At 42.3% G+C, this 239,729-nt stretch overlaps 5 protein-coding genes and 1 non-coding gene across 7 annotated transcripts; 3 read left to right on the forward strand and 3 right to left on the reverse strand.

Annotated features, from left to right (window-relative positions):
• The first annotated feature begins 17,980 nt into the window (after window positions 1-17,980).
• On the forward strand, window positions 17,981-30,364 carry cfdp1 (craniofacial development protein 1). Its single transcript, XM_041939487.1, has 7 exons — window positions 17,981-18,325; window positions 18,976-19,102; window positions 20,012-20,237; window positions 20,567-20,676; window positions 22,712-22,840; window positions 27,716-27,874; window positions 29,225-30,364. The coding sequence occupies exons 1-7, from the start codon at window positions 18,256-18,258 to the stop codon at window positions 29,313-29,315; spliced, it is 912 nt and encodes a 303-aa protein (XP_041795421.1). The 5' UTR covers window positions 17,981-18,255; the 3' UTR covers window positions 29,316-30,364.
• Window positions 30,365-33,772: 3,408 nt separating this feature from the next.
• Window positions 33,773-107,060, forward strand: bcar1 (BCAR1 scaffold protein, Cas family member). Of its 2 annotated transcripts, none has more exons than XM_041939678.1 (8): window positions 33,773-34,220; window positions 84,958-85,692; window positions 98,560-98,709; window positions 102,147-102,242; window positions 103,351-103,737; window positions 103,875-104,756; window positions 105,159-105,245; window positions 105,413-107,060. In XM_041939678.1, exons 1-8 carry the CDS (start codon window positions 34,209-34,211, stop codon window positions 105,956-105,958), a joined length of 2,895 nt encoding a protein of 964 aa, XP_041795612.1. In that variant the 5' UTR covers window positions 33,773-34,208; the 3' UTR covers window positions 105,959-107,060. The 2 variants fall into 2 exon arrangements, with proteins under 2 accessions (XP_041795612.1, XP_041795613.1); XM_041939679.1 differs by lacking the exon at window positions 33,773-34,220 and adding an exon at window positions 66,455-66,594.
• Window positions 107,061-111,414: 4,354 nt separating this feature from the next.
• Window positions 111,415-124,647, reverse strand: zgc:158868 (uncharacterized protein LOC791147 homolog). Its single transcript, XM_041939645.1, has 7 exons — window positions 124,412-124,647; window positions 121,223-121,277; window positions 117,767-117,963; window positions 117,280-117,322; window positions 115,895-116,013; window positions 112,173-112,283; window positions 111,415-111,630 (listed from the first exon to the last, which is right to left on the reverse strand). The coding sequence occupies exons 1-7, from the start codon at window positions 124,556-124,558 to the stop codon at window positions 111,517-111,519; spliced, it is 786 nt and encodes a 261-aa protein (XP_041795579.1). The 5' UTR covers window positions 124,559-124,647; the 3' UTR covers window positions 111,415-111,516.
• Window positions 124,648-131,615: 6,968 nt separating this feature from the next.
• Window positions 131,616-138,515, reverse strand: LOC121608312 (G1/S-specific cyclin-D1-like). The gene is made up of 5 exons (XM_041939553.1): window positions 137,916-138,515; window positions 135,225-135,440; window positions 134,768-134,927; window positions 133,911-134,059; window positions 131,616-133,807 (listed from the first exon to the last, which is right to left on the reverse strand). Exons 1-5 carry the CDS (start codon window positions 138,117-138,119, stop codon window positions 133,646-133,648), a joined length of 891 nt encoding a protein of 296 aa, XP_041795487.1. The 5' UTR covers window positions 138,120-138,515; the 3' UTR covers window positions 131,616-133,645.
• A 26,920-nt stretch (window positions 138,516-165,435) lies between these two features.
• On the forward strand, window positions 165,436-165,507 carry trnap-ugg. The gene has a single exon. It is a non-coding gene; the product is annotated as a tRNA-Pro (tRNA).
• Window positions 165,508-166,637: 1,130 nt separating this feature from the next.
• Window positions 166,638-232,492, reverse strand: lrp5 (low density lipoprotein receptor-related protein 5). The gene is made up of 29 exons (XM_041938344.1): window positions 232,264-232,492; window positions 221,425-221,625; window positions 221,080-221,296; window positions 217,706-217,774; window positions 217,413-217,541; window positions 212,729-212,925; window positions 212,289-212,420; window positions 206,880-206,968; window positions 206,576-206,794; window positions 206,074-206,162; window positions 204,933-205,104; window positions 185,308-185,524; window positions 185,030-185,183; window positions 184,006-184,141; window positions 182,533-182,777; window positions 181,419-181,603; window positions 179,352-179,500; window positions 178,996-179,173; window positions 177,293-177,489; window positions 175,773-175,978; window positions 175,380-175,570; window positions 173,575-173,784; window positions 173,322-173,447; window positions 172,445-172,681; window positions 172,027-172,137; window positions 171,685-171,924; window positions 171,454-171,596; window positions 171,264-171,361; window positions 166,638-171,144 (listed from the first exon to the last, which is right to left on the reverse strand). The coding sequence occupies exons 1-29, from the start codon at window positions 232,346-232,348 to the stop codon at window positions 170,820-170,822; spliced, it is 4,947 nt and encodes a 1,648-aa protein (XP_041794278.1). The 5' UTR covers window positions 232,349-232,492; the 3' UTR covers window positions 166,638-170,819.
• Window positions 232,493-239,729: the final 7,237 nt, after the last annotated feature.

The following is a 239,729-nucleotide window of genomic DNA, read 5'->3' on the forward strand; positions in this document are numbered from 1 at the left end:
TCGGTGTGTGTAAACCTCAGTGCTTTCAGATGAAACGAGGACTCCATCCAGCTTTTATGTCCCTCCAGCCCGAGCCTGCTGCTGTCAGCGCGCGTCAGCAGCCCCCTCCCGCAGACAGGATGCGCAGGTCACGAACACGGCGCATAATGGAATTCAATAACAGCGTATAATGCCATCATCAGATTTTTCTTTGTCGCCCTCGGAGACATGGGATTGAATTTAAAAAGGGGGAAAATACGTCTGTCCTAATCTGATATCTGACTTTAACAGGCTTACTGCAGGAGCTCCGTGCGCCTCTGAAGGAGCAGATGGTCACTGAGACACAGGCTGCTCCTGCCCACCATCATCACAGAGCTTATGGATGATAGATGAGGTTTGATCGCCTTGATTCCTTGCTTTTATATTTGTTTTCTTATATATTTATTTGACGACAATTTGGAAATATATACGATCAAAACCCACCCAGCTAAAACTCCTGAAGTCTGATCCAACAGTCCAGCAATAAATCCTCCTCTCATGAAGCTCCCAATGTTCAGTTTTTGTGCAACCAAAACCTGTTTAAGAGAGGCCATGACTCAGCTGTATATCATTTTGGTGGGTGCTGTTGAATAGTATTGCGTTATAGTGACAGGTGACTGGTGGTCATCAACGACTGAGCCCTCCACCGTCATAAAGTCGTGATTTAAGAACGTCTTTAAATATGGCAGCTCGGTTTAAGGTGTGAAACTTTTCTTCAGGATAAACAATTAACTCATGAAAACCACATCTGACATTTGACCTTCAAATGCTGAACATGCAACGTGCACTTTATCTGCACTGAGAATGTTTTGACATGTTTAAAGAGAAGAAAGAAAATGTGTGTGGCTGAGTCCATTTTTAGTATGGGGTGCAATATTTTTAATGTTTAACTTGAAAGTAATCCAGATATATTCAAAAGAAACAACATTTTCTGTAATCTAATGAGTTACGTTGCCACTTCATTTGGAGGCAGTAACGTACTACGTTTCATTTCAACCCTGCAGGAAAGCTGTAAAGAGCACATGGTGCAGCTGTCTGAGCGGTGACAAAGTGGACACAGTGTACACACCAGTGACTGGTAAACATCACAAAAACTGATTGAACGAACGAAACACAGCAGGATGTGAATGATTGAATGTGGGCACAGACTGTCCGGCCTGTGCTGCAGTTATGTTTCTGGTAGTGGGCCATAGATTAAGACTTGTGTGAGAGGAGATGTAAGCACCTCAGACTGGCTGTTTTTTAAAAGCTACGGTCATCAAGTCAAAGCAGAAGAAGATTCAGTAACAGCAGAAATCCTTCAACCCAGCAGCTGTACACGATGAAGTTTCAGTGGGATTCCATTTTAGCACAAATTTGTTTTTCCCTTAAAAAACCCGGGTTACAGAGAGGTTTACCAACCTGATACCAAACTACTCACTGCTAATCATGCTGAAAATGATTCTCCTCAATTCCTGTCTAATCCCATTTTAACAAGCCTGTTAACTGTGGACACAAGAATGATTCTGGTGAAAATCACCAGGCTTTAATGGACAGACATGCTGTCAATGAAGGGCTGACAAATCAAGAGACGTACTGCAAATGATTAAAATATATAAACATAAAACCTTATATTCTACGTAACAGCACAGTTGTTGTGGGAATATCGGATTTTAGAGTTCATTCCCTCTTTAATTTATAACAGACTCCAATACACTGTAGAATCTCACCATCAGTTTCATTAAATCAACTGTTTTTCCATTTATCACTTCCTCAGAAACATTAGATCATTTGCTAGTCAAGTCAGATCAACCAAAGTCCACTCTTCTAACTTCAAGTGATAAAAATGTCCAAGTCATCTTTGAATAATCCAGAGTCATGGCTGCACTTCACAGCAGCGTGCACTGTATTTGGATTAAAGAAAGAAAGTCCTAGTTTGTGTGTTTGTGTTTGATACAGAAGTCCCAGATGAGTTTAAGATGCTCAGTTGACAGACAGCCTATCTGAAAATCTCCGCCAGATGTGGTCGACAAATGCAGCCTTCTTTTGTATAAAGATGGAGGACAAAATGACTGAACTCATCGATGCATTCATAACAATAAAGTTAATATGAGTAATTTGCCTAAACTTTTTCTTCAACACTGCAACAGTATGCAATATTACATAAATGAAGCCCCCATACAAGTGTTCTCCCATTATTCTATGAGAAAGGCTGCAAAGATGGTGATGATGATGATGGTCACATGACTAATTCATACACTACATATAAAGTCAGAAACAAACTCACACTCCACTCTGATGAAGACAAGGTAGGCATTAGTGTGCTGGACAGGAGTTGTGCAACTTTTTAGATTTTGGGTTTGGAAAAGGATGCAACTAAAATGCAAATCTATAAATCTGAATGAAATGCTGACAAACCCAGATCCCTTAATAAGCTGCAGTGTGTAACATTCTCACTTCAGTCTGATCGGGACGCCTATTTGCTCGTGTTCAAATGTTTTAAAAGACCCACGTGAGCTTCTATGATCTGGAAAAACTCTTTCAAAGTTGCCCATCGAGAATAATGTTGCTATTTCAAACATGCACGTGGGTTTACAGCCCCTGTAACTGCTGTTTGATTAGATCTTCAAAATACCAGTGAGAAGATTTCTTTAGGGATTTTTAATGTGGCATGATTTAATACAAACTTTATATTTTTTGATATTTACGTTCTCTTCCTTTAATTAGCCTGGAAAACATCATCAAGATGAACATGATTACATTGTTGGAGACGAGAACAGTGAAATTAAACAATGTTTCACCTTAGTCAGCACCCAGTGGAAGTGTTAAGATTCCTTTGACAACTCGTCCACAGCTAATTTGGCCTTGACACTAATAATCACTTCTAATAACATTCAGTTATAGTCTCGAGGCCCATCTCTGCAAAGCAAACAAATAAATGTCTTCACACACAATTACCAAGCCAACCAATCACATAGTTTTCACTGGATCCCAGCAGAGGCTCAATGAGCACAAACATCTGTTTCATTCTTGAATGTGCGACTTCATAGACAGAGGACATGAGGTGACATGTGAAACATGTCTTTGATGGCTCTCTGGTATCTTCTGTGCAGTTTGTTTGAGTTTTATTTGGTGAATGTTGGTGATCTCTGCTGCTTGAACTTGGCTTGTGGTGCCGAAAAAAAAATGCATTTAATAACCTTTGCAACAGTCTAACCATTTTATGGCTGCACGTCAGCACTGGATTATTACTGTATCAGTGGATACTGCTGGCAGTGAGGTCTGTGGGTTGTTTTCTGGGAAGAAATGTTGCAAAGTTTTTCAAAGCAGTGGAGCAAAGTTGTTTCTTGGGTAAAAATATAAAAATGATTTTGCAGTTTGGTGGATTAATCAGTGTGCAAATGTGCATTGCACATGAGGCACACTAAGTGAGTATAAGAATAAGTGTGTTTATCATGAGCTATTTATTATTGCCATGTTTATTGTTGTTTATTCATGCGAGAACATCAGGGGCTGAAAATGTTCATGCAGGGATGATGGCTTGAAGCCTCTGAGAATACACAACAGCCTACAGTAACAGTAATATTGTTTTATTATTATTATAGTTATATTTGTAGGTAATTAGAACCCATTCACAAGCCCAGAGCGAAAACCAAAAAAATAACACACAAATGAAATTAACCCAAAATCTTTGTGAGGAGAAAACATTCAGAATATATTGGATGTATTTTACATCTTCCCTGTGGTGCTCAAAAGAAACACTCGGTGACTGTGTGACAGTCAGATGGAGAGTACAGCAGAGAACTTTCCACCTTCTCTGATAACACACATCACACACTGACCTGCGGAGGGGCCTTCCAGGCAACGAGCTGGGCAGCACCCCCTGAGGATCCACTGTTACTGGCTGTAATGATGCCCACTGGTATCAGAGATGATGGTGATTACCACAGAGTCAGGGCACCTGATGATGATGGAGCAGAGGCACAGTGGGGCACTGATACCAGGACAAATAGAAGGAAATGTCACATGTCAAACAAGAGGAGGAGGAACACAGAAAGAGGGGAATGAAACGAGAATGAGGAGACAGCGAACAAAAGGAATAGTATGAGAGGAAAGATGAGAATGCAGGCCAGTATCCCAGAAGACACACCCATATTGGACAATTCTGCACATCACAATGCACAGCTAGTAGTAGTAGTGTGTCATTTATCGACGATGGGGGAGGTGTTTTTCCTGTTGATGTCATTTTGCAGTCAACACACAAACTCTAGTAGAGATTTCTGAGAGGATTACTGTTTTCCACATTAATCAAAGGAATACATGGATCTAAGAGTTCAGTAAACTGACTCTACAACTAACTATATAACCAATGCATGCTGCCATTTTCCTGCCAATTTCTCTGGCCCTGGCAAAGGAAGATGACAGCATTATTTAACGAGGGGGAAAACGCTCAGGTAATGTTATTATTATTATGTTCAATATCTGTCAGCAGAAAAAAAGCAATGGCCGTAAATGATCATGAACATGCTTTGCATCCATTGTGGAGGGAACAAAAGGAAGGCATTATGCTCCTGTGCGTCTCATGTCACCAAGCTACACACAGTATACAGCACTGAAATGGATGAATGTAATATTCACAGTGACTGTTGGGTGTGTTTCATTCTGCTCTGCAAGACCACAGAAGTCAAGGTAAGTGAGGCAGCGACACACTGTCGGAACAACGTCGAGAAAAACAGATAATGTTGAAAATGACCGCTACTCTACTAATAAAGTTTACAGATATTTCCTTCATCCTTGAAAACTCCACAGATGGACAGTATGTTCACTTCGCCACTCACAGACATTTTCTTTCCTTCTAAAACAGATCATTCCATACATTCACAGTATATTATCTGTGATTCAATGTGAAATTAAACAGTACAATCAGAGGTCGAGGGAAGAGCCAGCATGAAGTGAGAGGCAGGGCTTCGTGACTGCGTGTGTGTGTGTGTGTGTGTGTGTGAGTGTGTGTGTGTGTGGCCATGAGGTACTCATAAGGTGGGGAAATGAATCTGTTCACAGAGTCAGATTGCAGGGACTCGCCCTCCTTATGTTGAGAAAACGCAAGTCTTAATAACGTGAATCATTACATTTTAAGGTGCAGACTTAGATTAACGATAGGCAAGTTGCAGTTATGGATAGTCACCAGGAAATGAAAGTAAGTCTATGTAATGGCCCAAAAGTGATGGAACACTCTGTATGTGTGTGTGTGTGTGTGTGTGTGTGTGCCCTTTAGAAATATGTCAGCTGTGCAGACACACTCCAGTTCCAAGGTTGTCTGGCCTTGTGTCTGGCAAAGCAGTTGAATGAGGAACACCTTATTCCACAATCTTTACGCCACACAAAAAAAATCTTTGTTAACATGTCTGTGTGATCTGCAGTGCTCCAGATATTCAGTGAATGAGACAAGCCAGCATAATGGTGAGACTGCCTTATCTGATCCTGCACCAGTCAAGTTCAGACTGCTCAAAGAAAAAAATGAGTATTGTTTGAGTTGGCTTACTAAAAGACTAAGAGGGTGACGTGTTAATCAAGACTTTGGCTGACTCAGATGCTTCTGGACAAAGATCAGGTTGTGAGGGGGCTCAGAGGAAGGAGGAACGATATTGCAAATAAGACAAATCCTATGCCTAAATTAGAGCTCCGACACAAGTTTAAAGCTCTCACCTGAGAAACAGGTGCTGAAGGTTCATAGATTACATTCAGGACGAAAAGGTAACCACAGCTATAACATAAATGGCATTGCCAACAAACAAAAGAGTGAGGACGCTACCACTTACACATGCAGGGTACTTTAGCAAAGAGCAGCTAAACCTTAAAACTTACAAGTAAGTTAACGTTACCTGTTTACTTAACATTCAGTATACAAGATTTAAGATTCAAGATTCCTTTATTGTCATTGAGCATGACATGTCAATGAAATTTGCATTGCAACCCCCATGTTAGAAACAAGATAATAAGACAGATAAGATTATAAAATAAAATTAAGATACTAGAATAAAATTAACTAACATGCAGTAAAAATATTCGTAAATGCAATACAAATATACCAGAAATAAAAATATACTATGACAATAAAAATATACTAAACAATAAACAATAAAATATACCAATGAAATCTACCAACAGCAGCTGAAATATGCTAAAATGTATATACTGAATACAAATGGCTGACCATTTAGTTAAGCGTGTGTGTACTTAAATGTTAAGTACACAGAAGGTGCAGGTGCAGGTGGAGGTGAAGGTGTAAAAGTGCAGTGTGCAGTGGTTCACAGTTCTCACTGTCTCTCACTCCAGTGAGGGGCTGCTGGGGGTGATAGCTCTGACAGCTCTGGGGAAGAAGCTGTCCCTCAGTCTGTTAGTGGTGGTGCGGATGTTCCTGTACCACTTTTCTGCTGGAAGCGGTACAAACAGTCTATGGCCCGGATGGCTGGGGTCCGTGGCGATGGATCTTGCCCTCTTCCTGACCCGGCCTTCATATATAGAGTCTGGGTCAGGGAGGGGGCAGCCCACGATGCCCTGTGCAGTTTTAACCACCCGTGCCAGTTGTTTCCTCTCCTGTGCCGTGCAGCTGCCATACCACACTGTCACACTAAGGCAGAGGATACTTTCAATTGTGGCCCTGTAGAAGTTGAGTGTCATTGTATCATTGCAGTCAGTCAGGACCAAAACTCTCTGTTATCAAAGTAAAGTGATTAGACATTTGCAAGAACTCACCACTGTAGCCCGTTATCTTGCCACTGGTGTTAGCTGATTAACTAGCAGGTCCAACTGTTGCAGCCCAAAACAGACGGCTAACATTAGCATTTGTGACGTTAACCTGAGGATAAAACTGGGAATAGCATTAACCTAACTATGTCCACCAAAGCTCTTTCAAACTAAAACAACACTCAGCCAGCATCAATCGTAAACATAAATCATTTTAGTTAAAAAAAATGTGACGTTAATTCTTGATAGAAGTGTGAGAAATGTTTCTCCAAGTCTGAAATCAATGAAGCTGAGCAGAGCTTAATGACCAATGTGTGTAATGGCCCTTCATTGCATATTTCGAGCTTCGTGGAGGTTCTTGCTCCCACAATGCAGTGCACAATCCAAAATACAAGTAAAACACCTGTGAAAAATCAATCAGAATTCCTTCATATTGACACAGTACATTGGGCCCTGTTTTCATGCTCTTGTCTTTGAGTGTAGTACAAAGTGAACCACCCCATCAGAGCAGCCTGAGACCTGAAAGCGCTCTTGTTTGCTTGAGACTGTTGAGACCGTGTAGGTCATGGGAGTAAACTGAAGTATCCATCACGTTCCTGGAACCATTCTGAGACAGTGAGTGCTCCGTGGCATTACACATCCATGTGGGTGGAGTGTGGATAGAGGGACGCACCTGTTCAGAAACAATGCCAAAGTACACTGTGGCCGTTTGATTGATGCTCTGTTGAAGAGGTGACTGTGTGCCAAGAAGCTACTCTCCTCACCATTACATCCTGCAGCCTGCAGCTCTGACGCTCAAAACAATCCCAGCGTACGTCACAAAATCAGAATATGTCAAACTAGATAATGTTGTTCCTCTTTTCAGTCAACCTGCGCAGTAAGCATCACTACTGAGGTTAACAATGGGCTAAAACTGGTTGAGAAGTTGAGATTCCATGACTTTTTTTTTTTCAACAGCATTTTAGTGACTATATTTTCACCAACTGTCCCATTTACAGCATTTATAGCAATTTACAGCATTTTTCAAGCCACCTGACATAACATAATGCCATAAAATCTGCATTTCATTTGGGGAGACATATTTGGCAGGGAAAGCAATCATTGTTATTCATTTTTAACTGAAAACACATTACATCAGTGGATGTCATGGGGTAGGTATGGGACAATGCAGGGGCGGGGAGATATATTCAGGATTTTTCAAAGGGGGGAGGAGATTTATTATTATTGTATTATTCATATTAGTGTTCATATTCATATTATTCATATTATTATTATTGTTGTTATCATTATTATTTATTTAATAATTTTAACAAGGTAGTTAAAGTTTTTTGAGCAAAAATTAAAGCAAATTATTCAGAGTGTATATATACTCTGTGTCATGCTGAACACAATAACATTCTGTGTTACATTGCGTACAAGTATATACTCAATTTGACAGACTGGCTAAATTGCATCAATTATCACTAATTAAACATCTCTTTGTGGCAATATATATGCTGGGTCAGTCATCACTTTCTAAGGGCTGTCAACTGTTGCCCAGTGCTGGCAGCGTTCTGTCATTTCTTTTGGTTGACTGTGGATATCTGCCAGCCAGCAATACCGGTTCGGTTTCAGCAGCTGGACTTGGACCAGTGTACTTGGGCCAATTCTGTCATGTCATTCAAACTCAGCATCCTGAGAGGAGTGTACAGAAATCACAGGAGTGACTGCAATCACCATGTCTGGCATCGCACCAAACTTACCATCACTTCCACAAAGTGTCATTCTAATGTACAGTCAAACACTAAGTGAACCTCTTGACTCTGCATGATTTATAATGTTGAGCCTGCAGCCACATGATTCACAGTTTAGAGGGGCTGCCTGTTCAATGACTACTGAGTGAACATCATAAGTGCATTAGGACGCGTCAGAAGTCTTGCTTAAACATTAACCATTGGTTTCTATTTGAATTACTGATTGGAACTTAAATTACTTGATCAGCTGTGCTGAGAACTCATCATATACAGTCTCATCCTGAGGCTGACATGATGTCGGTTGATTTGACAGAGTCAAAGAGGATATTGTATCACCAGGAGGATTCATCATTGTGGAGCTCGATGGATTAAGTTACAATCGGCATACATGTTCTGAACCTGATCTTCCTGCTCTGGTTTGCCTCAATCTTGTCTTACTGCTGTCAATACAGACCACTGTGGAGGTCTGAATTGGGTTAAAGCAACAGTTATGAATAGATCTTGCACACTGTGAACTATTGACCTGTCTGGATCTATGTCTTTAAATAAGTTTGGTATTACTTAGTGTTTGAGAAATTAGTCTTCCTCATGAGGAAGAGATTCTCGTGAAGGATCAGGACTTCCAGCTCCAGGCAACATCGATGGAGGTCTATTAAAACTTTCTGAGAACCAGCAGGGCCTGCAGAAGCTCATCAACTCCTCACTGCGTGAACCCTCCACACAGGGCTGTGACTCTCTGGTCCTTTTAGAGTCCCACCTCAAGTCTTTCTTTTATTTCAACTACTTCTTACCCTGATTTTTATTTTAGCCAAACAAAGCTGAAAGCTGAGCTTTACCCAAATAATATCTCACTATACACACTATCATGTAGGTATGTGATATGTGGCTGTAATTTACAGAGGTGGAGTACATTTTAACCCCCTGATGACCGCAGCAATATGGAGATCGACAGGTTTGAAGAGGCATGTTAAATTAAATACCAGGATGGAAATATTAACCAAAGTCCTACTGTAGCAACTAATGGACACCAATCTAAGGGTAAATGCCTTTTCTGGGACATTCTGGGCCCTCTCACAAAAGCTCATTTAGGCCTCTGCTTGACCAGGTAGGTTTATAGAGGCTCATTTTAGGTTAGATTAAGAATGTAGAAGAATACAAGCCATGTTAGGAAGAAAGCCATTTTTTCCCTCTGAATTCCCAATTACCAGGTGGTGAGAGTTTGGGGAAGGGGCCATCAGGGCCAGTTTCATTTGCTTTCATATCTGTCTCTGCTGTCCTCAGCATCAAAGGAGATCCAGCAGCGGGCAGAACAGACCTCTGTTCTTTGAGAAAGAACAGAGGTCTCGCTGAGAAGAAAGAGGAAAGGATGTGACAAGTGAGCTATTTCAGCATCATTGACGAGTCCAGGAAAAGGCAGATGGAGAGATGGCGGTGACAGGACGGCCAAGGACATACACTGCACGTCAGACTTGAGTACAAGTATGGCCACATATTTATTCATAAGATTTCCAGGCAACAATTTCCAGGCATACAGTGAACTAACATAAGCTAAACAAATGTAAGCAAACTTAGGTGACCAGGTGAGGTCAACAGGTCAAGAAACACAAGCAGTCACATGATCGGGCGGGTTGTGAACAACTGTTAATACAGTATTGCAGCTACTTTACTTGGATGTCAAACTGAAAGTTCATTATTACTGACGAATGGTGGAAAACTACAAGAATAATGTGCAAGTTGTGTTAAACCAGAATGAACTTTTCCTATCTTCAAATCAAGCTGAGCGTGTCTATAAAATGTATCTCGTGTCACAGAGATGACACATAAGGCTCACAGGTCTCCTGAGGCTGAAATTTCAACTCTTGCTGGGTCATTGTGATTATTTTGCAGTGAAATGAGGAAACCTCGGTTGCTATAGGCCGGCTATATTCCTCGTGCTTCCCTGCTGGTCTAAAGCAGGGCTCTCTGGAAACTCTGTCATTCATCAGCACACTTCATTAGCATTTAGAGAGGCTGGGATCATCCTGGGATCCACACCAACACACACGCTTGAAATCCATCAGAGGTCTTACGACTCTCACTGTCACACACAAAAGCAGAAGCAGGACAAACAAGAGCCAGTTCGGATTAAAACTCTATTTCTGTTAGATGACAAGCATCTGTCACGGGGAACTTCATCCTCAGTGTGACAGGAGGAGGCCAGATAAGGACTGCTTATTGTATAAGTTCTCCAGTCGTGCATCGCCTCTTCTTTTGATCTCTAAACTAACCTCTCCTCTTTCTTCCATCTCCCTGATATGGAAATGCAGAGCAGAAAAGGGAGAAAGAAAAACATCCTGTGCATATCCTAAGATGTCCTCTTACAATAATTCTGTGTCTGAAAAAAAAGTGAGGGTTTTTTTTTTGTAAGCATCTCTCGTAAAAGCCTAAAGATGCAGGGAAGCAAGGTTAGCACTAAGTTGATAAGCATTAGCTGCACAGTGCAGGTTACAGTTTTCAAGTAAGTAATGGCTTCAGCTTCAAGACTGTAGTCAGGAAGCTGATCAGGAAAAGGCTAACACTGGCATGAAAATGGTGAAATAAACCTGGACAATTAGCTTTGTTGGAAGCTAAGCTAAACAGGCAGCTGTGAACCAAAGCACTGCAGCCGAGGACATAATCGGAACAGTCGAGTCGAAGTCAGAGGGAATTAAAAACAGACTGAGCGAAAGAAACACAAGGCATGAACATTTTGACCACTTTCTGTGTGAGGTAAAGCGAGCTAAAATGAAGTGAATCACTGAGTATGGTGTCGTGAGCCTACTTAGCACAGTTATCAAGCACAAACCCCTTCGTTGGTCTTAGCAGAGATGCTGCTTTCAAGATGACGTGGCCAAACTACAAAACAAAGATCCATGATCCCATGTGCATAATCATCAAACTCATGCCCAGCCGTTAAAGCAGCACAACACAGCCATGCCACCAGCTGCCAACATTGCAACATACCATACAGACGCCTGTTTTCCTGGAGACCTGGGGATTTTGCTGCACATGAGCAGCACTGCACAAAAATTGTAGTTGTGTTAAATTGTGTTTTTGTACAGTAGTCAGTGAGCAGTCAGCCCTTGGAAACACTTCTCTGTCTACACGTCCATGGTCTCATAAAGTTTTGAGTAAATGTTCCATTGGATCAAAATTAGTATAAACCCCTCAAGTGCCTCTAACTCTAAAAAACCATTAAGAAAACAATTTTTTTGAGCCAGATACTGGTGTATAGGTGACTTATAGCGGTAGATACACGTGATTTAAGATGACTAAGCATTGATTATGACTTCATGGGAACTTAAATTCGCAAATCCACAAAAAGTCATCAAGCGCTCATCACCTGATGGCAATGAGGACCCATATCTCAGACTAAACAATCTGCGACTCTCTCAACTCCATCGCAATGTCATCAGCTGCATTGATGATGTTGCTCTGTGACCACGAGTGCTGGCCCACCTGCAGGGGGAGACAATGGCACAGAATGCACACCTCTTCATGCACTCTCCCTGCAGATGTTCTGTGGGCATCACCTGAATCTGTGGAACACTTTATTTAATAATCTGTTGAATTTACTGTAACCTATTTAATAAAATAGCCAGCATACCACGTTCATCCGTGCCCCTCTTATGACCATCAACAGCTCCATGGCAAGCTGTGTAACCCAAAATAGAAGCTGTAGATAAAGCAGGGGCTGCCAACTGTCCTCCTGTGTCCCTCATGCTTTCTTTCTGTGCACCAGTCCGTTTATTCACCTCTCATTTGTTGTCCGACCATTTCTTTTTGACCTCCATCATGGTCCTTTCCTCTCAACTTGATCAGCTGTAATTTTTAACTGTTTGTGATTCCAGAACTGAGACCATCAAAATGTATTTTCTCCGATGAGTATCTCAATTTCATATTTGGTGAAACTGTGCTTCTCCTGTGCAGTGTCTAATAACTTGTGGTGCAAACAGTGTTTTTATATGCAACCAGATATTTTCTATGCAGCACACATGACACCAGAGGGGACAGCTGCCAAGAGGCCAGAGAAACTACAGCTCAGAGCACTACAACTAGTAGGAAAGAGGGCTGCAGAAGACAGGAAAACCAGCTCGAGTCACGGACACTTTTAATTTTCCTTGCTCTCCAGATGTTTAATTAATTGTTACTTGTATTTTTAGTCATTTTATTTCTTGTTTTTAAATGATTTTAACCATGGTAAGGGCATTTTATTTATCTTTTTATCTGCATTTTGGAGGATTTTATTTAACTTCATTCAGACCAGTTTTTAACCATATCAGGCTGTGCTTGACTGGTTTCCTCTCTGCTCTACCTCTGACATAGAAACCTGTGTGAAATGCAAAATTCCTGGATATTCCAGACTCCTACTAATCAAACTAAGTGGTTAGCTTTCTAAATACAACTCAGTTCAATGTAAAGCTATGTTCTGACTTACAGATAGTCACAAATGAAAGAAAATCAGTGAGCAGGGTTGGGTTTTCCAACTGTTTGCAACCCCCTCTGGAGGGATCAACAGCATTCCTTTCAAAGATGTTCCTTAATTTGGTGTTTAAATGATGGAGAAACCAGTATCCAGTCTGAGAGTTTGATATACTGTACACAGTTTGACTGTAGTTTAGCAGCAGTCGTGCTGAAACTGACATGCTGGAGCTTTCAATACACGTGAAACCCCTGAAGGTACAACTTCAAAATACAACTGCTGATCACATACAAAATGCATCGCAGTAAGACGTATTTCTGTCTCTTTCATTTATGTAAAATGATTGAACAAAACTGGCGGCGCACTGAGCCAGAGGTGAAGTAAGTGTTGTTCACGTTGAAATAGTCGTTTCCTAAATCAAAACATCAGTGTCTCACAGTTATAACATGCGATACTGCATCTGCAGTGGGCTCTCACTCCCTCTGCGCTCAGAGGAACAATCTCACAGAAGCCCCCTTTGAGTTTTCAGCATACTTAGATGTCACTAGAGATGGGGATTCTCCTGAAGGGAAGAGTAATATCCAGGGGGCCCGAGGGTGGCATCCGGTTAACGAGGATGAACGAACAGGAGGCACAACAGGAAAACATTAAATGAACCAATTAAGCAACCTAACTGTTAGATATTTTGCTCTCAGTCTGAACAGCTCTATAATTAGTGTTTAGTGTTGCTTTCAAACATGCAAAACAACATTACACTAAAAAAAGGCAAAGCACCTTGAGTAGCATTGTGCATGTTTTTAATTGTTACAAAAAATCACCCTTTGTATTGTTGTTATATAAAATATCACATTATCAAGTCAAAATTTTCACACTCCAGAGTTTGATCACTGAGCTCTCTTTCAGGTAATGGTCACCGCAATCAAACTAAACTAAACATCAAATAATTTGACTTGGTTTGATCACAGAGCTGATCGACTGTCCTCTGCACTAAACCCAGCAGACGACTCGCGCCACTCTGTCACCTCCTACTATTAATAATATGTGCAAATTACACTTAATCACTCGTCATTTAGGTCATCTTCAAATGGAGCCGTGCGCCGGCCATCTAAACACATTAGATTGTGCTTCAGCAATTATGTGTTATTTGGGAAGAGAAGGTATAATGGCTGCTTCTCTTTGTGGGAACATCTCTCTTTGCTTCTTATGATCTTTACTGTCTAATGCACGTCTGTGTTCCTGCTTTAAACTGACATGGACAACTGATGTCCAAGACCAATTAAAACTAACATGATGTCTGCTGCCGAATGTAATTTCAAAACTCTTCGAAATCTGAGAGAAAACAAAAAGCTTTTGGTGGTTGGGAAAAAGCAGTTTTTTCATTGGTTCAACAAGATGTCTGTCGATGTCTTCAGCCGTTCCAGAAGGCATACTTAAAGGGTATTCCACGATCGAGCCCATCTTTTTCCCCCTGTCTTTGCTCATCTGCCCTGGACTGATCAGCATGAGTCACAACCAGTAATTTAGTCCTGTATAACAACCAACAACATCATTAGGTGACTCATATGCGCACACACACTCACTCTATCTCTCTCATGCACAAACACACACACTCAAGTGCGGGGCCTTACTACATGGTCAGTCTTCAGGGGACCTATTTGTTTTATTCAAGGTGCCCGTCATTTATCATGGTTTGTGATTACCTTTAGAACAGACACATTATCCCGCCGTTTATCTCATTTTACCTTCATGCCTTTCTCTAAAAAATAAGTCACAGCAATGGCGGAGTTCAAAATGTGCCTGTTCTGAACGGGCTAGCACCGTCAGTTCACAGTGTGGCATAATGAGATGAGAATATACGCCTGTCATCTATTTTTATTTTCTTATTTAACACACACACATGCACACACACACACACACACACACACACACACACACACACACACACTCACACAGCCTTTACATATGCTATATGTTAGACTGACAGCTGCTAGCATCAAATATATATATATATATATATATATATATATATATATATATATGTCATGACTGAAGCAGTTGAACTGATTATTGGCCTACATTCGATGATACCTTATTGAACATCATTAAGGACATAAGGTCACTACACATACATGTGAAGGGCAGAAAGTTTGGTTGTGTGAGACAAATTTCAGACACTCCACCTGTCCCCCTGAAATACCATGAGACTGCTTTCTGTTCTGCTGCCCTTGACTGCCAGAGTGGTGCCCCCGTCCCTAATCACACATCCTTTGGTTAGTTAGCCTCAATGCTAAGGGCTTTCCAAAGCTATCTGAGTATCCTGGAACCAGTTTTCATTTTTCTCCAAATTAAACCAATATGTTCAGGGGGGACTTGATTTGAACAACCACCAATGTCAGTCGTCATCTGCAAAATGATGACTGACATTGATGCAAAGCTTTACTCCATCATTTGCGACCAATAGAAAGGAAGTTTTATATGATCAATTCACAATTGATGATTCACTTCTGATGGGATCACTTCTCAGAGAAAAGAAAGGTAAAGAGAAGGGACACTGAGATAGACCGACAATAACTAGTTCATCAGTACACCTTTTCCTCTCCAGCAGACGTATAATAATCTTTTGACCTGCTGAAATCTAATGTTTTTAATTAGCTACAGGCATTTTGTTAAGTCCAATTATTTTCCCGGTGGTCAGTGGGCAACATGATGATTGGTTAATCAACGGGCAAAGTACTGACTGAGGGTCAAAACGTGTTCTTGTAACTCGTAGATTGTAGCTTGTAACTTCATTGTCGCACACACAGGTAAACTATTTGCCCGTCTGTCTCTGTGAGACCTCAGTGCTGAAAGCACAAATTTTAATTACACAAATATTTCTACAGCTACAAAACCTTTTCACATCTGCCCATAAAATTTCAACAGGGCAAAACCTTTTCACACATTCACAAATGTTTATTTGGTTTTATTTGGTAATAGTTTAATATTCAAATTCACACATTCAGATACGTCCATGCAGTTTTTTCACATGCACACAAAAGGTGATGTACAACCGCAGGCTGTGAAATTATTTGTGAACATTGTTTCTCAAGTTGAAAATATTGACATTTATTTGCTTCCATAGCAGCAGGGACAATTTGACATGTTACGCAATAGAAATTTCTTTTTGATGAGGTGCAGCAAAGAGAATTGATGACATCATCTTGTGCTACTGGCCATTGTGGTCATTTTGAACTGTATTCTGATGTTATATAGGTCAAACAACTGTCAGATTAAACGATCATGGAAATGACAGTTAGTTGCAGCTCCAGTAATATCCTGTGTGTGAGACAATATCCATTAAAGCAGATATGTCTGTTTTGAGCATCTTTGTGTCTCACTCACAGTTTCCAGATGCTCCACCAAAATCTCCACCTCTCTCTTACCGAACAGCGCCCTCTGCTGGTCAAAAGCATTTCTAAACTCTGGACCAAATGTCTGTGATGTTGAGGTGAGATGTCTCCAGGCAGTCGACCCTTGCAATAGATTAGGCATCATTACTTCACTCTCTCAGTCTATACATTTTAACACTTAGTATAGAGTTTAAATTGCTTTGTCCCATGAATCAGGAGTAATGACACAGTAATGCACAAGAAAGCACCATTTCAGTCACTGTCTTCTGACATTGATAATGTTACTGAGTCATGAATGACGGCCTTGAAGAAGATCATTGAAAGAGTCATAATGATAAAAAGGTCTGTGTCAGAAGTGAGATTTCCATTGTATTGTACCTGTGGATCATACTTGTGTTGTCGCAGTGTGACACACCAGTGAACAGGTGTGTCTGGAGGAGGAGACTGTCTGACTGGCTAAGATCTATTATTAAAAAATCTGAAATTCATTACCATGAATTATGCCTTTTGCATGCTCGATCCCCTGAGATTGTTGCTTATTTATCTTTATCCTGGCATTTTAAAAAAGGAATTTTTTTTGTAAAACGGAAACAGTGAATTATAAAACTATGAGGTCTTTTTGGGTCTCGTTGGGAGTTTTATATGGTTCAGTTGTGTCTTTAGCACAAAGAATACACCTTGATGCATGATGCATCTTTTTAATGAATGTAACCTTACCATTAAATAAATAAATAGATTTAATATTAAATATAGATGGTTATATTTAAATCTAAAAAACAAATGAAGACTAATTTTCTGTTTTCTCAATATATAATTCCAAGTAGAATAAAGGAGCTTCTAATTCAAATGAGCACAGGTATTAAAAGCTACATCTGTAATTACTTCCCAGATGTAAACAACAGACACACGTTTTGTAATTGTGAGGGGAAAACTATTGAAAAGTGTTTTTGGATGATTTTTTTAGGCTCAGGTTTCATTTACAGATTGTTTTTAAAAACAAAACATTTTTGATTAATACATTACTCATTTTTAACAATCCCAGTTTCTCATCAGATGAAATTTACATCATTAACTTGATTTAAAATCTCAGCAAAATGCTATAACCATTAAATGACAGGACTTAAAAGATATAATCATTTTACATTTTAAAGATTTTAAAACTATTGAACTACTGAAAAATAAGAGCTCAAAAACTGAACACTGGCAAAAACTATTTTATTATTTAGACATTTCAGATTTCCACCAGTTGTTTAGAAGACCCTGAAAGAGCTTTTTTATTATTATTATTCTTTCCTTAGCCTACATTCTGTTATTTGATCGACAATTTCATTTCTTTTCGTACTGTGGAGTATAGTTACTACTCATTTTACACTGAAGAACGTGTATACATTATGTAGAAATGAAGTGAATTGAAATTTTCGCAATAAGTTCTTAATAACAAAAAAAGGAGCGTGTCGGATTCGCCGGGCTTCCCTGTACCAATATGGGCGCCGCTCCAGTGGAAAGCAGCGGGCAGTGCCGTATCTGTGTGAAATACCTCACTGACACTCCAGTACTGTAGGTGGCGGTAATGCGTCTATACCTGTCGTGTACGTCGCCATTAAAGAAGAAAAGATGAGCGCAGTAGGCGTGTAGTTTGAACCTTTGAGCTTGCCGTCGTTGCCACAGAAGTCACATTGTTTTCCTCATTTGTAGAGACGCTAACTGACAATAGAAGCCTTTTTATACATTTCGCACACTGAAATTATTTGCATCTGTTACATAATTGAAAAGGCAACATTTTACCATATTTCTGTTAGAATGGCGGCATTTATATCCTGTTAGGGTTGCGTTTGTAACGTTGTGAAAGCAGTAAATAAGCTAACAGGGAGCACACTGGCGCCTTGTAACATTTAGCCCCTTTTCATTTAGCTGTACTTCACTGTTAGTCTAAAGCTTTTCCTCCAAAATGATGAACTATTCTGACTACGACTCTGATGGATATTCGTCTAATGAAGATGCAGACTACGTCCCATCAGGTGAGAAGTGTGAACACCTTGCTAGTGGATTTAAGTTGTTCATGAGTTAGCGTTAAGTGTTGTACATGTTGAATTTGTCACGTAAGATGACGAACATTTGCTCACTACAAATGCTTACGTTACCCACTAAACATGCTAAACCAGCTAACGTTAAAGTAAAAAATATTCACGATTTATAGAAACCCCTTAACGTTACGTCCTAACTGGCTTTGAAAGACTGTTCTAACGTCCGTTAAGAAAACGAGTATTTGTTGGTGATCTGCTTCTCAACAAACGAACGTGTCGATAATCATGAAATGGAGCCTGTTGATAATATGGATTGAATTATATTCATCACGACCATTTACTGTACATTTTCAGTTTGGTCGATTGGTTGACTCAGACACAGTTCTGCGTTGACTTTTTCCGTCACCTGAGGAAGAGTTTCGAGCCTGAAGTTACGAATGACACAATAATAATACAGATATTTTCTGCCAGATCTCAAGTAATCAAACTAAATGAACTGAAAGTCAGTGCGCTGTGTTCTGTTGCATTACATGAGACCAAAGTTTGTGTCAAAGAAGAACTTGAATAGCTGTTTCCCAGTTGATCTAAGTGTATTCACATCATGTTCTTCCTTTTTATCTGCTTCCTGTTCTCTTTCTCCTCAGATGATAACCTCAGTGAGGATGACATCAATGAGTGTGAAAAGGAGGACCCACTACACAGGGATGATGATGTGCCACATCCCGACTATGTCAGCAAGAAGAAGAGGAAGAAAATGGACATCAGTGTGAGGTGAGAGGGCTGGGCAGAATCCAGTCAGTCCAGACAGTCCAGAAGAGCACAGTTTTACCAGGACAGAGGAAATGAAACTAAATCTGGATTTCCAGCGTTCTCTGAGACGGGCTTTTGTGAAAGTTTTATCATTTTTATTGCTTGTAAACACCATAGTTTTTTTGTTTTATTTTATTTTATTTTTTTGGAAAAAAATCTTCTAAACACAGAATATTGACCAGAGTTTCTTGACCTTGGATTTGGGACCTCACATGGATTTGCAGATGATTTGAAGATTTCTAAAATGCTGATATTTTTAATACTCTTTTGATATCAAATACTTTCACATGTTATCACATGTAAACTGGGGTCATGACACGGGCAGGGAAATGTTGTGAAATCCTGAAGTAGAGCCATGAATTACTGTCATGATATCACATTAGAATGATTTCAGGTAAAGGACATAAAAGACTTGATAACATACACATTGATGAATGGCCAATGGCCAATCAGAAACCAGTCTAATCCAAATAATGAACAAATGAGACATTTTTATAATATGTTGTGGTCGAATGCTGATTCCAACACTGAAATGCCACCTGGTTTCCCCAGTATGACTTGAGATCATGCAGTGAACATTAAGCCCCAGTTTTCCCATTTTGCTCTGAATCACTGAATAAAGAAACAAAACTTAATTCCCAAAATCTTGGATAAAATACATTTTATCAGCAGGTGTTCTGTGGCTTTTTGTAATTCCCTAACCAGACATGTTCACCATTTTTCTCTATTTAACGATATTCTCCACATTTGCATTGATTGCACCATGTTATCTTTAATCAAAGTTAAAAAAGAGAAATCTTTTCATAATAAAAGAAGATCATGTTAGTGATGACGACCTTTGTTCACGGGTATCCTTGAAAAAATCTGCAGAAAGAAGAAGAGAGGAGTACTGAAAATAGACAAGGAAGAAGAAGGTGGAGGTGATGCGGAAGAGGCACAGCCATCACAAGAAGAGGTGGAAAAACCATCTGAGGTAGAGGATGATGATGCAAGACAGAAGAAAAAATCAGATGACCTCTGGGCGAGTTTCCTGTCTGATGTTGGATCCAGACCCAAAGACTTCACACCTGCCTCACAGTCAAGTACCACACAGAAGGTAAACGTGTTCTAAAGCCAAATGTTTTACTAAGATGATACTACATTTTAAAACATAAACACTTTGGGGGAACCGAACTCTAAACCAAACTTTTTAAAGGTGCTCTCAGGTGATAGTCCTGAAAAGTCATAATACCATATGTAGAGGGTAAAACCCACAAACCTTTAAATGTTTGTTCATTTGTTAGACCCACGTTCATCTGGCCGCTGTATATGAAGTGGCTCAATAATATAGCCCAGGGCATTACTTATCAAACCTACAGTATTTTCTGTACGTGTCTGTAATTTTTCTGTCTCCTCCTTAGACTGATTCTTGTTTTTTACCCTCAGGATGATTCCTCAGGATTGAAGGCTGCTTGTTTGGCAACAGAAAAAAAAGCATCAGAACCTGCTAAAATCACCATCACTAAAGTGTTTGACTTTGCTGGAGAAGAAGTTAGGTATGCCTCTGAATCACCCTCACATTCTGAAAAAAAGCAGTTTTTAAATTTGTTTATTAATCAGTTCGAATTAGCTGTTGGTCCATTTTCACATCGACCAATAGATGGTGCCACACTCACTCAAATGCAGCCTGGATGAGCCAAAGCAGTGGAGCACAGTATGGTGGCAGTGCTCTGTTGCTGGGCTTTTAGTTTTCTGTGTCTCTGTTAGAGCGCAATCTCACCTACAGATTCTTGGGATGGGTTTGTACAGTCATGTGACCACTCAACATGTTCAGCTGATCAGAATTGATGGACATCTTCATCATCATATACAGAACATGACTTGTCTAGAGCAAAAAAATGAAAAACTCGACTCTCCTAGTAACTCAGTCTCAGACAGAAACTTGATTCTCTCTTTTGAAGAGAAGTGTGCCTCTATGCATTCCAATGCTGAGTCTTGTTGTCATAATATCTGTGATGCATCATTTTCATGGAACAGGGAGTTCTACATTGAGTGTGGACTTGTAGTGGCGCATGTTTCCACGGTTTCTGTGTCTTCCAGCCCATTGGGTGGGTGAATGATGAAACCTGTAATCACTGGAAATTGACTCTGGTGCACTGGTGTACAGACTTTGCAGTACATGTAGATATTTGTGTCTTTAGTTTGTTGGTCAGTCATTTCTGCAGTGACAGACTTACCTCTGCAGCGGAGAACCAACCCAGTCTAAAGCACCTTACCTGTAGTGCCACCATCAGGTCAAAATGTAGCCTTATTTTCATGAATTCTGATTAGCTAATTCAAGATCCAAAGAGGATGAATTCTTTTCATTTTACTGACCCCATGACCCAAATTTGTCTCGCACTAATCTCAGACATTTGGCTCTAAGAACAGCGAAATCATCAGCATGTGTTTCATTCATTCTAATACTTAGGTTCATGGGGTGTAATGAACATTTTCAGATTTACATTGCTGAGGACTGGAAAGCAGATTTAAAATGAGCCTCAGCAGCATGTTTGAACCTGTAGTCCAGACCTTTACAATTAATCCTACGCTGTAAGCAGTAATCCTGTGCCTTAATTATGTATAGCTGTCAATGTGAGCAGTTTAATAAGCCCCGGGGACAGACTCCGTTTGCAGTTATGTCCCGATTAATTATCACTGCTCATGACATTTCTTCAATAGGAGTCTCACAAACAGCTGAGTGTTTTTCCCATGAAAACAGTCTAATTATTGCTCTGTAAGATGAACAAACCGTATATCACACAGACAGCCACACCCCAGCAGCCAGAGAGGATGCTAGTTATGTGGCGCGAGTAATGTCCCATCCTAAACGTTTACATCTGAGTGGGCTTTATTTTGAAACCAAATATGATCCCGGGTATAATTGATCTGATTGATTATGCATGACGCTGTGTGCTCTGTAATTACAGAAGCATAAGATTAGTACATGGATGATGGTTGTAACCTACCGTATCCCCAGAGCCGCAGTAAACGCTGGCGGCTCTAATGTGTGAACATGAGACAGTTTTATCTATTATCATCTGATATTTCAGATGGTATCCAGACGTCCATCGCCTTCGCCTGCTGTTGCCTGCGTGGCTTTTCAGCTTCTCCTTGGAGCAGAGATATGTTTCTCTTGCCGGGGACGAGACTCGCCCTTTCAAAATGCTCTTCCTCATCATCTACTGCGATGTGTGCTCTGTGTAATTATGGCTGCATATAATTAGCATACATAACAGGGAAAGCCTTTCCATTTTGCCATGATGGATGCAAGTGGTTGTGGAGTCTGTGCAGCGATGATGTTCCCAGAGGGTGCAGTGGTTGCTCCTCATATAGCTTTTTCCTATCTAACCCCACAGTGAGACACAGACAAATGTGTGTGTGTGTGCGTGCGTGCGTGCATGTGTGTGGAAAGGCTAGTAACATCACCATATACTTGCTGTTTCAAACTGCTATATAGACATACATAGACTATGTACTGTAGCAGTTCCTATCCATCTGCTGTTATTTTTCCATTCAGAGTTTAACACACTGTCCATGTCTGTGTGTCAGGGTCAATAAAGAGGTATCAGCAGACTCCAGAGAAGCTAAGAGTTATGTGAAGAGCCAGAACACCGAACAGAAGAGTGAAGACAAAGAGAAGAGCTTATCAGCCAGCGAACCACCTCTTCCTGGCCCCAGGTACACACACACACACCTTTACACATAACATTCACCCTCCACACCAACATGTACAAATTACTAACTTATAACTACTACTACTACTAACTAATATAGGACAGTGCATGTTGTCTTTAGGGATTTAAGTTATTCATGGCTGTGATGGATTTCTGTCAGGCCATGTATGCGATCAGTGCAATGACAGACTGGCCATCTGGAGCACCTGCAGTTTTCCAGGTGGGCCGCTTGTCAGTTTGGGCCGATGCAATGCAAAATAGACATATTTGAGTTGAAGTTGACAGGTTTAAGTCCCTTGAGGCTGATGCAGTCAAATGTTTTAAAATAAGAAATTATTGATTTGGCGCCAGTGACACACAGTCATCTGAGTGCAGTGAGCCTGAAGACACCTGCAGCAGAGAGGAGAGAGAGCAGCCTGTTGAGCCCAGCGATACCAGTTCAGCTGTTAGTCAACTAGCTGCAGCTGAAGTAGTACAGACAAAAGACAACAGCGATAAGATAAGCTAGCTGGCTATTTAGCTATATCAGGTGGCTTTTGTTGAAACATGTTTAACTTTTCATAAAGTCGATGAGCTCATCAATCACAGCCCAGGATGGGGGCACGACATTACAAAAAGGCTGGCATAATACAGTAAACGTTTGAGATGTTGAACCTCTTGTCATGCACGAATGGTTATGATTATTGACAAGTTGGTACGTAGCTTTAACAAATTGCGGGCTGTTGTTTTGTTTTGTGCAATGAAGGGACAAAACCTACAAAAACGATAAATGTTGGTTGTGTTTGGGGGTTACGCGACTTAGGAATCCCGCTACCAGGTGATAGGTAGCTAATTTGTATTGGCACACTGTCTGCTTGAATGTAGGCTGCCATGATATGCATTATCATCTCTTTAACGACGTTGATTTTGTCGCACTTCATGTGCTATGGATGCATCACCTTCTTCAGCCATCCATATGTTGAAAGCAGCCATGAGTGAAGTGTCTCTGTCGCCCCAAACTGGGGCTAGCCTACTTATCAACCATGTCAATTTTAAGATGGAAATTCCCTGTCTGTGGTCAGTCAGGATCACAGATTGATTTCTATGTTTATTTCTTATTAACTTCCCAGCTGATGCCTTGAGATGTTGCTTCAGTATATTCACATCATTTTCCTTCCTCAAGCTGCCATCTATTTAAATATGTAGTGTTTGGCATTATAACAAGATACATAAAAACATGTACAGTATGTAGATGGCTGATTATTTGTGAGAGTAAAGACTCAAACTTTGCAAAAAAGAAGTATCAGTTTTATTTCATAAGTTGAAAGCAGCATTGATATTACGTTAAATTAAAGCTGGCAATAGAAAAGCTGTTCTTTCCTTTAGTATTTGAGTAAAGTGTAGAGTCTCAGTCCAGCAGTGGTGGTCTCTGTGTGTGGGGGGACACTAATTTAGTACTGCCATTCAGACAGTGCAATGGAATTTCCCTTTGTGTGTGCGTGCGTGCGTGCATGCTTTTTTCCCTACTTCTTTTAATACCTTTTGTTGCCATGGTAATAAATGATTTGGGGATGGGCACATCTTCCCTCCAAAACCCCAGACAGGAAACAGGAAATCATCTTCCAACAGACAGGAAGTACAGTGTGTCCACAAGCTATTTCCTATTTATCTCAGTCCTGTGTGTGCGTGTGCGTGAGTTTGTTTGTGGCGCGCATGCATGTGTGAAAAGAAGGGACACCCAGCACAACTGTTAAGAAGCAGCAGCACCACTCCCTCATTAATTAACCTAACCACACACACACACACACACACAGAAACCATGATTTTTAGGCTGTACTGTAGTTGATTCCATTTTTAGCATCAAATTCTTCAATTCCGTTCATGTTTTCTGCTTCACGTAAATCATAGGGCCCTACTGGAGAGGTAAGTGTGTGTGTTTGTTACAGATTGAGATAATGCTGTTATGTAATGTGACAATGGCAGTGGTGTGTTTACTACAGTACAGAGGGGTCTGTGGCTGACAGAGGGAGGGGTGGAGCAGCAGGCTTTCTTCAAAGTTTTATTGTGCAATGAAAATGTTGAAATCAGCAGCGCACAGCATTTCAAAATGTGCTTATTAAAATGAATTGCCGTGTGAAGCTTCTTTTAACGTTGTGATGTGAATGACCCAGTGTTAAAGGACTATTACAAACATTGTGGGAGATATTCAGATTGATATCAGTAACATGTCTGTGGTTTCAGTACTGAGCTGGATGAGGATGTTGTTAGCCTAGCTTAGCATAAAAAATGGAAGGTGTACAAATTTCAAAAATACACCTACCAACACCTCTAAAGCTCACTAATAAACACATCTCTTTAGTTAAATCCTTACACAAACAGAGATGTAAAAAGTCATTCTTTCCTGGCAAACAGCGTTGAATTTGAGCTTTCAGGATTCTTGCTGTGGAAACATTGTGCCAAAAGTCACATATTTTTCTGTCTTTTTAAGACAGATTTTTTGTACTTGTATTTGTTTCTGAAGCATGATGTATTAGAAATATGTGTATTTGCTTGATACGTTTGTATTTACAAAATAAAAGCACTTGTTAATGATGTTTTGTATTTGCAAATCACACTGTGACTTAGTTAATCATAGGGCGTTTGTAAAACATGTTGTGTTTGTTTGTTATGAACTGGAATGAAATTAGCCCCATATCCAGCAGCTGGCTTTGCTGTGTGTGGTGAAGCACTCAGGGTAGATACTGAACAGAACAGGAGCTGGAAAGGACAGACAAATATCCTGAACAAGTTTGACATTTTCGCCTTTGGTTGAGCATCACTGCATGAGCAAAACAAACATCACAGTGCATTTTAAGTGCACTAATATGAGGGTCTAGTGTATGTATTTATGAGTACAAACATAAATAAAACAAGAATGCGATCATTAGCTAATCCTTTTTGACATGCACTCAATTAAAAGCAGCTCAGAGACAATATATTTAATGTTTGACCTCATCAACTTCATTGATTTTTGTAAATATCTGATTATTCTGAATTTGATGCAACAACACATATCAACCAAGTCAGGACAGGAGCAACAAAAAGACTGGGAAAGTTGTGGAACGCTCCCAAAACACCTGTTTGGATCATTCCACAGGTAAACAGGTTGATTGGTAACAGGTGATAGTATCATGATTGGGTATAAAAGGAGCATCCTGGAAAGGCTCAGTCGCTCACCAGCGAGGATGGAGCGAGGTTCAACACTTTGTGAAGACATGAGTGTATGAAGGATGTTACTACATGGGCTCAGGAACACTTTCTAATACCACTGTTGGTAAACACAGTTCGTTTAAAAATGATTTCTTTCTGTTCCTGTTTACATTTTACACAGCGTCCCAGCTTTTTTGGAATCAGGGTTGCAATTGTGGAATACCAAAATGACTAGTGTTTAAATTCTTCACAGTAATTAACACAGTCTGTATGCTGGCATGCAGCAGCAAATGGAAAAGTCCAGACTGCTGAGGTCTCCAGTGGAATCACAAGATGATTGATGGCTTTTTCTTTAAAAGAGTCACTCTTTGTACAGTATACACCACTTCACTTATACTGTACCCATGTATACTGTATAATTTCTGTCATAACATTGGTGGTGTGAGAGACCAACAGTGAATGAAAGTGTGATTGTCAGCAAGCTTAAAAACTTATAGCTGGGAGGGAAAAATTCTGAGCAGTAAAAAATATTTTGTTACGATGCTAAACTCTAAATTCAGTTTGTGTATTTTTTTATTGTGATTCAGGTAAGGGTTGGGGTCATCACTTAGTTGTGATGATTAGGGTTAGGGGCTAGGGACTGCATTATGCCAGTGAGGGCCCTCATAATTATAGACAGACAAATGTGTTTAAGTGTGTGTGCGTGTAAATGGGACATTACATTAGCAGCTTGTCATACTGGCCTCTTTATAGAGTGGAGCACCATATAAACAGAACCATTAATCACACGCTTCAGTAGATGGATGGATGCTGAGCCAGGTTGTTTTCTACCTCTGCATGTCTTTAATGTTTTCTGTACAGCTGTAGAGTTATTGGCTTGTACCAGTGCCGGTTCATGTGCACACTCCATGTGCCATGCATGCACAACATGTCCTTCCACTTGTTCGTACTTTGCTGTGGCTGATGCAGCTAGTTCTGAAGATCTCCAGATCCTCCCCTGAAGAGACTCGGAGTCAGACCAGCAAAACAAAAAAACACCTCCGATTGTCACATCGCGAATTAAGACATTCGTCAGAAATGTGTGGTCGCAGTGGAGTGGCTTTAAGTTAAGATCATACATTTTCATCTACCCCTTGTTCAAGAACCTTGCAGTCTCTGCCTGTTGTATAGTCTTACAAGGCTCTGTGACAAAGTAGTTTGGTCTAAAAACACTGAAATACGTCTCTGTCACACACAAAATATAACTCTATAATGCCTGTTTCTGTTGTCATCGGTTACCTGGTTTCTTTTATGGACTTATTGATTGATTGAGACAACAAGACAAAACACTGACAAAACGACACAAGGAAGGCAAGATCAGTAAATACAGGCTAGTTAGCTAAATCTCACAGGGAATAACAGAAAGATAAAAAATCTACGCTGATGACTACTAATTTTTACTGCTTCCAATGATGCAAGGATTACTAGGATTAACATAGAATAGTTTTTTCAATTTGTAATTGTAATAATTTGTGATTATTTACATAAGGGATGCCTGGTTGGCATTAGAGATGTGCAGCTGTTGGTTGGTGCTTTGGAATAATTCCTGTTTCGTTCATGTGATATTTAATTGTTGTGTGTGTAGGAGAAACGTGCTTCAGCCAGTGTTGTGTGTCACCTTATGTTTGGGTCTTCAGTGTGTCACCTAAGCTTCCCCCTCTTGTGTTTGCAGTGCAAAGCGCCCTACAGGCATGACGGGTATCCTGAGTCGCATCGGGGGAAAGAAGCAGAAAATGAGCACGCTGGAAAAGTCCAAGATGGACTGGGACGCTTTTAAATCAGAGGAGGGCATCTCAGAGGAGCTGGCCATCCACAACAGAGGCAGAGAGGGGTAAGAGACTGTCTTCGACTGTTGCGTCAGTAACATTCACATTCAGGCTATATGCCACTGTGAGGGTGTGACATTGCCTCCATGAAGCAGAGGAAGACTGGCAATCACAACCAGAGACTGAGATATTAGCCTAAATGTAAGCATGTACCACCCAAACTGTTTGAAGACTGAACCAGGAATATCACAGAGCAATACAGTGGCCATCTGTATGGCAACTGTCCAACCAAAGCTCAGTAACTGTAACAAGGCTCTGGCAGACCTGTCAAGCTTCGCATTTCTTTACATGTCGAGGTGGTGATGATGAGGTGTGCTTGAGGCCTTAAGAAGAGCGATACTCCATGTCTCAAGAGTTTGGATGGTGGGGTCTTTTTTGGAGTCTTTCAAAAAAATAAAACACAAGAGAAAACTTGAGGAAAGGAGGAAACTTTCTTTATCTGCTCTATTGTACGCTGCCAATGTTAGCATGCCTGGCTTACTAGCTTACTCCCTACAGAAGGAGCTAAGGCTGTCAAATTGGCCAAAAATGACACAAAACACATACTGAGAAATTCCGCTGTAAAGGGTTACACACTATCTGTCTCATACAAAAACTACACTAGATTTTCAACATTTTATACACTGAATCCTTGTATTTTTGTATATTTATTATTGAATATTGTTCACTTTTTCATATAGTCTATTCATTTACTCTGCAAATTGGTGACAGTTCCATCCTACACTAGACCTTTGTGTAAAGTCAGTAATCACGAAGTGCTGACATGGCTCAACCACAGCGAGCAGGCCCGATGGAAAACATAGAGTTTTTAATTATGAAGTAGCAGCTGGAAAGAAGGGAGTGTAAATGGAGGGAAACATTGTTCTATATGAGACAGAATCGTGCTGTAGTCAGGATGGATGGAGGGAGGGAGCCAATGGAAGACTGGCTACCCCAGGGAAATAACATGAGTCTGTGCTGTATGCACTCTGTTAGCTCCTTCGTTGTCATTCTGTGCCACGCACGCACACACGAGCTCTGACACCATACTTAACATGTACTAACCTCCAACCAAGCAGAAGGATGGGGGCTAATTTAAAAACACTCACACAACGGGGACTCTCAAATCGTTGTACATGCACACACGGCAGAAAATTTGTGGAACTGTGGCCTATGCTGCAGCGGAAGAAGTAAAGGGAGGTGTGTGTGTGTGTGTGTGCGCGCGCGCTTGCGTGCGCGTGTATATGATGAGCACATTGCTTCTATACTCTTTGCCCTTAATTGTGCTCGTTTGTATTTTATGTTTGTTATGATAAAAGTAGATCTAATGTCTCTAATCTCTTTCTGTGTGTGTGTGTGTGTGTGTGTGTATTTAGGTATGTGGAGCGGAAGAACTTCTTGGAGCGGGTCGACCACCGCCAGTTTGAGTTAGAAAAAGCAGTGCGACTGAACAACATGAAACAATGACACTGACTGACGACACACACACACACCCATACACACACGCGCACACACACACACACACACACACTGAGAGAGGTGCACAGATCTAGTGACAGAGTTGCTATTCCCCCAGTAAAGCGAGCTGAAACGGCCGCTGTGGGTCGAGTCTATTTCAGGATGGGGATATTAATAGGTTGAGTTTGTGGAACGGCGGGGTGTTGAGTGCTCTCATCCTTGTGAGAACCAGTTAGTTTCAAACCTTCACACAGAGGACCTCTTTTTTTATTTTCCTTTTTTCAAGTGATTCTTGCTTGTCCGACTCCCTCGAAGGGCTGATTTAAGTCAGGGGCTTAGTTTGAATTTGATGAATCCTAATAAAAAGATCAGACATTGTCATCCAGGAACAGGTCTTGCTCTAACGCCAGGTGGAAAGGATAAGAGCCATGCTCCTCAGCACAGAAACACAAGACGGCAGGATAACTGAACCATGACGCTGTCTGATGTTCAAGCTCCTGCTCATAAATAATTTCCCTTTTTACTTTGAGAAATCAAGTCTTCTCTCTCAGTTTGGTACGTGGACTAAACACTGTAATATTCATTAGCTTTAGCAACTGTCGCTACGAAGAAGACTGAAATCAGAGCTGTTCCAGCATATTATATAAATCTAAAAGTGAATTGATTCCAGTTGCTAAATTTATCCAGTGAGTTCTACAAAGCTCGACCTCTGAACTTCACCCCACCATGAGCTGCTTGGCAACTCGATTTGATATTTCTTACCTCGTTCTCTGGTACTCACATCTAGTTTTGAACCTTTGAAGCTTTTTCAGTGAAAGAAAACTGTTGCAACGGTCATATTATTGTTATGGAAAACGCCCAGCCCCCTACACAACATTATGCAGTGCTGATGGTTAAAGCCCAGTGTGTATTTGGGCAATTCTGAAACAAAGAGAGGAAGCGTGGGGAGAGGGATTGATGTGAAAGAAGGAGAGACAACGAGAGGCAGATTTGATGTCCTGTTAGTTTTTCTGTGATACAGTTCTCTGTTTATTCATGTAAATATTTAATATCCAATAAACACAAACTGATCATTTTAAGTATGGTAGTTTATTTATTTTTGTTTGCTGAAACCTCAGACTGTTTGTTGAAGAGCTCGGTCATGCACCCTCTCAGCTCGCCTCTCTTAAGCTAGCGAACCCAACAGCTGCTACCAAGTACAGTTAGCTTGTGTTAGCTGGAGCAACGACAATGCCGATGTTATTCTGGATCAAACAAGTGGAGGTGGCTGTAAATAGACACAGTAACTCGCCCACCCTTAACTTGCCGACAGTGTCTGGTCACACCGAAAGCAAGAGACTACTGAGCCCTCCACTTCCTCTTCAGCCCAGACTGCCAAAGACCACAATGACACCAGTAGAAAAAGGCACAATTGTCATAACAAAACATGATAGAAAACATTACCAACGTTAACACGCATTGCACAGACAAGATTATAAACCTGCTTCAGGAAACCTGTTTTCATTTCGTCTCTTACTGATTAATTTAGAAATAAACCAACTAATTGATGCTCCATCCTGTGGTGGCCTGGCTGAGCCTGGTGGCAGTGATTGCTGTAGGGAATCTGGGCATGTGAAAAGATACAGAGAACAAAGCTTTTCACATCCCAGTGCCCAACAGGATGGATGCTGCATCAAAGAAATATGTAGCAGAGCTGAGACACATAAATCCACACACCGTCAGAGGGATAATAATGCTGTGTGACGTTTCCAGCACAAGGCTGTTCCTCAAACTTCTGATGAATTATAGACTGTATAAGAATTAGGACAGAGGACAGAGCCACTGTCTCATCACCCATTGGTTTGTGGACTACAGTTTTGAAGCCTCCACTTTGGTATTATGGCTGTCACCATCTTGGGTTTTTGGAGCCAGATGTGACCTTATTTGGACGAGAGGGTGGAGCTGCCATGTGTACGCATTGCTATGCCTCTATCCTAAATGGAACTGAGAACCTGAGGAATTGTCAGTCACAAGGTAGCCACACCCTAAAGCATCGCCTGTTTTATTTTAAACTACATGGGACCAATGTTTACAAAAATGAACATCATACTGTATGAAAGACTGACACCATCAATCCATTAAGAAGATATTTACCGAGGTCTTACATCAAGTGAGAAGTACACAAGATTGCTCTTCCGCAATCTTGCTTCTTTCCTGGGTGCAGGTTTTTGTAGCAGCAAGAAGTGTTTTCCTCCTGCCTTTTGATGGTGCTACATTGATTCGTTTTTCCTTGACATAAACCAACTGTGAATACCCATTGCACAGTTTTCTCCTATATATTTCTTCTTTTTTTTAATGGAAAACTGATAAAACTGATCATTTCAGGGCCAATTTGTGAACACCCAATCTTACCCTTTGGCACAACATAATCCCTCACAGTGTAGCATATTCTGCCTCCAGAATGCTGTACGTATCCTGAGTAAAGCAGCTCCATTACAGTTTAAAGACAGAACCACTCTCAACAGTTGCCTAAAAACAGCTTGTGATTATACTAAATCCTTCCGTCCACACACACACACAGACAGATAGTGGGATTTTTATGGCGTAGGGCTGACTGGGGATTATCCTCACACATGTTCGCATACAGCTAATCATGATTGAAGGTGTCTGTAGGAGTGCGTTGCCATAATTTTATTCTAGAGTCTGAAACAGCATTTACATCATCGTGGGACGATAAAACTCCACTCCAATCAAAACGTCTCAGCAGAGGCAATTCACTCTAATGCTTATCCATAGACAACCAGGGGAGCGGAGGTAATCTCTCATGATGATGGAATCAGTCAATCAATACAATATAAAATGCAATATATTAGGGATGAACCAATGATTAGAATTTACCAAAAGGCTATCAGCACAGTGCATCAATAAACTGATCTTTCCACCTCAGTCTCTGCTTTCATGTTTTATTTTATTTACACGATAGCCAGAGGGCTGATCATTTGAACATGAATCTGGTGCTGTAATTATTTATGTGATATCTCAACCCTCACTACATCGCTCACATGTGCACCCTGTAGCAGCGCAGTGAGTCTCATTTAGACCTTGAGTCATGAAGGTTTGTTTTTGTCTTCGTGCATTTGAGAATTTCATTCGTTGACGGTGTAGAAGACATGCATCAAATGACAAAATGTATCTCATTATCCATGACATCACCCATGCGTTTTTAAAGGGAGAAGCGGCAGCCTGGATCTGGTCACCACCATCTATATCTGTTACTGGGGCCAAAAATGTGAAGAGCTTAGGGGGTCAGAACAAACAACCACCACAGCTGTCACTGTGACACCTGTCAATCAAGCAAACAACTTTCTCACCTCCCTAATCTAATCTGAGAGGAAGATCACACATTTCTACTGGAACTGTGGTGTGCCAAACATATTACTGTGTAACTGACGGAGGTGCACGCATGAGTGACATAGAAGTGTGTGAGGTGTGTGGGTTGAAATAGCTGCTGTTATTTCAACCACAACAGGGAGCCCAGAAGACACACACACACACACACACACACACTCAAAGAGAGCTCAGCAGGGCCGCCAGGGCCCAACTATTTATACCACACATTATCCTCACAATCCATCTATTCTACGTATCATTATGACTTGCTGTTATCAGAGGTGTGTTCACAAATAAAAAACCTTTCACTGTCAGTGTCACTGTGTTAAAACGATCAAATCTGCCCCACTTTGTGAAAATGAGCACAAGCGTGTGGCTGAACACCTTCTGACGGTGACTGCAGAAACAGCTGCAGGTCAGAGGAGGGATGCTCCAGAACAGAGGTCGCCCAGCATGTCTGTAGCAGCCACTGTAGACGCTGTTCCAGGCAAATTGACATTTCAGCTATTTAGTTTGCAAATCATGTAGCTGTGTGTGGAATGAATAATGTAACTGTCGTGCAAATGAATGCAGACCTGATGTTCACGGTGATGGAATGAAAAGGTTCCAGATCTTGCTAATAGATTTTCTCATTGTAAGGAAAAAGGCTGCTTTACTCCCATTGCATTTTGTGTTCTTTTATATTCATCTTCATATTTTAGAACATACTGTATAGTATCTTATGGCTCAGTACTGCAGCTGCACAGTGGACTGTACATCTCAGCTTGTAAGGTGCATGGTGTAGTGTACAGTGCATTAATATGTACAGCATGATCTGCAGATGTGTTGTCTGTGGGACAGTGTGAAAAAAGCCTGTAAATGATTTGTAGTAAATCGTGCAAAACTACTGGCATGGTCCTTTAAAGGCTGGATCCAAAGACTGCCCCAGGGGGTACCATGCTGTGGATTTTTTGTAAATTGTAGACTTGTGAGTGTTTGTAGTGAGACGGTCTCTTTAAGGCTGGACTGGTTCACCCCTGTGGAGGGACGGCAGCGGGCGGCAGTCAGCGGCAGAGGCGGCGCTCCCCTCCCGCTCACTGACGGTACCGCTACAGACCTGTCAGCACACGGTGGAAGTGGCCTGACCTCCCGAATCATCCGCGCGTCGTTTGTTAGCTTTTATCCAAGCGTTTCTGAACGAGTCCGCGAAGAAATCCGCGAGAGAAGAGGCGGCAAGGGGAAGGCGGAGGACGCAAGAGAGACGGCCGGGTCTGCCGGACACTCGGGCGGCCGCGCTGCCGCTGCCGCAAAAAAAGCTGCTCCTGCCGCAGACGCAGCCGCGCTCACACGCTCCAAACTCAACCACTTCCTCCAGCTGGATGTTTGCCTTCCCTGCAGACTTCACCATGGAATGGACCAAGGAGGACTGACACCGGGGGAGTCGTGAAGAAAACCTCGTTCTTTTGGAAAAGTAGCATCTGGGAGAGGAAAAAAAGAGAGACCACCGTGCGTTTTTAAAGCCAGGAGCTGAGGAGAGTGACAGCGCCAGCAAAAATGTCTGTCCCTGTAAGTATGTGAGCCCCGAGGCTCAGGAGACACTTTGTTTCTGGCCTTCAGTGTTTCGGAGAAGCCGTGCAGATGCGGGTCTTCTGCGTGGCAGAGCGTGTGGAGCTGCGCTCCGGTCCAGCACACACCCAGTGACACACCAAACTGCGTTCAGGAAAATGTCAACTTTCACAACTGCTATCAGCCTGTTTGTCATTAGAGTGGCGAGCTGCTGGAAACCAGTTCTAACAATGTGCAGTGTGTAGGGGTGAAGTGCTGCTCTTGCTTTGCCATAACTAAGTCGATTGATGTACAATCAGCTAGCTGCTGTGCAGCTCTGCTCGTTAGTAATGGAGCATTAATCTGCCAGCTTTGTGAGTGCTCTTTGGTTTAAGGCCACACACTGGCTCCATAGTGACAGAGCTTTTCTTGGCCGGCCTGGATTGTTCACAAATTAGACATGCAAAACTACCGCCTGAGTGTGTTCTGTGGATGAATTCACGTCTATGTTGCTTTTAGACACAGTCACAGATGTTTTAGTGCAGCCTGCTGATGTTGGAAACGCTCTTGATGGAGCTTGTTGTGTTGTTCTTTATCACATTCCTAAGATCTGTTTCACAGCTTCTGCCTGGAGGGTCTAATGGAGGGCTGCGTGTGTGTGTGTGTGTGTGTGTGTGTGTGTGCGTGCGCGTGTCAGTCCTGCCTGTCTGGACACAGCTACGCAAATGTAATGCATAGTAAAAGGGCTTCCATTATTAGTAATGCACAAAATCTCATCTGGTAACTGATGAATTCCTCTGACCTTTTGGATAATAATAATAATAATAATAATAATAATAATAATAATAATAATAATAATAATATACTTAAGTTCATCAACAGTTTAGTCGTGTCTAGTTTCAGAGTTGACCTGTTATCCTTCAACTGTCATGTTGTATGCACAAGCGGATGTGCACTCCTTAAAACAGTGCTCTATTATGTCTTGATTGATTGCTAATGCATCAGTTTTTTTTCCATTGGGATTTCACACTGAATTCACTAGTGCCTGCACATGTTTGTTCTTGCATTTTTGGTGCCGCAGGCATTTACAGCTTTCTTGGAATATGCTGTCAATATGTGGATGGCGAAACAGAAAGGCAGAAGCTGTGATGTAGAAAGGGATGCGCTCAGAGTGTATCTCATGCATCGAGTGTGTGTGTATGGATGATTCCTCTTAAGCCAGTTTATGAAGTCAGCTCCCATCCTCTCTGACAGGAGAGTGAGACAGACAGGCAGAGGGTCGTGCCGTCTCCCCAGCAGGGAGGACACAAGTAGGTCGGCATCCTCCAAAGTTTGTCAGCTCACAGCAGTGTGAAAGTACACATGGTACCAAATGTTTCATGTAGTTTCTGAGAAATCGCTGCAAACTCTTACCCCATTGCCATAATCTAAAACTGATCCAGAAATCCAAAAGTGAATTGAGCCTGTGTGCTCGGTTTATCCAATAAGTTTTATAAAGCTTAACTTGTAGTTTCACTCCTCCCTTAGTTGCATGGCAATAGATTGTGATTCATGGTGCCCAGGTGAATTATAATAGCTTTGGTCATCCCTCAATATTTTGTCTAGCTCCATCTTTCAGGTCAAATTTTCTGTCTGTCCACTAGATTTGTTTATGACGAAATACCTGCCAAACTGATGTTCCTATCAGCCTCAGCTTTACTTTGTGGCAAAGCATGCTAACACACTAAACCAACCTGGTGAACATGGGAAACTTTTCACCAGTTTAATATCCGCATGCTAGCATGCTGATGTTAGCAGTTAGCTCCAAGCACATCTGTGCCTAAGTACAGCCTTGCAGAGCCGCCATCATGGCTGCACACTTATAGTCTTGTTTAGTGGTCATGTCATTTGTAAACTTCAGTTAATAGTCAATACTCTGTCAATACTCAGTCTCGTGCCAAAAAATGCAGTTGTCAGTCAAGTCCAGATGGAAAATCCACTATCTACATTACCAAGTAAAACTTGAATCATCTTTAAACTGCAGTGTAATGCTAATGACCCAAAAAAGAAATTGTCACACTTACACTGAAATAGGGCTGCAGTTAATCAATTATCATAGTTGCTGAATAATATTCTTTTGATCAGTTAATATATTATTCAACCAATTATTTCAGTTCCTCTCTGATGATTTTAATCCGTCAGTGTATGATACAGGATATTTCCTTTTTTGTGTTGGCTGTGTGTTTGCTATGCAGTCTGACCAGCCAAAGAGGCTGCACTTCTGGACTGGACTGTCAGCTGATTGGATAGTTGAAAGTGCAGTGAAATGCCATTGGTTGTTTGCTTTTTTGATCTCTATAAAAATTTGTATGAGTAACTTAAGGGCTGTAAAATGTGAATAATAATCAAACTGGATTTGATGGTGGTGATGGTGGTTCAGCAGCAGGTTGCCATGGTTATGGAGAAATGACACAGTGTTTACCTACTGTGATAGTAGGCTTACTGAAGGGTGTGCGTGTACACACTGTGTATTTGCTCACCGGAGAAAGGTAGCGTGAGGTGTGCGTCTACTCTGTTATTCTGTCAACTTGTTCTGTCGCCATTGATGACATCATTAGTGACATCACCACGCCCTCAGTATCAACCAGTGACCTCCTAGTTTCCACAGCAACCGTTGCCATGATCCCACTCACCTGGTCAATGTCACATTTATCTGTGCCGTCTCTCCCCTCACGCACACACACACACACACTCATTCACTCAATCTCTCTCACTCTCTCTGTCCCTCAGCCGGGCTTTCCATGACGTACGTCAGCATGGCAGGTTTATTCCTGCGAGCAGAGTGTGTGTCTGCGTGTTTGAGCGGCTGAAGCATGTTAAACCGAGCGTGGCTTGATATGCTGTTCAAACTGAAATGGGGTGTTTGTCTGTTTGACTGTTTTGCTTATGTGTGGAGGGTAACCTGCCAGACTGTGGCTGGAGACTCTTGCAGTGTGTGTGAGGGCAGTGAAGTAGGGCTTCAACATGGCAACAATCATAATCACTATTATTTTGGTCAAAGTGAGGACAACATTATTTAACAGGAGTACTCATAAACTTTGGAAACATCATGCTCTCAGTGGCACACCTTATGCACACATACACATATGCAGGCACTGTCTCACTCTTCCAAATGATTTGTGCGAGGGACTGCCATCGTCCCCTGCTCTGCTTGCTTCCTAACTTAAATTCACTGTGTACGAGTGTGTTTGTGCGCTCACTGTGTGCACCTGTGCGCCATGTGATGTCTTCCTGTCTAACAGCCTAATTGGTTTTGCCTTTCTTGTTGACCAAAGGCTCTGTTTCTGTCATCTTGGCTCGAGCTGAACTAGACATGCCGCAGCCTGGCTGAGAGTGAGCTGGGGCTTATGAGGAGGGGTGAAAGCGAAAGAGGTGTGTTGGGTTTATAAGACAAGACAAAACGAGAGCATCATTGCGAAATGGAATGTAGCACATTAATCGTTTGATCTTGATTAGCTTCTTTTCGTAATCCTTGGAACCCAGAATTGTAATTGAAAATAAAATGTAATTCATCTCTCAGCCCTGCAGGGGAGGCTCAGATATACACAGAATTTGAAGATTGTAGCCTGGTTTATATGAGCTCAGACACGAGGTGTTTGTACGTCAGACGTGCACACAGACACATTAGTAGAGGTGCTTGTACACAATCTGCATTGAACTTTGGAAGGTTTTGACACCTGAAGTTCATACCTGATGTATGCATGAAATCATAATGGAAAATGTGGAGACTGTCACATGAAGCATGTATTATTCCAGATATTCCAGTCCTGGTACATCACATAAAGTAAGTGAGTGGTGGGCTGCTGGAAGAATACATCACCCCGCTGAAATTATAGTCCCGCAATAAATGCTGTGAATATAATCCCACATGAAACAGGTAAAAGCAGCACGTCTTTACCCTTGAGGAGCTTAAGCATTCTGTATTCTATAGTTTGACTGAAGGACTGAAACTAATTGATTATTAAAATAGTTGCCACTTAATCTTCTGTTGATCAACTGAGCGATTGTTTAATTGTTTCAAGCCTATTATGTTTTAATTATGGTTATTATTCAAAAATAGCACATTTTGAATAATGTGTGGAAAATCCACTCTCTTATAAATAATTCTCAAAAGTTCAGTTAAGACCTGTGATCATCTTTTGTTAGCGGAGAAGGCAGAAACTCTTACAGAGGTATTCATTTGGCAAGCAGCCTATAAACTACTGACTATACTAAATAAGCACTGCGTCGATGCAACAAGCATGAAAAAGTAAATATTATATACATATATGCTGTCAGTACTGTCTCATACGATAAATGAAGAAATAAAATCCCTTTGACGACGTTTTATTTGACAGATGCTGTTTCAGTGAGCTAAAACACTGAATGATGTGTTGATTATAGTGAGCAACATGGCCACTGTAGAGTGTGTTGGATGACAGAGAGGAGAAGAGGTTGAAGTGTTTGTCATGCTGAGTGTGTTTTCTCCTATTTGCCTCCTCCGTGTGTGTGTGTGATCTCTACATGAATACATAAATTCAGCTTTTAAACTGAGTGAAGGCAAAAGTGTTTATACATTCATGAATGCACGCGTGACACAGGTGTGTGTGTGTGTGCGTGCGTGCGTGCGTGCGTGCGTGCGTGCGTGCGTGCGTGCGTGCGTGCGTGTGTGTTACATGCATTCAGGACGTACACATAAACATGTAGGGTTGGTGGGGTTTCCTCAGGCTGTATACAGGGATTGCTGGGCCGGTGCAGTAATAGCATGATTGTGTGTATGTGCGTCTGCGATAGTAAAGCTTTCCATTTTCATATTAATCATCGCTACTTAGAGAAAGAAGCCCCTCCTCCCATCTCAACACATGCACACCCACACAAACTCACACACACACACACACACACCTCGCATCTCAATTTCCCCCAGCTCTCCGTGTTCTCGGCAGGGAGTTGCTAGGGGCAACAAGAGGGTCTGCTCAGTGTGTCAGTCACATATAGTGAGCGTGTGTTTCGTGTGTGTGTGTGTGTGTGTGTTGTGATATAAGGACAGGTAGACATGAGTCACTAAAATGATGAAGCTGGCGTGAGGGTTAGTGGAGGCTGCAGTGAAACGCCGCCACTGAGATTCCATCATTCTGAACACTTTAACTGCAGATGCACATGCACCGAGGTCAGAGCGGCTCAGCTCGCGATCATATGTTTCCAGCAGCTCCGTCCAGGCCGCTGGCTCACGTCCAACCTGTCATGGCTCAGTGGAAACAGTGGAGAAAACAGTAGAAAAGCAAACAGCACATTTCATTTTCACATCACGTTTGTGTCACATTTCTTGCTGTTAGGATCATTCTGGTTTCGTTTTCCCATCACCCCTAGTAATAATAGCCAATCTCCAATTAACAGCTGAGATCTGGAAACATCACTAAAAGTAGGTGCAGTGGGTGAAAAAAACAAACAGGAGATGATGTAACAGGTTGAAAACAAACCTCCGGGTTAGTCAAACTAAATGAAGGTGAACAGTAAAGTTATTACCAAAACTATGTGTTATAAAGCCAGGTGTCACGATGTTTCTATTCTAAATCGAAAGTCATTCAGAATGAGCTGACTTTCTATACTTCCAGCATCCTGCAGCTGCACTTTTCAGTTTGACACCACGGTTCACTGCTGGAGTCAGCGATGACAGAGAAACAGAGCCTGCGTGTTGCTTCCCTGTAACGTCTGTCAACAACAACATGCAGTTTGTAGGCTATGCTACACATACATGCTACACACACACACACACACACACACACACACACTGTGAGGAAACTGAAGCTGATGTTGTAAAGTATCCGTCTGCCATCTAGTGACTCTTCTTTTGGTTTTTGTGATTGTGTGACATAACTTATTGTTATTACATCATAAATAAATCCATTTGAATTTGACCGTATGGCCTCGATGTGGTACATAAAAAACATGATGGCTATATTACACATGAAAGCATGTAGCTTGTCTTATTAAAGAAGGAACCAGCGACGTGTTGATCTTTACAGATGAAGATTGATAGTCTAACAATGGCAAAGCCGTCGGTGTTTAAAACCAATCAAATCGTGATTTAAAATTGAAAGTCAAAAGGAATTGTGGATTTGGAGAATTGTGACACTTTTTTAAACATCCGTCATAGTTTAAGGTTCTTCCTGATTCAACTTTGACGATTTAGATGGAAACAGCAACTGCAAGTGCGATGAACAGAAGCCATTTATTCAACAAAACTGCATAATGTGATGAAGAAGGACGTGTCTGTTGTTACCATGACACGACAGCATCCGCACACAGCTCGTATTTATAGCATTGTGTTCAATCCAGAGGACCTGATGCTCTCGTGAAGGAGTCGAGTCTTTTTCCCTGGTTTTCTTCGTCCTGATCCGTGAGTGAAGCGCTGATTTCACGGCGAAGACGGTGATGGCTGTCAACAGCATGTCATTGGCTGACATTATGAAAGCTTCCTTTTCTGTTTTGTTTTGTTGACGACAATCGATTTCAGTGACTGAAACGACAGCTGTCACCTGCACGTTTTATCAGCTGGAGCTTATTAGCATAAAGTCAGTGAGTTTGCCAAAGTACAAAATTAAATTCTTGGCTTTTGTCTGGTGTGTGTGTGTGTGTGTGTGTGTTACATTTACAAAGACTCTGTTGTTGAATACATTAAATAATTTAATTTAGTGTATATGTCAAATAATGTGGATTTGTCATTGTTGTTTGATCTTTTAAATCCTCTTGAATGTGACCTCCAAAGAACCCCGGTTTATTATCTGTGAGTGCAGGTCTGGAAACATGTGGCACTTTAATGTTTTCTGAATAAAAAAACAAATTCAGACTAATCAAAACCAGGGATGAGAACAGAATTAACCAACAAAGTGGTTGTTCTGGTAAACAGAAGCTGTGGAATATATGCAGAGCGAGAGCACACACTGCTGCGTCTGTGTACGCTGTTAGTCTAACAGCGTCATTCTGTGTGTGTGACTCTGGACGACAGACATGCAATCGTACCCGCCGTCGCTGCTGCAGATTGCTCCTGCACAACATCAGGAGGATTCGCCTCATCCTCGTGATGTAGGCAGCCACCACCTCTGCTGCTAGTCCAGAGAGCTGCTGCCCACCTGCTGCTTGGGTGTCAAAGGGAACACATCTGCCTTTAACTGGCCACCACGTCCATTTGGCCACATTAGGAGTTCATGAAAAGACAATAACTAGTAATGCTAAATGGCCATGGGGCCGTATATTCAACATCAGTCCAGCTGATACAGGCATACCCAGCATTAGAAGCCTGATTTGTATTGTGTCGCATGTTTGTGGCTGATATGTAACAAGAAATGTCAGCACAGAAGTTTATGCAGTAATGTAAAAAAGAAAATTAAAAAAAAGAACAAATGTCATTATCAGTATTAGTATTAAAAATCCCGGATTCGTTCTCATCTGAATTATGGTATGAGCCCTCAAACCAGTGTCGATTTTTACAGCAAATTCGAATTTACTTTTAGTCAAATTTGAGTCATCTGAATTGCTTCAGTTTCAGGTTGCTTTTAATTGACTAAATGTTGTAAGATTCAGTTGACTAAAATCTGGTTCTGGTTAAAGTGAAGTGTTATGATGGAATGGGGTTCGGGTTCGAACATGCAATTCAGACACAGATTTAACTTGTGATATGAAACATGTGCTTATCTTAAAGTCCGTGTTCCAGTCAGTCTTTTTCTTTGGACTCCTCTGGTCTTTTGCTCTTTGGAGTCACGTTTGTACTTGAAAGCGTTCTAGAAGAGCTGTTGAATTGTTCTGCTGGGACGCACCAGCTTCATCTGTTCTCTGGCTCATTCACTTCTCCGGTCAGCGCAGGACATGTTTGTTTCGTTTTTATTTGTTGACAAAAGCGTCAGTAGATTTCATCAGTTTTTTTCATTATGAATGAGTTTTTATTGAGTTACTGTCTCGTTTTCTGCAGTGAAAAATGTCACTGACAAAAACTGTGACGAGAATTATTCGTCAACGAAATTAGCGACGCTTCAAACCTGCAGTGGAAGCCTTGTTTGTGAATGTGAGCACCGCTGTGATGTTGTATCCTTATCCTCGCCTCCATTAGCCATAAATAGTTTAGTATTGATTAGCCAGTATGCCGGTGCAGAGCTTTATTGATTGATAGACATGTAGGCTATATGCACAGATCAGGAATCAAAATGCACTGAACCAAACATTTAAAGGCTGCCTTCTCTGAAATCAACAGCAGATGCTGTGTGTGTGTGTGTGTGTGTGTGTGTGTGTGTGTGTGTGTGTGTGTGTGTGTGTGTGTGTGTGTGTGTGTGTGTGTGTGTGTGTGTGTGTGTGTGTGTGTGTGTGTGTGTGTGTGAGACATTATCCTCCCTGGAGTTGTACAGCTATTCATCTCAATATTATTCTCATTGCTATACAGTGGTGCTATTGCAGTTTGTCATATGAAGGATGTGTCTAAATGTTGACAATAGTCATGTGACACTGCTGTATGCCAGCAGACATGGAGCTGGTTTTCTTTAAGGAATAGTCCGACACAGCTTGTTGTGGTTTTGTGCAGATGACGTGACTGAGGTCAGCTTCATCTCTGTGTGTGCACGACTGCAGTGTCTTCAGCTTGGTGCAGAGATTGGACGCAGGGGGAAACTGCGAGCCTGGCTCACTCATAGTGAACTGGCATTGATCAACAACACTTGCAAAACCCTGCTGGCAAATAACAGTCGTTTTGTGCAATGAGGCAGTTTATAATATTGAGCTTTCCATTAAATGCAGCTTTACTCTCTCTCTCTCTGTGTGTGTGTGCGCGTGTGTGTGTGTGTGTGTGTGTGTGTGTGTGTGTGTGTGTGTGTGTGTGTGTGTGTGTGTGTGTGTGTGTGTGTGTGTGTGTGTGTGTGTGTGTGTACTCATTGCCTTGCTGACATTCATTTAAAAGGATTTTCTTGTGGATTAACATTTTTGATAGCATCTCCTCTGATTGTTTAAGGGAATCTATAATGTTTTTATGTAAATTGAAAAGCTCATTCAATCGTGTTTTTTACAGTTTAATTCTTTCCGGATGCACATCTGCATTCTTGAACAAAGACTTGTTCATAATACTCAGTGTAATTAATAGAAGATTGTGAATTCATCTTTTTTCAAATAAGGCAAATTAAACAAACAGAATATTCAGTGCTCTCTTGTATTTTCTGTATTACCTGAAACCTATTCAGATATATATATATATATATATATATATATATATATATATATATATCTGTGGGGCAACATAGTGGTCTCTGTTCATTCTTCCCTCTGATTGACCTTCTGTCTTCCCTCCACCTCTTCGTCACCCTTCTGTTACTGTCAGTCTCTCTATATGTCTGATTGTCCGTCTCTTCCTCTGACGCCAGTAAATCAGACTTTAGTATGATGTTACCCTCCTTTATCGTCGCCCTCCATCTTTCCCGTCTCCAGTGAAGCCCTTCACTGTAGAGTCCACATATAAACAGAAAAAATGTGAATGGCTTGTAGAAACGAAGGCTTTTGTGTGTTGACTCAAAAAAATCTGATATCCACATATCATCCAGTTGTAATTTTTACACTGTAACAATCTTGATATGGATCCTCTAGTTTTTTAGTGATTTGTTTCAATTGTGACAAAGATATACTGAGCACACAGAACCTACTGTGGTACGGAGGAGTATGCATGTGTCAGCTGTCATAAATTTACTTTTTATCCAGCTTTGAGGCACATTTTTATGATACAACTTTTAGATCTTGGTTGTTTTTAACTGTATCTTTCAACTGGTTTCATCAGATTTTTTTTCAGAAGTTTTTCAGAGATACGAGCTGAGTGAATGTTTGCGACAGTTTGGCTCGCAGCCCTCCCCCAACCAGTGCTAATGAAACACTGGTTTTTAATGAGGAGCTGTTTTATTCAGTGCTGTTACAGGTTTTAATGACCACGTTGGTTCTTCTTTGAATGAAGGAAACATCTGTGGACATTTCGGCTCCCGGTATATACCTCCTGCATAGTGAACACTGAATGAATCCTAATCCTAACTGGAAAAGCTGACTGGAGAACACACTGAGTGAAACCATATATCTGTGCCTTCTCGATAGCTGTATCACCGCAGCCTGTCTGGGCCTCTGGATCGTCTCACCAGGCTGACTGCCTGTGACACACTACAGTATACATCATTTCCCTGCCGTCCTTGACTGCGAGTCTGTGAGCTAAATCGACAACAAATCATTACTACAGCCCCGATTCCCTAACAGTTGGAAGTTGTAAATCCTTTTCGACACATACTCAATTGAAAACAACAAAGACAATATATTTAATGTTTTACCTCATCAACTTCATTGATTTTTGTAAATATCTGCTTATTCTGAGTTTGATGCAGCAACACGTTTCAAACACGTTGGGACAGGAGCAACAAAAGACTGGGAAATATGTGGAACGCTCCAAAAACACCTGTTTGGATCACTCCACAGGTGAACAGGTTGATTGGTAACAGGGGATAGCATCATGATTGGGTATGAAAGGAGCATCCTGGAAAGGCTCAGTCGCTCACAAGCGAGGATTGAGCGAGGTTCATGTGCCACGTTCCATGTGCAGAGAGGCCTGCGGGAGAGCGCATAGGAAAAGTTCCCCAAAATTAACAGTTACTCTGATAAAACATTCACAACTAACTAAGACCTTGGAAGACCAAGAAGCTGCAGTGCAAATGTCTTCCACCGTCACTGCTCTGTGCAAAGCTGCAGAGGGTGAAATTCCTCTGGTGGAATGTGCTTGGATGCTCTCCAGGGGATCCGTCCCAGAGATAGGCCTGAGAAGCAGACTCACAAAGCCAGTTGGACAGGTGCTGTGCAGACAAGGGAAGCCTCCATAGCTTTGCTCCGTATTGCAGACATACATTAGGTGCTGGTCTGCTCTACGTGCTAGATGGCAAGACAGCGCATGCACCAGGCAGAGGAAATGAGAAGTGGAAGAAAAAAAACACCTTGTGAACGAAACCTAAACGAGCTGGAGGTGTAGGTATGTAGGCTGGGTTAGGACACAATATAGCAGAGATACAGTCTCTTTGAAGAAGATAAAATATGTTGAGAAAGCCTCTGATTGTGTGTAAGAGGGAATTTGCTGCTTTCGTGGAATGAGTCTGTACTGCCTGATAACTGAAAGGTTATATACCAGCAGGGCAATATTGTTGGCTGCCACTAAAACCTGGAAGGCACTCTCCCGCTAGCAGATTAGTCCTGGCTCCAAAAAACCACGCTCAGTTCCAGAGGAGGACTGGAGGGGTGAGGTTCCATGTATCACTCCACCCTCATGGGAGGAGTATAGGTATAAACAGATGCCTTCAGTTTCCCAGGCCCTGCCACCACTCCAGACTTATAGGCCCAGATGGCTGGGAGGCCTCCGCCGTCCCCTGCTTCTCAGACTGAGGAAGGCGAGCACAGCAGGGGCCAGAGGCTTGAGGAGCGAGGGCCAAGGCATGACTCACGTGCAGATCATGATGCACGATATATCCACGTGTGTCCGGTTTAAATCGGGCACACGTGGACCACTGGTGGGGGACATCTGTCAAACAGTTGCTGCAAAGTTAAAGCGAGCTGAGGAAAAATGGGAGCCGAACGTTCGGCCTCGTCTCAGTTTACCCACGGGGTGAGACCGAGGTGGTGCCCAGGTAGTACGAGTAGTGTCCTAAAAGTCAGTGGTGCTCGAGCACAAGCAGGGATGAACCCACTAGCAATAGTCCAAACCTAACCACAGACAGAACTCAGGATGTGAAACCTGGTCTTCAGAATCAAAGCCTAGAAAACATCCCGTGCTGCAGGTGGAGGTTTTTTCTTGTAAATCTGTGGTGAGAATATATAATTATTTATGAGCTGAACTACGGCACATTTGATCAGTAAATGCATTTTCATATTAAAAAAGCAAGCTTCTCGTTTTTTCCTACAGTGTGTTGTGATTTTGTCTTTGTCCCTTCTCTTATTAAGCAATTCGTCTTATGTAGTCCATCAACAGAAACTAGTTTTGCTGTTATTTAAACATTCTCTGGTTCCACCTTTTCAAATGATGATGATTTTCAGTCTCAGATCTCTAGAAAAGTGAATATGTGGACTGTGGACCGTGGTCAGTGCGGGTTCAGGGAACTGCTAACTGATCATTTTCAGGCATTTTGATAGACTGAGCAATTATTAACGTAAACAGAAAAATAATCAACAAAATAAATCAATAATTTTCATTTTTCTCACCTTGAAACTGCAGGTTTCTACCCACCCTGTCTCATTTTCTCCTTGAATCACTGAATACCTCCATTTATCCAACCGTTTTCCCTCCATCCGTCCATCCATCCTCCCAGTAGGACACGCCTCATCCCAGTTTGTCTGTGCTTGACCTCTGGCCTCTGTCGTGATGGGCTCTACATCAGGCCTGATTGGATGATTTGTACACTGTGGAGAAGCAGCAGTGGAGGAAGGAGAGCGGGGAGGGGCGGGCGAAAGAAATGGAAGGAGGGGATGAGAGGGGGATAATGAAATGGTAAATGGATGGAGGAGAAAGGGAAAGACGGAGAGAGATTAATGATGTGAAGAGATAGATATTACTCAGCTCAGACTGAGAGATGGAGGCCTTGATGTGATTTCCCCTGCAGATACCTTTTCAGTCACCTCACCTCACTCCCTCGTTATGCATTCCAGTCTTTCTTTTCAACCATCTCTCACTTCATGTCCTCACTCGTCCTCCTCCTCCATATCTCACATACAGAAATTGCCATCACATTTCAAAGGATTTTGGAAGTCCTGGGAATTTTCTGTAGTTTGTGAAAGTGGTGGAACTCCATTGTTGTCCACTTTTGTCTTCCCCTATGTGCCGCAGAGAAAACCCACCCACCCACCCACCACCTTTATATGTTCAGATCAGCTTTGCTTCTAGGAATATCGTTAGAGGTTAAGGGCTGGATAATCCCACAGCCCTCACCAAAGGTTCAAAAAGGCCTGTTGTGCACATTGAAGCTGTATGCACCAAGTGTGCATGGTATGAATGAGATTGACGTACCTGCACAGGTTGTTGGTGAGCATAGACTTCATCAACGTGAAATACATCCTGTGGTGGTGTGAAAACACTGTCGCTCAGAATGCTTGTTGTAGTTCCACAAGTGCATTTTATTGGAGGTGCTGACATGGAAGATTGAGCCTTAACTTTAGATGTTTAAGTCATCAATATCTAGTGCAGTGCCTGTTCAAAACATGCCTGTTTGCAACAGACAGATCATAGTTTGTTGCATCAGAGTAGTCTTATGACTGCAGTTATAGTACATGAGATCAGTATTGGACCCGATACCTGATACTAGTATTGGTGCATTGCTAAGCAGTGGGTCCCTTAGAGAATATTTATTAATTTAGTGGTGACAACAAGTTTGCAGAATTTGAATTACATTGAATGCCCGTCTAATCCGAAGTTTCCATGGCATTGTATCTCACTGCTAAAAGCCCCAGTCAGCTCTGTGCTGCAGTCAGTGAGGCAGCTGGCAAACAGAAGCTGCTCCTGTGGGACAAACGGCTGTGACCTGTGCTGCACCGCTCTGAGCTCCCAGATAACTGTGCGTGAGTGTGTTCGAGAGGCAGAGTCGACTCCTGAGCAGACACGGGGACAGATCACCGAGGATGTCTTGTAGCTTTACTGCACGCACACTGGCATGCAGCCGTCTACCCTCGTACTGTCTGCGTCTGCAGGACTGTCAGTCTGTCTGTCAGTCTGTCCATCAGATCAGGATGCTGCCATAGAAGAGGGCTTGCAGGAATTAGTATTGATTAGCTTTTGAATAAATGAAATGAGGGACTGTATTTGCATGTCTTTTCTGTTTTTGCAGCAAATATCTGGCCTGACTGTATGAATGTTTTCATATATTTGACATTAGATTCTGAAAGGACATACTCATTTAATGACAGGTTCATGCTCAAAAATGGATTATTGCAGCTTTTTAAGCAGTGTGCATGTCATTTTTTCATGCAGTGTAAAGCGTGTAATAGCATGAGGTAGAACTAATGATGATCTCTTCATGTCATCGCAGGGGGTCGGTCACAGAGCTTATTTATCTAACAGCGTGTTGTCCTCTCAGAGGGAAGTGTAACATCGGACAAGAGCTAAACACCTCCACCCCCTCCACCTTTATCGCCCTGTCAAAAACAATCTGTCCGTCTCTCTCCACCTCCCTATAAGCAGTGCCTTCTCATTTCCCCCCCTCAGTTCCCAGCATCCCCATCCCCATCTTATTTGGTCTTATCCCTCCAGTCCTGTCTCCCTCTGTATCCCCATCATCTATCCAGTCCTCCACATCTTTCCACTACAGCACTCTTTATCCCACACATATTCTGTCTGTGCCTCCCCTCCCACCTGGTCTCAGTGCCATCATACTTAAACACGCACACACACACACACACACACACACACACTGCTCAGTGGTGTGGAATGGCATTTGTGAGGAGTAAATTGCTTGGCCTCTTGGTTCACAACCAATTCACAGGATGGCAGCTGGGCAGATTAAACCCACAGCTCTGTGTGTGTGTGTGTGTGTGTGTGTGTGTGTGTGTGTGTGTGTGCGCGCACAGCTGACCACCCAAGCTGCATTCACCTTAATGTCTGTGCCTGCCTGCCTGCCTGTCTGCCTGCCTGCCTGTCTGTGTATGTCCAGTTGTTATGCTTCCTTTAATAAACAGTGAGTAGATCCATGGACAGAGGATGGATAAAACAAAAACAACTGGAATTTGTGAAGCTGCATGAACTGTCACCCAGATTGTTGCATTATTTCGTCCAATTTCACCATCTTAAATGATCATTCTGACATGAAAAAGATTTATATTTTTGTCGTTTTGTCCTTCTTTTCTATCATCAGTAGTACTCACATAAAGCTGGTGGTATATATTCTTGTCAACAAATCCCGTATTCGTTGCCAAGCCAGGGCTCCGTTGTTGTCCAAAAACTGTAAATAACACATCAGTGAGTCACAGTGTTGCACTGGGTGACATGTTCCTTCATTACCATGAACACACACAGTGTAATTTATGATGACTCAATCCCACATACACCGTCCTGCTGCCCCAAACGAGAACACCAAATGTGGATAAATCCGCTGCTGGAAATAGTCCCAGCGAATGCACTATTTTGTACTGTTTGAGTAACATTTGATATAAAGATACAGTGACCAGCTGTTAGAGGAAATTACTGAGCCTTTTTATATTTGTGACATGTTTTCAAAACTTTACGTCTTTGTCTTACTACATAGTGTGAAATGATCCTTTTATATCAAGCTAATTCTCCCTTTAATACCTCTGGTTGTGTTTGGTCATTGTGGTCAGTGTTAAAATCAATGAGCAGGACTATTTTATTGTTTTTATTGGATTTTTTTTTTTTTTTTGCCTCATTATGATGAAGTCCTTCGTGATGTATTTAATTGCTGGATAAGCCAAACATGACATTCTTGTTTGGTTATTTTACCCATAAAGAATTGATTTTCCTATATCATGATATAGATCCATGTCGTGAGATAAAATGACATAATGCATAACAGATGGTTTTGTGTCTGTGTAAACTCTGGTTATAGGACACCTGCGTGGCCAAAGCTTCTCTTTGAGCTGCTGTGGTTTAAAGAGCAGGAGAGCAGTGGAGACAACATCAGTAGTTTCTGCTGAGTGAAGCTTTTAACACGGAGGTTTTCTGCTGACTGCTCCAGTTATAGCACTGCACATCAGCTTCAGATGTTACATTCACTAGGACGTGTGTGTGTGTGTGTGTGTGTGTGTGTGTGTGTGTGTGTGTGTGTGTGTGTGTGTGTGTGTGTGTGTGTGTGTGTGTGTGTGTGTGGACAATGGACAGTGAGAGAGAGGATGGCATAAAAAAAGACATAAAAAGAGGGCATGTCTGTACTGATAGAGTGATAACTTAGAGAAAATACGCAAAGTCGGCATGCTGGCAAACATTTTTTCAATATTATTTTACACTCAGCATCAAGCCCAGTCAGTGTTTATATTTGTCATCTCTTGTGTAGCTATATGATGCTTTCAGCAGTGTTTTTAGACAAAATAAACATCTGTGTCATGGATCTGCATACTGTGATATACAGCAGGACTGAAGTCAGTTGAACCACACTGCGAAGGGGACGCTCTTCTTCAGCATTTTGATACCACCATTTACAAGATGATGTAAAAAACAAACAAACAAACCCAGAACTATAAATTGCAGTATTGCCTTGCCATGGTATGTATAATAGCCTTTGACAGCACATTTGAATCAGGCCTGGACATTGTTGTCATGGAAATACCTGCCTCACCTGCAGCGGGTCAGTGTGTAAGCAGTTGATAATCTCAGAACTGAACTAGCATTTTTAAAGTTTTAGAGAAATAATACTGAATTTGACTTAATTTTTTTTTACTTAAATAAATTATGTGCACAGTCATGTTATTATACTGTCCTGTGTCAAGGGCTCCTGCTTAGCCCATCATCTTTTTATGAGAGTCAGTGTGTAGCCCATAATTCATGACTGCACGGACTCTACGTCCATGTGCACACACACCCGATGCAGTATAAATAGAAGAGCATGCACCCTTTTTTGAGTGATATCCAGCCCTTTACTGCATGCCTACAGAGTACAAAGCATTGTCACATTCACTCAGATGTTGAAAAATCAGCTCTTTGCAGAGAGGAGAAATCTGTTTCTTTGTCCCTCGCCGGTGCAGACGGTGGAAGTCGAGGTATTTCTCATACTGTCTCTGGCAGTTGTCCAGGCTTGATTGAACCGTGGTTACATTTATTGTGGAATATTTGAAGGTGCAGTGGTCAAGCTAAAACATGATGGTAAGTAAGTAAGCAAGCAGAATGATCCATGTCCAGAGTTTGACGCTAGACAGCTGTTTTTACATTCATCGACAGACAGTGGAGAGTTTCTCTGTCCTCACTGAAAATCCAGTTTTAATGGGTCAGTTTATGAGCATTAGTGACATCACAAATAGTCTGGAAGCCAGTCCTGGTCCAATATTCAATTTACACAAAAGTGATGTGGAAACTTGATCCCACAGCCACAAAGCCAGCTTCTTCTGCCTCAACCAGCATCGCTAACACAGAGTTACATCCTGCCCCGTTTCTCGGCTGTCTTCTGCAGTGTGTGTCTGCTCTCTTTTGTCAACCGCACTTGCTGCTAGCTAATAAAATCTGACCCCTTGCTATTTTTGCAGAGATAGAACAACTGCTCTATTTTTAACTAATGCTACTCCCATGAGACATATTGTAGCTGCGGGAGATGTGAAAGAGCCTTTGGTTGGTGCTGGAATAAAAATCTGTCTAACAATAAGGTAATAACTGTCTGAATGGCTTCCTCGCTATTATGAAATGAGTTAACTTGCTTGAACCAGCGTCAGATAACTCCCAATTCACTTCAACTGGCTTCATATCAGATAATAGAGCAAATTATTTTGAGGTAGACCTCATGGGTGTGGGCGAGGTAGAGTTATTACTGTTTCACTTTATTTAACTGTGCAGAAAAGGTTTCGCACATTGCATGAATACATCACCAAAGCTCTCGTTTAATGGAGCTCTGGGAAAAGTAGCCTTGAAATGTTAACAGAAAAGCAGGATGGTGTGCAGAAATCTTAAAATAGGGCCGTAGGTTTGAATAGGAAACAGTGTAGTGGCCTCAGTAGCTGGTGTATCTACTAACAGAGAAGGCCATTTCCTTATCAAGCCGCTGGGATCTGTTAGGAGGCCCACTGGGAAGCAGCCAGTGTGCACTGATCACAACACACAGGAAACGGGCCATTCCTTCGGCCAGACAGAGCGAAAAGTGGGACATGAGCCAGGCTGCACCGTGTGTGTGTGTGTGTGTGTGTGTGTGTGTGTGTGTGTGTGTGTGTGTGTGTGTGTGTGTGTGTAGAGAGAGAGGGAATGAAGACAACGAGTAAGACAGCCCCGTGTGGTGTTTGGTTCTGTGTATTTGTACACGTCTCACACACATTCTTGACCTCACTGGAGGAGAGTAGCAGTGAAATTAGGTCAGGATTATTCCAGCTCACATTACAGTAGTCTCCCACCAGGCCTTATGCAAGAAGAGGCTGACTTCCTCAAATTGTTGTAACTTCAAAATAGGTCCTTCGCCCACATTTATACAGTAGTTTCAGCTGACACTCACTGTACTGTATGTCCTCGCTGCTGACAGCTGTGGAGGGCTGAAGCAGGGAGCGTGAAGATGGGGGTTAAACTCCTGGCATCAGTGATGTCAGTCGGTTGTCTGATCCGCAGCAAGATTCTGTATCTCATCAACCACTGGCCAGATGTCATGACATTTAGTCCAGATATTCGTGTTCCCCAGAGGATGAATCCTAATGATTTTCACGAGCCTGACCTTTCATCTGGCCCCACTCAGGTCAAAATGTCAACTTTTGCACACAGGCTGGATTGCAGCGGATGGTCATGGTCCCTTAGAGAATGAGGGCTATTGATTTAGATGATCATGCAGCCTTGGACGCAAAATATCTTTTAATCTATGAGACAGTTTGGCATGAATTGTGCTCATCTCTTTCATGGCCACAGTTGGAATTGCTGCATTAAAGTTGCATTAACTGTTTTTTTTTGGCCATTTGGGGTCAAACCTGAAAACACAACAAATAAAGTTGTACACAAATTATGAAATGTCACTCGCAGCAACTGTGCAGATGAAAAACATGACAATGCTTCATTCACTCGTCTCTCCCTCTGGTCCATCCATTAGAATAATGTAGGTCAGTCATGCTTCTGTGCGTCTCATCCAAACTGACGTGCAGTTTACTCCTCCCTTTTGCCCTTTGATTCACCTCTTCTAAATCTTAGTTCCTTATTTCAGATTATCCGTGTGATGCTCAGAAATGTTCATCACAATCTAAAGTGGACTTGTTGGACTGCATGCAGCTGTTTGTCAAATCTTAACATTTAAATGAAAGGTGTGTTAATCAAATCTTGACTGATGGAGGACGATAATGCAAGTCTAGCATCACCCTCAGGACAAGCGCTGTTGTTGCAATGACATCAAATTTAAACACACAGACACACACACACACACACTTATGAAGTTTGTGTGACTTTCTCTTTTCAGTGATAAACATTGGTTTATCTGCTTAGAAATCGTATTTAGAAATACACTCCTTATAACTTCAAATCTTGGTGGTGGTTGTCTGTTTCCATGGTTACAATGTGAAACCGGTAGTGAAGATAATGCAGCATCATTTCCCATGCTGCTCATTTACCCAAATGTAAATAAATACGAGCTATCAGTGCTAAGCTAACTGCGCTCACTGACTCCACAGCAACTTTATGCTTCCTGTTTACATCGTCCAAAGAATGATGGGAACTTTCAAAGTATATCCATCCCATTAGAAAATGAAAACAGTACAAGTGACAAAATGAGATTTTTGACCGAACCAGGAACACACACTCTTCTTCATGCACTCAAACACAGTTATTTGTGATGTGTTGAAATCCAAATAGTTTTAACCTGAATGAACATCCAAACCAAATTTCATCTGTTCTTTTGTTGTCAGCATATTCTTTTCTGGACCAAAGTGTTTGTCCCGTTGGTGAAACATAAAAAGATTATTATTATGTTTGGTAGTTGTAGTAAAAGAGCACGTTCATTGTTTGTACTCATGTTTTGGTGAACAGTGAAATAAACGTATCCGCTCGCGACTAATGAACGTGAATGTGAGGGTCATTAACTCGCTCACAGGCTGTGTTTTACGGCACCCTGCGTGACCCGCCCCACTCTGCCTCCACATCTGCAACACATTTGAAACAACACATCGAGTTGAAGCAAATCGACCGACCAACAAATATCTGGGAATGAATGATGACCTCAAGAATTCATTAAGAACGGCTCAGACCAAGAGCCAACAGCCGCAGTTCCTCCACCCAAGTCAAATTCACAGCTTTTTTAATCTCCGTGACCTGAACTTTGAGCTGGCTCTCATGAAGTGTGAACTTGTACAACACTGCTAGTAGCATGTAACAGCCTCAACACCTCAGGCAGCTTGTGTAGGAGCCCTGATGGTGAAAATCCATCTGTAATCCATGTAAGTCTCTTCTAATATACATATTATGTGGATTAAAGCGCAGCCAGTAGGCGCTGCTGATCAGGCTCCTGTGGGGGCAAAAGGTCACTGATGCAGCTTGATGCTGTAAAAGTCATCAATCAATGCCTGATATCAGCTCTGAAGCTAACAGAAAGCCACCGTGAAGACCCTGAGTTGAGGCTGAGAAAGAAAGACCGTTCTTGTGTTTTCTGCTCTGTTGTCTGAAAGATTTGTGGTATTTCAGCAGCATGCAGCATGCAGCAGACAGTGCAGACCAAGGCTGAGTGTTCGGCTGGTCTATATTAAGGCTGAATGCTAATTAGCCTACTCTACTTCTGATGGCCTATAAAAAGACAGCACTGCCTCTGGAGAACTTTGAGGGACTCTGTCCTTCTGCTTTTCCTCTCCTCTGCACTATGATGATGCAAAAGGATCTTTGTATTTACTAGAGTTTGACTTCCAGTACAGCATATAGGCCTGCTGTTAGCTTTATGTTACAGAAAATGGGATGAGTTCCTGCAGTTTGTCAAGGTGCAGGAACAAGTTAGAGGTGGAGAGATCCCTGAAAAATGTAGTTGATGTATGGGTGAACAAAAACAAACACGATTTTGTAATCAATGCTTCAGATTTCTTTCAAATCATTGATTAAATATGTAGGTAGTAAACATCCACACGATATAGGCTATCACTGCAAAAATGTGATTATGGTGCCCTCAGAATCTACATGCATGTTTTACTCTCTGGTCCTAACTGACTGTGACAGTAGCCATTAGCTATTACTGGCAATAATAGGCTGCATATCTGTAGGAGCTATGTCTGTGTCACTTAGTGATTAATAAAATGATGTAAAAGTCTTCACCCTCACTAGTAATCCTTACAGTCTGCACCAGTCATTACAGCCCAGGAGGATATGACAGTGACGTAATGACCAACATACTTTTGCTATTCTTAGAGCCTCACAAGTAGTGGGACTATATTTGTCCCATGGCGCTTCAGAACATGCCACAGAACCATGAAATTCATTCGCGATTCTCCCTGGAAAATGGAAAATGAAAAAAATCTGCATAGCAAATTTTACGGGAGTGTGTGATATTGCTTGGAATTTTGCACCTGACAGCGGCGGCAGAAGAAAGGTCAGGGCTCAGCGCAGTTATATCCACAACAAATTCCATGGCAATCTGACTGTGGAATTAGATGAGGGTCCAAATCTGCCGTGGTGAGCAGGAATGGGGGCTCCTTTTTGCACACCGGGCACCAAACATTGCCTGGGCTCGTGTTTGAATAAAGCCGTGACAAAACATTAACGTAACAGAGGCTTATCATTGAATGGCTGACTCCCAGTATTCATCATTTCTCCTGAAGCTGTGCGCGTGTCAGGATGGAGCGTTGCTGAAAGTATTTATTGCTGCTATAAAACCTTATTATGCATTCTTGTGTTAAATCTAATTAACTCTAATACGGGTCACGGTCGACCTGCAGACACTCAGTGTATTGTTAATAAATGCAGTGAATACGTTACATAAAATCTGTTACCAGTCTTCCCCGTCACGTCACATGAACAAATTTCAGCTGAAGCAGCGTTTCACTATGTTCTTTGTGTGTGTGTGTGTGTGTGTGTGTGTGTGTGTGTGTGTGTGTGTGTGTGTGTGTGTGTGTGTGTGTGTGTGTGTGTGTGTGTTCTGCTCTGGTTGCATGTACCGCACTGTACCATCTGTGTGTGTTTGGGTCCTGTATATATGTTATCAGCAAATCTAGATCAGTCCAGACTGATTCACTGGCCCTTCAGGCTCTGTTGCCATAGCAACCTCCCTTCTTGTGCATGTGCGTTCGGGAGGCAGGGCCAGATTTCAAATGATATATGATCTGACGGTAGGCTCACTTAACTCTGTCTGTCTGTCAGACGCTCTGTCTGATGTACAGTCACCATAAAAGAATAGATCTCAGAGCGGAATAAACATTCATCTCTTAAGAAAAGACTCTTTGCCACACACATTTTTGCTTGTATGTTTTCTATGCTCATGTATGTGCTGTGTATTTTGTTGTCCCCTCCTGTCCTCCAGGTGTTGTGTAGAATGTTTGACTGCCTGCAGGGGGCGCCACAGGTAGAGGTAGGTCTGTACAGCATGGAGTGGATCACACCTCTGCTCTAATGAGTCGTTTGATGTGTTGAGAGGGAGCAAAATCTGACAGAGAGGAGTGCTACGTAACCAGTTCACTGACTAACAGCATTTCTGTTTTATGCAGCTTCATGTTTTTTCAACACTGAGTTGTTGTGCACCACATTTAAATCCAGTGTAACTAGATATTAATTAGAATAGTCCACCTGTAGAGATTTTTTCTTGAAAAATAAGGCCTCATCACAAGGTTATTAGAACTGGAGCAGCTGCTTAGTCACCAGTATTTCACACAGCTTTAAACTTGTTGGAAGCCTCGATTGCTATCAGCATCACACGGTCTTGATCTGCTGTATGGCAATAAAGTTTCTGTCGTTTTAGTCACAAATGACACTAAAGGAACAGTGCAGCATTTTCAAAAGCAATAGATGCCAGTTTCCTCTGTCTCTATCCTGCACGTGGGAAGCTGCATGGAGTGCAGCTTTCACACCTCAGTGGTGAAGTTAGAGATCCAAGGAAAGACGTACTTATCTAAGAACAACCGGCTGATCAAAAACATGCCTATAAGCTATGAATCATGTCCTATCTGCACAGTAAGCAGTGGGACTTTCAAACATTCATTCTAACTAAGCAATCTAACCCAACTACTCATCAGATTTGGTTGACAGTGAGATTGTAAGCTTGGCGTGCTAATCAGTGGTATGCGTGTGCTGTGGATTGTTGCTGCATGCATCTGTTAAAATCTGTATCTGTGTGAACTCATATGCTCATCAACTCATTATTTGGGTTCATTTCCTGAAGAGAATAGCTGTGACTGCTGCTTCTGCTGCTGTTGCTGCTGGTGATCGATGGTTACGATAACCAAAGTGCTGTAAATGGTAAATTTGTCACAACATTCGGTGCTGATAAAGCTTTGCTAGCACATTCGGTTGAAGTTGATTTGTACTGTAGCGCCATCTAGAGTGGAAGATTAATGTTCATTAGCAATGTAAGCAGCTAAGTAGGAACGTTGTCTTTTTTATTTGGAATAAGGGCAGAAGCTGGGCTATTTTGTGCACATAAACACAGTCAGTGAATGCATTTAAAAAACCTACATTTATTACAGGTTTAATAGTGACAGTGGCAGGTAGTCGAAACTCAAGCCCAAACACCACACACGAATATGTAGCATATTTCACAAACATGAGGGAAGATATTGCAAGTTTGAGAGTTGGGAAGCTGTGGAGAAAGTCAATCTGTTTGTATTGCAGTGGCGGTGTGACACCTATGAATCATGGTTTAAATCACAAATATGAAACCTCAGTTTAATTAGACGTTAGTTGTAAGAGAGGAAAGGCTTGTGGTAACTTGTGTTTATGTGCTTATGGAGATAAATCTGCCTGACTGAATGCAATTTAGGATTTTTTTTCTGGTCTCCAAAAATCACTGCGCAACACTCCAGGTGGTCACAGATGAAATCTCAAAAAAAAAAAAAAATCTTATCTCCTCAACATTTTTAGCAAATGCAAAGTCCGACATCGAAAGACCAACATCTTGTGAGAATTTCAAAGCTTGGCTGGAGTCTGTTTCTGCACATATGTCATATCAAAAAGCTTTCAAAGGTGAGTAGGTCGAGTCTGTACTCGCACAGGATCCCATCAATTTAAAAAAATAAAATAAATCAACACATATATCAGCGCTAGAAGTAAAAGCACACATGTCCTAAAAATACTTTTAGCTTTGGAATCGCGTCTCTTGCTGCAAGCATGTAGGACTATCAGCATGTCAAAACGCATGGAAGAAAAACCAGAAAATGCATTTCCTGCAGAAAAGGAAGTGTGAAAGCATCGCTCAAATGTCAAACGAACTGCCTGAAAAATCCTGAAGCTGAAAAGCATTGCACTGCAGTGCAGAGACGCCTGGAAGCACGACTGCATTGCCTGAAGAAAGCGAAGAAGAGTTGAAATACGTCGCTGGAAAAGCTGGCAGTTAAACTTGAATAGTGGTAGAGCTGGAAGTTGAAACGAACTGCCTGAAAAAGAACAGAACGAAAGAACAAAAGAAGAAAGCGCTTTGGAACAGAAGAGGCGTTGGCCAGCGAGTTGCAAAGAAATGTGAGAGAAGTGTGAAATGAATTGCCAGAGTTGGAAGCTGGACTCTATTATCTGAAGAAGCTGTGAGCTGAAACTCACGGCTAAAAGCCTGGAAGCTGAAGTGTGATATTGTTAGTTTTTACGTGCTTTAATTAATTGTTGAAATAGCTCAATATTTTGGCTCTGCGTGTCAAACAAGCTGATTGGTTCATCCAGAAACCCTGGACACTGTAAAGTTATACCCTCAACCGGTGTATATTAGAGAGTGACCGAACCCGTGACCATTCACTGGTGGACAAGCATGCTCCAGCCTTGAGGAGCAAAAGGACAGCTAGCTGCAGAAGTACGTCAGGTGGGACAGAGGCCATATTTGTGGTGCTTTAATGTGCCCCCTGCTGATTCAGATGCAGTGGCTGCAGGAAGGGTTGCAGAGAGAACACGCAGACTGGGGATGGTGTGTGAGACAGGAAGGTGAATAGGTCCATCCTTGACACATGCCGCGGGCCGTGTGTGTGGCGCTCCCTACAGTGGCTGTCATTTTACTTAACCGTCAAAGAGCTGATTGTCTGACACAGTAGAGCAAAGCATTGCCTCCGGCATGACCGAGTCAGACAGTGAGAATGTGGAATATGTTTCTGAAGCTTTTAGACCGAGTTCAGTACAGTCACAGCTGCAGCAGAGGACGGTGTTGGATATTCCACTTTTCAAAACTTGGCTGCTTTTGGTACAGAAGCAATTTCTGTCAGGACCCAAAAAGTATTGAGGTTTGATACCAAACTGTAATCACTGTAATCAGGTACATGTCTGACTTACACAGTGACACAAGATTGTATCATAGTTGGACTAATAACAGCCTGAAACATCATTGTAAAGACAGTGTGGATTTAGTGTATTTCCCTCTACAATACCCGTCCAGTGTGTTTTGTCTTCTTTATGTTGCGCTGACAGGGGGGCATTCATGTCGCAGTTTTATGATAATGGATCAGACAGCTCTGAACGGGTGTTACTGTACAGTGAATAGGACGCATTCACAATGTGCAGTCCCATATTGAAAGAGATTTCGGCCGATAAAAAGACTGTTGACCTCCAGGATGGAGGCATGAGAGACACGACTGCAGAAGCCTGTTGTGCATTTCACTTGCACGTTCCATTCTGAATTAAGCTTTCATTTAGTTCTTTCCTTTCTTATTGTCTGTTCGTGATGAAATGTTGAACTTCTGTTGTGTGCGTGTGTGTGTGTGTGTCTGTGTGTGAGAGAGAGAGACAGTGAGACAGAGAGTTGTGTGTGAGTGTTCTGTCCATGGGGTCATTTAATCAACCAGCCACATAATTTTTCGTTCCTGACCTCTGACCTCAGCCGAGCTCTGACATCACACTCACAGAGGGGCTGTTTGTGCAAACCCCTTTCACTCACTTTTCCTCTCCCTCTGTACGTGTGTGTGTGTGTGTGTGTATGTGTGCCTCTGTCTGAACACATTCTCTCATCTTTACTAAAAGCCTCTAATCTCAAAATACTCTCCTTTAGCAGTTAAAATGGGTGAATTATGAAGCCTCAGTGGTGGTTATGAAGTGGAGGCAGCAGCACTCGCCGGCGCTGTTTTCAGTGAAGTCAGTGCTGCTGAAAGCAGGGTGAAACTAGAGGTTAGTTGTAAGTCAGTGTCCATGCAGTGGCAGCAGCACGTCAGCAGCTGCAGTCCCATCGCAGTGTTTACACTGGACCTGTTCAGCCACAGTGCTGCTGTGAACTAAGAGCATTTCGACGGAGCTCGCAGCCCGACACATTGTATGGACTTGCAGGCCAAGGTGGAATGAATGTGCTGTAGGAAGGGTGGGAATCTTTGACAAGCTCGTGATCCAATTCGATTCTGATCCTTAGTGTCATAATTTGATTAAGAAATAATCTATTCTGGATTCAATAATTAGAAAACCAATTTTCAGATGGTCACAGATAATTACTGGCCTTGATGAAGGTCACTGTCTGACACACACACACGCACACACACACACACACACACACACACACACACACACACACACATACACACAAACGTTTTCTAGAAAGAGCCAGTGTGTTAAAAGTGGTTATCTTTGGGATTTTATTGCCCTTCTGCAGTTTACAGTAATTCAGAGGTCTTGCTCAAGCATTGCTCAGGAAATGCATCTGGTTTTAGATAGCGAGGAGAAAAATGGCGAGAAAATTCAAATGAGCTGCTGATCACAAACTGTACCTGCGGCTGCCTTCCCAGCATTTATTACACACCGCTCACACACATTGGGACAGTTATTTCTAATTCAGCACAAGCAGCAGTGACAGGGCTAACGGATCATTGTACAAAATAGCATACAAAATAGCATAATACACACACATATAAACACACACACACACACACACACACACACACACACACACACACACACACACACTCTGTTTGTCCGGTCTCTTGGGTGCATTTGCTGGATTCCAGAACGGGACCCAACAATAGAATTCCAGTATTAAACATCTCTGACTCAACACACACACACTCACAGGAAATTAATTTCATATTGAGACATTCTTTTGTGTGTGTGTGTGTGTGTGTGTGTGTGTGTGTGTGTGTGTGTGTGTGTGTGTGTATTATGCTATTTTGTATTAACACAATGATCCGTTAGCCCTGTCACTGCTGCTTGTGCTGAATTAGAAATAACTGCCCCAATGTTTGGCCAAAGGTATCAGCACCAAATGTCAAAGTCATTAGGATTCAGTGAAACGAGCTCTGCCTGCATGTGGTGAATGAGCTATTAGGCGAGAACCTCGTATCTCCGAAATGTCAGCTTCACAAGAAGAACGGCCAGGTTTCCTTTCCCTGTTTGAAAATGGATTTTAGGTATGAGTCAGGCTGTTATATGAGTCTAGGTGGATTGAAAGTGTCGTCAATATATCAGTAGTTTTTATCTGAAAGAATGAACAGCAAAGAAATCTGACATACGAGGTTTTCAACCAACAGCAGCAATTTGTATTTTGTGCTCAGGCCTGCAAGAGACACACTTACTGTTATAATAGGCAGCCAAGATGATGAACACACAGTCCTAAGCGCGCGCACACACACACACACACACACACACACACACACACACACACACTCTTGAAGCTCATCAATTAGTGTGTGTCATCCACTGGACCAGAGCAGAGAGCTGACAGGGGTTAATGAAGTTATTAACCATGTGAATAGAGAAAGAATAGAAGAAGAGTGAAGTGACTGAAGATGTGAGAGGAAGGAGCAGAGGAGAGGAGATGCTCATCCACCCTCCCAGTCATTCATCTGATCCCGCTTTTATTCAAGACCGGCTTCTAATCTACGCCGGAATGAAAGGCCAGGAAGCAGAGAAAAAGAGGAATTAATTTATTTTAGTGAGGCAAGCTGCTCGCCGACAGCGTGTGGCAGATGTGACAGTTTCCAACTTTGGGGCCTCAAAGTGAAAGAGAAGAAAGACACGGTGGACCGACGGCCCCTCTGAGCCGCCCACAGACTGGAGATCCGACAGATAAGAGTGACTGTTCACAGGAATGACTCGGCCTCAGTGGAAGTGTGTTTCAGGAAAACAGATCAACTAACAGGTGAATTGTAACGAATTATAAAAACATGCATCCATGTTTCAGTGGGTGCTTGGTGGAAAGGTGCTGAGATGATGAAAATATGAACCATGAAATTTGAAAGTCATTCGACACCGAAACAAAGTGGTTAATTCTAATACTATAAACCTGGTGATCACCAGGTGAACAGTTACCTGGTTAATGTTACAAATTACCAGGAATGTGTGCTGCATCATTGCATCGTGCAGCTGGCTCATCAGAATGAATGCGGGAGCTGCATTTTTAATGCGGTTCCGATCTTGGTCTCAACCTCCGTCAGCTGCATTTTGTATTTGTTAGCAGATGGAGACTGGCCATCAGGAAGTTGAGGAATTCAAACTCTTTTGAAGGCTGTTTTTTGTGTTTTTTTTTTCCCCCAAACCCAGAAGCAGACACATGGAAGAGGAGCGAGCAGGGAGCAGGTGCTATGTCATGCTTATATGCTAAGTGCTGTGAACTTGCTAAATAAAAGGATTGACTAGTAGGACTCAGTACACAAACGTTTAGATCTCATTCATCAATTCTTTTTCATGTTATAGCCTATAAGATATGATATTTAGCAGCCAAACCAGTAAGAAAAGTGATTTGTTTAATGCTCACTGTACAGGTGAACACAGCTCTGAACAATAAAGGGAAAGAATGGAAGAGGGAGCAGGTACCAGCACAGATCCTATTAGAGGTGCACTATTGAATGTTATTGTGTGACTATGAAGTAAATTGGAGCACAGTACATCATTCATGTGATCAGATTGGACTATTTTTTTCAAGTTATGTATTTTTGCATTACAAGAACAAGAATAAATGGCTAATATGTTGTTAATACGTCACATATGTACCGTATATGCTGGACTGATGTGTCAGTTCAGATTTAGTACAGCAAACTGGGGCTGCTTCACAGTAAATGCCCAGGCTGATTTTTGTTGCCAGTCTGTTTGGGTGTCTTTCTGGCATTCAAGGACCTTCCAGTTCCAGCCCTCTAAACCACCACTGGAACACAAGGAAAATCTAGCAGTGTACACACATCAGTCGGAACGGGTGATCTGATTTTATATGGGCATGCTCACTTGTTCAAAGCAGATCAGAAACCTGGTTACGCATGTACATGAGCAAGAAATTAGCTTTCCAATATAGTAACCAGGAACCAGATACCAAGTTTCTCATTTACATGATGGTTCAACAATCAAATTACTGCAGAAAAGCAACAGCAAACTCACTGCGCAACTAAAAGCATCAAAACTGTGTTTATCTACAATAAGAGTCCAAACCTCACTGAAAAGTTTGCACTGACGATGACATTGTAGTTACAGGAGTAATCCATAATCCTCAAGGACTCTTCTATCCAGCTCCTACAAAGATGCTAGGTAGTAGTATGCAGTGAACGTATTTCACGAGATGCTTCAGTGCTTGACCCAAACAAAGATGGCAGCCAGAAATCATAGGTGCTCTGTCTGTCTGTCCATTTTCCACCTTTGTTTTGGTCCACCTTGAGAGGACATTCAAATTCTACTTCACCAGAAATAGTTTGTTTTCAATGACCATGGACTTGATTGTGTCTCTGGACACAGGACATTTATGAAATGAGTGGCGGTACTGAGCCAGAGCTCCAGTATGGACGTCCTTAACCTGAACTGAGAGTGAAGACACAGAAACATTCATGAAGCACTTCCCCAGCAGAGACCATTACCATATTCAGATTCACAGTGCCCTACATAACTTAATCCTCAATGACTGCGTTCTTTTCTTGTGTGTGTGTGTGAGTGGCACGCACTTACCATTTGTAGGTCAGTGTGACAGAGGCTGTTGTTGTCGAGTGTGGCGGTCAGAGGGGGCAGTGCCCAGGTCGTGGAGGGTAAAGTGTGTGTGTAGGTGTGTGGAATGTTCTGCTGGATCGTTGGCATCGGTGCCGGTCAGCCTCAGACACAATCTGACCACTGTTCTTCACATTTAGAGGAGCGGCGGGGAGGACCAGAGGTTCACAGATTGCCCTTCTTGTTCTTTGGTACCACTGCGTATGTGTCACGCTGTTCTCCAGCCGATCGGACGAAGTTGGCTGGAGTCAGATCTAGTCTGGGCCAGTCACTGGTAGCAGTTGGAAGGAAAAGATCAATGAGTTTCACTACCATTTGAGAGTAAAGATCTATATATACACCAAAGAGGCCGTTCATATTATCATAAAACATACTCGTCAGAAGCAAGCAGCATTAGACAATGATAAGAATTGTCCGCATTCAGCATTAAAGCTAGAGTTGGAGAAACCAGCTAGAGGAGGTGAGATTTTCAGAGTATCCCCTCCCCTCCTCTCAGGCCTCCCTCCAAAGTCACTCCCCCAAAACACATGATTCTTTCAATGAATGCTCAAATAAATTACTCTGTTAAATCCCACAATCGTATAAACACAAGCTAAATAGCCATCACCAACGTAACTTTGAGTCTTTCAGTCCCAGTCGGCTGCTCCCTGCTGTGGGTGTGTGCTTCAGGCTGCTGGGTTAGCTGCTGCGTCTGTCAGCTCAGGCTAGTGTCCCTACACAAGCTAGCATTTTAGCATCTGCACTTTCTCTGCCATTCTAAATAGCTTTAACAATATATGTGCCTAGCCTTGTGGAAGACTCTGGTCATGCACGGCAGAGTGTGCACCGGTAGGCAGGTATGTAGGTAGACGGGCAGTTAGACCGTCCAATCACTTCATTCATGCCGACTGAAAGGATTGGATGGACCTATTACAGGCCTGGAACAGCCACAGATACTAGAATTTTTTGAGTGTTTGATTTATTGATTGCTGCCAGGTTGTATAGAGAATTTCAACAAATATGACAAGAAAATGCTTCTAAATACATTATCCACTCCAGCTTCAAGGAATGCTATTGAAGAAGTTGTGGGGCTGCTGTATCATGAGACAGGATTTCATGACTTTATGACACCCAGACAAGAGACACTAAACAAACAACGTATGTCAATAGCATCACTTATCACTGACCCCCAAACCCTCTCTCTCTCTCTCTCTCTCTCTCTCTCTCTCTCTCTCTCTCTCTCTCTCTCTCTCTCTCTCTCTCTCTCTCTCTCTCTCTCTCTCTCTCTCTCTCTCTCTCTCTCTCTCTCTCTCTCTCTCTCTCTCTCTCACACACACACACACACACACACACACACACACACACACACACACAGCAGGTCATGACCCTACTTTGTAATAGTAATAATAATGCATTTTATTTATATTTTTATTTATATACAAAGATAAACAATAGTAAAAACAAGACACATTAAATAACTTTGTGATGGTTTGTCCCCAGGACCCTCTTTAAATTGGCATTCATTTTTAGGAAAAATACTGAAAAAGAAGTGTTGCGAGAGTTACCTCAGTTTAATTAGCTGTGTCGAGTTTATAAGCAGCCGTTGATCCCCAGAGGAACTTCTTTGAAATAACCTTTAAACTCACGTTAGCATTTATTCATCATTCATTTCAGATTCAAATTTAATTATGACTGAATCTTTATTCTTCATAAATGTTGAATTTCATTCTTGCCTGTAGTCAAATTTCATATTGTTGCACACTCTGCTGACCTGCTGTGCACTGAGACTTTAAAAGACTTTAAGTTACTATAGCGATGAATAAGAATTAATAAGCGTAATAAGTGTACCAATTAAACACCAGACACATTTTGCTTTCCGATTAAACACTGATATCTGGATTTACAGGAAACTATGGGTTCTGTAAAATACTCATAACTTTTCAGATATGGCCTTCAATGTCCTTTACATGCTTTGTCGTCATGCGACACAGTGATTGTCTGTGTATGGACTTCTGCTGAGGTAGCTTCAGGCTAGTTAGCAGCTCTTAAACCACCAATTTGAGGGTAAATACAATTGGATGAGGTCATGTTGCCTTATGCTCCTGTGCAGCACGCTGAGTGAGTGAGTCTCAGCATTATTCCAAAGCACTGGCAGTGTCTTACAGCCAGGGGGAGAGAGAGAGAAGGGGGAGTAGGGACAGTGGGAGGGCAAAGCTTATTTGCATGAGAAGAGCTCCTCAGGCCAATGGCCAGAATGGATAGAGGGAATATCAGGATCCAACAGGAAGTGACGTGTCGGGTTACACTCTCCTCCCTCTTTTCCTCAGGCAGGAGAGAGAGAGAGCGAGAGAGGCAGGGAGATCAAGGGAGAAGGAAGGGGAGAGCGGGGTAGAAGTAAATGGGCCAAGCAGCAGTCTCATTCTTGCTGTGTGAGATCACGGAGCGTCAGAATGTGTCGGGATCTGCTCGACTACTGAAAACAAGACTGAACAAGACAGAGGGAGAGACGGCGAGAAGAAAAGGGAGGGAGGACAGAAGGACATAGGCGGGAGGGAAGGAAGGAGGGTGGAGGAGGAGATCTGGAGGAGTTTTGGGATCTTTTGAGATCTACTCTACGCAGAGGATCTAGTTGGCAAAGTGTGTCACAGGGGCTGAGCTACAGCGGACTCACCACAGCCGCCTCACTGCAGCAGGGACAAAATGAACTATCTGGTGAGTGTGTGCATGTGTGTGTGTGTGTGTGTGAGGGAGAGATTTCAGTGTGTGCATGCAAAATCACTGCTTTCATGGCTTTTTAAAAATTCTGTGCCTTTTTTTGGTGTTTGTCTACTCCTTCATCCCCGTAGTTCAGTGCGTGTGTGTGTTTTAGCAGGACCTGCTATACCCCAGCTGTGCATGGACTATGGTGGGGAGGAAGGGAGGGGGGGAGTTGAGAATGAAGAAAAGGAAAAACGTGAAGGGGGAGGAGAGGGAAGCTGGAGTTAACATTTTCTCTGCGGATTCCTACCTTTTGTTGGCTCTCAGCAGGGAGTGTGTGTATGCTCGTGTGTGTCTGTGTTTGTGGTGAAGGGTTTAAAGTCAGCACACGGGTCGAGGAGACGTCACCGTCCTGTAAAGGAATGTGCAGGGACAAAGTTGCTAAAAATCCCTCCCGTTTTTCTTAAAAACACTGTTGTTGTCTCGGCTTGTATGGAAACTTTTGAAGCTAAATGCACTAAAAGACTTTTTGTCAGGCAATGTAACAAAAATAGAAACCCTATGTTGCAAGACATGAGTAAAACATCAAAAATAAGCTGTGAAAAGAGGAAACGAAGCAGAAGTGTGACATTTCTAGGTTGCGTATCCGAATTCTTTCATAAGAACTTCTTTAAAGTTTGTCACTTGATGCCTGTAATCCTCTTGGGAGCTTTCCTCACTGAACCCTAAAGATAGACTGCGCATGCTTTCTTTTAAACTTTTTTTCCTTGAATGCATCGCTGCACAGAATCAGAGCACACAGCAGAGGTCCATCGTCCAGTTCATGGAAAGAAGTAAGGAAGAAAGAAAGAGAGAGAGAGAGAGGGGGGGGGGGGGGGGGGGGGGAGAGAGCCGTGGTCTGTCTTTCTGCTGACTCAGAGGAAAGTGGAGAAAAATGAAGATTTTATGGCCAGAGGACGGAGGGAGGCGATCAGTTAGGCTGAAAGAGAAAAATGCTCCAGTAAAACAAGAGCAGAGAGAGAGAGGGGAAGCAGAAAGAGAGGCAGGACAAGATGATATGTGCAAGTATTGAATATGACATTGATTTAGTGGAGCGGAGAAAGACAGAGGGGAGTGGTGGACTGAGGGAGAGAATAATGTTTCGGTGAGGAGGGAGAGAAAAGTAGTTAGGAGGAGGACGGAATGGAAGGAGGAGAGGAGATAGAAATGAAGAGAAACTGCCAGCAACAGTCCTTCCCTGCCTTTGTTTGAAAGGCTTCTGCGTCAGTGTTGGCTCCCTGCTCATGTCAGACCACTGTGTGTGTGTGTGTGTGTGTGTGTGTGTGTGTGTGTGTGTGTGTGTGTGTGTGTGTGTGTGTGTGTGTGTGTGTATGTGTGTGTGTGGGGTAACTCCACAGTCAGGAATGTGGCAGACAGTGAGATACTGTGGAGCAGATTGCTGTGTGTGTAACTAGTAATTACACGCCAGTAATTAGTGTGTAATTAATATAAAATAGCGCTCTGCTGTTGTGGAACTCGGAGGCAGCCGTGTCAAAGCTTCCCCACTGACCGTTCAACACTGCATGTTGTGTCTGTGTTTATTCAGATGTAATGTAGATTTCTCTCTTTTAGTGGGAAATAAATCACTTAAATGTGGGCAAAGCTGGTCATTTCTGTAGTTGTATTAGTAAAAGCTCGAGCGTTTCACTTACAAACGAAAGAAAAGCAGACAAACAGAGAAAACATGACGATCAGTCATTTGTTTTTTTGGCCTTGAAGTTTTTTTTTCACTCTGAGAAAACAGATTGTTTAGTTTCAAATATTGATTAGTAGAGATCTGTCCCCAAGTAAAGATTAATCAGGCTTCAAAAGAACTGCTGAACCAAACATCATAAACCTGAAGCCAGCGCTGTACTGAAGGTTTACTGTCCGATCACATCTGTGTGTCCTTGTCAGGTTGGACAGGTTGGGCCCAAAACTTCTTTCCTCCTTTATTCATATGTGCTAAGTACTCATGAAAACACTGCTGGTGCATGCATAAGCACATGTGCTACCTCATGCTAAAGAAAGAGCTTAATCTGCGTGCCTCTCCATCCAGGATCTCACCCACACTCTCAGCTTCTTTCTCCATTTTTTTTGGCTGTTTCAGCATAAATGTCACAGATAACCAGTGCAGGCTGCTGGGTGGTGTTTTGGTACAAGAAGATGCCACAGCTGGTGTTCTCATGGGATCTGCTGGGTCCCTGACCACTAGTTTAGTGTCTTGTCTGGTGTGTTTACTCAGTCGTGAGGTTTATGCTCCACCCCGACTGTCAAAGACTAAAGGGCCCGTGCCAGTAGGTGGACACGGTCCTTGTGTGTGGTTTGTCCAGTCTTTGTAGGTTTCAGCTGGTTCGTCCCAAGCTGAAGGAGACAAGCGGTGACACGTAATTTATCTCAGAAGTGAGGAGGAGTGAACAGGGCCGGGAAACATTGCTGGTTTTAAATAGATGAAGAGGATTCCCTACATACCACGGATGAGTGTGTGTGTCATTCATCCCGAGCATCAAGTTTCCCTGACTTTAACTTGATCCTGGCTAATTAAAACACGTTGCTGATGTTGACTTTTGACCTATCAGATGGTTTAAATGCTATGAAATGGTCTATCAGATGGGTGTTGACCGCAGGATTACACTGATACACACTTTGTGTTTCTATTACACTAACTGTGTTTGGAGATGTGGAAGAAAACTGATGTATGCATGATGTAAGTTCCTCAAGTAGGAGGAAATGTTGCATTTGTTGGGGACTATTTTCAGTAGCGGATTGATCCACAATTGGTGCTCTAGTGAGTATTTGGGGCAGCAGGACGTTGTATGTGGGATTTAGTCAAAACAAACTACAGTGTGTGTTCATGGTAATGAAGGAACGTGTCAGCCAGTGCAACAGTGTGGCTCATTAATGTGTCATAGTGAACAACAATGGAGCTCTGTGGCACGAGATACTTTTTGAATGAGTGGGAAAGGTTTCCTATGTGCACCATCCTTAGTCTCCCATACAGCTAACTGTCTTTTCCCCTTTGTTTCTGTGTTATATGCACACAGGTCCTTGTCGTGCACTGTAATGTTAATACAAGGACATGAAGGACAGTGTCAGTTTTGAAGTAAGAATTGTCGGTGGCCCTCATTGTGTCAGTGCACATTTCTCTGCCCATGTATTTCTCCTGACTCACTGACTGAGTCACGGAGGCCTGGCTTACAGCAGGAAATCCCCTCTGTCTCCTGCATGACAAACACACACACACACACACACACACACACACACACACACACACACACACACACCATCTCCAGCTCCCCCACCAGGGTGTTCTGGCTGTGGTGATTAGCCCTCCACCTACTTCTACCAAACCACCCACACACACATCCACCGAACACAGCACTTTTTACCCAGATCCTGACTGTACCTGACCGTTCATCCCACGACAGAAGCAGAGGTGGTCCAGAGACGGACAGCCAGTCCTCAGCTCAGCCTCAGTGATCACACTGAGCAACTTCACAATGTCTGTGCCTGATGGTCTTTATTACACATTTATAGATAGATATTATATAGATAGATATTATCAAGCAGTGAGCGCTGTCTGTGCTTTGCTACTGAATGAAAGAGAGAAAGTGAAGTTGACTGTGACTTGTCTGACATGATGAAGATGATTGAGCCCAGAATTTACACAACTCACCATGCTGCATGATGTAATTCACTAATATAGTAATATAGAAAGAAATGTGACAGACAGCTGGCTTTAAATAATATAATATATATAACATATATAATAATATATGTTAATGTGATATTGTGATTAAAGGCTGTCAGAAGAAAAATCTGCATTTTTGACAAGTGCATCTCATCAGTGTGGACGTGGCCCGAACATGGAAAGCATTTGAGCAACAACAGCCAAAATGGTCATAAAACAGTTCATGGTCGATACTCACACAAGATTTCTTATATTATACAAAGTATTTTAGTCATTTTGACTTTACTTGATAGCAAACAGCCGACAGAGGTTATAGGAAATCAGACGAGAGAGAGGGAGAGGGATGAAATGTGGATCAAGAGTTTGAACCAGATGTGAATATGCACTCCAAATCAGCAGTGTGTAAAGATTCTAGCTGTATTGTCACGTCAAGTGTCATGAGTCTGTGAACCGTGAGCCAGATAAGTGACCTCAGTCGCTTTGACACATAAATGCTTCAGTGTCTGTGAGACACACTGAGATTTGGACCAGTGCTGAAAAACAAAGCCTTGTCCTGTTCTGGACTGACTCATACCACACTGGTCATGGACTGCCCATTAGAGAGAGCGTTGCCATGCAAATCAGCATTCTCAGCAGCCGGTCGTCCTTTTCCAGAACGTGAGCAGACTGGATCGCCATTAACGGCTCCGGTTGTTTTCCCAGCGTGTTTGATCGTGCTGTTTTTACACTGAGAGTTGCTGCAAGCACACATTTGTCAGCTACTGATGTTGTCCAGACATGGGAGAGACTGAAGGCAGCGCGGTGGCTCAGTAGTTAACGCTGTCCTGGCCTGAATGTCCTCTCTCCTTCTACAGCCATGATTAACTCTTCCTTAAAAATGGAAGCAATTTTCTGATGTGTTAACACAGGAAGCTAAGCTCAAATGTCCTTTCAACCAGGTCTCATGATACGATGAGATGCTACTGAAAACTGATCAAGCGGACCTTTTGACTCATTTTACACATTCTGTTCCCAGAGGTCAAGAGTTAACTTTCTGCGCTTGACTACAGTGTTTGGCTGATTAAATATTGGCCAGATTTACCAGAAAAGCCTTCATCTTGGGCAGGAAATATCAGCTTTTAGTTAGTGATTTGCATTTTCTACAAATAAGCAAAGCGGACACAAGTGACAGATTCAGCAGGGTAGTTTTCCTGCTGTGTGGGACTTGGGATAAACAGCTCTGGTTCTGGAGACATGCGCATGCACCAGGTGACAATCATCTTTTACAAATACTGCGAAACTACTTTCATGTCAAAATCTCTGCAGGCACAAGTGAACAGAAAGTCAAGGTTGCTTAAATTGTTCCATTTTATGGCTCAGTTGTCCTTCATTTTCCAAGCTTTGGGAACAGGCTGCATACTTGAAGTGATTTGCCCTGTAAAGCGTTAATGTAAGGTCAGACTGAGGATAACACACAGAATCAAACTCAGCTGCTGTACCTCCTAAATCGACTGATGTCATGCACATTTCACTGGAATCCCAACATGAAACCAATTTTGCTATATTAAATTAAAGGCATGTCTTCAGTAGTGATGGTTAATGTGGGCAGGATGCTCAGCCTAAAGCTTCTTGCTGATGATTCAGAACTAGAGTATGTGAAGTCTAACTTTATCTTGTGCTCCTGCCTCTAGTATATAGCTTCATTTTTTTTTGCCCTTGGTTTCGCAGTACAGTAGAGCACGGTTAGCCGGCGAACAGCGTGCTATGAATCACTGGATGTTTTTCCCCGCTGCTCAGTGCTGAATCATAGAGTCAACACTGCAGTCTCAGCTGCAGCTTTCTCAACAGATTTATGTGAGTGATCAAAGTGTCACAGTTCACCAGTGTGGAGATTTATGCCCCTGTGGTTGTGAAACCATTTTGAAGCAGACACCTTTGGCTTGCTGTTTTCCCCTGTGTTTCTGTGGAGACGTAGGGTCGCAGAATATTAATGCTTTTCCTGCAGCTTCATGCCCCGGTGGTTTTGAGCTCCTGTGTTTTGAACATTGTTCTCCAGTGTAGAGGCTCTTCATCATAAGTATGTTTTGATCAGAGAAATAAACCCACCCACCCACACACACACACACATACTGATCACAGGGTGTGTCACAGGTTGTAGCTCAAGTTGTTGCTACGTGTGTAAGTGCAGGTTAGCAAAGCCCTTAAACACAGGTGTGGGCAGCTCTGTGGACGTGCATGCAGATCTTCTGTTGTGTATTGCGCATACTAATTTCTGAAGGTGTTGGGTCACGCCTTTGCCTTCTAAATGGAATCTGGCTAGCCAAGCAGCTAACGGCTAACAATCCAACATTTATGAAAGATGGCGAGCGCACCTGCTTTTTTACGACTAATCGAATACATCATGAACTAAAGTCACACTCAAAAGTTGACCAATCAGAGCTTTTTAGTTGCGATAATGATGGGGGAAGAACTGATGTAAAATGTATTTCAGTCAAATCTCATCAGTAGTAGATGTTCTGCTTGTGATATTCTGAGTTTCCACCCTCATTTTCTTGCGGTTGTTTGTAAGGAGGCACTGCTTTGTGTTTATGTGTGTGTGTGTGCGCGCGCGTGTGTGTCTGGCTGCTATTCCTAAGTTCCTACCAGGGTTGTCTGTCAACAGGTTAAGCAACACTGAGGTCACGCCTCTGTGAGTCTACGCTGTGCTTCAGGCCATACAATCCCTGCTGTTGTTTCTGCTGTTCGTCACAGCCTGAAGGCAGGAATTCTTCAGCTGGGATCATCACTCGTCAAAGCTGCAGCCTTAACTCGCGCTTGGAAAATCCAGAGTATGTCGTATTATCAGCCAAAAAAATACAACAAATTGAAATAATAATAAATTACAACAAATGACTCTGCGCGTCAGTGTCCTGCAACTCCACCTCGACGCTCGGCTGGGTGGAGGTTTCTTTCTGCTGTTGTACTGATCAGCCGTGCGCTCACAACTATTTCTCAAGAACGGTCTGACGTGCCAAGACAGGAAAAGGGGTGGGGGGGTTGGGGGGTCTGAAGGAGAAAGAGGTGGCTGGGAGGGAGAGAGAAAGAGGAGGGTGGAGAGAGAAGAGAAAGACACAAAGAAAGGAAGGAAAGAGAGGATCGCTGTGCTTTTAATGGTCATTTCTCATCTCTATGATGAAATGCAAGAATCTGAATTTTGTGTGTGCGTGCGCGCGCCTCTGTGTGTGTATATGTGTGTGCCTCTGTGTGTGTATGTGTTGTGACACCTCTGGAATGTGAGGTAATAGGAGAGTTGTGTGTTTGCATGTGGAGGCTGTGGAATGCTGTAGTAAGAGTGTGTGTGTGTGTGTGTGTTTCTGTGTGTGTGTATGTGTGTGCGTGCGTGTGTGTTTGTAGAGAGGCCGGCCCAGGCCCACTTCAGCAACAGCAAGTGAGAATTTGTAGCTTCTGGATCACTAAAAAACTCTGGAAAATCAGCTACAACCATAGAAAAAACTGTTTTCGTTCCCCAGCTGCAGTTACCAGAGGATCCATATCTTCATATTTCATGTCCACCCAACCAAGTCAAAACAGAGTCGAGTCAGCACAGTGCTAAACACAGGGGCACTCCATGACCCTCAGTCTTTGTTTGGTGTCTTTTCATAATGTTTTTTTCTTTTTTTGCTTTTCTTTTGGTTGTTCTTTGAAATTGTCCTAAATGTGTGAGCAGGCACTGATACCCTGTGACTGAACACGCTGTATTAAAGATGATTTGAGTGGAAATATTTGAGAAACAATAGTGAGGAACAACATCTCATCTCTCCCATTAATTCAGACATCAGAAGTCAAAGTTCAGAGAATGATCTCAGAAATCATGAGTCAACAAATTAATCAAGCAACAGAATATTAGCCAATGAAATAACTAGTTGGCCTGCTGGTGGGACAGGCTGGGCCTCTTAATGAGGTCACACTGTGCAGCTGAACATTGCTCATTTATTGATAATGTTAGCCAATGTGTCTGAGTTTTGGGTTGGGGGAGAATTTTTTTAGATAAAATGGTTCAGCCCTAAAGACCTGGAATATTTCTCTCACCGGCTTTAAATGAAGAGCTGCAATGAAGCTGATACACACCCACTGTGGAAAAGATTAGTTTAACAACGTAAAGCTAACATAAGTGGAAAAAAGGGGGAAGCTGTATGTTTCCAGGTTTTAATATGCAACAGTTTAGATATTCAGATAATTGTTTGAGTTTTCTCTATTTTATGCCATTGTAAGCTGAATATCTGTTGTTGAATTAGCTGTAAAAATCTCAACCTAATGATTTTTTGAGGCTTGCAAATATTCTGTGTTTTTTTCTTTCACTTTAAACACACCTTGAACCAGCAAGTACAGCAAAGTGTGTGAGACAAACAGTAAACAAGACAGAATACGACTGAGAAGAAACTACAGCAAAACACAGTACAGTGCACACACGCAACCCCTCTCTGGTGCCCTCGTGTCGTGTGGAGTCTTGTCCATCTTGTCATGTTTTACCACCATCTTCGCACACACACACACACACACACACACACACACACACACACACACACACACACACAAACACACATCCCTCGGCTGGGCTGTGTCCCAGCAGAGGGATCTCCTGCACACTGCTTGTTGGTTAATGACTGTTTTCTGTCTTGTGTGTGGGGAGACAGAGAGTCTTGCGTGTTTTTACCTTGTCCTTATACCTCATCCTTATAGCTCATGTGAGTGTGTGTGCGGAGAGTGTGCTACATTTCTTTATTAGTGCAATAAACAAGCAAAATAAACTTGCAAAATATCTGTTCTCTGTTCTGAGTGAGTTTAACCTCTCAGTGGCAAGCAGTTACTCAGTGTGTGAGTGTGTGTAGGGCTTTTATTGTGAAAGGTAGAAAAACAGAAGAGTGAATCTGTAATGGGCTTGGCAATGCTGGAAGCTGTAAGGAGTCATGCCTTTGTTCAAACGACAGAAAAACCATCTGAACTCAAGTTCCTGTCTTTCGCCGAGCCGAGCTTAACTGCCCTGTTAACTCGTCGTAAAAGTCGACAGAAGCAAAATAAAACTCACCGAAACTGTCTAAGGTAGTTAGTTTCCACTGTTTTGTCCCCAACTGTGGTTTTGGTTGAAATAAACCCTTAATTCACAGAGTTAGATGTGAAAATACTTGGGCTCTGCATGCTGTTTGTCCCCGCCGCCTCTCTGCCATTGCCAGTAAAAAGACAGTTTGAGCTTTACATCTTTGGAGTGAGGACATTTGTGGAAAGTGAGGACATGCTGCCTGGTCCTCACTCTCAGACAGACGTTCAAAGGGCTGTTTGAGGATAAGACTTGGCTCTAAAGATCAGATTAGATTTAGTTTAGGTTGCAGGTAGGGTTAAGGTGAGGGCATGAGTTAGGAATACAGTTGTGATGGTTAAGGTTAAATTAGGTTGAAAGGCTTTGGAATGCATTATGTCAGTGAGTGTCCTCATAGGGTATAAAGTACAAATGTGAGAGGATTTCCCTGACCTTTCACATTAATCATGTGAGGCAGAGTGACGCCTCTGACTGGATCAATGCTAATCAGCTTTTAGGTGCACTTCGGCTCTTTTTTCCTGGCTGCAGTATGGCGTAGTTGCTGCAGGGACTGATGATGGCGATGTCGGCCGGCCTCATGAGCTTTCCTCTGGTGCCACCCTCAAGATGATATGTTGAATTCATACGAGATATGCCAGATGTTCACAAGGCAGATTGCCTTGATTGGTAGAAACTTCCGTGCTCCCAAGGGATGAACCCTTTAGATTTTATGACCATATGGCCATTCCTCCAGAACCATCATCAGCATGAATTTTTACAGTTTTAGCCCCACTGGTAAGTCTCTGAGCACAGCAGAATGATCAGTATAGTCGCTTTGCGGCCGGATTGCCTCACAGACTCTGAGTTTATTGGCTGGTGAAGGCGGATGAGGGGAAAAATCCAGCAGGCGAAGGCGTAGGGGAAGAGGGAGGCTGGTGGCTGGTGAAGCGTGGCTGAGCAGAGGTGAAGGCTGGATGTGAGCGTGGCTGAGCGATGAGTTAAAGGCGAACAAACACACCAGAGATGACTTGAATACGCAATCGAAGGAGACGTAAACTGACACTTCGGCTGAGACAAAGACCTGGCGTTGAGTGGCAGGAGACCTGTGGCTGATATACTGCGCCGTTGATGAGTGGAGGAGCGCCACGCCCACGGTCCAGCCCCACGGGCAGAGACAGACACACAGACAGGGAAGGACAGGCATGAAACACAGGAAGCAATAACTGGACACACGAAAATGCAGTTTATTTTTTCTGTTTTTCTTAAATACTTACTTAAATAAGCTGAGAGGGGATAATTGCTCTGTGGTGGACCTGCTCACAGCTTGTGTGACGAGGAGTCGTGAGCGATCGTACATCTAGAGTTCTAGCAGAGCTTTTCAGGCTGATGGTGGCTTTACGGGCCTGCATCTTCATCAGAAGTGCTGAGCAGGTGGTCAGATAGCTTCCGTAACCTTTCCTCCCACGCCTGTCCGATGTCTGATCGGGGGAGGCTGCGACTTTCCGAACCTGGCAGCGCAACATTCGCACCCACCTCGCGCTGTGATTGGTCAGCTCTGTGGAGGTGAGAAAGTATGCCGATTTGAGCGTTTTTCTCACCTCTCTTTTTCTTTTGTTACACAACTATTGAGTGCGACACCTTGAATATCTTCCAGGAGAGAGTGTCTGAAAATGTGCGCTTGTTATCTCCGTGCTGTACTTCAGCGACATCACGTCTGCCCGCCCCCTCTGTGACAGCTGATTTCACTCCTCTTTGCGGTGTGGCTGTTCAGAACACGTGTGATACCCAACGTGACGTTTGTTTCGAACTGATCCTGATCAATCCAAACCTTAAGCTGGAATCGATAATGAAAACGAGTGTCAGGCACGATGAGCTTGCTGTTTTATCCGACGTAGTGTGTCATCGTAGGAGACAACACGACCTCCTGAGGCATTGATGGAAAGACTAGCATGTCCACATTTCTGACTACGTCTAATAGGATGCTGAAAAACAAGAGTATAGTTTTCTTTAGGGCATCAGCGTCATGCAAGTCTTGAAAAGCTGAAAGCTGCGATTGGTCAGGTTTTTCTCTCCATTTCATGCATTGTTTTTCTCCTCCTGAAATTGAGCTTTCCAGTTGGTGTAAATCTTAAGACGCCAGCTTGGTGTTTCAGAGTGTGCAGAGCTAACAGCGCTTTTCCAAAATGATGCTGCAGCTGCCAAATGAGGATCGGAGGCTGTGCGCCACGCTGCCAAGTTAAGAAGAAACCTGTAGTCGCCTCTAGCTCTCTATGTGATCGTTCGTTTTAAATGGCAGTGTAGCCAAATGCAGTATATTGCCATTAACCTGTATTTATGTTGCAATTATGAAGTGATTATTTTATCGCCACATGTGCTGCAAGTGAGAGCTGTTTGAGTGCAGGAGAGCTGAGAGGAGAAATAGTAAGAGCAGCAATGAACTGTGTCCGCGTGGACAGATAGATGGAGACACTCAGGGGGAGCGCCGTAAAGTGCCTTTTTTCTGGTTTGCTTTCTGCAGTGTGGTGAATAGGCACACACACACACACACACACACACACACACAGAACCTCTTTGTGGCAGGCTAGTATTTGTCCCCAGGGGTCAAATAGGAGGCAAGAGACAAAGGACATTAAGCCCTGCACACACACACACACACACAGACACACACACACACAGACACACACACACACACACACACACACACACACACACACACACACACACACTCAGTCACACAGATGAGCGACCTGTCTATACTGGGCTCAGTCAACCAGCTGTTCACATTACCTCCTCCTCAGTGGACATCTCTCTGCTTCTCCCTTTCTCTCTTTCTCTGCTCTGTGGCATGTGGAGTTGCTGGTGATTTGAAAAGCAAAAAGAAAAAACAGCAGCTCACTTTACTGACAGGTTTTATTGCAGTTTCCACAAACACACCACACCAGTCTGCGTGTTTTTACCCGTTCTCTTACATATCACACCGCTTCAATAACTGATAGCCATTTTCCAAAGCATTTTCCACATATAGATTTTTCAGATTGATGAATTTATTGTTTAATCAATAACACACCAGAAAGTACTGATCACAGTTTCCCAGAGCTCAAGGTCGTCTTCAGATGTCTTTGTCTGACCAACAGTCCAACAGTAGAGTTTCACTGAGGTACACAGTCACAGTGAGCACCGCCCTAATGTTAGTTATGCTAATGGTTTGTAATGTAATGAATGGAAATGAATGGCTGATCACAAATGAAAAGCACTGAAATAATTGTTTAGAATGCAACTAAAAGGAGTTATTTCTAAGTGTTCAATCAGCAATCAGGTTTTAATCAGGTGTTTAGTTCTTTATGGGAAATGATCTTCAGAGAAGTCTCAGTGCTTCGTTTAACTTCCAGCCCTTTAAACTCCCTCTTTTGTGAGTCCTCCACTCTCTTTCTTCCTCCGTCGTCCCCCTGACGAGACGACGCCATTGAAGTTTTGGCGTCGCTCGGCAGCGGCCGGTCGTCCTGGCGACGGTTGCCGCGGTCACTTCACATTTCTGGGGCCTGCTGCTGCTGGGATTTATCCCGCGAGGTCTGGCTAATATGATTAGCCACCACTGTGTTCTCATTTCTCCACACTCCCAGGCTGCCTCTGTAGAGTGGATGTACAAGTGTCTACTTGATGGCTTTCTCACGCTGATTAACAAACAAGGATGTATGAGGGCTTCCAGCCCCGGTTTCCAGTGCCCAGGAATTATTGTAGTTGAAGTCTGACATATTTAAATGTCTCTGGTCATAATGTCCAGTGAAAATTGTACCTCTAAGCACAATTTGAATTGCATTAAAATAGACTAAAATTATATTTCCACATGTCCTTTCGTTAAAAATTAATCTTTTTCTTGAATGTGTTAGCTATAGGCTAGCCGATGCTATGAATGAAACAAGCTTTACGTTTGTTTCATTGCTGCTTCACTCTGATAAATGGCTTGCTGTGGACCGGCAGCAGAAACCCTGGTTTCTACTCAGAGCTTATTGGACGTTTTAAAGGTTGAAACTGTGGATGGATTTAGCACCTTACCCTTACCAACTGCAAACTGTTGAGAATATGTGGTCTCTTGTGTTGTCTACAGCACAGGCACTGTGACCCGAGTGACCCTAAGTGAAAGACATTTGACACTCTGCATTGCTGACCACCAGTCAAAGCGTCAACTGTATCTGGCTCGTGTGCTGTGTCGCCTTTGCGTTGTTGTTCGCAGGTGGAAAATGTAGCTGTGTCCTTGAAGTCTTCACGGGTCTGAAAGTTTGGACCTGATCCAAATGGAGCCATGCAAAACCTGCTCAAACCCAGCTTCCATTAAAAAAGATGAAAAAAAGACCAATCTGAAAGGGGCCTTAGGGACAGTTTAAACAAATTATTTGTGAAACACAAGTCAGTGAGTTAGTCAGAGTGAATCTAATTCTTGGATCATTCATCCACTGTTTATAATAAAAAACCCTGGTTGCTGTTGTTGAGTTTCAACTGGTACCTTGTCTGAGTCGACCAAATTAGGATTTACTCGCAAAGGCACTTCCTGGATCCAGTAACGTGTCACCACGACATGACCTGACACCAGCCATGCCTTGAGTTTCCACATAGCTGATGCTGCTCAGTCGTTCAGGTGTAGAATTTAGTCAGTAACCACAGAAATATTTAGCGAGAGCAGGCATGTGCTTTACAGAGACATGCAGGAGCTGAGCACCAAGACAGGAAGCAAAGGAAATGTGACAGCTTCACATTTCAGCTAAACTCTGCGTGTGTGTGTGTGTGTGTGTGTGTGTTTTATTAAAATCTGCTATGGTTCCTGCAGTCACCTCTGTGTGTTGCCACAACACATTTAGATCCAGCACACTGTGGGTTTGATGTTGACACACGGCCATGGCCGCTGTAGAGAAGCTGCTCGGAGGAAGAAGAAGAAACCGTTTAGTTATGTGTCGTTAAGGTTTGCAACATTAGTGCTGAAATCATGCCTGAGTTCTCTTTTTTCTTTAGTAAAGAATAAGGTAATCACAATGCAAGTCTGACCAGATATTCAACACTGACTTTCATTTGTTGACACTTTAACTGGGTTAAAAGAAAGTTTTTATAAATGGCAAGGCTTGAGATTTAAATGATGTTATTAACTAACAGCCTGTAAATAAGTGGGTGTAGTTGAAGGTGTAGTCAGCGACCGTCAGTGTCTCCTGTAAAGAAAATTGTTGAGTCAGCTGCAACTAATAAGCCTCAATCCTGCGAGTTAGCCAAACCGCAAATTAGCCGCTAGGTAGCTTAGCAGTAGCTAGTTGTTGAGTGAATGGCTGGCAGGCAGTAGATAGCTCGTCCCGCGTATGAAGTGAAAACGTGAGCTCAGACAGCCACAGTGCCGACGCAGGCAGATATCAAACACTTTGTCATCATGAGCTAAATGTGGACTCGATTGTTACGCTTTTATCACAGAGGGAAGTTGAAGTTTTCCAGCTAACTGGTTTTTTGTGCCTCATTTATATTTTACATAGAAACAAGTTCACTGTGCTCACACATTTTCCTGCTTTTAAAACCATGTAGATTACAAATTTAGGCCTGCAGTTTAATTTATGAGACATTATTGCAGTTTAAATTGCAGTCACAATGTTTGTCAGAAAATTCATAATTTATATAGGACTGAAGAAGTCCTAATACTATACCCATCAAATGAGTGAGAGAAAGAGGGCTCATGTGTGCTATGAAACACAATTTAAACTGTGATTAACATGATTCAGTCTCATTGTAAAGCTGAGAAATTAATGTGACTTTAAATGGTTTGATTGGACAAACCCAAGTAGGATTCACAAAGAGACATAAATAGAGAGCATGAGAACCTATTCAGGGTGATTCTGAGAGACCTCAGGGTCAGGTCACTGACTCATCGTCCAAGCAGGAGGGTGTGTGAATCATCCTCATTGCACTTCCTGTTTCTCTTCATACTGGAATGGGTTGCAGAGGGGGATTTTTGTGGTCCGTGTGTGGGCATGGACGTGAGAGAGAGAGTGACCTCGGTATGCCCTCAGTAGCTGTGTTCATTTCTCTGTAAAGACTTACTGAGAGAAAGAGCAGAGGACGGACATAGAAGAGCATTCATCATCCACTCAGCGGCGGCTCTGGAGTGCGTGCACATACAGTATCACTCTGAAAGATGCCGGAGACGTCCAGAGGGACAATAACACGCAGACAGAGATAAGGCACATGCAGTTTATCGGGATGTGTATCACTGACTTCTGTGTCAGGGTAACCGAGCTGTTTGATAAAGGAAACAAATGATGATCCTAATAGTTAAGTCCTCCCTGATGCTCTTGACAGTTTCGAACAAGTGACAAATCTGGATTGTAACTGTGAATCTGCACAGTAAGTATAGCACGGTAAGAAAGAGACAGGGGAAAGTATTGCTGCATTATGGAACTGGCTGCACTGTGTAATAATGGGACTTGGGTGTCTGCGTCACTCGAGTGAGAAATGTTCTGTAAACAAGCAAAAGAGACCAGGTGACGTGCTGGGAGAACCTGAAAAAAGACGCCATCATGGAGTAATTAAATGCTTCAAAGATGAGAACTAGTGCTGAATAACAAACAGCAGGAAATCACATTTTCTAAATGATTTTTTGTTGAAATATATTGAAACTTTGGTATACTTTAATGCCGAATTTATCAGAAGACAAGTGCAATTAAGAATAGGTTATATTCAGTGTTTGAAACTGTACCAAATGTTTGGTCTCTGTGGGGCAAAAATTAACTGACACTTTCTTGAAGGGAGTTTTGTGACTCTCTCCCTGATTTTTCTGACTTCTGTTGGGTGTGGTCTCAAGGGTGCTCTGTTCCACCTGTAACTGCAACTGACAGTGATGTCACAGTGTCCTGAGGCACCCCAGAGCACACTGCTGTATCACTGCTGCAAGGTGAGATGTTAAACCTGTGCTGGTCAGCAGAAGCAAGATGATGCTCCTCTGTAACCGTTGGTTAAATGTATCCTGGGTGCATTCACTGGGCTGCGAGACAGCCTGCTACATGTTACGGTGTCTCTTATTCTATCCAGAGTATCTGTTCATCTTGATTCACTGTATCCGACCGGTTACACTCGACTTTCGCAGTGATGGAACCGTTCAGATGCATCATTTCATTAGCCAGTTTGTTGTGCAGCCATCCCCGGATGCAAAATGTCTCCTGCTTCACTGAGAAGTCCTTTCTCAGCGTATGTGCATTGGAGGTTTTATGTTTCCACATCACACTTTTAGTCAGATACTGGACCACAATTGGCTCCCGACTAGTTGTGATGTCACAAAGTCCTGCTGGTATGTTAAACTGAGATTAAAGGTGACCACAGAGAAATGTTCCCCCCTCAGCAGATGCAAGTGAAAACAGCCCCCTTGTGTCAAATTCTGCACATCCGTCATTCTGCACAGTGAAGCTGAAATGGAAGTGATGGCATGAGAGGCGAAACACTTTGACTGGAGGGGACTTTGACTGCAGCATAAGATGACAAGTCAGACTGAGGGGTACCTTGAAAAGCAGTCTGGCTTTTGATCACAGTAACTGAATATCACATCATTGTGGAGGAGTGTCTGGCATGTATTTATCTGCGCGTGTTAACCCAGCCAGTGAATTAGATGAAGTGAGCACCTTACGGTTGAATGTCTTTCTCTGAAGCCATGCACAGGCCTTCAGGTCCAACCATAAATCTGGAAGCCAATTACATGGCCTCATTTAAATGGGCAGTGCTTTGTGCTTAGGTTGGTGTGCATGTGTGTGTGTGTGTGTGTGCGTGCGTGCGTGTGTGCGTGTGTCCGTGCGTGCGTGCGTGCGTGCGTGCGTGCTTGTGTGCTTGTGTGTGTGGGGAGCTGGCACTAGGCCAGTACAGGCTGTACCAGTCTGCGATAGTTGGGGTGGAACTCATACACTCAGAGCGGTAGGAGAGCGGGCCGAGTTCAGACGTGGATGACAAATATTGGTTTAGTTTCAAAGAGTTCCAGAGAGGCTGAAAGGAGGTGTTTCTGTTTGCACACTGGGTTTCCACACAGATGGTCGAGTACGTGCGCATGTGTGTTGGTATGATTCAACCAAAATGGAGTCATGGTGGGATTTTCTTTTTCTTTTTTTTTTGGATTGAAACTGCCAAGTAACTATATTTTCTGTTCGTCTTGCTAAATGTTGCCGTTCCCATCATATAGAATCTGAAACCCCTCGACCTGAGCATTAGTGTCCTGCTGCTGAATGGGAATTTGCTGTTTCTATGGGGATGATAAGTGGTGATAATGTATGCAAAAATTAAACACTCTTCATTCTGTACAGTAAACATAGGGATGCATTTTAGCTATGAAATATACTCATTTAGTAGAACTATAACTTAATTTATGGTTTTATGCTGGTTTGCCCAGATTCAACCTCAGACTTTATCTGTGATCAAACAGTCAGAGCGGTTCTGTGTCCTTGTACTTTGCCCTCTCTTTGGCTGCATGGTAATGCATGTAGCAGCATGTCATTTATGAAAATGAATGATCACAGGGCTGAGTGCTTTAGCGGTTATGTGCACAGCTGTTGCTGGGATTTTTCAGTTTTTCCTCACGTGTAAATGTTTATCATGGCTGCTGTGTTCCAGTTGCACATGACACACTGTAGTGTGTTCACTACTGCTGTTATGGGAACATGCACGATAAATTTGACCTTTAATGTATTGCATAAAGGAAGCAGAGGAAAAGCTCACAGCTGCAAGACATTAAAACACATTGTTGGTGGTGGTGAGGCAGCTCCAGGAAGGACCTTGGAAAATAAGAATTAAATCTTTAGAAAACCTTTTTGCCTTTGAGGCCGAAGCATGTGGCCGGGACACAGGGTTTACATCCCGTTTTCTACAGTCAGTTGGTTTCTTTTATCCATAACTACAGTGGTTGCAGATCAGAAAACAGCTAATGTGCAGCTAATACATTGGTGTGATGGTCCGTATAATTGCTAAAGTGTGAAATATCAAAGCCTGGATTTAACACATAGATAACACTTACCACCTACTTTATACAAGTAATAGGAGACAGAAAATCCTAACACGGGTTGGAGGAAGCCACTGTGGAGTAATCATCCATGCTCTTCACAGAGGTGACTTGAATTAGCCTGATTTTGACAAACATGGTATTCCAGGCTGCAGCAAATACATTTTGATTAATTAAAGCAACTTTCTCCCATTGCAAGTTGAACAACCATCAGATTTATGTCTCGTTGCTAAATCAGCCGTCATGATTGTGTCTTTATTTGCTGTGACTGTGTTAGTCATGTGATGTACGACCAACAAATGCTAAACACAAATGATGAGGAAACGGTGCATATGTCCATACAACATCCCAACAGTGTAGACATAAACTTTGAATAGACAACTCTAAACCACACAGTGAGCTGTTTTCTCTTCCTGCACTGTTGTCACTGTGTTTCTCTGCAGTTCCTCCTGTTCTACACAGTAACAACCCTCAGAGTGACAAACATCTTACAAACCAGCCTTGGGGAAAACAACTTTCACTGCTGCCTTGTTTTATCAAAGCTACATGTAACAGTAGATGGAAACATGAACCCGTACGAGTGTGTGCTGTGTATTATTTCAGCATTTCTCATATGTTTCTGTCTTTCTTCTACAGAACGTGCTGGCCAAGGCGTTGTATGACAATGTGGCGGAGTCGCCGGACGAGCTATCTTTCCGCAAGGGCGACATCATGACGGTGTTGGAGCGTGACACGCAGGGATTGGATGGCTGGTGGCTCTGCTCCCTCCACGGCCGCCAAGGCATTGTCCCCGGCAACCGTCTCAAGATCCTGGTCGGCATGTACGACAGCAAGCAACAGGCTATGCCTTCCACGCCTGAGCCAGCTTCTTCCTGTCCCGTGTCCCTGGTCCAGCGGCCCCTCCCCCCTCAGAGTGCTTATGCCCAGCCAACACCTGCTCCATCATCTGCTGCCATCGCAACTTCTTCCTCTGGGTTTGCCAGCAAGCCCCTCCCCTCAACTCAGTACACATCTATGCACCCCGCCTATTCCACCCCCTGCCCAGCACAGCCCAACCCTGACTCTGTCTACATGATGCCCCCCTCTCACGGCCCTAAACCGAGCCCCCAGAGTCTGTACCAGGTGCCCTCTGGCCCAATTGGACCCCCTCCACAGGCCAAGCCAGGACCCCCCAGCAAAGCCCCAGCTTTAGCCCAGAGACAGTACCAGCTGCCTGGGCAAGATATCTACCAAGTGCCCCCTTCTGTAGGCCCAGGGCCAGGCCAGGGAGCAGCCCCACCCGGGGGGACAGGAGCTGGGCAGGATGTGTACCAGGTGCCCCCCTCCCTAGATAAGAGGAACTGGGAGAGCAGCAACAAGCCACTGGGCAAGGTAAGGAAGGAAGGAAGGATTTGATTTTTTAAAGAAACAATATTGGATGGTGCTCTTAGTTCACAGAAACTGAAGAGAAAGGAGGCGAGGACGAAAGCAAGGCACCGAGAATGAAAGCTTTAAATGAGCGAGCAACAGAAAAGAAAAAGGAAGCAAAGAAAGAAATATTTAGAGAGAGAATATGTTGCTGCTGTCAGTAAAAAAATGAAAATCTTAAAGCAACAGATGAGAAGAACACTTAGTTTCAGTCATCCTGACCTGAGTTGTGGGTGCTTCATATCATATGCACACACACACACACACACACACACACACACACACTTCCTGCCATTGTCACTGTTTGTGTTTGCTGGTGTGTCTTGTTTTTGACAAACCAAAAACTCAAGGTTGTTCTTCGTGGTGTGAGATAAGGTTGGCAGGTATTTGACTGTTATGTGGATATCAGTGTCTTTATTGGATGTCACCCTTTCAGTATCATCTGCAGCCGTGTATCACAGAGTTTTTCTGAAGGTGTCGTCATTCGCTCTGATAGCACAGCTAACGCTAAAATGACTTTTTTTTATTCCACACACTCAATGAATCACCCAAATTCCCAATATCCTGTTCCTAGTTTACACCGATTCCAGTGTGGTAGCCATACTGGCTCAAAGGACAGAACAAGGGCACTGGTTTATGGCAGCCATAGTCTGATCCTTGCATGTCTGAAGGGGCTTATTTGTGAACTGTCTTTTAACAGACACCTGCCAGCCAGTCAGAAATTAGTATCAACAGCGGTGGTGAGAAGGATAAAGAAGTTAGATTATTCCTAACAAACCATGGAAAAACTACAAAATTAATTGTCCTTGTGATAGAATCCCACAGTGGCTTTTTACTTTAATGAATCTAAGTCTTCACGCTCCACATCACAGTGCCCCGCCGGACTGAAACAACCTGCTGAACAGTTCCACTTGATGAGAAACAGAAGACGAGAAAAACAATAAGCAGCCGAGAGACAGAAAAGGTAGAGAATGAAAAGATGGCGTGGACAAGAAAAGCAGGAAAAAAAAACACTGGCAGAATAAACAGTAGCCTGTGCGTGCGTGTGTGTGTGTGTGTGTGTGTATGAGGACCAGTGAAATAATAAGATTGTTAATAATTCAGCGCTGATCTTGTGGTTGGGTGAGTAAGCACTTTACTGCGCCAGCAGGTGACAAGCTGTGTGTGTGTGTGTGTCTGTGTGCCTGTGTGTGTGCCTGTGTGTGTGCCTGCGTTTGTGTGTGTCTGTGAGTGAGTGTGTCTGTACTCTGGGGAAGCCCCTCCAGGCTTGCTGGCTGTGGTGCAGTGAGCCATATGTGTAAGCACCACTGTGAGCAGCAGTGTTATGTGGTGTGTGTGTGTGTGTGTGTGTGTGTGTGTGTGTGTGTGTATTGGTGATGTTGGGTCCAGCTGCTCCCTCGCTCCTTAACACATGAGCTCATCTGTGTTCCTCTGTCTGTCTCTAGCTGCTTCATAATAAATTCATTCAGGTTGGACCGGTCAGTGTCTTTACATTGTTCGGCTTTCAGCCGTCCACATTGTGTTAAATTTACTAACTTCATTTTGGCGGCCTGGCCTTCAGGACATGAAAGCTTGACGCTGGAAACTCTCAGCTGGAGCTCCCAGTATCTCTGACGGGGCTGAACAAAAAGACCACACTGGTTTTCTGTCACGTCTCGCTCTGAACTTTCCATTTGAACCACCGTGGTTCCCGCGCTGTTGTGATCTGGGTTTAGTACGAAAGTCCACTCGTGATGAACAGTGCAGATTCAGGGCTTTACTGGAAACATTCAGGGCACGTAAGCTGCTGTGTTGTGCCAGTCCCAATGCCTCAATTGTTCTATTTTCCCCAAATTAAAAATCTGTGGAGCTTGTTAGAGTCATTTTCATGCGAGGTAATGTGAGGCCAGGGATCGCTGTGGCACTAAAACTGAGTCGCACCGTGACTTAATAAACGTAACTGATAGCAGAAACACTTTTATTTTATGATGGCAAAGAAACTGTGTTTATTGTGGATTGTTGACATAGAGGCCGATACCTGATCCACTTAAAAAGGCCAGAAGCAGGGCAGATGCCGATTTGGTGGATCATATTGCTGCATCACTGATCTGTACGCAGCGGGACATGTGCAGCTTTCTCTTGGGTCGCCTGCACTGCGTTACATGTGTTGTTTCCTGTCAGACATGGCGGGGCTGAGGGTGGACAGTATTGCAGATCATCACGGTTATCACTTGCCGTGAGGCCTCAGTCTAAATGCATTTGACCATAGCTTGGCACACCACAGTACATCTCAAGTGTGTGGTGATGACCTTTCACCTGTAGCCCATGCAAGATCTTCCATGATGTAATGCCTTGACATCTCTGAGATCAGTCATGCTCCCTGGAGGAAAAAACCTTTAGAATTTGGTGAGTCAGTGGCATCCTGATAACTAATATTGACCATCTTAGTTTCAGACCCACTTATAGGGGTCTCATAATACAACAATGGTCAGTACAGTGTTTGTTTCTTCAAATCACAGCCTGTAGCAGCCACTACTGCTGCTGACCTGGTGTTGTCTGCAGAAGCTGAATAGTGATCCACGTTGGTCTAACTCTAATAGTGTCATCCTAATTAACTCTTCAGGGAGTTACATGTAAGGGTGAAGTCATAACCCAAGTCTACATGTAGCCAGGGAATCACCAGGGTTAGAGAGAAACAGCGACAGAGGGATGGAGTGGTGTCCTCCTCACGTATTAGTCATAGCTGTGTGAGTTTAAAGGGTGACACCGGCGAGGATGAGCAAAGCGGTAACTCACACTGGGAAAAAGTATTGATGTCATCACATGTTCCGCTTCTCATGTCATCGACATGATCCGCGCCCTCGTGGTTTATCCTGCGCTGGTGAGACATCACGAGCGAAGAGCTCCCTGAGGAGAAATGATGGAGATTACCCAGCAGCAGTATATTTCAGTCACTTCAGGCATGACATCCCTTCATTCAGGTTCCAGGGCTTTGGAGAGGCGCCAGAGAGAGGACGTAACACTGATGAAATTCATAGCAGAAGCAAAGTGCTGCATACTGGATATTTACTTTGCAAACTGTATCTCCCAAAGGACTGAATGATGAGATTCCATAGCATGTCATGCTCTAAGCAGTTTTGGGCTTTTATAGATCTATTTCTGGTACGCTCAAGACACGAGTGGATACGATTGCACAACTCTGAATGATTTATGAAAGCTGCAAGCCTGATGTTTTCATTCATGAGATATGCAATTTATGTAACTGTTCTTGTGAACAGAATAAATTATGTGTCGTAGTATATTTTTCTTATATGTGGAGTGTAATGAGACAGACTGCATATGTGTCACTCCCACAGGAGACTCATTGTCCAATCTTGTGCACACAGGCTGGGCAGAGCATTATCTATTTAAGATCACTGTTGTAAGAATTATTTAAAACGCTCCAGATGAAGGTTCAGAGGGACAGAAATGTTAGTTACAATCTGTGATGCTGAGCAGGAGCAGTGGGCGGTATCTTCCTCTCTCAAGACATTAGTATGCAGCAAAAACAGCCTCCACTCCTCTGGTTTAAGACTTTCCACCAGATGTTGGCACCTGGCTGCAGAGATGAACTCCCGTTCAGACACCAGAGCATTAGCGAGGTCCAACTGTGATCAGGTCTGCCTCACAGTCTGTGTTCCAGTTCATCCCAAAGGTGCCGAATGGGGTTGAGATCAAGACTCTCACTGTATGCTGCAGCATTAAGATTCCCCTTTTTTATCATTGGAACAAACCATGAAAACCAGGCCCTCACAAAATTCTTAATTATCCCAATTTGTTATTTTTATTTATTAATTGATTTTTCTTATTGGCAACAAATGCCATCGAACCACCCAAACCCACACTGAATACATCCTCCTAACAAGTACTGTGAGTGTATAAAGCCTGATATGTATTCTCCCTCTGTGCCACAGAGCTCCATTATTGTCCAAAAACTATTAAAAACACATCATTGAGTCACGCTGTTGCGCTGAGTGAAGCTGCATACACCAATCTGCTGCCCCAAATACCCACAAGAACACCAAATGTGGATTAATCCACACGGCTGAAAAAAATATAAAATAATAATTTCCTCCTGCTTGAGGGACGTATGTTAGAAACCAGTTGTCTCAGGAAACGGCTGAGCCTTTTTATCAAAATAAATGTATGGTTGTGAGGTGTTTTTAAAGATTCATGTCTTCAGTAGCAACCAGTGGGCTTGGAGCATAGAGCCACAAACAGAGTAGGAAAGTATTGAAAAATGAAGTGTCTTTTTTTTAAATGCTTTAAAAATCCAGTAATGGCGTATGTGCAGATAAAAGTCTGCACTGCGTCACCATGAGATAATATGAATAATTTATGAAATTGTCTTTTTCATCTTTGCTTGACTTGATTATGTTTTACATCAAGGTCAAGGACGAGTAGTTAGCACTGGACCTTCTGTTGTCAGTGTGGGAGCAGAATGAGTGTCTTTGGTCACATGCTTTATGTATTTACCTTGCCAATGCCCTTCATTGTAATGAGCTGCTCTTATCCTCACTTACCTCCCCCTCCATGCAAACACACACAGCTAAAAAGACACACATGCACTCTTCACTCCTGCCAGTTAGTCACTTCAAAATAAGGAATTCCTGCTGGGAGAAGACTTGACACGAGCGCTCTCTCTTTCACCCACACATGCAGAAACGGATGAGTAGTAATTGAAGGGTGATGAAAACTGCAGTGTTTGTTTCAGCGCGGAGAGAGAGGGTGATGGGGAAGTGAGCTGAGAGGCAGAGGGAGCTCCAGCTGCAGAGTCTCAGCTGCCGAGGAAGGCTCCAGCTCGGCTTTACGCACCAAATGTCCCATTGTAAGGCCGTTGAGACGGGCAGCAACACACAGCAATCAGTTTGTCTTTCCAGACTTTCCAGTATCAGACGCCTGAATGTCCACACCCTGCACGAGGTGGTAGCAACAACAATGTGAGTGAAATTTTAAACTGAGAACATGAGAAAAATGAAAGCCGTTAAATTTCAATAAAGTACAACAATCGATGAAGACACGCAGAGAGCTTGGGGCCATTTTTTTAAGTGGATTTGTTTTTTGACAATCCACTTATCTCTCCGGAGCCCGGCAGGTGTCGGGAGTAGATTTATTTTTGATTCATTCACATGGATCAGCAGTTCAACAGTCGAAACATTCGTGTGCATGAATGAGCAGAACATATTGTTGCACTGTATTATTAGGTTTGCCTTAAAGTTGATTCTTGACCTCGGAAGAAATAGTTTGAAAAGAAATGTGTGTGTGTACAAGCCTACATTATGGGGTCCGACAGCCTCGTGGGGACCGAAATGCTGCATCCCACGACATAAATCATTACATTTTAGGGTGAAGACTGAGGGTTAGGTTAAGGTAAGGGTTAGGCCCAGGCAAGTAGTGGTTAATGTTAGGGTAAGTCTCCAGGAAAGTCTATGTAATGTCCTCACAAGTGATGGAAACAAACGCTTGTGTGCGCGTATGCACATGTCATGAGGTCAAGCAGAAGGGTCAGCTAACACAGCTGTCATCAAAGGCATTGATGTGGGGTGTGTCAGCAGCCACGTGTCACAGCAACTCCCAGCCCTCACACACACATACAGCAACACACACACACACACACACACGCACACACTCCTGCTGAAGGTTAGGGTTAGGCATGAATTGGTTATGGTCAGGGTTAGGGTTGGGTCTTGGTGTCCACAATGAATGGAAGTCAATGCAATGTCCTAACAGGGATAGCTGTGCAAACGTATGTGTGTATATTCATGTGTGGGCTCCATTTTGAGCCCTCTCATTATCTGCGCACACACACACACACACACAGCTGCGTTACACACTGCAGTGAGTGCTCTGAACAGGGTTTTGAATATAAAAACATATTCCTTTAAAGTTTTATTCAGACGTTATTTTTAAACCAGTGTATATGGTTTTACGCATGTGTATCCAGAATGTCATGGCTTACCACTTCTGGAAGTATGTAAATCAGTATTGGCAACTGTCATCAGCTGTAATCAGTGTAGAGTTGTCAGGCCTCTAGTTTGAGGTTTGTGGCACGCTGGCATGGTGGTCATAGTAACGATCCAGTGTGGGGTCCTTTGTTACCACCTGTGTCAGACACATCCAAGAGAGAGCAGCTGGACAGTCAGGGGACACAAGCTAAGTTGGTCAAACAAACTGCAATAAAGGGAGGAAGAATAATCTAATGTGTAAATGAACATGATTAGGCAACAGCAGAGAGAACCGTGTTCTCAAATACTGCCCGGGAAATGTCCACCGCACACAAGTCCCGTGTTCATTCTCCATTTCATTCCAGCCGCTTCTTCTTTGAAGCTTCTTCAGATGTAGATGTTAGGTGCTGCTGAGCCGTTACCGTTACTGAAACACTTCCTGCACAGATATTTCATATTAAAAGTCATCCAACGGCTCAAAGGGGATAATCCCTGCTTTTCCTCACAGGATTTTAACATAAAACATCTGCGGAAGGTAGCAATTTTTGAGTAATGGCAGGGTAGAAATTACAGGAAACGATTAGCACATGAAAACTGTGAGTGTCAGCAACAGAAATGAATAAATGTTCATTACTTTAAATTCACAGCCTTAAATGATCAAGTAAATATAGTTAATAATTCTTACCTCTAATACACAAACTGAACCATTAGTTCTGATGATACTCATTTTCTGTGTGTGTGTGTGTGTGTGTGTGTGTGTGTGTGTGTGTGTGTGTCAGGCTACATTCTGCACCACATGCTGAGAGATTAACTGGAGACTAATGAAGTCAACACGTCTGTCTGGCACACTCCCACACATATCTGCAGACATGACCCTGCTCATACAGACACGCTGCAGCAGGAAGCAGTGCGGCCCTCTTTGTCCCTTCAATCTACCAGTCAACATGATTGAACCTCGGATGTGGATTTATAAAACTCTGTCGACTGTGTCAACACCAAAACCTGGTTTCATGGGTTCTGTTTAACAGTTAAAGGATGCATTTATATTTAATGTCTGTAAAAAGCTTTGGTGAACCACCATGTCTAGTCAAACAGGATTTCATGATTCTCTCACTCTTGTTTGTCTGTACACAAACAGAGAGAGATAAACCCTCCGAAATGACAACAGAGTCTGGTGCAGGAAGGTTGTTGAATGTGACATTTCAACATCTTCCGACTACTTGTTCATTTTTTGCTCAGTTTTCTCCCTGAATAGTGAGTTGACGTGCTGTCAGTTTTGGGAAGTTGTCGAGATCCACACACACAAAGTGCAGCCTAATGTCAGCTCAGCATCCCTTAATACACCAACACACAGCATAATATCATGAAATCCTGTTGAATAAACATGTTTTAAATAATGTTTTTTCATCACCATACTCCCTCAGCTCCGAGGTAAATCAGTCCATCTGGATTTTGCCAGAATTGCCAGACAGCCAGTCTGAGCATGCACACATGGACAGAGCACACACACACACACACACGCACCCACCCCAGTCATGCCATGTGGTGTTGGAATCCAGTTCAGTGGGGGGTAGAGTGTGTTGGTGCTCTCCTGGAGACATGTCTCCCCCTGCACTAATCTGTTAAGACCCCCGCACCGCCTCTCGCTGCCTCGTTGTGTGTGTTTGTGTGCGTGTGTGTTGCCACATGCCCCACATAGTTGGCATGGTATCCACAGGCTGTGGCTCCAACTCTCTCATTCATTCGCTCTCCCTTTAGCCGCTCTTTGTTTTATATTCCTTTGTTTTGCTGGTTTGCGCTCGTGACCAGCAGCGTTGCACTTTAACTCCTTACAGGGGTTGTGTCGCTCAAAGCATGAACATTACATGAGATTACTTTTTACAGAAGCATGTCCACGTTATTCAGGATAATCAGCCTCACTGATTTCATTGGAACTACCAAACAAGCACTCATAGTCCTAGTGAAAACAGTGGATCAGGTGAAGGCAGAGATCTTAGACGATTTAAATAAACTGGACTAGATATCACTGTTTTTTTATGCTTTTTGATATCTTTGAAGTTGAATGTGCTCTCTGTCTGATGCCAGTTTGAGGTGAAACACTGTAGCAGCGACATGGTGCGAGGAGAACAGATTAGAGGTGTCAGACAATCAGCCAACCACCCAGAAGATGAGTTTGGTCTCTCCTCAGAGATAACGACACCGTTTGATGGTGTTTGAGGCTGATGTGTCAAACTCATTCTGGATCTTACAGTAACTAAACAGAAAGAAGGACAGGTCGGAGTCTGATTTGTAAGAGTGTTACTGTGGCATGAAACCGTAGCTTCGAACAGCCGGCAAGACAAATGAATCGATGCATGTACAGGTGTGTGGCAGTGTTCCACAAACATTGCATAGAATAGCACAGCAGAATAAAATGTAATTCCCAAGAAGTCTTCAGTGTCGGTCTGTATCCATACGGCGTCATTTTCGAAGCCTCTCCACTCAAACAGGCAGGAACAAAGCCGAGAGCAGAGTGAGAGCGCAGCACAGATTAGAATCAGAGGCAGCCATGTCCGCCAGTTCAGACAAACCACCCAATCCTCCTACTGTAATTAGGCCTCTCTCTATTTTTACCCCCTTTTCTCCTTGAACTTCGCATCTGCGCTGTAAAGATTTATTTTTGTGTGCTGCAGCTTCACGTATAGAAAGTCTATTTTTCTCCACAGGCGGTTACGGCGGTCATTTTGAAGCTGGGAGATCGGGTTTCATATGAGAATGCGCTGAATTGACCACCATATAGGAGGTTATTCCGCTTTCTGTTTCCAGACCCAAGAACACACTCGTGTTCTCCTTATCCGTCCTTTTCTCATAAAGCAGTGAAAAAGAAAGGAAAGGAGAGGAAGACAGGCAGAGGTGACGGTGCTTCTGGGAAGGAGGGAGGGACATTGCTCGGACCAAAGGTCATCTGTTGAACAATGACTTAAGCTTGACGTAATCATACGCACGGAACAAAGGAGTAAACATCCCCGCTTTGCCACACATGGCCCTCTGTCATCGTGTGTGTGTGTGCATATTTGCATGTGGAGGAATTCTCCTTTAGTGACTCCTCATAAATAAATGTCTGAAGGCATTTTAATGTTGGTAGGTCAGAGTAGCTGCAGCTTTTATGAGGCCACTGATTTATTCTGAGAACACGACACACAGAGTCTTTTCTCTGCTGGATATGTAGGTCAGTAAATCTGAAAGTATACAGCCGTCCTCAGGCCAGAGTTCTGTGACGAGACATAAGGAACGAGGCTAGGCAGGGACTTGATACAGCTGTTGAGAGATGGGAGAGCTGGTGGGATGAGCAGCCATGGGAAGAAACCTGAAGTCAGTAGAATAAAGCAGAGAATCTGCCAAGAGATGCGAGAAATAGACAGAAGTGCATCCACTGATTGTTGCTGTCAGATTATTGGATTTATTGGTCTCATTGGCTCCTCTCTGCTTACTAATGATGGAGACGAGATATTGAATTTAGCCATGCACTAAGTGCCGTTGGCAGTTAAAGCAGAGACACAAGTCGTGATGCAAACACACACAATGCAGACATGCAGCACTTCCACTGGTATGACATGATGCTGTTAGCTGAAGGTGACCATCCCAGGAGTGACACACACATTCAGTCACATCTATATTTGTGATAAAATAGGATGTCTCTCTAGTGGTGACCACTGACCCATACTTCTGATGTCCTGAAGGGATTAAAAGGCTCAGCAGGCTATTTCTAATACACACACACACACACACACAAACGGATCATTTAGCATTAGTGTTTAAAGCCACATTTGCACCAAGGAGTTCATTTCAGTTCAGTTGTTTTCACATTTCTGTTATTAGAAGTTGTGGATGGTACCAATGGAACCGCTCCATTCCATTAAGTTTTCGGGCAACCCTGCTGTTGATGGACCTACCACACTGATCGTGGTACATAAAGAGCCAGAAACACTGCAGTTCGTTGATTGGTGAAAGAGAATTGGGGCAGTTTTCCCAACTCTTCTGTTTTTTTGCAGCCGTCTTTTGTCCTGCAGCCTTTTCTCAAACAAAGCTTGTCTCCTTGTCGTAATCAGCAGCCACATACCGAGAAGGAACATGAAACATGCAGCGTAGCGTAGCTCGGTGTGTAATATGAGTGTGTAGTTGAGCTAGTGAGAGAAAGCGAGCGGCAGTGCAGTGATGGTGGATGTGAACGGAGCAGGTGAGCAGCCGGTTGTCAGTCTGACAGTAAATATGCAGGACGGGTTACAGTGTGTCGGTTGATAAAGGCTGCGGCTTCTCAACACCAAGAGAAGTCACGTCTGTTGTTTCCCAACTGTTGGAAAAGTGAAGGGGTTAGCCCCAACGCCCAGGTAACAACCCCACCTACGGCATCTGCGGTGGAAGCGCAGAACAGATAGGGTGTAGGTACATGTGGGTACGGTTCTCCTGGTACTGCAGCTTAAGTGTTTGATGGAAACGCAGCTTTAATGTGTTCTCTGGGGTGGACACAGACAGGTGATCAATATCATGGGTTATCAATGTGACACAGGGCTGGGGATGTGTGCATGCGTGCGTGCATGTATGTGTGTGTGTCTGTGTGTGCGTGCGTGCATGAATGCATGCGTGTGTGTCTCTCTGCAGGACACATCTGGCACTTAGCCAAGTGTCATCAATACTGTTGAAAGCTTTCTGACAACGAGGAAAGGGGTGTTTACATGGGGGTGGATGTTTGACACAGACGGAGAATTAGAACGAAACCAAGACAGAAATAAAGACTTTGTTTCTCAGCATTTTAGGAATTTGGTCTGATTACAGCTGCTGCTGAAAAAAAAAAAGCACTGCTCTAATTCCCCCTCCTGTGGAGGAGAATAGAGAGAATGTGTTATGAGACGGGTGAGTTGAAGCCAGGGGGAGAGTGAGGAGGCAGAGGCAGATTAATACAGACAGGCTGTCAAATGGATGGTTTTATCGTTTGTCTCTGTCTGTTTCACACGCAGCGTACCTCTGACAGCTGGGGAGCTGAACAAATATTATCAGAGAGCTTCCATTAATCAGGCCTGGAGCTGAGTGTGATTAAACAATTATTTGACTTACAGACAGACAGATACAGGATGTTAGGTCTGATACTGATGATAAGTGTTTAAAAGTGAACATAACAATTATGTTTGCAGGTACGTAGAATATTACTACAAAGTATTTTATAATGTACTATTCAATTCATTTGGCTATATATTTACATGTATGTAGCTCATGTGATGACATTTAATGAAGACTCTTTTGTACCTCGGCTTGGTTTTTGTTCTGTAGCATACTATAAGCTACTTTTTGTTTGTTTTTTTGACACGTATCCAGCTTTCTCTTCCAGAGTCAGATAAGAGGATTAATATCAGTTTCATCTCCCTGCACCCGATTCACAGATTGATAAGGACCCATAGCCTACAGTCGTCCCCATAATGACTAGCATGAGGAGCAGGGGGAAGCTCCCAGCCGCGCTCTGTGTCTTATTCATAGGTTGTTTGTATATGTTTGTTTAATCATGTGTATTAAAGGAAATATAAAAACTGCTTTTGCGCTGTGTGTTGTAAGGTGAGGTGCAGGGTAGCAAGGTGAAATATAGGAAGACCACACTGGCAGGCGGGTGTGCTGGGAAAATAAGCAGACTTTTATTTGTACAAAACACAAAACAAAGAAAAACTCAGAATTCTTTAAGCAGCTAAAAACAGTTCTGGTGCTGCTCTTCAAATAATCCACAGCAGTCCCTTCTCTCCTGCTCCACTCACATATGTAGCGTGAGGGCCCGCCTTTCCCGTTCAAACTGGCCAATCAGGACAGAGCTCCATAATGGAGCGTGAACAAATTTAACAACAGTTATTCACTGTCTTGTAACAGAGGCTTCAAGTCTCTTTTCAGTATGTTAACAGGAATATTGTGCAATCAAAATAAGATAATTATTGGGTGTCATTCACTTTTTTATCATACATCCACTATCCAATCAAATCTGAGCGCCCGCCTGCTCATATATCATAAAACAGGCTGCTGATGAGCCGTGAGCCATTCCTCTTTAAGCACCTGCACAAGATGGCTTCCACCACGGACTCAAATGTGGTTTTTATTACAACATCATTTTAACATCTTTTTCAGAAACTTAATTCTAATACTGACTACAATTCTTTGTCTTTGACAATTTATATTGAAACTATAAACTGACACAGTGACTCCATGTAGCGTCCCAGAGCTGCCATTTAATATGCACTGTATTTAAATAATGTGGCTTGGTTTTTTAAATGAATTTTAAAAATGTGTTGTGTGACTGTGTACGTGCCGTGTGCGCGTGCGTGCACGTGTGTGTGTGTGTGTGTGTGTTGTATACCACAGCTGTTGTGTTTTCCCAGGCTGGCTGGTTGACTCTACACTCAAACCATATAATACAGAGTTTAAACAGGCACACAATAGAGCACCCCGGTTCCCACGACAACTATGACAGGACCCCTGCTCTGTTTTTATTGCCTGTGTGTGTGTCCGTGTCAGCAGCTTTTTTTTTTTTTAATGAGACTGAACAACCTTAAGTCTCTGTTCATTCAGTGTGAAGAAGCAATAAATTCTCATTCAAAGGTGAAGAAGCCTTTTAGTTTTAGACCGTCATGACTGGTGCATTGTGACCTTTGCAGGTTGCCATAGTCACATAAACACAGTCTTAATTACTTTTTTTAAGAGAAAGTAAATAAGTGTCAAGCTTTTCTGTCTCTGTTGATACGATTATCAATATTTCTAGGACTACTGATATACTGATACTGTAATGTGACTTTACGTAGATGTTTGTGTTACTCTTGATGCTCACTTGCCTCTCCACCCTCTGTGTGTCTGTGCGCAGGTGGTGGTCCCCACCCGGGTCGGACAGGTGTATGTCTACGACACAGTCAAACCAGAGCAGGACGAGTACGACGTCCCGCCCAGACACCAGCCCACGACCCAGCAGGAAATATACGACGTGCCGCCCACTCGCCAGCAGTACAACACGCAGGTCAGGCTGCTGCGTGTGAGTGTGCGTGTGTGTGTGTGTGTGTGTGTGTGTGTGTGTGTGTGAGTCAGAGAGACAACGTGAGTGATTCTTCTGGACTGGATGCGTTCAGTCAGTGTATCCATCCGACGTGCTGGGTGTGATTCAGTTTGATTAATCACATGTCCGATCATATGATCAGACATGTGCCACATAAAGACCTCCCCTGGTTCTAGTCTTAGCTTCAGTCTCAGTAGTAGCTGCTGCAGGTGTGGGTTTAGTGACTGTAGTGTTGTAAAGCTGTAAATGTGTGAGAGGATATGCACACTTACAAATGGTGGTGTGTCATCAGAGCACTGTAGTCTTATCCATAAAGTGTCTTGCACAACACAGACACACACAGGTATTGTCTGGCACCAAGTAATCTTTCTGTCTGCAGAATATTAATATTTGATGTGGTGTAACATTCAACCTCTCACTCCCTAAATACTAGATCTGTCTTTAGTGACGGTCATTTATAACCAACAGGCGGCCCAGATATGCCACTGTGTGTGTGTGTGTGTGTGTGTGTGTGTGTGTGTGTGTGCCTTTACATTTGATTCCACACACACGTAGGTCAGTTTATTCCTGCGTAAATCCACACATACTGTTCACAATGTTTTCTGCTTAATAAGCAGGCGCTTTGTGCGCACACACACACACGGGCAGAATGTACGTAGCGGAGAATCTTGATGCTGACGAGCCAAAAGAGAAAGGTCACCCACATACAACCGCAGCACAATGAGAGGAGGAAGAAGAGGGGGAAGTGAGCTGTAGGAGGAAGAAGGGGAGCAGGAGGAGGAGCACGGAAAGGAATGATGTGTGAGGGAAGACGATGACTGATGAGAAAAGTGAAGGATGGGAAGATGAGGAAGAGCAGGAGGAAGATGTGTAGCTGTAATAACAGATGTAGCTGCTGGGCTTTTTTGAAGTCGGCAATCTGAGAGGTGAAGAATGAGCGCACCGCAACACGAGGCACTTCATCAAAATGTCTGCTGTGTGGGAGACGGCTCATGGTAGATGGCTCTGACCATAACAAGTAATCACACACACACATACACACACACAGAGGAACATCACAGTACAGCTGTGGGGTACAGCGAGCTGTTTCATAACACAGTTCATCACACTTACTGTGTGTCTGAAGAGAGAATGACCTCAGACATTTTCTAATGTCTGAGCAGAAATGTTTACACTGCTGGAACATCAGCGCTGACATCACTGATCAGTCGTCAATGATCTCCAGGAAGTAAAGATGAAGCTGCCGTGCATCCGTCTCTTTCATATTGATACCTGTGCCAGTACCTTCGTGTTGTCCGAGCAGGTTTATCCAGTTGTGCCACCTGTGAAGGCTGCAGATAAAATTCTTGAAAAGTGTTCATTTTTCGGTGGTGTGTGTCTTCCTCAGGCTCAGGTTCTCTACCAGAGGGTTCTGTGCAGTATCTTAGCTGTTTCTAGGACTGCCCTCTTCTGGACAGAGACCTCAGATGTTGTTGCTGGAATCTGCTGGAGCCACTCGCCCAGTTTGGGGGTCCCAGCCCCTGGTGCTCCTGTTCGTACTGGGACTACTGTGGAGTTCACCTTCTACATCTGATCCAGTTCTTCCTTCAGCCCTTGGTTCTTCTCTAGCTTCTAATGCTTTTCTTGTTGCTGTTGCTCAGGAGCTCTATATTAAACACAACTGTTGTCTTCTGCTCCTTGTCGACCACCTCAAAACCCTCAGCCAGAACCTGCCTGTCAGTCTGGATCTTGAAGTCCCACAGAGTCATAGCTCTGCCATTCTCAACCACCTTTGGCAGCGTCTCCCATTTGGACCTGGAGACTTGCAGTCTGTAGTCAGTACAGATGCTCCTGTATGCTTTCCCAGCCAGCTAGAGATACGACCCACCACCCAACCTAAGACCCATATGGATTCTGACTCTGATTGTATACAGTCAGGTCCAGGTCAGGTCGCCTTCTATTAACGCGGGTCCCGGGTCTGTTCATGCATCATGCCCGATTTGGATGGGAGTGACATCCCAGCTGCTTCTGCACGCACACACACATGTATGTAGTGTGTGTGTGTGTGTGTGTGTGTGTGTCAGAGGTGGAAATCATTGCAGTATGTGTGAGAGCCACAGAGAAATGAGTGAAGAGGGGACTTGATTGAAGGCCAGTAAGGATTGAAGGAGCGAGTGTTGATAGATGGACATTTCCTCAATAAGATCACTGTCTCATAGAGAGGTTCAAATTCCTGGCGTGCCCTCTCTTCACCTCCCTTTTCCTCTTCTCTTTTCTGCCCTTCCTCTCCTCTTCCCTTCTCTTCATGGCCCTTCTGTCTCTACCCCCTCCTCTTTCCTTTTTCTTCCCCTGCCTACTACACTTGACTGAACTCGCATCAGTCATCCTATCACAGACTTAAGCAAACTAATGTTTGTGTACTCACCATTAGCTTTTTCATTTGTGAAACACACATGAGCCAATACATAACAGGCAGATGTGGGTGCGTCCTTCTGAAGCCTCCCACCCAGAAACTGGTGATAAGCACCCTCTCACATTTCGAGAATGTGAGCTACTCGTTTGTAAGTGTACAAGCAGCAACTGGAGGAAATGATTGGATTATGTCCACATTCTCAAAAGCCTGTCTGACGTTTCTGTTTCTCATTCTGTGTTGTCATAAATAAACTTCCAGTCTACATCAAGGTTTTCCTCTTTTTATGTCACCGTTCCCACAGACAGTGTAGTGTAGAGAAACCCCAAGAAAGCAGCCGCTCCTGACATGTTTGAAATTATCACCACATCTGGTACCAACAGCTCTGCTGAGTCACTTACATCTGCCATCTTGCCAATTGAGTAGTAGTGTACTGTTGAGCAGTTACTGCAGGAGTAATACAGGGCTGCAGCTGCAGCTCTTAAAAAGGTAAAAATCATGAATTCACTTCCCTCAAACAAGAGGTATTGAAATGTCTTTAATGTTTTTTCTTTTCTCACCTTGAACTTAAATGCAGTCATTGAAATCATTTTTAGGATGGTTAGACCATCTATCCATTTCACATGCAGGCCCAGGCTGCATTGCTTTAATCATTAGGAAATATTGTTGAATACTGATGGCCGTTTTGTCCCTGCCGGTTATCCTGCATGCTTAGATACTTTGGTTGATATGATCATGAAACGGATGTAAAGGAAGTCTTTAATGTAACTTACTGAACCGTTCAGAAATGCTTCAGACAGGTGCACCGCATAATGACCGCTGACTGGAAATGAGTCTAGTGTGAGGTATAGGCCCACCCCATGTATGCTGTATAATCTCTGATGTAGGACATTATTGCATTGATCTGGCGTGTGTTCATATGTGTGAGTAAGTGACTGAGTGAGTGTGTGTGTCCCCAGTGTGGTGTGTGTAATGACATGTTATTTATGTCTGCCTTTTTCTGTGTGTTCAGGTGTATGACACCCCTCCCATGGTGGTGAAGGGGCCCTCTAGTGGTCAGGATATATACGACACCCCAGCGAGTACAGACAAGAACACACAGCAGACGGTAAGGCCTTGGACGTGGACTTCCTGTGTTTTTATGCGTCACAGATATGTGCTATAACAATTCCTTGATCCTGGCAATTGAAAGATGTTGATTTCATTTGTTTTTTTGTGAACGTCCTTCAGAACATTTGTCTATACTTTCAGGAACAGAACAACACAGTCCTGGACTTATTAACATTATAGAAGAATACAGAGAACTGAAATAGCTGAAGCAAAAACTGTGACAGTGACATCATAAAACAGAATTGCTGGATCAAATGTGGACTTTTAAGTCTGCTCTTATTCAGCCAATGCAGTACGGCACAGGGCCTTTGTCAGGGTGATTCACAGAGAGGACAGAAATAACACAATAAAATGTTACATGAACAGCAAAACACAGTGCTGAAATATCATCAGAAAAATAGTGATAGAATTCTAGACCTAAATGAATATCAAGACTACTGTCAACAGCCATGCCTGTAATCAGGCTCTGTAATCAGTTTAGCAGGTTTAATGTTTACCATCGTTACGATCTCAGTTAGCATGCTAACATTTGCTATTTGGTACTGAACACAAAGTACAGCCGAGGTTGAGGGGAATGCTATTAGTTTTGCACGTATTTGGTTAAAAACCAAAGTATTGGACACACTGAACGTTGACCTGATGATGGTGCTAGAGGAAAAGTCAGGGAATCACACTGTTACTAAGATTCATCCTCTGGTGACCATGAATGTCTGTGTGAAAATTCAATACAATCCAACCAAAAGTCGTTGAGGGTTTTCAGTCTCGATCAAAGTGGTGGATTGACCAACATTGCCACACTGCTTGTATTGCTAAAAACTAAAATTGCAATCACAGTGATCATCCCCCTTGGTGCTGCTGACAAGAGGCAGGTGAAATAACTTGTGCTTTTTTTTTTTTTTTTGATCAATCAAGTCCAATGAAGAGAGATTGTGAAATCAGGGCTGATCAGGTGTACATAATAGCAGAAAGATGGCTGAAACTATTCCAGACATCATAAGACGTGTGTTGATCTTTCTGGAAAGACTTAAACTGAAACTGTTGACAAAAGCCCCAGGAAGCGAACACTTGATGTAATTCTGGATATTTCTCTACCTCTCTCTCTTCAGGTCTATGACTTCCCTCCGTCTGTCAGTAAAGATGTCCCCGATGCTCAGCCAATCAGAGAGGAGACCTACGATGTACCACCCCACTTTGCCAAACTCAAGCCACAAGTCCCCGTCCCTCCTGGCCAGTACCTGCACAACAACCTCAACGACGACGACGAGCCGCCGATTCCAGAGGACGTGTACGACGTCCCGCCCCCCATCCTGACTGACAAGCATTATCGTGGAGACAGGGGCGGGGTCAGCCAGGCCCCCCAGGAGATCTATGACACCCCGGCGAGCCTGCGGAGTGGCGGTCACCCCGCACAGGACGTCTACGACTTCCCTCGGGAGCGAGAGGAGAAAGGAGGGGAGAGGAGAGACCACTACGTCTACGATGTCCCGCCGCAGGTAGGACAGTTACAATCCCACATCCACATAAACTGCTACCTTAGCACAAAGACAGGAAACAGGGGGGAGCTGCTAAGCTCATGTGCATCCTGCATGAATCCAGTTAGTCACTTTTGGTGCTGATGTGTGTTTTCCAGGTTGTGCGTGATGCCCAGTCCACCAGCGAGGAGCTGACCATGTCCTTCAAGCGGCTGTCTGCCTCGAGCACAGGAAGCACACGGAGCAACCACTCTGCTTCATCCTTAGACATGGTCCCTGTCCGCGACACCTCCTCTTCCTCCTCAGCTCCTGCTCCCGGCTCCGTTCCAGGGAAACCCCTCATCTTGGACCTGGAGCAGGCCATGGAACGTCTGTCTCGCCTCCAGCAAGCTGTTGAGTCCAGCGTTTCCCTCATGATGTCTTTCATCACAGGTAACTGGAGAGGCCCTGCTCACCTGGAAGGGAACCTCCCGGCCATTCATCAGGCTGCTGACCGGGTGCGCGCCACCGTCCGAGACTTCCTAGAATTTGCCCGGGGCGCTGTGGCGAATTCTGCGCAGGCCACAGACCGCTCTCTGCAGACCAAACTGGGCCGTCAGGTGGGCAAGATGGAGGAGGTCTTCCAGAGTTTGATTCGACACAGTCAGAGCTTAGACGCCATTTCCTGGTCGCACACAGCGCTCACAGCACCGCCACCAGGAGGGGATGACTTAGATCGACTAATCATGACGGCACGAGGCATCCCCGACGACGCAAAGCAGCTCGCCTCCTTTCTCCACGGTAATGCCTCGCTGCTCTTCAAACGGACCAACCGGCAGCAGCAGCAGCTGCCGCTTCCTCCAATCCCAGGGGAGATCAGCGGTCACATGACAGGATCGGGAAGTGGGAGCTATCAGGGAGGGGAGAAGGTGAACATTCAGTCGCGGCCCCTCCCTTCTCCACCAAAGTTTACAGCTGCAGAGGAAGAGGAAGGTGTGGACAGGCCGTATGAGACCACAGAGGAAGGCTGGATGGAGGACTATGACTACGTACATTTACAGGTACACACACACGTGCCTCTTTATATAGTTGTGAGGACATTTGGCCCACAAGTTGAATAGAAACTCTGCTGCTGCGTTTACTGTTATGATAGAAATTCCTTGACATACATAATGATTGAGGGAACATGAACACATCTGCTGAAACAACACCTAATGCTTATGCTGGAGGTGGCAGCACAAGTGTTTAGCAGCAGTATGAAAGCTGGAGACATGCGCCTCTCACACCGGGCGGTGACGGTCTCATCCTCGTTACTGCAGTTCCCGTTGTTACCACTAGAGGGAGACAGAGGCTGTATATTACTTGTGATCTTCCTACCAACAACAAAGAGTTGTGTTTTAAATAAATCACGTGAGTGAGTACAGGCGGTGTAACAACTGTATGACTTTGTGTTGATCTGCCAGGGCAAGGAAGAATTTGAGAAGAACCAAAGACAGCTCCTGGAGAAAGGCAACATCATCAGACACAAGACACAACTGGAACAGCAACAGGTACCTGTGTGTGTGTGTGTGTGTGTGTCCTATATTCCTATAACAAATCTATCAACCTATATAAATTTGACAGTTCTGGGAACCTACATTTCATGAGTTTGACAGAATGTTGCAGAGAAACTCATTATTAAGTATTAACCGTCTCCTTCCTCCTCCTCTCCTTCTAGATTAAACAATTTGAGCGGCTAGAGCAAGAAGTCAGCCGACCAATCAACAATGACATGACGGGCTGGGTCCCGTCCCCACACCACCCACTGGCCAACCAGCTGGCCCAGAACGGCTCTGGAGGTCCCTCCTCCTCCAAACTGTGCCATGGCGACCGGCAGCTCCTCCTCTTCTACCAGGAGCAATGCGAGCAGAATGTCACCACGGTGACCAACGCCATCGACGCCTTCTTCACCTCCGTCAACTCCAACCAGCCACCCAAGATATTCGTGGCACACAGCAAGTTCGTCATCCTCAGCGCGCACAAGCTGGTGTTCATTGGCGACACGCTGTCGCGCCAGGCCAAGGCTCCTGAGGTGAGGAGCCGAGTGGCGCAGAGCAGCAACACCCTCTGCGAAAAACTCAAAGACATCGTGATCAGCACGAAGACGGCGGCGCTTCAGTATCCTTCCCCTGGAGCAGCCAGAGAGATGACTGACAGGGTGAGGGAGCTGGCAGGGTGTACGCAGCAGTTCAGGATGGTGCTGGGGCAGCTGCTGGTGATGTAGGGGCTGTGAGGGGGGAGGAGGAAAATGAACCAAACAGTGACACAAACTGAGATGTCCCAGGAACACGGGGCAGTAAATCCTCCCTGTAACAAGGGGTGGACAACCGTGTATGCCCCTGTAGCACGGGGCAGGAGGACCTGGAGCCCCCTGGAGTGCTGCAGTAAACCCTGCACACCCTTCCATTGTGAGGTTGGAGACCCCGCGTGCCTCGACAGGGTGAGGCTTCCCATCCCTGATGCTCCTGACATGTAGCGTGGGAAACCCTATGTGGCCCCGGATCCTGGGGGTCTGGGACCCTGTCTGGGAACGGCGACACTGACCTCACATCCATCCTCTGCTCCCTCTCCACCTTGCCTTTCACTGGGACCATTCCTCCATTCCTCTGCAGGCTTTTTATTCTAGACAAGCTAAAAGGAACATTTATCTTCAGTGGGCTGGGCCAATGGTTGTAAAATAATCATTGTAAATATTTAAGTTACCTATTTAGTCAGAAAACAGAAAGAAAAGAGACTTAAGAACTTCCAGTATATAAATATAAATATATGGTTCTTTTTTTTTTTTTGAAGAAAAGATGAAAACGTAAGTGTAGTTTTTAGACAATATCAATAATTGTTATTATTATTGCTATACCGTACAATTATGGCTCCGATTCTTGATCCTTGTATCATTATTGTTATGGATGTGTAAATTCCAGATGATATGTATGAATGTATGTTGTAGTACGTCTATGCTCTTCTCCATCCCTGACAAAGGCACACTTTCCGAAAAAAACACTGGAGCACACACTCATCTTTAAGCTTCACCGGATGACAAACTGACTGTTCTGCACATTGCCATGTTGCCTCTGTGTTGGAGCGGCAGGTTGTTGTCCACACTGATCTCAGTCCGCCAGTGCAGGCAGCACTGCTGCCAAAAGATGTCCACAGAACTGCACGGTTGCAGCACAGCAGTTAATTAAAGATGATCTCAGTGCCATCTCAGTTGCTTTTTTTTTGGAAAACTATACGTAGGTTGTTTTGTAAGAGGCATGTATTAGAGAAAAGGAGTGTAAAAGGGTCAAATCTACAAATGAAATTAAACCTGTTTTTCCTCTTTTCTCTGACACTGTTATGTGGTGTGTTTTTTTATATTCCATATTTGAAATATCAGTGAACCATATCAGGATCACCTGGAGACGCTGTGTAGGGCATTTGTGCTGGTGTCTGTGTTTCACTCTAATTTCCAACAGAGGTGTTTAATCATCCTCTGGTGAAACGGTCCTGTTGATCTTTTCTACAGTCCTGGTGGTCTGCACCCAAATAAATGCTCTTCATAAACATTAGCAAATGTCTTCGGTTGTGTCCTCCTAGGATTGTTAAATGTCAAACCTCTGTCAGACCTCCATTTTTCACTTTGTCAGATCACTTAGACCCCTTTATGTTTACTGAGACTCAAGACCAGGTTACTGCGCTCAATGAAACCTCCTGGGACACACACTGGACATCATCCTCTCCTTTGGTTTTGTTCTCAAAAGGGTCGATCTCTGTGAGGCCAGGTTTGTGTTTCCGACCATAAAGCTGTTTTTTTTAAGGCCCTCCTGCTCCTGCAGTATCTACTGCCGAATCCTCCTGTATCCTCAGTACAAACTCTGCTCACAGCTTCCACAAAACTTTCACCACTGCACTTGGTGATATCTAAAAACCGAAATATGTGCAGATGCGACTCACTAAATACCTTCAACAATACATGTGAAGTTGTACTTGATTCCATAGCAGCCACAAAAATCTGGAAGGTCAAACCAACTCGGCACAACTCGCAGACAAGCTGAAAAGGAAAAAGGCCATTTTTGCCCTTCTTTACAAACTGAACACATCTCATTCCAGCAAAATTGAAAGCTGTTCTTGAACCATTTATGCATGATTTTAGTCTCTTTTGAAAGGTCACACTGAATTTTTATCCCCATCAGAATTACTGTAAGGGCTTTTTCTATATTCATATTTAAGATATCTACAACTGCATTTTGGCAAAATGCCTTTATATTGAGGCCATTTGTAATATCCCCATCACCACTGAATTCCTTGGTTTGACGTTATTGGAGCTGTAAATAACCAATGATTTGCCACAATGGAATTTCAGAATTTCATTGGCTATTCAAAGTGTCACTCACCTGCAAAATGGTTGCAATTGGCCACTCTGTTTACCAGGCTTCATATGGCAGATCATGATTGGTCAAGTGAGGTGTCATTTGAAACCTGAGACTCCACAGAGAAACTCTATATGTTTCAGGAAGTTGTAAGGGGGAAAAAAAACAGAAGACATGTGGAAGACAAACAAATTGCCAGCAAATCTGAAAGGAGAAAACATCTTTCTGTGGATTATTATCATGTTTTGAACTAAATATTTTTACTGCAGTGGATCGTCTGGACCTTTGTTGATGTTTCCGGACTGTAAGTGTTTTCAATCTGCGGATCACTGAGAGACGTAATTGGTGAGTTGCCTTAATTTTGCATCGTTTTTAAAAATGGTTGTTTATCTGCTGTTGGTGTTTATTGTGCCTCATCAACAGAGAATCGTAGCTTTCTTATGGCGTGTAATAAACATGAAGGTAGCGTTTGTGTCGATAGATGGCAAGTATAATAAACAACATAAACTTATACTACTATGGCCCCAGGTGGGCCGTTGGACTGGTAAGGGATATCAAGCTCCAGACTGGTCATGTCACTGGTAACCCTTCTCCACACTGTGGCCCCTCTTCATTCCTTAGTCATTTAAAGGTCATTTCAGTGTTTACTTTAAAGGACACAATTGTCAAATTAAAGCCATCGTCTAGTCCTTTAAATGTGATGCCTGCCAGAATTCACTGGCTGTGTTCCCTCCTGAGCGTACAGTAGTGCACCAATTTCTTAAAGCCCCAGCCTTGATGCTGGGGATTTTAAAACTTTTAGACCAATTTCTTTTAGCAAAACATTTTAAAGAAGGTTGTTTACTTGGAGTTGGTTTCTTCTATGAATAATTACAATATCGTTGGTAAATTTAGAATCAAAACCGTCCTTAGCTAAGTGATGGTGATTTGTGATTCCTCTTGATCTGATCATTTTATTCTATTGGACTGCTTTAAAAAAGTGGGTCGGCATCAGGGATACTGGCCTAGACAGGTTCAGATCTTACTTATCAAACAGAACTTTTACAGTGTGCGTCAGAGGAGCCACAGAGGAGGCACCTTTAACACACTTCACGTTTTAATTCTGTTTCAACCATTCACATTTCAAAACTTTGTTTTGAAAATGCTGTATAAAAAGGTTTTTTTTTTTTTTTTTTTGTCTCAAGATAGGAGAAGCCTAAGTCTCAATGCTAAGTTGCTGTCAGTCTACTGAATTTACTTTCAGAATGTTATCAAATTTATATATTGCAGCAAGAGAAGGAACATGCTTAGCAATCTACAGGTACAGATGTTGGGGGGAGACATTTTTATACAATCAATTACTAATTGCATTAGTCCATTTTGGTTAGTTTTTATAATCTTGGGATGTTGTGGCAGAACATGTAATGTTGTGTAACATGCATATTTAGACAGACACAGAGCAACATTAGCATTCATTTGGAGTGGTGTTTGTGTCCACCTGATGGTCATAGTCCAATATTCAATCTCTTAAAGCTTGTAAATCATGTTGCCTCCAGTGACATAACTTGACCAATCTGCCTGTGCTTCGGGAATAGAGATTTTCAGGAGAAAGCTTACGTTATGAATTAGATCAAAACAAAATGATGGTATATACATTAAGTGGATGTTTTAGTAAAAGCTTAGTGTGTGGCTGTTGCCACAGTGAAAGTGCAAATTTAGTTAAAAAAAAAAAACCACACAGACACACACACATACACACACACATGCACACACCGGGAGTGTATACAGTATGACAATAAAGCTTACTGATTACAGAAATATATTGTGTAATTTCCACTTTTGCCCTGTAGGGGGCAGTATTAACTAAAGAAGTGAAAGTCTGAAGTTTCAGATGTGGAACAGAATTTGCTGTTTCCGTGTCAGGAAATTCCAATGTTGATTGAGTTTCATCTCAGCGCTCACTGGATTTTCCTGGCACCTGTGCAGGCTGGGGGACCCCTCACTGCTGGACTGCCATCTCTGCAGAGCAGTATAGTGTTCAAATACAGCAAAGCGTTTGCTTCTGTTGTATCTCTGATCTGTTGTGCTGCTAAAGATGCTTTTACTCCATTACACTGTCTCAAACACAAGAGATAGGCACGTGTCCAGAAACTAAGCAAGGAATTTTTAATATTCATAATTATGTCATCAGTACTGTATAATCACTTGAAACTAAGAACTGGTGTGTTTTTGGTAGCTTAGAATGAGCTTAGCTTCATATCTATCCACAGAGTCAGCCATGTTGTACCTTTGTGTTTCTACAGTGGCTAAACAGCTGCTTGTAAGGTTTTGCATAACCTGAAGGCCAGCGCTTGGAAAGGTAGGGGTGAGGGGAGAGGTATTCAGTTGGTTGCAGTCTGCAACTTCACCACTAGATGCCACTAAATCCTCCACATTTGTCCTTTAAACTCCATCTGAAATCACATTTCTTGTTCCTTTTTGTAGCCAAAAACAGTGTCATCATATTATTTCAGTGTATTGTTGATAGTTTTGTATTATCAAAATGAAGCAAAAAGGTAATTGGGGAGATATCAGAAATGTTTCTTTTCATGTTTCAATGTTTCATTTCTTTTCATCTCTGGGGCGTGTTCATGTTTGGGTTTGATTGACAGCAACAGTGTTGTTAGTGGTATAGGAGAATGACCATCTAACCAGTCCCAAGTGACATTTGCAGGTATGTTCATGTGGTGTTGACGTTAAAGTGACGTTAGCAGTGTACTTTTCCCCAGTGAATGTTTGTTTAATGGCTTTATGTAACAAGTAAAGGTGCGTAAACTAATGTGGGTTGTTGTTCAGAGTCTGGGGCTCTTGTGGTAATGTTAATGTTACTGCTTTATGCAAGGTTTGATTGACTGTATCAAAATAAGGACATCTGCATACACAGAGAACCAATGATATTCTGTGAAATTAATGCAAAACTAGGGGGCGTCGTGAAACCTAAAAATACAAAATTAAAATTTCTCCATTACTCCTACTGTGACTTGACGACTTCATAATGTGACCACACCGCAAGAGATGGAGGACAAAATGTGCAAAATTGCATTCTGAGGTACTGCTGAAGCTAAATTGAGGCCTCGGCAGTCTGAGTTGGACAATGGTGATGGAACGTAAAATATCTGAACATTTCCAGATAGAAGCTGTGCACAACTTAATGCATACGTACAGTTTTGGTTTTGCAATCCGAAAAAACTAAATTGAAATTATTTCCAAAATGTGACCTAAGATGTTGCATGATGCATAATAGTCAAAGTGTTCAATGTCTCCAATAAGAGAAATTAGAGACAACATTAATTTGCTAAAAAGCTTTTAATTGCACTACAAGATGTCAGACATCACCTTGGTATACTATATCTTTTATTTGTATCTATATGCAAAAAATATTGATTTGGTAGGCCTGGCTTGGTCGTTATGGTGACTGCTACCATGGAATTCTGTTGCCCTCCCAGTCCAGAAGCATCCCACAGTCTTTGTTGCTGAGTGATGACATCACACTCATCAGGCCATATACGCTTTCCTGTGTGGACAAGTGGCCCTAGAGGAGACAACAAACACAAGAAAGAGGAACGTCAGTCGAGTTTAAGGAGAAAAACGGATGCATTCTTCATTTCTGCCGGGAATATATCAGTTATTCATTCATTTCCAGTTCTTGTATTGCATTAACTGAGCTGTAGTAGTGGTTTCCTGTGACCCACCAATGTTGACTACATTGTATAACCTACAGGAAATGATTGCTGTGGTAGTGACAGAGTCAAAGTGAATCAGCACAGCAAACAGTGGGGTTTGCCAAGCTTTTCTGCTTCCTTATTCCATTTTCAGTTTTGCTAGTTACTTTGAAAACAGCTGTATGACTGATTGAAGTAAATGCAGTCAGTTACTTTTCACCACTGATGGACTCTGGGAGCTGCTGCGTAAAGAGTTGAGCTAGTTCAACCAGAAAGCTTGTTTACGGTTTACGTTGTGGCACAGAATAAACTTAGTTTGTTGCAGCAAATTATCTTTTCTTGTTCATACAAAGCTGCTGAAATTCCACATGTGACCGTTGCCATTTAAAAGCTGAGCTCTGCGTCACCTCACCTCTTTTCCTCCCATGTCAGTGCGGACCCAGCCAGGGTGGAGTGCTGTCACCAGTATGTTGTTTATCTTGAAGTTCTCAGCCTGACAGCGAGTCAGCATGTTCAACGCTGCCTGGTGAACAAGAGGACAAACCATTTGTAGGTAAAAAAAAAAGGCTTAAATTGCATCAGTTTTTATGTTTTATTATTAATTATTACTCAGAAAATGGCCTTTTCATTCTAGGTACCACATCACTATCTGATCTAGATTTTGTTCTTTTGTAACTTGTTGGTTGTTCATGCTTAGCCAAGACAAATAGTGCTGACAGGGACATATTTGCTTACTGAACTGCAGATACAGACATGACAAACTTGAATGTACTGACAAATGTGCTCTTTCAACTCTGGACTATACCAACCTGTTCTCATTCCCAGCCCTTGAAATGCCGGCGCTTTGTCACTGCAATCTGCATATCATACAGATGCAGTGTCCCATGGCGTCTGTATGAGACACACCAGGCTTTCAACTAATCCCAATGTAAACCCATCCGTGACGATATTTAGACGCTCAGAGGAGCTGCTCCGGCTGTCCAACACGCTCTCATACCAGCGATACACAAAGCCTTCCTGCCAGATCGCCTCCCTAAAACGATGGCAATGTTCTGAAACAGTCACAGTTTTGTTTGGGTTTAGCACCAAAACTACTTGGTTAGGTTGAGGAAAAGATGGTTCATCTTTTCCTCAACCTAACCAAGTAGTTTTTGTTTTCACTTTTGGTTTCCGGGTGAGGGTGGTGTCCATGAATCACCAGGACCTCTTCCCTCTTTATACTCCATCACCTCTGAGCGTCTAATATTGCTGTGGATAGGTTTACAGTAGAGCTAGTTAAAACCCTGGTGTGGCTCATACAGACGCACAACATACTCCTTACCAGGGATCATGAAGAAGTGTCATATTTGACATTCTGGGAAAGAGACCAGGCTCTCTATACAGGTACATTTCTGTTTTCAGGATCACACAACAAGTGAAATCCTATGACCCCCAGGGAGCTTGTAGAGAAAAAGAGAGAACAAAGGGGAGCTGGGGTTTCATTGAGACACACTCGACCAAAGGTAGCTGAAAGCTGGGTCCGTGGGCAGAGCTCATACACAGATGTGAATACCTGGAGGATTGTGGGAAACTTAAAGGAGTCTGGGAGACTGAGTTCAGTAGCTTAGATTTCATAATAAAAGTTTCAGTCAAACAGTTTTCCCCTGTGGGGTTCCCATGGTAACTACACTTTGTTGTTGAAAGAATTTGACAATTTAAAAATTACACTCACTGTATTCCTCTTAAGCATGATTTACACAGCATCTGAAAGCATTCACAGACATTTTTAAATACAATCTGGATACAAGATGCATTTTAACGTAAGGTGTGAAGGGGGTGAAAAGCATGACCCCATCAAGTTTTCATTTTATCAGTGCTTCATTATTTCAACTTCCTTCACTCTGGGCCACTCTGAGGTTTATTTCCTGTATGCATCTTCCACAGAATTGTCATTATTTCGTCATTAACAATGAATGAAATGTTATTTCAAAAACAGTGTGTCCAGCACATAGGCCTATAAAGTCACACACACACACATACATATATAATGTATACACACACATATTACTTGTGGGTTTTAGAATTTACCTGCAGAACACAGGTGTATATTATGATATGACAAATGGCTGCTTTCCATCTAGGTGTGTCCATTACAGGGCCAGTGCATGTGTGCATGATTTACTCAGACACTTGAGTGGAATGAAGCCAACATTCGTGTAATTAGTTCCACTTGTGCTTATCCTGTTGTGTGCTACGAGTTCATATAAAAAAAATGGTGTAACTAGCTGCGTCCCATTAGCATATTAATCAGTGCTGTGAGTGTGGATAAAATGCTCCAAACTCCAAATACAAAACGACTCCAGGACTGGTGATGTAGGTGAGGGATCAAAACCAGTTAGCCAAACAGCCGTATGAATCCGGCAGGGAGCGGGTAAGAATCAAAGTCCAACAAAGCTGGCAAAGTCCCGGGAAACAAAACAAAATCCAAAAATCACAGGTAGAGTAAACACAGAGAAAGGCTAATTAGGGACGCGTGAAACTAATCAGCTAAATCAGCAGGAAGTAATACAATAAATAACACAGGAGTGAACTTTCAAAATAAAACAGGAAATAGACTGCAAGTAAACCCCAGGGCCATGGCATAAATGTCACTTAACCATCTGGATCCTTCTTCCTCTCATGTTCTACCACTGCTCATTTTGTTTTATTGCAGTTTGCCTGCCAGATCTTCCTGTTCTTTTTATACTAGAAACACCACCATGGTTCAATTTCATCTGGACTGAGACCACCTCCCTTTGTTGTTTACCAAGGTTGGGCTGGTTAGTCTGGACCATGCTCTGGGGAGGTTTCCGTCTTGTAGTACTCTTCTTTTTGTTAGGCTCAAACTGAAAGGTCCAAAAGTCCGACGTTCCACATAACAGTTAAAATTTTAAAGGCTCTGAGCACTCACTCCAGCACTTGAATTCATTCCTCCTATTAAACCACTACTAAGGTAATGTAAGGTCGCCACACTCGCTGGTGGACCATGACTGTAACTGTAACATATTGTCATCCAGAGCACTTGGCCTGACAACATTCTCCAGCTGTAGCTGTATTTGTCTAGCTGATGGCATAATTAAAAACTGGATGCTGTAAAAATGTGGCACAGTCCGATCAAAACATCTTTTGACTTTAATTGATGTCACCCACAGAAGACAATTCACAAAAGTGTACCACGACCCACAAATATTTCACGATCCACAAACCACATTAAGTCAGATCCATTTTCACGTAAAGGTCCAGGTTTTACAAAGAAAACAGTCTCTGCACAAAACATGTAAAGTCATTTGTACGCATTTGTGGACCCATTCACACATGTGAAACGGGTTTTACATATTTGTGGATCACTTCCTGTCAGTTTGTGGGCCATGTGATATTTGCTACTTCGGCAGAATGTTGTCCAGTTGGTACCGCAGCACATCTGTCGAAAAACACTCACAAATATGAGGTACATTTAGCAGCTGCACAAACAGGTGGAGACATTACTTCAGATGAACTGATGGAAGCACTGTCTGTAGTGGAGGAAGGCTAAAAAAGGAGTCTGCCAGCATCTGTATCCAGGACGTTGAGCATCTTTAAGTAACCCAAAGAGTTGTTATTCAGGACTGGGCATCGTTTTCTCCAAGTGTTGTGCTTGTACTTATGCTTGTGCTTGCTTACTTACTAATGTTAGGTCACGCGGCCCACTACTTTGGGATGAAGCTACTTACATTTGTAAAACCAATATCATTTTTATATGAAATTAAAATACGTGTCTACAGAGTTATGCATTTTGCAGCTGGTCCTGTATTTTTGTAGACACAAATAAATAAAGGAATAAAAGTTTGTGTATAGTGAAATATTTGTGAATCATGGTACACATTTATGGATGTGTTATGGTCCAATAAAATCTTCAATAAGTGCCCAACTGAAATCATTGAGCCTTTAAAAAAACGTGAATATACAAATATATGAGTGGGGTTTAATATTGATCTACCTGATAAAGCCAAATTAAATGTCTTCATCTTCCAGAGATAATTCTTGCAGATTAAAAAAAGGACAGTGCTGTTATTTAAGATTCACCATAAATAATGCACTTAGCCTATAAAAGTCAGATTTTGTGTAAACTGACAGTACCTTGCTGGTCCTATAAGGGTACATCTGTGCCATGGTGAAGGTCTCTGGACATTTCTCTATGGATGAGATGACGGTGGAGATGTTGATGATGGCTGACCTCCGGCAGGACATTTTATCACCTGAGAGAGCGAGAGAGACACAGAGAAAGACAAACGAAATGGTAATAATAATAATAATTCAATCTTGAATCTTGAATCTCTTGAATATCGCTCACTAATTATAGTTTGGGGATGCAGCTTCCCTTTCAAGAATTTTGGAGATGAATTGTGAATTGCAAATAGGCTGGTAATTGTTTTTGGCCGGGCCTAAGCCGGCTTTTTCAGTGTTTTTTTTTTTTTTTTAGGCAGCTTTCAGTGAAAGGGGAACTGTGCCATTGGACAGAAAGGAGTTGATAATGGACGTTATCAGGGAAATGATCGGGGGCAAGCATGCTTTAGCAAGGGCTGTAGGGACTGGATCGAAGTGACATGTGACAAGCGTTGGATTTAAAATGAGTTCAAAAATATTATTTTCTCTTTAAAGACTGAAGAGTGGATGATGTTAAGCTGGTCTGCATGATGTTGAGCTGCATGACGTTGCATGAGTAGAAGTGATTTTTGAGGTGGAAGCACTGCAACCTTTTCACTGTGAAGAGTGGTTTAGTTTTCCTTTCATCTATATTGATAAAACTATAATATGAGGTTTTAGCTATTGAGAGAGCATATCTGTGGTGAAGTGTGGTCTCAATACATTTGTTAATGAACAGCAAGTCCAGTCTTGGTGCAGAGCTTCTCCAGGCGCCAACTTAAAGTCTTGAGCTGACGTAGTTCAGGCGTGTACCAGGGAGCAGAATGGGCGTGGTCATTGTCGGAGTCCATTAGAGCCAAGTGTGAAGGGGTGTGAGCAGGAACAGGGTTTGAGGTGATTAAGATGACCTTGATGTACTGAGCAGCAGGTTATTGTTTTGGTTTGAGATGGGTAGCTCGCCACGTGTGATGCCAGGACGACAAACCAAGTCAAGGATGTGGCCCTTGGTGTGGGTTGTTCTGCAGCATTCAGATCCACAGCAAAACACCTTATCCAAGGCACTGTTTTGCTCCTCCCTCGTGTGCTTTTAAGTTGTTGCAAGGAGGAATCCCAGTTCCGGCAGCAATGCTTCCCTGTTCTAGCCTAGCTTTCCATAATTCGTTTTGCCGCTCTGCTGCAGCTGTTCTGTTGTGCTGTTAGTCGAACTCGTCAAGCCTTCCCCTCTGTGCAGTACTACTATGCGAAACATCCATGCATAATAACACAGCATGAGGCAAGAAACTATAAGTGTCCATTGATTCTCTGCTATTTTCAGTTTCCCCATAATGCCTATATCTGACATACAAATTCAAGTACGACATGACAGAAAACATATTTACCACTGTCCTTCTCTGCTGCTCTCTGGAGGAGTGGAAGAAGCATCTAAAAGGAAAGAGGTGATAGTTTACTGACTCAGGATAAATGCTCCTGCCTCGTGTGCTTTAAGTTGTTGCATAATTACACAAACCTCACACTGATTCTGGGCAGTGGTGTGTATGTCAGTACAATGTATTTTATCCTGTAACTGATTCAACTAGTATTAATGTAATGTAAATTCTTTCATTCCTTTAAAAAGTGCTGACCACCATCTGTTGCAGTTTTTGTTTTTTTGGAATTGTTTTGCATTCTGTTACTGACACAGATACACGATGACTGCCAATACCAGATGTGCCTGTCGGGGTTTTCCTCTATCTTATGGTCAGGTGATCCAAGGAATGCAGCTCTTTTCATCATCATCACAATGCACTGTTATCTGTTTCTGTCAGTGTACCTGCATCTGTGTGTATGCACTCTAAGACAGCACAGAGAAGTGTAAGACAAACCTACCTTCACAAGGAGAAATGGTCCCACCACATTGGTTTCGTATACCTCCATCATGTCCTTTTTCCCGGTGACATCTAACAATGCCGGTACGGCCGGTTTGTTGATAGCCGCGTTGTTGATGAGGAGGTTCAAACCACCAGCCCCAATCTGCTTGCTCACAGCTTGGACAGCAGCCGAGATACTGTCCTCATCTGACATGTCTGCAGACAGGCACGCACACATGCAGGGTCACTTCATTGTCAGAGGGATATTCATATCAATGTTACCAAATTCCTGTGAGATAAAATGCATATGGATATGTGTGTTTGTCGTTAATATCGAAATAAAAATGGGTTCACCTAAAAGAACACCTTGCACATTCGAGCTGTCGGATGACCATGGCTGGCATCAATGAATGAATGGATTCAGTGTCATTCAGAAACACATTTTATTGCATTATAAGTCAGCTGTGCAGTGGCTGCGACAGCAGCAGCGGCAGCAGCAGCCACTGGTAAACTTGCACTTCCAAATTTTGAACTTTAATTTGACCCTTATTTTAACATTGCGGCCCTTGATCATGGTTTTAATGTACAAAGATCACTCATTTTTATTCGTAGCGCCACAGAACCTAAAGGAACAGACACCCATGGTGGCACCGACCCTCACCCGGTCTGCATGATTCCCCCAACTCTGCATAGGTGGTCCGTAATACCACTTTGTACCTCAAGCCGAGGTAGTCTCATAGTATATCTCAGATGAGCTTAATTGCCAGGTTAACTCGTCGTGAAACATGCATCGCCAACTTTGGTCTGGTCAAAATAGAAACTGAATTCACAGAGCAGCTGCTGATGCTCAGTCTTCCTCTCACTCATCTCCCACCTCACGTCTCTCCTATCCCGCCCTGCTGTGTCTTCGTCGTCCCAGGAGTTCGAGCCCTGGTCAGAGTCGCTGTAAATCACCTCAGGGCTGTTTTCCCTGTCGTCAAACTAGCCTCCTTCATTCTCAGAGGCCGCTGTCTTTCCCGATCCGGCCCTGTTCACCGGGAGGCTGCTAAGCCCAGTTCTGCTGCCTGCTGTGTACAACAGCCCAGTGCTCCGAGAGTTTCCGTCAGGCCAGACTTCAGTCACTTAACCATGCAGCTAATGGCCTTATTAACAGTCTGGGGAGAGGAGGAGGTTATTGGTGACTTTCAGGAGGGCCATTTCTGTATGGAAACCACATTGAAATGGTCCGAACGGGACATCAGAGGTGAGGTGGACTTTGAGTTTTGCTTGAAACAACATGTACTGGTATTTTGGCAGAAAGGGGAGACTGGAGATGGGCCAGAAATGAATCCAGATGTCAGGGTTTAGTCCAGGTTTTTTGATAGATGACAGGTCTGCTTACTGTGCCCAGAGTCAAAACTAAACTTCGAGTAGTAGCGTTCAGTTTTTATGCAACGTATAAACTCCCAGATCTGGAGCAGATCTCAGCTCTTTGGCCTCAGGGCCAAAGAGCTGAGATCAGGGCCTCAGCACCAACCACTGCAAGGACCCTATTGTAATTCAAGTAATTATTATTCTTCCTATGCCAAAATGAGTCATTTGTTTTAGGAGCTAAATGTGCTCAAAACTCATGAAACTTTGCACACAAATCAGAAGAGTTGAAAAATTCTCTTCTTTATGAGTCTTGCACATGGATGTGCCAAACTGGCTTGATAGCACCTCCAACAAAATTTACAGTGTCCAGTCGCTTAATTTCCAGCAGGTTGGACAAGTTTTGCAGGGACTCTCTGCCTTTAAATACTGAGGTACATTCATGGTTGGGGGTGGGTGAGGGTGGTGCAGAGTTGCACCAGTCTGGCCTGGAATCTATGAGTGGGGTTTTTATCTTCCCTGTATAACTGTGTCATCTCTGTGGCGGGACAAGTGTTGACAGCGTCCGGGCAGTCCAGCCTAAATGAGGCTACACGTAACTGCACACCCACTGCTGATTCTATGTGCTGGAAGGTAAAATGATCCAGCAAATACAGCACCAACACATTGTACTCAGCTGTTGACGATAGCTGGCATAGTTGGAGGAAAATTCTACACAAAGTACAGTAGGTCAAAGTTAAACCAGGAAGTAGTTCCACCAAGTCGAATATGTTGTAGATGTTCATAATGGGCAGTCTTACTAATAACTTAATTATTAGCCTTTGAATCAAATTGTTTGATCCTAAGTTTAATTTCAGTGGCCTGTCTGAAATGAGGAGTGAGCTTAAAAGTGCCTTTCCTTGATTATTTTTATTTAGAATTTAATATTTCCTGCTTTTTCCTTTTAAGATGAAGTTGGATGAGGTTTTCCTGCTGCACATGGAGAAACCTCACTGAGAGGACACTCATGTAGCGTCTCACCCTTTGAAAACATGAAGTTATTTTGAGTGTGAAGTTAAATGTTATAGATTTTAATAGTTAAGCCAAGCCGTAGTGCAGGGTGGGGAAAGTAGCTGAGATGCTCATGTGTTGCTGCATGTGCACCCTGATAACACATGCAGGATTGTGGAGAGTGACTGTGTTGCAGTGCAGTATTGTGTACCCCTCTTTAGAGGGTGTAGTTCCCGTGTGGTGTGGTCTGTTGTGGCGTGTGTCCACACACCTCTTTTAGGCCCTCAGATGTTTCGACACGAAACAGGAAAGTGTTGTAACTTGCGTGTACATGGTCACATTCGCCCCAGACTTAACATGTTTATCAAGAGTCCCGGCCTGAAGACATCAACATGTCATAGTCATAGCGCCACATGCTGGCAAGAGGAAATGACAGATTCTCCCCTTGATGTGCTCCTCCAAGCAGGTTGACCGGATCCACCTCAAAAGAAGTCTTAAGACCTTGTGATGCTTTGTTGTAAAGACTGTGAGCTTTCACTGAAGGTAACAAATATACATTATCCAATCTGCCACAAACTTCACATTTGGTAAGAGTCCCAGCCTTAAGACATCTACAGGCCAATATTCTGCCGTAGTCATTACGCCACCTACTGGCAACAGGATGTGAGTCTTTGGTTTTTTTGTATTGTCAACTCCTTCATGTTTGCTCTGGACTTGATGAAAACCCATTTGTTACTGATGGAGACAGCTGCCACACATGGCTCCAAACTGTTCATCCATCACATGATTGTTTCTTTTATACATATCTAAGAGGGTCATGCTAACCTTTCTTGGACAGACGATTCATACAGTCTAGCTAGTGTCTAGCTGGTGCGACAGGTTATGCAGGGAGGACTGAGGTGTATTCACAGGTGTGGATGGGTGGATGAACTCATTATGTATAATAGTTCAAAGTCGTTTCATGTGTTTGGGGTGAAACTTTAAGGCCATTTAAGGACTCTCGCTGAAGCATTATGGAAAGCATAAATGACTAATTCAAGAGCATGACACTATTACATAACATGTAATAATTCACTTCAAGCATGTATTTAAGTTTATTGATATGCACTTATAAAAGTGAGTGTGTCATGTTTACCTAGCTTGATTATAGTGATCTTTCCAGGATACTGAGTGGCGAGGGCTCTCAGGGCCTGAAGGGAACAGAGAGATATGGAGGGTGAAAGAAATATAAGATGTTATATGAAGAACGGACAGACAGAGACAGACAGAGAGAGGTAAGGAAACACTGCTCACTCATTGCATGGTGCATTGATGTGGTGCTCTACCACATCACTGGCAAAGCATTCACAGTAATGATCAACAGTTGGTGTGGATTACATATGAGCAGAAGACAAAAAACAGCTAACTACACACAATTTGTTTTGGTAAGAACCACACATGAAACGGTCATCTGTCACTGACCCGGATAAGTTGTTGGGCTGTTCCATTACAGCTGCATTTGTTGCATGAGGTAAATGAGCCATGCTAACTTGTTGACTTATGCCAAGTCCACATGTACATTGGTCTTTTTCAAAATGTAGCTTCTTCTATGTGTTTTGTCCACGGTCAAGATATTTTCTGCCTCCAAACGGGGTTGTGTTTACCGTGTTCACGATAAGAGTCTAGGTGAGCACCCCCGCCTTCTTGTAGTACTCATGACCTCATGTGTGGGAATTTTCTGGAAGCTCTGAGTTCACAGGTTGCGATGTGTTTGCTGACATTTTCAGAAATGCACAAGGTCATGGAACTTTTCGCTCTGTCATTGTGACTTTGCGTTTCCTGCATTACATTAACCACTGGCTAGCTTGCTAATCTGTCAGCATCGGTGACTCCTCGACAGCAACAGTGCCTATTGGTCGTGATCTCACGACTGTATTACAAGAGCTACAAGAATATCTTGTGCAGGACATCCCATGTCATAACCACTAAGTCACAAGTTGCATTTGAAGGCAGCAATTCCATTCCAAGTCCATTTGCAGTGTTGATGTGGGAATAAAAGAGTTTTTGGCTTGTGACTACAGGGTGTGTTCCATTATCTCCTTTGTTTGAGTTCAGAGTGTGCGACGTTATCTCCACTGTTTGACAAACGAGTGTACACATTTATAATGTAATGGTGGACGTGGCCAAAATAGTGCTGATGCTAAGCTTGCTAACACAACTTTCTACATGTTTACACATAAATGTACAGTTATACTTGCCCTACAATGAGGAAAAGAGGTGTCAGAATGCCCTGCGTAGGTCACTGCTACATAATCAGACACTCCCACGAAACTCCACCCATGTCGCCAGTTTTGGACGAGACCCGGGACAAAAAGGGGAAACACTCACTTTATGAAATACCCGTGTACGCGTGGACTGGGCATTACATTTGCTGCTAAAATTTGGAACAACCATCCAATCGCTGAGGGCCCACTCCTGTTCCACTCTCAATATGCTTGGACCACGTTACTGTCCAGGGTTACGTCTTTTCAGTCGATTCAGATTGGTCTGTTGTGATTTTAGTTTGTTATATGAAAGCTAACATTTTTACCAATTCAACACTTTGTTCAAATGAACCTCCTCCAACCCTGACTCCAAAAAAGTTGGGATGCTAATGTAAAACATGTGCTGATGATGTAAAACAGAACAGAATGTGAGAATTAGCTAATCCCGACATATACTCAGTTGAAAACAGTACAAAGACAATATATGTACTGTTTCAGCTTTATTGATTTTTGTAAATATCTGCTTATTCTGAATCTGATGCAGCAGCACGTTTCAGTCAAGTTGGGACAGGAGCAACAAAAGACTGAGAAATCTGTGGAACGCTCCAAAAACACCTGTTTGGATCATTCCACAGGTAAACAGGTTGATTGGAAACAGGTGATAGTATCATGATTGGGCATGACAGGAGCATCCTGGAAAGGCTCAGTAGTTCACGAGCGAGGTTCACCCCTTTGTGAACACATGACTCTATCACAGATATTACTACATAGGCTCGGGAACAATTTGTTAAATCATTATCTGTAAACGCAGTTTGTTTGATTGCACTACTTTTGGCTAGTCCAGGAGCAATCAAGTCACCTAAAACCTCTGTTTATGTACCACTAATATGCAATAGCAAAATAATTTTCAGGCAAACCCTAAAAAAGTGGAAAGCCACAAAAATGTCCATACTGGATGTTGACTGACAATTTATTTCACTTAATGCTTGTCTCCTGGTGACTCCTAATTCCAGTCTGAAAGGACAAAAGGACAGGCAGACAGACAGACAGACAGGCGACTGAGCATTTGCTGTCCTGGTCCACTTTGGAACAACCTTCTAGAGGAGATTAGGACGGCTACGTCTATTTTTTCTTTTTAAGACCCTTTTATTCTCGAGCCTTCCTGTGATCTTTTGTCCTCTCTTCTCACACCATTTGCTTTTACTGTTTTATCATTACATTTTATTACTGTGTTGTTTTGTTGATGGTGGTCCTTATTGTTTCCATTATTCACACTTTCCTGACTCCTGTTTGATGTTTTTATCCCGTAAAGCGCTTCGTAAACCTTGTTGTGGACAGGTGCTATATCAATAAAGTTTATTATCATATTATAATTAATATTACTTTTCCTTACGAGACTGTGCTCAGAGAAGCAAGTGCCCCGAAACAATGTTTCTGTTACCTTGACAAAGAGCGCATTTTAACTAAAATCATGACCTAAATCTAGCCAAACTTTCACCATAGCGTTAAAGTCTGGGAGGAACTGACAGGTGGCGTTATTCTGCTGATATGGCCGTCCGATCAGAAAGCACAACAATGGTCAATGGTCACAAATGTTAAGAAATTGAAAACATAGTGTAGTGACATAGTGACTTGAAGCATGAGTTTGATTTTGTATTTAGTATTACCCAATCCAAGTGTTTTTGTATCATAACCCCGACCACCTCCCTAAACTTCAGTGCAGTTCAACAATGCAGCACTTTGTGGACAGAAACATTGCCTCTGCCCACAGCCCATGCAGCAATAATGTTGCCTTTTGGGGAAAATAAATCCAATGAATGAAACATCTTGAATAATTCTAATCATATAGCCTTTGGAACAAATTCTCCGTGCTTGCAACAATCCCTTCAGCCCCACAGAGCTAGATTATGATCATTAAATGCTGCTTCATAATAAAAAAAAAAGTATTGCCCCTGCACATAGGTCCAGGGTCCATGCCTCACAGAGAAGCCAGAAATCAGCTCCCACACTTTTCTGTCAGCAGGTGTGTGTCAGCAGTGGATCCGAGAGCTATGTCAAGTATTCCTGTGCGACTGTCTTACCTCAGCCCCGCTCCCCTCTGGCTGTCTGCAGCAGGCATAGATTCGAGCCTCGGGTCCTGTCTTCTCTGCCAGCTGTTTCACCAGCTCCAAACCAATGCCTCTGTTTGTTCCAGTCACGAAAATGTTGCCTCCCAGTGTCTCTGACATGTTAGCTGTCAAAGCTCAGCAGCTGTCTGACTGCTCTCTTGTGACTGTGACTGTACTTATGTGAAAGCATGGTGTTGCTGTAATGCTTGTCCTGAGTGCGTCATGCACTTGATATAGGTGTGTACTGTGCAAGAGGGCGTGAGGAAGCTTCTCACCTCTCTGTGTGTATAAACACATCACCTATGGCACATATACTGTATATTTGAATGACCTTTGGACGACACCTTCGTTTTCTTTGTGAATCCAGTCTTTTTTCAGCCTGCGCTGCAGTGTCCTTGTTTGATTTGTAATGTATTTTCTTTTCCACTGAACGACATCGGACTGTCGATAAAGATTTACTCAAACCAAAAGCTGCCAATCTTCTCACGTCCCATGCTGATCCTTCGTGCTTGCTTGGCTGACACCGCATGGTTACTGCAGCCAGATTTCAACAGTTTGGTCATTCAGAGCATGCAAAATGCTTTCTGCGCTCTCAGAGTGGAATCTGACGCAGTCCCACACAGAATGAGCTAATCTGTGACAACGTCAATACTCAGAATATGTGGAAAGTGTGTGGTTAACTGCAGCTGCAGACATATGAAGTTACCACATTGCCAGGAACTAAATAATTCTTCCTCTTCCTATCTCCAGGGACACTATTTTAACTAAGGACAGCCAAACATTATGCACTGAAGTGTCACAACTAGCCAGATAAGGAAAAAGCTGTCATCTTTTCCAGTCAAGTGCCTGCTTGTTGCCATTTACTGTTGAACTAGTAATATAATAACACTGTAAATTACATTTATGTGGAGCTGCACTAATCAATATTTGCATATCAACAATAGTCCAAATGACCATCTGTATTGTTTAAAGAATTGCTCATAGTGATGAGCCAATAGAGCCTGATCGACTCTGCAGCTCTCCTCAGTTCTATGGAGCCATGTAGCATCCATTAGGTTAAATCTCAACACTGTCTGCTGTTTTCAGTGCCGGGAGATGGTGGAGATACTGGGACCAGTTTTAATCCCCTCTTGTTCAAGTCAAGTCAGTTTCATTTATATAGCACAATATCACAAATTATAGTTTGACTCAGCTCAACTTGCAATCTGTCCAGCATGCAACACCCTCTCCTTTGACCCTCGATTCAGATAAGGAACAACTCCCCTCATAAAAACTTTAACGAGAGAAAGTGGAAGAAACTCCTGGAGGTCGATGATGCAGATCCAGTCATCTGGAGGAGGCGCTGACAGCGAGGGGAGGGAGAGGTTGCTTCAACACAGAGAGGACGAGGAGGAGAAAACCAGGAAGGGAGAGATAGGTGGGAGAGAGGAGAGAGACGGCTTGCGGGTAACAAAAACAAAAGAAGGAAAGAGCAATGCAGTGGTTATCAGAAAAAGTATGCTGTTGTTGTTTTTTTCCTTGTCGGCAGGACAAACATGGCCTATCGGTGGAAGAGATTCAGTGACTGAGAACGACGTGCTGGAAGGACAACAGAAGCATGTTCGTCCTCCACCATGACCCATTAAAACACTAACAAAAAACATTATATGAAACTAACCCCACTGTTAATAAAAGACAAAGAAACAACGAAAACATGTTATACAACTGTTACACAACACGAAAATTAACAAATTACATCTGGTGTGTTTTACTTCCAGCCTTAAATAAATGTGTGTTGATATTTCGGAATTAATGTCCGCCTTTCCTTTCCTATCATGTCCCACTATCAAACGGTAATGCTAACTAGGAAGTGGTTGAATGCTAATGTTAGCTAACAGTTGCAAGCGGGTTATCAAATTTGTCAGTTTACGTTGACATATGGTCCTCCAGACTTTCACCACCCACTGTCTTTTCAGTTGCTGGTCAGTCGGGAAGCGGTGAAATGATAACGATTTGTCGTTATCAAAGATTCCCTGCGTTTATAGGATTTTCAACCTGGAACACAGCTGCACAATGTTGAAAGAACACCGTTAGAGAACAAACAAGAGCGTAAAGTAGGGTTCCAGTCAGCTGCCAAAAGTCCTGCTGCCACCTACTGACATAGTTGAGTATTGCACCCAGAATAACGAGTCTACAGAACAGTAAAAATAAGACTGAATAAAAGTCTCTCAAAACCTGCAGCAATAGTTGGAAAACATAAAATTATTATGCCTTAATTATTATATCTTGATGAAGTGATACATGTGTCACAACAACATTATTCATTAAGTATTTGAGCTTCCCACGTCAGAGGAAAATGGCCGCTGTGTGAATACGGCCGCTCTAACCCTAAAAAAAAGAAAATGCAATGATAAATATTAGTGCTACTGCTTATGAGTTTTTTTATGGCACCATTCAAAACATGGACACAGTGTTTCAGCCAATTCAAACAATATGAAGCAATGAAGAATCAAGGTAAAAACCTAATCGAGCATGAACAGTTTAAGGCAAAATAACCAATAAGCAAAAGAACAAATAAAAGTAAGAACACACTCAGACAATTACAACACCAGATAAAAGCCTGGCCAAGACATAGAAACAAATAGCAGAGGATAAAACACACAAAAACATTAATAGTATGGGGAGATTTTTGAGAAATTAGTTTCTGTGCATAAACAAGGAAGTTCTGCCAGTTGAATGAAGACAGAAGGATGTGGGCTGACTTACCTTGAGTATCAAGATACATACAGCATGCCGTCCGACGTCGCTTCGGGATTGAAGTACCTGTGTTTGAACGCACGCAGGCCATGCAGTATAACATTATCCCTGCAGACATTTATTTGGTTGTTTGTTGGACACAAGCGTCCATCAACCGTGCTAACCAGTTTTACAGTATCGTCTGTAGATGAATCCTGCAACCAATTCACATGCTAAATGTGGCATGTTTTTATAATAATTTTATTTCATGGCTCACCTTTTTTATGGCAAACACAATTCAGATAAACTCTAGTTTAACCCAATCGTTGACCGTGTGTGCCCGGCCTCCATGTACTCACGCACAGATTTTCCCGAAAATGGAAATGTAGATATCAGTATCATCAGTTTTTAATGGCAAAGTAACACATTCATGGCTGCTATATGCGAGCAAACCATATAATGTACAGACTCCTGGAATGTTTGAGAGGCCAGTTTCAATGAAAATAAGTTCCATAAATCAGACCATTCAAATTGTTGTCATATTTTCAGCCATAATCATAGTGTTGTCAACATCCCTTCAACAGTACAATACAATACAACTTCAAAACCCCACACTTCTGGGGAAACTGCATTTGAGTGAGAACGAGTCTGGTCTCACCCCTCACATTTGAGCCTGTGGACAGAACATGTAAAAATACATTAACATATATGATGCCTGTGCATACAGCACCCAGATCCTCACACTAACCTTAGCCACATCCCACTACTGACTAACTTCAACAAGTAGCTGATGTGAAAGGGAACCTTTCCTGCACTGTTTCAAAATGAAACATGTGGTACCATATGATATGTCTATATGTATTCCACATGGCCACATGTTTCCCCATATAGAGCCAGTAAGTAGCCATGGCAGGAACCTCATTATGTCTCCCTGGAATGAGGAAAAGGTTTGCAAGCCAAACAAGGTCTTTTTTCTGTTTCTGTGGCCACCAGATCCTCCCGAGAACACAAATAGACAACTGTGTCAACAGTCAGACCTGCTTAACATGTTTCCACCATGAACTAACCAGGGCTGGCTTGATGACTGCACATTTCTTGAGGAAGAGCACAGCTGCTCATCCAACAATGAGTCTGAGTAAAAGTTGCCCTGTAAGAAAACTACTCAAGTATGAGTGAGTATTCACATTTCTGAAGAAACTGTTTGGAGTTCAGGTTAAAACAGCAAATAATTAATGAGGTCATTATGGTGCAAGTAACAGAATCATTAACTGAGTTAACTTGCCAGTGATGTTAACTTTAACCTGGAGGTCGTCCATGGAAGCTGTTTGGAAAAGGGCGGGCGCTTTTAAAAAATTACTTGACAGGTGATTGGATGAACCGTCTGTCTATCAGTCTATCGTGGTCTAACTTCAACCAATCAGATCAACAAATGATATAGCTGGAGAGCAAAACTCTTGCGGAACCCAGTCGGGAGAGGAGTGAAAACATGTTTCTGTGTGTGAGAAGCCGTCAGTGCTGTTCTTTACTCTTCTACAATGAAGACATACGCTGCAGTTCTAAACAACAAAAAGCATCAAACACTCTTGCTCTGATTTAACGGTGCTTTCTTTTGGTTTGCTTTCTTTGATTGTGATAGATGAGATGAATCCATACAAAATGTTTTGTTTTCATGTCAGTTTCCCTCCACCAGTCGTCTACTGTTTGACTGTTGTTTGCATTTGTGGTCACAGCGTTGGAGTCTAGTTCTGTCAAGGAAAGGAGGGTCAAGGAAACAACAAACTGCAGGAGCACCAGATAGCCGGGTGTTTTTTATCAAGAGTCCTGGTGACAACAAGAACTGCAGAGTGAGTGTGAAATGTTTCCCTCAGGTGCACCAGTCTGATGTTTTCTCCCCTGATACCATTTCAGGTGTTTGGTTGATACAGAGGACCAATCCAATACAAGTTTTCTTTTTATGAATCAGTTCAAAATCTATATCTCCTCATTATGAAACTGATTGAAGTAATTTTACTACATGCATATAACTACATATCACTTCTTAAAGCTGGAGGTGCTTGTACACCAACATGCACTGTGGTCTTGTGCAAATCTTAACTGTGTTTTGGTAAATATTCCACAAATTAAATGATATTGTTACAGCGGATCAGCCTCATAATGAAAGACAGGCCATCATGTTTGACTTGCCTACATGTAGAACACACAGTCACCAGTGCTGTATGACTGCTGCTGTGTGCAGATAAAGACCTGAGAGACGGCTGCAGGAAAGGACTTCACTTGTTGCACATTATGTGTGCTAAGTGTGCTTCTAGGACTGACTCTGCTTTGCTCTGTGTTGAAGCGAAGATGGTGTAGGCTGGACAGCTTTGTCTCTTGGGCTGGACGGGTGCTGCGTCATCCCCCTAAGTCCTCTGTTGGAGCGCTGGAGCCTGTTTGAGACGACACAACAACATGAGGTCAGTGAGGCTGAAGATGAGACATACGACACACCTCTCGTGTGACTGTGAGCTTTCTAGGTCGGATCCTGTGGTGCTGAATGGCTGTTCAGTCGTGTCTTGAGGTTTTGCTGTGAAGTGACTGTCCAAAGCCAGATTGAGCGTGACGACAAGGCTGATGGTTCCTGAGATGTGTGTTACCAGTGATTTCCTGTATGTATTAAGTGCATTCATTTGTGTGTGCAGAGTTTATTTTAGATTGTTGGTACATTTTATGGAAATGGAACAACTTCCACTTCAGCAAGAGGCAAGAGCAAAAAGAATAGCTGTCTAATCATGATGCTTTGTTTTTATGTGAAATTTGCCTCTTTTTCTCTCGTGTGTCAGAGGTGGTGCTGACTGATCATGAAACTCCATTTGGAAACTTGTTATTTATTGTTTAGAACTGCTCTAAAGTGTTAGTGGCTGCGGGCAACCGTGAAGTCACTGTTTTGGTGTGAGCGCCATCTCTGGGCCAACTAGGACTACTTCAGTTCTTCCCTCAGTCCATGAGGGGGAACCTCAGAGAGAGAGAGACAGATGGAAAATGATGCATCTGAGTGTTGCGGAGAAAAAACACACTATTTTGCTGAAGTCGATTTTTCGCTGTGTGTGAGATCCTTTCCTCTTAGTGGGGTGCTCTTTCACTTCAGTGAGTCTTTAACAACCTCTCTATAATTATGTGTCTTCTGCTGATGTCTAGTGCACATCTTTACAGCACAATCACCCAGGAAGAAATACAGTTACTGGCAGGACATGAAGATGCAAATGAGCTGTGCAGTTCCACATCCTGCCATGACACAAAACAAACATGACGGTTCATATTATTGAATGAAATGTGGTCTAATGTCTTTTTTTTTTTTATCAAGCTTTGTATTACTTTTAAAATGAAATGATGCTTTAAGCCCAGCTAAGTTTCAGTGCTCAGTAAACTTTGAAGTTCACTTCTTACGACTACGAGCTACAGACTGCGCCTATTGAGATCTGCTTTTGAGGGGTAAGTTAAAGCAAATATGAAGTTAAAAACATATCTAACTTGTCAGTGTTTGACAGAGGGATATGCAGGTCAACAAAGAGTCTGTGAGAGAGAAGCGCTGTCTTTGTTACCAGTCTTAACCATTAATGCAGCATAGTGTATATATGATCTTAACTGTGTGATAAGTTAGGTGTCATACAGTATGACTGTCCATATGTGCACAACCTGTCTGTAAGCTGCAGTACTGTCTGACCCAATATCTACAGTTAGACTTGATAATCTCATTACTAACATCATCAAACAGTGTGATGTAAGTAGTGATGATGTAAATACGGACAACTTGTAATAGAAAAATATTCAGATTCAGTGTCAGTGTTGTTTCCAATTATTTAGCTACGTATTAAAATACATCTGAGCTGCAACATCAACTCATGGTCTATCATATATACATTTACAACCTCTTCAGTGTCAGAACTAGCATTGGCATCCATTCCTTTCCTATTGCTCTCTCTTATTTTACGTTACTTCAGTGTGTCTTTTTTTTAGATGTGGAAGCCAAATTTTCTCACTAAAACAACTGCAGAAGCCACTGTAGTGAGTATGTATGAAAATCAAGTGTCTACATAATTTCCCTACACATTCACTGGGGTCTCAAAAATTCAAAGTTGCTCTTAAAACTTCTGTGATTACTTTGTGAGCACAGAAAAAGCCTAAAGGCGCAGGAGCACAGATGCTTGTGTCGTCCATGTCCATTTGTCTCTGCTAAAAACTTTAACAGTGTTCACTCCTCTCTGTCCTGCTGTTCATATTAACATATGAAACAAGCCCCATGACATACTGTTGAGATGAGGTTTTCTTACACTTGGAACAACCTAGAAGTTTGGGTATCACTCAGCTTTCTATGTGCCTGCACCTGAAAGATGAGGGTTACTGGTTATATGTTATGTTAGATAATATAGACCCAGAAATGACATAAACATCACCAACAGGCTTTTAGAGTCTTATCAGTTTTCCTTTAATTCATCTTTATGCTCTGTCCTAAGACAGTCAAAAACAGCACCAACATAGGGCTTAACCTGATACAAGCTTATGTTTAGAGGGCAACACCATTAAAAAAAAATACAATCAAACCAAAAAATAAAAATAGTTAAACAAACCACTGTGTAGGTAAAACAGCTTAGTTATGGCTTCTCAACTGAAGACCACTCAGGACCTTTGCCTGGTAATGTTGTGTTCTGTATAGAGCATCTGAATCCACAAAAAAAAAACACTCTTTCAAAGTGTTTCCTGTTTTTTAGAGTAACTTTTAGCTGTAAAGTTCCCATACAGGTCAAGTGAGAAGAAATAATAAATATCAGAAGCAAAATAAAGGAGTACAGTTGATATCTTTTCTTCCTTGAGGACAAAGACTTGTGCTGCATGTGTGGTTGAAAAACATTGTTCATAGAGCGACAGAAGCTTCTGATGGCATCTCTCCTCTGTGGAGATGTGGGACATATAGCCAGAAACAACACCACCCACATTAAGATAAATCTACATCTTTTGACTTTCGCTTAAGGTGGAGAGAGATCCTCTATCAGAGACTCCACTAACTGTCAGCCACATAAAAGCCCCTGTAATGTTTCAGACGCTGTGGTTTTTTGTTTCTAATGCACACAGGAGAGGTGATCCTTGCTCTTTACCAGAGAGCGCTGCTGCAGCATGCCTGTTATCTCCACTGACGATCCAAAATGGAGAACGTTTAACTGACTTCCCTCTAGTGGTACAAACTGTGAACTACACTGCATCGCAGTAGTTCCAGTTCCACAGTTTGTACCACCTTCCACTTTTCCATTAGACCTGATGACAGTTGCCAGGTGCTATTGTAGATTTTATTAGTCGAATACCTCAAAAACATTGTGTTTTAATGAGTCCCACTTCAGGAACCTCAACCTCAGAGAGAATTACAGATGATGTTATGTGGACACCGCTGTTTTTTTGCCAGTTGTCATGTCTTGAATGTCATCATATCTTGAAGCAAAACTCAGCTCATCCTGTAAACCATATCAAGGAAACTTTCCCCACTGGTCTTTATCATTTCACTGTCAGAGGACAACCGTCTGGTAATAAATCTCTTACTTTACATGGGCCAGTGCCCATATTTATCAAACTGCTGAGCGTGAAAGATTAATGTAAAAATCTTTCATATTTACTCCTAAATTTCAAACATCCGAATACCAGATATTTTGACTTAAAAATGCTCTTAAATGTAAGAAAGGTCTCTTGGGAGTCTGTTGAGAGATGCAGACACACACGCACACCTTCTAAGACACATTTTAAAATGTAAAATGCCATATAGGTAATATGTATAATATGTAATGTGAAGCAAAACGTCTACGTCAGAATAGGCTACTTTTAAGCATCATTGCTTTCTGGTAAACTTATATCCAAATGCACATTTGACAGGATGTTGCATCACTTTTTGTTTCCATTTGATCACATGGGACAGTGAGGGGCTTGCTGGGTCGCTTCATAAATCTGTCTTATTGCTCCCTCTTAGCAAAGACCTGTTTTACCCTTTGGAGCATTCTTAGTGTGATTTTTCAATGTTTGATAATTACACACCCAGCAACGTCACACACCAATCACTTTCTGGCTCTCAGGCTAGACGGTTTCAATCTGGGAGGAGGTGCAGGTTCAGAGGATACTGGGCCTTGAAACACCTCAGCGGGTGCGTCCAACTGTTAACCACAGGTAACAAGCTGCCCTTAACACACATTACTCTTTCAACCATTTCTTCAGTGTTAGCTGAATCCCAATTTTAAGGTTGTCAGTGTCCTGGACGTGATAGTGTCCAGTCAGCAGCTCCCTCTGGTACCTGCCACAGTTCATACTGGACTTTATGGAAACAGTTGTGATACACTGTTGAGTCCAGGCACATACTACATCATGTAAAACAAAGCCATGTGTGTTTCTCTGTTCATGTGTGTCAAATATGGCCGTCCACTTTATCAGTTCAACCTGCTTCTCTGCTCTCGTCCAGCAGCATGACTGGCAAGCACTTGATCAGATGTTTATGTCCCGGACATCTGTGGGCGTAGTCGAGAGGTCCTGCCCCTCGCCGATGCTCTTAGTTTCCATGGTAACTGAGTGTTGCTGCTGCTGTGCCTGTCTGAGACTGGTTTCCAGCAGCGACTCGATTTGTTCCTGACACGCCCGGAGACAGTCCTGAGGAGTGAGAGTTCAGGTTAGCTTGAAAATCAGAGGTTGCATCAACGCTGTGAGTGTGGCTGTAATGTGTGCTGATTGAGTCATGGACAGATGTACCCACCGGGTCGCTCCTGATGGTCTGTGCCAGCTGCTCCGTCAGTTTCTGAGACATCGCAGTGTTGCCCACCATTCTCATCTGTAAACCCTGCATTGCTGCCACCATGCTGCCTGCTGCTATCATGGACGGAGGGCTCGCTATGAATTTAACATCTGAGAAGCGTCATAATGAAACTTAGTGTTAGTATGGCACCTTTATTAAACAGCTGTTGAATAATAAAAGAACCAACTAATAACAAAAACACTCAGAATTCACACGTTATAGTCAAAGGTGTTGCACACCCTGTGTTCAAACAGTGCAGGGGGCTGTGCTGGTGGCGGTGTGTTGTTTAATGTATGGAGGATTGGATCGGATCTTCGTGTATATTTGATAAGATGTTCTTTCAGCTACAGACAGTGTGAGACACAGGAGCCTGTGTAGGACCTGAAGTTATCTTTTTACAAACTATGTTTTTTAGTTGATTTTTCCATGCGCTTTTGTTGGTTTGGAGTTGTGTCAGATAAGGCGTTTATTGCCTCCTCTGCAATATTTTCCCCTTTGAGGTGAGCCACTCTGTACTGTTTAACTCCCAGAACACAAGACCTACTCTGCCCCTGATTAGTGGCAGCTACGGCTGACCTGTCATCAGATCGACTGACTGGTCAGTACACGTTCCACCATTATTTCACTGAGTCGTTTTTTTTATGATGCAGAAACTACATATCTGTCAGAGAGAATACTGCACAGCTAAAGATGACGTTACCAAGTGGCTTAGTGGAAGTGGCACTGTCTTTGTAAACAGAGCTAATGGGGAAACCGCCCAAGACAAATGTCCCCCTTATACAAACACAGTCATGTATGTAATATAGACCTATGCATACCTGTGGCACACAGCGCCACAAAGGTCTGGGCGTGCTTCCTGAGTATGGGCCTGTGCTCTCTCCTGACATGCAGCTGAGACAGGAAGTGGTCAATGAAGTCAAGAGGGGTTACCGAAGCCAGGTCCCACTTCAGCTTGTTCAAAACCAGCAGCTCCATTTGCTGTGAGTAGATGTGGACAGAGAGAGGGACAGAAGGACAGGTTCAAGTGTGATCCAAACAGACAGATGCATGGATTAACAAAGATGGTGATGGATGTTTTTTGTCCACTTTGCAGATTTCTGGCTTTAAGGTAGCACTGGAGGAAAGGTCAGAGGGTCATCAGGTCCCCCTCTGGGGACCTTGAATGTCTCTAGTGAACCTTTTGAAAATACCACACTGTTTTTTTACCGATGACATTAGATCATAGTGTCCCTACTCAGAGTGCTGTAATGTGCTGGTCACTACTAATTGACCTACCAGCAGCTGAGTAGTCGTGATAGAGTTGTCCGTGTAGATGCAGAGTTTCTCAGCAGTGAGCGGCATTGTCTCCTTCAGTTTGGATGCCAGGAACATACAGGCAGCCCCCAATAACTGCAGATGGTTCTTCTTGGTGGGTTCCACTGACAGGAAACGGTCCATGTAGTTCATAGCCAGAGGGAAAACCTCCTCCTCACACTTCTGCTCCTCACACACCTGCAAAGACAAACCGGACAACAATACTGTTAATAAATACGGCGTCCTGATCAACGTTGTTAGAAAATTCACTGTTACCACTATCACGGCAATCCTGGGCCTCATGTTACTTTACCCTGTAAAAGTGATGTCAGTGAGTGAGGTATACACATTTTAAATGTGGAGAAAAGAGGGCACTGGCATCTGTTTTGTCAGATACTCAGAGTTCAAGTATTATAATTGTGCATTCCCTTCACCTACATGCTTCACTGAGTATAGAATTCATTTTTACTGCACACACTGCACGCAAAAGAAGTCATAAAACAGTGTGAAGCCTGTATAACCTTCACAAAATCCTATTTTCAGGACTCAGTTTCCATCAATACACTGCAAAGAAAAGATGCCTCTGAGAAGAAATGATCTGTTTTCTAACAACTATTTGTGAAATGTGAGAATGCTTTGAGATGGCTTGGTTAGGATCGTGAATCCAAGACTGAGACATGGTGTGAGCAGTGCAGGCAGTGAGGTTTACTGGGAACAATTTGGCAGACTTTGGCAAGTATGCCAGATATGTCATGACAATATATATAACAAGAAACTAACATAAAAACTGTCACTAAATAACCAGAACAATTACACTGATTGACAAAACTTATTTGTCACATGACCATTTGATTAATTAAGTTTATTCACAACCAAAAGGAAACATCGCTTGTTGCAACTTTAACATGATATTTTTGTTGCTTTACTTTTATTAACTCAAATCTCTTTGCAAAAAACAAGTAAGGCAAAATAATTTCATTTAATTCTAGGCGGAAACCGATTTCTTTGACTCAATTAACCTATAGGTGATGTGAGATCAGTGGTGGAGGAAGTATTCTGATCGTTCAGATCACCTGAATCATTTACTTAAGTACAAGTACCAACCTGTAATAAAAAAAAGTCCTGCATTGAAAATGGTCAGTATAATCAGGAAAATGTACTTAATGTACTTTTGTTTGTAAAAAAACATTGGAAATAGTGAGAGAGTGAGAGTTCAATGATTAGTTGCTAATACATTTTCTGTCAATTGATCAATTGATTAATCAACAAATCATTTCAGCTGTTCTTGTATTAACTGTTGGGTTAATTCTTTTTTATATTTTCTATTTCAGAAACTTTTCAGGTGTTTTGTGTGTGAAAATCTTAATATGTAAAATAACTAGTCATTAAAGCAGTCAGATAGGCCCAGAAGGAGAGAGTAACAACAAAGAGTACCTGTACCTCAAATCTGTACTTACATACAGTGCTTGAGTAAAGGTACTTAGTTACTTTCCACCACTATGTGACATACATCTATTCTTCAGTAGTGGGGAGCAACATAAAAAAGCAGTGAGTCCAGAAGGCTTCAGAAACAGTGTTGCCCTCATGGATTAGTGGTGGGGGTCTGTCATTGCAGGAGAAAAACCAAGACTGAGCAGCATCGTGCAAACACACGACAAGCACAAGACTGCGTTTAAAAAAAAAACGAAAAACAGCCATGATCATGTACAGTGAGCGTCCCTGTAAGTGTATGACAGGCCCATAAAGCTGAAGAAATGTTAATTACAGGCCTACTGGAAGGACATGGAGCGTCACTAGTGGCGAAGCTGGAGAAGTTCCTCACGAGCCCCCAACACAAAGGCAGCGCGTGGTCTGCTTAGACTGGCAGCTCGCAACATTTTCCGACAATGTCTTAATCATATTTCTGCGTTATTTAACTCTATTCTAAGGCATGCATTCTCTGTGGACCTGAATTTATTTAAGTTAAGCGGGCATGGGAGCGTATGGAAAAAGTTTATTGTAAGTAAAGCCGGCGTCGCGTTTGTTCAAGTCATGACGACTTTTTAACTCCATAAATTGACTGAAAAAAATAAAAAATAAAAATAAATCACCATTTTACACTCGGCAGAAGCGACTTTGCCTTCTAAACACGCTACTCGTAGTTACAAAGCATACATTGTAGAGCAGTATTGTGCCAATGGTGAACTAATGTTATCTACTTGATAGCAACTCCAGCATGTTACTCCTTTGACTCCATCATTCCAAACTCCATTAACAAAAAAATGAAAATCCAAATGCGCTGCTTGTTTATGGACAAAACTGCATTACATGTAACTTATCTAGGCACTACCGAGTCTTATAGGCGAGAACTTCAATTCGGCATCCATTTCGTTCACCTTTGGAAAAATAAATACATACACCTTTTATTCCTCTCTGCCCCCTTCCACAAAATCAACAGTGGTGCTAATGAGCAGTCTGAATCTATTCCTTAAAATTTGAGATTTGATTGAAGTGACATATATTGTGGCATGTATGCCGAATTCACCAACGGCTCTGTTATTCCCAAAAAGACAACACATTATCGTACCAAGCAAATTACAATTAGCAAATAAGCAGAGGAGATTTAAAATACCACTTTTATGAACGTGATTCGCTTCGTACAACGCATACGGTCATGTATTGGCTTTAACTCACCTCCAAAATCCAGGTGGCCACTATCCTCCTCATGTACGGAGCTATTTCTCTCTGGACGCATTTGAAGTAGTTGGGAGAGGGTAGATACTTGTCTTCAGCCCGCAGCAGAGCGTGCAAGACCCGGTCAGTCAACAGGTTGGAGTCCCGGTAGGCCCTCCGGATGGCAGGCCTGTCTCCCTCACAGCACAACAACTGAGTTTCCATTTACCTTTCTCTGCCCCGAACCGACCACGCTGCGTCTGTTTCAGCTCTTTCCTTCAGCGGTGTCAAGCAAGCTTCGACTTGGCTAACAACTACCAACTGTTAGCCGCTCCACATTTTGTAGACAAAAGCGTCTCCCAACTTTCTTTTTACTTGTGGGTGAATATTACCACCTTTAATTACCGGTTGGAGCAGCTATGAAAAATGAAGGCCTAGGGAATGAAAAGATTCCTTGTTTGTCCTCGTTGTGTCAGGGGGTTAGTTTATTCCTTTTCCGCCGGGTTGTGAGTTACTTTCTTTTGTTGCACACGACAGAATTACAGGACAAACCGGAGTCGCAGCGGCCCCTCCAACGACAGAGGGGAGCAGGTCTACAATCAGCCCCCTGCTGCTGCGCTCTTTTATGGTAGAGAGCGTCAAGCAGCCAGCATGCAACGACAACGTCCGGCCACGAATTTCAAAATAAAACAGGATAACGTTTTCATCTTTTACCAATGGCCGGAGATCACATCAATACACTATATTTAAAGGTTAGGTTCACCAGAATTAGTCTACGACAATATGCTTTCCCTCTTTTACTGATATACTAATGTAGATGGTTTTGGTCTTTTGTGCTGAGATTTTGGAAGATTCACTGTTCAGATTTCTGACAGCACCACAAATACTGGAGTTAAAAATGTTGAATTTAAAATTGTACTTCTGTTTTACAAATTATTGAGAAAACATATTAAAAATCCAAGTTTGGGTTTTTCACAAGATTAATGATGGTGGTTTTCAGTAATAAAATGTATTTTGTTTTTTTGTTTCCAGTGACTTTAGTACTGTTAAGTATGCTAATTATTTCACAAATGTTGATGAATACGACACGACTATGATGTGAAGTAGTCAAGATTTTATCTGTATGGCAAAACTTACAATACTTCTTATAGTACATACTGTAAGCAAATTGCTCTTATTTCAAAGCAGAAAGTGATTTACTTCTGGTATTAGAGCTAGGCTTGGTTAACTTGGTTATGAATATGCACACACACACACACACACACAGAGAGAGAGAGAGAGAGAGAGAGAGAGAGAGAGAGAGAGAGAGAGAGAGAGAGAGAGAGAGAGAGAGAGAGAGAGAGAGAGAGAGACTTCAATTCCTTTTAAAGTCTTTATGACACACTCATTACACAGGTTAGAGGCGGAAAGCAGCCTTCTTTTTAATGGAAAATTTTAAGGAATGATCTTAATGTTTTGGCTGGAGCAAAAACCAGTAGTTCATACATCTATTACCTTGCAACATTGTTTTTTTCTTTTCACTCTCATTGAGTACTCTACATATCCGTACATAATAATATTCTACTGTGACATATACATGTTTATTTCTGTGCAACAGCATTCATGCTGTAGTCACTTTATCCACTATGTGCAATTCGTGTAAAGTCTGTGAAATTCTACAAGATTTTTGACAGTATATTTTATGATAATTTTTCTTAGAGTTCTTTGCAGGAACATAGATATTTTATTTTATTTTTTCTTATATAGTCCTTTGTATAACATGTACATATATATATAATCAGCTTTTATTTTGTGCTTTATGTTTTGTATTTCTCTATTTCTGTTTCTATTGTTTTCCATTTGCATTACCTGCTACCTGTCATTCCTCCGGCTGGGGATTAATAAAGTCTATCTTATCTTATCTTAACTTATCTTAGTTTTTAAGAGAATCTTTGATTGAGACTTTGAGGTATGAGGAATAAGGTGTGAGGTTATTTTATAAAAACAGTGATACCACTAAAAAGACACCAAAACTGACAGCAGCTCACACACAAAGTTTTTAAAGATGCTGTAGTTGCTTTAAATTGTGTTGCTTAAGGACTTTAACCTCTTAACACAGTGTAATTTCCCTCTTTCTACGTACGATCGTGCCAAGACATTTAGTTCTTAAAAAAAGTTGAATTATCTAAATGTTGATGTTGATGACAGGGGCAGTAAGAGTCTGGGTCATGTTTTCTAAATGGAAAAGCACAGTTGTGCATCGTCTGCAGAACAGTGTGTTGTCTGCTAGTGTTGCTAGTGGCGATGGAGCTTGTATAAAGAAAAATAATAATAACAATAGACAAGTATGAAGTACATCTAAATATTACAATATATATAAAACAATGGAGTTACACAAGTGATGCACAACATTAGCCTATATCTGGTACAGCACATGTATTGTCCACCGTCCCTGCTAAATAAACAATAAATTAAATGAACTTTAATCAAATCAAGCACATTTTTTGCAGCCACTTTCCCAGCGTTATTGATTTTTAGTAAGAAGACTTCAGACGTACTCAGGTAGTTTTCTTCAGAGATAAACAGAGTGCTGTGCTGTGACTGCTAACGACTACCACCCAACTTTCTCATACAGTAAACAATGATGCGTCCTAAAACGATAGAGTGATGAACCAGAATGATAGGCTGCATCTGTAAAAGATTAAAAGCCCATAAAAGTGCTAAAAGCTTAAGGGCCTCAATAAAAGGGATTGATTAGCCTAGCCAAGCTAGCAGCAGTCCAATCAACTGTAACCAGCTGAAACCAGCTGACAGCCATCTTAAAATGAACTTCAGGTCCAGACTGACTAAAATCTTTTACCTTGTTAAAACAATGAGGTAAGATCATCGAAATCTAAAAGTGAGGTGTGAAGTTGTGGCTTAAAAACTGGATGGAAACGCCAATTTATGACAGAGCTTCTGGCAGACAAACGAAATGCAGATGTATGCACACTCAAGTGGTGCTTGGTATTAGACTGCAGCCATCGACCCAATGCATGCTGGGAGATTCTCCAGCGACCCATGGGCCTAACATGGGTTGAAAAGGATGGATTCACAGACCTTTGCTGAGAACTGATGCACTTGTCGTCATGGCTGTGCAGTGTGCAGTGCAATCCTCAAGAAGAACTGTAACATCACACCTAAATGTCTCACTCCTCGTCTCACGCAGACACCTACAGCCTGTAGACCACAAACAAATTGATCTCAAGGTGGAGGTGGTCTTTGGGGAGAGACGGAGACGGAGAACCGTGTCGCCATGTCTCTCTCTGTCTGTGTGTGTGACCTTTAACCTCAGTTTCTCGGGGTGGCCGGGTCCAGGGTCATACTCTGGACACTGCATACAATAGCAGTCTATAGATTCCATTGATTCACTGTGATTGATCCTTCTTACAATAGAGACTGATCCATGGTGATCAGCTTCGCTAGCCTTCTGTTATGTTATCCATTAATGTTTCTGGATGGACTTTGGCCCGCAGAGTACAAACCAGGACTCAGTGAAGACATTATAATGGTACCAAATAGTGTTCTCCAGGAGAAGCTTATTTCACTTTCTCCCACTTGCATACTGCGACTGCACACTTACTGATGTGATTTGATAGTATCAAAATTGCACAATTTATAACTTAGCTTATCTGTGCCTCTGACCCAATTAACGGGAAATTCCTTTTATCACAAGTCCAAATAAACATGCACAGAGCAGGTGGAGACCGAAATCTACAGCGCTAAAGAGTGTGTGAACCCAGTGATCATGCTGAAGATGAATGTGGTGGCAGCTATAGAGAGCACAAAGAGGTCTCCATGCTGAGGAATCTAACCTCAGCATCTTTCACTGGAGATAAATGAGCAGAAGTGGACCTGACAGAATGGCTTCACAGAGACGGAGAGGGAGAGTAATGGCTGAGTAACGGTCACTTTGCCAGTGGTGCTGGGTTTTTTTGAACTGCAGCTGTAAGCTGACATATTTTTGTTTTTGTAGATAACCATTGTCCTCAAATGTACATGATATGCATGCAAACAGTGACAAATTCGAAAAGTCCATGTACATAATGGGACACTAAAAATTGGGCTTTAAAGGTAGCCAGCGACCAATCAACATGAGCGCTGTAAAGGACATAATGTTTCATGGCAGGTTTGCCTCATGTTTCTTTGGCGGGGTCAGGAAGGAGCCTCCACGGCAGAGGCAGACCGCTGGCCAGCAGCTCTCTCATGTTTAACACAGGACAGTCATTGGTTGTATATCATCATACGGATTACATCAAGGCAAAGCAAGACCTGATGGAAAATCCAAACATGATACAAATGGAGACCCTTTGCACAACAGCCACCACCTGATGCAGTGAGTGTCAATCACATGACTGATCAGCTTTTTCCACTACAAAACCCAAAGAGGAAGGAGAAGCTGTTTCTGCTGTCATTGTCTTCCAGGATATTCCCATAATGCTCTTCATCTTCATGATCTTCGTCTCCAGACGTCATGAAACATGCACAAAAACAAAAGAATAATTCCATCTTCTTCAACGGAAACAAATTCCTGCAGATCTCTCTCCATTTTTCTCTCAGGTGGCTCAGGTAAGGCGACTCGTGTTGTTTCTAGTTCTTCTTGTACCCTGTTTATTGTAGCCGGGCATAACATAACAACAAAACTGCGCTTCGCATAGCCAAGTTTGACAAAGAGCATTGTGGGAATATCTGGGAAGACAGTGACAGCAGAAACAGCTTCTTCTATCTCGTCTCCGGGCTTTTTAGTGGATTAAGCTGATCAGTCATGCAAGCTATGTTCACTGCACCAGAGCTTATTTGGCAAAGGTGTTTCCATCTCCCATTCGCCGCATTAGCCCTTTTTCAAAAAAGGCCACCTCAAGCGAGCGTAAGAACTTTTTTTTTTTTTTTTTTTTCAAATTTCACTTAAAATTTGCTTGATAATAGATGGAAACATGGCTAATGACCATAACTCTGTTACATCAAAACCCCATTTCTCGCTTCACACAATTGTGCGGTGATAACCACGACCCCGGTTACGAAAAAGTTCAAACGTTTTCAGTTTTAACAAATTACTTTTAATTATTCAATTAAATCACTTAATGTGCTGATGTATCGGGCAGTCTTTTTGACCATTTCAGCATGTGTGCCAAAGACAACATATGTTTACGCTCAATGGACAAAAGTTCTTTAGCGGCCGCAGTAATTATGACTGCTGTCCAAAAGGAGCAAAAGAGGAAGTCAACGATGTTATCACAAAGTCATGGTGGATGAATAGATCAGTAATACATCAGACTTAATGGCTCAATTCCCATTTCCTACCCCAAGCTAACACGGGTTTCTGATTATTATGACCACGATCTTTCTGTATCATTAACCACATGGTTATTATTGTGGCCGTGACCACGGTGGTCCCCCGACCTTGGCAAAAACAAGAAATTTTAAGCCAGACCGCGCTCTTTCCCAAACCCTAAGCAAGCTGTTTTTTGTCCTAAACAAACCTGAACTATAACGTTGTCACATGAAACAGATTTAGTTTTCAGCAGTGATTATTAACAGTTTCGGAGCGATGTCACCCTGCTGATCCAGGTGTCACATCACAAAATGCTTTACATGTTGAGCTTTAATTTGAATTTGTTGTGCGACTGGTAACTGCAACACACATACAGCAACACAACGATTCTTCAGAAACAGCCAAGCACATAAGTCCTGATTATATCAGAGCACTGAGCAGCGTTAACAGCATCTGTTAATGGAATTAGCCGCTAATGAAGAATGGAGGAGGAGTGCTGCACAGCAGGCAGCGTCCTGCACACCCTACAATATATGTGTGTGTGTGTGTGTGTTTGTCAAGGGAAGGAAGGACGCTCCCACTGGCTCTCAAGTGCGTCAGCGCCTTTTAAGTCCTTGAATGGCCTGGTATCACGGCTATCAAGTCTGGACACCAGGACAGAGAATGGACCAGGGCTTCTTCCCAAAGAATCTGCCCTTCATCCCTCACCACCAGCCCCCATCTCCTCGCCTTACTGGGGGGATGGTACTGTGCTCCTCTTCCACTGGGGGTTTAAAACTGAACAATTTACTTAGGGAACAATTGACCGCTCTGAGCTTTGAAAAAAAAAAGGGGGAGCTTTTTTCAAGTGTTTTATGAATTCCTATGAAATCAGAGGCAGAGCCATCACAGCTTTTCTGTTAGCAGGGAGATGTGTGTTGCAAAATCTTGCATTACCCACTAAATAACACTGTTTGCTACATCTACAAGCCCAATCCAACTTCACATGCTCCTCTCGAGTGAAGAAGCATTTTGGACGAGGGGTGAAACATTCTCAAGAATCTAAGGCAAGTCCAGGCGCCTTAGACCCAGTCACAGAGGCCATGTCATGTCGACAAGTGCAGAGTCTTGTTAGAATTTATGCTAAATTAATATCTACCACTATTACCTTTTTCATCTTTACTTATAAAAGAAATACAATGCATTCCAGGACCCACTGCAGTGACATTTTAATAATATGTCCTGCTGAAAGTTTATTCTGTTAGCAGTTAGCAAGTGGATGGCTAATAATTTACCCTTTTCACTTTGGCTGTATTTAACTGATTTATCTCGACAAAAAGAGGTGCTTATAATGTGTAATCGAACAGCTTTGATGCTGTAGCGGGAGATGTATTTATGTTTTGACAGAGGGAACCTTGAACTATCTCTGGACATGATGCACGTTGATGTAACTGATATCTCATCTTCTTATTTGACTTTGAAAAGTGCATTTTCCAAAGTGTTGGCCTGTTGTTTTTAGTGAGCGCGCTGTAACTTTCTTCCATTGAGAACTTGACCAGCCTCACCACCAAATTCATCATTGTCCTTTTCATCTCCATTGTTGCCAGACATAACTGAAAACCAAAGGACACCTGTTAGCACGCTCTCAGCTGCGGCGGCTGCTTTACCAAAGGAATGCTAACGCAGTCGCGGACAACAGATTCAGGATTTATTTTTACATATAGAAGGTGAGAAATGCCCTGCAGAAAACAACTATGTAAAATTTCTAATCTTTCAGGCATGCCTCTAACAGACCACTAAATCTTGACAAGTCTGCCACTGACCCTGAACCTAAATCAGTATCATCACTGTTTTAAATGCTGCGATGTGAATGTAGCCAAGAAGAAAGAGTTGAAAGAAGAGAAAGAGATGGTTTCCCCATAAAAGCTTTCTAAACCGAGGGTACAAACACAATAGACCATAATGAAAAGATGGATAGAGTAATTGTCCTGTTAAGTGATCCGAAAAGACAGGGTAGGGAGGGGGGCGAAGGGGACGGCGGTGTGCGTCTGTGAGTGTGTGTGTGTGTTTGTGTGTGACACAGCACGCTGAGAGGCCAAGGGTGCTAACAAGAGGAAAACCCCAAGACAATACACTACTCAATGGGTGCCCAACACTCTGTCTCTACCCCCCAAAAGACACACAGAAGTGGAGTCTGGTTAGAAGACCAGAGGAGTCCAGCAATCTGTCCCAGTGAAGCAGAGGCTTTCTGCTGATCTGCTGCACCCAGTGTGGACCACCCCAAATATACTGTGATTCAGTTTCATTGATTAGCCCATATGTTTATTCTAGGAAAGTAGCCACTTTATTAGCTACACCTGTAAAATCTAATGCAATCTAATCAAATTCTGCCTTTACAAAGATAATAATGTTCAGTTTTGATTGACGCTGTCAGACAAGGGTTGCCTCTATGTTTATGCAGTTTGTAGTTTTGCTGTGATGCAGAGTAGACTGCGTTATATAGCGAGGTGTTTTTCTCACCCTATGTACAAACATGAGGGGGAAAAAATATTAGAAACACATTTCAATATAAGCTGTTCTGAACAGTTCTACCACTAACTTTGACCTCAAATTTTAAACAAATAATAAACTTCATAATAAAATGAACATGTAGCTAATTTAACACACTTCCCATAAGGTTCGAACAAAAACTTTCCATTCTAAGCTTCTTACAGGTGGAACATGTGGCAGAGCTGGTCACTGGATTTCATTAGATTTTTTTTTATGTGCACCAGAAAAAGTGGCCAATGAGTGTGATGTCTTTTTATGAAACATGCAAGTTGTACAATATGTTGTTCAGCTACAACTATAGGCAAAAGTGTTTGTACCCTCCAGTCAGTCCCTACACCAGTTTGGGTTTTGTACTCTGTTGTTCACATGAAAAGTGAGCCAATGAGAAGTAGTTTTGTGAGCTTGTTGGATGCATCAGGAGACGTGTTGGGGAGAGGGTTTTCAACAAGCGTCTTATCTGAGGCAGACTGAAGCTCTTAGTTCAAACACAGTTCTTAAGAATCACATGCATTAGGCGACTGTTATTTGATTCATGCCTTTACCATCAGTGGACCACGAGCTGAACTGACCAGTTACGTGCGATCATAATCTTGCAAACGCACAGTGCTGCTATTACAACCAGACAATGCGTTCACATAGACAGACACAAAGAGGCAGGCGGCCTCAAGTCTATCGAGCATGTTTGTGCTTAGTGTGTATTTCCGACAAGTATAACCACAGTATGTCGGTCCGTGCCCTGTAGCATCAAACACTGAGGCTTACTCTGATACAATGACTCTGTCAGCAGGAATCGGTTAGAGTTAGAAAAAGATCAGGGTTCACGTTTTATTGAAACATCCATCCACACCAACCACCTCTGCTGGGCACTTCACATCTCTTGGAAGTAAAAATGTGTCATTTTTGGGATGGAATGACTAATGCTGTCTTTTTTCTTTAGGAGGACAGTCTCTGTAACTCAGCTCCAAATGGACAGTTTCTCACATTGCCACCATGCTGGTGAATGACAAAGGAGCTAGCAGTGATGTTTTTCAGTGCATTGTTTTTCTAATTCAGCTCCCAGTAGCTCAGTATTAAAGCGAACTGGCAGTCAGTTTCATGCATATTTCATTGCATTTTCCATCACAGTTCCATCTGCACCGCTTTATTTTCCTCCAGCTGAGGTTTTGAGGAATATAGTCTTAAAGACCTTTATTTTTTAACACTGCCGTGCACAACTTGTACGTAACAGCACATGTGACAAAGTGAGAAAGTAAAACACTTTCATTTGTTGAATTCATGGTGTGTGGTGGAGGCAGATGCACACGTTTATTACTCAGTGATATATTGGTGTCTGACAGTGAATGTGTCCTGGGAGGTGATTTCCTTTGATCATGCCAGACTATAAGTCCTGTTACCAACCATGGGTGTGTGTGTGTGTGTGTGTGTGTGTGTGTGTGTATCAAATGGCATTCCTGCTGCAAAAGAATGAATACACTGGCATCAATCAGTGCTTTCTGAAGAAGGAAAGATACTGTCACTGAATTCTCAGGGATGTCAAATGTTTCCAGTCCTGTTACCTTTTATTTCATTGAAATTGGCTGATGTGCCACAGCGACTAAATACTGAAAAACAAACAACATCAAATGTCACTTGATTTATTGGAGACAGACTTTTAAAGACAAAATATGGCAGTTAATTGATTATATTATGTGATATATAAATAATGTGGATGTGGCAGTTGTCACGCCAGAAAGTAAACTGATCGCGTTACCCCCAAATGTTTTCTCCCTTCAGGATTGAAAAGTCACTTAAAGTCCAGTCCAGAATACAGGATCCATAGAAAATCAGCACACACCTTAATATAGTTCGTTTTTTTGTCTTAGAGCCTGAAGCCAGAAAAAAAAAGTCCATAGACTGTTTACAACACCTATCAGACAGATGGTGGCGTCCCCACAGAGCTCAAATACCTGGGACTCCCAACCACCCAGCTAGAACTTGAATGACCCGCTTGAATGAGAAGTGAAACGATTTCAAGCATCTAAACGTCCAGTTGCCTCTGAGGAGGAGGATGTGTTCATTCTTCCTTGCGGAATTGTTCAAGTTCAGTCAAGTTTCATTCTTTTCACAGATTTTCTCGGTCAGGGCTTTGACTTGACCGCTCAAGGACACTCACCTTCCTGTCCTTTGACCACTGCTTTGTTTTCTGGTCCATGTGTGGGGTTGTTGCCATGCAGGAAGGTGAACTGCTTGACCATCTTCAGATGTCTTGCAGAGGGCAACAGGTTTTCATCAAGAAGGCTTTGGGTGGAATTGGCAGCATCCACATAGATACGGTGTATTTTGGCTGGTGCGCTGGTTTTTGCCAAGAACGGCACTTAGAGTTCAGTCCAAAAAGTTCAAAGTTGGTCTCATCTGACCATAAAACCCAGACCAACCAATCTTGGACTGGTGAGTCCTTTGTGTTGTGTGATGGAGTGGCTCATCACTGACTGAAGGCACACACACACACAGAGAGTTAATAAACCTCGCCATTGGCCCTCTTTCCTTACCTGTACTGCGACTGAGGGTGCACACTCGGTATATTTGCGTTTTTGCTGCAAATCATTTGTATTGGTTAAAGGAAACTGTTTATGACAATCCTTGTTGACAATATATGTGGGTTTAACAAGCTGCAATGCTACATCTGGCAGGAAAATTAGCTGCATGACTTTTTTTATGTAATTACGAAATCTAGTGGGAGGGGCTACCAGTTTTAAAGGGGCTGCCTTGGGCCCTGCAGTCAGTGTTGACTTGGTAACAGATAAGGTGACATGCGTTGAACTTCCAGGCTGTGCGTTGTATTGTATTGTATTTTGGAGAGATATTTGAGCTATTGAGGAACACTTTTTTGTAAATGTTGTAGTCTTGTATCGTGGGACGGCACTGACTGGAGTGCTGCTGATATTCAGTCAAAGGCAGACGCAGTGTGTTGATGCGATGCTTCAGGCAGTCTAATGTGTAGATCATCTGTTGCCGAATGATTTTAGCAAATATCAAACCTGGAGTCTTTTTTTCAGTGTCTGTTGTATTTGTCCCCTAGTTTGATGTGTTTGATGAAGTGTGTGAAGGAGCCTTTCCCTTCCCAGTTCAGCCCAGCAGCGAATGGTACGTGGGACAGGAGGGGGGTGCCCTCTGACCCTTTGTCTCTCTCTGTCCAATCGTTGACAGCCATGAATCTAGGAGCTGAGAGAGATAGATGGCTGGAAACCCCCTTCTACCAGCCCTCCACTGCACTCTCTTTGCTCTTTTCCTTCCTCTTTCTGCTTTATCCCCTCTCTGCCCTCCCCCCATGACCCATTACTTCCATTTTCTCTCTCACCTCTGTCTCCTCTGCCTTAACCTCCTAACAACCCCCTTTCCTCATTGTCCCTCTCTCTGCTTCTCTTTTCCCAGTTACAGCATGTGGTAGAGGTCGACTGCACCGGGTTTATTCAGGGACTTTGGTTCCTCTATAAATATTCTGAATCAGTGCTTTAAACAATCATGGGACATAAAGACTGAACCCACGAACATCCACATGGATGACATTCTTTTCTTGTTAGCAGCTGTTTAAGGCAGACAGACCACCAGGATTTTGATTTAACTCCTTTAAAATCAAGGGTGCACCGAGAACAAAACAGAGGTGACTCATTAGTGTTTTGGTGACTTATAGTGGATAACTAGATCGAACATGTAAAAAGGCTGCGCTGGAGTTGCTGTAAGTTGTATTTTTCCACCGCTGACAGAGCTTATGGTTCCTCTCTTTGCTTTAAACTTGGACGTACTGTGTCCAACTGTGCTCTGGATGCCCAGCGACTGATCAATCAGTATCACTACATCATATCAAACTCAGAGGGTCAGTTTTGCTCTGCTTGTTGAAAGACTGTTGAAGATTTGTGAATTCCTTTCAGCAGAGCTCTGTAATTCTGTCTCAGGCTCTTTTTATTGCTCAGTATGGGTGTCTGTTTTTTTGCAAACTATTTCCTATTGATTGTCACACTGGTTGTGCCCTTGTGAACTAAGAATTTGTGTATATGTGTATAGTTTTCCAATATTTATGTCATCACAGAGTTTCTGCTCTGACATGCACTGCTGTCTGTGGGTCAGAGGTGAGGAAATTTACCAAACAGCGTGCCAACCACTTGGCCCTCTTCTTTGTCTTTTCTCTTGCACAACCAAAACACACTGTCTGGGAACACTGTTGAACACAAACTCACCTTTTGTGACTTGTTCAAATTAGTATTTGAGAGTAAATGGCCTCTGTCGTGTCTCTTCTAGCCCATTGCAGCTGTGGTTCTCACAACCCAGAGTTGTAGTAAGTGTTTCCCCCTCATCTGCCAGAGGGGGCAGTAATGAACATACTCTGGTTTGGTTGATAGGAATGAACTAAAAAAAAAAACCCACAACAGTTACAGAGGCGTCAAAAGGCAGTTTTCTGGATGGATTACATTATGTTATGACTCAAGCATTTTTAAATACAATTCAGGTTGACGCCTGCTCATGAGTTTTGCTCTTGAGTTATTTGGAAACACACTTGAGGACTGACAGCGTGTGTTGACGTGCAGTGCCAACATTTGGACACTATTCATGCGTTATTTGTCTGGCAGATTGGTTGTGTGAGTAAAAGTATGATATGTAGCAATTAATACCGAAATGTTTAAAAAGGACCAGACCTTAGTGTTATATTTTTGTGTAGTCATTATTCCGAATGTGTCCAACAATGTTCAAACCCAGAGAACTCCGTAGTTTTACTCAAGGTAACGCTGCATTTCATTTGATCACCTGTCATTCCCCTTTACCACCCCTAGATGGTCTAACTTTCAGGAAAACACGGATAACACCAGGCGACGCGTCAGAGAGTGAGGAAGGGGGTCGGCCAACATAATTAAATGTAATATGAATAAAAAATTTTAATACACTCGACCGTGAACATTTCTGTCTGAGTCACGTCAGAAAGATGGCGAGGTGAGCAGAGAATGGGAACATGACGTTATCAACAGCAAATCGGTCATTTTTTGGAGGATACCGACTGTTGCCCTTACACTGTCACCACCCATGTAGCGAGGGAGTCTTGACATAAACTTCACTTTCAACATCGCTAAACACCATTGCGTAGTGGGCTGTAACAGCCAATCACACGGCCAACAAACAAAACAAATGAGATCATGCTGAGGCTCCTGTGAGCGATTGAATGACTAAAGCTTTAATATTTTCTCTCATAGATGGAGGATAATATCATCTTTAATGGTATCTAAAAGGGGAAGAGTGCCATTCACTGATTGTTTACTGTTTGTGTCAAGAAGAACCGCTGAAATAACACAAAACAGCTACATCTTTAACTGCTTTCATACATTTTGCAGTGCACAGTCAGACACCACCTGCCAGTAAGTTAATTATGCACGATAACTTGACGTTTTGCTAGCATTCAGTTCTCATAACCCTAACCCTATCATTAACTAACATAGATTTAGTAATATATTGCTCCTTCACCTCCGTAGAGACCTTCTCTTTGTATGACATTTATGTCCTGTGCACTCATTTCTGATGATGAACGATTGACAGGTGGACAGTGACAGGTAATGATGCCTTGTATGCCATCCCCCAAAAACGGCTATCTGACTATTGCCCCTTGAGGTACAAAGTGGTATTACAGGACAGGACAGGTCGTAACTAGCTGGTTAGCATGCTGATGTCAGCAGATATCTCTGCAGACAACATCTCTGCAGAACTCCAGCCTCTTGATATTACATTTTTGAATGTTTAAAACAAAATTCTGACCATATCCTACACACCGCACATTGCACAAGACACTGGGTACCCCTTTAGAGTCATTTCTCATCGTGCAGAGCTCCACAGCCAAGGTAGCAATAACAAATAAGTAACGCCCAGTTAGACATTGCTTATGTACATTAAGTTATGTACTTAACTTGACATACAAAAGAAATCAATGTTCATTTTTGGTTTCATACAGACCTAAACCGCCTCACCTCCCTCTAAATGTAGACTTCTCTTGCTCTCTATACTACGTCATGTGACGCGTTGGGAGTGAGAACAAGCTGTAGGGAAGGAGAACAGGTTGTTCCATTAAAACAGTCTGTGAGTGACAGTACCCTTTTTTACCCTTTTTATTTTCTCCAGAACAACTTGCTGCTTCCGATTGCCAGTCCAGGTGTCTCTGTCAATCTGTCTGTCTGTCAGGCTGCAGGTCCTGTTGTCCCCCCTTCCTCTGTAGTGATACCAGACACGGTCTGACTGGTCCTTTAAATCCAAAATTAAAGCTTCTTCAGGCCCCATACCTGTTACCTTCGCAGCCTCTCAGCTGACCACAAACACATGAGCGCCCGAGCCGTGTGCCTATCTATCACGTCCACACAGACACACGCAGCAACATCAGCATAAAATCCATTTGCACGCCCGACAAAGACTATAGCCAATTAACAATATTATCAAAATAGTTAATAGGTTCCTACAGCCTGATATGGTAAATTTGCTTACTTTAGATGACTACAGCAGGAGACAATGGATGGAGGTTTTTGTCCTCATCTGAGCCTGCATTTTGTTTGGAGTCGTACAACTTCCTCCCTTTTTTTAACATTGTTTTGAGTGGGTGCTGCTACTGGTAACCAGATAGTACTCCAGTAGTGACATAGGACATAGTTCGGCAAGGGAGTTGTAGCACGAGTGCAACATGGCCTCATTTCACTTCACTTAATTTTTACTCACATTTCATTAGTGTAATTCATGTTTTTGTTACTTTTGAGTGCAATGAGTTGTGGAAAAGTTTCATTTTCTTGTAAACCATGTTGGGTGTTTGGCTAAGTCGTTAAAGGCCAAAGGTACGATCCTGTGGGCATAACGAAAGTGAAAGAAGTCAGCTACACCTTCCAAAGGGTATTGCACCTGCACACTTGACATCAAGGTGAAACTGCCCTCAGTGGGTCCATATTTTCAGTATACTTTCGAAATGAGTGGTGAGCTCTGGCAGTGACTAGTGACACTCATTCAGTATGATAGATGCTCTAAAATGACAAATGATGACAATGGGACAGTGTGCTTCAGTGCATTAAAATCACCATTTTATCAGACAAGAGATTACTGCGGAGTTATGTAATTAAATACGTGATTATGCAACAGTCCATATGCACATGCTCCTTATCCATAATCCTTAAATAAACAACAGGATAGCCTTATAGGATTAACACTGAACAACATATGGTTCGTTTCCTATACACACACACACACACACACACACACACACACACACACACACAGACAGACAGCCATGTTTCCATCACTATTGGAGACATCACGTAGACTTACATTTCTTCAAGACTTACCTCAACCATATCCATAACCACTACTTACCTAACACTAACCCTTATTAGCATTTACATTTTAACTGCATAGTGTGTAAAGATTTATGTCCCCACAGTCTGATTAATACACGGACACACGCACACACACAGTTCGTAACTGGTGTTACGCACGGCCCCATTTTCATAACCACTGGTTCAATAGGCAGATGAGTGGTTCCTCTTGGCCCACTTACGGAACAATAGGCAGACTAAAGGTCACATACATAAGACTGTGGGAAGAGAGGAGAGGATGGAGGGGAGGATGAAGGGGGCTGGGAGGTAGAAGATGGGCAGAGATGGGGCTCAGGCGAGGGGGGAAGAAATGCTGATGCTGATGAGTCATAATTATCTGTGGATATTGGAAGTTCTCATGTTTTAGTGACCCTTTTACCTTTCCTCTAATACCCCCCATTTGGCCAAAATTTCATCTTCACCTAAATGGAAACATTGATAAGGGTTGTGTGTCTCCCTGGTCCTAATCAATCAGTTCACAAAATCCTGATGGGTGTGTGTTATGAATATTCCCTTTAGACGAAGCTACTTGAGAGCCTCTCATTTTCTGACTGCTTGTTCTTCTCTTTAGCAACGTTCATGTCTTCCCCCGATATAAAATGGATTTATCCTTCAGTGTTTTCAAATAACTACACAGCTTTCATTTGTCTCTAGTGCAGTTAGTTGTTTGCAGTTGTTGTTTGTGGCAATCGTAAGCTAACATAGTTTTGTGCGACAAAAAGCTAACTCGACAATTCAGTTCAAAGAACTCCTTCCAGTCAAAGAGATCTGCTGTTAGTGTAAACGTCTAGTCTTTGAGTTTACTACCGTCTCCACTTTTTTAAATGCAGGTTTAATTTAATTGTACGTAATGGATAATGATGTGACCTGGTTTACACTGTCAATCATTTCTCCACGAATTTCACAGTTAGGTGTGTCTGCAAATAAATAAGCCATGATTTGCAGAGATGAAAGTAAGGGTGAGGAGGATGCATGTGTATGATTGCCGGAGTGGGAGTGAAAATGAGTGAAACAGAACAGGTCACACAGGAAATCTGTCGGCATGCGTCCTCTGAACTGTTATCACATGTTATCAGCCCGCTGTAAATGTGCTCCATTCAGAAAAAAAACGCCCAGCTTTACATCCATCACAAGTGCTAGGGTGTGTGTGTGTGTGACAGACAGACCAAAGTTTAAATAGCAAACACCCTTTAAACCTGCTGAACAGGACAGGACGCCCATATATGGAGTTCCTTTTCATTCACAGCTTTTTTCTTAACACTTCACCTGTTTTTTAACGAAACAAAACTTGACTTTGCGACCATGTTGTCAGTGAACTTATTAAAGACAGGAAACAAGCACTTTAGCCACATAGTGCCTTAATGTTTTAACTCATTCCATTTTAATACAGATTAAAAAAAAACAAACACTAAAGCTAGGAGCAGCACTAACCAGGACCTCACACTTTCATGCATGTCAGCGTGCGCTGCTGCCGTGGCCTCATTACTACTCACAGAATCACACCATCACACCATCAACTGTACGTTTGCGATCTCTCTCTTAATCAATCAATCTCTAGATCAATCCCATTTCAGGAAAATAGACACACAGACACAGTAGATCTGTTGATCTCGTGTAGAGAAAAACAGCATTTTTCCTGATATTTTCTTTATTTAGTTCTTTATGAGAAAATACAAGGACTTTTACGTTTGTATGAATTAATGAAATTACTTTAAATTTTCTAATCAATCTTGATAGTGATTTAGACTTTTTAATGCCTAATGCAAGTGTCCCAGATTACAAAGACATCAGCTTTTCACGCGAGGATCTGGAGCAGGTGAGATCTGCGTTGGATAGATTCTTCATCTATGTTAACAGTACTGGACATTTACGATAAACCGAGGGAACCAACCTCTTTAGAAAAAACAAGATTAACTCCAAGCCCTGGGTTTTATGAGTTCCAGGCTTTGTAGAACTGTTAAACGGGGCTGATAATCATAAGAAGACCATACTGGCTATTCTGGATTCCTCCAGTGGCTCCCATGCTGGGTTTAGCATGGAGTCTGTTAGCAGCCCATCTGCTCCAATTTCTCAAGCTGTTGAGCTACAGCCTAGTTTCTGTCCTGTCTGGTTCACCAGCGTCCCTGCTAGCCACCGGCCTGCTAGCCTCTTGCCAGCTCCAGCTCCTAAGTCTGGAAGCCACTGGCCACCTATCCTCCAGTCTCCTTTCTGGGAGGCCCAGTTAGCTTTTAAGATGTTCTTCTGGAACGGCCTCCAGAGGGACTGACATCGTGCCTCTCAGCTGCCCCAGATCCCCATCCTCCCCACTGACCAGCATCATGGAGGTACCACTGCCCTGTGCCATGGAGGTTCCGCTACCCAGCACTCCGGTTGACATCTCAACAGTTCCTGGGTTGATCAAGGGCAAGACTGCTCTTGGGTCTGCTGACACCTTGTCCGTTCCTGAGTCTGACACTGATATCATTCCGAGTCGGTAGTCCGGTCAACAACTGCTCCTGGTTCCCAGTTGGCAGCACCCAACACCCACCTCTGAGCTGCAGCAGTCTTGTGTTCCTGTGCTGCAGTGATCCACTGAGCCGGAGCTGCAGCTGTTTCCGGCTCCTGAGCTGCAGCAGTCATCAGTGCCAGTGTTGCAGCAAACTTCTGTTTCTGCTGAGCTGCAGCAGCCTTTTGTGGTGGTGTCTAAATGGCCTCCTGTTTCTCTGGCCTCAGCAGCTCCCCTGACAGTCTCCCTGTTGCTGGCCCTGTTGGTGGCCTCCAACTCAGGTCTTCTGCCACTGGTCTCTGGTCCTGATCTCCAGCCATGTCACCAGCTTCCAGAGGTATCCCAGCTACGCCGTTGACCTCCAGCCCGACCACCACAGGGGTTTCGCCTTCGTCACCAGCCTCCTACCTGAACTCCAGAGGGTTCTGCCTTCTTTGTCGGCCTCCTACCTGAACTCCAGAGCTATTCTGTCTTCTTTGTCAGCCTCATAACTGACCTCAAGAGGGGGTTCCTCCTCCATCGCTGGCCTACTGCCCGACCTCCAGAGAGGTTCTGCCTTTGACACCGCCCTCAGACCAGTCGTGCCCTTACTGTCAGCCTCGTCCGCCTTCTCAGTTTTCAGGCTGTCCTCCAAAGCGACCGTGACTCTTTGGTCGTCCTCTTGCCAGACCTCCCAAGCGGTTCCTACTCCTCCTCTGTCCAGCCCCAGGTCACCACTTGAGATCTCCTGCTCCGCCACTGTCCATTCCTTCATTCTGCAGCTCCCCTGCCCCTGAAATGGCAGACAAAAGAACACATGTTAGCTGTACATAAATAAAATATGCATCAAACATATTGGAGTCTACTTTATTGTTTCAAAGATATAATACATACACATATGAATGAATAAATGAATGAATGAATATGTGGGAATCAATGAATGAATATGTGTAAATATATAGAATTAAAGCCAGTGTTAAATTAACATACCAACAAAATCCACAATACCCTCATAGTGCTGAAATGTAGCAGATGCCGGTGGAGACCGAAGGCATGTACAAATGATGTTGCGCCTTCCTTCCGCCTAAACTGAGCGGTGATCAGTGAGACTGAGATCTCTTAAAAAGACGCATATTAAACCGTGTACAAATACTATAACTTAAATGCCTTGATCTCAGCTACCAAATGTTCTATTATTGTTATTATCATTATCACTGACTACCGCTGGTACTAGTAAGGCTGTAAGCAGAGCAGCATTATCAGTAAATGGTTTCTTCAGTCCAACATTTTTGCATTGTGCTCCTGCATCATTATGTCTGGGATATAGAGTGTTGATGACTGTGTGTGCCCCTTGGCAAAGAAACTCAAAAAATGCAGCTGCTTCATTAATTTTAGATACAGTAAGATGACACACTTCCAGTTTCAGTGAAGCACCTGCTGCTCTGTTTGCACCATGTGGACATCTGGTCCATTCACTAAACCAGGGCAGCTTATTGTGGGATGTGTTGGTGAAATCCTTTCCTGTTTTACATCTCAATAGAGATCAATCTTGTGCGATTTGTCCATCTGCTTTTATGATAAAAGCTTGGTAATACTGTATCTATATTATATTTGATAGCCGCTTTGTCCATTTTAAAAATAGTAAATGTTTCACTTATGAAGGCGATGATAGGCCATAAAATAAGTATGACTTCCAATCTGGTTCAAAGGCTATTCAGGGTGACTGGCTAAAATAAAGTGCCTTTGAAGGTATATCAGTGCTAATGTTGTTTTTGTTCTGATAATCACACCTTCATATTAGATAGCTCCAACAAGTATTCTGTGTTGTCTTGTGAGACACTTTGTAGAGCGGCTTTTTGATTGTCATTGCAGCATATTTATAAATCTCCAAAATATTCATCATACAAGGTGAAAAATATTATTCCACCATTCACAACAAAATAGATTAACCCCCCCCCCCAAAAAAAAAAAAAAAACTTAAAACCTCAGTGTCCACTTACTATTTTAACCACACTACTCCATCTTAGCAGCAGTTGTGATCATGCGGTCGAAGGTTCCAGAAAAGTGTGTGACTTTGAGTCTCATTCAAATCAGTATCGTATGGGGCTACAACAGTGACTGAATTTTGGCATAGAAAAATACAATTTAGTATTGAAAATAGATTCTGAACTGATAAAAGAAATGTTGGCATTGAAACACTTGTATCGTGAAAAGGTGTGTGTATAAAATGTGGGTCCTCATCCTTTTTGGCTGGTCCAAGCACCCGCAGCCGTCAGGGCTCACGTTCACTGTGTGGTACATTCAGTGAACCAATCACTGAATAGGTTTTCATATAGTGGGTTTCATCACGCGTCGTAAACTACAAGAGGTGGTGAGATTTCAAAAAAATTCAAAACGTGTCAAACCACATGTAAAAAACAAAACAATCTAAATACACTCTCTATTCGTTAAGTCTTTTTTATTACACAGAAAAACAGAACAACAGTTTTATCCAAACTGTACTATTATACTGTATGCACTGCGGCAGAAAGTACTACAAGATGTAGGAATGTGTCCTTACGTACAGTTGTAGATAAGTCATCATAGGGGTGATAAGTTCACGAAGCCTTAAGCAGAAAACTGATCGTATCGAGGCAAGTGGTATACTTCCAAGTTCAAGACTGCCTTGTATTCTGAATATTCTGAATCCCATATTGCTTCCTTTTTTTCTTTATTTTATACAGATTAGCAACAACAACTCACCCAAAATAATAATGATAATCTTTATTTATAGAGCACCTCACTTATAAAATCCGCATTACAAAATGCTTAAAAATGGATTTAAAGGAGACCAATCAGATGCCCTGACCGCAGAGCTGTGTCCCCTTTGGTTCTTAGCTGGGCCTCTGGAACAGACAAAAACCTCAGGATCTCAAAGGGCATACTGACTTGTGCAGTACTAAGAAGTCAGTGACATAGCAGAGAGAAAGAGGCCGTGAAGGGCCTTAAAAGAAACATAGATTGATAGCTGATATAAGCTAATGTTAGCTATGATGGATGACATTAGCTTACACTTACTATGATGGCTGACATTAGCAATGATAGCTGAAATTAGCTAATATTAGCTATGATAGCTGACATTAGCTAACGTTAGCTATGATAGCTGATATTAGTTAACGGTAGTTATGATGGCTGACATTAGCTAACATTAGCTATGATGGCTGATAAGATAAGACAACGTTAGCTATGATGACTGACATTAGCTAATGCTAGCTACAATGGCTGACATTAGCTAACATTAGCTATGATGGCTGATATAAGCTAACACTGGCTATGATGGCTGATGTTAGCTATGATGGCTAATAGTAGTTAACGTTAGCTATGATGGCTGACATTAGCTAATGCTAGCTATGATAGCTGACATTAGCTACCACTAGCTATGATGGCTGACGTTAGCTATGATGGCTGACATTAGCTAGCATGAGCTATGATGCGTGACATTAGCTAACATTAGCTATGATAGCTGACATTAGCTAGCGTTAGCTATGATAGCTGACATTAGCTACCACTAGCTATGATGGCTGACATTAGCTATGATGGCTGACATTAGCTAGCATTAGCTATGATGAGTGACAACCTTTCCTCTCCACGCCAAGACGGTAATAGAAAATTGAAACCGCAAATCAATAATGCTCAAAAAACATATCACCTGAAAAGAAGACAGACATGAAAAAAATCTGAAAAACTCATCATTGAAAAACACATGAAAATATAATTAACATCAAAATAAAATGAAATGATTTTTAATGTTTGTGTTTTATTTTTCTGAGGCACTTTTTTCAGTGCAACTTTCTCAGATACAAGTGTTGTAAGGCTGAGCTTTCCTTTATCAGTTCAGATCTTGTTTTCAATGCTACATTTTATTTATGATGGCTTTAAATATCTATGTGTCGGTCCCACTTTCTGACTCAGTGTGTGTGTGCGTGGGTGATAAGCCTTTCATCTTCTGTCAGATAAAGATGGCAGACTATCAGATCAGCTGTTAAGCTGTTAACCTCTCAAGTTATGTTCATGGAAATGGGATTGGTCTTTCCTGTAAATCTCCTCTCCCGTTTTGCTGTTGTGGAGACGACAGACCATCACAGACCTCCAGTGTTGCCGGTGTGTCTGGACTGAAGGTGGCAGCTATTTGACTAACCTCCCCTCCGTCACTTCAGTCCCAAACACTGAAGTGGCCTGAGTGGCTGAGATATGTCTGCTGTCACAGCTTTGGGTCCACAGACAGCGTAAACGAGGAGCGCTGTCACACACAGCAGGTCTAAGTGTCCTCCATGCCTGACACAGTTCACCATTTACAGCACATGACACATTTTGATGCTGTTGCATATTAGGAATTCAGACTCTGATAATTCATGCTGTCTACACTCTTCTTTTTTAGTGATGCAGATTGAACTGAACAGATTTTTTTTTTAAATGTCTTGGAAGATCCTTCATTGACCTACGTGGCCTGCTGCACTAATGCATCCTATCTTCACATTGTCACCACCAGCTTCATCAGCTAAACAGAAAGTCTGTGGATGACAGGTTGCATACTGGTGGGGATCAGCTCTCAACCTCAGTACAGAGTAGACTGTCAGTAGACTGTCGGGTGTTTGAAGTTAATGTTTCTGGTGTCTGAATATTTCTATCAGTGTGAAACAGGTAAATTCACCACCAGGTAAATAAATGTAAGAGGGGCGTTCTGTTGTTTTGGAAGGTGTATGCGGTTGAGCCTGCACTGAGGGCAATTATAAATTCAATGGTTTTTTGAAAGGCATGTCTGCCTTGTATCACTGCTACTTGATGTAGCTACAGCTCAGGCAAAACTGGACTTGCCTGATTTCACAAAGCAATCTCAACCCTTCAATTGCAACAAATGGTCATCCTCAGCAAATGGAGTTTGATCCGTTGTTTTAATGTGAGCAGAGTATAAAACTGTGGTCACATGATAGCAAGTGGTTCCACGTGGGAGATCTAAGCCCAGTTAGAGCGTTACATCCACAGGATCCTTAAAGTTACGCGTCTTTAGGATTGGTATGTGTTTAGATGGCATAATGCTGTATTCATATTGCAAAAAAATGTCAATTTAACTGAAGCTAAAGAATCTGCCCTGGCTGAAACATGTTGTTTGGAAACTTGAGCATACTGTCTGTAACCAGGTCTGCTTAACTGCAGGGAAACATGAGAGTGATGTAAACTCCGGCAGCCCTCTGTCCCATCGCCCTCCGTAGACCCTAATGACGAGTTTCACATTGTCCTCCCCATATGTCCCGATTCTGTTGGAAACCTGTGATCTGCCTGTACCCTCCCTCTCTGCTGCGGCTGAATAAAAGTCAGGCCCTCCTCCCTGACACCTTACAGCACAGTCTCAGCCACTGTTTGGTGGAAACTGTCAAAAGGGAGAACTGTGGGAACCACAGACAGGCATGTCTTGCTGTCTGTCCATGGAAAGACACAGAAGAACCACGTTTCTAGCAATCTGTTTTTAATTCAACCCCTACGAAGAGTTAATCCACACGTCTTGGCCGAACATTTGGCTCTAGAAGTGCAGTGACATAGCGACGGCTCACACAGCTTGTTAGTTCACCAACTAGCTATAATGGTAGCTGTATTTAGCGAGGTAATGGCTAACGCGCTAACCAGCCGGGGCATGCAAGCGTCGTCGGTCACAATAGCCTCCCAAGCTTCTTTCTATTGTCTCTGCACTGGGCCGTTTACTCCCCCCTGGCATTTTGTTCTCAGGATTGTTCATCATTTCATTCAATATAGGGTCAATGAAGAGGAAAAAAGCTCTCTGAGCTAACGAGGACGTATGTGCACCATGCCTGCAAACCATATCTCTGTTAGAGGAGGGTCAGCAGCACTGGATGGTGAAGCACAGCCATAAGCTCCGATAGCTTCCTCCCAAGTCAGCACTGTCAGGTTTTTAAATGCTGGTGTGACCAGGCCGCCTCTGACGCCTGATCCAGGTTTCTGATCCCTGTCTGCTGTGCTCCCATGTGCCTCCTGCCACCTGTACTGGTATGCAGGTGTGCAGGAGTGCGTCAGGTAAATATTGTCAAGTGTGATCGTCACTGTCTTTCCTAAATTTTCGTCTTAAATATATCAGAAAAAACACGGCAGTGAGTTTTTGAGAGCTAGTATTGATGCTGATATGCAGTGAGGTAACTGATTACAAGCTGCAGTCTAACTCTGTAGGCCCATAGGTGAGGTCACTTGGCAGGTGTAGTGCTTTTTTTTTGAGGGGGTTCTTAGCGGTGAGGGAGGAGAGGGAGCATTAAAAGAATTTCGGGAGAAGAGAGGGAGATAAAACGGAGGAGGCAGAAAGAGAAAGAGAAAACATGACCCGCAGGTTCCAGGCAGCTGGTTTAATTACAGAGCGGCAAGCACACAGAGAGAATAAAGGGGGAGAAAAAACAAAAAGGAGTTGTAGAAGTTGTGGTGCTGGTCTCCACCTCTTCCCTGCCTCTGTTCAGCCCTGTGCACCTGTCTGCCAGCTGGACAACCCTCACTGGAAAGTTGCCCACTTCACCTGGACAAACTGGCTGCCTTCGTTCTATGCTGACCTCAGTGAAGGCGCTCTCAGACGAGTTCCTTGTGTCCCATCTGTGTGTTTGCACTGTTCAAGTCAAGCCGGGTTTACTCAGAAGTAATTGCTGATGAATGCATTAGCTTATTAAAAACAAATTGAAGTTTAAGAAATATATACTTTTAGATTTTTAGACCAATTTGCAAAAACTTGAGGCTTCTCTGAGAAAAGCACCATCACAGAAAAACATAAAAATCCAGATTAAAATGAATGTGACAGCATCTGACAGCAACATGGAATAGCACACGTATTCCCTGTTGTCACTTATTTCCAGTGCTAACATATAGGGCATCAGACATAATGCTGTGGATCTTTAATTTGTCTGCAAACAAAAACCAGTGTAATCAGAATAAAAGCTGCTGTAAAGTACATTCAGATTCTACTCATTCTAGTTTGGGGGTTTAAAAGTTAGGGGTTTTTTTTACATTTGCAACAGAATGTGGCTGAGGTCTAATATATTAATGTAGATTGGACCCACCCCAGAGAATCTAAGGATGCAGGATACTACTATGTGCTCTCATGTCGTATTAAAATTGTAAGAGAGAGTGATGTAAATGTATGTCAGCACTCTAAGGGGCAGATCAAGGCAGGATATATTCCATATCTTCAAAGAGTTTGAAGATGTTAATCTTTTAACTGCTCACAAACATTTCATTTTACTATTTAAAATGTTTCATTCATGTCTTAGAACAGCTGGCCGCTGTGGCTTTTTACAAACGTTACTCAAACAGGTGGAAATCGTGCTCTTGTTGGGGACTATTTTCAGTGGCGGATTAATCGATATTTGGTGCTCAAGCAGGATGGTGCATGTGGGATTGAATGAAAATAAACTATGTGTGTGTTCATGGTAATAAAGGAACATGTCACCCAGTGCAACAGTGTGACTTATTGTTGTTTTTTAAATAGTTTTTGGACAACACTTTTTGATACACACACACACACACACACACACACACACACACACAGTATACTTGTTTATACGATGCGTTCACTGCAGGTTTGAGTGTTTCAAATGGAGCATGGAACATAGACCCACTTCAGCTTTCTCCATAAGGAAACCAACTGTTGCCCGAGGCGAGGACTAACACATGGCAACAACAGGATGCATTCTGTAGCAGATCTGAACAATACAATATGTTGTAGATCCAGATAATGCTACACAATATCCCGCTGGTTTATGTATAGAGGGTGTCCAGATCATGTAACGGCATCAAATGTGATGACAATAGCAGTAAACGTTTGGTTACCTCAGTAGAAAATGGAAATGGCCTTTAGCTTCAGAGTTCCAAACACAATAGACTGAACAGAAGAACCACATAGAACTAAAGCTGTGCATCTTTGTAGGTGCTGTGGAGCTGGTTCACACACACACACACACACAGCTGTGGCCTGAGGGCATCATTAGAGCCACATTACTACTGCTGGACACCAGGAGGATGGATTTACAACGTCACTGGGAAATTCCCTCTCACCTTAAAGAAGAAGACCGGGACAGAGAGCTGCTGCTAGCCTGGAGGCGAGAGAACAGAGGAAGCAGGAGGGTTGCTGGTTCAAATGCCTGGGAAAGTCTTCCGCAGGAGGTGAGCGGGGGGTCATTATACCACAGGGATGGCATTGGCATCATTCCAGTCACGAGTATGATTCCGCTGAAATGTTTATGACTAGTGTTTTATTTGAATTTCCGTTTGTTGAACACATTGAGCAGATGTTGGCCTTGTAAGGTGAGGTGATCAGGTGTATCTGATAAGACTATGGTGGGCTGCTGGAGGTGGAACTGCCACCACCCCTGTTAATCTTCCATGAGAAGTAAAGCCCCATCAAAGGCACCGAGGGCAAAGTTCAAATCTATGAAGTGTGGCCTGTAAGAGCTGGAAAAGCAATGTGACCAATCAAACTGTAAACTCCTGAGAACCTGAGACATGGCCTCATGTACAGAACTAACCCTTGAGTTAGACATCGCTGATGGTCTGAAACCTTAGTATTGTCACTTTTTAATATTTTGTACTATATTAGAAACAAGCACAAACTTTTTGATTGAATTCCTATGTATATGCTAAAGGCTTGTATTACATAGGGAGGCTAATGATATGTGTGGCTCGTGCACCACTTTTGGTCCAGACGAATCTCAACTATTATAAGGATTGTCAAGAAATTCAGTTCTGACATTCATGTTTCCAGCAGGGTGAATCAAGTTAAATGTTTCTGTTTATTTTCAATACTTTGGTTTATGACCAAATACCTGCAAAACTAAGGGCATAAACAAACTCTGTACCTCAACTCTTATACTTTATCACAGACAGTTTTATAGGGTTTTCCTGACACACAGTAATGCACACTTGGTCCCTGGTCTCCTCGTGTTAAAGCACTCCTGATTTCACTAGCATGCTCTAAAATCGTATGTTTGTATGTAAAATTAAAAAATTTGTATATCTGTTTTTCTGTTAGTCTGACTTTTCTCTGCCTAAAGGTCTAATCTTTGTGGAGTGAGGTCCAGCTAATGGTCAAATAGAAACCCTGTACTGTATACACACAGTACCTGTCATTCTCTAAGAGAGATAATGAATTTAGTTGATGTGCTGTCATGCAGATCAGACCAGACTGCCATGGAGAGCGCTGAACCTCAGCATGATGTTTTTCATACCAGTTTATCTACATTCCAGCTGGGCGGCGAGCTCTGAGAATGGACTTGGCTGTAAAAATAGCACACCTCTTGAGCTTTTAAAGATGATGCAAAGAGCATGGAAGGGTATGAAGAAAGACGACTTGCAAGCTGACAATTTTTATGTTTGTTCGTTATGTTTCTGCGTCTTTTCCTCTCTTACGTCCTTGCAGGAATCATCCTATCATTCATTCCTTCTTTTCCTCCCTCCTAATCAAACTAGCATCTGTGATCGTCCGTACTGAAATAGAGCATATAGGCACCCCGGCCCAGAACAATGGCAGCTCTGTGGGAGGCCCAACAAACAGTGGTTGGTGTGTGTCTCCCTCTCTGGCTGAGCGTGCCCCAAAGACAATTGTACTGCACTGCATGAGATGCTAAGCTTAAACTAAAATAACTGAACTCATTACATCTGTAATTAACAGGCTTATTGATAGCAGACATTTCGATGTGCCATAGCATAAAAAAGAACAGGTGTAATTAATGTTGACAAAAGTCATACGAATTAAAAACAGTATAGTGTGATTAGTTTGTCCTACCACTAGATGTCCCCCATACACCACAAACAACATGAGGACATGGGCGAAAGAGACGTGTCAATACCTCTGCTGTTGCACCGTAATGCAGCGGCTCGTTGGTCTAGGGGTATGATTCTCGCTTTGGGTGCGAGAGGTCCCGGGTTCAAATCCCGGACGAGCCCTAGCTTTTGCTGTGCGTGTCATCAGCTCACATGTTTGTTTTGATTTAGAATCAGCTCCATCTGCCAGGTTTGTGCACAAACAAAGGACTTTGACACTGGCATTTTGTTCCTCTAAATGTGTTCACACAGAAATAGAAAAAATACAGCTAAAGGAGAGTGAAACAGATCTTATGCACATTGACACTGTATAAATCAGCTTTTTTTTTTTTTAAAGCACTCACTGTATGATCGCTGCATCATCGGATCCATAAATACCTGCCAAATTTTCTGCAGTAGAACTTAATTTGACCAAGAAACACCTTTATTTCTACTTTTTCTGTCATTTTGCACACCATGTGCCACAGCCTTACAAATACGATTAATTCACTTCACTGAGAAGAGTTAGCACGGGAGACTAATTCTAATTAAAAAAAAGAAAAAAGAAAGAACTTCCTCAAAGTGAGCCATAACATAATTTTCCATCTGACATTTCAGTAACAGCTTCTTTGCCTCTTTGAGAGATGCAACATGTGCTGATCATCGATCACTCATTTTCACAGTCAGACCTGCTTGAATTTCAAATATCTTTGGAAACAAAGACAGAATACTGATGCTTCTCCAGTTTTAGGCAAAAGCAGAAGAGAAATAAATGGATTAACAAAAGTAAAGCTGGACGAGTGTAGGAGCAAGCACCTGACCTGACAGTATCCAGGCTCAGGAGCTGCTCCTGCTGATCACGACTACAAGCGTTCCTTCCACTGCTGCTGGCACCACTTCACCTAAATGGAATGCGGCTATTATTTTCCTGCTTTAGGACGTTAACGGTCTACAGCAGGAACAGGACAGCTGTGTTCCATTTAGGTTTAGGTGTTCCAGTCCTGCTATTGTGCATGCTGGTTTACAGCCATGGCTTATCATCATTAATGTTATTAGTTCCACCTGTACTTTCCTTCAATTGTCTGCTGTGATAAGCTTATTGCTGTTACTTACCATAGATTGGTAGTCAAAGATCTTGTTCTACTGTGATTACTACCGATGTTGTAACTATTACTGCTGGGGCTCAGTCCATACCACCTTGCACAGGAAACAAGAAAACCCTCCGCATTCATAGACCTTTGACTCAAGGGTAACGGACACAACAACATTCCTTAAAATAGAACCTTTATTATATAAAAATGCTTTTGATACAAAAAATGTCACGAGTGTAAATTACACAAAGCATTTTTAGCTGAGACAACAAATACAGGGTTTTAAGGAGTTGTACTGACACAGTGGTTTGAGGCAGGGCCTACAGCCCTTCACAAAATGAGTTGTGCTGCTCAGAGAGTTCCCACTGACTCACACAGATCCTACTTCAGCTGCTATCTGGAAATCCACCTCCAGCCAGTCACCTGACATCAGCTGTGATGTCACCTGGCAGGAGTTGGATTCATCAGGTGTCGGCAACGAGATGAATGCAAATTCCAGAAGTTCCCCACCTCCAAAAGTGCTGGCATACTTTCCTATCAGGAAACTGCAATGCTCTCTAGGCTCAGTGACCGTCAGTGATTGTTCTGGAAGAGACACACTCATTAATTCATGGCTACGTTCACCTTTGCTTACTTCTTGGAGGCTGGAAAACACCAGGGGACAACAAAAATGTCCGTCTGAGCTCTTATTTGTCTTTAAGCTTTGCTGGCAAGAAAGAAGAAGCTTTAAGTGTTCTCTTTCATCCAAAATTGTTTCAGTAAATCTTAGGATGATTTATATTGCTGCAACTCCACAACCCAGGTGAAAAGCCAAAATACCGTCGTTCTTCTTCAAAAACACTTATATATATCTCTTGGGAAAAAATAAGATCTCTTTTTTTCTTGTAAGTGCATAAGATGTCTTTCTACTTTTTGTTGCTATGTTGATAATATTAGAATATAATAGTAATAATAATAAAAAGAAGAAAAAGATCAAGAACAAGAAGAAGAAGAAGGAGGAGGAGGAGGAGGAGGAGAGGAAGTGCTGGATAAACCGTGAAAACACAGTTTGTCTCCTCATAGCAGGCTGAATATAATCCAGAGGTCCAAACAATTATCCATATAGGTCCAAAGCCCAAAGCTAGACCACGACAGTACCTGACGAGAATTACTGAGTTTGTTTTTGTTGTTTTTTATGCATACAGACCCCAGAGGTAGGAAAATAACAAGGAAAACATTCTCCACCTGCACTCATACTAGAAAACAAGACTTAAAACCTAGGTAGCGCCCCCTAGAGGCTACAGTGTTCAGTTAACCCCCCCATAATCCAAGTTTTGGGAAACAACATGCTGATGACTTTGATTTCCTTAAAGCTGTAATGGTCGTGGGAACAGCTAGTAAACTTTGTCCCAAGAGTTGATAATGTGAAGATTCACACCAAAAACACCTGGAGTTACTGAGAAAAAGTACAGTAACTTCATTATACTGCTGACTGAGTCTAGTGCCTTTCTTTACTTCTAACTGCCACAGTAGTGCTTCGTATTGTGTCCTCCAGACCAAGCAAAATCTGATGCGGTGAAGTTGCCTTGTTCTCATCCAGAACCGATAGAGTCCTAGTTACACATGCAGCACTTGTTTGGAATAAATTATGAGCTATGTCGATCCGAAGAGCAAAAGTCATGGGGTTGCCTGTCTTTGGAATTCATCCTCAAGGGACCATGACCATCCACAGAAGATTTCATAGAAATCTGTCCTGTAGTAGTTCAGATAGTTTGCAAAATGTGAGATCAAAGGCAGGGCAAAAAAAAAAATCTGAATCATGTTTGACTTGAAGTCTCTGCAGGATGTTTTAAAGTTTACTATACTGGAGGCGAGCAACTGCACAACTCAAGGCCTCAGCATTCTTCAAACCAAGTGCTTGACTGAAACACATTCTCAAGCCCACTCCACACAGTGATCGGCTGGGCGTGTGGAGGTGTGAAGGTAGGTCACGTCAAGACTACAAAAACACACAGGAGAGTTCTCGGGGAGAGATTGGGGAAGATTCATCAGAAGCACTGTGAGACCTGATTTCTGCTGAACAGCTCTGAATAACGTGTGTCAGTGGGAACTCTTTGAACGTTTCCAAAAAAGACTCCTTCAAACCAGACACGGCGACTGACACAGAAACATACATAATGATCTACACACAAACAGAAATACAAATAACAAAGGTCGCTATAAGAATAATTTGTTATTCACTGTAAAATAGCTTCATGATCTATTGTCACTATCAGAGTGGTAATTTTGGGCGTTCTGTGTAATTATAAGTCATAGTAACTGATATAGTATGTACACAATAGCAGCAAACATACTTTTGGTAAACGGGACGATGAGGGTAAAGTAAATGTGGTGGAAGAGGTTCAGATTCACAATGAAAAGCATTCACTTCTCACAACTCAATCATTGACTTCATTACACATATGTACAATAGCTTTACATGTCGATATTCATTTGGTATGTCGTTGTCAGGTGGTGATTTCATGGGACAGAAAAGGGGACTTGCTGGCAGATTTGTCTTTGTTGATTGGGGAAAGCTCCACCACTTCAAAAGGCCCCGTGTTCGACTACATTGTTCGGTTTGAAATGTGAGGGACACCATTTCAACACAATGTAAAAAAAAGATTTCACACTTATGATCTTGGCCCTATTGCTATGGAGTCAGATCAGCCTCGATATTAACGAATGCACACAGGAGGATTCACAAATGCATTCTGGGATTTCTATAGAAACGACTCTCTCCACATGAATATTCTTCAGTGTACTCAGAAATAGTTATTGTTGTATATATGAGCAGAAAAAAATCCACATATTAAAAAAAATAAGGTTCACCAATGGATTTCTGAGGCACATGCAATGTGTTTTAAATAAATATAATAGAAAACCATATGTATTTAGAAGCATTTTCATCAAAAACATATTTGGATATTGATACATTTCTATCAGACTGCTTCTCATTTGTGAACTTCACTACATTTGTGTGGTGGTTTTTTGAGACTCTCCTGAGGTGGCTGCATTCACAAATGCACTTTTTTCAACCAGGAATTATCTGTAGCCAATCAGATGGCTCCTTTCGTTTCGGCCAATCACATGAGCGAAGACTGGAAGGTATCGTTCGTTAACGTGATCTAATAGCATGGTAGAGTCTGCACAAACTTTTAAATACATTTGTGGATTTCTGCTATATTCATTCAAAGGAGAAATATTTGTGTGTGCATCAGAAATCACAAATAAAATATTTTTTTTATATGTGGATTTGTTTTTCATTATTAATCAACACCTATTTACGTGGAGAGAGTCATTTACATACAGAAGTAAAACCCGAAAAGAATGAATCCTTCTGTGTGCCTTCATGAACACTGAGACTGATCTGACTCCATATATTGCATCCATCCACTCAATCATTCATACTTCTACAAATTCAGTCAGTCAGTCAGTCACATCTGCAAACGTATCTAATTTCCTACATCAAGCCAAACATTCACACGTGCTCGTGTACACAGCGGTTCAGTCATTCATTCATTCATACATCCACTCAACTATCTGTCCTTTGTTTTCTGCGGAGCGGTGGATCAGCCAACATGAATAAAATAGTAAAATAATTTCCTCTCTGATTTATTTTTGTTCATATTATTTTAAAACTATATACAGTCCTGCCGCTGGTCTGGACGCTGTGAGGAAGGAGAAGACAAGTGGTGTGAAGCTGGAGGGGTCAGCCGAGTGGCGGTCCATGCCTTGGCTTCAATCTCAATGATCTGGGGCACTTCAGTTTTCTCACAACACCAGCGCTTTCTGGCAACTCTCACAGTTAGTGAGTTAACTGCACCTGCTGAAGGGTTTAGGGGAGGGCAGGGGCATCATGAGGTGAGGATTTAGGCTTATATTTGGACAAACGGAAGTCTTGAAACGTTGTCATCAAGAAGTGGCCCAGCAAAGGAAGTTTCCTTCTTTTGATGGAATGAAAATTCAAGAGTGGATGTTTTCACTCATCATCTCCTTTTGGTGCCCTGCAGCAAGGCAAGGAGCGCCTCAGGCCTTCACCCGCCACGAGTGAGCGAATCCCAGAGCAGGACACGTGGAAGACAGACACACAGCTGATCAGATGATGGTCACCCTGAGAGCTCCGGGACGACTGGAATGATGAAATGACCGATGTGGGACGTAGGGACTTCGAGCAATGCACTTGAGCCTAACCAGCTGATATGAAGCAGCACGTGTGAGCCGGTCAGGGCTGGAAGTTGGCACGTGAGTTTTTTTCCCTGGTAAAGTGGGCCAGACGAGGCCAGTTCTTGTGGCAAGTGGACTTCATCCCTTCCTTCCTCACAGGGCTCCTGGGCTGTTGGAGGGTCACGAGGAGTCGGTGCAGGGCGAGGGAGGAGGGGGGCACAGGTGGAAGTAGGAGCGCTCGGTGGAAGGGGACGGGGGACAGCTCTCCTCAGCTGACAGGTACTGGGAGCGGGGGGTGGGGGGTGGAGGGTAGGGGTCCGAGTCTGAGTTAAGGTCCATGTAGTACTTGTTGTGTTTGCCGTGGCTGCCGTGGCCCGCGGCCTTCCAGCGGCCCGCTGATGATGCCAGCCCAGCCGGCGGGTGGTGGGGGGTGTAGTCGCTGTCGCAGACGTCAGTGCTGCAGGGAGTGGTGGGTGGGGCGGCACCACGGACTGGGTGGTAGGGTCTGATGGAGAAGAGACACAGAATTACTTAAGATCAGGGTTCAAGTTCACGTTTTCTGTTGAGATGGATATAGTCGACGTGTGTGTGTGTGTGTGACCAGACTGTGTGAGTGTGTGTTACCTGTACGATCTGGTGGTGGATGGACTGTTGGAGGAATAGAAGACCTCTGTGTTGTAGAGAGAGCGGTCGGTAGCTGGGGACGGAGGAGGGTTCAGGATCTACAAACAGAGAATATCTGCCTGTTATCTAACTGTGGAGAGAAAACGGCAAACAGTGTGTGTGCAGACTGCGTGTGTGTGTGTGTGTGTACCTGAGGGTAGAAGGCTCCCTTGGTAGATGACGAGCTGCTGGATGAGGCTCCAGTCACATGGTTCCTGTCATAGAGAGGAGCCCCACTGCTGCTGCTGCCCATCAGGCTGACTGAGCTCATGATGGACTTTCCACAGGAAATACCTGCACACAGCAGTTCACATTTTACAAATCCCACTACACGAGTAATGTTGTAAGCTTAGCACCACCTTTGCTGTGTGTCTGACCCTACCTTGGAAGGTGCCATGCTGCGAGCTGCTGGAGGGGATGAAATTGAGGGGCACATGTGGCGTACCACTGATGTACTCATGAGGAAAAGTCCCACTGGGGCCCTTGTACCGTCGACACACCACACGCTGGCAGACAAAATAAGCTCCCCCGATCACGAAGACGAGCAGGATGATGGCAATGACTGGGCCGATGGTGTTCGGCCCAGTATTAGGGATTCCACTGGAGGGAGGAGACACATACTCTGAAAGAGAAGGAAAAGAAGGAGGCAGAGTCAGTGACAATTTTAAAAGAAGTACGTAACCAGAAACATTACATGTCTGCACGAGCGTGTCAATGTTTTTACCGCAGGCGAGCTCGTCCGATCCATCAGGACAGTCAGAGTAGTTGTCACACTGTTGTTTCTTGGTGATACACTGGTTGTCACCACAGCGGAACTGGTTGGGAGGGCAGATGACTGGAGGAGAGGAAGAAACACCCCTGTCAGTTTCTTATAAGGATATAACAATAAGGCTTTGTATGGCAACATGTTAGAAGAAAAGCCTCGTGATATTAAATACATGCTTTGCACGTGTTTGAGATACCAGATCAGACCAGAAGTATTATTTATGATTCTGTGGTGGGCATGGTGAAGCTGCTTTTAAACTTTATTTCTATGTATTCGTCATAGAACTATTCAGTGGATAGTGAAGCTGTACGTTAACTGAGCAAGTATTCAGTTTTGTGTGTTTAAGTGTTCGGTAAGTAAGTTAGCTTGAACCTACTTTCACAGTCCTGCTCATCAGAGTGATCAGCACAATCGGGTTCACCATTACAGCGTCTCTGAGCATCAATGCAGCCTCCTTTATCACACTGGAACTGGAAGGCTGAGCAAACGGGGCAGTTCTCCTCATCGCTGCTGTCGTCACATTCAGGGAAGCCGTCGCAACGCCAGGCCATAGGAATACAGTCAATCTCCCCTGTGGAGCAGGTGAACTGCTCTGTGGAGCAGGTGGGAGGCTCTGAGAGAGAGAGAGAGAGAGAGAGAGGAGGCAGCATATGTTCACAGAGTGAAGGACGAAAGAGGAAGAGGAGAAAAGGACAAAGAGGGAGGAGCGGTGAGACGTGTAACATTCCATGTAGACGAAAGGAGGGAACACTGAATTTCAGGAGGGATCCACAGAGATCACAGCCCTCAGTGAGTGAAAATCCTGGTGCAGTCAGACCCAAATCTGCCGGAGGAAATTTAGTAGCATGGTGTGGCATGGTGTGACAGGAAATAGTGGGCCCCGTCCTAACATAAATTCTGGTCCAAAAGTTGTTAATTACACAGCGTTTTATCAACATTTCAGTAACCTCTACAATGTCCTTACACTCGCTACAGCCACACAGCATCCCTTCTTCTCCCTTCTGCTTGTAGTATTTCAACATGTAGTTATGAAACAATAGTATAGGTAGACAATATTTCCTGAATGAGAGGTCAGTTGCAACCACTGTCTCAAACTAGCAGGACGATGGAGAGCCTAGTGGTTTCAAGTGTTGAAGTTTAATCAGGTTGAACCCTGTGTGAAGCAAAGGAGGAGGGTTGGTTCCCTTCAGAAGGGAATGTGCAACTTTAAGTCTGACTGCACCATAAACCTGTTGGTGTGGTTTGTTGTTCACCTCCACAGTGCAGCAGGTCCTGCAGTAACACCAGGTGCATGGGACAGGAGCAGCGAGGTGTGCCGTCGCCCTTAGCAATGCAGATGTGAGAACAGCCCCCGTTGTCACGGGAACAAGGGTGGGATGCTGGAGAAATGAAACAGTCATTACTAAAAAGGCAAACACAAACCACAACCTCAACAAAGCTCTACCAATATGACCTGTTGCAATGAACTACACTCTCTGTGTACATGACAGTAACAGAGGTCCATACCAAACTCATGTGGATCCATCTCCTCCACAGCATGGATGGAGGTCAGGTATGATATCCGTCCCTGTATGCGTGTGCGTCCATCTCCAGTCAGTTTGTCCACCCGCTCTATCATCTGCTGCTGCCGGTCGATCCAGTACAGATGATCTCCCAGAACTGTCAACCCCATTGGCTGGAGAATGTTGGAGTCCTGGAGGACGATGCGATTGGCTCCTGGAGGAGATAAAATGGTTTCATAAAAAATATGAAAATAGCATATCCCGACCAATTCTGGATTTTTGAAGTTGATACCAATGCCAATATTGAAAGTAAAAAAAAAACCCTTCTCAGAGTTTTGATGCCAGTGAACAATGTCCTCAAGGTCCAATATCTCCCTCAACACAGTTGGGCAACAGCTGCAGTCCTCCAAGTCCAAGCAACTTTTCTTCAGACTACTTGAGATGTTTGGATCTTTTTATTCTTTTTATTGACTCGAGTTTGAATGAGTCACTCACTAATGACAGTCAAGTTTTCAAGTCACTTGAGTCATTAAGTCAGTCACCCAGAGGTTGGTGAACCCACCAGCCCCAGGACCCACAGGGCACGAATGACATCATTTACTCTTCCAGACTTTCCAAATGTTATTGGACCAAATGGATCAAACTCTGATAGTGAAAAAGTCATTTTGTGGGGGCTGTGACGCTCAAAAAAAATGTCCACTCTTTTACAGCCGCTCCTTTTCCCATGATTGTTTGTGGGTAAAATGCTTTTTGGGTCTGTGTCACAGTTACACAGTTTGAACAATATGGGCCACTGCTTTCCTGGGGGCTTGTTGAGAAGAACCCAACCTGTTTCAGAACTGCTGAACTCGAGTTGACAGCTTAGTATGAAGTTACCAATTCACTCAGTCACACCACTGAACCAACGAGTTCCACCCACACCCAGTTACCACTCATCCTCACAATTAGACAAAGAATTCTGAAAGGCTAAAACATTCCTTTTAAAATCTCTTTCTCTCTTTCCCACTTGCTCTGGGTCATCATTACGCTTACGGTTACGGTATTTTGTGACCTAGCAGACTACAGAGAGCTAACAGTAGCATGTCCTCTACATTTCAATCGTCACTCCTCGAGCTTTTTGGCTTGTTATGATTGACGTTAATGAGGGATGGGTTACCTTGCAGAAGCTTTCTCCTTTTGTCCAAATTGTTTCATCAACATTGACACAATGCTAGTATATCACACGCTATAATAATTATAGATATGAGAACTGTGTGCAGAGCTCAGGACATCACAGCCTCAGACGCCATGTTGAAGTCCCATCTAAAATATTATTTTTAATCCATACACTTTACTTATGAGTGGTTAAAAAAGCAACAGGCATACTTAACTTATCACACTCATCACCAATAGCCGATTTGTTTCTGAATATGAAAAATGGCTGTTTGGAGTTGGCTCGAGCCATCAGACCAAAAAAAGACAAAACAGTGCTGCAGTATCTGTCTCCGTCTGTGTTCTTTGGTCGCAGTTCAACAAATAATATAATAATAATCTGTGTGTGGAATGGCTTCAGTCAATGTCTGTTTTTGGTCATGTTTTCCATGTGGCGGCATGTGGTATGGGAGTCAATGATCCTGAGGACAAGGAACTATCAAGGAAGAAAAGGAGCAAGAAGGTAAATTCTAGTTGTTTCATCTCTTGTCTTTCTGTGAGTACAATCTAAACTTCAGGTATGTCTGGCAATGCTGCTCTTTGTTTCATTAAATTGGGCAATGACATAATATTTATTACATTTCTCTAATTGAATTATTTCTGTATATGGTAACTCGCCTGTCAGGTCACTGCTCTCGATGCGTTTGAGGTCTGCGTCAACCCAGAACAGTTTTCCTAGTTTATTGTCCAGAGCCAGAGCTACTGGTCTGATCAGACCAGTGGTGAACAGGGACTCTCTCTCTGTCCCATCCAGACTGGCTCCTTCGATCTTAGCTGAGCGCTCCTGCACTGTGGTGAAATACATGTACCTGCAGAGGGGGACACAGACAGATTTATTAGGACATTTTAACTGCCTGGGCTCGCTGTGTCACGGGGATACCCCAGTATGTTCATAGTTGCACAGCTCTAATTACTCATTTCCTCTTTTACATATAATACAACATACCTTAATGTAACCAAGCATTTATTTTGAGGAACCAGCTGCAGCCACCAAAATAAAAATGAGCTTACCCCTTTTCAGCGTTGACCACGATGGCCCGTGGCTTGTCTGTGTCATCCTTCAGGACCACGCCCACGGTGTGTCCGTCCATCCTCTGAACGTTGATGGTGTTGGTTGTCTCACAGGTCCAGTAAATGTGGCGGCTGTAGGGGTCCAGGCTCAGGTCATGAAGCTGGTTGTCCACTGGCTGAACACTGCTGCTCACTATCATGGAAGACTAGAGGCAAACACAGCAAGGCCACGAGTGTTACAAACTGTCGCCGTCTCACTACTGCAGTAGATCTATCGATCTGCATATAGCTGCAGTGCTCATTTTTCTATGAAGACGCATATGTTAGGATAATTCTCGTGTCTTATTTTAGTCTTTACTGTAAACGGATGGCGGTTACTCACTGAGCAAATGACGCCAATTTCTATTGCAATATGTTGCCCATATATTTATGTATCAATAAAATTTATTGTGATGTGGGATGGTTTTCCTCAACTTCACTGGGCCTAAGAGTTATTTTTCTCTTATTGGGAGTTTTCCATCTCTCACTTTGTTTGTTTGCTGGGGACACTACAATTACTGACTAAAAGTGTCAAACTCCAACTGTGTCCCAATATAAGGGTTTCCTCCGTCAAGGTCTCTGTTTAACGACTAAGTCTTCACTGTAGGTTTACAGGGCTGTCCCACTGTTAAAGGCTCAACATGTTACCTTCTTTCATCAAGATTTGAAAATGTGTGTTTAATAATTCATCCGGATTAAGAATTGTTGTTTTGTGTAATTTTTTCCCCGTGTTTTTCTGCTGCACACTGCAGAGGAAGCCGAGTTTACCAATACAGTTATTGTCTGTTTTTCATTACAGAGTGGCTTTGTGATCGATAGCACAAATTAAGTCATCCATGCACATGTTATTAAAATTAGGCACAGAATTCTTTTTGCCCATAGCAAACTACAAATCAGTGCACTGGTGCACAATGTGGTTATTTTAAAGTACTTCAATAACTCCTGAATTAGAAGGTATACAAGGATTGTCTTCACTTGATTCTTTGCTGCAACATCTACCTATACACAAAAGCCCCAAAAGTTTCCTACCACAAATATAAGATGATATGTGCACATATCAAGTACAATACATGTGATGCTGCACATTCTGATGCCATTTCAGATACAGTTAGCACTACAGCAACATGAAAAATCCTGTACAGTTTTTTGTTGTTTTAAGCCCTGCTATTCCCAGGATTTGGGAAATTCCAGGTGTCCCAAATGATGAAAAACACCTGACTGCGGTATTTGATTTGATCTCTGTGAGGAGAATCCTCTATAAACCACTTCACTTGGGAAGAAGGAGCAGGATCAACTAGCTAGCCTTTAGCCCTCTGATTTACTGGCCTGCAGCAGAACTCCATTATTACTGAAGTGAGGACACAGTTTACTATTTGTTTCGATCAGATGTTTCCAAAATATTAAGCAACTCAGTTCAAAGAGAAACATGTTAAAGATCCTGTATAACATGTTGGTATACAATGTTTCAGGTTAAGTTTTACCAGGGCTCCGTCATCTCTCGCCCTGCGTATGTTCTGTCGTCCATCCAGCCAGTAGACCAGCTGGTCCAGCGGGTCGTAGCTGACAGCTCGGACGTTCCTCAGGACGTGGATGGGCAGGATGATGTCAGGACTCTGCTCTCCCAAAACCATCCTGCTGATACTGGCCTTCTGACTGAAGAGCAGGAAACTAGAGGGAGCTGCAGAAAAGAGAGGATGTGGATGAAGAAATGGAGAGAAAGAGTGAGCATGCTGAGTGGATAAAGTGTTCTTTCTTGCAAAAGGAAGGCTGAGGTTTACTCAATGCATATTGTGAAATATAAAGATAAATATGTAGGGTCAAAACCCAGATCGCCAAGCCTAAACACACACACACATGCACGCACACACACTTTAAGACATCAGAACAGCTGAAAATGCTCTGAATGATGGTCCCAAGAGCTGAGGAAGTGTGGAGGGCCTCTTTGGAAACAACCAAAGTATGCCGGATTTCAATGCGTGTGATCGTGTGTGTGCATATTTTCTCATAAAGTCAACTGAGGCTAATCCCTTTACTTTTTACTTCAGTCATTTCTGTTCCATTTGTTTTTGACTCCCAAAAAAGGCTGCATTTAAGCAGAAAGGCAGGAAAACCCCTTAAACTCAGGAGGTACAGCGGTTGTCCACTTATCAGAAGGTTGGTGGTTCGATCCCTGGCCTCGAAGTCTACACGTCAAAGTATCCTTGAGCAGATACTGAACCCCAAGTTGCTTCCGATGCTGTGCATTGGTCTGTGAATGTGTTAATGCTCGTAATGAGCAGGTGGTCTAGCAACCATGTGTGAATGGGTGAATGCAGGCTCGTGTTGTAAAGCAATTTGAGTGGTCAGAAAATCTAGGACAGCACTATATAAATACAGTCCATTTATCATTTAAACTTGGGGCCAGTACACTCACACACATACAAATTTCCACCCATCCCACTGTTGATGTTTTGCAACTCAACTGTGAACTGTTGTTAGGTACCTGAACCTGTACTGTTTGCAGTATAAAACAGCCCCTCTCTAAATATTTAATAGGGAGAGGAAAGAAGTGCTACCAAATCTATGCATTCTCACTGATGTTGAAGCTTCTTGTATGGATGTGCTTTGATTGTATTCAACCAAAGTCTGTACTATAAATTCTAAATCTATAATTCCAATAAGAGAATAGAAACCTTTATTTAACCCACTGCAGAGAGAAACATACTCAGTGATTGGACTGAATAGGTTTTAACTGTGACTTGTCAGCCCATAGTATGTTCAGCTAATATTCTGCAATCCAATTCCAATAGTGCTAACCCTAGACCTAAACTTTCTATCTGTTTGCATTTATAAGTCTATATTATTATTAATAATAATCTATTTATTTATTTATCAACAACACATGCTGACAAAGAGGACTTTTTTACAACATAATAGCATGAAACATCATTCAAAAACATGAATTGTCCTCTCCTCTCAGCCATCTGATTTTACCCAATCAAGCTATGCAGGTGGACACTTGGCCATTATTTCAATACCACCTTTTATTTTAAAACAACAGTACTGAATTATTTCATTGTTCAAGGACACCTCAACTAGACTTATTAAAGGCGGACATCTTTCTTATTTTTTACAGCCAGTCTTGGGATTCAAACCCATTCCCAGACATACTTGTGTTTTTGAATCCCAGCAGTTCTGTACTCACAGCTACAGTTTCGTCCATCAGTGTTCAAAGTGTAGTGGGAGGCACAGCGGCACTGGGCACCAGCAGGTGTGGCGAGGCAAAGGTGGGCGCAGTTGCCGTTGTTATGTGAGCACTCGTTGGTACCCTCCTGACGAGAGGAGTGGAACACCAAGATGTCCAGCATCAGCTCCAGCTGGCCCTGAGGACACAGTGATGTAACCGTGGTAACGCTTTAATAAAACTGCCAAGGTATTAAGCATCTCCCTGAAATCTAACAAGTCTCTAAAAGAACAAATAAGCATTGTTAACAGTAAAATCAAACATTTGGGTTACTGAATTTACTGACACTTGACCCGTAAATTAAATTGGTTCCATACCTGCAGCACTACAGTGCGGTTGAGTCCGCTGCGTTTGTCAGCCCGTTCAATACTGCGCAGGTTAAAATCAGTCCAGTAGATGAAATCCCGGTACTGAGTCAGACCGAAGGGATGAGGGAGGTCGTCTACTATGATCTCCCTCTGAAGACCTGCAGATGACACAACAACATCAATACAACTGCCCCAGGGCTCATCATCTTGTCATCAACTACAGCAATGTCATTGTGGCAGCATCAATCATTTTAGATTTGCATTCATGTCAATGTAGATTAGCTGTGTGTAAAAACATTCATAACAATATCTTGCATGATTTCACAAGCAGGTGATGGAGGCCTTGCTGTAGGTCAGTATTTCAGTTTAAGAAAATTTGCTGCCTTCCATTTTTTAATATCTGCTGGACAACTTGTAAGACTGGAGATGTTTAGAGTCCCTGTCTTTATTGGGCAATACAGCTGTGTGTCATCTGCATAGCAGCAGCAGAGATTCCCAAGAGGGAACATCCGACCCACAAGACTCAACAATTCACTAAGGAATGAGGGGAGACAAGGTCACTAATAAAAACACAAAAATTCAGATTTGTCAAATAAGGACAAAACCACTTCAGAGCCAGTTATACCAACCCAGTGCTGCAGCCTCTCAATCAGAATTTTGTGGTACTGTAGCTACTGTAACTGTACCAAAAGTTGCACTTAAGTCCAGCAGTACAATGGTGGAACATTCATCAGTATCAGCTGTTCTTAAAAGATCACTGGTCAATCCAAAAGCATGGTCTCAGTAGTGAGATGCTGACTAAAAACTGACTGAAAATTTTCATAAATGTTGTTTTGTCTCAACATTTCGCAGGGGTGTAGGGAGACGCTTTTCTCAAGGACTTTTGCAAAAAAGGTAATTTTGAAATTGGTCTGTAATTGCCGCATTCTGATGGATTGAGGCTGGATTTTTTAATGAGTGGTTGCACACAAGCAGTCTTCAAATATTCTGGGACGCAGCCAGGGGATAAAGAAATGTTAAATACTGAGAGCAACCAAGGGGCAGTCACAGCCATTACTTCAGAGAGAAATTTAGGAGGCATTATATCTACAGGGCCTGAGGAAAGTCTGAGGTGCGCCACAGTGATCATAGGCTAATTTAAAGAGAGTGGCATAAAATTTACCATAAAATAGTATGGTTGGGGCAGGGGGCATCAATGAAAGAATCAGGAGCCACAATTCTGGGCTGTATCTGATTGATTAAATCTTTAAAAAAATGAAGACATCCCTCACTAGATGACTTACCCCACGTCTAGACCGCAAAAGTCACGTCAGTGTCACGCTCGCAACAGCAACACTGAAGCGACAGTCTATACCGACTCTCGTTTCAAAGTGTTGAGCAGCAAAGGAGCAGCCAAACTTACCGTGCACTGTGTGGTTTTCCTTTGATATGTCTGAGTATTCCTGATCTATTTTTCCATCAACAGAAATAGGGCAGAGTGTGTGTGCTGAGCGAGCGTGGGGTTCAGCTAGAGAGACAGTGACAATTGAGAGTTGGCCTGATGTACAATGTAGGTTACAGTTTGCCCATGAATAAACACTGCAGCTCCTCAACACCATATTAATCATCAACCTCGCATTTATGTGCGTGCTGGTGAAAAAACACTTGTGTAAATAAAAGGCATGAGGCTGTAGATGTTGCACAATTGTTGTAGCCATCTATGGTATGCATTCAGGGTATCCGGTCAGACATGTTGGTGATTTGATAGAAAAGCTGCCATGCACTAAGTGTAGATTTTGAATTCTTGTGTTTTCTCCAGTCACTTGACAATCAAGAGGGAGAAGGCTTCAGACTCTAAATGTGTTTTCCCCGTGGTGAAGCTGGTGCAGGGGGGTGAAGAGGAGGAGGATCAGAATTCAGTGGTGCTAGGACAACTTGTAGCATAGATGGGCTTTAGACACTTAACACGCAAAAAAGGAATGTTTAAAGTTCATTATTTAGGTGTAAATGTTACATCAACAAAAAAGTGTGTTGTTGTGTTATTGTGCATGCATGGTAACTGCCTGGTTGACAGAGTGCTCATGCATGTGTCCAAACCTTGCATGTTGGTGCTTTCAATCATGCACGTGTCCAAGTCAGTCCAGTAGAGTCGATGGTCTACATAGTCGATGGTCAGTCCATTGGCCCGGCCCACTTTATCCACCAGGGTCGTGATGGTGCTGCCATCCATGTAGGCTCTGGCTATCCGAGGTCGACCACCCCACTCTGTCCAGTACATGTAGCTGCAGAGACAAAACACAATTTCAGCCTGGGATAGTGTGTGTACTGTACTGATCTCTGCATGTTACAGACTTATCAAACAGTGGTTGAGGTCGTTTCAGTAAAGTCCGTTTTTTTCTGATAGAATATTTATTGAATTGGATCATCTATTCCAGAAGGGACACCTGTTTCCACTTTGTAACTTTTGTTTTGTTAAGTTCGACAGAAGACAACTTTGTTTTTATTATCTTTATTAATGTGTGAGCACGGTATGTGATCATAAAATGACATCAGATGCCTCCAGGAAAGCATGTTGACAGCTCAGGGCCATGACATCATCAGGACATCACCCTGTGAGTGACATGTGTTAGGGAGTTTGACACGCTGGCACAGGTATTAACGCATACAAACACACACACGCACAGATTCAAACACACATGCTTGGACTCACACAGAGGCAGATCGGAGTGTCTCGGGGTGGTTTGGCCGGGGATGAACGGTGAAATGTTGGCCTTGTTAACAAACAGGTTTAATAGAATCATCCCTCTGTCAGCTGGAGGTTATAGGGGAAAAGAGGCGGGATGCTGGCTGTTGTACCAACATACCAACATAATGACATTGCTACACTCTCACTACCTCAGATGGAGTGAAGAGACACGCTACATGATGTCACTGGCACCAGCTCATACCCTTGAGAGATGTGGACCTCCAGCATGAAACAGGTGTCTGTTGTGAATCACTTCCTTAGGGCTGCTCCATGAACTGTTCTCATTAACTGTTCAGCTGTTTGCAGCTGCAGCGTTGTTATGCCATATATTGTATCTCACACACTTGTCCATGTTGGAGGTGGAACATTAAGAGCATTGAAAGAATATATGAGGGAAGTCAATCGACAGCAAATTGGGCCAATATATCATGCAGTTTTTTTAAAAGGTGTAGATCCCATTCTTACCCATTGGCTGGATCCAGTGCTAGTGACCGTGGGTTGTCCAGTGAACGCGGATTGTCCAGATCCTTACAGACCAGAACCTGGCGGTACTGGCCATCCAGCCGGGCCACCTCGATGCGGTTAGTGCCTGTATCAGCCCAGTAGATGTTACGACCCATCCAGTCAACTGCCATGCCTTCTGGGTAGTCCAGTCCGAACTCTATGACATGTTCTACAGAGCTGCCATTCATATATGCTCTGCTGATTGTCTGAGACGAAGAGAAACAAGTGAAATGAGAGTCAGAAGAAAACAGAAAGAAACCACAAGACCCATTTAACTTGAGATGAAAGCTTTTTAACAAATCCAGCACAACAAATCTCAGCTTTCCTCTGAGGGGCGGAATCTGATTTGGTTCGATTGAGTTCGATTCCTTCTCTTGGCGTCGGGATCTATTCAGGATCGATTGTTGGTTCAAAACTTTCTTCTTGATTTAAGAAATAGAAAGGGGTGCACTATTTTGAGGGTCTTACTCCACTGAAATGCAAAATGAAACATAACATAAACGAATTGATCATGATGAAGGTCGCCGTCTGAACAAACAGGAAAGTACAAAGAAACGTGTGTGCAGCTTTTTTCATTTCTGAAGTTAACTGCATTAATTTGGAAGCAGGCTACAAACTGTGAGTATGCTAGTAATTACATGGAAGTGTAATTTACTGACATACATCACGCATACATACTTTTTTTGTGAAAAAAAAATGCAAGTTGATGTGTATGCACTGGAGTAAGCGGGAGTCTGCTGTGTTGTAATTGATGTTATACCTCCAGAAGTAGAGAACAATCTTGCTGCAACGTTACTATGGAGGAAAGCCAATGTTGCCCAAAACACTGCACAGACGCAGGTCTTTGGAAATGAAATGGACTGTGGATCAAGTTCTTTTCAGAGCTCAATCGGAGTTTTGTAAAGTGCTGCAGAGTGAGTTGATTCAGCTGGTCTCGTTTAGACCTGGACTACGGTGCTCCTCTGGGTGAGGGGGTACAAATTATGCACAAACATTTCCCTTTCATCATGCAAAGAGAATTATGAAGTGATATAATCTAAAATGTGCCTTTTTGAATATGGATCATAAGACAAGTGCCTGCATCATCAGGGTGCTACATTGTGCCCTTGCAGTTGATTTCTGCTTTTTGTCTTCGCGATATGAATCATTTTTTTCCCCACCTCTACTTTCCTCACCACAGTTCAATTCAAAGTCAGGAAAAATAAACGAAACTACCCACAACATGTATTCTGACTGAATTACATGACATACAAACACATAAAGTCATTTTAAATACCATTTCATAAATCGAATGCAATTTGAAAAACTTCAATTCCCCAGCTTTCTGCAATTTCCCAGCTTGGGATAAATAAAGTATATCCATCTATCTATCTAAATTGTATTTAACTTTAAATTGAAACTCCATCTTCGGTAAATTTCTACAGTGCAGCTCACCTTGGCCTGTATGTCTGTCCAGTATATCCTCCTTTCAGACACATCAAAGTCGAGAGCCGAGGCCTCTTTGACTCCTGTCAGAGGAATGGCCACGTCGTTGCTGTTGGTACCCAAAGAGATACTCCTGATGTTGTCCCTGAAGAAAAAACAGCACAAGACAATGTTTTTTAAATAAACAGCTGAATTCACTTTTGCTAATTCAGTGCAAGTTAGGACCTCACCACCACTCATTCATCCATTTTTCACACCCATTTATTCCTGTTCAAGTAATAAAAAGGCAGAGCTGTAATCAAGACCACTTAAACTGAGACAGACAGTCCAAGTCTAAGCTCGAGCAGTTTTGAGATTGAGTCAAGACAAAACCAAAATGGGAGTGAAACCAAGTCCAGACTGAGACACTGAGAGAATTAAAGAAAGAGAAACAAAGGCCATTCAATATTCTTCACACTTTTGTCTTACTGTTGTTTATAGTGGGAGTTAGCTATCAACTCAAAATCACTGTAGTAACGTGTGTAAAACATAAGAAAATAGACTTAAAAAGTGTAAAAATACACTTCTTGTCATGTTTAAGCGCAAGTAAAATGCATACTGTTACGCTGCCTGTGTGGACAGCTGTATTGTTTAAAATAGAAACGCTTTAACTACTTCACACTTGCCTGACACGAACGACTGAAAATGCTGCTGAAATGAAATGCCTCCGGTAGACAAGCTGTGATCGGGGGAACCACTGGCTGAGACTAAGACAAGAGTCAAAACATCCACTAGACCACGTCCAGTCTGAGATAACACAAGAATGTCTTAAGACTCAAATACTACAGCCCTACAGAGAGAGGGGCCTCACAGGAAGAAGGGAACAGCAGTCCATATGTCATTCAGGTGTTCTGTATCTTTGTCCCCGTTCTTGTCATTTGTTTTTAAGTTATATTCTTTAAATGTATATGAACATGAATGTGATATGTAAAAGGAACAGTGGAATGGTGAGCAGGTCTTTTTAGCACTACTGCAGGTTGACAGGTAGGCGTACCTGTTGGTGAAGAGCAGGAAGGCCTCCGGCACCACACAGGTCTGGAGGTCTGAGAGGAGCTCCATCCCCATTGGACAGGCACAGCTGACGGCCTGCCGGCACCAGAAACACAGATGGCTGCATCCCCCGTTATTCACCGCACAGCCATTTGTACCTGACACACATAGATTTAGCATTTATTTCACGGTGCATTTTATACATTTTCATATTTTCATTATTGTTCAGCATGTTCCACGGCTGAGCTGTTCGGAAATCATGTGAAATCCTGTCCTCCTTACCGTACGTCTCTGTCACTTTAGTGGCCTTCAGCCCCATTAAATCCGGGAGCTGATCGATGATGATCTCTCGTACTGCCGTGGCTTTGTGGACCCTCTCAATGCTGCGTCTCTGCCAGTCAGTCCAGTAGATGTAATCACCCAGCAGAGTGAAACCAAAGATATGAGGCAGCTTGTCCTCCAGCAGAGTCTGCCTATTACTGCCATCCACGTTGATCACCTGAGATGGGAACAGAAAGAGGATGCAAGGAAACCTTTAGAGCTCTTCCTCAACTAGCATGTTAAAAACTCATTCTTCATGGTCAAAAAACCTGCCAGCTATGGCAGAATATAATATTTAAGAGTTAGATTTTACAGCTGTGTTGAGAATAAAACATTAATCTGGAAAAGGTAAAACACTTCCTCTACTGTTGAAAAAATGTGATGTGTCCTTGAGCAAAACGTCAAATCCACCAACTGCTGCTATTCTATAGCTGACCCTGACCTTTGACCTCCCAGGGGAGGGGTCCAGGGAGTCATACAAGAGCACATATGATACAGAGGTTGTGGGTAAAGAGGCTGGGAAAGTGGTGGAAAGGAAAGAGAGGAGCTGAAGGAAACAGGATGGAGGAAGATACTGATGTTCACAGGAAGTTATGTGTCCAAATGTGTCCAGAAATAACTGACATCTACAGAGCAAGACAAAATAATGGAAACATCAGGTGAAAAGTGATTTTAAAGGGGACTTCCACCCGTTTCAGCATCAACATATTTCCATCTATGCCAACAGAGAATTACCGTGATGACCAGCAACAAGTTTGACTACGACCACAAGATGCACACAGTGGAGGAAGTGTCCTGGTCTTTTTTAGTAAGGTGAAATGAGAGTGAAAATTGAGACCTACAGTGTTTCACATTAATAGTTTTTTTGGGTGGACCATCAAGGTACTGCCAAAGGATATTTGGTGAACCATTTTAACATTTCGCATTATTATTTATTTATCTCTCTGAGAGAATGAAAACATCTGTGATTCCTCGTCCTACCCCTCCTGTACCTGTTCATTCTACTATTGTGGGAAGGGTCTACTGACTGTGGCACATGCTCTGTAGCGAAACACAGAGAGACAGAGACAGAGGGGGTGGTATTACCTTCCTCGTGTAAATACACTGGTTGTGGCACACCTCGTCTGTTTAATACATTTCTACGAATGTCGTTGTTTTGTAAAAGCTTGTAAGCGCACCTGGATGATGTCATTGGGTGGGGCAGATTAAAGTACTATTATTAGTAGTATAATTGTAAGAAAATAAAGAACAACCTCTCCCCTATGACAACACAAACACGTAACAATGACATCCATAGTGAAATGACAGAATGTTGTTCTTCCAGCTATGCTTTTTCAATTACATTTATCTTAAAGTCCTGATTAGTGAAATAAAGAGGAAAACTGTGTAACGTGTTTGGGATTTCCCTTATGTGCGTGTTCCACAGAATAGACGCAGTTTCGAAATTCTTGTTTAATCCCTGCTAACAGTGACAGACGTAGAGACAACATTTCTACAGGCTGAAAGTTCCCTGCTGACACGCAGATTACAAAATCCCAGGGAAAACACAGGGAAACGCACAACACTAATACACAACACCCAGTTTCTCAAAACCCGTGTCTCTATTCTGCGTATGTGTGTGTGTGTGTGTGTGTGTGTGTGTGTGTGTGTGTGTGTGCAGATCAGTTACAAGGCATCTATTACTAGGCTGTTGAAAACTGATACAGGCATCCCTGCCAACAAATCCCCTGCTGTGTGGGTGTGTGTGCGCACGCACATTTCTACGAGTGGAAAGTGAGAGCTGCAATTGACAAGGCTGCAATTAGAACTCGAGTCCAGCCCTCCTCCTCGCCGCCTATGCTATTACTGGACTGCATCGACTGAAATAGACACATGCTTTTATTTTAGACACACTACAGTCATCTGCAGCCTGCGCGAGGGTGTGTGTTAGTGTGTGTGTCTGTCACACGCTGCCTTTAGTTCTTCAGTGTGCCATGCCAGAGATGGGAATGGGAAGAATTCTGTTGGACAGTTTGCAACACTATATGTGTATGACAAACTGATAAATGAAAACTGAATGCTTGGGAATAGTTGAGTGCAGTGCAGTGTATGCAAGCGAGCCTGCAGCTGGTGGGATGTGCTGGTCTGAGTTAGCCACGATTAAGATGCTAAACAGGCTATTTTCCATGTAAAAGCTCAGACATTCCCACAAATGGTGAAATCACAGGCCAATTTATGAAATGTAACAGCTGTTCATGTATTTTCCTTTCTTACTGTGGCCTGGGTTGTGCAGCACTAGTTGGCTTGAGGGTAGGCCATGGTCAGACTGACGCTAACACTGTGCGTAGGGCTCTGGCAGCTTTTCGCTGCAACACAATGCAGCATGAGCATATCTTTCTCTAAAACCAGCACGGTTTCAGACTTCCAAATCACTGTCCGAATCTCTGTTCAGCAATTCAAGTGGGTCTGGTGTTAGGCTCGCTGACAGCTGTTCCTTTGTTGACCTTTGTTGGGTGGGATTAAGAAAGGAGGCGTCATCTAACTGGCCACCTAGCTACATCCGTGCAAAGCAGAGACACACAGATGTCTGCTGCTTTGGAGCCATCTGCAGCAGCTTTTCATGTCAGAAATATTCACCTCTGTGTGACTCAAGTGGACTCTAGTAGAAGTAGAAATCCACAACAGTAGAGGTGACCTTTAGATGACTTGCTGGGAGCTGAGCCTTTAAAAAGTCTTTAAAACTTGATAAACTACATAACCGTGTCTGTAAGTCATTTGACTTCTTTTTGACTGTATGCCTTTTAAGATAATATCACTATGTTAGAACAATCACCAGACTGTGACATTGTGCTAATGTGTTACCACACTGCTGTAGCCTGGAGGGCTGTGGGTGCTGGAGCATACAGGCGTGTGGCGGTGTCTTTCAACACTTTTCCAAATTGCAGTTTGTTCCCTTTCTGTAATTGTTGTTTCTATAATTTCTGATTCTTCCACTGTGGTCCCTGTTTCCACACAAATAACACCAGACTTGTGGCCTTCATGTTAATTATTATGAAACCAAATAAAACCTCACAGGCAGCAAATGCACTGATGATGCCACGATGTTCATTCTATATAATAGGTATAAACCCAGGCTAGCCTTTTGTTTACAGACTCTCCTCCTGCTTTCAATAACTCCCAACCACTGGATGCTTTCTGATTTTAATTTCATCTCATATTTGGCTAACATGAATGTAAGGGCAGCCCTCCATAGTTGCACGTCTGACTTCATGTGACTTCATAAGTTTAGAAGTCTGTGTGTGTGAAGATGAGTTAAGATGACACAACTCACTGGAGAAATAAATAAAGAAGTTTGGACACATTTATATCTGTATATTTTCTTGCCTTTTTATATCAGTGCAGAGGATGAGAGACGGGATGCACTGGCCACTGTCCTCGTCCTCAGCCACTTTACGCCACCATAAAACAGGCATGCAAGGCATTGTGGCAGCCTAGGAAACAAATTGCCACTGATGAAAGAATGGTGGCTATGAAGGCCAAAATTGGACTGAGACAGTACATGAAGGCCAAGCCAACTAAGTGGTGTGTGAAGCTTTTAGTGCTTGCAAACTCCAGCAACAGAGTAGACCAGCGATTTTGTCATTTACACAGGAAAGAGCAGTTTCATTTCAGAGTAGATTTTCTTGCACGATGTTGTCAGCAGTCTCATGGATGCATCATTCTTAGTTATCATTTGTACGTTGATCATTTCTACACCAGCCAAAAGCTTTTCAGTGACTCGTATGCCAAGCGTTTTGGGGCATGTGGTACGTTTAAGGCCTCATGCAGGAATGTAACTAAAACAAATACACTGATGATGCATCCTATGGATCAGAGAGCAGGAACTGTTGTTTGTGAGGTGGATGGACACAAGTCTTTGATGGAGACACTGTCACCTGGTACGTGCATTAGAAGTAAATTGGGAGGTGGCAGAAAAAAAGCAACGTGGCACGTTGTTATGTATTAGACTACAACAAAAACATGCCAGGTGTGGACCCTTCGGACCTTCTGTTGTTTGTAATACAGCTCAATAAAAAGGAACATGTGAGCATGAAAATGAGACGTTTAAGAGGAGGAGCAGGGGACTAGAGAAAGAGAAACAGAAAAAAAAAAGGGAGAAAGTCACAGTAATGCATGGATGCCTACAGACACTGACTCCTCTGTTCACACACATGCACGCATACACGCACGCACACACACAGTCGTGTTTCCATCACATTTGGGGACATTACATAATCTTACATTCATTTCCTGGAGACTTACCCTAATCCTAACCATAAGCACTACTTTCCAAACCCTAACCTTAACCCAAATCTTCACCCTAAAATCGAATGATTTACATTATGGGGACGATAAGGAAGGTGTATCCCCACAAACACACATGCAGGAAACAGTCCATTCAGGGTAGAAACTAGTACAGAGCTACCGGCCACACAAAACTCAAAATAACACTCCAATGTACTGTATTTTCACAGAAAATAAAAGGAACTGATTGTACAGAGGAATGAGTTTGGTAAGAGCTGGAACTGCTTCAGCAATAATGGATTTCACACTTACTTCACAACAAACATTTGCTCAAATGTACCACATATTTTGATTTCGTTTTGCCAAGTATTTCTGCGTTGCTATGAGCCAGATGATAATATGTAGAGCAAAAAAAAAAAAAAGCAGAATAAGAAGAATTAGTGTTGTTGCCGTGATGAGCAGCAGTGTATCCAGCTATCTGTTTAGTGAATACTCATTTAAATATCCATTCAGAGGGTGGGGGTGAGCAAACAGAAAAAATAAACCATTCACTTTGATGGGCCTCTGATCCAAGGGAGGTTCCTGACCCCTCCACAAAAAACCTATTCATTTATCACTGTGACACAATTAGACATGGCCATCCCAGTGAAAAGATGGCAGAGAGACTCCCTTTCTCTGCCCTCTCCTCCTCTCTTGCTCGCTCTTTCTCTCCACTGGCTTTTTCAGGAAGAATTATGCACTGGGAGAGTGATTTTTTTTTCTCCCTCGTCTTTTTTCATTTTGGGTGTGAGAACGTCTCATTTCTTGATGGACACGGGGAAAAAAGGACAAAAAGGCAGAAAGACAGCAAACAGAAAAGTAACAAAGGTCCTATCGGACACGCAGGGAGAAGTCGGACCGTCGCAGGACAGTTCACATACGCTCACACACACGGATATTCCTTGATAAACATAATGAAACGCGCAGGATGAATGGAATCATGCAGAAAACAGGAGGGTCGCACAGGGTTTCACCAAGAACCCAAAAAACTCTGATCTGCTTTAGCTCGTTCACTGTTATTTCCAGTCGAAAGCACAGGATCACCTGATGTCAGTAGGAATCATTTTGTAGGAAGGTTAGATAAGATATTTATTTTACAATTATGTAATTATGTAATTATGACAGTGTTTTGCATTTTTCCTAAATAATTAAATTATAAAACTAAATAAACTACAAACTAAATTATTTACTGGTCACCAAAAATAATAGTTTTTTACACATTATCATCATCATATAACTCCCTACTTTTAGAAATATAAAGTACATTTTTAACTGACCTAATATTGTAGTATTCCTTCCATTGCTGCCTGTGTATTTACTTTGCTATGACACTGCTCCTGCGATGAAGAGTTATAACTGAGGGAGGCAGGTCTAGACTCTTTGATATGACTTTTTCAGTCAGCTTTGATGCCACTGCATGTCAAGTTGGACTATATATTACATACAGAATAAGCTTGCGTTTATTACATTATTTAGGGACTCACACTGACCTTTTTTTAATTGAAATGTAGTCCACATTGCTTTTTAAAACGTGATTAATAAAATAGGAATAAAACACATTTTGCCTCTAAACTGGTGACATATTAATTACCTGACCCTAATCCTAAACTGTGCTGCCCTGCGGTCAGAACACACACACACACGTACACACACACATAAACACACAGTGCTATCAGCTTCCTACAAAAGCAAATAGAAGAAAAACATAAATACACTCTGGGAGTGTTTACTTGTGTGTATGTTTCATAATGGGAGCATTTCTCAAGAATGTGCAACCTGAGACTAACCAATGTTTGACAGATGATACACTCGAGTCATCCAGTAATCCAAGAAGAAAACCGGTTGGTAATAATAGCAGCCACCGCTGAGTTCAACTTGCTTTTGCCTGTGGTTGTAACTATCTTCTTCTCTGCTGTCACCTTTGAATGCTAATAGCTATAATTTACAAGAGATTTCTGTTCGAAAAATTCCAAGAAGTTCCTGTTTATAGTTAAGAAGCCGAATATAATATTTTCTGTTGTTTTTGAATGTTGATACTCCTTCAAACAGAACTTGTCATGTTCTATATGTTGTGTTATCTTTAAAGAGTGCTATTTTGAGTTAGTCAATTAAATGTACAGTCACTTGATTGCATCTTTCTACTGATTCTGGTCCCTGTTTATAGTGTGTATTACAACAGAAGTTATTTTCCTTTTTCCAGAGAAAAAGTTGTTCTGTTGACTTGATCTGAAAACAATCTGTGAAAAAGGGGGAGGTGCGTGTCAGGGTGCAGAATGCAGTTTTACAATTTGTTAAGGGGGTGTGTTAAGGTGTTAAGTTGCTCTTTCAACACCACTGTGCACAGGTACAACGTGTGCCCCTCATGTAGAAGCTATCACTGGGAGTTGTCTTATACATAGCAAGATCAAATTGAGACAACACGTGCAAATGGGCTCAGTCTGATCAACCTGAGCTTTAAGCTGTGTACTGCACCACTGAACACTTCCTGACCTCAGCTCATTTCTCAAACTGATTTAAATCATAGACATTACTGAGTGCATGCATTATGATTACATCTGGAAGCAACAAGGAGAGCGGCTTTAAGTAAATCAACAAAAGGCTATAGCTCAAGCTGGAACAGAATCAACAGAATAATGTCACTCAGTTTCAAAATAAGTAACCAAATCCCCGGCAACTGTAGCCATCTTTAGTCATCAAAACACCTTGCTGACATTGAAATGTGTGTCTGCTTCCACTGCCTGGAACATTTTCATGTGGGGTCAGTCACGCAGGGTTTTCCCAAACAAGTTTAAACATGAAAACAATTACCTTTAATATCAAATTTGAAATGAAGTAACATCATAGTTTGCCTGCATTGCTTAGCCCTACTCAACTGTGCTGATGCTCCTTGGCTGTACAGCTGCAGTAAGCAAGCTCCAATGCAGTATTGCACATTTATCTTACAAAACAAGGTGATATATACAGTTGAATAACATTTATTCTACTGACGTCCAGTCATGCTGATGCTGACGAGTATTAGCTAAGATATAAGTAGTAATGGAAAATTCTGAGGTGGCGTTTATACATGCTCATTAATGCCTCTACTGTAACAGGTGTGGCTGCTTACAAGATTACATTTCGACAAAACTGAGAAATCCCTCTGAAAACAGTTTGATCCCACAAGCCGTCACCCTGATCAACAGTCAGCAGTCACACACATTTAATATAATTTATATACAGATTTAGATACAGTATTTCAGACGAAATATTTTACTTCTCAATTTTGTTTGACCAGCACAGCTGAAATTACTATTTCAAAAACAACTTTTAAATCAACTTTTTGTGTTTGCACAAATATGTTGTGTTCATGCTGCTTATATATACTGATAATAAAAGTGAAAAAAGTGACAATAATCAACATTTAATACAGGTTATTAAAAATGAATAGGTAGTAAGTGAAATGTTTTGTTATTCGTAATAACATTAAAGGCAGTTTTAAGGTTTTGAAGTAGATTGCATAGAAAACTAGAATTAATGCCTGAAGGTAACCAGTCAACCAGTCAAGCTGCAGTTTCCATCCATGTCTGTCCAGACTCATCTAATATATGTAGTGAAGACTTAGAAGGAATTTAATAAAAGGCATTAAGTACATTTTTTGTTGAAATGGAAGTTATCACTATAATGACTTGTATGATTCCAGTGAATAATGATTTCCAGTGAGAAACATACTGTCTTCATTTATAGCCAAAGATGTGATTGGGAGGTCACAGTCACTTTGACCTTTGACCTTTAACCACCAAAATCTAATGGTTTCAAAATTGAGAGCAAGTGAACATTTGTGCCAAGTCTGAAGAAATTCCCTCAAGGCGATCCCGCGATACTGTGTTCACAAGAATGGAACAGATGGGCGGACAACCCGAAAACATAATGCCTCCGGCCACTGCTGTCGCCGGCGCGGAGGCGTAATAAGTTGACTCGAGCATCCATTGTGTGTCTCATCCACATGGGACACAGTAGAAACAAACACATGCAGCTGTGGGCTAGTAGCTGCTATTGCTTGCTCACCACAACAGCGCTTACATCTGACCACAATATTACCATTCTAATGGGATACATAAGATCAGCCACAACACACACACACACACAGATGTGGGCCAAAGGCTGAGCTCCCAGAGGAAATGAGACATGCGGCTACTGTCACTTTGTGGTAACAGGGATGGAGGAGCACACACAGCAGAGAGACAGAGAGAGGGAAAGAGCATGGAAGAGACAGGCAGGGGAGAGAGCTGGCTGTGGAAACTCTGAGCAACAACAGGTGTTATTTCACTTCACCTGAGAGCACAGAAAGCTCAATCAAGATTTATGGAAACATGTTGAAGTAGCGTCAGAGGTGCAATCCATCAGTCATCATGTCATGACCAGGAAAAACTCCAAACTTCAGTCTCAGGATCATGGTATTTGATAAAGTACGGTATATGGCATGATGAAATATGGTGTCTGATACCATAGTGTACATAAAGTTTGTCATGTTCAGTGGTTGGACACTGTCAAACCTGTTTCACACAGTGCACTCCAACATAACAACCTGCAGTTAATACTACATTTGTGAAGTTTTTAACGTTACATTTTCGTTGAAAATGTATCAGAGAGGCGTTGACTCAGTTCTGTGGCAATTATGTTGTAAGACGCAGGCCTCACCAGCAACACGCCCCCTACAAAACTCTTTGAGAGATCTCTGCAATAATGGACAGTATAAACAATCCTGGCTGGACTTGATCTGACTTGCCTTTGAATTTCAATCAGCCAGCTTTTGTTGTGTTGAGCACTAACATCTAACCTGCTTCAGGACACCTTCTATATCAGTGCTGCAGTATATTATACGCATGTCATACTGCAGGCTACACTACTACTACTATAAGTAAAGTATAAAGCATGGCTAGCTGTGAGGTTATCATAAAATATGTGAACGTGTGAGGGAGCGGTGCATTATTGTCCTAGAGCTGTGTGGGCTCAAGTGGTTTCTTTTATGCAGTTTTGAAATGAAAGCTTGACCTAAGATGATCCACAGGCTCCGGATCGAGGCTGATTAAGGCATTTTTAATGGTATTGGCTTTTAAAGTACAGAGCCTAGGAGGTGTATTTTGATCTTGGCCTGAGTTATGTGGCTATACTTCAGGTTTTACCTGTTAAACACAACGTTACGTTATCTGTGGGATCACCTTTATAGGATCACAGACTGTTCGGCTGTAAAAACTTTGATGACACTGCGGATGTCATCCAGTTCATAAAAATTCAGCTTCAGGGTTCTGGAGGCCTCACAAATGTCTTCTTTGTCATCTTCATCAAACTTCTGGCTGGCTGAATGTGCTGCACCAAAGGCGTTTGCTAGTCTCTACAAGAGGGTAGGAGGCATAATAAATGACATCAAATTTAGAGCATGATTTGTTGTCTCCCTGGCACCTCCCAAACTCCCAAAATGTAAAGACTGACTCATTCTGATTTTTTATCGTAAACTATAAGAGCCATTTCTTTGCAAGTGTTTCATTTTTATTTATTTATTTATTTATTTACTTTTGCTGTGAGCTTCACACCACTTGGGGCATCCCTGCTGTGAAGTGTGAGAGGTCATACAATCAGCCAGGTGAGGCACTCAGGTGCGGCTGATGAGAGGGAAGCAAAAAGTTTTAGACCGTGGCGTGTCGTGTCGTGTAATGGTGTTTGTTTTTGTTTTATTCTGACTTGGTAATCTGCATCTGCATTGGTAAGCAGACAATTATTGGATTTGGAAACTGGAACTGAGGAATGTGAACAATAAACAGCACCGTGGATCAAAGCAGCAACGAGTGGACATGTCATTTTCACGCGTCGAAACATCATCACCATCGGCAACCAGGTGCCCCTGATCGATTGGCGAAGGGGGTCACTACATAAACCACTGTGCTCCAGGTATGTGAACGCTGCACTGCATCACGCTAAAATACTTGAACCCTGTCATTTCACGCAAGTGAACAAATAAATAGAAGCTAGCAGTCTCACAAAGAATGAGTGTCTATACTGACAGAAGTTTCAAAAAATGGTCATTTTGGGTCTCTCTTGGCCCACACCTCATGAGGGCTCCTGGTTGAAAACTGCAATCAAGCTTTGTTTTTGGTACATGCTGCAAAATGAGGAGAATCTGTCCAAATCCTGCCTAAAGCTCCACACTGACACAGCTCTGTCCTAAGATATTACACAAAATACTGCACAAAATAAATGAGAAACACAAGAAGAATGTACTGTAGAGCTCGTCAGCTGTCGAACACATCAAAAACATTCAACTCTTTAAAATAGAGCATGCAGAAAAAAACAGAATCCCTCATGGGCAGATACACAATAATGAGAGTCTCGGAAAAGGTTCATAGCCAAGAAAAACTCTACCACCTTCAACCTCAGAAGTGTGCACACACAGTGTTAACACGCCATATACATCAAATACAATCCACATAGCATATACCAATGGTGTGAAATAAAGCTCCTAAAGCTTCACTTATAATAGCACGACTCGCATCAGCATCATATATTCATCAAGCATCTCCAGTTCGTCGACGAAGTTTGCTTGCAGGCAGCAAGCTCCTGCTACTTTGCCTGTCAGGGAGTAGGAGCTTATACGTGTGTTTGCCTGTCCTTGGCTGCCTGCTCCATTATTACCACTGCCAGTGTTTTAAAGAGAGGCTCCACCGTTTCACAAAGCCATCTCAAATCGTCTTTCACGGCCCTCACGGGGGATAAAGCATCGGGGCAGCACAGAGCCCCTCAGAGGCCAATGTCCACACAAAACTTCATTTCAATCTTTTATCTAATTGATTCATTCAGCTATGCACCATTTGCCAGGCAGCTATTAAAGGCATCGCAGACCTGAGCCAAACCGCTGATCTCCACTGTTGTTTCAGGGAAAGCGCTGAAAGAAAAAAGTCAAGTTTGTTGTGTCAACATCTATATGTTACTTTTGTAGATAAAGTGCGGTCTTTTTCCATCGTGCCTTCCTCCTATTTATATGTTCTAATGTTATTCTGCACACCCCGTGTCCTACAGTTAGTCATATGTTCATACTGTCAAACTGACAGCATACACTATATTTATAGTTAACACATTCCAGCCACAGAGTCTTGGTAGTGTTATGTTAACCCCTAACCACCAGGTTTACTGTTATTCTGGTGTTCTTATGTGTTTTCTTATGTGTTTTTATGGTCTGTGACACACACACACCCAAAACATGTTCACCAGTTTTTAGTGTCCCCGAGAAACATTGTTATGTAATTTAGTTCCATGTTGTCTCTGCAGCTTGCAGCATTTCTGAGCTGTTCTTCAGACTTCGGGTTTCACTAAATAATTTCACTAATAATACCTCCCTCCAGAAAAAAAATGCTGATTTTATTTTCAAAATAAATCAGCTAAATTTTTTTTTAATTCTTGAATAATTCTGACCTGTGGGTGTTTGTAATGTGTGAAAAACCGGAGCGTAAACCCACTCAGACAGGAAACACCTCCAGCTGCTCCTGCACCCGCAGAGGTTTTTGCTCTCTGAGGTTTTCTCTCAGCTCCTGATTTTCTTGCTGCAGGGTATCATATTTTTGCCTCATGGCCTCCGTCTCCATCTTCACTGTGTTGTAGTTTTCAGTCAAGGTTTTGAGCTCTGTGATAAACTCTTGAACTGTAGCTTCATGGAGCGTCTTCTTATCCATCCTTATCTTCATATCCACCCATCAGTTTCAGCCGATCCGTTTCAGGGTCTCAGCTTGATGGCTCTGCTGTTTCGGGTGGACACATAGCGATTCTTCTTCTTTGAGCTTGTTTTGGAGATTTTCTTTGATCTCCAAGACTTCTAGCTGCTGAGCGCTTTTTTTTTTTAAAGATAGATAACTTCCCCTTTGCATTTCAGCTCCTCCTGCTGTCCAAGTGTCTCCTCCATCTCAGCAGCCTCCACCTGCTCCTGGACACACAAGCTTTGTTCAGTTTGGAGCTTTGTCTTGAGCTCCTGAGTGTTTTGTCTCAGGATTTCAGTCCACTGCCTCATGGCCTTTTTTTCCTTCAGTGCAGCAAACTTGTCGTTCAATGAATCTAATCTTTCAGAGCTCTATTTGTTCTCTATTTGTTGGAGTGAGGTCTGGTCTTCCTCCCAGTCCCACACTTGACCAGGTACGTCTAGAGTGAAGTGTTGAGGTTCTGGTGTTGGTTCTGACAGAATGAGCTCTGTGCTAATGAGAAAACATAATGGTGTAGGTGTAACGTCACAGAGTTTTATTATATTCAACATGTTTGAGTGAGACTTTAAACATGTGGGTGTTTGAGCAGGTACGCTTGCTGCAGAATTTAACATTTTCTTGCTATTTTGTATTAAATATGCTTTTGTTAGCTTGTTGTTGGACACTTGATGAAACCTTGGATCATTACTAAAGAGTTATCACCATTATTTACTTGCTGGTAAGCAGATGCCCATTGAGGATCATGGTTCGTTCAGGACACTATATGCTAACATTACGCTAGCTAAGCTGTTTTTGAAAATGGTTTTAAGCCGTTTGGGTTGCACAGATAGTACTTTTTAACAAATGGTGTTTCAGCTGACACAACTGCTGCTACAGCTCCGCTGTCGAAGGGACAGATACAGGAAATCTTTCCTGCCACATGCCATTACACTAAAAAAAAAGGAAGAAATCTCTTTTGTACAATACTTCTTATTACTATTGTTTGCTACTTTCGATATTTTATTATTATGTATATATTTTTTTTACTGCTTGCTATTTTGATATTTTATTATATATAGTTTGTTCTTTATAGTCCTATTTCATAAATCTTCACTTTTTTCACTGTGTGTAATGCATACAGTCATGGTACACTTTATTTTCTACACACTGCCATTTGCTGTAGATATTGTTTTATTGTGCAATACTTTTTCATTACTACTGTTTAATTTTACTATTACTATTTCGCTATTTTATTATTATCTATATAATTTTTTACTGCTCGCTATTTTGATATTTTATTAGTTTGTTCTTTATAGTCTTACTTCACAATTTTTCACTTATTTCACAGTGTGTAATGCTGCTGCTGTACTGCAATTTCCCAGCTTGGGATAAATAAAGTCTATCTATCTATCTATCTATCTATCTATCTATCTATCTATCTATCTATCCATCCATCCATCCATCCATCCATCCATCCATCCATCCATCCATCCATCCATCTAACTGTATCCTGGGCTTTTGTCTGCAAAATCGCATTTCAGTCATATCAACTTAAATCCCTACAGTCAATAGCATCACACTTAATTCAGGTACGTAAAGGTGGGCTGAATGTTTACCTGTCAAGTTGCCATAATACAAATATAAACACAATAACTAAGTTAAGAAAAATTGAGAAATGCAAAGGAAAATTGAGAAGTGCAGAAAAAAAAAAACAATGATTCGCAAACCAAAACTAAGCAACACCGACTAATAGACAGGTAATACTGTCTATAGTCTATAGCAATACACTGGAGCTGCAATTTTAGATGCAAATCACATTTCTTTGCATTTCATATTGTAGTTCTTTGTCAAATTTTGGAATGACAGTATTATGGGTTGCAGTGATTCTAGGATTGTTTGTAATTTCCACATTTCTTTCTTTTTATTCCCTTTTTTTTAAAATAAAAGACAAAGTTAATCCCTGGGTCAAGACTCGGTGTCTATGTCACGGGCAAGCTGAGAGGAAAATTTAAGTGTCTCAAAACTGTTCTTAAATAGTACTTGAATAAATGTACTTGGTTACATTCCAACACAGATATTACATCTCATCTGATGGAGAGACTTAGCTCATTTAGCTGGACAGTTACAAAAACAAGACACAGGCAAGGAGACTACATTCAACTATTAAAACAAGGTGCAGGGCCTTGAGCAGGGGAAATTCCACCATACACACCTCCTTGTTCTCCACCTCACACACACACACACACACACACACACACACACAAGCAGTTACCATATGGCTCCTCAGTGTGATTGAATGGCTCTACGCATAGTCAATCTGCATAATCACAACAAAGCAGCCGTTTTGTGTGTGTGCAGTGCAAAGCAACACATCAGTCAAAGCAGCGAACACACACACGCACACACACACACACACACACACACACACACACACCCTTTCAAAAGGAGGGTGCCTGTGCGGTAACTTCAGAGGGTTTTTTTTCCACCGACGAGGGGGTGGGGCGGGAGGTTGCAACAGGGAAGTCAGATTTCTTTAAAAAAGACTTGAAAACAGAGAGAGAGAGAGAGAGAGAGAGAGAGAGAGAGAGAGAGAGAGAGAGAGAGAGAGAGAGAGAGAGAAATCCTCCAGTGCTCTTGGATAAAGTCTTCAGTCTGCCTCAGTCATTTATCATTCTCTCTCTTCTCTCTTTCAAAAGCTAAAATGCTGGGCGCTGTTCAGTTTTCAGCTGTTTGGCAGGCTCGCCTCACACACAAACACACACACATGTGCACACACACACACACACACATACATTGTCTGAAGCAGAGGTAAAATCCAGATATCTCAGTATGCTACATGTACACACCACTAATAGAGTAAATAATATGATATATTAAAGATATATAATTGCACTGTCAACTGACACTCATGACAAAGCAGCAGAGCCTCCCACACACCGTAATGTATAAAGCACAGCAATGATAACATTGACATTTCTCAAACTAAAACTAACTAAATTAATTGAAAAGCAAGGTAAACAGTAATAAGAGTTATCATTCACAGCTCTAACTGGAGGTAACCGCTGCGTGAAAATCCTCTTTCAATGAACACATTTTCAAGGAAGGTAGTTTCCTAAAGTCAAGGTTTGATTTTGTCTGATCATATTTTATGGAATTTTGTCGGGACACAGCAAATTACAAGCTCTTGCAATGATGCAAGAATTGGATGAATTTGTATTCGTTCTTGTTTTTGTTATCTAAAACTTGTAGGTCTGGTGGGAGAAAGCATGGAACGAGTATGCAACATAGTACAGCAGTGTTGAAACACTGACACACCACTGGTGGCTCTTGTTGACACTGACATTGCAGGCGCCAGGCTGCACACCTCCAACTTCAGGCAACAACCTCCTATCAGATTCACTGCACCCAGCTCGAGCAGTCTGCAGACTCGAGTCGGGTGCAGCATAACATTAGATGACGGTTGCTCACAGAATGATGGAGAAAAGCCAGCGATAAACGATAAAACACACACATTCGAAAAAACTTTTTCACAGTCAATGCTCTTCATTTTAATCACTGTACATGCATATATTTGACCTATTTTAATTGTTTTAATTTCCATTTTACACTTGTGACTCTTGACTTTTACAGTACTTGCTTTTGTTTCTCTTACTTTGCTTGTTTTATTTGTTGTGCACCACAGCACCAAGGCAATTTCCTGCTATGTGAAATGTGACCTCTGAACGATGGTCACACTCATCAAATCTCAGGAATGCAAGTAGCTAACTCTACCTGTGCTAGCGTCGTTAGGAGTGCCCTGGTTTCTTTCGACTAATTTAGCCTGGCTTATGGCGAGGAGGAGCAGTCTGATGAAGCGAGTGTAGTGAGATGTTTTGGTAAATAAGAACTTTATTTTCTCTGCAGCAGCGAACACATGGCCTTCTAACAGTATTAGGCTGCAACCTGTGCTTACCTGGACACTTTCACACTGACTATTGTAACTTATCACGTACTTCATGGTGGCTACATTCGAGAAATCAACTTCCTACAACAATGAACTATGTCACACCCGCACAGGTTGAAAACAAGGGAAAATATTTGTTTAAGCCTAGACAATAGTCGTGTTAACTATTCAATTTTTGTATAACTAAATGACTATTCGAATAGTCTACAATCATGACTTATTCCCCACATAAATGCATCAGTTTCTCTCTGCACTCATTTTGCTTCTAGCTTCTAGTGTCCTAGTTTCTCCTGGGGCCACTGCTTGAATGGCACGATGAAAAAAATGCAAAAATAAGATTTATCCTTTAACTCAACTTCTAGTGAATCTACTATTCTGTCATTGAGGTGTAAATCTGGCAAATGGGACATGGGCATTCAGCCTTAGCCCTCATGCATGTGTGTAATAACACACAAAATCTCACTACACACGCACACACACACACACACGAAAGAGACGCAGGCAGACATACAATGGAAATGTCTTCACACCCAGCAGCAATTTCTTTTCAACAGGATAAAAACAAGGCTGAAACGTGAAAAAAGCCCTTTGAGGTAGGCCCTTTCACCCTGACTGAGAGAGAGAGAGAAAGAGAGCGAGAGAGAGGGAGGGAGGGAGACAGAGGGAGGGAGGGAGCAACAGAGCAGCCACCTTTTTTCACTTGGTAAGCATTCATCCAGAAAGCTCAGGCATTCACTTTCTTGTTCTAGTCTTTTCTCTTCCTCTCTCTGCTGCTAAGAAAATATGTTAACACTAGTAAACTCATCCAATTCTGCAGACGCCACAACAACAGCCAAATCAGAGTAATGACAATGTAACCACACAAAATCAGAGACAAATGCTGAGGAGCAAGAATTGGGACGAAAAAGAATACCGATCAAAGAGAAGTAACAAGCTGAAAGTGGAAAAAGTTAAAATAAATGGAAGAAAAGAGCAGGTGAAGGACATGTAGTTATTGGAATGTCTAAAAAAGGAGACATAGCATTTGATTTTGACAGCATGAAGGAGAAAGGAGAACATCTGCTTTAAAGGAGCTGTGTATGTCTTGGGGAGTGGGGGAAGGGCAATAAGAACAACATCCACTCTCAAACCCTGCTTCCCTCTGCTGTCCCCCGGACTCGCACTCAGTGAAGTTAGCGTGAGTGTTACAGCTTTGTCAACTGTGTAACACATTATTACCTTAATACATCATTCATATCTACAGAAGGTCTGAAACATTCTGGAATTCTCTGGGTAAGTAGGTGTTCTCCATTCAGTACAAATTTGACTTCTTTTCACCCTTTTGAAAAAGCCACACTGACATGCACTTAAGAAATTTCAGCATTGTCAGCTTTTTGGTAGTAACTTGATTTTTGAGGCCAGAAACTTTCTCAGCAACTCAGATGACCTGAATCTTCTGTCACACAGTGTGACCTGTTGACCTGCAGCTCTGATGGCAAGCCCTCCATGCCGTGTGGTGTTTAAAACCGGATTCAGACCATTCAACTTTTGCCACAACTTGACTATGACATACAAATATCTGAGATCTGAGACCAGATCGCTCATATCAAAATGGAATCTGCACTTGTGGCCACATGATGGTCGTCTAGCTCAAGTCGTAGCCTTGTTGTGAACTGTTGCAGACATTCTCAAACATTTTGATTTCATCAGCCAAAAACAAGAAACACTTGCAGTTGCAACACTTTCAAGATGAGCTTAAGTGTGGGAAAAAATGCTTGAATAGTGTTTGTTAAGAGCGTCTCTCATGCTGAGGACATCACTGACAGTCAGCACTGGAGCTGAGAGCGTTGAACAGCCAGCAGAGAGGGGCTGCGCTGCTCTGCGTCGTGCTGTTCACAGTCAGGCTGCTCCCTGTTTCCATTACAAGTCTCTGCTTTCATAATAATTGTTTTTAGGTGACTGTAGGTATAGCAGGTTGGTCAGACCTACTAAATTTCTGATGCTTCCGTAGAGCGACAGATAATCAATCTTGCAAGAAAATAATCAGAGTCTGTCATCAGATGTGTCATTTGTGCTCGCCCATACTGACATGACAACAGTCTAGGACAAAAAATTCATGTAGTGGGAGCACTATGGCAAGTCTGAGATATTCAAAAATCTTCTGGTCTGCACTAGCTTCAAACAAACTGATCGTGGAACAAATGGGTGTGTATGAACAGCGGTAGCACATCAATCAAAGAAGAAGAAGACCAGAAGAAGACGACATGTGCAGGCAATTCTACAACATACAGGACATTCAACACAAAGGCAGCCATGCCGAGTCATAACCCATCGTTCTGAAGTAGTCTTGCTGAAATGACACACTTATTAAATGACAAGTGGACAGCTGACAGCATGCAGTCATTTCCTAATATGCCCCTTACAGTCACCAGGCAGGAGTCATAGCAACAGTGCTGCTGCTCCAGAACCAGCCACACAGTGAGAATATCAAGTTTTTGACATTTTCTCACGTTTCAAGTCAACCAGCAATCATTCGAGAAGATACTTTCTTCATTGTGCATGTCTATGATTTTAGATATATACAATTTATTTTCATAGCTTTCCCTTATGGTCTTTTCTAATAACATAATACACTACATAATATAATACATTACTGAGAGCTACTTAGAGCCATTTGGCTACAGGTTTTCATTCTGCTCATCTACTGCAGTGGCTCACTTAAAATTTTCGATCGAAGAGGAAATGCTGAATAGTCACATCATCTGCTGTTGTTTGAAATAAGACCCAGCAGATTATTGGCTAATAAACAACATCAAAGGCATTTGGGGCCTTAATAGCAGCTTTATAATGGACCAGTTCTTCTTTGGAGACAAACTGAAAACAGGTGGCAAATGAATGTTTGCAAGGGCCATTCAGGTCCTTCTTTTCAGACATGTGGGTATCTTATTTTCATGGATGACTGGTATCAGATCAGAGACAAATTCCATTTTTGGCTATTATCCTCCCTAAACAGCCTGAATGGAGGATTCCTACAGACCATGTCTACTGTGTAGATGAGTATTTCTCATTTTGAATGACAGCATCAGTCTGGACAGTCCTAGAATTGACACTTGAGAGCACACATAATGGTTATCTGCATGGGACTGAAAGCACTGGAACAAGTTGTATTGTTTTTGTTAATTATATTGTCAAATACATATTTTCTGCTGTAGCCCCTCACTAGTGTTCTTTCTTTTGTCTCATCAGAGCAGAGACAATCGTAAAAAAGATCAGTATTTAGCAACTTTTTTTATTCAGCAAGCAGTATGTGTAGCAGTTAAAAAATGTATCTGTCAGCAGACAAAATGTCCAACACAATTAGACCAGTACAGACCATACAAACCAGACCAGAGAAGAACGAGACCGGCCACATCAGACCGGTAGAGACCAGACCAGATGACAACAATCTAGCACAATGGTGTGTGAGCCTGTCCAGCTATTACATAACTCCACATTGCCTTGGATCATTATTAAAAAACACTTGCATGCACATACATATAATTTCTCCACATTCCACTTCATCTTTTCCTGATTTCTCCCTTTTCTTTTTTGTCTTTCAGCTGTGTCCCAGCTGAGATGGAGCTGGTGAAACTATACACAGATGTTGTTGCCATTAGACCTACCTCTATCTTGTCAGTTTTAGCGTCTCCCCAGTACAGTTTTCCTGCTGCGTAGTCTATAGCCAGTCCATTGGGCCAGCCCAGAGAGCTGTTGAGCAGAACCACCCGGTCCATTCCATCAAGGTTGGCCCGCTCGATTTTGGGGTGCTCACCCCAGTCGGTCCAGTACATGTAGCTGAGAGAGACAGAGGCAGCAAGAGAAGGTGGGGATTAGTTCCAGTCATAGGGAAATCATACATTTTACACACTGAATATCTGTACTGATGGTAGAGAGTCCAAGTTTAAGGCCACTTGGTGGATTATTCCATGTGTAAGGTGCACTGTAAGAAAATGAGTCTTTTCCTAATTCAGTTCTGATTAATGGAATATGGAGCAGTAATCTTTTCTGAAATACAGGGTGGAAGCATCTGTATAAAATATTTAGAAATGAATGAAAAACAATGCTGGTCCCGCCTCACTGCCAAAGATGGCCAGCCAACCTTTTAGTAGAGAAGGCAGAGGTGAGTGGTCTAGGGATCACAGGCTATAAACCTCAGGGCTCAGTGGTAGACAGCATTCAGTGATTTCAAAGTAGAGGCGGAAGCTCTTCCCATATATAACATCACCATAATACAGAACACATAAAAAAATTTGATTCAACAATTCTTGTTCTAATTACTGTACAGAAATACAACTATTGTTCTATATCTATTCAGTCTATTAATGTAATGCTTGGAGTTAAGATTATTGTCCAGCCACATACCAAGGTATTTATACTGAGGCACACTCTCTATACATATGCCATCAGCCGAATGAATGTTAAGAGACTTAGCATGAGGAGCCTCGGTGAACAGCATCCATTTGGTTTTGTCTGAATAACCACTAACTTATGGTTATGCAATTGGAGTTAGAGTAAATTAAATAAAGACTGCAGACATCAAATGGCTGATTGCAGAGAAGTTGCAGTCCTAGTAGTAAGTTGCTGTGTCATGAGCATAAAGATAAAGGATTCAGAAGAGGGGACAATATCATTATAAATTGAGAATGCTAGTGGAAACAACATGGAACCTTGCAGAACACCTTTAGTAATATTTAAAATATCAGAAGTAACATCATGAATTTGCACACATTGTCATCTGTTAGAGAGGCAGAGAGGCACACCTACCCATTAACAGGGTCCAGGACGATGGCTCTGGGTTCATCCAGGTTCTCAGAAATCAAAATTTTCCGGGAGGTTCCATTGAGTCTGGTAACCTGGAATACCACATGACACAATCCAACGTTACAATACAACATACTTACACTACAGCATTAGTTACATTCATTCAACCTGTTTGTTCACATGTATGTTTTGCTGTGGTTGTCTTTTTTTCCGTATTATGAATCACCCCATGTTGGGTGGTTTCTGTGTTAAGCTGCACTGGAATAAACCAGTGAGGCTAAAATGGGACTAAATTCACTACTATCAGACAATATAAAATGAAATCATGGGCAGGCATGCTGTGATTGGTCAGACAGCAGTCAGTATTGTAGAAATTCATTACAAGTGACTCAATCAAAAGCTTTAAAATTTTGTAAATTACATGATGTAAACAACACTCATGCAGTGTTTTCCCGTAGACAGCTTTCTATAATAATCAGAACCCTAATGTAAATTGTGTATGTACCTCAATGCGATCAGTGCCAGTGTCAGTCCAGTACAGGTTTCTGGCCACCCAGTCCACAGCAATGCCATCTGGGTGGTTGATCTCCGTGGTAACCAGCATCATGGCATTGCTTCCATCAATGTGGGATCGTCGGATAGCCCGAACCTCATCGTCTGTCCAATAAACATAACCCTCGACCGGGTCATAGTCTATAGCTATGGCATGCCGTATGTCGTCAACCTGTATGAACAGAGAAATAACGATCAATACATGAGAGTCCAACAAGAAGGGACTGATAAGTGTGTGTTTGTGTGTGTGTGTTTACCTGTAGCACTATATCAGTGAAATCTGGCAGGTCCAGTGAGATTCTCCTCAGGTCTGTCCGTCGAGCCAGCAGCAGTACTTGCTCTGCGCCTAAACAAACCAGACGAGATTCATTAACTGTTAAGTTTAATACATGTAGATTTTAGCAGCACTTATTTGCAGTCAAAAGGTGCTCACTGGAGGGCTTGTGACAGAGCTGATTTAGCTCTGACTAACTTTGATCTCATGGATTCACTGCATATGAACATCAGTATAGTCGTACAAAGCATTCAACCTGAACAAACTCTAATAGCTTCTTCCAGTGGTGGAAGAAGCATTTAAATCCTTCACTTCAAAAAGAGCAGTGAAACAATGTAAAAATACTGCACTACAAGTCAAAGTCCTGCATCTAAACTCATACTGCCGCAACAATAAAGACGTTTTACCAGCTAAATGTACTTAGTGTCAGCTGTGAAAGCAGTGCAGTAAAGTGATACACACAGTGTTGTGTCTTTCTCAACAAAATCATCTTCAGCTGAACTTAAATAGTAGAGACATCAACATACTGAAAGCATATCAACTAGACAGCAGCCAAGAGTTTCATAGTGCTGTTTTGCCCAACTTGTAGAATTCACATTAATTAGCTACAGCTGACTCAATTTTCTGGTGACACTTGTTATTACAGCCAGTGAAACTGACTGTGGTCGAATAATTCTTTCACCTCTTCTGTTCTGTTAAGTCATCATTAATAAATAGAGTTACAGGCTAATGAAAATTGCAGCTCTTTGCACTATTTCAAATTACAATGTCAAATTAAAACAATTAATTGCTCAGCTCTAGATTGTGCTATTTTAGAAAAGTGTGCTTCTAAATTGTTGTGTATATTGTGTGCATAATTACATGACAACATGAATTACATGCAATAATATAATCAAAGGCACATTGTTAGATACATTTACTCAAAGAATCTTTACATTTAAGGTAGTCTGGACTAATTGAAACCAAGTGGCATCCATCCTGCATTTATCTATCTATCTATCTATCTATCTATCTGTATCCACTATATATATCTAAATGTATGTATAAATATATAAGTACAGGATATATAGATACAAAGGTTTACAACGTTTTTTTTCTACTTTTGTGACAAGTTGTCAAAAACTCAGTCAGCCAGTTTTTTGGTCATCTGTTCCAGACGCAACATACCCACGAAGTATGGGAGCATAGACCCACACAGTCTACCGATTTATACTGAGGTGATTTAAGTACAGCGGCTCTGCACAAGACTCTGATCTGGATCATATTTTATGGGGAAATTTTTTCTGCTTTTCCCTCTGATGTCCTCCGACTGCTCTGCCTGAACTCTTTGCTATTAACAGGCGTTCCTGATTAACAGATAGCTTTATTTGTTGCAAAGATAACCGCTAACCGCTGTTAATGGTAACATTAGATGGCACTGGCTAGTTAGCTCAGTTAACTGTGCAGTCAGCGGTCCTATCAGCTGAGTCTAAGTACTTGGCATGTAGATCAGAGCCAAAACCCCACAGTTCAACATCAACCCATCTGTGGTGAAAAAGATTTCAAGCCTGTTCCCAACCCGGTGATAGGCCACTCCAAATAATAACAAACTCTGAGGGGTTGTAAGATTATTAATTGGACTGGACTAAAGTTATGTTCGAGGGAATATTGAATCATTTCACCTTTTTAGGCCTCAAAAAGAAACATTATGTGAGGTTTAGAGGGGAAATGTCTGTTCAGTGGAACTGCTAAGAACTCACAGACATCTGAAATGTGGTTTAATTTTCATTATGTTTTATAAGCTTATCATATATTTTGTAAAGATCTTAATCTAAAAAGTAACTAGCAACAATAACTGAAATAGTAGAAAGTAGAGTTGTCGATTAAGAAGTATAATACCTCCCACTGAAATACAGTGGAGGAGAAGTGTGACAATAAATACTCAAGTAAAGTACCTAAAAACTGTACTTAAGTTCAGGGTAAATGTTTTTTGTTATATTCCACCCTTGCCTGCTGGAGAGAAAACACCAATAGCAGCTGATGATCTATCAAGTGGAAAAGAGCAGCAACATCGCCAAATAAAAATGTCCAGCAAACAAACAAAGTCATAGAAACTAATTCCAATAACATCAATCTATCTGTGGTGAAAGAGATTTCACGTCTGAGCCAAGCTCTGCTATTATCACTTTTTTCGCCTCCTCCTCGCTCTATCCAGTCTGGAAACAAAGGGCTCTGCTGTCCCGAGGGATCCTCCACTGTTTGGCTGTTGGTTCAGACTTAACAGGAGCCAAACTCACCTCAAGGGAGACAATTAACTGTTTTTCTTTGTCTCTCACACCTCTGACTCTGAAGAGCTCACATTTAAAGCAGTTCAAAGTGTCTCTCTCTTTCTATTCCCCTATCTGCCTCATCGTTCTTTCTTTCTTGTCTTTTAGTCTCACATTTGAAATCGATTCACTTGAATCCTATGGCATAACTGTATAGCAGACATGATCCTCACGTTTCGAGTATTTACACACAAATTTACATTTTCTAAACCCTACAAAGATCAAATTATGTGTGACTAAATTGTGTACTCGTTGTACAATGCATAGTACTTATTAGCCAATGTTTAAAATAATGTCAGGTAGCTTAGATATCACACACATGGTCTACAAGCAATGTAAATCTCTCAGTCAGAGCTGCACTTTCACAACCAATCAATGACTGGCAACTGTCAGCTTTGGCACCAATCAAATTTGTCGCTGAAAGTTGTTCCATTGTTACCTAAACGACTGCGGCGAAGGGGATAAATGAAGGGAAAGAATGACAAGGAAGGAGGGAAAGCATCTGTGATTCCACTCTTGTCTTCGCTTGACTTCATTCTGAGACACTTACAGACCCCTGACAAACAGTCTCTCTCTCTCACACACACACACACACCCACACACACACACACATTTGGCTGCCAGCACAATAACAAACGCCTTCAATTTAACCAGCCAAGCAAAACAAATTAGAAGCATGGACACAAAGACACACACACACACACACACACACACACACACACACACACACACACACTCACGAACTGCAGGCTAACACAATAGAGCATTGTTGTTTTATTGTCGACAGTGGCTAAGTGATTGGTTGGCATGCTTCATTCAAATTTAATACAATCACATAACACAGCCTAACAGACACAGACACACTCTAACACAGTGCTGGGTTTTTGCAGAATAAGGCTCTATTGTTTTAGCATCGTGGGAATCAACATGGCGGCTGGTCAGTTAATGTCCCACTCTGCTAGAGAAGAGGTCATTTTCACTTGTTTTCAGCCTGATACACTCAGTGCAGCATCACGACATCACACTCCAAACACAATGCTAATGGAGGTCAGCAACATTAAATACTAATTACTCTGTGTGTTCAATAGACTGTATCATATCTGACTCCAGTATCTCATGCACTTTGATAATCTAAATCCCTTTAAATGGACTATCAAATCCATTTGAGAGTTAGTTTTTAATATTTGTAAATCAAAACTATGTCGCCAAAAAATCCAGTGTCCAGTGACGAACTTTCCTCTGGAGCGCTCAACATCTCACGGCCATCCTTAACAGACTGTCATGAAGTTGAACTCAGTTATCAACACATGATCTTATCAAGGAACTTGCCAATGTTCTATAATACAACACTCAGCCACAAATTACTATTTCGAAGACATGAAAAAATCTATGCATTAATGACCTTCTCTGGATATAGGACAAATTGCAGTAAAAGCAGGCTAATGTGCATACATGTGCAGAATATTCCCTGGTTCCAGAATCTCCATTTCAGAGACTCTCCAGAGGAATTCACTTATTTAGGAATTCATACAGCAAAGCACCACACCTCTTTATTCAAGGCGAATTCTCCTCAATTACTAAATTACAGTCAAATATGCGATTTCAGAAGACTCTTCCAATATCCTGCGTGTAACTCCTTTTTATGGGACTACAAAACATAGATTTAGAGAGAAACACATTTGCAAATCTAGAAGGGAAGGGGAATTGTCACTTTAATTTTTTTTAAACTTCTTTTTACTATATTACTGGGCTTTAAACATTAGGATCATGACACACTGGCTGGATGACACAGCACGTCCACCGAACTGGCTTGAACTGGAACAGGAGGCATGTCAACATAACTCTAAGTGCCATCCTTTTATCTCTTCACACCACTGTAAAAACGAACTGATTCTCAGCACCCTGCAGTTAAAAACAAATAACATTCACATTTTAATCAGAAACCTATATTTCATGCTTTGTCCAGTGCAGGAAAGAGAAGGGATCAATTTAAATCTGTAAACAGCTTTTGTTGGCAGAGAAGGCAGAAACAGTTGTTAGTGGCAGTTTAATTAATGCTCAGCAGTCTAAAAATGAGATGAGCAGCAGAAGATACAAAATATTAATTAAATGTATCTGACACACTGAAAAGTGTGAGAACAGCTGTAGCTTCCTGCAACACAATATTTTTCATGAGCTACTTAGTGCAAATAATGGATAAAGCTTAACCACCAAGTTGATGAAAGTCAAGCTGTGAGTAAACAGAGTTTAACCTGATTATCTTAAAGATGAACTCCACACTAAATTATTTTTTTTGCACTGTGCACATACTCGTTTTATGCCAAATCTAGTTTTTGTTTAAGCTGTGAGACAATGCAGACTGCAGTAGCAGCTGCAGCAGCAAGTATGAAGAGCACAACGCAGCCCCTGGTTGTGCCTCTCACACACTGTAATGCTGCTGGTTGCGCTAGCAAGCCTGATCAGAAACGGTGGAAAAATGACACAACCCATGGGCTTACTGATAATTGTGCTATATTCAGAGCTTAATACATTAGTTGGGGCTGACAAACAGTGACGTTAACCATGAAAAATAGCTACAGCTTTGAGCTAACAATCCCCCAAAGACACAGACCCCAGACAGCCTCAGATATTAGAGCTGCTAACTCAGCTACTGCACAGGTGCCCACACGTCACTCAAAGGGCCGCAAACATGTTTCTAGTAACCGTCAAAGCACCACCAGACTCCCATTTCTCTCCTGCAGGAAGCAGACTGTCTGAAAGTAGCTTCTCACGGCTGGTTAGCTGTGACTATCAGCTCTACGTCACTGTCCATTCCTACAGTCGCTGCTCTCTCACTGCTCTCTTTCATTTTTTAAATACCCAGGGAGGGAGGGTTTGAGCAGAATTTGAGGGTGTTGTTACCCTTTGAGAAACCATTAAAAAATAAACCCAACTATATGACTTCTTAAAGCATTGACTAATTATATTGGTTCTGAAATAAAAGAACATTAGCAGTGCACCTCTCACAGGTTTTCCGATTGTTTTTGTTGGGGATTACCAGTGGCTCATGACTTTGTGGTCATACTGGTGTAAATAAAGATCCATACCTGGCTTGCATGTCTTTCCATCTAGTTTTAGCTGGACTCCAGTGGGGCAGGCACAGCTGTAGAAAGGCTGGACTGGAGAGAGTAGGCAGAGATGACTACAGCCTCCATTATTCTCACTACAGGGAGTCTGGACTGCAGTGGCAACAACAAAAAGAGAGAGGAAGAAAAATAGAAAGGTGAAGGAGAAATATGATTAGTCTGAGAAGAATGATCTTGGAAAGGTGACACAATGCAGATATGAATACATATAACTGTATAACAATAACTGTGCTCTAGAAGCTTTTCAGGTGCTTTATGTTGCTACAAAGACTTGCGTACTATAATGAATATATAATAATTTATAATCCCAGATCAATCAATATTTTAATATAATGGTTGCTGGTATATTGCTCTAATACATATGTACTGTACTGTAGCTGTGAGTAAAAGATTTCACTTACTGTAAGGCTGTCGATAGGGCTCCAGGACCTGGATGTCCATAGGAGAGTAAATTCCACTGAGGATCTCTCTGGCTTTGTCCCCGCTGTGTTTGTTACAGGCGTGGATGGAGCGCGTCTGCCAGTCTGTCCAGTATAAGGTCTCCTCAGACAGCGTTAGTGCAAACGGATGGGTCAGGGTGCCCTCCACCACTGTTTCACTGCAGGACAAAAACAAAGCTTCTTTAAGATGAGAGGAAGGTTTAAAAATCCTGTTGCAAAATGCTACTGGTCTGCCGTGGAAGTGAACTAAAAAAAGTGTATGTATTTTAATGACATCTTAACAATATTGATGTTTACAGATATTTTGTCAAATTAAGACTGACTGATAAGCTGTGTTAAATGTTAATGTCTCATGAACAAGCCATTTTGAATTGTGTAAATACACACAACTTGTTCCACTGATTATTATAAAGCTACTCATAAAAATCAGCCCACGCTACATGTACTTGGATTATTACTTTAATGGATCTTAAGTTCTTTCACCAGACCAAGAATCAAACATGCACATGGGTGTGCGTTTCGCAATTTTTAAGACCGGGGGCAGCAATATCATGCCAAGACCAGTATCAAAATTGCACAGCACTGCGTAACCTGCCCAACACAACCTCAGCTTCTCCACTCAACCCACCTGAGGCTGGGTATTATTTGAAATGTTGTTGATAACGGCAAGGAAACGATACCTGACACCAAAATTATGCTTTTTTCAAAGCTTTGATTTAAATCAGACACTGCATGAGACATCAGGTGTTAGCTTTCAGTTCTTAACACTGTCATTTAGTGCTGCAGTGAAATTTTGGTCAGTCCCAAAAAAGTATTGATATTTGATACTCAGCCCTAAACCCAGTGCAGCACATGTGGGTTCACTTGGAGGCAGATGCAAAACGCACAAACACAAAGGAATGGATCCATCATCCAACAGCCTGAAGCCCCACTATTGGCTCCTGAGCTGCAATGTTCATTAAACCACTTAAAACAAAGGCGAGGGACAATCAGAAAAACTGCCGCATCAGCAGTGAAGCTAAAACAGGGTCAAATGAGTCATGATGGTTGCACTCGAGGAAAGCCATGACGTCATTAAAATCAAAAGAGTTTGTCCCCTTGGAAAATCGCTTTGGCACGATGGTGGTTTTTAAGAAAAGCACTGAAAATGAAAGAAGTTCACCAGAGAACAAGACTGTGCTCATTACATTTAATATGAATCTGCTCATTGGGATTCTTGGATTTGTGACATATTCACCTCACGGACGCTGGGAGAAGATTAGAAAACCATTAGGAATCCTCCTCTGGGGACCACGAATACCTAGACCACATTCCACAGCAATGTGTTCAGTAGTCACTGTATTACTAAAACAACACATTTAGAAGCTTGTGCAGCCTCTGCGAAGGTATTCTCTCCATCCTTTGGGCCAAACAATTACAAAAAGCGCGAAGGCTAGAGAAGTGTGCATGAGCCTAAAGATTTTATCAAGGGAGAGTGGTTCTTTTCTAAAACACACTTTAGAATCACTTACAGGAAAATGCACTCACACAAACGCATTTAGGCACGAGATCAAAGGAGGCTTGTATTTAGAATATCAACACACCAGAAACTGGCTTTCATCAATCATCATTTCTAGTCCTGTGTGCGAGTGTGTGTGTGTGTGTGTGTGTGTGTGTGTGTGTGTGTGTGTGTGTGTGTGTGTGTGTGTGTGCTGTAAAAGCAGAGGTGCCTGCCAGCAGTGGTGAAGGGAAAAAAAGAAAGAACAAATTTAACCAACTCCAGATTTCAAAGCTCTGTTCAGCTTTTGTGTGGGTACGTGTGTGTGCACTCATGTGTGCGTGTGTGTGTGTGTGTGTGTGTGTGTGTGTGTGTGTGTGTGTGTGTGTGTGTGTGTGTGTGTGTGTTTGTGCAAATTAATAACCAAACAACCAAATTATTTCATTACTCAAGCTGTCAGTTAAAGATTAAAGATTCAGATTAAAGCCCCCCCTTCTAACTGAGTAGTATATGTACATGTCTGCACTGTGGCTATTATATAAACCTTTAAGCATACATGTGAACATACCCTGTCTTAGCTGCACAATGCGTGCTGTGGTTACAGAAAAACACCGTGCTGTGCAGCTTCAAGCAATAAGAAGGAGAGCGATGGTCTATATAGTGGCTGGAGAACTGGTGTGCTGCTGCTATAGGAACACAGTTGCTGGCTGAGGTTACCACATTTTTCCAACAGTGTCAAACATTTCCACTAGGTTTTGGTTTGGATTTCAGCCAGCCTCTACCATATCATAACCTCTGTAGAAATTAGCTGCAGGTAACAAATTACGCTACTCAAGCAGGAGTTTCCAAGAGAACAGCTGCCTTTATAGTTATTTCTGACTCCCTATGTTGGCTAAATAATGGGCTAAAAATGTCTCACTTTTGTAAAATACTACTTTTTGGGGCATTTTGTGGCTTTCTTGACAGATGGCAGGAAATGAGGAGACAGAGAGAGAGATGAGGAACGACATGCAGCAAAGGTCCCTGGCTGGACGTGACCTGTGGATGCTGCAATTTATGGACAGAGCCTTATCCGTTACGTCAACAGGGCAAGAAAAAAAGAACTCTTTCTTCTTTGGTAGACGTCAGTCTGGAAACGTCTACTGTGAGTGAAGCACCAAGAGAATGATGGAGCACGGCTGGATGGATACAGAGAGACAGAATGATAAGATGTGGAGAAAAAAGGCTGATAGATGGACTAAAGGACAGACAGAAAGATGAAGCTGTGAGAGAGATGCACTGGGAGTGTGTGTGTGGAGCTGTGTGTGTGTTGACTGGGGCCTCCATACCACAGCACTGTTTTTGTTGGACAACTCTCTCATACTCTCTCCCTCGCTCTCTATTTTTCTTTCATTCTGTCTGTACAGGTTTTTTTTCTTCTTTCTCTCTTCCCCTCCTCCCCTTCTCTGTTGGAAAGAAGTTGAACGGGGTGAAAACTCAAAAAATGTTCTGCTGATCTCGAAGGTTTCAACAGGGGATCCTGAAAGAATGCTTACAGGCGTCAGACTTAAGGAGTGTGCACTACTTGTAGTGTACATAGGCCATGTAAGTTGGTCCATAATAGCAGCTAATAATTGAGATGGGCATATCAAGTCAGCTACTGCTATTAAAACCCTCTCATCAATACTGATTACAGACATAAAAGATCGATTTAATGTTTAAGTGACCACCTAATTGATTACTGGTATTTCCATGGCAGCATTTCTACTTACTGTCTCCATGTTTGGATCTTGTACAGAGATTTAATTTAATATTGATTTAACTCATTCATTAATTTTTATATTTTTTACTCCTACATTTTATCTTTCCATTTTGTACCTACTGTACATGCCATTTCTTCTCGTGCGACTGTAACACCTAATTTTCCCCAACAAAGAGTCAAATTATCTTATATTACTGGTAACCAATCACAGAAATAGTGTCAGAATAAATAACATTTCAGTGCTGCTTTAAATCCACAACAAACTATTAAATTGAATGTTAATAATGTCATTGTGTTGATAAAATGAAGTGTGTCACTGTGGAGCTTAGAGCTGGAGGCTAATGTCATTTGTCAGGAAGCAGCTGGCCGCAGCCCTCACACCGTGCGTGTGTTCTGGTCAACGTTTCAATCTTGACAGTGATTTAGGATTAAAGGAAGTCATAAAAAGTCATAAATTTGGCCTTACAAGTTCACAAACTTCATCATAAGCACCAAGTTACACACATTCCATGAGCTATCCACGAGACACCAAACTTTATTTCAACTGTGATGCAGGTTTGGATTCCTGGAGCTCAGAGCTCACTTCAGAGGTTGCTTGCCCACAGTAGCAAACACATTGTTCATAAATGGAAAAACTGGCATACATTAATATATTTTCAATGTGTGGGGTTTTCAAATTCAGTTTGTTAGAGGCATGCTTACAGGATTAACAAAACGAAATATACTGAAAATTGACCATTATCTCAGCAATCCGGGTGTTGATTCCCGGCAGCAGCTCTGGCTTGGCCGCCCATTCAAACAACTGGTTGGGGTAGATCGAGGGAACTTGCGGTATAGAATGAGGTCAGTCGCCTGGTTCTTGCGCCAATTTCAGCAAACACATGTGCATGGTTCACCGCTTTGTGAAACACATGATTGTATAGAGCATATTACTACTACACTACGTTAAGTGTTTGGAAACACAGTTTGTTTGCAAGTGACTGCATTGTGGGGTTTTTTTTTAAGTTTTGCACAGCATCCCAACTGTTTTGGAATTGGGTTTGTAGCCGTCTGGGGAAAGATATTTTCTATCATCACTATCTCCTTTACTGGCTTAAGTGTATGCTGCAGGCAGAGAGTGATGAGGTCTGGGCCAAGACGTCAAAGATGAACTATACTGCAAGGCCATATTCACATAGCAATAAACTTTTCTATGTGAGTTGGCTGACTTAACTGTGTCTGTAAAAATACTCACCACTCTCCAAATTTAAGTTCATTTGAGATAACAGCTATTTAAGATTAAATATGACTTCTTAATAAGATCTTATGAAGCTTTTTGTTTAGAACATTTTGTATTAAATACAAGCGTACGGTCATAGCACAGGTGTACAGTATATAATAAAACTATATTCACTCCCATACACACACACACACATAAAGTTCCATACCGTGCTGATCCGTCCAGGTTAGCTCTGTGAATGAAGCTGAGTTTGGCATCTGCCCAGTACAACTTCTGTTCCACCAGGTCTATCGTCAGACCGTTGGGCCAGTATATGTCCACATCCACTATAACTTTCCTGTTTGAAAGAGAAACATGATTTATGACTGCTGCTTTTGTTTTGCTATTCTTGGAGAACTGTTACTGCTTCTGTATATCCAGATGCACAGGGGATACTGTACTATAAAAATATTATGGGAAATACAGAAGTTTGGTTCACTTCAGGGTTAACAGTTACAGTACCTGTTGCTGCCGTCCATCCCAGCACGCTCTATCCTGGGCTCCTCTCCCCAGTCTGTCCAGTACATGTAGCTGGTGGAGAAAACAGAGAAGAAATATGTCAATAAAACAACCACAGGGACACTGTGAAACTTAGAGGTAAGCTTGAGCTTACACTCTGAAACACACCACAGCTTCTGTACAGGGTGAATAACGTCGTTGATCACTACTGATGAGTTGGTGATTACTTGAACAGCTCCTCACTCTCCTGCTTTTTGGAACAAAAAATTCACTAAATCTACCCGCCTCAAATATATTTATTTTCCTTTTTATGTTGTTCAGCTGTGTTATTTCTTTACATTTCCCTGTGATTCATTTTCTCCATTTTACTATGATACACTTCTAAACTTTGTGTGGGGAGTGTGTATTTATTCAAATCTGTAGAACAATGATAATAATAATAATTGCATGTAATTGTGTGACTTTAATATAATAACACTATAGTAACACTTCTCAACAAATGAGGTATGATGCATTTCATGGGAAAAAGACAATGAAGAGAAAATGGATATACCAGTAAACTGGTGTTGTACCAGAGATATGTGGGTCCTACATCATAAATCAAATGTGCAATTAAATTACTAACACTCTGGTTCTGCTCTGTTTGAGTTCTCAGTAAAATGAAGCGAAGAACAATAAATCTGCCTGTCACATAACCAATAGTTATTGGTTTGAATTGAACTTCTTAAATGCTATGGCAGTGTGTGTGTGTGTATGTGAGAGATAGAGACACACACACAGATGTGTGTGTGTACCTACAGTTGCAGAATGACAGATAGATCTGCATTCCTTTGGCCGGCAATGTAGAAATGACAATTACAGAGCAGGAAACCAGAGAGAAGAGAGAAAAAAAGAAGGGAGATGAAGAGCAAGGAGAGCATCTTCTTTCTGCTCTATTGGTGTGGTTTTATTTGAGTGATGCACTCCTGCGAATGTACACATGTATCTCTGCAATATTTACAATACAAGAGCAAACTGTCTGTGGCTCTCAGCCCCCAGTGCATCAGTTCCACCTGAAGACGCAACTCTCAAAAAACAGCTCACAAATTTATAGTTTCACTTCTAAAAAAGGCTCAGTAATTTCAGAAAACAGATGGACATATTCGTTTTAAACAAACTTTACTTAAACAATAGGAAAAAGCCAATTTGTTGGGGACTACTTACAGCATATTAATCCACATTTGGTGCTCTACTGAGTACTACTGAGCAACTACAGCACATGGTTCATATGTTGATGCTTTCTATCGTTAATAGAATTTTGTTGACAGTAAGAAACATACAGGATATCACCAACAGTTGCGTCACAACATTTAATGGTCACTTTTGTTTTTACTTGCAAGCAAGTGTTTCAGGAAAGCAGTAAAGTTCTTGAACTGCATTATCTCTAACATGTCTGAGAGCTTGTGTTCTGGGTCAACACTCCTTTGGGAAGGTGGGTATTGTAAAATTGCTGCCTTGCTGAGTAACATGTTATCAGAAACAACAGGAATGTTGGACAACACTATGAAAACAAGACACCCAGGTTGCAAGAAAAGATCATTCCCTCAGTTATTTCCACATGACTTCTTGGCCAAGTTTTATGGCGTTTTCAAGTGTGGGAGTAAAGAAATGCCGATCAGTAGAGTTCTGCTGTGGTAGCAGTGCACCAGGATGACAGAAAGATCATCAGCTGTTTTCCAAACATTTAAATCTGTTTGCTGTCCTCAGCTGATCAGTAGGCCTTCTGTTAAATTCAAATACAAATTTGCACAGTGAGGAAAAGCTGTGTGCTGTGACTACAGAGCCTCTTCTTTGACAGTACTGTCAGTCCAAATACTCCAAGATACAGTACATAAAACAGAGTCACTTCACATATGTCAGCTTCAGCTCAAGAAGAGACTGATTTTCCCCAGTAACCTGGTTTAAAGTGACTACAGCTGCCATTTCCTTGTACAACCCTGAGTTGTACAACGATAAATAAATGAACCTCGAACCGTCTCGCTAGCTTGTAAACGTAATCAACCTGATCAACCTACATCAGTTATCGTGTTGTCCCCTGCTGACAGTGTATTCTCATGTTTGCATTTTCACATTTCCTGTTTTTTCCCGCCTGCCCTGCACCAACCAAGGTTCAGTCACAGTGTGACCAACAGATATACACAGACACACCCTGTGGTTACGATCAAATATATAAATGTTAGCTGTACATATCTGTGATCTGACTGCTCCTGGTGCTGACATGGTATTCAGGTTGTTCAAGATGACTGTTTATAGAAATGCTTGAGCAATACAGGAATAAAAGAGTGTTTAATTGCAGTTGAAGTTGATCCAGTGCATGCAGCCTGAACCAAAGGAGGCCAGTGAACTCATTGAACCTCTGGTTGAAGTGTGGTGTCTTTATACAAGCTAATAAAACACTCTGCAGACACTGCAGAGGTCACGTTTGCAGACTTCTGTGCCTCAACCTATCATGAAAACTGTTAAAATATAATCACAAGTCATTGGAGTAAAAATAAAAAAAGGCTATTTAAAAAAAACAACAGGAAGTCTCCCATAACAAGGTCAAATACCATTTAAGGCAATTAGCCGAAAGGCTCTTTTCTACTACACTGTAATCTAACTGGACAGAATCAACCCACAACAGTAAATCTATCATCGGAGGAGCTCAGGCTTTGCTGATCCAACAAGTTGCGTGTAAGAGAGACGGGAGGTCAGTGTGAGGTCAAACCACAGAGAAAGGAAACTCTGCAGAGCAGGCCCTCTCTTCCACCATCTTTTCTATTCACTTCATTCTCCAGTGTTGCTCTTTGTCTACATATCTCATTGTCAATGCACCCTACACCTTCAGCTCTAGTATGCTGCGCTAGCTGGGGTATTTAGGCATTGTTTACACAACACTGCACTATTTTATTTCAAGACACTCATTTCAAAACTTACGTGGGAATGTTCTCTGCAGGGCTCTTAAAAACAAGCGCTGTCTAGAGGGGCTAAAGACAGTGGCTTGTTCTTACTGAACAATCTTAGGGGTGCTTTTAAAGGGTCTGTCCCAGAAACATATTTTCCTTCCATTCCTCCTGTGGCATTTAGCTGTGCAGTTTAGGTTTTACAGTATTGATGTGGGCTTTGAGTTATCAGTGATGAAACTGTCCCTCTGAAAAATGCTGATTCTGGGTCGGTCAGAGAAACAGGCACACTAGAGGGTGCATCAGGGTATGTGCAAGGTTTTTGACCTCACTTGTCTGTCTCATAGAACAGATGCACTTTCATTTGAACAAATGAAGTTACTATAGTTACTATTCCGATTAACTTTGGCAGCAGCCTTTACAGTACCAGTACTATGAATAGTGTGTGTTTGTTACCGTTGAGCGGGGTTGAGAGCGATAGCCCTGGGCTGATCCAAGTCCATCCAGAACAGGACCTTCCTGGAGGTGCCGTCCAGGTTGGCCACTTCAATCCGATTGGTCTCCGAATCTGTCCAGTACAGCTTTCTACCCAACCAGTCACAGGCCAGCCCGTCAGGACTGTCCAGCCCCGATACTACCACAGTCTGACCAGTTCCCAGTGCTTCTTTAAGAGCTGCAATAAAAAACATGCACAGTGTGAAACGTTGACAAGAACGTGAAAACACTGAATATTCGCAACTCATAAAGCCACAGTCTTAACGAGGAAACTTTCAATAAGCAGGAAACAGTCTGAAGTCTTACAGTTGGATGATTGATTCCAGTGCGTCTGTTTGATGGCCTCCTCACTGACATCTGTCCAAAATATCAAGCCCTCATCATACAGGAAGTCCACCGCTGCCGCATCCTCCAGGTCACTGACAACGATGGCCGACTCACCCCGCACACCCTCTGCATCCACCAATCGCACGTCACGCCGGTTGGCAAAGAGGAGGAGAGGTGAGCCTGAAAAAGAGACGATACTCTATGTAACATTTGAAACATTACATTCAAAACATTTTTGCAAAAAAAGAGTAGTTTTTACCACAATGAGAATAGATGGCAACAACTGTGTTTTATAACTCACTCAACACACCGTATGAAAAATGAAACCCATGTGCAGCCAGCTGACTGCTTTCCCAACCTGCAAATATGACAATGGCTTGATTATAGATTATAGCTGAGTGCTGCAGTTCCAGCACTCGTTATTTGATTTAGGGTTGCAATGTTGCTTATATTGAGTAAATTCTGCCAATTACATTGCATTGGTCTGCTAAAAGAACTGAATCAAACTGCTCTGGCTTCAGGAATATTTGACATGAAAAGCTTTAAAATTAGAGGCAATAATCTGACTCAAACTCATACAAAGGAGGTTCTTCTTAAACCCAAATGATGCATTAAGACGATTCATCCCGGGGTCTTTGTGATCTCAACAATATTCACTTAATATTTGTGTTTTTGAGGTGAAATGGTGTGTAGCCAGTTCAAGGAAATCAGTGGAATTTCCCAGAGGCTGAAAGCTGAATCACTTCTTTCCTTCCTTAAGAAAAGATTGGCTATTTGGGAAAAAAAAGAACATGCTCGGCAAGTTTTGGAAAATTTGGCACACTCGCGACAGTCTTCTGTAAAACTATGATGTCCTTAACCCATACATACTGCCACCAATCTAAGAGAAGCTTAGTTTCAGTAATCTGCTGTGTTGATTGTGCTTCCACACCCCCACAGTATCACAGTCAAGTTCCCAGCAAGTCACCAAAATACCAAACAAGCTTTGGCAAAATCAAAAACTGTTTGCAACAGACAGGACTGCTACTCATCGGAGCAAAGCCCAACCATGACTTGTCAAAAACATGAAACCTCTAACATTACTGCCATCTGGCAACAATTTGCAGAGGCCATCGAAAGAAAAAAGCTTGTCTTGACCGAGACCAGAAGCTCTTTTGTTTGCACGAACAACTTTTACATTGATCCTTCTGTCCTTGAAAGCTGCATGCACTATCAGATAAAAAAACAAAAACAAGCTGGAAGACATATATAGTAAATGTTTATGTTTATCAATATGGCAGGAAAAGAGATATTTAAAGCATTGACCACATGCCTGTAAAGTATGTGCATGTCAGGGTCCATATTCCAGAGGCAACACTGTCTGTTTGAGTTACGGACGTTGTCCTCCCACTGTTGGAGGCAGTAACTGTCGCAGCAGCTGCCACAGCGCTGTGACAGCTTGTGGTTTTGGCCTGGCAGGGTGGCAGAGCTGCTACGCTGTGGTTTGGCACCACCATGCCTACTGTAATCCCACAGCATTAAGAAACACTGCCTCTGTCCGTACGGACGCTGTCCCAAAGCAACACACAGTCCTTAAAAGAGGCACTGCATTCCAGTTCTTTTAATTAATCAATCATTAATTTAACAACATTGAACTAGTCCATTTACAGTTTACGCAAGCACGCTTATACAGCCACAAAGAAACTTCTTCTTTCTCTTCACTCAGAGCCTAGACCCGTCCTTGGTGACAGCTCGGAGAGCTTTGAGAGTCTGCCTGTTCTCTACCTTTGTCTTCTGTTGTTTAACAGTTAGTTGGAATAATATTTCGGTGGTTAAGACCTAACAGATGAGACTCAAACACATACTGAAGAGTCTTTCTTATTCCATAGTCTTTGTGTCAGTGAGTAATCACATGGAAGGGAACTACAAAAGCTTGTGGACTGGCTGAGATTAAGAACAAATCTCTGCAGGTGGAACTTTGAACTGAAAGAGGAACCGGGGTAAAAAATAAAAATTGGTATCAGTGACAAAACTCTAGATGAACAACACACAGGTGTAGACCTCATGTGTACCACAGGAACTGGGTGAAAGTTGGTGTGGTGTTCCCATCGAACTGGAAGTATAATAATCTTTCGACAAGAACCAGAGAGGAAAGTTTCCATCTACTGAACAATACCAGCGATATACCGTCACTGCACAAGCCTGCAGCTATAAAAAACACAACTCTTATCAAGAGCCTCATCTATCAAGACAGAAGAGTAGTAGAGAGACAGTCCAAAGGAACCGACACAGAAATTCACGACAGAAGCAGAAACAGAGAGCAGGGGAGTCCACACACTGAAGGTCACCTCACAGAGACGCTGCAGTGAGGATCACTAACCCCGCTGGGCCGGCTGAGGCTTCCTCATGGATGAGAGGACAAGCCCAGACTGCTGGCATCCAAACATTACACTCACATACAGAATATACAGCATTGTAAAAAACAGCGGATGTGAAGGGTCTGGCTGCTTAACGCAAACAGAAATGACTCCGCACACAGACTGGTGCCACTGGGCAAGACACGTTCTCTAGAAAATAGAACAGAAAAAATAGAAAATAGAAAAAAAACATCTTGTGATGTAAATGTACTGGCAAATTAAATGTTGGCCTTTTGGCCCCTTAACCATCCCCCCAACCCCCACAGTCTTTAGTCTGAAATTTGTCCCCCCCACCCCCAACACACACATGCACGCACAAACACACACACGCACACACACACTACTTCTCAGTTCTCCTGTTTTGTTCTGCTTGGAGAACGCCAAGAGGCTCCCTCGCTTTACATCTTATCAGACCCCATCTTAACAGAACCCTGTGTGTGTGTGTGTGTGTGAGTGTGTGTTCTTGTGTGTGTGTGTGTGTGAAGGGTTGCAAGGAAGGAAGAGATTTTCTTCACACCTCCCCAGCTGGGACAAGAAAAATGTGTGTGACGAGCACAGGGAGCATATTTATACAGGCTGAGTGTGTGTGTGTGTGTGTGTGGACCCCAGAGAAATCAAGGTAGACTGCATAGACTTCCCTTCTTTCTTTCCACCTCTGCTCCTTCTGTCCTCTCTCTCCCTGTCTCCTCCTTTCCTCCTCCCGTTGTCCTGCCTGTCTCCTCCCCACTTCTCCTGCTCTCCCCTTTTCTCCTTTCTCTCTCTTCTCTCGACAGTTTTCCTCTCAGTCCTTTCCATTTCCTCTCTGTCCTCCCTTCTTCCTCTCTCTCTCTCTCTGTTCTCCCTCCATCAGGCGTGCATGAACTCCAAACAGCACAGGACCTCCTTGAGTTTCACACCAGAGCAACACAAACAGGAAAAGATATCAATCTCTTCCTTACATTCCTCCTCAGCACTGTCACCAAATCTCTTCTCCCGACCTTCAGCCCCTTAAGACTTCTCTTCTAGTCAACTCTTTTCCTTTCCCTGCTGCCAGGAGCCTACCAACTATGAATCTTGTGCATCTCATTTACTACCTATCTGCAGGGCTGGGGATCAAACCTCAATACTTTTTTAGTACTAACCAATCAGATATTTCCCAATTCAAACACAGCTTTCCTCATTTTAGACTGCATCTTATACAGGCAAAGTTATATCAGTATTTGAAAACTGCCAATAAAAGGTGTGAAAATAGGGCAAATTCAGAAAGATTTAGAGTATCCCTTTTTAAGATTATGTCATTCTTCTTTATTCATAAAAAATATTACATTTCCTATTGAATGACTGAAAAGTGGTATGATGAAAAGTATGAGGAGCTGCTCTGCTCTCAGTCAGCCTACGCTATGTCTTGCCCTGTTTTGTTGAGTGTCGAGTGTGCCTCCATGCAAACAAAAGAACAGGCTCAGCGTACGAAGCCTGAATGCAGTGAATGCAATGGTCCATATAGTGCAGGCTAATGGCGAGGAGTGTGGAAATCACCTATTGGTTGGTCTCAGCAGTGGAAAGAGAAAATACCCCAGGTTCCCAGGGCAAAGAGTTTTCTTTTTTTTGTTGTTGGTGGCCCACCCAAATAGACTAGCCCACACCCAGAAGATTCATTTTTTCTATTCACATGTCAGTACAGCTGGGAATCGAACCTCAATACTTTCTCCACTGCTGACCAAAACAAGTGCTTATGGCTGCTTGTGTTTGCACACTTAACATACGGGAACTTTGGCTTCTTCTGTGAAACAAAGAAACAAAAAGAGACTGGTTTTCATTCTCAAAGTAAGCTATTAATGAAAGCATTGTTATGGTTCTGTTACTGAAACTCAGGTACTAGCATTGATGCACATAAAATGATACCCAGCCCTTCAAGACATTTGGACATTTTATTTTGCCTTCCCTCTCAAGGAAGGACCAGATAGAGCTGCAGACGACCATCATATGCATACCAGGTGATGCTCAGGTTGCTCGTCAAAGAAGATGACGTACGCAAATTAGTGAGTAAATTAAATGTTTGATCTAAGGCTGAGTGACATGGCCAAAAACAAAATCTATTTTTTATTTTTAAGCTTCGGGCCGATTCACAATCATAATCGATTTTTTCCCTGATAAATGCAATAAGTCGCATTTTTCTGGCACAAATCCATTTTTTCATGTATCTTGAGATTTGAACCATTTTTAGACAAAATTAGCAATGAAAAAGCAACTTTGATTAAACTTTTGTCATGTTACATGCAATGATTTTTGTAATTCAGTCGTGTAGGCTGTGTCTTACTGAGAGTCTAAGATGTGTGATTAGGACAGAAGCAGGAAATGGAGCCTGTTTTAGTTCTGTGTTTGGTGTTGTCCCAGTGATACTGGATGTTCTCTGCTTAACCAATCAGTGTTGGTTTGATGCAGATACATACAATGTGGAACAAAGACTCTGAATATCGGCTCCTTTGTAAGCCTAAGAAAGCTATAATTACCCTCAAACTCTTCTCCTGCAACTCCTCTTTGCTGAAGCATGATATGTCATTCTGGAGGAAAAAAAACTGAACAGCCAAACTACTGTTGTTTAACAACTGACAAACAGCATAAGGCAATTATTGTGTCCAAATCGTAGACTCACAGATCTCAAAGTAATCCTCACAAAAATCAGGGAGAGAAGTCACGCAGCAAAGGAGTCTGTGAACGCAGCACTAAGCCCTGAGCAGACCTGCAGTCAAAGTGGGACCCCTGATGACCGTGTTCAACATACTTAAACACTTCGTTATGCCTCACATCTTCACTGTCTATCTGAACTCTTTCAGCTATACATGAAACACCAACACTGAGCACGTGCAGTGGCGTCTGCCTGACACTGAGCTACTCTCCAGACTCATTTCAGAATAAGCTACCATGGTTCTGGTCTCCTCAGGGGATCTGCTTCTAATAACGCAAAGACAAACCAAAACCAGCTGTATCCTTTAATACTTTCACCAAACATGCTCTGCAAGGTCGAGTTCTCTGTGCCCATCACTCGACGCAGTGCATGACACAGCTAACAACACAGCAACAAGTGTCAAACACTCAGCCATATTTATACCAGTAGCCAGTAATGACTTTAGAGTTTGAAGTAAAAGTGCCGTCTCAGAGCACATCCTCGTTTGGGTTGGGTGTTCATCTTTGTCACCTCAGTCGAGTTGTCAAATCATGAAAGAGAAAGTTTATTCTTGAACTTGGAAGTAGCATGTTTAACTGAGACATCTCCACGACAACTGAGTAAACTCCATCCACCCATAAAGACTGTCTAATGTGGTTAAACGCTCCAGAAAACGCTAGTAAGTGGGCCTTGTGTTTAGACCGTGAAATCATGTTTGGTAGCACATAGGTTGAGGGATTTCGTTCTTGACTTCCAATTTTTTTTTGTATCAAATGAAAAGTAATTTTAAGATTAATTTGCTTGTGTGTTTATTTTGCATTGCTATCAAAGTCAAAATTCGAGCTTGAATCATTTAAAAGTGTTTATTTCGATAGTTTGGGAAGTATGCAAAGCTGCACAGTGCATCAGCTTTAAGAAAGAGCGGTACCTGAATGAAATTTAGGCTAACATTTCCCAGTTTCCTATCAAAGAGTAAGCCGACATTCAATGTTAACCTTAGATTCTTGTCGACACATAATGCTGCAAGCATATTTCAGTTGGTATCCATCAAGTATTGATGAATACCATCAAGTGATACAAAAGTGTTGTTTTCTGTCGCCCAACACTGAAAGGTGGTGAGAGCAAAGCAACGCAGCAGCGATCGGCTCACAAATGAGCTAAACTTTGCTGATTTGTGTTAGAACATGTAAAGAAATACTGAATGGGAGAATGCGTTGTGTTACAGAAGCTGGTGGAACAGAAGCTAGCCTGGACGAGATGCCCTGAGATCAGATTCTTCTCCACCTGCCAAAATGCATCACAGACCCAACATTAGTCAAACTCGCGCCACTGATGTCTGAAATGTCCAGTTTAAGTGAGCCAAATGAGAGTGTGTCCACGTTAAGCCGGTAAAAATTGTAAATGCATTCTCTCCCTTTCAGCTCTCCACCCAGACTAAACATCATTTTTCACCCCCCTAAAATGGGGCTTTTCCAAAATGGTTTCCAGTGTGCACAAATCTTCAGACGCCAGCTTATCAAACAGCTATTTCATACTTAGTGTCTGACTACAGACACAGAAAAATATGCAAGTGAAAAGAACTATATCGTGAACTCAGCCGCATTAAAACACAGTCGAGTGATGAGAGAGGAGGACGGTGAACAGAGGTGCGACAGGCTGTTCCTCAGCAGAGGAGCCAGCTGGCTCTGCAGCCTGTCCAGTCACTGTCCAGTGTGTGGCGCTGAACTTAACTTTCTGTCATCTCTACCGTTCTCTGTGATCACTAATTTTAGCGTTTTGCATTTATATTGATTTTGAGAGACGAAGAGGACAAGGAGAGGAGATTTAGCTGTTTTTCTTTTGTTCAGGTGCTTTTCCATGTTGTGAGTTCTCTAAAAAAGCACAACCTGGAAACACTTGTGTGTCAACCTGGTCTGACTGAGGATAATTTATGAAGAAGAACTTCACAGAGTGATCCAACAGTCTGTCAACACACACACACACACACACACAGAGAGAGCTGTGATGTTTGCCTGGCAGTGTTCTGACACTACTCTGGTGTTTTTGGCCAGTGGGTGTGAAGTGTGCGTACATGTGTCCGCCTCAGTGCCAAACTTAGGACGTCATTCTTCTTCTCTCAGGATCGTTGAATCACTTCAACTGATGGAGCATTTAACCCTATCGGTCAGTTTTCTGCACGCTGATTCAGTAAGACTCATGCACTGACCCATGAGTGTGTTTTATTGTCAATCAACAAATCAATAGTCATGATCCTTATGAGTAAAATGAGCTATCACGCTTGACTGTTGTTATGGCAATATGATCTCTGGTCGAGCTGGAGGATGGAGGATAAATCCATCCTGGATAAGCCCCCTCACCCTCTTCATGATGAGCTGTGGCAGATGGGTTATTCATTCACACACTGCATCATCCCACCAAGGTCCAAAACGGAGCGCTCACTCCCTCATTTGGACCCGCTGCTATCAGACTGTATAACAGCAGTGGAGACCACAGACTGGCATCACACTGACCCCTCTGCTGTGCTCCCCCGTCCCTCCCCAAATCACCACATCACAAACACACACCCAGTCTGCCACACAAAGGACTCTCATACTACTCTCCCTCTCCATCGTCTGTTGGACTGTTGGCTGATTGATATATTTATTTACATGTTCTGTTATATACTATTCTACATTAATTATTCATCGTATATTATACTTTGTATACACATATAAATCACTTTAGTTAAGTTTGAGGAAAGATCATGATTTTACTTAAATGGTAATCAAAAATCTTATGTCTCAAGTGACTTTTTTATTTTTTTCTCTTCTTATCTTTACTTATTCTGTCCTTGTGCTGCTGCAACAATCAAATGTTGAATTTCTTTAACCCCCACCCTCTGGGCATCAATAAACACTTGACTTGTCTTATGAGTAATAACTGAATAAAGTTCAGAGTGTTGTGAAAAGGGGGAATAATGTGTAAAGAGTTCAATGTTGCTGTTGTAAACAGTTGCCTATATTGGTCATGACCATTTTGTAAGTCATTTCTGTTGCTGGCTCTTATAAAGTGAATTATTACTGACACGGTAACAGTTTGCTAAGAGTTACTTTAAGTACAGGGTTGTTGTTGCACGTCACATATTTTTGCCTGTGTTATTCATTGGTTATGATGCTGTTGTAAGTCCATAGCTGCTGTCGGTTACACCAACAACCTCACAGAGTCATTTCTACACCTTCAGAGTTGTAATGAATGTATTCTGTAAGTGGACCTTTCCAGGCAAACCTAAATTCTACACATAGACGATCCATCATAAATCCTCACTGAAACCATTCAAACAAATACTTCTCCATTTTTTAAACAGCCCTGGTTATTCTGAAAAAGAAAATGTGCATATGTGAGGCTGATGTGAGACCTGTATTGCCCATTAGCCACAAATAAACAAATAATGCTTATGAGCATATAATATACTATTATATATTATGATATAATAACATATCATAATAAACTTATTAATTTAAATTGAAGACATTTAAACAGCAAATAATTATTTACTAGACAGGCACTCGGAGAGCACAGACCCCTGCCAAGGCCAGTAGTCCACATCTATGAAACCCTGCAAGTGTAGCCGTTATTTACGTCTGTTTCCAGAATCCCTACAATTATGTCAAAATATGGCTGTGCCTGGCTGAAGCCTCGTCATCTCAGCTGTGCATTTATTATGAACTTGTAAATTGGAAATATTTCATTTACTTAAAATACATTTGTAAAATACAGAAAATTCCACAGCTACACCTCAGTTTGAGAAAAATAAATCATGCATCTGCCCCATGATTTGAATCCGCTCCACTAATTAATGGGCTCTTCTTTTGGCCCGTGCTACACCCTTCCATGACATTTCATGAAAATCAGGCCAGTAGTTGTTCTGTAATCCTGCTGAATAAACAAACCGAACCACAAACATAATCTCGTTGGTGGGGGTGCAGTACATGTCTGATCACAAAATGGGTAAAAGAGGACTGAGTAACGACCACTGAGTGCCAACTTTCAGGACAATGCAGGTTGCTATACTCAGCGCTATGGACACAAACCAGCTGTTAGTCAGGGTAAAAGAAAGAGAAGCCAACTTGTCCGAGAGCTTCTTGTAAAATGTGAACCAGCCATCCTGTCATACGGCTGTTACTACACACCTGGCAAGAAATGGCTGTATTGATCACATGTGAAAGTGCGGGTATGAAAAGCTCTTGATGTGTGTTTGAGGGCTGCAGCACCTCGGTCTACAGGCACAGACCCAGTGGATGTTTCCTTTGTTCTTTTGTCTTTAACCAAAGGAGAAAACAGGCACTGTTCAATCATCCCGATCATCACATCTCTGAAGGATTTACACAATGAGTCTGAGTCCAGTTCTGACCCTGGGGACGCTCAACAGTTGTACTTAGAGCTGCAACGATTAATCAATTAGTTGTCAACTATTATTAATTTCCAACTATTCTGATAATCAATTAATCGGGTTGAGTATTTTTTTTAGAAAGAAAAGTCTAAATTCTCTGCTTCCAGCTTCTTAAATGTGAATATCTACTGTTTTCGTCAGTCTTCTATGACAGTAAAGTGAACATCTTTGTGTGGAAGATATCTGAGGATGTCATCTTGAGCTTTGGGAACCACTGATGGACATTTTTCACCATTTTATAGATCAAAACAATCAACATATCAATCAATGAAAATAATCATCAGTTGCAACTGATTCAGCAAAGACTTAATCAGGAAGCAGACTCAAAAATCTTTTGTATAACAATGTATGTGAGTGGACGGAGCAGGCCAGGATGCTGCAGCCTGTGGAGGGTAAACTCATCATGAAACAACCTCTTCCTTTGAGACTAGAGGTGTGCACCCGTGTTGAGCACCATTAAGGTGACGACTCTCCAACAGATACTGACAGTTACACGAAGAAACAGCTTTTAAAGAGCAAAGCAGAGGTTGTGTCTTCCATCAAAATGCGACCAGATCTGGATTTAACACCTGCATGTCTTCATGGAGCACTGAGTGATCTCAGCCGGGGGGTTAAAGACGTGGCCTATCGGACTACAAAATATGAGGCTTTGGTTTTAAGATGCAAGCAGACAAATACGAGCTAGCCTGAAGACCTGATGTAATGCCTTACATCCATATGAGAAAGCGAAGCTCCGCCTCTGACTGGGCAGCTTCACATTAAATAGTAAGACCGCAAATCGGGCTGTGGAGAAAGTAAGGCTTAAAAAGACACAAAACCTTTAACGCGTCCGGCTGCGTTTCATTTCCCCAACATACACTCTCCTTTCTGTCCTTATTCTTCTTTTCCACTGTGAAAGAAGAAAGTCTGCCTGACACCCGACACCGAGGAGGAATGGCTAGAGCTGCCGAGGCCCGAGAAAATAGCCCAGGCTGCCTTCAAACTTCACTCCTGCTCCGACACATAAACTCACAAAGTACGGCGGCTGTGCGAGGCACCGGGCTCGGTTTAGCCACACCGGCTCCGTCCTCCGCCGTTTCGCTCACCCCGCTGCAAAGTTTCGAGACTTTCGGAGCAACTACTGTGTTGTTGTACCCTTGGGACATAAAAAACCTCAACTTTCAGACAAGGGACCGCAGCTAGCGTCCTGGCTGGTCTCGGTGCGGGGAACATTAGAGGGGAGTGAAGCGCACAGGCACGGCCGGAGCACGGCGCGTTAACGACCAGGTTCTTATCGCCTCGCGCCCCGGCGGCTCCGCAGCCCTCGTTCCCTAAGGATCCATGTTGTGAACAAAAAAAAGTCAACGTACCGTCAACCGCCGACAGCAGGCAACTCCGCAGCAGAAGCACCAGCAGCAGACCGCCCATTTCAAGTCCTCTGCGCTTTAAATCCATAACTCCCGCTCCATTTTCCCGATATTTACTCCTTAATTAAGTTGTAAAGACGTCCACTCTTCCGTGTGTACATGTACACACCTGGGCCTGTGTTCCGCTGTGCTGCTCGTACTGTGTCTGCACGCGTGTGTGTGTGCGCTGCTGTGTGTGTCTCTGGCTATAGACTGTGGGCTACTTTTTTTTTCTTCCCCCAGTTAAGGCGCTCGCGCTACTTTATACTTTGGACTGTCGAGCTCGCGCACGGAGAGAAAGGGCAGGCGGACGTGGTGTGACGTCACCCGACACGAGGCAGCGAAATACTTTATATCTCTGTTTTGTGCTCATCTTATATGTGTGAGCGTAAATCTAATTAAAATGGCCATTAGTGTAGTTATTGATTGTTTATAGCATGATTCCGCTGTCAGACATGGGGGACGAAGTCAGGGATTCTTTAACCAGATCAATAAATAGGCTACTGGAAAACTGTATTTTAAATCAATCCAGCAGACAACACATCATGAAGAAACTGATAATTGTGCTCCAGTAATTTCGTTAATTCCTCAAAAGAATTACGCATTTTGCGGTATTACTGTTGCTGTTTATTATTAGTGTACTAACTCTACTTAAAACTAAAGAACTGACACTTAAGTCAGTAATCCCTCATCAGAATAAAATGTGCTACACAGGTAACATAATTAAAAGTGTGTCTTAGCTGAGAAAAAAGTTTTCTGCCTTCCCTCCATGCTGGCATGAACGTGTATCGTACATGTAGAAAAAGACCTTTGAGGAGCTGTTCCATGACCAGCAGCGTCAAGGTGCACTGGCTGATGAGAGTAAAATCTGGATGCATATTTAAAGAGCACTGCTTGATTATCAGAGTTTCTGAAAGAGAATTTAAATTTTTGGTCTATGGTCTTCTCCACTTGATGGATGTATCTCCACTCCAAACATTCATGTGACAGGATTACGTGTAATGCTTTTAGCAATTATTGGTAAAGAAATTGTAAAAATCTGCTGCTGCTTAATATACATGATGAGTGAAACATCTTCAAGAGGAGACTGCAGCTGAAAATTTAAAAAGAAATTACCTTATCACTGAGATCTATCTTGTAGGGGGGGCTTGATAAAAATGTATTTTTATTCCTTCAGTTTATATTTTGCTTACATGGGGTACTACTGGGAGTTAGATCAATCAATGAGCAACAATGTCCAACAAAAGTCAGAACATAATCACAATCAAAGGAGAGCAACATTTATTAGTTTATTATTAGTTGTTTTGGTTTGGGTTTTCTTGACAGTGGCTAAGTCATGTTTCTCTATAGAAGTCGACTTTTCAAAACTCTTCACACAGTCAGAACAACAAAAGTCTATGTGGACTAAACTGTGGATCCATTTTCACTGCTTTGACACAAAGTTAATTCTCATTTTTCAAAAATCATGACCTATTGTCTCACTCAAACTCAACCACCACCAAACCTCTGTGCATTTAAACTCCTCTTTGTACATACTATTAGCAAAACCTTACTTTCAAGTTATGTTTAAACACATAACAAAAAAGAAATGTAAAAAAAATGTTCAAACACATAATAGTGACACTCAGCACCTGTTGGCATTCCCTGATGACCTTGGTGACAGCACCATTGGGATGCTGTCACCAAGGTCATTTTAGGTGTCATTTTAGTGGTTTACAGCCTATCCCAGGATGGTGTCCATTCCTCCACCCTGAAGAGGACATATTTTCATGGAGGTGGAAGGTTTATGATCACAGGCTACAGGATCAAATGTCCATCTTGGACACAATGAATGTTGGATGTCTGCAAACATGCAAAAATATTCAGTCCCGGGTGTATCACAAGAGAAGACACGGGGTGTGATGTGGATAAGAAGTTGTAGCCAAATGCAGAAGACAGAGTTGACGAACTGTGCTGTCTATATGTGTAACTAACCTATGCAAGCGTGCATAGCGAATATGTGTAGTTTGTATTGTATTACTGGGATTACTGCAGTTTCATTTTGTACAATTGAAATCTTTCTAAGAAAAAATGGAAAAAAAAGAAATGCCAACTAAAATGTATGAAGTACATTTTTGTTGTACTGGAATCTTGCTTTACACTAAATAAATAAATACAGTAAAGAAACTTTTCCAAAGACAGCAGTGACACTAATTGCAATACTACCTGTTGTTAGTGATTTATTATATTAGTGAAAAAGTGTAACTGTTAGGAGACAAATGTTCTTACAATCCTGGCACAAGAGTTGATCCTCAGGAGTGCATCAAGTGTTTTGGTTGCATTTGTGCATTTTGGAAGTGCGATCAATTGTTGCTGAGCTGCATGTCGGTAAGGAGGACTGTGGAAAAACTGTGGAAAGTATAGAGAAATGTTTACCTTGCAGGACAGCTGGATTCACGAGAATCCATCTTGCCAGGCTTCATGTTACATGCTTGTGGCTGAACCACAGTGGTCCTGGACTGATCAGCGTCCTATGAGAAACTACTGGCAGCTACAGGTGTGGTTAAGGTGTGATGACAGTGAAACTGTCTGTTCAGAAACAACAATGGCTGCTCCTAGAGAGGTTAGCATAGATGCTGTCATAGCACGAGTTATATCAGAACTGGAGAGTCCTTCTTCATTGAGAAGAGGAATTACCTCACGAGGCAAATGGATTTGTGAGATTGCGTGATCAGCCAAGAATTAATCTTGCCAGGCTTTAAGTGATGCACTTGTGGCCAAACCACTGTTGTTTTGGACCAATCAGTTTCCTATGAGGAACTGCTGGCACCTACAGCCATGGTTCAGATGTTATCACAGCAAGGGAACAACAATGGTGGCTCTTAAAGAGGAGAGAATCCAGCCAATGGCATCTCCTACAAAGGAGACGCCATCGTGAAAGAATGACACACAAGGCTTTTCTAGATGAACAAGATGTTTTCTGCGTAGCAAACCATCTGGGAAGTCGTCAGGTTAGAGAAATGTGACTTATCAATCATAAAATCCATAGCTGCATGGAATGAATGCAGACTGTATTTAGTTCCAGTTACTTAAACGTGTATCATGGTCAGAGTTATTGAATAGCATACAGTAAATGTGTCATTTTAAAGAGCTACAGTATGCTAAGTTAGCATGCTAAGTCCAATTCCAAATGGATGGTTAAGAGTAAAAAGCCTTTAATAAATATTCTTTTAATACACTACAAAAATAAACCAACATGTATCTGCATGTTTGCCTTCCTCAGGGTGTCTTCAGACACAAAGAACCCAAATGAACAAACTGTCTTCTTCCACACATCTGTTTAAAGGTGAACCCAGGACATGCAAAGACATTGTTCTGAGCACGGAGACATAACTCAGTGTGTGAACCACTTGGGAAGTGTATGCTCATGATGTGCCCTATTGTGAAGTTGAGCCTGAGATGCTGCTGCATTGATCATTGAACCTCACAAAATTCAATTACATATTGATGTTTTTTATTACTACAGCCATAACAGCAGTACTTAAGCTTTAACAAAGGTTCAGTGAGGGATCTGAGAATTACATTTTAGATTTGCTTTTCAACCAATTACTCTATATAAAAATGGATGACAGCTCCCCAAAAGTGAAGCCAAAACATCTTCATCGCCCCCTAATGGCTGACTGCAGCATAGGTTATAAATCCCGCCCCCTCCATGTTCGGGAACAGGGTCGAACTAAAAAAATCGTAACAAATGTCAAATAAATTTCACCCAAAGATGGTTTATGTCACTTTAGGTGGCATCGCCAAAGCAAGATGGCAGCGCCTGTATCCAGGATATTTTGGCCTCATTTCTGTACAGTGGGTGGCGGTGGAGGCGCGTCATCCATCTTCACTTGCAGTCATGGCTTTCAGCTCAAAGATTTTTACATAGAAGAAAATGATCCACACTGAGACAAGAATGCATGACACTATTTGACCACAACTGTCAAAAGAGCGAGAGACACGGATCCAGACATTGTTACAGCTTACCATCGCACTGCAGCTTCAGCTGGCAGAGCTGCTGCCAAAACAACTGCTGCTGCTCAGTGGAAACACACATGATGTGTGGTACCTCGCTCTTCAGTTCAGACGTTAGGACTCACACTGCCAAACAGTGTAATGTCAATCTGGTAAATAATTCCAGGGAACAGATCAAGGCTTTGAATACCCGGCGTGTCTTTATTTGAACCACCTGTAGAAGCTGGAGGCTTGTTTTGTTTTGGATGTGTTGAGTATTAACTGGCATCACACAGCAACCAGCTCAAACTGTTACAACTATGTGGCCGCTTTGCTTTTTGGGTCAGGTTAGTTAGGTTAGTTTGTTTGGATTTATATGACAAGATAAAACCACCCTAAAACACATGGGCATGGTTAGGGAAGGATTGTTATTTTTGTTAAATATTAATTATGATAAAATAAAAGAATAAATCTGAAATAAATAAAAAATCTGTACTCAACCAATCCATGATTATTTCTGAACTGTGAGAGTCTAAACAGAACCATAGCGTCACACTTCACTGGCCACGATCACACTGGAAATGAAATACATTGTCAGTGAACATTTGGCAACTTGGCAAATTCATTAAAAGCATTTCCTCATTGCGCTGATAAAAACATTATGTTTCCAAATGTATTTGCTGTTGCACATTCTGTCCTATCTGAGTGTAGTTTCTGGGAGGCAGGGTCGTCTGCAGCTGCTTATCACGCTCCTAGCATGGGGTCCAATTAAAGGAACAGTTCAGCATTTTGGATACCACTCTCATTAACTTTATTCCTAAAAGTTAGAGGAAAAGATCAATATCAATTTAAAGTCTGTGGCCGCTGACCTTTGTTGCATGTCATTCTCTCTATCTCTCACCCTTCGTTCCCTGTCGTCTCTCTGCTGTCCACTTGCAAATAAATGCACAAAATACTCAGTTTTTCCTCTGTGTGTTAAGTTTGGAGCTCTGTACGTCATGCGCAGAGATGAGATTGATATTCACCTTCTCATCTTACTCTCAGAAACAAACAACTGTATTTCCCAAAATATGGAACTATTTCCTTAAGGCAGCTCTTACTGCTCCAGCATACTATCATATTTTAGACACAGTGTTCTTCCAACTTTGTGTCAACAGTTTGTTTGTCTCTTTCCTGTTTTCGACATGACAATGCCCCCATGCACAAAGCCAGCTCCGGTTTGCTGTGGAAGACCGTGACTGGCCTGCACAGGGTCTTGATCTCAGTCCCATCCAACACCTTTGGGATGAACAGACTGTGAGGCAGACCTGATCTCAGTTGGACCTCGCTAATGCTCTCGCGTCTGAACGGGAGTAAATCTCTGCAGCCAGGTGCCAACATCTGGTGGAAAGTCTTAAACCAGAGAAGTGGAGGCTGTTTTAGCTCTACATTAATGGTCATTAATCGGCATATTATTCAGGTGTCCACATACTTTTGGTCATGAAGTGTACATTCCCAACTTGTACAAACTGTGTGTGTGTCCCTGTTTGAGAAGTAAGCAATTTTAAGTGAATCTTTGGAGCACAAAGGGGACTGAGCTTCATGTATCAACTTGTCATCTGTTCACATTGGTCTAAATAACATCTTGATTGCTTGACTGCACATCTGGGCTGCAATGTTCTTTGCTGCAGTACATAACAATAGAGCTTCCATAACATCTTCCAAGAATACACACTACAACAGCAGAACATCTTGAATAGTGAGGATGAATTATTTGGTCAAGGTTTCACGCTGGACTCCAGAGCCGCGAGGCAAAGAGGGACTTCATGACTTCAAAACAAAACGACGGACACACACCACTGCTTGCACACTCATGGAAACGGAGATGAAACATCCCAGATCTCTGTCTTCACACACACCTGAAGTCAAGCCAACCCTGGCATTACTCCTCTCCTTTCTGGATGCCTTGTTTCTCTGCTCCAACTGGCCTCCACTCTAAAGGCTGTGCAAACTCAAAGCACATGTTCTCCTCCTCTGCCTCCCCACGTACATGTGAGAGAGGCAGGCAGCTCTTCCACGCCACAGAATATGCAGCACAGACCAGGTATTATTGTTTTGGCAGAGTTAGCAGCTGAGGCTGTAGTGGCACTTTTCACAGCAGCACTTTTCATTATTGGGAGTTTTCAGAGCATTTACAATTAGCAATACCACTGTGTAAAATACTGTTAAGTCCTGCCATTAATATGTTATTGAAGTAGAAGTACATGGACATAGTGAAGAGATGCCTCCCATCAATTATTAATTATTAATAATATCATTATTAAAGGACCTTAAAGGATAGTCATGTTCCCATCCTGTATGTATTTCTGCACATGCACACTGAAACAGGTTTTGCTTGCTGCCATCATTCCGCCTGTTCACACCGGCCTTTATGAGCTCTTCATAAGTGATGGGGGTCAAAATCCACAGTCCTCTTCCTACACACAGGTTGTTATGCTGCTCTTAAAATCTTACAATCAAGATTCCACAGTTAAATGAATGTAGAGAGGAAAAAGAGGGCACAAGGTGCAAGACGTGTAAATTTTCTTTTTTATGTTACATCATCATGTATAAGGTATTATATGTTGGCTTTTTTAAGGGATGTAAGGGTGTGGTGGTAGCAGTCATTTCTCCTGTTTCTGTTGTAAACAGTTTCTGCATCTGTGCTTGTTTCCCATCCAAAGACATGCAGGTTAGCTTAACTGCAGTTTCTGCTTTGCCCGTAGATTTGATCAGTCTACATGTGTCTGCCACGTGGCAGACAAGATACAGATGCAGATAAAGGATGCATGGTAACAGTGCCTTTAGAGTGACACAGCAGTAAGAATCAAACTGGAGTGGTAATGACAGCAGCTCTGTAAATAGATAATTAAAGCTCTCCCTTTCCTCTTTAAATAGAGCAGCATGCAAAACAGATTCATTTAAAGAACAGCCTTGCGTGTTGGTCATGCACCTGCTCCTCTTGGGATGCCTGGTATGCAAACATTCATCTGAATCATCTCCATACAGTTCAACCAGTTTTGACTTTCTGACCGATGGAACGTCGACAATGCCTTTAACTACATATATATTCCACTGAAACCACACATTTTGTATCTTATTGTTTGACATGCTGTTCATATAAAACTGTTTCCATTTTCTTAGAAAGAATGACCCCATCAGGAACAGTGGTGGAGAGATGCTAATTAAGTTTATGCTCACTTTCATATTGTGCCTGTTTAATTCATAATTCTCAGTAATTTCTTTTTGATATGTTCTAACATGCTGGACGGCTGTTGCTGCTTTGTGTATTTTTTTTTTCTTTGTGTATGTTCTTTGTGTAAACCCATGTCATTGTATCATTAAAGTTGCATTTCAGCTACCTATTTTATCTAGTGCTGACCTCAACAGGCCCTTCTACTCATTCTGGTTCTATGCTCTGGAATGCCGTAATGAAA

The sequence above is a fragment of the Chelmon rostratus genome, chromosome 6 (assembly GCF_017976325.1).
Source record: "Chelmon rostratus isolate fCheRos1 chromosome 6, fCheRos1.pri, whole genome shotgun sequence".
In the NCBI taxonomy this organism is placed as follows: Eukaryota; Metazoa; Chordata; class Actinopteri; order Chaetodontiformes; family Chaetodontidae; genus Chelmon; species Chelmon rostratus.

Coding starts and splice junctions, on each gene's coding strand:
- cfdp1 (XM_041939487.1), top strand. CDS start 18,256: ATGATGAACTATTCTGACTACGACTCTGATGGATATTCGTCTAATGAA. Junction 18,326..18,975: donor TGCAGACTACGTCCCATCAG/GTGAGAAGTGTG, acceptor CTTTCTCCTCAG/ATGATAACCTCAGTGAGGAT. Junction 20,677..22,711: donor TTTGCTGGAGAAGAAGTTAG/GTATGCCTCTGA, acceptor TCTGTGTGTCAG/GGTCAATAAAGAGGTATCAG.
- bcar1 (XM_041939678.1), top strand. Junction 85,693..98,559: donor GCAACAAGCCACTGGGCAAG/GTAAGGAAGGAA, acceptor GTCTGTGCGCAG/GTGGTGGTCCCCACCCGGGT. Junction 104,757..105,158: donor ATGACTACGTACATTTACAG/GTACACACACAC, acceptor TTGATCTGCCAG/GGCAAGGAAGAATTTGAGAA.
- zgc:158868 (XM_041939645.1), bottom strand. CDS start 124,558: ATGTCAGAGACACTGGGAGGCAACATTTTCGTGACTGGAACAAACAGA. Junction 121,278..124,411: donor CAGAGGGGAGCGGGGCTGAG/GTAAGACAGTCG, acceptor TGTTCCCTTCAG/GCCCTGAGAGCCCTCGCCAC. Junction 117,964..121,222: donor GATCACTATAATCAAGCTAG/GTAAACATGACA, acceptor GCCTGTCTGCAG/ACATGTCAGATGAGGACAGT.
- LOC121608312 (XM_041939553.1), bottom strand. CDS start 138,119: ATGGAAACTCAGTTGTTGTGCTGTGAGGGAGACAGGCCTGCCATCCGG. Junction 134,060..134,767: donor TGTGGCGCTGTGTGCCACAG/GTATGCATAGGT, acceptor GACGCTTCTCAG/ATGTTAAATTCATAGCGAGC. Junction 133,808..133,910: donor AGACCATCAGGAGCGACCCG/GTGGGTACATCT, acceptor CTCACTCCTCAG/GACTGTCTCCGGGCGTGTCA.
- lrp5 (XM_041938344.1), bottom strand. CDS start 232,348: ATGGATTTAAAGCGCAGAGGACTTGAAATGGGCGGTCTGCTGCTGGTG. Junction 212,421..212,728: donor GCCCTATCGACAGCCTTACA/GTAAGTGAAATC, acceptor TTGCCACTGCAG/TCCAGACTCCCTGTAGTGAG. Junction 171,145..171,263: donor TCCACCACCAGATCGTACAG/GTAACACACACT, acceptor CTTCTCCATCAG/ACCCTACCACCCAGTCCGTG.